We start from the raw sequence: 288,358 nt of genomic DNA, 5'->3' as shown, positions 1-288,358 counted from the left end.
AGCCATTCTGACGGGTGTGAGCTGGTATCTCATTGAGGTTTTGATTTGGATTTCCCTGATGCCGAGCGATGTTGAGCACTTTTTCATGTGCCTGTTGGCCATTTGGATGTCTTCTTTGGAAAAATGTCTGTTCATGTCTTCTGCCCATTTCTTGATTGGATTATTTGTTCTTTGGGTGTTGAGTTTGTCTTTTATAACTTGATCTAACCCAGCCCTCTCCTCTCTCTGAGTTACTCTCTATCCTGTCAACCTACTTGTTTTGTTTTGTTTTTTTTCCCTCTTCTTCATATATTTTTGGCAGTCTGAAATTATTTTGTTCATTTATTCTTCTATTTATTGTCTATTGCCTCCAATTAATTATAAATTCCAGGGGAGCAGAGTTGTCATGTGACTTATCTCTGTAGCCTAGTGCCCAGATCTACATAGTCAGTGCTCAGAACACATTTGAGGGCATGGATAAGAGAATCGTTAGCCAGTCTCACTTCTATTGGCCTGGAACTTCATTGTCCAATATGATAGCCACACATGGTTATTAAGTACTTGAAATGTGGCTAATTCAGAGTGAGACATGCTGTAAGTAGAAAATACACATTGGATTCCAATGACCTGGTCCAAAAAATTTTGTAAAATACTGTATTAATAATTTTTTGTATTGATTCTATGTTGAAATGATAATATCTTGACTATATTAGATTAAATAAAATATTTTATTAAATATTTTAAAAGTTAATTTTGCCTTTTTTCCACTCTTTGGAGCATGGCTAGTAGAAAATGTAAAATTTTACATGCAGATCACCTTTGTGGCTCACGTATGTCTCCACTGGACAATACTGGTCTACAATGATAGCCATGAAAAACAAATTGCAAGAAATACAGAGTTGTGGATAAGTTAATTAATACCAGGGCTCAGGAGAAGAAGGAAACACTTGGAATAAATTTAGATTCTGGCTCCAGGCAGCTCAGAGAGTGATCATTCCAAATTAAAAGAGGTGGCACCCATATGTCCAGCGAGGTGTTTAGTAGAAGCTAGGTGCCACACCCACGCTGAGGATTTGGGAAGAAGTAGATGAGGAATAAGGCTGCCACAGTCATGTTCCAGACCCCTTCAGAAACTATATCCCTCCCCTTGATGTGTGACCCAAATGTTATCAGGATGCGGGGCAGCGATTAATGGTGACAGGTTTACGAGCACAGTGGTGCATAGCGATACAGACAAGGAGCTCCCCAGCCGCTCAGGAGGGACTTTTAAAGGCCATCAAATCAATCCTGTGATATTTTATGTTTCGCTCCAACTGTCCTGGCTTCGGATGGGCCGATTCAGAGAGGGATCTGTGTATGCATGCATGAAGCTTTGATAGCAGACTGGTTCTGCTTTGCTTTGGAGAACTGCCCAGGTGAGGAGTCTTGTCTTACATGGTTTTCCCAGTGGGGAGAGACTGCTTTTCATTCAGGGTTCCTGATCTCTATTTTTTCTTTGGATACTTCAAGTATGTGGATGTCAAGAAAACCAAGGATGGCTTTGGTTGGTATGACTCTGAGACTTTTCTCGACCAGTGTTTTTGAACTGTAGTGGGGAACAGAATTCCCCATGGTATAAACAGCTGACGGTGCAGATGTTCTGCTTCTGTCTCACATCTGGGGCTCAGGAATCTGGGCTTTTCAGCCCGAGTAATTCTGATGCTGATAGTCTATGTAATTCACAGGGATTTGAGATATTTGCAGAATAGCATAGATGAGGAAATTGAGGTCCCCGTAAGGAAAAGAGCTTGTCCGAATCTCCATTGGACTCTAACTTCTGGGGATGTCGCCACCATGTTTTTAATGGCTCTCCAAGACAAACCATCACTGGGCTTTGGCAAAATAGTTAAGCTAAATATTTGGGAGTGGAGGGTGGGTGGCGCTTTACGATCGTCAGTGCATTCCTTGACTTGGAGGCTGATCCCACTCCTATCCTGTGCTCAGTTGTCTGCCAAATGGAAGTTGTTTGTATGACTTCCCATCCCTCAAGACAGGTGAAATGGGACGTTAAATGGTGCTTCCAGGAGACCGAGTTCAAGGGTGAAGTTAGATTTGGAAACTAGGTTTTTGTTTCTTCATATGTACTTTTTGTTCACTTACAGCAGGGCTTATCAGGGCCTTTAATATATTCATGGCATACAATTTATTTAGCCACAGAAATCTCACAAAACTCTAGATGGGGAAACAACAAGAACTCTAACGTATTAAATGTTACAGTATTTTAATATTAGTTCTGTGACCACTCTTATGTGAGGGAAAGACTATTACTATGACTTAGCCCAGTTAATAGTTGAGGGAAACTAAGGTACAGGGTTTAAGTCAGTTACCCAGAAGCACAGAACTAGTAAATGATAAAGCCCTTTCTCAAAGTCAGGTCGTCAGCCCCCAAATCTAGGACTTTTCCCCATTATTCTTTGGGTGGGGTTAATGGGAAATTAAGGAGCTTATTCAGGAAATAATTTCTATTTTGTACTTTTCTTGGTACTTTTTGTACTTCTCTCCAAATTACTTTGCACTTCTTTTTTTCCCCCCGAACCAGCTAGAAGCCTGCGAACAAAAACATGGCAGTTTCCACACCTCAGATGTGAAATCTGTGAATGAATTGGTTTGCCACCAGCCTGCTCTCAACCCTTCACCACTGACTGTGGATCCCGTGCTTTCTCGATTGCTAATTAGTATTTAACTTAAAAACAAAAACCACACACACACACACACACACACACACACACTAACAAAAAAAACAGAACATGGGAAGTGCATGATGACTTCAATGCTCACATGCTGGTGACCACCATGACTCCCAAGAATGGAGTAAAATCGGGAATGAAGGGGCCCTTCTCAGTGACCCGTCCAAGCCCCAGACCTTTCCATCCCTGAGAAGCTGGCAGGCTCCCCCATTCCAAATCCAGTCCCATGAGAGTCAGATATGATCAAGAAAGTCCTTTTGGAGCTTACCAATGAGGAACACCCAGGACCAAACATGAGTTTCTAAAAGTGGGTTGACAAACAGCAGCTACTTTGTGATAACATGTGATGTTGGACGGTCTCCTCCCCAGGTCTCTAACCGTGGTGGCCTCCACATTTCTGGCAGCCGCACCACATGATGGAGTTCCCAATTTTTTATCTCCCGCATATGCCGGCACCTCTGCCTGGTGGGCCTGAGTGTTGCTGGCATCATAACTTGGCAGTCTCTCTGAACCGAGATTACACTTTTCTTTTTTTTATAGATTTCTTTTTATTCTTGTGTTTGTATCTGTGTGTGTGCACGTGTGCCTTGTATATATGGGAGTGTGCATTTGGGCGTGCAGGTATGTGCATGGGCCCCCACTGAGTGCATCGACAGGAGGCAAAGGAACTTAGTAGTTCCTTACCGCTATATTGTAAACTTGTGTTCTCTCTATCTAAACACATTTCTGCACATGACAAATGCAGTCATTAATTATTCATGACCACAGCTATCCTGGCATCCATCACTGTGGACGCCCTTTAGAAGAAAGTGACAGACTTGCACAGGGGAAGCAGGACCCAGGGATATTCCCAAATACCCCCCACAATCTCATCTTCCACTTTTACATCAAAGCAATCCACCGCATGCTAGAACTACAGGTTAGTGGTTGGTAGCACCACGGCTTAGATACCCTTTGTGACGAAGATCTTGCTACCTCGACAGAGTTCCCCACTACGATTTCAGGGTGGAAATGATTCTCTGTAACAGCTTCTGTTGGTCCTAAGTGGCTCTGTAGAGCTTTAAGGAGCTAAGCTGTTCCTTCTTCTACCTAATGGCATTTTGTATCTTTCCTGGGCCCCCTGCAGGAAGAAAAAAAATTTGAGTTTTAGAACATTACTAGACAATACCATTTTTCCTTTACAACAGTCAAGAGCTTATTAAGAAATGAGATTCAAGAAACACACCAATGAAAATAAAACATCCCAGATTTGTTACTAACAAAAGCTTATGTGGAAGGCAAATCGGGTCAGCATCAGTAAGGGCTTTATTTTACCTCACCTCTGAACTAAATGTATCCAGCCAGCATAGGCAGCACTGGGTCACTGAGCGGAGGCTCCCCATGTCCTGACCCCAATCTGGGCAGAGATTGTCTCTATAAACTAACCCTTGGGAAAATGCAGATGTGTAGGTCCTGTGGTCGGGGCTAGCTCTAAAAGCGGTAGCTCTGAAGGGGCTGAGATGAGCCAAGCCAGTTCCCCACCCCCCCTCAAACAGCAATCATGTAAGTGAATACTCATCCTCTGGGGAAGAGGGGAAGTGAAACCAGAGAGAAGCAGTAAGTTTCTTTCCCCTCTTTTGCAGTGGAATAGGATTTTCTTCCCTCCGTGGATACTTGAGTTGTGGAGAAGAGTGTCAAGCACCCCCCCCACCCCCGCAATTGATATCTCTTGTTCGGCTGACCTCATTAACTCATAATCCTGGTTGACCTTCTCTGAAAGTCACTTGTGGTTCACATTTCCCTTTTACTCATGAGCCTGAGAATAGATAAAAGCATTATGTCTAGGCAGAGAAGAGTCCAGTTGAGGAAAGTGAGGTCCAGAGTGCTTAAGTGGCTCCTTCAGGATCACACACCCGCACATCAAACCCATGCCTCCTCCCCATTGGGGTTTTTTTGCCACAGCACCTCTTGCTGCCGTGCTGGCTCCCCAGGTGAGGACCATCAGCAGAGCAGACTATTGTTACAGTATCCTCTGTCAAATGAAATAATGATTCTGAGATTCCAGCAGCCTGAGCCAGACGAAAACTGGCAGCCCCAGGAGGACAGAGCATTTGACTCAGCACAGTCCCTTAATCCATCCTGCCTTCTACTTCCCCCCCGCCCCCCCGAGCAGGGCATGGGGAGAGGCGTAATCTGTCTCTTTTGCCTTAGCAAATAAGCAGATGTGGAAAGCAGGCCAACAGCAGACGACCAGAAAAGAAAGCAAAAGGGAGGAATCTGTTTTTTAAAGGAAGCTTTTTGATCAAAGGGGAGAAAAATGAGAACAAAGGGAGAAAAATGAGACAGAATGGTTGGGGGGGTAGAAAAGGTTTCATTGTGCGAGAGCCCGAGAATAAGAAAACAGGGAAAGGTAGCCCTCATTAATGGAATCCCACCCCCTGCACACCCTGGGTGGGTGACGTCCATGAGAATCTTGTTCAGTTGGCCTGGTTTTGCAGCCAATCGGAAGTAGAGCACTAAACGTGAACTATTTTAAATGTATTGCAGCTGAATTATTTAATTCGAAATTTAGCTGGTGCCACGGGCACTAGAGCGGGAGCAAGAAAAATGAACAAAATTATTTCATTGGAAAACGGTTTAATTTTTAATTATGAGATGGAGCACTTTGGGGGGATGAGGTGATTGGTCCATGAAAGCTCTGTCTCCTGGATTCATGTGGTGTCGTGACAGGCACTTCAGTGTATTTAATTATCCCGTCCTGGTGTCTGTCCACTGATTCTGGGCATTAACAAGGAGAAGAGGCACAAACAGCGTAATTATAATAATAACAACAGTAATTGCAACTCATGTTGGTGCGGAGGAAATTTCCACTGATTTTCTTCATTGTTACAGATACTATAAGGTAACCTTGAAGTCTTTTTGTCTTTTTGTATAAAAAGAGGAAAGGATACAAAGCCCTTGGGGATAGTAGAAAATGCACTTGGACTGGGAATGAGCACCGTAGGATTCTGTCTTTGTTGTTGCTACCGTAACTATAATCATGCCACCTTGAACAAGTCACTTTACATCCCTGTGCCTCAACTTCCTTAATATATAAGGTGGCCATTTGGGTCTGGGGAACTTTGTGATCCCTTCCGGCTTTAAAAATGTGCCTCTCATTTGTGTAAACCAGGTTCTGTTCTCTGTAGGTGAGGCTCTTCAGGAATCCAAATAAACATCATTCTACTAAATATCATTCTTATAATGTATCATATAACTCTTTACTGAGCAGTATTACATTGTGGTCCCTATGACCACTCAGAGTCAGGCAGACTTGGATTTGAATTCAGATTACGATAGTTCCTAGTCTATGAGTCCTGAGCAGGTTAGTTGATTTCTCTGAGCCATGTCTTCCTAAAACGGGGAGAATGTTAGTATAGCTGACTCTTGAACAATGCAGGGGGTTAAGGGTGTCAACACTCCATACAGTTGAAAATCCACGTATAACTTTTGACTTCCCCCAAATTCAACTACTAATAGCTTATTGTGACCAGAAGCCTTACTAATAACATAAACAGTCAATTAACACATATTTTGTATGTTCTATGTATTATATACTGTATTCTTACAATAAAATAGAGGAAAAGTTACTAATAAAATCATAAGGAAGAAAAAATACATTTAAATTACTATAAAGTATTTATAAAAAAATTCATACAATCAACAAAGTGAACCTACTGAATGGGAGAAGATATTTGCAAATGACATATCCAATAAAGGGTTAGTATCTGAAAGATATAAAGAACTTATATAACTCAACACCAGTAATCATCATTGTCATCATCTAATTAAAAAGCAGGCAGAAGACATGAATGGACACTTCTCCAAAGAAGACATACAGATGGCCAACAGACACATGGAAAGATGCTCAACATCACCAGTCATTAGGGAAATGCAATTCAAAACCACAATGAAATATCGCCTCACACCTGTCAGCATGGCTAAAATGAAAAACACAAGAAACAAAAGTGTGGGTGAGCATGCAGAGAAGGGGGAACCCTCGTGCACTGTTGGGGGGAATGCAAACTGGTGCAGCCACTCTGGAAAACAGTATGGAAGGTCCTCAAGAAGTTAAAAATAGAGTGGCCCTACGAATCAGCAATTGCACTACTGGGTATTTACCCAAAGGATACAAAACAGTACTTTGAAAAGATATTTGAACTTCTATGTTTATTGCAGCATTATTTACAATAGCCTAAATATGGAAGCAACTCCAGTGTCTGTCAATAAGTAAATGGACAAAGACGACGTGATATATATACACAATGGAATGTTACTCAGCCATAAAAAGAATGAAGTCTTGCCATTTGCAGCACCATGATGGATCTAGAGGACATAATATTAAGTAAAATAAGCCAGTCAGAGAAAGACAAATACCATATGATTTCACTCATATGTGGAATTTAAGAAACAAAGCAAATGAGGGCGCCTGGGTGGCTCAGTTGGTTGGGCGACTGCCTTCGGCTCAGGTCATGATCCTGGAGTCCCGGGATCGAGTCCCGCATCAGGCTCCCTGCTCAGCGGGGAGTCTGCTTCTCCCTCTGACCCTCCCCCCTCTCATGTGCTCTCTATCTCATTCTCTTTCTCAAATAAATAAATGAAATCTTTAAAAAAAAAGAAAAGAAAAACAAAGCAAATGAACAAAGAAAAAAAGACAAACAAACAAACAAAAAAACCCAGACTATTTACAATAGAGAACAAACCGCTGGTCACCAGAGGGGAGGTGGTGGGGGCATGGGGGAAATAGGTGACGGGGATGAAAAGGATCCTTACCGTGATGAGCACTGAGGAATGTATAAGACTGTGGAATCACTACATTGTACACCTGAAATTAATGTAACACTGTGTGTTAATTATGCTGGAATTAATTTTTTATTTTAAAGTGTGTATAAGTGGATGTGTGCAATTCAAACTCCTGTTGTTTAAGAGTCAATGGCACTTGCTTCAAGGTTTATGGTAAAAATTAAATGAGGTGGTCCATGTAAAGTGCTTAAAAATGCTGTTCAATGAATACTAGCTCCATTTGTCAGCAGTAGCATCACCTTCATCATTGTCACCATCACCATCCTCACCGTCATCCTCACCATCACCATCATGATAGGCTACGCTCTCTCATAGACATTAGGAATATGGAGCTGAATAAGATGTAGCTCCTATTATCAAAGGGACACTAATAGTCTAAGGAAAACAGACACAAACCATAAATGTTGTCATTCAGGTTTGAACAAGGAGCTCTAAAACCATAGAAAAAGAAAGGGAAACTGAGGCCCTAGGAGATCACATGACTTGCCCAAGATCATCCAGTATGTTTTCTATAATGTTGGAACCAGAAGCCCAGTGTTCTCTCTTCTGTACCATTAAAAACAAACACACAAACACAACCCAAAAAAGCCTTTACAAGAAGGTATTTCAAGAAACTAAATGATGGGTGCCTGGGTGGCTCAGTTGGTTAAGCGACTGCCTTCGGCTCAGGTCATGATCCTGGAGTCCCGGGATCGAGTCCCGCATCGGGCTCCCTGCTCGGCGGGGAGTCTGCTTCTCCCTCGGACCCTCCCCCCTCTCATGCTCTCTCTCAAATAAACAAATAAAATCTTTAAAAAAAAAAAAAAAGAAACTAAATGAAATTAACATCCTGAGTCTAACCTCCACAAATCGTCCAGTTGTCTCTTCTATTTTCCTGTACCTCGGGGACTATCAAGTCAAAAGTTTTACTATTGTCTGTTCACAACTCAATTTGGAATCAATAACAAATGGTGCAAAAATTGGTACATTTATATACATCTGTGTAAGCTCGTGTGAGTGTGTAAGCACAAATGTATAGAAATACGTGCATCCGTAGGCACATGTAGCTGTATACAGTGGTACATACTTGATCCCTAAGCACGAGCATTAGTGTATGCTTGAGCACATGCGCACACCCATGCGCACATCCATATGTGGCCATGCATATATTTATACACAGGCATGCATGTGTTCAAACATACAGCCACACAGATACATATGCACAGAGGGTGTTTTGACAACACTGAACAGCTCCAGCAGCAAACACCGTGGAGGTTCCTATAATTTAATTCAGCAATTGTCAGTACACTTTGGTTCTGGTTCAGGAGGAGCTGGGATCTCCAGCTGTATTGGGGGCCCTAGCTTTTAATCATCTTAAGTCAATTAAAACAATGTTTTAAAAACATCAGTTTTCTGTCTTACCTGTACAACCGAAAATAGAGAGTTTGTACTTCATCCCAAGTAAATCAGAGAATGCTAGATTAAGAATAGAACTTGACAATGGGTCTCCAACTTTAGTGCTATAACAACTACAGGAGCATGCTTAAGATGCCAATCTTTCATCCTCAGTTTGAGACTCTAAGTCTGAGCCCAGGGATCTACAGTTTACAAGCCTCATCAGTGACAGGTATTGGTAGTTAGTGGACTATCTTTTGAGAAGGACTCAACTCAAGATTATCTAAACCTCTTCATTTTGCAAATGTAAATAGAGATCCCAAATGGTGATGTGATTTTCCAGAGTTCCACTATTGTTAATGGCAGGATGGGCTTCGGAGCATAGACCTTGTGCTTGTTTCTCAACAGCTTCGTGTGTGGCATTATTATTTTGCCTGTATGAGTCTCTTATCTTCCAACATGATTCTAAGCTTCCTAGGGTAACATCATTCTCCTAGTGCCCTCTCTCTCTCTCTTTTTAAGTAGGCTCCATGCTCAACGTGGGGCTTGAACTCACAACCCTGAGATCATGACCTGAGATCAAGAGTTGGAAGCTCCACCGACTGAGCCACCCATTCCCTTACCTCCCCCACCCCGTTCTCCATTCTCTCCCTCTTTTTCTATCCCTGTCTCCAACTCTATCTCATCTCTATCTCCAGTATTTGGATACACATGATAAACCACGTGAAGAGAGCAAACAGTGAAGAAAGGCTTAAGAAAAATATCTTGGTGGAAAAGAGAGTGGACTGAATCAGAAAGAGAGTGAATAGTTACTGAGTTTCTATTTTGTGATAGATAGTATTTTAGAGCTTAGTACCAGCTAGAGCTGGTAATTGGCTGCAAATAACAGAAAACCTAACTAGAGTGGCTAAAACTAATAGAAGTTTATTTTTTCTGGTCAAATAAGAATCCAGAGTGAGGGCTTGTTTTGACAGCTTGACAATATTGAGACTGGTGTCTGTATATTCATAGTTGTCTTGTCTTTGCCATTTCCTTACTTTTGTTACCTTGTGATTCCAAGATGGTTGCTGCAATTCCAGATATCAATTTGAAATCAAGGCAAGAAGAAAGCTGGGGAGACACACCAGTTTCACTTTTCCCTTTTATTGAGGAACAAAAGTTGTCCTAGAAAATTTCATCAGGATTTAGCTTATGTATAACTGGGAATGTGTTTAGCTGGAAGTTTGCTCTCAGAAATAAGATGGCTTCTTTGTCTTCAGCAAAGATGAGGGAATGGCTTTGGGATATTTTGCATCTTCACACTTACGTCATGATGGAGAAGGGAAAGAATAATCCATGTGGTATAAAGACAAAACAGTAGGCCCTTCTTTGCCAATATTTTGTAGATGATGATGGGAAAATTGTGTTTCATCAAGCAGGCAGTATTCCAAGCTTTCCTTATATACCAAGAATGAACTAGGTGCTGTAAACATAAGATAGAAATAGACGTGGTTCAAGTAATGGTTACAGGTAAGGACACAACCAATAGAGCAACCTTGAAATTCAATATCATATGGGATACAGTGGAAACAAAGTGTTATATTTTTGCATTTCCATGTCCCTTTAAGTATTGACTTGCTCTCTGTGTGTCTTAGGATAAAGAACTAAAACCCACAAAGTTCAAAATGGTCAAAACTGGGACAACCTTCCTCATTCTATGCACTCATTTATCACAAACTTTCTTGAATTACTGTAATGGGTAAAGCTTCTTCTTACCTCAGGCCCTTTGCACATGCTATTCCCTCTGTCTAGAATTATGTTTTACCCTTCTCCTTAACACACTTCACCTATAAATCCATGTTCATTATTCAAATCTCACCTCTCATATGATATCTAGCCCCTTAGACTAGACCATATCCCACCTTCATGGCATTCATAGCGCCCATTACATTTTGCTAGTATATGCTTCTGTAACAATTCAATTAATATGTATTTCTTGCTCTAGACTTTAGACTCTGTGAGGGAAGGGACTACATGTACTTGGATAACCTAGCACATAGTAGGTACTCGGTAAACATCTATTCAATTGATGGACACATGAATGGGTAGAATGAAGCCACAGGTTCTACTGTTCTACTTAGGCTTCATGAGGGATCTAGCGCTTGAACTTGTCCTCCTCGATCCTCGATTTTCCCGTCTCTCAAATGGGTAGGTCACAATGATGATTGCTCAGGGCTTTCCCAGCCTTATTTTTCACTGAGACCCACTCTGAACTCTGACTCCAACGCTGCTTTTCTGTGTGACCCTGGGCAACGTGCTTGACCACTCTCACCCTCAGTCTCTTTCTCTGTGAAACAAGTAGAGATGATCTTCCCAAGCCTGAAACATCAGTGAGTTTTTGAAACTCCAGAAGGAACATGAAAACCACAGGATGAGAGCCGGAGGGATTCTGCTGAGTTGTGGGTTTTGCAGGTGTATCTCAGCAGGTTCCTAGGAGCCATTCTTGAAGGGACTCAGCATGTTACCTGCACTAATTTATAAAGGAAATGAAAAGGAAATGGACTCGTTATAATGAACACCATTAATTCCTCGCTCTAGACTTCACTGTTTGAACAGCAAGTATCAAGCCATTCAATTGTCATCTGTCGATTGAATTCTGCTATTTTGCCTGTTGGAAGTGACCAGCCAACACAACAGTGTGCAGACGACGACATGACTACTAATTAGCATATATATTGTTTGTCCTGGTATAAATTTATGGCAAACAGAAATATTTTACACTCCAGTAAAGTTAATAAATGAAGCTTTGGGCTATAAAAATTTCATATTCTTTTGTGCAAAGGTCAATTATAAATAGTTAAGCACATATTCATTCAAAAGTGAGGCCTCACAGCCAGGAGAATGAAATATATTCTGGTCAATTTACACTCCGTCTAGACTTGCCTTTCATTTTATAGCTTTGGTGACATCCCTCTTTGCTGGTCCGCATGGTCTGGTTTCTAAAGAACTCCCCTGGCTGGAGGGACTGAATGAAATGAGTATGTACACGTTCCTAGGTCTGGTTTGACACCAAGAGTGTGTTCGAGAAATGTTGATTTAAACTGAAGGGGACAGCCCATGGGAGAGAAGGAGGAAAAGTTCCAAAATAACTCCTAAAACCTTTTATTTGCTTAGGGCAAGAACACTGGACTAGAGTCAGAGATATGGGTTTGGTCCCAGTTCTTCTGTGAACCAGCTAAGAGACCTTGGCAGTGACATTCCCTTCTCTAGGCCTTGGTTTTCCCATCTGAAAAGATGAAAAAAAGGGGGGAGGAGATTACACCAGTATTCCAACAATCCATTGCTGCATAACAAAATACCCAAATGTAGATTGGTTTGTGGTTTTAAAACTTTAATCATTTTATTACATCTCATGATTTTGTGAGTGAGGAAATGAGGATGGGCTCCGTAGCAGATCTTTCTTTTCTGTCTCAATGGATGTCCCTCAGTAGTATTTACCTGGCAGGTAGGCTGGTCTGGGGAATGCAAGACACCTTCTCTCACTTGTCTGGTGCCTTGGGAGTATGGCTGGAAGCCTGTGCTTTGCTGAGACTGTTGACTGGAGCATCTGTTTGCACACCTCTCCAGCACAGCATTGTTAGGATAATCAGACCTTGAATATGGCAGCTCAGGGCTCTAAGAGAGTTTGCAAGGTCCAGGAGGTAGATGCTGCCAGCTTCTCATAGTCTGCATCCAGAAACTGGTACAGCACCATTTCTGCCACATTTTATTGTACAAAGCAATCATAGGGACTCCCCAAATTCAAGTACAGGCAATGTAGGTCCTGCTTCTTGATGAGAGCAAGATCAAAGCTCTTTTGGCCATCTTTATTCTGTCACTATCTGTGCTTTTGATTTTGTTCCATATTAAGAAGTGTTTCATGGAAAAGAATTTGCTGGATAAGTAAATTTGAGGAATAGTGGGTCAGAAAGTTGAGCAATTTTTTTAAACGACCAGACACCTCAGAGCCTTTTACTTATTCCTTCATTCTCTCAACACTTACTGTTTACTTGTAAGGCTACAAAAATGTAGCAGTGAACAAAATGGAACTTACTTTCTAGTGGGAAGCAGGATTAGGCAATAATAAAAGAAATGCATAATGTCGGTCCTGGTATGTATTATGAAATCGAGCTGCAGCGATAGAGAATGACAAGATTTACATTTTCAGATGGGGCAGTCGGATGGATTGAGAAAAGCACATGTCAACAGGTAGCTGAATAGTGAGCCTGCAAGGCATCCAGAGAGTCTGCACGGTAGCAACAGCAGGGTCCAAGGCCCTCAGAGTGAGTGCATTATTGGCCAAAATGGCTGGAATGGTGTGAAAGAGAACACAAGTGCATAGTGTTGAGTCAGAGAAGCAGGCAGGGCCTTGGGAGTTCTGAAAAACTTTGGAATTTATTGAAAGTGTAATGGAAAACCACTGGAGGCTCATGAGTAGAGGTAGGATGCAATTTGATTTCAAAAGATCTCTCTGCCTGCTCTATAGAGAATAAGCAATAAGGAGTAAACAGTAGGGGACTAGTTAAGAAATCATTGCAATATTCCAAGTGAGAGATGATAATGTTGGCATTACCAGTAATGGAGATGAAAGTGGAGAGAGGCATCTAGATTTGGAAGATGTTATGGGGATAGAGCCAACAGGATTTGCTGATGGATGGAAAGTGGGTGTGGGGAAAGAGACGAGTGAGAAATGCCTCCTGGGATTTGGGTCTATGCAGCTGTGGGACTGGGGAAGTAGCCTTCAAGAAGTTAGTGCATGCTATGACTATCAAGGTGAACACTTGCAGACAATTTCTGAGGACCAGAGTTCCAAAGGACACATTTAGGGCAATCATTAAACACTGATGAAACCAAAGGATGGTGGTTAAGCAATGGGGTGAGCTTGTGGAAGAGCTCTGAAGGATGATTTGGGGCAGGGGGCTCAGGTCAGTGTAAGTCATCTGTGCTTGCCAATTGCCACCCACTGAAATCAGGCAACTACCCTCCCAGAGACTAGGAAGTAGGGGCACTGTCTCCTTAGATGAGCATATTGTGAAGGGCTGGCTCCCAGGCCCTTGAGAAAGACATTTCTGGGTTGTAAAACTTGCAACAGTCTGGGAGAAGATTTACATCTCAAAGGGACAGAGAAGGAATTTAAGACTGGAAGTTTTCTGAAGTAAATGCTCTAAGAAAAGGGGCATCATGTTCAGGAAGAAACCCATCTACGGTTCAGTCAGACTGAGGGCAATGTTAAGACCGTCCAGCACTCCAGATGGAATCCTAGTGACCTGGATCTGTTCTGCCCCAGACTGTCTGAACGACCCTGCACAGCTATACTAGATTATCTTTGTCTCCACTTTTTCGTTCTTGTACCTCAAAGCCTTTGCACCCTCCATTTTTATTCCAGGAAGGATCTTCTCCCAGACACCTGCATGTCTGCCTTCCTTATCTCCCACTAGGGTTCGGTCTCAGTGAGGCCTGCCCTGACTACTGTATTTAAAGTAGCAACTCTCCCTCTGTTGCTGTCTGTCTCCTTTATCCCTAATGTACTATTTCATTTATTTATTATGTTTCTTATTTATGATGTGTTGCCTTCTGCTGGAACGGATGATGTGTTGCCTTCTGCTGGAATGGCGGCTTTATGAGCCATATAATGTAGCCCATAACAGAATTACTTATGATGAGAAGAAATTTAAAATAAAAAACACTACAAGGACAACATTAGAGGAATAGTTAAGAAAGCTGGTACTTTCTATTCAGGGGAATATTATGCAGCCATTTAAATGTTGTTTGTGGAGAAAATCTATCAGGAAAGCATGTTTATGGAGAGGATAATTTAAAAGAATAAGACTATAAAATGACAAGTAGGTACTATATTATAAAAACCAAAATTTAAAAAAACTATGAATATGAATAGAAAAAACAATGGAAGGAAACATGTCATGACATTCGTAGGTGATATTTTATATCAGTATCTACCTATATCTGTGTATTTATGTCTGTCTAGATGGATAGAAAGATGTCTACCTATATATATATGTGGATACATAATGTTTTATTCTTCTCTTAACTTTAATGGTTTTTCAATTTTTAAATAATAAGCACATTTGTTTTTAGTATGAAAAAGTAGAATCTTTTAAAAATTAAGGACTCTGTGAGACCCCCAAATTATAAACTTCCTGATCCCCAATTTGGGACACATCCATGGCATCCCGACTGCTTTGGTGCTTAACATAGGCCCTGTCTTGATGTGTATGATGTATTAAGAGCAGAGAAAGCTGGAGCCTATCTTTTGAATTGTTAAGGGGAGTGGAGAAGCAGAAGCCTGGGCAGAAGACACTTGAGGAAGACGAACCACAGCCAGCAGTTTGGGGCAGAAGCATGCCCACGGGGCACTTTGGGGACACTCCATGCTACAGAGTCGAGCTAGCAGCTATTATCAATATTAGCCCAGTAATTAGGCAACTAAAAGATTTGTAAAGAAAGCACAGCATCGTGCGAAATTCAGGGATGTGGTTTAAGGAGACACGGTGGGGATTAACAGGCCCGTGATTGATGGAAACAGCAATTTGTCATCGGTGCTATGTGCCGCATGTAGGGGACCAAAGTATAGACAATGCCGAAGTGTGCCAACGAACTGAGTGATAAGCACAGATGCGCGAAGCACCGGGATGACTTCACTTTAATTATTTTGAGTCTTTCTCTAAGCCAAGTCTGGGGGCATTGTTCTCCCACTTTCCTTTGTTTTCCTCTGTTTGTTTTTAAATGTCAAAGTCAGTTTTTCTAGGCTGTCTCCTTGGACCAAAAGGAAGCCTCTGTTTTATTGAATACCTACTATGTATCAGCTGTTATCTGCAGTGGTATCTTTTAAACCTCTCCATTACCAACAGTGTAGGCATTATTATTATTCTGATTTCAGATATAAGTAAATTAAGACAAACCAGAGGCGGTGGTAGAATTTTGTTACAAGATTACACATTAGTAACTGTAGAATCTTTGTGTACAATCCCTGCCTGCTTAGCCTTGCTTACTGTCTGTCCCGGGCTACGTAGCCAGTGAAGTTATAATCTATGTCGAATATTTCTTCTTAAGCTGGGTTCAGGGAGTCCTCAAAACCTGTTGCTCAGAGTTGGGGAATTACAGATGATTGCAGAAGGAGCCACAGCATTTAGTGTTGGGTCTGTCGATTGTCCAGGCGTGTGACAAGTTCACACGCTTCTCAGCATTCAATTTTCTAGCAAAATGGAAAATGCAATTACAGTATTCAGCAAAATATTGTTGATTCAAAAATAATTAAGCATCTTATTAAATCTCTATTTTACCAAGTAGAATGCAGCAACTCTGCAGGGCTTCACTAGGGAAAAACAGGGGCTGCCCTGAAAGTGTAAGTGTGTTTGTGTGTGTGTGTGTGTGTGTGTGTGTGTGTGTGTGTGTGTGTGTGTCGTACATCTCCAGGGGGTTAGAGTTAATAACCTGAGTTCTTAGGAGAAAGGGCTGCAAGGCGACTCCTTTATAGGGCAGACTCTCTTATTAAGAGTTTAATGCTAAAGTTGACTGAAGCTAACTCTTTCCATTACAATAGCTTTGAAATTTATTTCCTTGGGATCCACTTTCACTGCTTGACATTAAGGGAGTTGGCTGCAGGGAGAAAATCCAGAAGGTGAAACACCAGTTTGGGAGGTACTTAGCCTGTCAAGAAGAAGAGAAACATCTATTAGAACAGAAAAGACTGATCATTTACTGTGCACCTACTATGCTACCACTGGATAGGATATTCTCTATTTTATTTAGAGAGAAAGAAGATAAGCTATTAATGTCAATGAACAGACTCCCTAATTACTGAGCATCTTTTCTGTGCCAGACACGGTGCAAAAGCAGTTACCATGCAGTCTCTCATCGATTGCCACAACAGCCTGAATAGGCATTTAGCAGATGAGGAACTATAGCACAAAGAGATATGTAAGTTGCCTATGCCACATGGCTAGTGAATAGGAGAGATGCTATTGATTTCTAGAATTTTCTTCTTTGACCACTGTTTTGGGTTTTTTGTTTTGTTTTTGGCAGCTAAGAAAACCAAAGCTCAGATACTAAAAAAATTATTCTATATTAAAAAACACTTCATGCAGGGCGGCTGGGTGGCTCAGTCAGTTAAGTGTCTGCCTCTGGCTCAGGTCATGATCTCAGGGTCTTGGGATCAAGCCCTCCGTCCGTCTCCCTGTTCACTGGGGAGTCTGCTTCTCCCTCTCCCTCTGCCTTTCCTCCCTGCCCTCCCCCCTCACCCCCTGCTCATCTTCGTTTGCTCTCTTGTGTGCTCTCTCTCTCAAATAAATAAATTAAATCTTTAAAAATCGGCTCAGCCCCGCATTGGGCTCCCTGCTCCGTGGGAAGCCTGCTTCTCCCTCTTCCACTCCCCCTGCTTGTGTTCCCTCTCTCACAAATACATGTTTTCTTACTTAAAATAAAACCTTACGTCTCCCACCCTCCTCAACCCCAAGCAGAAGCCACTAAATACGATTTTTCCTTTCCTCTCAACTTTGTCCAAGTTGAAAATCAATCTGTCTGGTTCACCTTGAATCTTGAGCTGCATACTTTTAGCAGCATAAGAACCTATGTTGCCAGCATTGCTAGGAAAAAGGCAGACAACACCCATGGTGTCCTCTAGCCAGAAGGAGGGTGGGAGGCCCAAATAAATAAATAAAATCTTTAAAATAAATAAATAAATAAACACCTCATGCAATATTGTAAGTTTAAGGAAAGACAAACCTCATTTCAAAACCTAGTTCTGTTCTAGGATGGTAGGCAATTTACTTTGCCTTTCTGAGGCTCAATTTCTTCACCAATGTTACTGAAACCACAGTGGCCATTAGAATCATACAGAGGACTTGCTAAAAAATCCAGATTGCTTGGTTCTACCCCCAGGGTTATTGCTTCAGTATGTCTGAGTGGGCCAGAGGATTTGCATTTCTAATCAGTTCCCATATGACACTAATACTGCAAACTGGGGACTCCACCTGGACAAACCCCACTATACCACACTCTGAATTTAAACTCTGGTTTCCCTTGGACTGAAAGAGTTTGCTGTAGAATACAGGGCATTGGTGTTGGAGACAGGGTCTGATCTTTCCTTCTTTATTTCCTAGTTGTGTGGTCTTAGGCAAGCTGATTGGTTTTTTTGAGCCTCAATATCTTCATCTATAAAATGAGGCTATTTCTTCCTTTGTCACCACACTGTTGGTGAAGATTATATGGAGCATTGTACTGGAAAGCATCTAGCTTGTTGTCTGGCTAAAATATTCAATAGATGCTGATTCTCAACATCGGAAAGTTATCAAGGTTATTTCCATGGTGCCTGGCTTCATACTTACTTATGTTTGTATTCATTAAATATACCAAGCATTGCAACATTTTCTTGCAATATTGTCATTTCTTAAGTGTCTGCATTCCTAATTATAAAAGTATGCTCTATGTCCACCGTGGAACATACAGATTAGAGCAAAGCCCTGTACCTACACTACCTGTCATTGTTGGAGAAATATTGTATATATAGTATTAGTTCAGAAGTCATGATTCACTGAATTCCCTAGAAGAGAGGGCGGTAAATGTTTTTGAATCTTAAACTGCTATACCCATCAAGGACCAGGCATCACCAGGGAAGAAACCAGAGATAAAGGTCAAGTTGAAAGATGTGTAAGCCCTTAATGCCAGAGGGACTGTCTCTCAAACTGAGAAGTTTCCTACCCTTTCCCATCAAGAGGGCACTGCTAGTGAATCTACATTAATAACTGTTGACCAAACCAGTTGGAAACCCCAATGGATTAAAAAATGTATGATATCTTACTTAAAACTTTATGTCTCCCACCCCCCTCAACCCCAAGCAGAAGCCACTAAATACGATTTTTCCTTTCCTCTCAATTTTGTCCAAGTTGAAAATCAATCTGTCTGGTTCACCTTGAATCTTGAGCTGCATATTTTTAGCAGCATAAGAACCTATGTTGCCAGCATTGCTAGGAAAAAGGCAGATAACACCCACGGTGTCCTCTAGCCAGAAGGAGGGCGGGAGGCCCAGAGGAGCAGACTGCCTGCAGCTTGGATGGTTCACCAGCCTTGATTCTTAACCAGGGAGCATGCTAACTGGTGCCCATGACTGAAAGACCAAGGGCCAGGAGTTAGAATTTTCAGACAAGCTCTCTGATCTCAGGCCACCAATTCTTTACTGATCAAGATCAGTATGGGAAGAAGGTTCAGAGTAATACAAAGGGCTCTCATGTACTATTACTATAATTAATACCAAGCAGCATCTCTTAAGGAATGGATGTAATATGTAGTAGGAATTATAATAGTTAATACTCATCTATGCTTGCTGTGTACCACTCACTGTTCTAGGTGTTTGACCTTGGTTGACTCATTTATTATCATAACATTTCATGGATGAGAAAAACAAAAAAACAAGGAACTGAGAGGTTGATGAACTACCAGGTGCTGTGTCATTAATTATACTACGATTTCAGGGGAAGGGTATTCTTGAAACCCTAATTTAGCAGATGAAAAAAAATGAAAGTGACTTCCCTGAGATCACACAGCTTGCTTGAGATAGAACTGATAGACTCTGAGCCCACAGGGTAGAAATCTTTGCTAGATTAATCTGAAGCCTTCCCAGAGGGGATGGGGCTGGATAGAGCTTTGGAAGATGGAACAAACCATATTGAAGAGTGTATCTTGTTAAGATTCAGGTAGCCTGAGTTTTCACGTAGCTTCTCCTGAAGATTTTCAGGATGGCCCACAGTCCCTGTGCTGTATATATGTCTAGGGTTATCAGAAAGGTCAGGTGTTAAACTCTGTCTGGAACATTCTTCCTCTGATGGGTCCACATGGCAAACTCCTGCCATCTAACGAACCAGCCCTCACATCAAGGGTCATCACTCTCAGAGGCCATGTCTTCCTCTCCTTCTGTCCCTGGGGAAGATTTCTTTCTCTTTTTAATTTGCCCCTACACTTTCTTTACTTACTGCCCTTGAGATCCTTTGTGGGAAGCCCTGTCTCCTTCACTGAAGTGAGAAGAGCAGAGTCTCGCCTCAGTGGTGTCCTCAACCCCGTTGCTAGAAGGGGCGGTCACACAGTTGACCCTCGGCAACTGTTTAATTGTATGAGTGGCTTTTTCTCAATCCCAGCAATGTTCTCCTTTCCTAGTGTAAAATATGGCTAATCATTAATTGCACAAACACTTCCTGGGGTACTCTGAGCAGACACTGTGGCAGATGCAGGGGATACTGCTGTAAACATGATAGAACAGGTATAATTTAATAGAAGATGCAGCCAATGAACAACTTATGATATTTATCCATTGGTGCCCCCCCAATTCATATGTTAAAAACATCCCAAGGTGATGGTACTAGGAGGTGGGGGACTTTGGGAGGTGACTAAGACGTGAGGACAGAGCCCTCATGAGTGAGATTAGTGCTCTTATAAAAGGGGCCCAACAGAGCTCCCTTGTCCCTCCTGCCATGTGAAGTTACAGCAAAAAAGGCAGCCATCTAGGGAGCAGGTTCTCACCAGACACCGAATCTGTCAAAGCCACGAAATTGGATTTTCCAGCCTCCAGAATGGTAAGAAATAAATGTTTGTGATTTATAAGCCACCCCATGTTTTTGTTATAACAGCCCAACATCCATATATCCACTAAATAATTCATCAGAAATCATAAGCATTTATTATATGGCATGGACCATGCAAGGTACTGAAATATAATCTTGAACAAGATCTAATCCCTGCCCCTAAAATACTTATACCCTAGCCAAATCCCCAATCATAACGAGTGAACACAGCCCTGGGATTTTAGCTAAAAATATAGAACTAGCGATTGAAGTAAACAATCTTGCCTGTTATGGCTGCAGTCTGGCTGGCAAGATTTCCTCACAGCTCCCTATTTCCTCCTGGGAAAAGGGGACCATGGTTCCCAGGGCACCAGGCAGCAGTGACATTTCCTCTGGCTATTAATCAGCACCTTGCCAATGATTCTGCAGCAGTACCATGGGGACAGGGGCATGGAGGGGCCTCAGATGCTATTTACTATCTCTCCTGAGAAAGTCTCTGACCTCAATTTCATTTCTTGTTTTTATTGACCCATTTCATGCTAGTGGAGTGAATTTCAAGGCCCTTTAGGGACAAATCAGCTTCTCTCGTCCTTGTTAAGTCAACATACTCCATGAAGTCATGGCTGGACACAGCCTCATCATTGGGGAGATAAGGTCTAAAGTGTTTGATTTGGCTGCAGTTTCCCAGACTGTGCCTACGACTTCAGAAATTGGGCTTCAGTGGCTGCATTTCGTGAGCAGAACCTAGGGTGGGTTCCACATTCTGAGCCTAATTTGAAACAGAAGGAGGGCAGACAGAGTGATTCAGTCCCTATATTCAGTTATACTTATGTTTCCCCAGGGACACAGCCCCACGTAAGGAAGACTGCAGAAAGAATTGTATAGGACAGAAAGGCAGAATTGCAGGTAAAAAGAGAGAGGAAGTAACAGAGGAGGAGAAAGAAGACCTAGGAGGGTGAGAGTATGATCAGGCAGGGAAGATTCCCAAGAGGAAAAGACAGGATGTTAAAATGAACTAATGGGATGGACGCATCAGTCAGGGTGGACTGTTATGTTGTAGTAACAAACAACTCTGAAATCTCACTGGCTTAAATCAATAAGAATCTTTTCCCCATTTAAGGTGCCTGTCTATCATGAGTCAGAAGGATGTTGTGGCCATTGCCATCATTCAAGAATCCGGGTGGCAGAGAAGGCAGCCTCACAACCACTGCTGGTCCCCCACATCAATGGGAAGCTGAGTTCAAAAGGGTCTCACACAAGCAGTTAAATGCTCTGAACCTAATAGTGACACCTATAATTTTTGCCCATAGTGCATTGGATCACCTAGTCACCTGGCCCCACCTTCCCCAAAGGGCCCAGAGCCATGTGCTTGGGAGTCAGAGAGCACTGATGCCAACTCCAGGGAACCTGGCAATGGAAGGAGAGCCCCTCAGAGGTGCTTTTGCCAGTATAGTGTCTCGGAAGTGGACAGGTCTCCAAACACTCTCTGATTAAGATTCTAGGCCTGCTAGGAATGTGACACATGCTTCCTCAGGGTTGCAGAGGAAACCAATAACAAAGCATGGGAAAGAACAATAAAATCAGATAGATAATGTTTAATGAGCTAACATCCTACTTTTTCCTCTTCATTTCTGTTTTTCTGTCCAAGTTTGAATCCTGGCTACACCTTTTGCTAACTCTGTGATTTGTAGGCTTTCTCACTCTATGCCACAGATTCCTTACTTTATAAAAGTGGGGATAACAAAATTCCAAATCGCCCAACATTTGTGCCTATTAAAAAGTTAATACAGGGCTTAGGACAGTTCCTGGCATGTACTAATGAGTATCCCATGATGTTAAATATTCTTTGTAACAAGTCAATGAAGTAGGCTCTGAGTTCTGTTTGATGGGTTGGGAAGCAAGGCCTGGGGAGATTGAGAATAGTCCAGATCATGTACATTGTCAATGGTGAAGCCAAGGTTCACATTCAGCCACTTTGATTCCAGAGGTTGTTTATATTTCACATCAAAATGATCATCCCAGCTGATCCCCTCAATAGCCCTGTGGGCTAGAGCCAACAATGTTTTTCCTGTCACCAACCCTCTTGCTGCCATTACTGTCATCATTACAACTTCCAGACGTCATTCATAAGAGTACCCATTCCTGCTTTACATAAATCATGTCTCAGCCTCACTGAGATAGGTATGGTTCTCCCTTTTTGCACAACAGCAAACTGAGTCTCAAAGAAGTTAGGTCAGCTAGGGCTGTTATAGCAGGGTTCCACAGACCGGGGGGTGAGGGGGGTGGCGGTTAAACAATAGAAATTTATTCTCTCAAGCTTCTAGAAGCTGGAAGTTGAAGACAGGTGTTATCAGGGTTGGTTTCTTCCGAAGCCCTGTCCTTGGCTTGTGCACAGTGGTCTTCTTCCTGTCTTCACATTGTTTTCTGTGTGTATCTGTGTCCAAATCTCCTCCCTAAGGACACCAGTCATTTTGAATTAAGACCTATCCATAGGAACTCATTTTACCTTTATTACCTCTTTAAAGGCCATGTCTCCAAATACAGTCACATTCTAAGGTAGTGGGGGTTAGAGGTTCAATATAGGAATTTTGAGGGAACACGATTCAGCCTATAATAAGTAGCCTCCACCCAGAAGGAGCATGGATTTAAATATAAGATGTTCTGATTCCAAACCCACATCATACTTCCACCTTCAAACCATTAGTCAAGCCCTACTATGTGCTCAGCAAAGTGCCTGGTGTTTGCCCTCCCTTTTTACATATAGGAGGAAGTGTTGGCTCCTTTGGATAGAGGAGGAAATTGGGGCTCAAGGTAGGGAGGAATTTCTCTCAGTTGGTCACTGTTGATCACCTTGGGTTGTGTTTAGATCCTCTGACTCTTGACTAAGAACAAACTTTCTCATGTAGCTTGCTTCTTTGGAGATGAAGCAGTCTTTTTCAAATGATGCCACATCCATTACATCACCAATAGTTAGCATTTCTAAAGTACCAGCTATGTGCCATCATGAGGACAAGCACTTAACACACAGGAACCTTCGACACAATGCCAGTTTTCTAGGAAATTGTAACCTAGATGAAAAGACAAGTAGTAGGCAGTAAAATATAAATACTGCTTGATATTCCATGAGAAGCACTGTCGGTAAATCCTGTAAAAATTCAGAGGAAGATAGAAGTACCGTAGACTCTGTATTCAGAGAACCCTTTTGCCAGGGTTTAAGGGATGCATCTGGGGGTTGGGGTGGTTAGCATGCCAGCAACAACAGAGACAGAAGCTTGCAAGACGTGTTGTGGGAGGATTTCTAGTCATACTCTTGCTTTCATATTAATGGCTCACCATTGTCTACAAGGTAGAGTCTTAGTTTGCAGATTGCATTGACCTAGCTTATGCTTCAGCTTTATTACCCACCATTTCCTCACTGTGTAACCACAGACAAGGAGCCAGCCCCTCACATGCCTTTCATTTTCTGCCTCTGGTCCCTCACCTGTGGACAGAAGCTGTGGCGTAGAGGCGGGTGCTGGGCTGTCCCGCAGGCAGGTTGGAATGCTGGCTTTGCCACTTACTAACTAGTGGGACATTTGACAAGTTATTTAACCTCTCCCTTTCTTCACCCATAAAATAAGAATAGTAATAACTACCTGGCGAGGGATGTGTGAAGATTTAATGGAATGAAGTATATAAAGCACCCAAGTTACTGCCTACTCTATTATATATACTCAGGAATGGTAGTTATCATTATAATAATGATGTTTTTCTTATGCCAGCAACTCACTTCTACTGCTTCTTAGCCTAAACAATTCCCATAGCACTTTTTCATATTTATACCTGAGCATTCTATTACGGCTCCAGAGAGAAGCAGGTGCAGCGAGGCACGTGGGGGCTCAGTCCTGGCACCTGCCTGCTCACCGCTCTGTGTCTCAGTGTTCTTGTGTAGAACGAGGAGATCAGGGCACTAGCTCTTCCACAGAGACAGTTTGAAGATGGAATGAGTTTACCTCACAGTGACTGGAAAATGGGGCAGACTCAGTAAATGCTAGTTTTTGTGATCTCCATTTTATAAAGGGAGAAAGAGACTAAGTAGTAGTTGACGGTAGTTGAACAGTGAGTGGGGCAAGAACTTTTAGCATCCGGATTTTGAGTTCGATGACCCCACAGTCTGTGCTCTTGATCGCCAGGCATTTGGCTTCTCCCAGGAGTAAGGAACACTTCCACCTCCAAGCTCTCCCTCACTGTCATTATCTGATCCACATACTTGACAACTCTGCAGGCCACACGACCATCAAACTGGAGACATAGGACAACCTGCCTCCCACCATCATTCACTCTATGGAGAAAATCTGCCCTGCAACCACCCCACTCCCTTCACCCACCCTCAGCACATACAACTTTTGCATCTGAATACAGAAAGCTCAGAGGTAAAGCACCTTGTGCAGGGTCCCAGAAGAGACAAAGGATCAAGGCCCAAATCCGGATCACATCTAGATGATTGCTTATCTTTGAGCTCCTGCTAATTGTCACGGCCTGAGTTAGGCACTGGTGTGGGAGGCTGGGACATGCATATTTCATCATATTGGGAACTGGACCATGTTTCTCTCTGACACAGGGTGGGCACTCACTAAACATTTATTTTTTTTAAAGATTTTATTTATTTATTTGACAGAGAGACATAACGAGAGCAGGAACACAAGCAGGGGAAGTGGGAGAGGGAGAAGCAGGCTTCCCGTGGAGCAGGGAGCCCGATATGGGACTCGATCCCAGGACCCTGGGATCATGACCTGAGCCAAAGGCAGACGCTTAATGACTGAGCCACCCAGGCGCCCACTCACTAAACATTTATTGACCGAATGAATTCATACACCTGTCTACTCCTCTCTCCCTCCCTCCCTCTCTCCCTCTCTCCCTGTCTCCATCTCTCCCTCTGCCTACGTAACAAAGCCCCTGCCTCATCAAATGAGGGAGAAAGAGATGAAAGCAACTACTTCCTGTCTGTTGCATCAGGAGCTGTGATAAGAGTGGCACCCAGAAAAGCTCTCATTACTGGCAAAATGGTACATTCTGCTCCACCCAAGGTGCCTTCCTGCCCACACTTATTTCTTCCACACCAGCACAAAAAAAGTCACGATTACAGTGAAAGCTTATATAATGCCATAGTTATGCTCTGAGCAAGCAGGAACAATCATGAAAAGACCTTTAAATACAAATGAAACAAAGAATGGAAGAAATCAAGTTGCATTCTCCAATATGAAAAAGTAATATTTTTATTTTTGTTTTGTTTTGTTGGGTTTTCTTAGGACAACAGTGCGGTTCTACATGAAGACGAGAATCTACAGCACAAAAGTGCTTTCTTAATGGTCTGAATCTTAGAGTCCCTAATATTTTTCTCTTGGCCAAAAGGCCTTACTTGGTACCTTAACAAGCTTGACCTCTTCTATATTTTCTTTGTTAATTTTGTGTTTCTCAGTTCTTCTCATTTCTCACTCTCTTATTTACTTTGAGCTTCTTTGTCATTTGTTTTGGTTGGGTTTGGTGAAGTTTAAAGATGTATTGATGTTTTTAATTAGTTGTTTGTGTGTGTGTGTGTGTGTGTGTGTGCACACACGTGCACTCCATATATATCTAGTAAGTAGAAAGCCTATAGGCAAAACAAGACAAACAGTACTTAATCTGCATATTATTTGTTCAAAACAGCACATTAGGGCTTCCTTGATGTTTTCCTCACTTTCACTTTGCATCTTGATAGTCACCAAGTCTTGTTACTGCTACACCCTAAATTTCTCTCATACTCATCTCTCTCTGACCAGCCTTAGTCACTGCCTTATTGCAAGCTGTCAGCAGTACATGGACCGTTGTAATGACATCTTAAGGATCTGATCTCCATTTGCTCTCCAGCAGTGCCATTCCTCCCCAGCAATGTTGCCAGAGGGATGTTTCTAAAACCCAGATCTGATCATGCTCTCTGCTAATTCACTGGCTTCCCCCCTGTTAAAGGATTCATTCTCCTTACCATGACGTGATGGACTGACCTAGCATGATCTGACTTCTGCTTGTCTCCAACTCTGCCTCTAACCCAGACCAACTAAAAAGTAGAGATATAGTAACTCTCGACTTTTAATTTTTTCCACTGTCTGCAAAAAGCCTTAAACCTTCTTACCCTTTTTCCATACTGTCATAATTTTTGTATACATATTTTTTTAACTGTGAAACTCAAAGATAACCTTCTTCCCTGCAAAGAGTATCTGTCACCCCCTTTTTACTACTAGAGTACTTTATGGGTACTGTTACCTTTATATGGATTGCATTGAGATATTATTACTTTCCTTTCTATTGTAAAGTAATAGATGCACCTTGTAAGATCTTGAGAAAATAAGGATAAGCAGAATGAAAAAATTAAAATCATAATTTTGTCACTCTGATGCAATTATTTTTAACATTTTGGTGGACTCTACCTCTAGTCTTTTCTCCAAATGTACATAACTATTTATTTTGCAAACATATAATTATACTATCCATATTGTTTTATAATCAGCTTTTTGAAATGCAAGAATATATTGTAAAAATATCTTCTGCCTTTAAAATTATTTCCTAATACCATTGTCAATGCTGAAAAGTATTTCCTTGGATGAATGAAATAATTTTCTATTGTTTGAACTACAGTTATGTCTAAAAGTTTTTATTACAAACAAAGCAATTTCTCTCTTTCTAGCCAAATCTTTGAGTGTGATCATGATTATTTCTATTTGATAAATTCAGCAGGAGTAATTTCTGGATCAATGAGGATGTACAAGTTTAAGCCTTTTAATACACATTTCCAAATTGTCTTCCAAAAACATCCTATTAACTTGCACTCCCAAAAGCAATATATGTCCATTTCCTCACAAAAGTAATATAAATATATGATATTTAATAGCAATTGAATAAGCAAAAAGTATGACTTGTTTTAATATAATCCCTCTGTGAAGTATAATATATTTTCTTTGCATACTAAACTCATGTATATATATGTTTCTTTTGTGATTTTCTTAACTGGGTCTTCTGATTCTTTCAACTGCAATGTTTGTCTCATTTTTTCATTGGTTTTATATATCATCCTTTGTCTGTCATGTATGCCTCACAAAAATTTTATCTCTTTTTGCTGTCTGCCTTTGAATTTGAAAATTGATTTATGACACATTTCATCCAATCCCCATTGATTTGAAATGCTACTGGTGTTATATATTGATTCATATATATATAGATATAGATACAGAAATATATATGTATACACTCAGATCAGTTTATGAACATTTAAAAATAATCCATCAACCTGTTCCTCTACCTCTATTCTATTTTTTAAGTTATTTTGGTTCATATCAATGTTTTTTTATTGTTATTATGATTATTAACACTATTATTTTAATAGCTACTATTTACTGATCCTGATTCACATTTAATATTTCAGCATGTGATGCTTAGTACTTTTACCAAATATATCTGGTTTATTCTTTCAAATGACTCTGTGATATAGGTATAATTATTATATACATGTTTCAGCCAAGGAAACTCAAACATATATCATTTATTGTCTAGTAGAATTGAGATTAAAACTTAAGTTGTCTTGGCACCAAACCTACACACTCAAATTCATAGAAATACTTACTCTTTATTCATCTTCAAAGTATTTTGTGCCTGTTCTCAGATGACTTACTCTTGGAAATAAACTTCAAAATTACTTTATTAACTTTATAAAGCCAGCCTTTGAATCTTTTTAGTAGACTCTTTACTGTGGTATAACATACATACGTCCATGCACCGTAAGTGAGCAAACATGGGTAACCCACACCCAGACCAAGAAATGTATCCGCACATCCAAGGCCCCATTTTGCTCTCTTCCATTGTTTCTATGCCCCACGGATAAGCACTGTCCTGACTTCCGGAACATAGACTAGTTTCACTTGGTTTGGGATTCTTTAAACATTTACGTTTATGTTATCAAGTGTCTTTTCATGTCCCTTTTGGCTATTTGTACATCTTCTATTATGAAATGTCTGTTCAGTCCTTTTTTTGTTTTTAAATTATGTTATTTGTCTTATTATTGAGTTGAAGGGTCCTTTATTATACTTATACTAATCCTTTGTCATATTTTATTTTATTTTTTTATTATTATGTTCAGTTAGCCACCATCATTAGTTTTTGATGTGGTGTTCAATGTGTCATATTTTATATACATGTACATATTCATAATATTTTCCCTGTGTTTGCTATTTTTCAACACTTTTTTCCTGAAAAATAAAAAAAAGTGTTTTAATTTTGGTGATGTCTAATTAATCCACTTTTTTCCATTATGGTAAATGCTCACCCTGTGATCATAAAGAATTTTCCTGTTTCTTCTAAAACTTTGATATTTTTAGCTTTTATGATCTATTTGATCACGTAATGAATGTTGTGACTCCTCTGAGTTATGTCAAGGTTTAGTCTTCTCTATAGAGATATACAATTGTTCAAGAATCATTTATTGAAAAACTCTGTCTCCATTGAATTACCTTGAAAACTTTCTCTAAAATCAATTAGGTATATAAAAACAGGGTTCTATTTCTAAACCTGTTCTCCTGTTCCTTGACCTATAAGTCTATTCTTTTGTTAATATCACACTGCCTGGATTATTTGAAGAGCTCTACAGTAAATCTTTTACATACACTACCTGAAATCAGATAGTGTAAAAAGTTTTTTTTTCATTGCTTTCAAAAATCATTTTAATTATTCTAGGTCTTTGTACTTCCACATACATTTTAGAGATAGCTTGTAAATTTCTGTTAAAAATGATTTCTGGGAGTCTGATTGGGATTGCAATGAAGCTATAGATCAATAGGGGAAGAATATTGAATCCTACTGTCCATGAAACTGGTATACGTCTCTATTTACCTAGGTTTTTTGTAAGTTCTCTCAGCAGTACACAAGTCTTAAATATCCAATTTACTATAATTTTATGTCTGTATATACCCAAGGGACTTCCTCAAAACTTAGCTCTTCTTAATTGTATTTCTGGTACCTCTGAACACTGAGTCACTAGTGGGTATCTTTCTGTTTTATGCTTTCTTTCGACCACCTTTTTAACATGCCAGACAACTTTTAATTGAATGCCACCATGTTATTTTCCTCCAGAGATGTTTACACCATCCTTGGGTGGAAAATAGACTGGTGGTAGATCACCTTAATCTAACCGGGAATGAGGCTGATGTGAAGCAGAGTTGCAGTTCTTACAAAGTTTCAACTGGTTACCTCAAGCTCTCTGTGGGTTCCCAACTGAGATATCTGGATGTTTATTAGGTGCCCATCACCCCACCTTCACTCACCCCTCTGCTGCTCCACAGCCTTTTGTAATTTCTCATCTCCAATTTTTGTCTGCTCAGCTCTGAGAGACTTGGAAAACTGTTCTACACTTAAAAGGTTTCTGCCTTGTTTGCTCTTCCCCTGACCTCTATGGTTCAATAATTTAGTAAATGTCTCAAGGAGAAACCAACAATTATACTCATTCTGTCCTTTTTATTAAAATTTTGACTCCCTAGGTCTTGGCTGCCTTGGCAGTCACAAAAGCATTTTTTTTTCTCCTCAGATTTATGAGTTCGCCAACAGTTCTGCTGGATTCTTTACCACTCAGCAATGGCCACCGAGCTCCATGTTCCAGTAATTGACAAATGCCCTGGGGCGTAATGCGGGTGGGTGCTGTCCTTGAGCTACCCTCTCCATGATTCTCTTCACTCTGACTCTTGGAGTCTCAGTCTCCAGGGCGCCTGGGTGGCTCCACCAGATTAAGCATCTGCCTTTGGCTCAAGTCGTGACCTCAGGGTCCTGGGATGGACTGAGCCCCATGGAGCTGCGAGCTCCCTGCTCAGTGGGGAGTCTGCTTCTCTCTCTCTACATCTGCCCCTCCCCCCTGTTCATGCACTCTCTCTCTCTCAAATAAAATCTTAAAAAAAAAACAACTCAGTCTCATTTCCCTCAGTAGTTCTCTTGCATCTTTTTAAAAATTATCTTAAATTTTCTTCTTTTTTTTCTTTTTCTATTTTGTTCTTTGTGGGAGACTGCACTTACACACAAGCTGCTACCTCATAGCCTCAAAGGAATTCTTTTTGTATGTGTTTTGACTTTCAAGACATTTGACCATTTTATTTATATCATCAAATTTATTGGTTTGAAGTCGTTCATATTCTTTACTTACTATTTTTCAATGTTTGTAGTGTCAAAATGATGCCCTTCTTTTGCTCCTGATAGTGGTAATTAGGGCATTCCCTCCTTTTTTTCTTGGTCAAACTAGAAGTTTGTCAATTTTGTAGTCTTTCCAAACAAACAAAACAAAACAAAAAAACAGCTTTGGGTTGCAGTGACTGCCTCTATGACTTGTTCACTTTTTTTTTAAATTTTTTTTAAAGATTTTATTTATTTATTCATGAGAGACACACACAGAGAGAGAGAGAGAGAGAGAGAGGCAGAGGGAGAAGCAGGCTCCCAAGGAGCAGGGAGCCCGATGCGGGACTCGATCCCAGGACTCTGGGATCATGACCTGAGCCGAAGGCAGACGCTTAACCATCTGAGCCACCCAGGTGCCCACTTGTTCACTTTTTAAACATCTCATTACCTCTGTGTTATTTATTTCTACTTACCTTAAGCTTACTTTTCTTCTCGGCTTCTAACCTCCTAAAGAAGAAGATTAGATAATGTTTTTAGAGTTTTCCTCTGATTTAATAAACCATCTTCCCCTATAAATTTCCCATAAGCACCAATTGTCAATGTTATTACCACAGGTAATACATTACCTGTAATACCTACCTATATCATCTATGCCTGTATCTACATCTGTCTCCTTATGTTGCACAGCTATGTTATACTTAAAAATGCTCATGGCATAACTTTTGCTTTAAATAGCTATATATCTTTTGATATGTTGTGTTCTCATATATATTTGGATTCCAAATATTTTCAAATTTTTTGTGTAATGTATTCTTTCATCCATTGGTTGTTTAAAAGTGTGTTATTTAAGTTTCCAAATATATAACTTCCAGATTTTTTTTCTGCTGTTGACCTCAAATATAATTATGATCCAAGAACATGCTTTGAATACATTTATTCATTTTAAATTTATTGAGACTTCTTATGGTCTAAGCAATTATCTGTGTTGGTGAATGTTCCACGTATGCTTGAAAGAGAGTGTGATCTCTTGTTTGGGGGTCTAATATTCTAGAAACATCAAATAAGTTCAATTGATTAGTAATGTTTAATTAGTTTAGTAGTAATGTTCTTCTATATTCTTGGTGAATTTCTTTCTGTTTGTTTTACCAGTTAATGAGAGACAAGTATTGCAATCTCAAATATAATTTTTGTCTATTTCTCCTTTCAACTTTGTCAGTTTTTGCTTCATGCATTTTGTAGCCTTGTTAAACATGTATAAATATTTTTGTATTTTCCTATTGTAGTTACCCTTTTATTAGTATAAAACATCTCTCCTTTTCTCTAGAAATATATTTGTTTTAATGTCTACTTTGATATTAATATAACTATTATGGATTTCTTGTGCTTACTGTGTGCATAATCCTATTTCTGTAAATTTAATTTCCACTTATTTGTGTTTTTCTTAAAGACTATCTCTTGTAGGCAGCATATAGTTGAATGTCACATTTGTATTGAATTTGACAATCTAGCTTTTGATTGGAATATTTAATTAATTTACACTTAATGTAATTATTAAAATATTTGGAGTTAGGTCTAACACTTTTATTATTTGTTTGCCAGTATCTCTTTTTTGTTGTTTTATTGTTCATCCTTTTTCATTAAGCAAATACTTTCTAGTATACCATTTGAATTCCACAACTGAATTTTCGGCTATATTTCCTTTCATTGTTATTCTTGCTTGATCTAGGAATTACAATGTGCCTATTTAAATGGTCCCAATCTACTTAAAATTAATACTGAATTTCTTCTGACTAGAACAAAAACAGATGATTTTGAGTACATTAAATTTCCAATTACCCCTTTCCATCCTTTGTACTATTTTACCATATATATTGTTCTTCATCCCTTCCTATATATATAAGCCACTATCAGATATCATTTCTTTTCAGCCTGAAAGATCTCCTTTAACACTTATTTTAATTGTGTCTGATAGCAACACATTCTGTCAGTTTTTGTTTATGGAAAGTATCTTTATAACACCTTTTTTTTCTTTCAACACTTTAAATATTTAAATCCAATATCTTCTGGCTTTCATTGTTTCTGATGATAATTCAGCTGTTAATCATCATTGTGTCTCTGCTTGTAAGGTGTTGTATTTATTTTGCTGCTTTCAATTCTTCTTTTTGGCTTTCAGCAATTTTACTATGATGTTCTTACATGTTTTATTTCAGTTTGTCTTTTCCACCTGTACTATTTTACCATATATATTGCCATCAATCAATAAATACTTATATTACCTATAACACCTATCTATATTCCTATATTACCCATAACACCTGTCTGTAGCTCTCTATACCTGTATCTACATTTATATCTATATATTACACAATTATGTTATATATATAACACTTGTGATAAGATTTTTGCTGTAAATAGCCATATATCTTTGAAGAAATCAAGCATGATGACTGTGGAGATGCATTGATTTGATCTCCTTTAAGACTACATACTGAGGGGATCATAGTTAACTGATACTTCCAGGTGCTGTTCCCATGAACCCTGAGGTCATGCCTCCCCTAGGCTGCTCATAATCAGTGACTGAGCAAGCTGGAAATATTAGTGCTGGTGCATTCCTTCTCAAGGTGGAATTGACAGGCAGCCTGGCTGAGATTTTCTCAGAACTGTACTGTAGGCTGAGCTTTTTCAATCCATCTTTTGTTAATATAATTATTACATTACGTTTCCATCCATCTTTTGTTCTCTCTATTCACAGATGTTGGACCTGCACTGTAGTCTGAAGGCTCTCTCCCTACTCAAGTACTCCCCTTATTAATTCTTCATAAACATTTCCTTGAAATAATCTATCACATCTAAACCCATCTAGGTGTCTAATTCTTAGGTGACTTAAACTGCCATAACAGGAAAAAAATACATATTTTACCATTTCCAGTGTTCTTCATCCCTTCCTGTATATATAAGCCACTATCTGATATCATTTCTTTTCAGCCTGAAAGATCTCCTTTAACACTTATTTTAATTGTGTTTGATAGCAACACATTCTGTCAGTTTTTGTTTATGGAAAGTATCTTTATAACACTTTTTTTTCTTTCAACATTTTAAATATTTAAATCCGGTATCTTCTGGCTTTCATTGTTTCTGATGATAATTCAGCTGTTAATCATCATTGTGTCTCTGCTTGTAAGGTGTTGTATTTATTTTGCTGCTTTCAATTCTTCTTTTTGGCTTTCAGCAATTTTACTATGATGTTCTTACATGTTTTATTTCGTTTTGTCTTTTCCACCTGTATAGTTCTTGGGGGTTGTTGAACTTCTTGGATCTGTAAATTAATGTGTTTTCTTCAACAATTTGGGGAAAATTTGACCATTATATCTTCAAATATTTTTCTGCCCCATTGTGGGATTCCAGTTGTTGGCCTACTCAATTTGACCATAGATCTCTGAGGCTTTTTTTTTTATTTTTATTTTATTATGTTATGTTAATCACCATACATTACATCATTAGTTTTTGATGTAGTGTTCCATGATTCATTGTTTGCATATAACACCCAGTGCTCCATTCAGTACGTGCCCTCTTTAATACCTATCACCAGGCTAACCCATCCCCCCACCCCCCTCCCCTCTAGAACCCTCAGTTTGTTTCTCAGAGTCCATCGTCTCTGAGGCTTTTTATATTTTTCTTCCATATTTCTCTTCTCTGTTATTTTGATTGGAAACTATTAATCTTTCTTCAAGTTTACTAATTCTTCCTTCTACCATCTTGATTCTATTGCCAAGCCCATCCAGTGATTTACTTTTTCATCTTAGTTGTTATACTTTTCAGATTTAGATTTTTAAAAAAAAATCCTTTTCATAGTTTCTATTTCTCTATTCACCCATTAATACCATATTTCCTTTTAATTCTTCAAACTTGTTTTCCTTTAGATCTTTGTATGCATTTATATTAGTTTCTTGGATGCTTTTGCCTGCTATAATCCAATAGCTGGACATACTCAGAGTCCGTTTCTATTGACTGGGTTTTATGGATTTGTTTGTTTTCTTACATATTGCTCATATTTTTGGTTCTTTGCATGTTTGGTAATTTTTGGTTGAAATTTGGTTATAGGGGTTGTGGAATCTGTTGTGTTCTTCTTCTGAGTACTATCAGTTCTAATCCACTGTTAACTTGGCTTTTCTCGAGCTGAATTCTCTCTCCCTGTGGTTGCAGCAGCTCCTATCTTTGCTCAGTTTCTTTTTTGGATTCAAGCTATTGCTTTTTTAGACACGTAGCTTCTTAGTGGTCAGCTAAGTTTTGGGCAGACTTAATACTTAGATTTTGGGGGCTCACTTGCTCTTCAGTTTTCATGAATTAAGGTTTTCCCCTTAATTTTCTGGTGCCTCAAACAGTTCTCATTCCTGCCCTGTAACACCTCAAGCCAAGAGGGCTTCCACTTTTCTGCCACTGGAGCTCTTTTTGGGTTGGGCAGCGCCTTTAGGTAAGAAAATAAGAACTGGCATCACAGCTTTTTTTTTTGGTTCAGTGGCAGTCTTTTAAGTATAACCTCAGAACCTCCACTTCTGACCTGCTCTATACTAGCTTGTAGTGTCTCTAAATGGTTGTTTTTATTAATTTGACCCAGTTTTTAATCATTATTATCTTCTAAGAAACCACCTGTCCTCATCATGTGGCCATGACTGGAAGTCATGGTCCTGATTTATTTCATAGCATTTTCTTCATGCAAGTTTCCATTGCTAAGGGTAGATAAAATTATATACTACATTTCTCACATTTTGGAATGAGTATAGTTTTTATTACAAGTTAGTAAAATAAATGAAAAAGCATCCCTTCTTTTTTATGTACTTAGGAAATATAGAAGTTACATAGAAACCGTGTTTCTTAAAGATTTAAAAATCCTTCCATTAAACACTCTGGGCTCTGTCCTATCTCTGTATTACTTGGATGATTTTCACATTTCATCTATGATCACTATGCATGTCAGACTTTCAACATATGCCTACACTGATCTTGATAATTTATATTTATTTAGAAAATAATTTTCTAGGTATTTTAAAGTTTATTAGCAAAGAGTTCCACATTGTATTCTTTCAGCCACTTAAATGACTCCTCTCTATCCATAGTAATAAGTTCTTTCTGTTTCCTAGCATGACTTACTCGAGTTTCTCTTGTTTTCTGTTATACTCATTTAAGTTGGCTATTTATTTATTTATTTATTTTAATTTTATTGTTATGTTAATCACCATACATTACATCATTAGTTTTTGATGTAGTGTTCCATGATTCATTGTTTGTGCATAACACCCAGTGCTCCACGCAGAATGTGCCCTCTTTAACACCCGTCACCAGGCTAACCCATCCCCCCACCCCCCTCCCCTCTAGAACCCTCAGTTTGTTTTTCAGAGTCCATCGTCTCTCATGGTTCGTCTCCCCCTCCGACTTACTCCCCTTCATTCTTCCCCTCCTGTTATCTTCTTCTTTTTCTTTTTAAGTTGGCTATTTATATATCAGCCCTGTTCTTTAGGCTCTGAACATCTTGAGGTCAGGAATTATGCTTTGTTCACCTGTCTAAAACACCAAGTACAATGCCTTTCACATTGTAGGACTCAACTGTGTGCTCAAGTGAACTGCACAGACTTGGGGTTATTTATGGAGAAACTATCCATTAAGCTGAAATCCAAGAGTTTATTTTATGAATAGCGAAACTGAGAAGAGGGTTGACTTGTCCAAGTTTACACAGCAAACTTGTGGCAGAGCAGACATCTTCCCAACAAACTATGCTGTCTTGCAAAAATGGATTGAATCTAAGACAGCCTCAATTGCCATCTCTTCCACACATATGTATTAAAGTAAAATATGTACTGATTCCAAAGCAAGTTCGAACTCTAAAATTGTGAGAATCTCTGCATTAATATTCTGCATCGTAAGATCTGTTTGGGTTATTAATGACATCTAAATTAAGGGCCTCTTGTTCTTGGTGTTGTGTCATCCCAGGAACATGTCAATGTGTGATGGATGTGGCTAATTTAGCAATTCTTTGCAACTTTATAGAGAATCATCCTGCCAGTTTTGGCAAGAAGGTTTGCTTTATTAAACATGGAATCCACCGTCCAGGATAAATAATGTCTATGTCTGTTCCATTTTAAGAATGTGTTCCAATTGAGGGAAATACATAAGCTGTCTTTTTTTTCTCTCAGCCATTCCTATTTGTTTTTATATGACAATAAACAGATATTAAAGAAAGGATTAGACTAAAAATCAGGAGACCTGGGTTCTGGACCAAACTCTGCCATTAAGTTGCTGATGATTTTAGGGATCACAGATTTCTTCTCTTTATTTTTTTTATCTTATTATGTTATGTTAATCACCATACATTACATCTCTTTAAATGAAACACTTAAATAGGTACACAATGTCTGAGCATACCTCAGAGGTGCTTTAGAAGGCTCTACTTAATGGATAAGACCAGAAAAGCTTTCAGAAGCCTTATCTTTGCCTAAGCCCCCCAAATAAAAGAAAAGTCCAGTTTTTTGGTTATTTTTTGGGGGGAAGCTTTTCCTTTAGATTCTGCCACTAATTAGAAAGTCAAAAAATAGCATCCCTACTACAACAGAAGCCATCCCCCAAACATTTCACAAGGGAGATACAACAAATATGTTTTAAATATTCAAATGACTGAGAAATCACTTTCAGCACTTTTGTTTTAAAATTGTGGGTGACAAGAAGCACAAGATGAAGCTGTATAGGGGAGATGGTGTTAGAGATGGTCCTTGAGGAGGGAAGAACATTTTCACATTCATTTATTAATCCATTTATTCCTCCAATGCTTTGTTTATTCAGTATATGCTCATTGAGATCCTACTAGGTACCAGGCACTGGTAAGCATTATGGAGCTTATCACCTATGGAGGAGATAGCTATTAATCCAATAATCGTGTGTGTGTGTGTCATTACAAATCACTATATCTGTTATGTAATAAGAAAAGTACAGTGTGAGTTGATATAATCCAGTGAGCATGGTGAAGGATGTTCAGGGAAGGCTTACTTCCTTGATGAAGTGATATGTGTGCTGATATCTGCATTAATTGGGTTAAGGGGTTGGGGGGAAGTGAAGTAGAGGAAAGGTCCCGAAGAGAGAGGGAGCATGGTCCCCTCATGGAATGGAAACGAGGTCAGCGAGGCTGGAGCTGAGAGTCAAGAGAGGACGCAAAAGAAGGATATTCTGTGCTTAAGAAAATAGATATAGACAAGAGCATACCTTGTCCTGAGAATTACGGGTAATTGCATTTGGTCCAGGTTTTCAATACCTGAGGAAGAAAAGTGGAAGTTTCTGAGGGAAAAGTAGGTTGAGTTTGTATTATAGAGAAGTTTAGTTGACAGATTAAATAATCTGGGCTAAGGCACCATGTGTTAAAGAGAGAGTCGGAAAAGTTATTGACTTTGGAGCCCCCTTTTACAACATTTGTTGCCAGGTGAAGAGATTAAAAAAAAAAAAAGGAAAGGAATTTAAAAAAAAATTCACTTGTGAGGGACACAATGTGTACAGACAGCTGGATGACTATCTGCACTGATATTACCACACATTTTATGGGTCCTTTTATATGGCTAGTTGCAAAAATGTGTGAGGAATGGAAGCTTAGAGTCTCCCTTTTTATCACTGATGCCGTTTGTTGTTTCTTTCTGCCGTTTTTTTCTTCTTTGAGGTGTCACCCAAGCAGTACAAAGTGACATGGGGAAAAATAAAACCATCTCTTTTTCATAGTTGGGTTATAGTAACAGATGGTCATGTTCGCTCGGCAAAGACAAATAGCTCAAGTGACAAACACCACAGGTTTGAGAGATGGAGGAGAAAGATTTTTGCCAGGATCCCCATTCATAGCTGGCTCTGGAAAGAGAGCAATCTGCTTTTACAGGTTTTAGCCCCCAAAAGGAGGGCCAGCAGAATACCACTGATGGAAGGAAGGTGACCCCAACAGAGAGGTGAGGAGGCTGCTGGGATTCACGTTTCATTGCACCATGGGAGGGGGGTCCCACTCATGCCCCTTCAGCTTCTCCAATCTCTCACCAAGTCCTATTGAGTGTGTTTCTTAAGTTTGTCTCTCTCTCCCGTCTTTCACCAACTTATTCGGACCTCTGTTATCTCTTGCCTATGTTCTTTCTTTTTTTTTTAAACAATGTGATTCTCCCTATTGTTTGTTACCATTTCATTTCAGTACGTAAATGTTCAAGACAATATCCACCAGATTTAAGTAAGCACAAGATAAACTGCTAAACCTAAATTATATATTTTTCTAAACCTGTTCTAAAGACAATACTTCTTTTTCAGCTTTATTAAGGTATAGTTGACAAAATTGTAAGATATATAAATGTACTTATGATGATTTGATATACATATGCATGGTGAAAGGATCCCCCCATCTATTAATTAACACATCCATCACCTCATATATTTACCTTTTTTATGTGTGAGGACATTTAAGTTCTACTCATCAAATTTCAAAATGTGATACAGTGTTATCAACTATAGGCATCATGTTATACGTTAGATATTCAGAACTCTTTCATCTCATATCTGTACTCTTTTACCAACCTCTGTCTATTTCTCCCACCTCCAGCCCCTGGCAATAACTTGCTGCTACTTTCTACTGTTTCTGTGAATTTGACTTTTTTTTTTCTGGATTCCATATGTAAGTGATCCCATACGGTATTTATCTGTCTCTGTCTGGCTTATTTCACTTAGCATAATGCCTTCAAAGTCCATCCATGTTGTTGCAAATGGCAGGATTTCCTTCTTTCTCATAACTGAATAATATTCCATTGTATAAATATAAATATAATTATCTCACATCTTTATCCATTTGTCTGTGAAGGTTTTTTCCATATCATGGCTATTGTGAATAATGCATTGAACATGGTAATCTGATATCTCTTCGATATTTTGTTTTCATTTCCTTTGGATATATACCCACAAGTGGGATTGCTGGGTCATATCTATGTTATTTTGATAGCCTCTCAGTACTTCCCTCTCCTCTGCAACTTCTTCCTTCCTGTCTAGTATCTACACTGCTGGCAGCATCATCTTTCTAAAATACAAATTTGACCATGTTATGATCGCATCTGATACCCACTGGAGGCTCCCTACTGCATTCAGGCTACAACCCAAGTTTCAAAATTTGGCATAAATAATCTCCGGGAATCAGCCCCTTCCTAGGGTGGAGCCTCATCTCTGTTCAACACCTCTCCTTCACAGACACATTTGCATACTTCTGTTCAGTAACTGATGTTTCCGTGAAGTTCTGCATAGTCCAAGCCCCATGCTTTCTCTTTCTGGTTTGCTTTTACTGGAGTAACTTTCCTTGCTCCTACTCACCTATCAAAACCCTCTTCATCATTTCCTCTCTGTGAGCTCCACTTGAGCTTGCTTCAACAGCACTGAATAATTAACTAACTATCTTCTTTTAGAATCCATGTGTCTTTTGCAAGTCTGTCTGCTTTCACCATTAATAATTGTAATATGTTATAATTATTTGTTAATGTGACAATCTCCCTATTATTTGGGGGCTTCTTGGAGAAAATAGGTGTTCTTCATTCCTCATGACTTATGCCCAGAGACTATTATAAGCTCTCTGAGCAGCAATGCTAATAACTCATGTTGATGGGGAGTTGCTATGAGCCAGGAATTGTGCTAAGGCTTCCTTTCAATGGCTGTGTAGGAAAAGCTCAATACAGTCTTTTTGAGTCCAAGTTGCTCATCAAATGGCACATGATCCATTTGCTGATTCACAAATAATGGGGACATCAAACTGTGTCCTTATAGCACAGACTCGGCTAAGGATTTGAGGTGGAGGAAACAATTAGGAGATGAAGAAAAGAGTCATATGTCTGCTATCCGAGGCATTCAGTCTAACTCAGGAAGTACTGACTAAATACCTGCTGTGTACCCAACCTTGTACTAGGGCAATTAACCAAGTGTTTGCTTCAATAGAGGTGTCCCACCTTTTTGGAAGTCAGCTTTTCCAATCTGTAAATGAAAATATATTAATATTTTGATGATTGTGTTTTAATTCCACACACATAAAAAAAAAATCACAGCAGGTACTCAATGCTGTGCAGAGTTCTGTGTCCAATGCCCAGCATATAGTGTAAAAGAGAGCAAGCATGAACCTAGGAGTCAGCAGGGTTCCAGTCCCTACTCTGCTCCCTTCTCACTGTGTGAGCTGGGATTCGCCTCTCCTTCTCTCTGTATCTCAGTTTCACCATCTTGACATTGAGAGAAATGATCTGTGTGGGCTCCCTTCTCTCTTCTACCTTGACACAGTCTGTGGCTCTATGGCTTCCTCCTCAGAAGTTTCTCTAAAAACGCTGTATTCTTTACCTCAGATTGAAGGAATTTCCCCTCTAGCCTTGCAGGTAAAAATCCCAAGAGAAGCTACCAATGGCATCGGGGGCTTCCCTCCACAAGCTAATTATAAGCTTTTTTGGAGAGTAAGATATATCCTTGGTACCAAGAAATAGACCTGCAAAGAACCTGATTCCAGGCTCATGTGATTCTGGTGCCGTGGATCATCAGGTAAGGTGCTGGGGTAGTGAGAGGAGGAGCCCTGAGGTTACAACTTCTGAAAACCCATCTCAGCTCTGCCAGCACTGTGCCCTGGGATGAGAAGCTCACTCTTTCTCTGTGGTTTTGCTCAACTTTAAAATGGAGACACTGGTACCTAGAACATAAGCTAGTTTTTGACTTAATAGATGTATAGTGTTTAGAACAGTTTCGGCATATAGTCAAATCTCCTTAAATATTGTTACTATTATGCCTATGATTAATCAGCGTGCTACCTCATTTAACAAAGAAGAAAACTAAGACCCAGGGAGGTGATATGACATTTCTCTGGTCACATGAGCAACTCCTTCACTGTAACAATCACAGAAACTGATATTTGTGTAACAGTATAGATTGGCAAGTGTCATCAGATAGGAGCACTTATTCCTGCTTTGCAAGAGAGGACCCAGACTTGGAGCAATTAAGTGACATGCCCAAGGTTGCACAAGTTATTCATACCAAAGCTGGGATATGAACCTGGATAATTTAATGCCAAAGTCTCTCCCATTCCATTAAATTCACCCCATCCCCTTGTGCCTCCCTAAACTCTTGGCACCTCAGTCAGTTTCCTAAGAAAGATTCGGGAAGTTTGGAGATGAGAATGTAGCAAGGTCAGTGTATGTATCCGAGTGTCTGTTCCATCTGTATATCAGTCATCCATCTAACAGTTACTCCCAGTGGATAGGGGTGGGGGGGTGAGGGAATGCTATGCCCTGACCGGACTTGACTTTGCAGAACATGCCTCCTTTTTCTTTCCAGAGTCCCGCTAGAGTCTGCCTCCCCAGGTGCTCCTTTGAGCCCATCGGGAAACCTTGAAGTTTCCTTTGAAACTCTGAGTCCCATACCCCCAAGCAGATGTGCAAGGACGTTTGCTCACTTAATGGCCTGTTCAAGACGTTTGAGGATCCACACTATCTCCCCATCAGCCTCTCTGAAACATGCATTATCCATCCGTCCTTGAAGCGGGTCCCCCGGTGCAGTGATTAAAACAGTTCTGTGTTGGATAAACCCGATGCAATTTTCCAAAAGTCATCATCTCGGCATTTCCCCCGCCACAGCAGAGCACCTCGCCTCCAATTTCTGGGCTTGCTCATTTGTTTTCCTTCCGACAATCTTGGAGACACTCTTTCGAGTGACCTCTGCTAAGGGAAGGGAACAGTACACTCTTATCCTGACATTATGCAGACGCAGTGACAAATTGGTCTATTTTTTATGCTTGACAGAAATGGTAGGGGTGGGAAACAGGAGAAACATATTAACTCACCATATCTTTGACCACTGGTTGATAGAGTTTGGAAAAGACTTATTTTTTCTTTGTTTTTTCTTAAGTTTCCCTCCTTATGTCTGGTCTCATGTTTTCTTCCTTTAATTAGCCCTGGAATGTGACAATACTTCCAAAGTAGGCTGCAATCCTAGTAGATTTTTGAAGACATTGTGATCAGAACAAATTTGTCATTACTGTCTTAAATCGGCTCCTCCTCACCTCACTTCCCACCCATTGCTAGGACAGTTACTCTCTCCAAGTTATCTGGAGATTCAAATGCTGGATCCCATCTTCCTCCACCCTTTTTTTCATTTCTCGTGTCATTAACTTTTATTAATTCTTCCTTAGAAATAGGTTTTTTTGTTTCTCTCTCTTTGCATTTCTACCGTGTGCCCCTAGTGTGGGGGTCTATGAGGGGGTGACTCTCTTGCATCCGTGTTTATAAGATTTTTGCTATCTCAATCACATTTTCTTCCACCACATACCAACTGTCGTTTTGCACTGAATTGTAATGAATGCAGAGCATGGTCGCCCTGCTCATCCTTCCTCACCCAGGTGGGTGTGGCATCGGTGTTCTTCCCTGAGACATGCAGTCATTCGGGGTGTCATTGTCTACGATGTTTCTTAAACCAGAAAGCCACCAAAACATTGAGCTATAGATGGGAGGCATGATGAAAATTTATCTTTTGTGTTTTTGATCATGGAGAGGTCAAGGTGGCTGGGAGATAATTCTATGAGGTGAATTATATGATGGAATTGTACACTTAAAAATAGATCAGAAGATAGAGGGAAAAGCCCAGGAGGTGACCTGCTAAATCACTCCTTCCTCTGGGCTGCCTCTCTTCCTTATTCCCTTTACTATGATTGGATCCATCCCTCCATACTCTCATTAACTCCTTACTCATCTGTCTCCTGAAACAAGACTGTGAGCTCCTTATGAAAAAATAATTCTGCCTTTTCTAATCCATGTACCCTTAGCCCCTAGCAGAGTTGCCGGTATTTCTTAATAGATGCTGAATGCTTTTTAATTTAGTTGAATTGTGACAGCCTTTGGGATCAGAGACTTTATAACAACTTTCATTTGAAAATATTACTTTTTTTTCTCCTGTGTTTATTTGCCTTTTGTTCTTGTTTGGCATTAAAAAAAAATTTGTTGTTGTTGTTTAATCCTAACTGGTCTGAACTCTATTAATAAAAACTGAAGGAAGGAGAATAATCCTAACTGGTCTAAGCTCTATTAATGAAAACTGAAGGAAGGAGAACTGTCTGATCATGGGTAGGCCAGGATATGAAATTGATTGCCTGGAAATAGATTGCCTGGAAACTATTGAATTCCTAGTAAGAGAATCCCTAAAAGAGGGTGAAACTCCTGGAAAAGTGTAAGATCACTTGTTCAGAGGTTTAGCTTGTATAGTCACATTGGCAGGTGAAAAAAGAAAAACTGATGTCAACTGACATATACAAAAATGGTATTTATTATTTCACAGCATGAAATTCAACAACTGAGGTAGATTTGAGGGTGAATAGTTTCAATGTCTTCAAGAACCTGAGTTTTTTTCCATCTCTCTTCTCTGCTGTCTTTGGAAGATACACTTCATCCTCAGACTCATTCTTCTGAAGTTCACAAGCTTGTAGCCAGCAGCAACTGGGAGTATTGCGCTTCCTCATTCACATTAAGTGGGGAAACAAGATTCCTAACCTTGAAATATGTTCTTCCCTTTAGCCAATTTATGTTGACCCCAAGATGAATAATAGGTACCAACAGGGTGTGATACACTCACTGGCTTGTGGCTAGATTCCTAAAACCGTCAAAGGCAGAAAGAGAAAAGTTCTCCCAAGTGGCTAAGATCAAAGTGTCTTAACTGTGGCACTATTGAGATTTTAAGGCCAGATAATTCCTTGTCCTGAAAACACTCTCCTCTGTATTGAAGGAGCAGCATCCTGGGTCACTAGATGTCAGTAGCATCCCTCCCCAGTTGTGACAAACAAAAATATCTCCACACATTGCTATATACCCCCTTGGAGAGAAAGTCTCTTCCAGGTTGAGAACTACTGACTTAGACCAATCAACTAGAATATTCGAGAATCAACCACAGTGTCAGCCATAATTAACTATCCCTCTCTTCACAGATTTTCTCCTTTGAGGAATAAACCTTTGAAGTTTATGTTTTATTTTAAAATAAATGGTTCACTTACAAGATCTTTGTCATGGTATGTCCATGCACAATCTAGTCTCTGATTTTTGCTTCTAAAAGTCAGAAAGTAGAGTCTACAAGGGCTACATGTCACCTGTCTCCCTAATTTTAGCTCACACTAACTATGGCACTCTCTAGTATCGTGCCTCTTCAATGTCTAAATTGGAAAGGTGCTCTCTGAGGAGGGCGACCTGTTCCGGGGTCGTGGATGTCACTATAAGTAGAGAGACAGAGACAGAGACACAGAGAGAGGGGTAGAGCAATGAGAGGGAAAAAAATACGAAGTGTGGTAGCAAGCAGTGTTCTCCATACTCCTGGAATAGTTACCATTTGCTTGGCTTCCATTCTGTGAACAGGCATTGTGCCGAATGCTTAATCTGCATTATCTTATTTAATTCACAATAACACATGTAATTTATGCATTTGTATATCGATTTTACAAATAAGGAAACTGAAGCCAAGAGATATTTTGTTCTTGCCTAAGGTCAGAAACTCTCGCATTCAAGCAGTGAGTATAACATAGAAACACAATTTGAACCCAGTCCTCTGCCACTATAAACTCGTTTTGTTTTAGTCCAACGTCTGCCAATAACTCTGTCATTCTCCATTTAGGAGCCCATCCATTGGAACTCCAACCTTCTAGGATTCCCTCGTTCATGGGGACAGAGATACTGGACACAGGAAGCAAGAGCGGGGGTGGGGGGCTCTGAAAGGAAAGGGCGGTTATTAAATGAAAGTCTGGATCTGCCTTACAGACTCGTCCCCACAAGGCTGCCTTCTGACTCATGTGATAAATCCTGCTCCCTCAAGTCACTTTCTTCAGCCACAGCTGCACACAACACAGTAATCACCATCAGAGGGGTCATCTCCAAATTGCAAAGGACAGCACAGCAGAGGAAATTGTAACAGATAACGCACACCGCCTGTATATATCCGTCATGCAGACAAGAGCTGCATGCAGAATTCTACCCCATCCCCTGTACTTCTCCATGGCCTTCCATTTCTTTTCCAATTGCACTGGTTTGAACCACATTTTTTAAGAGTCTCCCAACGGGTCTCCCTGCTTTTTCTCTTCCCCCCTCCAATACATTTTTCTTAATTGGATTAATTTTTTTCCTAAGCCACTGAACATTTCACTTCTCTGCTATCAAAAATTAACAAACAAACCAATAAAGAACGATAATAAAAAGAAATCGAAGCATGGCTTTTCAGCTCTTTGTTGCAAAGCCCCTGGTACACTATCTCCACCCTTCCGTGATCTGGTCTGACGGAGATCACTGCTGTCAGGCCCCTTGGATTCTACCACACTGAGCCTTTGCATCTTATACGTCCCACTGTCTTTGCCCATACTACTCCTGCTGCTTAGAATGCTCTCTGTTAACTCTGCGTCCTGTCGGCCCCGTTTTGGCAATCCTGCTTTCTCCTCCAATACTATTCGAAGAGGCCAGAGTCATTGCACCCATTTCTTGCGTGACCAAAAAGAGGATCAAAGCTGTAAAAGACAAGACCCAAGTCATGACGTTTGGAGGTTGTAGAGCAGGGGACTGAAATCCACCTCTTTCTGATCAAATTCTTGGTCTGGTGTCATAATATTCACTATTTTCACCATTCCATCCAAGCATAAATATGTAGAGCCAAAACTGCACCCAACCCCTTTCTCCCAGCTGCATTATCTTCAGACTTCAGCCGGTAATATCAGCAGAGCCCATTTAAGAGCATTATCAACAAGCCTCCTCTCCTGCTTCCTTTGTCCTAAGCTCAAAGGAACCATCTCCATGAGATTAATTCTGAAACGGCAGTAGCATGTGGATAGACGATGCCATCTCCAGTTTTCTTAATTGCATATTTGGGAAACCCGCCCTGTGTCTGTTTCATATGGCATGCCATTTGGTGTTTATGACCATCATACTGGAGTTAACAGCATATGGGGAGCTCACCCACTCTGAATACTAAGCTTATCCAATCTTTCTCTCAGAACCGACATGAGAAATAACTAATAAAAATGATTACAATAATAGAGGGTCATATAAATGCCAAATGCAATAGCTATTCTTCATTCTAAAGTTTCTTAATATCTGTTCTCGACCGACATCATAAAAGTGGAGGAGGGGGGAAGACAAGATATTATACATAAATAATTAGGAATGTTTCCTTAAGCTTTATTTCAAATTCTTCCATTAAGGGTTAAGATTCAATTTTAGGGTCAACTTGAAGGTGAGGCAAAGTTTTAAGGATAATTGAAGTAGAAATTGTGTGACCTTTGCAAAGCCCTCTCTTGGTATTTATGCATTTTTCTCCAACCAGCAATAATAATAATATAAAAAGATACAAGAATAACACTTAACTAAATCAGATGCAGATGGCTGTTTTATCAAGCAGAGGCAATTTTTATCATTTTAAAAGCTTTTGTTTTTGTAAAGGAAAGAAAATGGGCCATGTTCCCTTGTTTTTTTTTTTTAAGAGAGGAAAAAGCATATGTTTTTTAATTTGAAATGGAGTATTAATGGTGTTCTCTCCCGAGAATTGCTGCACTAGAGTGAATCGTAGAAAATGGATTTACTTGCAAGCTTTCTGGTAAATTCTTCTCTGACTTAGAAAGTTAGTGGCATATTATATCAGCCTACCTTTCCAAGACAATACTGTACATACACTGCAAGAGTCAATTTCCTGAGCCTCTTTTACTAGATCATCTTGTTTCCTTTGTTTATATTATTGATTTAGGGAAAATCATTTGGTGAATATTGAGTGCTCACCTAAATGAGAAGGTGGTAAATGTGCGGCAAGTAGACAGAGAGGGATATAATATAACTGGGATAATAAAACCTTGTATCTGCCCTGCAATTTATGGTTTGCATTATCCTATTTGAACCTCACTATACCTCTGAGAGTTATGGGGACAGAGACTATCATCCCGATTTTATAGATCGGAAGTGAAAGCATGGAGAGCTTAAGTGGTCCCCTTCCAGTGTGCAGCTGGTAATTGAACCAGAACTAGACCCTTCATGAGTCAATCTCATGTTCCCTCTTCTGCACAAAGCTGCCTCTCCATTAACAACCACCCAAACAACTATTCAGAGACACTTAGGGAGCACCTACTATTTATTTGCATTAGAGTTGAAAACAGTGACAGACATAACAGTATTTTTAGGTACTGTCCCAGGGCACAAGGTGCCTACCATTGAGTCTAAAAGCAAGAGAGAAATGTATGAACCCTTCAGTGAGTAAGATATGACAAGTACATAAGTATGGACAACTGCAAGACCCATATTAACTGATATATGGGAGGACTTACTAGGGAATGAATAGAAAATTAAGGATGACATTAGCTAACATTTATGGAGCAGTTACCATGTTCCAGTCACTTGAGTTGTAACTTCTTTCACTCGTTGGACAAACATTTTACCGTTTTGACCCAACACTTACAGGAAAGAAATTCTAGTTCTGACACCTTTAATTAATGACCAGGAGCATGTGACTTCACCTTTTTGGGTCTCATTTTATTCATCTGAAAAAATTTGTTTAAAAAAAGTACCCAGTTTTTAAAGTTTCTGTAAATAGTGTGTACAATAAAAGAAAATACTGGCATATAATAATGGTCCAGTGATAATTTGGGGTGTTTTGGTGATACAGTTATTTTCATTATTATTACTCTGTGGTAAGAGCTGGAGATACAGAAATGAATACGAAAATGCCTCTCACCTTAAGAAGCTTCGTCTAGTAAGAGATTCCCACATCCTTTCTACCCTCCCTCCTTCCTTCGTTCCTTCTTTTCTTCCTCTGTCCTTCTTTCCAGTCCTTTTTCCACTTGCCATTCCTTCCTTTCTTCCTTCCTTCATTATTTACTGAGTGTCTCTCTCATGCCACACAAGGCACTAGGTTCTTGTTTTTTTTCAAGAATGTCTTAGGCATTGATCAAGCCCTGAAGGTGATTTCAGTCTAGAGGAGAAATAATTCACAATAAAAAGTTATGATGAAGGGTACACCAAGATGCCAAGGGAGCACAGTTCAGCAGCAAGGAGGTTCAAGAAAGTTATAGAAAGCTTCTCCCAAGATAGGGGAACTTTGTGGATCCTAAAATACAGTTGGGAAATGGCCAAATGAATGAGCATTTGTTATTTTACTAGGTTTGAGCAGTGTTATTCTACTAGGAAGCTGGAGCCTAGAATAACTGCATGCTGCCCAGGGTCCTGCAGGCACTAACTAGCCAAGCTGGATTGCTTGACTCGAAACTCTCTCCACCTAATCCAAATGTTTCTTTCTTCCTTTCTTTCTTTCTTTCTTCCTTCCTTCCTTCCTTCCTTCCTTCCTTCCTTCCTTTCTTTCTTTCTTTCTTTCTTTCTTTCTTTCTTTCTTTCTTTCTTTCTTTCTTCCTTTCTTTCCTTTTTCTTCCTTCCTTCCTTCCTTCCTTCCTTTCTTTCTTTCTTTTCTTTCTTTCTTTCTTTCTTTCTTTCTTTCTTTCTTTCTTTCTTTCTTTCTTTCTTCTTTCTTTCTTTCTTTCTTTCTTTCTTTCTTTCTTTCTTTCTTTCTTTTTCTTTCTTCTTTCTTTCTTTCTTTCTTTCTTTCTTTCTTTCTTTCTTTCTTTCTTTCTTTCTTTCTTTCTTTTTCTTTCTTTCTTTTCTTTCTTTCTTTCCCATCTTAGACCTCAGTGTTTCCAGCTGTAAGATCCCGGGCTTAGTCTAGTGTTTTCAGGTGTGTTTTACCTTGAATATTAAAAACTTTCATAGTTGATAGAGCAGTTGCCTACAGGTCTCCATTTGGGGTCTCATCAATATTTCTATCCTTTCCTTGAGGATTGTATTTTATCCCAAGGCTTGAAAGATCACTAAAGACTCCCAAATGTACTCAGTCACAAATTCTTTCTAGTTTGAGACTCATCTACTAAATTCAGAAAATAAACTTGAATATCTAGTAAATATTTCAAATGTAACACCTCTAAAATCAAAATCTTTACTTTTTTCCCCCTCAAAGCCCTGTCATCCTCTAATCAATTAATGGGACCAACATTCACCTAGTGGCTCAGCTTAGAAATCTTTACTCTTACTCTCTGGTGCCATCTAACTGCTCCCCAAAATATTCTATACTCTAATGAAACAATGCAGATCAAGGCACCATACATCTATGGCTATTAAAAACTATTAGGTAAGAAGTTAATGGGGGAACTTCATAGAGAATGAGTCAGAAAAATGCACCCTAATGCACTGATCAATCTTAACATCACTAAAGAGTGATCACTAGACCATGTGTCCCCTGGGATGTAACAGGAAATCCTAGTCACCATCTATGCACCTGAGTGTAATCAATTCTCCAGATACAGCTTTCAGATCTTAGGAAATACAAGGGATAGAGGAACACGTATGATGATACCACAAATATACAATCAGACAACTATAGAATATAGGAAGGTCTATGTGACAAAAATGCTAGTTTTTTAAAAAAATAAAAATAATGTTAATTTTTTATAAGAGATGGAAGAGTTTCCTTTTATAAGTAATTCAAAAGGAGTCAAAACCAATCTGTACTTTCAGGGAATACTGACTAGAAAGGGTCATGCAGTTCAAAATTACCTGGTTCATAATCTGTGAGGTTCTTATATGGCTATGCAAAATTTATTGAACTGTATGCTTCAAATTTATGTAAATTATACCTCAAACAAAAACTTTAATTTATATAAAGAGGGAGAGAAGACTATTACAGATTAAAGTAGACTTAAGAGACATGTCAGTCTAGTTCAATGTGCAAATCTTGTTTGGATTCTGATTTGGGGAAAAAAATTTGTAAAGCACATTTTTTGACAGAATGGGGGCATATGGAACACAGATTAGACATTAGATAACATTAGGAACCTCGTAATTCTGTTATGTGTGCTAATAGTAGTATAGTAACAAAAATAATAATGAGGAGATAGATGAAGAAGAGGAAGAAATAGTCATGGTCTGTTAGAGATACCTACTGAATTAATTACTGGTAAACACGATAGGATGTGTGATAGTTACCTCATAGGACTTTAGGGCAAGGGCCAAAAAAACTATATATAGTCCATAAGTTAAATCAACCTTCCACCTGTTTTTGTCAATAAAGTGTTAATAGAACTCACCCATTCCCATTCATTTCCATATTGTCTAGGAATGCTTTGGCATCACAATAGCAGAATTGTAATAGTAATTTCTGTCTTCAAGACTGAAAATATTAACTATTTGGCCTTTATGTAAAGTTTGCCAACCCCTGCAGTGAGGACAGAGTGACAGAAGAAAAAAAAAAAGAAAAGAGGAAGGAAGGAAAGAAGGAAGGAAGGAAATGAAGAAGCAGGTAAGGAAGAAGAGAAGAAAGAGTACAGGAGGAAAAAGGAAAGAGAGAACCATAGAATGTTGATAAACTGGGTGATGACACATACAAATTTATTTTTCTAGTCTCTCTACTTTTATAAATATTTGAAGAATTCTGTAATTTTTTTATATATCTTAAATGTAGCCATGTTTTACCATAATGCAAACATCACCATCACCTGGCATACTTCAGTGGCTTCTAACCATACTTCCAGCATCCTCGTTTGTCCTCCTACCCTCTTCTCACTATACTTAAGCCAAGTGATCCCTTTAAAATGTAAATTGAATCATGTCACTGTGTATTAAAATCTCCAGTGGAAACCCTAAAAGTCTTTGAAAAAATTCCACACTTTAGTCTACAACATGACGTTTAAGTGAACTGGCATCCCCCAAGCTCATGAACTTCATTTTCCAACACTCTCTGCAACAGCCTCTTCTTACTCTTCATGGTCAACTCCAAACATATCCCCAAATCAGGACCCATTAACATGCTATTTTACCTGGAAACACTCTTATCTGCCTCTTTGATTTCTTCTATCATACAGATCTCACTGGAGAAGCCTTCTACCTTATTAAAAGAGCCATCTTCCCCAATTAATTTGTAATCTCTATTACCTTGCACTGTTTGATTTTCTTCAGAGAATTTACTTGTAGCCTTGTGGGTTTTTTTTCATCCACTAGAAAGTAAGACTACATATAAATGGAAACTAACCTCTCTTATTCCTTACTTCATTTCAGCTGTTAGAACAGAAGCAGAGCAGAGGGAGAGAAGAAGGAAAAAAAGAAAGGAAGGAAGGAAGAAAAGAGAAAGAAAAGAAACTAGCATATTCAAAATAAGCATACAGAGCTATTTTAAAAGAATTCTAAAACATAAAGCTCCATGTGAGGTCAAAGAAGCAGAATGCTGATAGTTATAAGAAGCTCTACAGAGCCAAAGTCCAAGAGGGATAGAAAAAAATAGCAGCTCACCATGATTCAGCTGACCAGACTTTTATAGAACCCTTACTTGGTAAAAGGTGTGATATGATACTAGGAACTAGGGGTATAGAAATATCTAAGGCAAATTCCTTTATACTCAATGACAGTAATGGTGAGGTTAATAATAGTTCATGTGCTAACCAGTATTGATCATTTCCCATGTTCTGGGCCCTATTCTAAGGACTCCACATGCATTATCCCATCAGCATTTCTTTCTCACAACACTGTAAGTTCTATTAGAATCTTCATTTTTAACAATAAAAAAAGAACTTGAGATGCAAGGAAACGGTGATTCACCAAGAGCCAGTAGGTGAAATACTCGTAAACAGCAACCAATATAAAAGACAGTGTTAGTGAAGTATTTGCTAAATCCCTCTGTGGGACTGAAAGAGTAGGCATGATTTATCAGGACATGTCAGAGGAGGCCTCATAGATAAAGCAGCAGCATTTGGTCTGGGCCTGCTGGGATGAGAAAGGTACTGCTACCTGGAGACTCGAGTGTTGGGAAAGTCATCAGTTGAGTGCTTAACAGCTTGAGCTGTAGAATCTGATACTGCTTAAGAGTTGGGATCCCATCCTGATATGTACCAGTTCTGTGACCCTATGATTAAGATCTCAGCCCTAATTCCCCCCCTGGGTTGTATTAAGAATTAAGTAAACTTTGCATCTGAAGCTCAGTACCTGGTACACAGTAATCACTGAAATTTTTTCAGCTGTCAGTCCTTCCAATTTAGGAAGAGTAAGTATGGGAAGCATATCACCAAAGAAATCTGGCATGATGCAAGTCTGTGAAGAGTAATCTGGGATCAGTTAGCTGTAAGTAGTGAATGAGAGAAGCTTAGACTCTATTTCAGACTCACATAAAGGGAGCTGAGTGCACGAGGGAGGAGATTCTGGGGAACTGTGGTTTTTGAGGTGAGCTCAACAGAGCACATCAAAGTGTTAGGTATTATTTTTTATCATTATTATTAAACACAGTTCATGGCTAGATAAAACAAAACCTCATTAAGAGTCAAAAGCAGCCCCGTGAGACCTCTGCAGAAGCAGGGATGATATTTTTAGAAAGAGCACACCCCAATTTATTTTTGGAAATATCACTCAAGCAACACTGGGGAGAATGGGTGAAAGGAGCTGAAACTTAAGTCAGGGGGTAATTCTGAAGGTTTTTGAAATCGAGCAAGCAGTAAGCCCCTGAACAAGGAGTTGCAGAAAATTCGAGAAGAAGATTGATTGGACAAGGAAAAAAAAAAGTGAGGGTAGAAGAAAAACTGAAAATCATAAAAATAAAATTCAGACATTGGTTTTAATAAAAACCAATTCTGAATTTCCAGAAGTTCTAAAATTACCCAAAACAACTCTTCGGACAACTGGATTTACTCCAGAAGACCCACACATCATTCAGGGCCTACAGTTGGTGACATTGGTGACAAGGCTGAGAATGTTAAGACCTCCTATCCCAAGGTACTGTTGGTGATTTTGCTGCAATATATCTCATGTAGCTAAGAAGACAGAAAAATAGGCTTTAAAATGTCAAAGTTGAATATCAGAGACTGGCATTCAGGAAAGGTGAGTGGGGGTAACCAATTAAGACTTTCCTTCATAGTACATCATATTTTTTCACATCACAGCAGAAAACTTTGTCTTTGAAGCTTCATAAACCTCTATCTTCCATGGAAGCATTTACTGAAACAATTCTTCCCAATAGACTGCATTGAGTACCATTGTACAAATGATTGTACACTGGGCAAGGTGGGTGATTTCAAGAACAAGGTCCAGGCCTTTTACCAACACGGCTGCTAGTCCTGCATTGCCCAATACAATAACCACTAGACACGTGGGGCTAGGGAGCACTTAACATGTGACTAATCCAAATTGAGATGTGCCATAAATGTAAGAGACACTCCAGACTTCAAAGATGTCCAATGAAAAAAAAATGTGAAATATCTTCTTAATATTTTAACCTATTACATATTGAAATAATAGTGTGTTGGATATATTGAGTTAAAATATATTGTTTAAATTAATTTATTTTTTCTTTTTTACTTTTCCAATGTGGCTACTTGAAAACAAATTGCAGCTGGCTCACATGTTGTGGCTCTTGATTTCTATTGGATGGTGCTGCTCTAGACTCTGGCCAACTGGACTTCTTGTTCCCCCTAAAATAACTGGAATATACAGGGGCACTTGGGTGGCTCAGTCATTAAGCATCTGCCTTCGGCTCAGATCATGATCTCAGGGTCCTGGGATCGAGCCCCGCATCGGGCTCCCTGCTCAGCAGGAAGCCTGCTTCTCCCTCTCCCACTCCCCCTGCTTGTGTTCCCTCTCTTGCTGTGTCTCTCTCTGTCAAATAAATAAATAAAATCTTAAAAAAAAAGAAATTTGGATATACAAAAGGGAGACACTTATCCCTTTGCTTCTGCATTTGTGATATTATGGCAACTAATGTAGACTGTCAACAGCCCTGGACAGAGGAGGGGGGAAAAGATGGGAAAAAAAAGGGGGGGGGAGCGCCTGGGTGGCTCAGTCATTAAGCGTCTGCCTTCGGCTCAGGTCGTGATCCCAGGGTCCTGGGGTCGAGCCCCACATCGGGATCCCTGCTCCGCAGGGAAGACTGCATCTCCCTCTCCCACTACCCCTGCTTGTGTTCCCTCTCTCACTATGTCTCTCTCTGTCAAATAAATAAATAAAATCTTTAAAAAAAAAAAAAGAGTTCCTAAGAATAGGGAAGGTTAGACTTGGAATAGAGGCCATGAAAGAGAATTTAATAAAACATGTATCCATGTACAAGACAGCTGAGAGATAGAGACAGAGAAAGACAGAGATTGAAAAATGCTGATTTGCTGTTCAGGCTAGGGAATAGCACACAGTCCAATTGATCTGATTTTAGATGTATTACTCAAAGTAGGCTAATTCCTATAATGTACAATCTTCAACTTTCAATGGCTTGATGAAATAAAAGCTTAAAGTTATTTTTCCTGCACAGTATGATCCAATGTGGAGAGTCAGAAGTCGAGGGCCTGCTCTGCTTCATTCAAGGTCCCAGACTCCCTTCATTTTGTGTCTTCTCACTCTGTTAGGTCATAGGAGAACTCTCCATCCAGCTAATGCAATAGGAATAAGAGACATTGGGAGGTTTATGTTTATTAATGGAGCAGTTCCAGAAGTGTCATATGTAACTTCCATTCACATCCTATTGAACCAAACTTAGTCATATGGCCACACCCAACTTTAAAAGAAGGGTAGGAAACACAGCCTAGATTTGGGTTAAAGAAGAGGAAATCAAATGTGTTGGTGAACACTGGAGTCTCTCGCACAATGGAGCACATGTAGGTTAGGGCTTTTGATCATTTGTTCTTTGGTTCATTCCTTTAAGACAGGATTTCTCAACCCTGACACTCTTAGGCTGGACCATCCTTTGTTATTCAGGGTTACTCAGTGCCTTGGAGGATGTTTCCCAGCATCCTGGCCAATTATAGAATTCTTTATTTAATGACATCAGGAGGTTTTTCCGCCCCCCCCCCCCCGATCCTTTATACACAGCTGTCCCTCAAGCATCACAGCAGGGAGAAACCAACCGTCAACAACAGATCTCATCTCAATGTTCAGCCCATTCACTTGCCAGCACATAATATCCATCTCCATTTTCATCTCTCTGGTTCTCTTGTCTTGTATTCAATGATTTGCCTCTTGATTATCTTCTATTTTTAAACCCTCTCAGTCATCTCATTCTGTAATATTGAGTTCACCTTCCCACAAGGCAATCTGTCTCCTCTTCTCTAAAGGAATAGGAATCACACAAGAACTAAAAGCATCATATCTCAAGGATGTAAAAAAAAAAAAAATGATACTCATGTTGTAATTACCACATCCTGCTCCCTTGGCAGACATCACTAATCAACCTTGATACTCTTTCCTCCTGAGCCTGGAATCCACCTCAGGATCCAGGAGCACATGAAGCAGGCACTACTGATTGAACAGGGTTGTAACAAGAGATTACAGTTACTTGGTTTCCAAGTTCTGGTCCAACTCCTTCATTTATAGAGAAAAGGAAACTGAGAACCAGATGATGAAATTGCCCAGGCCGCACAGCACTTCGGCTTTCTAGACTCTTGTTCCTTCTCCTGCCCCTGTCGTGTGAATTAATGAAGCTCGCCCAAGTCCTGTGGAAGTGAAGTCTTGAAAAAGGGTTGCTAGAAGCAGGACTTAGAAGGGTGCTGGGGTGAACTTGAGCTTAACCAGATTCTCTTCCCTTTTTCTCCTAACCAGCTTCTCTTTCTCTTTTTCTGCTTTTCTGAACAACAAAGTATACTCTAGTATATTGAGCAGAGAGATTGGAGGGGTATAATTACCCCTGCCACGCTGGTTTTCAGGAGATCAAAGAAAAAAGAAGATTCTGAATGCTAACTAAATGCCTGAATTTAAAAATCAAGAAAAATAAGAAGCAGTCACACAAAAATAGGGTTAACTGCAGCAGAATTTGCCGAGGTGAATGTGGTAGGTATATTTGAATGAATGATAGGATTTGAGATTCAATGTTAGGCAGAGTCTTTTCAGGAAAAAAAAAATCATCAGAGTCTGGTGGGAAATCAGAGGCTGTTTATGCTTTATCATTTGTATACAGTAGAATACATGGGGAAGAAAACTTGACCCTGGTTCATTTTCTCATCTGGGTTTTATTTCTCTGCTCTCAGCATTCCTGGCCAAGGCTCGTACTATCCGTGTTTATGTGAAATGGGCCAGGGGCTCTCATCTTGCCTTCCGATAATTATAGATCTCCCCAGGAAAATGGCTTTACAGAGGAATTTTATACAGGTTTTAAAGATTTTATGATGGAGGACTCAGCCCTTCCACAATTATTAGTTTTAAAAGGTGCTTTGTAACCACTGCTGGTAGAACAACTATTGATCCCTTTACAGTGGGAAGCCTGACCCTCTCATACCCACGTGAGTGCTGTACCAGGGTACCCTTTCAACTGATAAAATAATGCGGTGAAGCAAAATGATCATTTTCCTGATTGGGAGGCCTTGTATCCCCACTAATGGTGATGGAATAAACTGGAGGCAATAGAAAGCACAAATTTCACTTTGGTTGTAAGTTACATGGGAGGCTGTAATGAACTTCACATAGGTGCATGGAGTTTGCTCAAGAGGCGATTGCTAAACTTGTTAAATAGACAACCTTCTAAGTACCTGTTCACTCAGTCATCTCCTCTCCATCATCTCTGCCTTAGCCACCACCTCCTTCCATTGGCACTACAGAAACAGCTTCCCAATGGGTATCTCGCCAGTGTGTTTGCCCCCCTGCCATAATTATTTAGTGCCAATCTTTCCCATGCTACAGCAGTGAGTCCAAACTGTACCATATGTATACCAAGCCCCTGGCAATCTGGTTCATATGTGCTTTGTCTCTAAATTTGCTCTCACGTGAACCTCAGGAACCAGCTTAACAAATTTATGAACATATCATACCTCCTTTGGCAGAATAACACAATTTATGCCATGTATTTCAATGCAATTGTATAGTCCAAAAAAAATGGCATGGAAGGTTTCGAGCCAGACAGATATGTATGAGTTTTAATGTTTTTTTTTTTTGTTTGTTTCTTCACTTGGTGAATGGCCTTGAGAAAACCATTTAACTTATTGGAATCCTGTGCCCTAAAATGAGCATAATGAGGAGGAGAAATGGATGGAAGGGGCCACACACAATAGTTGGTATATCATTGCTATGCCATAGAAAAAGGAACTTATATTTCCTGGAGAATACTGGAGCCCAGGCAAGGGTAGGGAAATGGGATGCCACAGGGCTGGAAGGGCATTGGCAGGAGGGTAGGGGCTTAGTCTGGAAGTGATGGGGATCGCTGAAGAGTCTTGAACAGCAGAGCAACATGGTCAGAGACATGCTTAGACAGATGAATCTGAAAGAAAGGATAGGGGAGAGACCAGAGGAAAATTTGAAGCTCAGTTAGAGGCTGTTGTAATAATCCAGGTAAGAGTTAACAAGGGAACTGAGGTGCTTATAATGGAAATAAAAAGAAAAGTCCAGATGTGATAAAGACTGCAGCTGTTCTTAGGGAATGAACATTTAGTCAAGTATTACTATGTGGGGAACACTGTACTTTTTGTTAATTATTGCTGTGTTCTGGCTTGTAAATCCAATAATTATTTTGATGTTTAGACAAGAAAATTTGTCTCATCCAAAGCAAATTGTGTTAGCAAATAGGGTCAGGTGAATTTTCTATGGCCACACTGCAATAGATGTTGGAACCAAGATTAGAATGTAGATTGGTTAAAAAAATAGAACTACCCTGCAATCCAGGAATCACACTACTGAATATTTACCCAAGAAATACAAAAACACTAATTCAAAGTGATACCTACACCATGATGTTTACTGCAGCATGATCTACAATAGCTAAACTATGGAAGCAGCCCAAGTATCCATTGGTACATGGATAGTTAAAGAAGATGTGGTATATAATGGAATAATAGCCATAAAAAGTAATGAAATCCCGGGGTGCCTGGGTGGCTCGGTTGGTTAAGTGTCTGCCTTTGGCTCAGGTCGTGATCCCAGGGTCCTGGGATCAAGCCCGGCGTCGGGCTCCCTGCTCAATGGAGAGCCTGCTTCTCTCTTTCCCTCTGCTGCTCCCCCTGCTTGTGTGCTTGCTGTCTCTCTCTGTGTCAAATAAATTTTTAAAAATCTTTAAAAAAATTAAAAAATGATGAAATCTTGCCATTTGCAATGACATGGATTGAGCTAGAGAGTATAATGGTGAGTGAAATAAGTTACAGAAAGACAAATACCTTATGATTTCACTCCTATATGGAATTTAAGAGACAAAACAAATGAGCAAAGGAAAAGAAAGAGAGAGAAAGACAAACCAAGAAACAAACTCTTAACTATAGAGAACAAAACTGTTGGTTACCAGTGGAGAGGAGAGGTGGGGGGAATGAGTGAAATAGGGGATGGGGATTAAAGAGTACATTTGTCATGATGAAGAAATAAAACAAAATAAAATCATAAAAAAAGAAAGAATGTAGGTTGGTCTGGATCCAAAGTTTATGTGCTTTCCACTCGTGTGTTCTACCACACTGCCTTCTGGAAAGGCATGTGCTAGAGTACTTTGCTTTGCTAGGAAAGGTGTGACAAGAGCACGAAGGTCGTGGAGGAATGTGGTAGGAGATGAAGCCATCCACACAGCCAAGGATTAGATCCCACGAAGCCTAGTGTGCCATATGGTGTAGTCAGACCCTGCGGTGATGTGGAATGCTTAAGGAGTTTGTGAAGTTAAGAAACAGGAACGTGAGAACGAAAGGAGGCAGGGGGAGATAGGTTGGGGATTGTTGCAAAAATTCAGGCAGGAAAATAAAGTAGCTTGAATGAAGGCAGGGCAGTGGGGATGGAAGTGTACTTATCATTATAAAAGCAATATATTGCCGATGAGTAAAAACAAGCTTCTAAACACTATGAATCCCACTTTGTGTTCAGATGATAAAGAGATATATCTGTATCTTTATATGGGTCTCTCTCTCTCCCTCTGTGTATGTGTGTGTGTGTGTGTGTGTGTGTCTGTCTGTCTGTCTCTGTGATGTCTTCATAGATAATCCTGGAGTGCAAGGATGAGTGGCATTTTTTTTCCTGCTCTTTTTGGTTATAGCTAATACATTTTAAGTAATTCCTGTGTCAGGAACTATGCTAAGAGCTTTATGGCCATTTGCTTATTTAATAATTATAATTGTATCCTGAGGTGGATATTAATATAACTATCACAATCACTATCATTATTATTATTATCCTTACCTTACTGTGAAATCACGTTTTATGGAGAGCAAGCAACTTGCCTAGAGCAACTATGCTCTGAATACATAGTTGAGTGGATGAATGCAGATCGTATATATTTTAGTGGTGGGGGAAAACCCCAACTCATGCCTGCGTGCCTCCATGGATTAATCTTTTAACCACCATGTAATATTTTATAATTCATCTCAGTTTATTTGAGTCAAAATACAGCTTGAACAACACAGGTTTAAACCACATGGGTCCACTTATTTGTGGATTTTTAAAAAATAAATACAGTCCAGTTCTGTAAATATATTTTTTCTTCCTTGTGATTTTAATAACATTTTCTTTTCTCAAGCTTATTCTGTTGTAAGAATGCAGTATATAATACAGATAACATGAGTGTTAATTGACTGTTTATGTTATTGGTAAATCTTATGGTCAACCGTAGTCTATTAGTAAAGTTTTGAGGAAGTCAAAAGTTATATGTGGATTTTCTTTTCTGTGGGGCTTGGTGCCCCAACCCCCGCATTGTTCAGGAGTCAATTGTAAAATACATTGTATGTATTTGAAAACTGATTCACATAGGCTGTAAAATATTTGTTACAATGGTGCCCCAACCCCCGCATTGTTCAGGAGTCAATTGTAAAATACATTGTATGTATTTGAAAACTGATTCACATAGGCTGTAAAATATTTGTTACAAATAATATTGTTATCTAGCTCTCACTTGTTCACAGAAAAAAATGGCCATTTTGTCTCTTTTTAAACTTTTATTACAAAAGAAATTCATGCATACGGTACAAATTTAAATCATGTAAATAATAAAATAATGAAAAAGAGAGTCTCCCTGAAAAGACAGCTTCACATTTACACCCCAAAGAACACTACATGGGCTGTTTGTATGTGTGTGTGTGTGTTAAGAATCTTTCCAGAAATGTTGAAAGCACAAGCAAGCATATATATCCATATGTATCCATTATTTAATTCATTAAATAATGTGGATTAAAGATTCTTCTATAATTGCACATAAGAAAATTCTCAATCTTTTTGTAAACTCTCAAAAATGAAACAGAAAGCAGAAACAGACCCATAAATATGGAGAACAAACTGATGGTGGCCTGGGGGTTGGGGAGTGGGGAGATGGACAAAATGGGTAAAAGGGAATAGGAGATACAGGCTTCCACTTATGGAATGAATAAGTCATGGGGATAAAAGGTGCAACATAGGGAATATCATTAATGGTGTTGTAATAGCATTATATGGTGACAGATGGTAGCTACACTCATGGTGAGCATAGCATAACCTGCAGATTTGTCCAATCACTATGCAATACATCTGAAGCTAATGTAACATTGTGTATCAACTATACCTCAATAAAAAAAGAAAATCTCAGTCTTTGGAATGGTATCAAGAATTGCATGGGTGTACCTTAATTAAGTTGATTGGTCTTTTATAGATATTCAAAACAATTCTTACATGTATGTGACCAATAGTACAGAGATTAAATTACTAGATAAAAGATTCTGTACGTATTTAATTTTAATTGAGGTGGACAAATTGACTGTATACATATATATTTCCATCAGCAATACATGAGAATGCCTGTTTCCCTTTATACTTGCTAACACTTTTTGATCTTTGGCAAAATGATAAATAAAAATAGTGTCTACTTATTATTTTAATTTGCTTTCCTTTAATAATGAGAAATTTTGGCAATCTTCTGTACATGTTCACTGGCTGTGTGTGTCTGTGCATGAGTGAAATTTTCTATGAACTGCTTTTTTTATGCCTTTTCACTTTAGGCAATAGTCATTTTTTTTCAACAATTCCTTAAATATTAAGGGAATTAGCTCTTTTCCCTATGTTGCATATCAGATTCTCTTGTCCTGCCTTTTTATTTTGGTTATGATTCTAAATGCTACACAGAATATGTATGTATGTATAGTTAATAGGCTAGGGGTGCCTGGCTGTTTCACTCAGTAGAGCATGTGAATCTTGATCTCGGGGTTGCCAAGTTTGAGCCCCATGTTGGCTGTAGAGATTACTTAAAAATAAAATCTTAAAAAAAAAAAGTAGTCTATATTTTGGTAGTTTGTGGTTTTAGGTAAAATATGTTAAGACCTTCCCAACTCAAGACTTTTTTTTAATGGTATTTTTCTCTCTATGTTTGAGATTTCCCACTTAACCTTAAATCTTTGTTCCATCTAGAGTTTATTTTGGTGTGAAAAATAACAAGGGGATTTAGCTTTCACTTCTCTGCTCACTCCAAATGGCTAGCCTCTTGTCCAAGAAAATCTGTTCAGTAAACCATCTTTCCCTCACTTTTGAAACTCTATAATAATCCTCTTGATCAATGTACATTTGGTCCTATTTGGAGAATTTTTATTATGTTCCATTAATTTGTTAGTCTTTTCCTGCTGCAGTAGAACTTAGTTTTTACTACTATATCCTTGTAATGCATTTTAATATCTGATGGTGCTAGACGCCTCTCATGTCCTCTTGCTGTCCATAATGGGTCTCACAATTACCTCATGCTTATTTTCCAGATGGATTTTAGAGTTACATATTCAAGTTCTAAGGTGAAATATTAAAATCTTTGTTGGGGTTGCTGTCAATATTTAGATTAATATAATTGATTTTTTAAACCATTTACACCTTATTATCCAAGAATAAATATGCCTCTTTATTTACTATGGTCATCTTTTATGGTTATCAGTGGAGTTTTATAGTTTTGTTTTTTTTTTTTCATATATGCCTTGTACATATCTTAAATTTATTTCTGGGAAATTAATCCTTATTATTTTTATAAATGAGGTATGTTTTTACATTAAATTTATATTAATATAATATATAAGTGTTATTGAAATTTTGTTAACAATTTTAACCAATTATCTTATAAATTATTTTAACTTCTAATAATTTAAATCATTTCTCTGAATTTTTAATGATATAAAGTCATTTTATGTGTTGATAATAATTTTCTATATTTCCTTTTTTATGTATCTCATTTTCTTCTCTAAATGAAATGGCTAATACTTCCAGAACAATATTAAATAATAGTCAATGAGGTATGTTCCTTACTTATTCTTTATCATAATGGAAAATCTTCTATTTCAAAAACAATCAACCTTTTGTTTGACAAAGGGTTAAGGAAGTATCCGTCTATTTCATATTTTATTAAGCACCAAAAAAATCAGGTATAGACAAATTTCATCACTTTTCTGTTTTGGTGTTTATTGAGATAATCACATGCTGAGTCTTTTCCCCTTGATTTAGTAAAATATTGAATAATATTGATTCATACTTAATCTTGAATAGTTCTTTCCTTCCTGGGTGAAAAAAAAAATCGACTGGGTTATAATGTGTTAATGTGTTAATTTGTGTGAAGGTGGACTCTATTTGCTAAGAATTTAGGGTTTTTAAATCACTATTCAGAGCTGGCATATGTCTACATTTCTCTATTTTGTCCTAATTACCTAGTTTGGGAATCAGTATTGTCTTTTTCCAGCCACTCCCTGCTTGCTCAACATACACAAACACTGTTTTTAAAGTAGATAGTTAATGGGCGGTCTAATTTTTTCCCCAAACAACCACCTTTCATTTTTATTTATTAATTCTACTGTGTTTCTGTTTTCAAAATCATTAATTTTGATTTTTACTTATTAATTCCCACCTTTTGCCATCCTTTTATTTTTCATTTTCTAACATTTTAGTTGAATAATTAATTCATTTATTCTCATGCTTTTTAAATATGGTAATGTGTATGCAGCTATGACTTGTTCACTGAGCGTAATTATAACTTTATTACGTAAGGCCCTATATATGCGCTTTCATTATTGTTATTTGCCAGATATTCAGCACTTTTAGCTGTGCTTTTCTCTTTATTCTGGGGGTCATTCAAAGAAGAGGGTGGGATCCTGAGGATTTTGATTTTGTCCCTGTCCTTACAAACCCATTATGATTTTACTGTGATCAGAAAATGGGATCTATTTAAGCCATTTACACCTTCTTGTATAAGAATAAGGGATGTCTAGGGGCACCTGGGTGGCTCAATCGGTTAAGCATCGCACTTTTGGTTTCAGCTCAGGTCATGATCTCCTGAGTGGTGAGCTGGAGCCCCAAGCAGGGCTTTAGGCTCAGCGGGAAGTCTGCTTGAAGATTCCCCCTCTCTGCCCCTCCCCCCACCTCTAAAATAAGTAAATAAAATCTTAAAAAAAAAAAGAAAAAATGTCTTTTTATTTAGTATACTCTTTTATGGTTATGAGTAAAGTTTTACAGTTTTGTTTTTTCATATAAGCCTTGTACACATCTTGTTAAGTTTATTTCTAGGAAATTAATCTTCATTATTACTTTCATAATAGATATTTTCTTACATTAAATTTACATTAACAATATAATTACTTGTGTTACTGAATTTTACTAACACTCTGACCAATTATCTTATAGATTATCTTACTTTTAATAATTTAAGTCATTTCTATGAGTTTTTAATGACATAGTGATTTTTCTACCTTTGATCAATTATTTTAATAGCAAACAAATACAAGACTGAGATATGCAAATGTTCAATGGGCACTTGTAAAGAATGGGTGTTTGCTCTCCTCTGGTATAGAATGAATAATTTCTGCCTCGCTGGTTACTATATTTATCTCATCTCTTTTCTTCTACTTGAACTGTCTTTCTGAAGCTGAGAGTTCAGTTAAAAAGCCCTACCAATGTTGTTTTATGTAATTTTGACCTTTTCTACATTTTTTTCTTAATATTGATGCTGTGATATTAGGAACATAAAAAGCCATGATTTTGAGATCCCCATTGTTGTGTCATTAGAAAACCCCCTTTCTTTGTTTTATTTAGTTCTTTTTCCCCCTGGTTTTAATTTTTTTTATGCTTGCAACTTAATCCCTGGTATGTTTTTGCTTGAATGATAGGTCTTTATTTGATACCGTAATCTTCCTGTACTTGTTCTACTTCTAACTCCATGTTGTTTTTATGAATCAATATTATGGTCTTTTTAAATAATTTGTGGGTTTATCCTATTGTAATTAAATAATATGTGTGGGTTTTATTTCAGGTCTATCATTTTGTTAATTCCTTATTTTTGTGCCCATTAGATTTTCTATGCTTTGCTTTCGGATGGGTGCTTCTTTGATTCATTTTGTATTCCTCATTTCTGCTGAGAAGTTGGAAGATTCTTTGAAAATTTTTTTTAAAAACACCCTATTTGGTTACATTTATAGTCAGTAATAATATGCCTAAATATGTTTTTCTCGATTTTAACAAGTATAAGTAATATTTTTAGAATCCACCCACCACAGTGAAAAATAAGAAAAATGAGCTCACACGTATGTACACACAGACACACACTTCTTTACACCTCCCATGTTTCTGCTTCAATTTTTGTTAGTTTCATTTTCATATATATTTTCATGGTTTATAGCAGTTATATTTTGCACTGCAACCAAAATTCTCACAATTCTTTAAACTCAGTTCTACATTAAAATAAAGTTAGTGCATAAGAACTTTGCTTCCATAGCTCCTCCTTTCTATGAATTTTACTTTGCTTCATTTCTTGGTTGACTGGATTTTATGACCATGTCTTTTTTCAAGAAAGGCTCATGGGTGACATTTCCTCTGAATTCTACCATGTATAAAAATGGCTTGTGGGTGTGTTTATGCCTGAACACCAATTTGGCATGGTATAAAATTCTTGGGTCACACTTCCCTTCCCTTGGACCAAAGTAGACATTGCTTGTACACATTGCTTGTACACATTTAATTTTTTTTTTAATTCACTGTCTGCTTGCACTGAATGTTGCCTAGACAGAAAGAGAAGCCAGTGTGTTCCTCATTCCCTTCTCTGTAGGGGATCCTGTGTGTATTCAAGTGCCTTCAGGAGTCATTCTTTATCTTTGAAAATTAAGAACCGACATGGCTGTGTCTCATATTTGTTATTATTTTGCTCGCCTGGCTTTGTTTGTTAATCAGCTTTCCCAAGATAAGTTGTACCCTTTCACTTTGTTCATGTAGGTGTTTCTTTAATTCAGTCTTTTTTCTGTCACATTATAAGAATATTGGTGTGTTTTTTGGTCTAATTTGTTCTCTTTTTCAGGAACATTAATCATCCATATGTTTGCTCTCTTCTAGAATATGTAGCTACATTTTTCTTTCTGATCATTTTTAGCCTTTATTCTTATTCCTGTTATTTTATATTATTTTTCTAAAGACTATAACTCTTTCTCTTTCTTCTCTCTCTCTCTCTTTTTTTTTTACTTTTCATGATGATTTGATTTTTTTATTCTAATTTTTTTTTAAGATTTATTTATTTGAGAGAGCAAGAATGAGAGAGAGAGAGTGTGTATGAGAGGGGAGAGGGTCAGAGGGAGAAGCAGGCTCCTCGCCGAGCAGGGAGCCCTATGCGGGACTCGATCCCAGGACTCCGGGATCATGACCTGAGCCAAAGGCAGTCGCTTAACCAACTGAGCCACCCAGGCGCCCATGATGATTTGATTTCTATGATGAAATTGTAACTATTTGTTTATTCTTCTCTAATGATTTGTTATAACCTCTTCCTTGGGGTCATTCCTCTCCTTAGTGATCAATGTCTCTGTTCCTGCAAGAGTAAGTCTCTTGTGTTTCCCTGGAATCCCTATATGATTATGGTTTACTAGGTGATGATTTAGATCTGTTTATCTTTATGCAGCTAATTGTGCCATGTGAAAGATCATAGAGATGATCCAGCAGCAAACTTATGATTCAAAGAGGTATGCAGGAGGTGAATTCAGACAAGACCCCTGCCAAAGGCATGGTTGCAGTGCCTTAAGGATAGAGTCAGGGAGGAGTTTTCAACCAGCTGATCTTCTAGACTTCCGGTGCATGAAGATTTTCTATAGCATAACTCTGTGTAATTGCTCATTCAGTCACCTTGGGGAAATCATCTCTTCCCTGACATCATCGCCTTAGCAGCTACCTGCGACACCCCTGCCTAGTGCAAATAATGGGTGTTCCATGAGTATCTGCGGAACCACTGCTAGCTCTTCTCATTGTGACGCCAGAGTAGTTGAGGCTACAAAAGGATGCCTACCCACTACACACCTTTCAGAATAGCTGCTACAAAGAGCTGGTGATACCAAATGCTGGTAAGAAATGCAGCAGCCAGAACTCCCTTTTGATGCTGCTAAGAATGCTAATGGCAATAGCCACTTTACGAGACAGTTTGGTGGTTTCTTACACACCAAATATAGTCTTACCATGCGATCGAACATTTGTGCACCTAGGTTTTTTCTCAACCGGTTTGAAAACATGTGTCCATATAAAATCTGCATGTGAATGTTTACAGCCGCTGTATTATAATCACCAAAAACATTTTGGATGTCCTTCAATAGGCGAATGCAACAATTCAACAGGTGAATGCATAAACAAGTTGCAGTATATCAGTAAAACGGAGCATTTAAAAGAAATAAGCTATGTGGGGAAGTGGGTGGGAGGATGGGCGAAATAGGTGAGGGGGATGAAGAGTACACTTAATTATGATGAGCACTGAGTCATGTGTAGAATTGTTGAATCACTGTATTGTATGCGTGAAATGAATAGAACACTGTCTACTGGAATTAAGTTTTTTTTAAAAAAGAAATAAGCGGTTCAGCCATCAAAGACACAGATTACCCTTAAACACATACTGCTAAATGAAAAATCCAGTCTCAAAAGGCTACATACTGTATGATTTCAATTATATGCCACTCTGGAAAAGGCAAAACTAGAGAGTCAACAAAATATTAGTCATTTCTAGGGGGAGAATAAGAGGGAGGGTTGAATAGGTAAAGCACAGAGGATTTTTAGAAGGGTGAGTCTATTCTGTATTATATTGTAATGGTGGATACATGACATTATGCATCAGTCATACCCATGGAACTTTATAGCACGAAGAGCAAACTGTAATAGATGCAAATTTTAAAAAATCATTAAGGAGGCTGGGGGATCCCAGGGAGGAATGCACACCATGACGGGAGGATCTGACTATATTACAAATGTATGAAGCAGTCTCAGTGTAGGTGGTGGTGGGGAGGGAAATGCACACCTAAGTAACTTTGAAATAAATAGTCTGTAAGACAAAAGGCCAAGAAACTGCACATAACACTGTACTCTAGTTGATAAAGTTGGTTCCCATGGGCATATGGGCTAACGATTCTGATATTTCCATGCAATAAGAACAGATTCTGGCCATACTGATGCACAGAGGCTCCACTTCAGTTCTGCTTCCAGAAAAGAAGCCACAATATTCTCAGACTCCATTTTCTCTCCCTGAGCATATAATACTTGCAGTAGGCCAAAACCATGTTGCTCATTCTCAGCAGTAATAAGATGGGCTAAAGGGATACAGAGCGTAGCTAGGCCTGGCTCCTAAAATCTTCAGCCAGATTCTCCTTTTCTTCTTCCACAGAGACCCCCAGAGGGCACACCTATAGGCTAGATACACTACAGGAAGAAAGGAGCCTGGATTTTCAAGTTACTACCTAGAAGAAGAACTACCCCATCCACATTGAAGTATCACATGAGAGATAAATAGAATTGTATTATGTTATGACACTGAAATTTGGGGATCATTACAGTTAGTGCAGCCTTCCTAAGTGGTTGTTCATCAAGGCAATATTCCATCAATATTAAAATATCTGAGCTCAAATTTTGGCTTTAGAAAGTTAGGGCAAGAGCAAGAGAAAAAATGACTACCACCTGCACCACTGGGGTCCGGACTCAGATAGGACGACTTGTTTAAGATGGTACCTTTCCTTCCTGAAAGGCCTACTGAAGCCTCTATTAAATAAAAGCTCACCTGCACCATCTACACTGCATGCTTAGAGCAGGGAGGATTGTGAGAGGAAGATGCTATTAATTAGAAACTATATTAATAAAAAGAAAAGATTCTGAGGTATTATAAAACATTTTTTTCTCATTTATTCTCCTCCTCAGCTGTATATGTTGATCATTTTACAGAAAACTGAGGTTTACAGAGGTTAAGCACAAAGCTCAAGGTCATCCATTTAATTAGTAGCAGAAGCCGGGCTCAAAATTCAAAATGTCTAACCACTAATCCAATATCTCTTTCTGTACAATGCACTTTCTCTGATCCTTAAAACATATATCAGGGGCTTTGCGTTGTTTAGCTGAGTTTGAACATTACTTCTATCACGTATTATCTGGGGGAACCCGGGCAATTTTGGATATCCCTGAGCATCCGTCTGTGATTATTTGTAGCAAAAAAAGTAAATTCTGCCTGGAAAATTATCTGGCGCAAATGAGATACTCAATGTACTTGCAGTAACTGTACTGGTCACCAGGAGCAGTTGGTAGAATGCTACTGGAGGTAGTTAGTTTATGGCTGGTATAACATTGAGTAGTCCCGTGGTCTACTGTGCACTATGCTAAGGGCAAAAGGCAATCTTAGCCCGACCCCCAGGATCCTGTAAATCTACTTCAACCTATAAAAATTCCTTTGGAAACTTCCTTTATCTCTAACCCCCTCCCCAAAGATACATGTTGGCAGTCATCCCCCAAGCATGTGAACCACTGATATACATCTGAAGGGTCTCATGACTAAGGTTTTTTAGACAGTAACCTTTTCCCAACAATAGCTAGTCCCCTCAAGGTCTTGGAAACCTCTCTTCCAAAATTCCTTAGAGACTTATGCTACCCCTAACCCCCTCCCAACTTGAAAGTATACAATGGGCCACTCCTCATGACCCCAGTGCCGCTCTTTCTGCCCGTGGGTCCTGTTCCCAGGCTTTAACAACACCCCCTTTATGTACCCAAGATGTCTCAAGAATTCTTTCTTAGCCATCGGCTTTGAACCCTCACATCTTTCCTATGTCAGGCTCACTTCATATTCTAAACTGATTTCAGCACCAAGTCACCTCCAACAAGCGTGACGTGAAGATAAATTTTGGCCTTCACTTAAGCCACCGTCTCACTCTCCCTACCAAGTCTTTTTATTAAAAAATGCTGGATATGACTCAATTCTGTCCCATATAAACTACTTGGGAGAAAAGATCTGTTAAATATTAGAAAATGTTGATTTACATTTTTTATATTGATGATAAAAATCAGAGTTCATTACAGAAAGTACTTATAAATATGAAGTTGAAAACAAAAATCACCTTTAATCCTACCAACCATAAATACGCTATTTCATTTTAAGATGCTTTCATTGTATTTTTAATGCATACGCACATATGTTTATGTGTAGGTACAATATGTCTGTAAGATACTTAGCATTATGGAGGAGGGTGGATTTGGTGAATATTTTAGAAAGATATATAAGCCTTAAATTTACAGATTAACAAATTAAAGAAAAAGTTCACCAAATAAGAGGTTATTCTTTGAAGAACCAGTCTTCAGCTTTAATGAACAAACACAAAGGAATTTGTTAATATGTCGATGGCCGTTCTGGAATGCCTTGAAGGTGTTTGGGAACACTGCTTTTTAAACAGGTGAACTTTCTCCCCTGTACTCTTATTTCCACTGTTAATTTATTTAGAAAATCTTTTTACTTCTAGATAACACAGAGTTATATTTTAGTCTGGCCTGAATTAGTGGAGTCTGAATTAATGAGATTTGCCTGCATTTAATTCAGCTTCTTTAAGCATGTGTTCCTCCTGGTAAAATCACCTCAGGATGCAAGAACAAAACGGTAACAATTAAAATATGCAACAGCGGAGCACCAGCTCTAAGCAGACCTTAAGAAATCAATGAGACACCATTAAGGCTTTAAATCTTGCCTCGTAACTGGGAGGTGAGTGGATTGTGTTTCAGCATGGATAAGCAATTCTAGGGCACGCCATAGAAAGTACCCACAGGCTCTAGGTCTCTGGAGGTACAATTTGGGCTCTGTCAGCAAGAGCCTTGCAGCAAAAGATGCTAAGGCAGGCTGCAAGGCAAGCCTAGTGCAAATCTGAATGGCACTAGAATTTGGGACAGATTGAGCACCAGGCCAGTGGTCAGTGGAACATCTGATCCAAAATATTGTTGGTGAGGGATCTAGGTACTATGGACCATAGCCAAACCACAATTGATTGTTGGGAGTAGTTGGGGAGTGGAGCAAAATGGGCAAACAAAAGCCAGAGAGAGGAAGGGGAGGTGATGAGAAGGCAGAAGAGCAGTGTTTTTGCAGTGCATATAAGAGGGGATTGACCCAGGAGATGGACCACTCCCTCACCTATGCCTTCGTTTGTCCTGCAGATACTCCTGTCATTGTCCTCGAGATACATATTTGCACTATTTGTGAATGTGCTCCACTTCCTAAAACTGGGAATAAATCCTTTGAGGCAAAGACTTGGTTGTTGTCATATCCCCAGAAAATAGAGCATCTAATACATAGCTAATGCTTAACAAATGTTCATTATGTGAACAAATGGAGGAATGAAAGTGAGACACAGAACCCCTGTGTCTCAGAACCAGTCGTTTAGTCCATAAAAGGAGGGAGAGATGAAATAGGCCTAAGAAGTAGAGACATAGCCAGGTCTGAATAACTGGCTGGATTCTGATATGATGTGAAGCAATTTGTGCACAAAGGTTTATGCTCTTCTCAAGTTTCAGGGATAGGCTTTGGGAAACAGCCCTGGGTCTGAAGGGAGGGGAATTGTTTTCCTTAAATAGGTGATGTTAATTAAGTTCAATGAAGGTCACTTAAGGCTTTTTGCATTTTAAATATCTGCAGTACTTTACACCATTGAGATCTTGAGAGTTGTAAATCAACAATAAAAAGCACCGTGTTTGCCTTGAACTCAATGTAGAATGACGCCTGGGGTTGTGTCCTGGTTCTGTGACCACTGGGAATTCTAGTCCTGAGAGTATCACTGACTTCTTGCAACATGCAAAAAACTTTTTCCTGGCTGATTCCAGGCAAAAGGACATCCATTTTTTTTTATTTTTCTTATTGTTATGTTAATCACCATACATCATTAGTTTTTGATGTAGTGTTCCATGATTCATTGTTTGTGCATAACACCCAGTGCTCCATGCAGAACGTGCCCTCTTTAATACCCATCACCAGGCTAACCCATCCCCCCAACCCCCTCCCCTCTAGAAACCTCAGTTTGTTTTTCAGAGTCCATCGTCTCTCATGGTTCGTCTCCCCCTCCGACTTACTCCCCTTCATTCTTCCCCTCCTGCTATCTTCTTCTTCTCTTTTTTTTTCTTAACATATATTGCATTATTTGTTTCAGAAGTACTGATCTGTGATTCAACAGTCTTGCACAATTCACAGCGCTCACCATAGCACTTACCCTCCCCAGTGTCTATCACCCAGCCACCCCATCCCTCCCACCCCCCACCACTCCAGCAACCCTCAGTTTGTTTCCCGAGGTTAAAAATTCCTCATATCAGCGAGGTCATATGATACATGTCTTTCTCTGATTGACTTATTTCACTCAGCATAACACCCTCCAGTTCCATCCATGTCATTGCAAAATGGCAAGATCTCATTCCTTTTGATGGCTGCATAATATTCCATTGTGTATATATACCACTTCTTCTTTATCCATTCATCTGTTGATGGACATCTTGGCTCTTTCCACAGTTTGGCTATTGTGGACGTTGCTGCTATAAACATTGGGGTGCACATACCCCTTTGGATCCCTACATTTGTATCTTTGGGGTAAATACCCAGTAGGGCAATTGCTGGATCATATGGTAGCTCTATTTTCAACTGTTTGAGGAACCTCCATACTGTTTTCCAGAATGGTTGCACCAGCTTGCATTCCCACCAACAGTGTAGGACGGTTCCCCTTTCTCCGCATCCCCGCCAACATCTGTCATTTCCTTACTTGTTAATTCTAGCCATTCTGACTGGTGTGAGGTGGTATCTCATGGAGGTTTTGATTTAAATTTCCCTGAAGCCTAGCGATGTTGAGCACTTTTTCATGTGTCTCTTGGCCATTTGGATGTCTTCTTTGGAAAAATGTCTGTTCATGTCTTCTGCCCATTTCTTGATTGGATTATTTGTTCTTTGGGTGTTGAGTTTGATAAGTTCTTTATAGATTTTGGATACTAGCCCTTTATCTGATATGTCATTTGCAAATATTTTCTCCCATTCTGTCGGTTGTCTTTTGGTTTTGTGGACTGTTTCTTTTGTTGTGCAAAAGCTTTTTATCTTGATAAAATCCCAATAGTTCATTTTTGCCCTGGCTTCCCTTGCCTTTGGCGATGTTTCTAGGAAGAAGTTGCTGTGGCTGAGGTCGAAGAGGTTGCTGCCTGTGTTCTCCTTTAGGATTTTGATGGACTCCTGTCTCACGTTTAGGTCTTTCAACCATTTGGAGTCTATTTTTGTGTGTGGTGTAAGGAAATGGTCCAGTTTCATTCTTCTGCATGTGGCTGTCCCATTTTCCCAACACCATTTGTTGAAGAGACTGTCTTTTTTCCATTGGACATTCTTTCCTGCTTTGTCAAAGATGAGTTGACCATAGAGTTGAGGGTCCATTTCTGGGCTCTCGATTCTGTTCCATTGATCTATGGGTCTGTTTTTGTGCCAGTACCATACTGTCTTGATGATGACAGCTTTGTAATAGAGCTGGAAGTCCGGAATTGTGATGCTGCCAGCTTTGCTTTTCTTTTTCAATATTCCTCTGGCTATTCAGGGTCTCTTCTGGTTCCATACAAATTTTAGGATTATTTCTTCCATTTCTTTGAAAAAAGTGGATGTATTTTGATGGGGATTGCATTGAATGTGTAGATTGCTCTAGGTAGCATTGACATCTTCACAATGTTTGTTCTTCCAATCCATGAGCATGGAACGGTTTTCCATTTCTTTGTGTCTTCTTCAATTTCTTTCATGAGCATTTTATAGTTTTCTGAGTACAGATCCTTTGCCTCTTTGGTTAAATTTATTCCTAGGTATCTTATGGTTTTGGGTGCAATTGTAAATGGGATCGACTCCTTGATTTGTCTCTCTTCTGTCTTGTTGTTGGTGTATAGGAACGCCAGTGATTTCTGTGCATTGATTTTATATCCTGCTACTTTAGGACATCCATTTATTAGAAGCATATCCAGGCCACACTTCACCTCTTACTCCAACAGTTGTGTTTGGAAGAGCAAATGACCTTTCTTCTCAGAAATTGCCTACTTGGAAAGTAGTTCACTGGTCTTCTCCCCAACAGACCATACGTTTCGGATGGAAGCTTTATTTTCAAGGAGAGAAATCTCTGGTTTTCCAATGCTCTCTGCGTTTGGGTGGGGATATTTGTAATTTGGGGGTGTGGTATTAGGGAGTCAGCTGTGGTGCTTACCTGAATGTCTCCTTTATCCATGTGATGGTGATATTTAGATTTTTCAACTGCTTAATCTCTCTGACTCTCTATTGGTTTAGAATGCCCGCGACATTGGGCCCCCTAAAACATTGTTAAGAAAGGCACTTGTCCTCTCATCATTCATGCAATGGATATGCCAATGCAGGTGCCTTCTGAACTGTGATAAGGAATAAAGAAGATGATGGGTGGAGAAGTGGATGGTTGTTTCAGGGTTGCCCAAGACCACTCTGAGGCTCCTTGATTCACTAGAAGAACTCATAGAACTTAGAAGTTGTTATACTCACTGTTACAGTTTATGATAGCTAAAGGACACTGATTAAAATCAGCAAAGGGAAAGTGTGAGAGGGTGACGTCCAAGAGAAACCAAATGCAAGCTTCCAGTTGTCTGTTCCCGTGGAGTTGCATGGATACCCCGAATTCTCTCAGCAAAGATGTGTGACAACACATGTGAAGTGTTGACACCCAGCAAAGCTCACCCATGCTTAGTGTCCAAAGTTATTGTTGGGGGTCAGTTATGTGGGCATGCAGTGTCTATGTGATTGGCCTCAGCTACTCTGACTTTATGTCCTTAGAGCAAAACACAGACATTCCCCGTAAATTACATTTGTTAGCATGATCTGGTCAAATGGCTCAAGGCCCTAGGTATACATGAACACTCTTATCAGGTAGAATTCCAAAAGCTCAGAGCTCAGCTCCTAGGAGTTGGCCAAGAGCCAGTCTTAAAGGCAGACCTAAGAATTTCTTAGAATGTGCATGGTTTGAGCAACCCAGGTCTGCTAACTCAATCCTTTCTTGCATAATGGTCAGTCACATAGTACTGTACTCAACTGTAAGTTAGTTTTCTTAATATGATGGTGAAGTACCAATAAGAATAAGGCCTATATTTCACCTAGAAGACTGCTACACTAAAGAATACTGTGAAAGCTCTTTGACCAGGGAGGATCCACCATTTCCTTTTGAGGCATCAAGGCATTTAAATACAGTACAAGGCACATAGTAGGTGCTCAAGATCTGCTAGATGAGAGAAGAAATGAATGATTTCTTCTTCTTCAAATAAAAATATGAGCATGGTATTAGACAGAGCTGATGTGAATCCTGCTTTTCCAAAGCCCTAAAGCTAAAGACATTTTCTGAGACTCAGTTTCTTCTGTAAAATGAGGATGACTGTGCCTTTTTTTCAGTCTTTTGGAGAATTAGAAATATGAGCCTTCAGCTTGGTGCCAGGCATACAAGTAATAAAATGGTCCTGCTTCATGAGGCACAGTCAGAAGTCAATCCATCCTAGGGAGGCCCATTGCTTACCCATGACTTTATCCTTCCTGTGCTGAATTGGCCTTAAAACAAACCAGGGATCAAGTGAGCTTTATTCCAAGTATGCAAAGATGATTCATCACCTCCAAATCAGCCAGTGTGATATACTACATTAACAGAATGAAGGATGAAAATAATATGATGATCTCAAGAGATGCAGAAAAAGCATTTAACAAAATTCAACATCCATTTATAATAAAAGCTCTCAACAAAGTAGGTATAGAGGAAACATATCTCAACATAATAAAGACCATATATGACAAGCCCATAGCTAACATCACATTCAATGGTGGAAAGGTGAAAGCCTTTCCTCTAAGATGAGGAACAAGACAAGGATACCCACTCTTACCACTTTTATTTAATATAGTATTAGAAGTCATAGCCAGAGCAGTTAGGCAAGAAAAAGAAATAAAAGTCATCCAAATTGAAAAAGAATTAGAACTATGACTATTTGCAAATAACACAATATTATATATAGAAAACCCTGAAGACTTCACCAAATAACTGTTAAAATTAATAAACAAATTTATAAAGTTATAGGATACAAAATCAGTACACAAAAATCTGTTGTATTTCCATAGACTAACAATGAACTATCAGAAAGAGAAATGAAGAAAACAATTCCATTTACAATTGCATCAAAAATAATAAAATACCTAGGAATAAATTTAACCAAGGAGGTAAAAGACCTGTATATTGAAAAGTATAATACATTAATGGAAGAAATTAAAGAAGACACAAATAAATGGAAAGATATTTTGTGCTCATGGATTAGAAGAACGAATATTGTTAAATTGTCCACACTATCCAGAGCAATCTACAAATTCAATGTCATCTCAAAATTCCAATGGTATTTTCCAAAGAAATGGAACAAATAATCCTAAAATTTGTACGGAACCACAAAAACCCCTGAATGGCCAAAGCAGTCTTGAGAAAGAACAAAGCTGGAGGTATCACACTCTCTGATTTCAAACTATATTACAAACTTATAATAATTGAAATAGTATGATATTGGCATGAAAACAAACACATTGATCAAAAAAACAGAATAGAGCCCAGCAATAAACCCAGATTAATTTAGATTAATTTATAACAAAAGAGCCAAGAATATGCAATGGGGAAAAAACAGTCTCTCCAAAAATGGTGTTGTGAAAACTGGATAGCCACATGCAAAAGAGTAAAACTCAACCACTATCTTATGCCATCCACAAAAATTAACTCAAAATGGATTAAAGACTTGTCAGATCTGAAATCCCCCATAAAACTTCTAAAAGAAAACATAGGTGGTAAGCTCCCTGACATAGGTCTTGGCAAGAAATTTTTAATGTGACACCGAAACCTAAAGCAACAAAAACAAAAATAAATAAGTGGGAATACATTATACTAAAATGCTTCCACACAGCAAAGGAAATGATTAACAAGAATGAAAAGGCAACCTCCTAAATAGGATAAAATATTTGCAAATCATATATCTGATAAAAGGCTTATATTCAAAAAATATAAAGAATTCATACAACTCAACACCAAAATATAAATTGGTTCAGCCACTACGGAAAAACAGGATTGAGGTTCCTCAAAAATTTAAAAATGGAACTATCATATGATTCATCAATTCCACTTCTGGGGTATTTATCTGAAGAAAAAACACTTACTCAAAAAGACATACGTACCCCATTGCTCACTGCAGCATTATTCACAATAGCCAAGATATGCAAACAACCTAAGTGTCCATCTATGGATGAATGAATAAAGAAACTGTGATATATAGAGATATATATAGACACACACGCGCGCACGCGCGCACGCACACACACACACTGGGATATTTTTCAGTCATAGAAAAGATTGAAATCGGGCACCTGGGTAGCTCAGCCGGTTAAGCAGCTGCCTTCAGCTCAGGTCATGATCCCAGGGTCCTGGGATCAAACCCTGCATCGGACTCCCTGCTCAGCCGGGACCCTGCTTCTCCCTCTCCCACTCCCTCTGCCTGCCTCTCTGCCTACTTGTTCTCTCTCTCTCTATGTCAAATAAATAAATAAAATCTTTTTAAAAAAAGTGAAATCTTGCTATTTGTTACAGCATGGATGTACCTTAAGGGCATTATACTAAGTGAACTCAGGCAGACAGAGAAAGACATGCTGTATAATCTCTCTAATATGTGGAATCTTAAACAAACACACACACAAACAAAAACAGGGGGGCATAAAAGCAACTCAGCAACCCAAAACCAAACTCAGAGATACAGAAAACAGATTAGTGGTTGCCAGAGGTAGGGAGTTGGGAATGGAAGAAATGGGTGAAGTTATTTTTTTTATTGTTGCTGTTGTTGTTGTTATCTTCTTAGTTTCAATAAACTGTTTAATTTTAAAAAGAAGAAAAAAGAAACAAGGAAAGGTTTAAATGAGAGTATCATCATGCCGGACCTTTGCTCTGTCAACCATGAGAAATGCACCACGATTCAAGTAAGAGCACCTTCTAATTCAGCAGGATTCCTGCTTCTACACTCAGCATGTGCCCATTCACTTTGCTTCCTATCAGATGTCTGAAAAGTACACATCAAGGCTTCAAAAATATTTCTAATCAGCTTATTAGAGAGTTCCATGTACAATAAAGCCCTATATGGCAGCAAATCCTAGCTGCTGTGAAGGGTTCCTTGCAACATGACAGATTGAGGTCAGTGTCATTAACGAACATCCAGATTGATGTTGCCAGCTTGATGATCACAGAGGATGGCGAATTCCTTTCACAAGGGGCAGAGGGAAAGAGGATTTGTCACACTAGATCATTGGGCTCATCCATTGGTGTGGCCCAGGCAGAATCTTGAACCAGATGCTTCTGGAGAAAGAATGTTAAATATCTCCATAGGCTTTGAGCAGAGTACTGGAATGGAAGTAGTTGTTTTCATTCTTTCCTCGTATGATGGGTGGAATGTATATGTGCCCCCGACCCTAATTCAAATCTTGAAACCCTGCATAACTCAATGTAGTGATGGTATTTAGAGGTGAGGCTTTTGAAAGGTAATTAGGTTTAGATGAGGTCATGAAGTGGAGCCCCCAAAATGGAATTGGTGTCCTTATAAAAATAGGAAGAGTCTAGAATTCTCACTTTCCTCCACATGAAGACACAAGAAGCCATCTGTAAACCAAGAAGACTTTCACCAGGAACTGAATCACTGGCATCTTGATCTTGGACTTCTTGACCTTTAGAACTATGAGAAATAAATGCTATTTAAGCCACTGATTCTAAGGTATTTTGTTTTAGAAGCCCAAACTGACTAGGACACCTTGTGTCTGCCAATGACATATGGTCACTATGTGACCTTGGCTAGGTCCCTTTTACTGCCCAGGGCTTTTCTGCAGTTCTGAAATAAAGTAAATAGCACATGGGTAGTCCATCTTTTCATTCAACAAATACTGAGCACACAAGTGGTACCATGTGCTGTGCTAGTACTAAGGATGCAACAGAAATCAAGATAAAAATGCCCCTGAGGCTGATACTGTAACTTCATAGCTATTCTGCCTATTTACATATAAAGGATATTAGTTTATTCTATAACATAACAGATGCTAGAAACGTTCTATTTCTTTCTTTTTAAATGATATCTTTCTGAGTTGTTACCATCCTCATTACCAGGATGACCATCACACTCATTAATGAACTTCCCTCCAATCCTCTTTTGAATACTGCATTCATTCTGCACATTTATTGTCCCAGGAAAATGAGGCAAAGATCTGGTCTCTGGTCTCTACTGACCACTACCTTGCAGCTATCATCTGGAGATGCCATGGAGGACTTCTGCTTACTTCTTATCCAGAAGGCCATACTGAGGTCACTCAGAAGAACTCAGGGTCTTCACAAGGTGTCCTGGATACTTCCCTCAAGGCCACACACTGTGTGTCCATTCTCCAAGGCATCTAGGCCATCCATTGCATCAAAGATCCAGTTACCCATGGGGAAGCAAGGTGCGGTCTCATCCCAGGAAATCCAAGCCACCGTAGCATCTTGTTCTTTCTTCTCATTCTCTCCTACCTCCACAGTCACTGCAGCCTGATCCTTTGATGGGCCCTGTGTTTTCTATAGACTAGGCAGCTTAAGCAACAGAAATTCTCACAGTTTTGGAGGTTAGAAGTCCTAGATCAAGGTGTTGCTGGATTTGGTTTCTTCTGAGGCCTCTTTCCTTGGTCAGCAGATGGCCAATTCTTGCTTTGTCCTCAAAAGCTCTTTTCTCTGTGACCACACATCATTGATGTCTCTTTGTGTGCCCAAATTTCTTCTTATAAAGACCCCAGTCAGACTGGATTAGGGCCCACCCTACAGCCTCATTTTAGCTTACTTCTTCAAAGGTTCTGTTTCCAAATGCAGTCACATTCTGAGGTACCAGGGGTTAGAATTGCAACATATGCATTTGGAGGGACACAATTCAGCGTATATAACAGTCATTAGCATTATCAACTGCTGCACAAGATGCCATTCTTCTAGACTAAGGTGAGAATGGAACCCACGGAGTTGTGCAGTGCGGCCGTTCTGCTAACCTCCCTGGATGGAGTCATTTGTAGGATGGCCTCTGAAACCAAAGAAGATGCTGGCCTTTTGCAAAGATTGAGAAGAGCTCTTAAAGGACACACGCTACCTCTTGTGAGGGGGTATGTGTGAATACACAAAAACGATAGTCATGGTGGGTGGTGAAGACTTGTCCATTTACTATGAGCCTGTATCCCAGAAAATAAGACACAGTTAATCTCTCAGAGGATATTCTGCTTCATTAATGATAATTAATAATAATAGCTAATATTTATCTTGTGTTTATTATGTAGCTGGTGCTTGATATGTATAATCTCCTTTAATCCTTCAACCTTAGGAAGTCATTGTAAGGATCAAAACCAGAAATGTAAGTAGATAATGCACTTTCAGAGGAATAGTGAAGAGGAATATTTATTTTCTTCCTAGTGTGTGCAATGTGCTATTCTAGGTTTTTTTTCTCTCCAATAGTCTCTTTCAATCTTCATAACAACCCCCATGAGGTGTGTGTGAATATCTTCACGTAAGGGTGATGAAACCATTGCTCAGAGAGATGAACTAACTTGCCAAAGATCACACAGCTAAGTCTTGATATAGGCCAGGTTGCACCCTCAAGGGAAGGTGACTCCAGGGTTTGGGCCCTTAACCACTATTTTAAAGAGGCTAGTGAGTTAGATGGATTTCTTGCTTCACCACTCGGATGAACAGAACTTGATATGAGACAACTTCTATGGAGTGGCTCAGTCCCTGGGCAAGTAGTTGGTTGGTTCAGACACAGTTGCTGCAGGTTGATGGGGAGATGACCATTTAGTGGATTTTCCCTAGTATTGACAGGGTGACAGAGAGGTAGCCCACTCAAACAGCACCAGGGGCAACCATAATGGTATATGGGGAGGGGCAGGAGGGGTAAGAGGGTGAGCAAGCATTCTAAAACAGGCAAAATCAGAAGGAGAGGAGGTAAATGAGCTCAGGTTTAAGAGCAAGACTCCATACATTAGGGAAAGGATGGTGATACAGACAAAAAAAAAAAAATTGCAAAATTCCTTATCTTCAGAAAATTTGACAGAAGACCATACCAGGAACTCCAGGATACAGTCTAGAATTCTCATATGAGTTGCAAGACTCCTCCTTATATGGCTACATAATACTCATATATTCTGCTCCCACTCCTCCTCATCCCCATCCCCAATTCTCTTCTCTCTCCTTCTCTTCCCATCTTCTTCCCTCCCCCATCTTCTCTCCCTCTCCCCCTCCCCTTCCTCTCTCACACTGAACTGGACCATTGCATGAACTGTTACTCCGTATGGAACAATTTTCCCTTCCTCTCTTTGTTGAACTCTGACTTATGTTTCACAACTCCTATTAAACATCACAGCTTCTGGTGCTTTTTGTGACCTTCCCCCTTCTCTGTCCGTTTTAGGTTAGGGGTCCATGCTGTATGTTCCCATAGCATCTTATACTTCCCCTCCTTAACATGTGTCACACTTAAAAATTAAAGCCTATCTTCCGTTCTAACTGCCAAGCTTCAAAAAAATATCTGTTGAAGGAATGAATATAGAGTTGAACTCTAACACCTCCAATCTCTACTGAGTAAGGGCAATATTTTCTCCAGATCTTACTTTGAGATTGAATTTGTAGGTGGTAATCAAGAGGCTGCAGCTGCTGGGAGAGGCGGCCTATAGGAGCTAGGAGCTGGGCATGTCCTGCTGGCCTCAGTTGCCACATCAACATTCAGTGAAGCTGACTCACCAAGTCCTTGGCTTGGCAAATCTTTCTGAGCACATCAAATTTCTGCACTGTTTGAAAGAAAGAAAAGAAAATTCACTCTATATTTTTCCACTCATTTAAACCGAGTATTTTCCCCTATGCCTGCCTTCTGCTCAACCTAACCTCTCAGAAGACTCTCCTCCCAAGTGCTTTCAATTTACAAGTGCCCCTTGTTCTGGAGGCGGGGTTTAAAGTGAAAGTTTGGTCCCGTTCGGGACTGTGGTGGCAGCCCTTAACGCACCAGCACAGAGCTCACTCTGCGGTTCCTGGGTGGGTTGCTAAGCAACATCCCCGCTTGCCTGGGAATGGGGTGAGGCTGTACCAGGCTTTGTCAGGGACGACGCTGGGAACAGCCGCTTGAGCTTCTTGTCTTCACTACTTCTCTTACCAGTTCAGTCCTCCATTCTCCTTTTCCCAGATTCTATTTTTATAATTTAAAAATGATATCTTCTCTGATTGCACCCTGCCCCTATTTCAGGTTTTAAATGTATGTGTTTCTCTTAGTTGCCTGTGACCTTTTGGAAGACAAGGATTCGCCTAAGTCTTCCACCCAATTCCGGTGCAGTAGACAATTCCAGAGGAGCCACATAAGCAGCAGGGGAAGCCAAAGCGCACCATGGGGCTTGAATTTCAAGCCCCAGTCTTGAGCCAGGCATGGCCTAAGAGAATATCGAAAGCTAACTTTTACTGAGTGTTTCCTATGCACCAGGGAGTTCTGGGCAGGCCCTTATCTGCACTAACTCAGGTAAAAGGTAGAAATTGGGCAAAAGAAACATTCTCATGCAAGCTAATGAAGTGGGACTTAGTATTCTCCCCACGGGACAGATGAAGAAACTGAGGTACGCAGAGGTTGAGTAACATTCCAAGGTCACAGACTTCGTAAAGGGAACCAAGAACTGAACCTCTTGCGGCCCTAAATCTCATGCTGCTAACCACTCCATCTTACCGCTGCATTTTGGGCTAAACAAGTAAATTAGATACATGTTAAATACCGGGACATCATAGATGCTCAGTCAACCTCACGTGCCTTCTTTTCCTTCTCTGTAAATGTGTGCCGAATCCTATTCCCTAAGACCTGGCTGACCTTACATGGTTAGAAGGTAAAGGAGGCATTTATATTCCCCTTTTCCATAAACATTGCTTGAGAAAAGACTTGCGGAAGTGATTTTGTTTTGAAACATTTAGAACCCCTCATCCCAATATAGTTGATAGAGTTTATTCATCCTGCCTTTCTGTCCATAAAGTCTTTGTGCCACAGTAAGAGAATTGATTTGCATGTTATGGCCGAGGATGACAATACTGGGCTGGGGAGATGCAAAGAGATTGAGCAACTAGTGTGACAGCAGGAAGCTGAACAAAAACAATGGGCCCTGCCCACTGTTTCTAGAAGTCACCCTCATCCTCCCGTTGCTCCTAGAGCTGCCCCCCAGCTTTGTGAGTCTACAGTGGATGGGCCTGGGGTGGGGTTTCAGGAGCCTGGCATCAGCCTGGTTCCAGTTCCACCCAGTATGTTGAAAGGTGGGATCTCCCAGCTAGAGATCGAAGGCTTTCTCTTCTTATGAGAGCTGTGGGGAACAGACTACGGTTTTCATCTCCTCCTCACCACCTGTTGTTCACTTCAGTCCCTCAGCACTGTGCTTCGTCCAGAGAAGAGCAAGGCACAAGTCAAAGGTGGTTTGCTCAAAGAGATGGTGGCTATACCTGAAGCCAGTAGGCATCTCCGAGGTGCTTGAGGAGTAAGAAATGCATCTAGGCTCTGAGCCGGATCTTGCCCTTCCAGATAGAAGATCTGTCCTAGACAGCCCATTGCTCCTGGGTGCCCCCTGAAGCTCTGTGATTTCAGGTGTCAGTACATTTAACACTATCTGGATACCCCTGACTTGACTCATGGAGAAACTGAATAGTTCTGTATTAAAGACGTGGCACCAGGTATCTTTTAAGGTCCGGATTATTCTTATAGATAACTTCAACCATTAATTTGCACTTACGGGGCACACTGTGTGGCGTAATTAGGAGGCCCACTTGCGGACACTGACGAATCATAATTCCATCACTAGCTGTGGGACCACCCACAAGTTATCTCATCTTCCAGAGACTCAGTTTCTTCGTGTGTAAACGGAAGTGAAAATTGGATCCACCTCATTGATTTGACGTGAAGTTAAGTGAGATAGCTTGCTTCAAAGTCTTACTCTAGTGCTTGGCTGGTAAAATGAGCTCAATTGATTTTAGCCATTATGCAGATTATTAATTTGCATATCTATTTAAATTATATTTTTATTTATGTCACTTATGTACCAAATAGATCAGCGTCCTCTATGCCAATCATTCTTGTAGGCTCTTTAAATGTACTTGATTCTCATAAAGACCTTATTAGAAAGGACCTGTTAAGAACCTCATTTTTGCAGAAGAAATTGAAGCACAGAGAGGTTAAATATCTCAGTCAAGTCACATAGGTAGTAAATGGCTGAGCTCTAATCACTGTCTCCTGCTCCGTGTTTTCTGGTCTGTGTTCTCAGCCACAGCACTCGCTGCCAGTTACGTTCTCCTGTCAGCAATAATGTTGAGTGTAATGGTTCATCACTAATCTGGGAATTTGGAAATTTGAGTTCTAATCCTGCTTCTGTAGGTGCCTAATAATTCAGGAAAACCCAGCTCCCAGGATTTAAGCTCACCATCCTGTTGTACACCAACAAAAGATTAGGTGACATTATTATTAATTTATAATTATGTGTTATACAATTAACACCATATAATTAACAATCCCTTGACAGTGTTTATAATCATCCTCTAATTTATAAGACATTACAATTTCCTCACTTGCACAGGCCTGGAGCAAAGTCAAACCAGTTGCTGGTCCCTGATTAAGGCTTGTAGGGGTCACTCGACAGAATATAGCCGTCGCAGGTGACATCAGCACTGAAATTTATTCCTGCAGCTTGGGTGGCTGTCTTTTCTCCTATCATCAGCTCTTAAGCTTTCATTTACATTTTTTATCAAAGTCATGTTCTTCATGGAGTGAAGGGCTCCATTTAGAAGTTTTCTCGACACTGAGACCTTGATTGTGGAGAGGCTCCTTGTTCACTCTTAGGGAAATATTGGAAAAATTGGTGGAATCAATACAGTTTTGAGGACGCCTTCCAACCAAGGAAGTTCAAGAATGGAGGGTAGATACTTTTTTTTTAAAGATTTTTATTTATTTGACAGAGAGAGACACAGCAAGAGAGGGAACACAAGCAGGGGGAGTGGGAGAGGGAGAAGCAGGCTTCCCGCCAAGCAGGGGGCCCGATGCAGGGAGCCCGATGCAGGGAGCCTGATGCAGGGCTCGATCCCAGGACCCTGGGATCATGACCTGAGCCGAAGGCAGATGCTTAATGACTGAGCCACCCAGGCGTCCCTGGAGGTTAGATACTTAAAAGAGCAACTCAATTTGTGATTTGTGAAGCCATTTGTTTATTCCAAGTTATTTAATGGAGGGTTTTTTTTTTTCCTTTTGCTGATTTCACACTGTTATGGACTACATTTTTGTGTCCTCCCCCCAACCACCCTGAAAATTCCTCTGTGAAATTCTGACTTCCAAGGTGGGGGTATTAGGAGCTAGGGAGTTGCTTAGGTCATACGAGTGAAGATCTCATAAACGAGATCAGTGCCCCTATAAAAGAGACCCCAGAGACCCCTCTTGCCTCTTCTGCTATGTGAGAGCACAGTGCGGTGACAGCCTTCTGTGAATGAGGAAACAGATTCTCACCAGACACCAAATCTGCCAGTGCCTTGATCTTGGATTTCCAGATCTGTGGGAAATCAGTGTCTGCTGTCTAAACCACCAAGCCTATGGTATTTTTATTACAGCAGACAGAATTGACTGAAACAAACATTCTCTCCTTCAGATTTCATGTACCCTTGTACTAGGTTCAGTGGACTAAACTCTCTATCCTTTGATGATGTCATACTTACCAAAGCATCCCTGCATATCCTTTAACCACAGTCATTACTTTCCAGCTTAGAGGCCTCTTTCTTTTAGTTAGTACTTATAGAGAATATATCTACTTAATACATTTGGGATTTAGTATATATTGAGTTTTATTAAAGTGACCATAACTGCCATTTTCCTCAAGACTTTTTTTATGTTAAAAACTGCCTTCCTTGGGGCACCTGGGTGGCTCAGTCGGTTAAGCGTCTGCCTTCGGCTCAGGTCATGATCCCAGGGGCCTGGGATGGAGCTCCCTGCTCAGCAGGAAGTCTCCTTCTCCCTCTGCCCCTCCCCCTGCTCATGTTTCCTCTCTCTCTCTCTCTCTCTCCAATAAATAAATAAATAAAATCTCAAGACAAAACAAAACTGCCTTCCAGGATGCTTGGATGGCTCTGTGGTTAAGCATATGCCTTTGGCTCAGGTCATGATCCCAGGGTCCTAGGATCGAGTCCCACCATCAAACCCCTTGCTCAGCGGGGAGCCTGCTTCTCCCTCTGCCTGCTGCTCCCCCTGCTTGGGTTCTCTCTCTCTCTCTCTCTGACAAATAAAATAAAATAAAAAACCACAACTGCCTTCCTTGAGGGCAGGATTCTGCTGTATGAGCTACATTAACTTGATATGTGACCCTAGCCAACATACAGTTGGAATAGTGAAAAGGGAACTAAACTCATGCTAAGTGTTCCAAACTTGTAGAATCACTTTGGGTATGACTCCTCATCTCTGAAAGCTGAAGCTTAAATTTTGTAAAATAGAAAGTTTAGCCTAGATCCAAGTACTTACTGAAGGTTTGCAGTCTTCCAGAATGTCTAAGAAAGATCATCAAGGGATCTATGAAACATTATTCAAAAGTGTATTTGATGGTACTTTTTTATTGGGAAAGAGCTCAGAGCTTTCACATTTCTCAGAGATCTGTAATTCCCCCCCCCAATTAACTCTGTGACTTTTGAGGTGATTTCCTGCCCACTGATTCATATTTATGCCATTCTATTCCCTCCATTCATCCTGATTTGTGAATCTGTTGAGAAGGAAGGAAGATTCTGAAGTAGACAGAAAATGTACCATATGCCTTGACTCAGAATGCTTACAATTAGATCTGATATTGAAAATTAAGGAGTGACCTTATTTGTAACTGCAGGCCCTGATGATGATTTGGAGAGAGAAGGGGTATTGAGAAAGGAGAGCTTCTAAGTTCTTAGGGTTGACAGGGCTGAAACCACTAACACTGTTTCCAGGAAGAGAGTGATCTGCACTCAACCTGAGCTCCTTGTAACCATCCAAGGATTTGAATTGATCCTCAATTTGAGTTGATCCCATATATAAGATGCTGGTGACTTAAGAAAAAATATATATTATAATGTAATATAATAGTATATTATAATACATATACTATATGTTATAGTATATAACATATATGTGTATATCTATCAAAAAGAACATATGTGTGAGTTTGTATATCTTATTAGTTTAAATGTCATGGGGCTAATTCTTGATTCTTGTCTTGGATAGAGATTGTTCTAGACAACCTTTCATTTAGTGCTAATGGAGAGGGAACTGTAATCATGGTTATTGTTGAAAACTTGTAGAATAACTTTGGGTATAATTCCTCATCTCTAAAGGTTGAAATTTTACAGTTCTTTAATGATCCCTTTAGCATTCAGAGTCTATGGTTCTGTGTCCTTTCTCATCTCACTTTCTTTGCTAAACTGACCTTCTTCAACACTAAAAATGTATTTTGCCTTAAAGTCTTTTTGACTGTTATTAACAGAGCTGCATCAGCTTCTTTTTAGTTAATATTTGTCTAGCATATTTTTATCCTTTTATTTTGAAACCTTCTTTCCCTTTACTTTTTTTAACTTATAATGCGTAGTCTGACCACCTCTGTCTTTCTACTCACCAGTTTTATCCAATTACATTTATTGTGATTATCTGTATAGTAAGTTTTGTTATTATGTCTATGTGTCCAGCTATTTTAATGGTTCTTTTTCTCCTTTTCTGCCTTCTTTTTAATTTAGTTTTTTAATTTTAATTTTTTAAAAATTTGAACTTTATACCATCTGTATCTATTATTTTATGGGTTAATCACTCCATACCCTCTGACTCTATGATCCCTTCCCCGATCACTTATCAGCATGTAGTGGATCCATATTGTTCTCACTTTCTTTCCACAGAACAGAAACTAGGAGAAAATGTTTGTCATCGAGATAACTTTATCAGCAGAGGAAACCCAACAAGATACTTTTACATTTAAAATTATATTCTTGGATTTGAATAATCCCAAAGCCTCTTTTCTTTCATTGTGTCCATTTGTTTTACTTCCCAATCTTTCTTCCACTTGGTAACATGCAGTCTCTGTGCAACTATGATTTTAATCATTGAAGGGAGCCTTGCTGTTAGAATGACCTCTTCTTGCCCTCCACTTTGAAGGGGGCAGATATGCCAGGGTCCAGAATTTTCCAATGATTTTATTTGATAGCTAATTAATGGCTTTCTGCAGTTTCCATGGCAATGCCACGCTTTGCTGCCAGGCCTTATCCAAATGGGCATTCTGTTCACTCTTTTGCCTTAGCATCAGCATATTAATCAGACACCATAGGTCCTTGGTTGCTGCATCAAATTGGTAAGACACTAATTGAATTAAAATCTCACTTGAAGGCTTCAGGCTTCTCTTCCTCCCAGCTGGAGAGGAAACTTGTTAGCTCAAAGGGCCAGACCCAAGCAGGAGACATTGGAAAATCCACAGAACTTTGTGTCCTTTTATATAGCAAAATATTTTTCTTTTGCCTTTGAATAAATATTTTGATGTCTGAATCTTTCTCTCTCCTTGAAAATTTCTCTATTTCCCTGACCTTTCCAATCATTGGACATTACTGTATTCTCTTTGTAATATGAAGTGATGAGGTTAGTATTTTCAAGGTGAGGGGAAGAGGATTTTCCTGCACGTACAACTGGTGAAGTCTGGGAAAGAACTCAGGTGGAAGGCCCTGACTGAATTGTGATAAGGATTAGGCAGCACAATGCCTCTGAAGATTGCCTGGTGATCTGTAAAATGCAAGTATAGGGGTTCATTTAGCATGAGTCTTTGAAGTGCTTGGAAGGTAGAGATGAAAGGAAAAAGGAAGAGAGGCCACTGAGAGGTGGTCAGTCTTAAATTCATTTAGCAGGTCATGAAGATCATGGGTAATTATTTCAACTTCTCCTACAGAGTTAAAATTCTCACTGCTCTTGGTAGGCTTACCATTTAAAGTCACAATTTTAAAGCTTTAACTGACCCTCAAATATACCACGCACATTTATACCTTTGTGGTTTTGCATTTTCTATTCCTTTGGCCCTTCTGCTTCTTGCTATTTGCCCAACTGATTCACTTCGACACTCAGAATAAACATGCCCATATAAAGCTTTGGCCAACCCCATTAACAGAGAAAATAACTTCTCCAGGGCTCCCCTCTGTGTGCCTGACCCCATGATAGCACTCATCATGGTGTACTGTAATTATTGTTTATTTTTTCAATTTGGTTCATATGTCTGTATTTTCATTAATTTGTGAGTGGCACAAAAGTATAGACCATGTCCTTACAAATTTTTGTTTCTCTGACATGCCCCATTCATCTAATAGGCATTGAAGAGATGTTTGATGATTTGCTGACCTTCTGCAAAATCTTGTGCTTGATGAATAGCTGCTATGTGATCTCTGGCATGAAAGGATTTCCGGTCTAAATGAACACTGAATCCTCAAAAGCTGAGGACCAAAAAACTATGTTCATGTGAAATGCAAGTTAGTGTTAAAGTTGGTATCAGAATGTATCCTAATTCGTGCTAAAAATTGGAACATTAAAGTTGGAATTTACTGCTACAGAAGAAAAAAAAAAAAGACTTATTCTTCCACCTCACCCCCAACACATGCACACATCCATAAACACACACTAGGTAATTCTTTACTTCTCTACTTCTAAACTAGATTAGGGATGGTGTTCTCTTTGAGTCATATTATCACAGACTCTGGCAACCCCTGAGATAGGACTTTGTATTGTATCCAGGATGGCATTAACTTGAGAGAGAAATGCACATTCCAGAACTGGGACCAGTGAATGGAAGGTATGCAAAAGCTGGCCAAGGAATAGAAGAACTATCTAATAACCAGATCTGTTTTATAACACAAAATGGAATGAACATTATTGTTCCCTTTCAGCAAAAGAGGAATTCAAGGAACGTGGAAGACTGAGCTAATTAGCTTCCTGTCGCTGGAATGGTCAAGCCGGTAAATAGCGGTTGATCTCCCTAAGATGGTAAGGAGATTTGCACTGGGCATAAGTTTAGACCAGAGGAATTCCATTTCCTCTTCTGACCCTGAAATTTGTAATCCTGTTTCTCTGACTATAGAAATGAAGATTTGGATGTTCAGAAGCACCTCACCTCTAGCAAGTACCACCTCACCAAAAAGATAAACGTAGAGATCCTGAAGCCTAAGAAGTGGTATCTGCCCAAATCCTCTACAGGAGTTCTCTGAAATGAGTTTTCTTTCTTGAGTTTCTCCTTTCAATTTAACTACCAAGTCCCAAAACAAGGCCTCTCACGTTCATAGATGCCAAAGAAACGGCAGGGTTATAATTTGTGTGTGTGTGTGCATATGTGTGTGTGTGCGTGTGTGTGTGCGTGCGTGCGTGTGTGTGTGTGTGTGTGTGTTCTGAGTGAATCAAAGGATCATTTTTTTCCCATACTTACTTGCAGAAGTCTGCCTGGCAGAGCAATGCAATGTTAGAACTTACCCCATTTTAGTTTATTGTGGTTAATGATTTTTATTTAAACAAAATTATAATATGCAAAGCACTTCTAGGAAATCTGAGACCATGTCTTTTTGGAGAAAGTAGGTGAAAGGGGTTTTTCAAATAAAAGAGAAAAAGCTATCAAAACAACCTGAGACTAAAAAATATTTCATCCCTTGGCAGTGTAGCTGGAGGAGAAACCACAAAGTGGCCAGTGTGTTTGAGAAGAAGGAGCACTGCCAAGAGGGTCAGAAGGCAGAGTTCAAATCCTTATTCAGGCAGTAACTATATGTGGCCACGGGCATGCCATTTTCTCTCCATGCCTATTTCACAAACTAAATCAAGGAGTGTGACAGCTGATATCTGAGGGTCCTTATTGTTTTAACACCCTGTGATGATGTATCTGTGTCTCCCCCTCGAGCCTCCCTACTGTCCAGCTTCAACTAGCTTCGGTTTATTCAGAACGGGTAAGACAGCATGGTCATCGCATCCCCACCCCTGTGCAAGAATGAGTCAAAAGAACCACAAGGAATTAGGCATAAAGAGGGAAGAAATCATAACCCAAGAAATATCTTTATCTATGTCCATTTCCTCCCACAAGGAAAAATGGCAGTGTCGGTTGTACATTACATATATCTCTCTTTCTTTTTAGTGTTTAATCTTAGCACCTGCACAGCAGAGATCTTGGCAATTCATTGCATATGCTCTCCTCTTCTCCTCCCACAATACAGCACCTGAGGCCTAAGAAGAAACCCCTCCAAGCTCCTCCAAAGGCTGAGACCCTTCTTCATGACAGATTATAGAAATAACAAACATGCCCAACGGTTTTATACAGTTGCTAGAACGTTTTCGTTTCCAACGAATGAAGACTCTTCCTCCTTTTCTTTGAATATTAATTACATTTTACAAATTTGTGTTTTGTTTTGTTCTGTTTTGCTTTGCTTTGTTCTGTTATGTTTGTACAACAAAAGGGAAAGCCCATGGCGAGGAGCCCCAGGTTAACAGAGTTTGGCTGTCATCTGGTCCGACTGTTTGAGGATCTCGGTGTTGTAGAGGTCCAAGGCGTGGTTCACCCGGATGATCTCGCTGTTGGTCAGTTTCAGGCGGTGCTTGAGCATACAGGAGAACAAGTCCAGCTGGGGCTTCCCCGGGGCCACAGGAGGGGCCAGGCGATTAATTCGGTCCCGAATATCCAACAAGAGGAGCATCACGGACGAAGAGGAATAGAACTGACCACCTTGTGTGTAGGACTGGTTGACCTGCTGCACGGCGCTGCGAAGGAGGTCGGCGTTGAACCGCAGGCTGTACCCGAACACCTGCACATCTGAGATCTTGATGTAGAACTGCCTCTTGGAGGGGTCGGACAGGTCCACGGGGCCCTGGCCAGTCTCGTTACGCAGTAGGGTAGGTAGCCGAGTCCGACTACGTAGGTAGATGTGGACCGTCTCGAAAAATGTTTTCCACCGATTGCCCAGCAAGAGAGTCCAGTTGTAGCACTGGCTGTTTTGGAGACGAACCTTCTCCCAACGTGGGTAGCCAAACTCCCCGAAGGGCATGTTCCAGCCCTCCGAGTGGCTCCCGCTGAAGGGGTTGACATAGACAAAGAACATGGGGTCCAGGCTGCTGTTGCGCATCTGGCAGATGCGCATGGACATGCCGATCACCATGTGGATGAAGTCCATGCGGTTCTTGTTGCTCTTGAGTGTGAGGGACATGCGCTTGCGCCACCGGGGATCGAAGAAGGTGTCGAGGCGGATCTCGTTGCTGATGAAGGTGGTGTGGACGTAGAGGCGCGAGTCCATCTTTTGCAACAGATACTTGAGCTCCAGGTCCTGGAAGTCCAGGTCGGTCTCGAAGCTGATGAACTGCTCACTTCGCTCTGAGTCCACGTTCTGTGGTTCACAGCGGCCTCGGTACAGCTTGTAGCCCTTGTTGCAGGAGCCACAGAGCGAGATGTTGGCCAGGCTGCACATGGCGCAGCTGTTGTTCCCCCCTATGATGCAGGGGATGGGGCGCTGGCACAGCGTGGTGCTACCGTGGCACACGCAGCTCCTCTGGCTCTCCAGGAAGGTTCCCCAAAACCCGTTCTCATTGCAGTAGAGAAGCGACTGGACCCTTGCAAGCCACTGCTGAATTGTCCTGGGGAGAGAAGGAAAACAGACACTGTTAGCCACCAGGGCTGGGCTGCTTAGGGCGACCTAACCCATCATGCAAAGTGCAGCTGCCCAGGGCCTGAAAGGCCTGGGTAGGACAGTAACAGTGAGGGCACCGGACAGAAGTGATAAGAACTACGCTGTCGTTCCTTGTCATGCCACAGACCAGCTATAGGACACTGTATGCCCTTCTAGCATTCAGTGCCCACACCTGTAAAGGCAAGAGGTTGGAGTAAGTGTTCTCTGGGGTCCTTCCAGCTCCAGGATTCCCTTATACAGTAGCCCCAAAGGAGTCTGATCCAGGAAATTAGAGTGTCCAAACTCAAAACACCCCTGCCAGATCGCAGCAGACTTTGGAAATCAGCCACAGAGAAGAACTTAGGGGTTCATATGTTTAACCTGCATCACATGTTTCAACCTTCTTCCCAGATTTCCTCCCACGAGGTTATATAACCTCCAACAACTTTGAACAAAAACAAATGATAGTTTATATTACTCTAAAGATCACCTAGTGCTTCCATATTGAAGATCTTACCTGATCCTCACATGTAAGAAAGATGTTATTGCCCCCATTTCCCCCGAGCTCCACACTCTCAATTCAGTGGAACTTGCCTCACAACACGGATCTCTAGGTCCCTACCCTCCCGCCCCCTCAACACTTTTATAAACGCTACCCGAGCCCGCCCCTGGGGTTCCAGCCACCGAAACATTCCAAAGAAGATAGATATTAGATCAGATAAGAAGCAGCAGAAGAACAGGTAAAAATACGGAAGGCAGTCAGCTTAGTAGCCTCTCATCTTTCCTCATTTCTGTGTGAGTCATCTCTTGGCTGTCTTCCATGCTACGAAGAATCCTTCACATGCGTCTGGCACTTTTTACCCTGCCCAGGGCACATCTGCTCCCATTTTCTCACTGGAGCCTCATAACAACACCCCGAAAATAGCTTGGGACCTGAGGTCAGTCAGAGACTGCTTCAAGTCCCGGCTCCTCCAACCTAGGAGCTGAGGCAGCGCCCGGCATTTCTTTTCGTCCACCTTCCTAATCGTCACTACTAGACAGGGCTGTGGTGAGGACTGCATGAATTTTTCTGTGAAGGCTTCTCCCCAAACCTGCTTGGTATTAAGGACCCGATAAAAGTTAGTTCTCATTATTCCTGCAGAGGGACTCTCAGCTCCATTTTATGGACATGGCAAGGGAAGCTCAGAGGTGAGATGAAGGACTCAAAGCCATACAGTGAGTGAGTGGAGAAGTCTCCTGGCTCATCGCTGTTGGTTTTTTTTTTTTTTAAACCCATGTCAAGCAAGAGTCAAGAAAGGCTTTCTTAAGGCCACAACGTGTTGATGACAACAGTGATGGTGGCGATGGCAGTGGCTTATGATCCCCGTTTTAGGAACCTGGCAAGACAAGCCCTCTGCATCGTACTGCCTGGGGCAGGAGGTCAGCAATCCCTCAACCATATCCCTTGCACCCGCTGAGCCCGAGCACCGCGACAGGGGGCAGGAGAGCCTGATCCTGAAGAGCAGGTGCATTGGCCCAAGCAGAACTGAGTTCAAAGCTCAGTCCTGTAACCGGGAACTAGTCACTTTGCGTCTCTGAGCCTCAGTATCCGCATCTGAAATGAGCATGATAAAGCCCATCTTCAGCAGCAGGGGGGAGAGGACCGCGTGAGATGATATATTTAAAGCATTTAGCACAGAGCCTGGGGTAGCTCAATTATTAAACAGGTAATAACAATAAGCACTCTTATCCCAGAGACTAAGCTATTCCTTTGAAGGTACTGAGACACTTTCAAGGATGTCACTATCTCCCTGGAGTTCGAGGGAAACCATTTTGTTCTATGGGACTTTTGAAAATGGATAGCATTGACACGGCTTCCCAGAATGCTCTGCTTTGAACGAGTGGCTTATCAGCTGAGAGAAAATGGAGGAATAATTAGCGCGCTCCTTGAAGCTGCTCTGCCTTTTAAATCCAAGGAACCACCCACCTCTGGCGATGAAACCTCCCTCGCAACGCTCCCAACACGGTCGGAAGACACCTGCTCTCCCCGTCGGTTTCCCCTCCAGGCTGGAAGGCCTGAGAGGGGGAGACCCGTCCTCCCCTGAGCGGCTCGCCCCCAGCACGGCTCTCTCACTCTCTGTGGCATGAATGAATGCTTGCTGAATGAATGAACCACAAAATTAATATTTTCCTTGTATTTTTCATGAAAACAACAACAACAGCAACAAACCCCGCCGTCTCTTCTCTCCCCTCTGGGCTGCAGTATTCGTTCTCAACACCATCCACCCACACGGCTCCCGGCCTCCCCAGCCTCTGCTTCTCGAGACCAATCCTATTACAGCCTGGAGAACAGAAGCAGGCCCAGCCTTCAGGAAACGGAGCTGGAATAATAATGAGCCCTGTGGCTCCCACCTCCCCAACCAGAACATTGACTGAATATTGGCTATGAGTCATCTGATATTTTTGTGAGCTGCAGGGGCCCGCCACACGTCTCTGATTGCACGGTTCCATCTGACGAGAGCGTCATTCCAAAATGCCTCTTTCAAATGGCCCACACTTGCCCCTGTCACTCCCTCTCCAAGTGACAGGACAGTACCCCATTTAGAGCTCCTCTGTTCCCATCTGCGAGGCATTCTATAACCCCGTCGAGCGCCCTCTTTCTCGTGTCTCATCATTGGGCCCCTTTGTCAGCACTGCAGCCCCCACTCCTTGAATCAATGCCTCATTGTGGCTGAGCCCTCAGAATCCTTGGTTGGGGGAAAGAAAAAGATGAAAGTCCCCGGTGATGCTGCCACAAGCGAAGGGGCTAGCGGCGAATTAGGATTCCAGCCCTGTCGAGCAGGAGGGATTGGGGACAGAGGCCCTCTGAGGCGCATCAGTGAGCTGCGTGGCACCTGCATCTCCTGACCTCAGAATAATCATGAGGTTGTGGGCTGTATCAAAGAAGGCATTAATGATAGAGCCAGAGGACTTAGAACGAGGCCGCGTGCAGGGGGGAGGGGGCAGGGGGCGCGAGGCCCGGGGCAGGAGGAAAGGGAACAAGGAGGAGGGAGGGGGAGCACGGGGAAGGGTGACAAGAAGAGAACCGGCCTCGGCGTTGGAGACCACAGGGGCGACCGTGGAGCCCGGCCTAGATGGGCAGACGGGGCAGCGGCAGGAGCGGGTGCCTGGAGAGGGAGGGGAGGAGGGAATGAAATCAGAGTGGGCAGCGCAGAAATGCAGAAGCTCAGCCAAGCCTTCATTTCTCCTAACTCACAGGCTCAGGGAACATGGACGCTGGACGGGCCACCCGAGGGCAATTCGGCCTCTGCTGAGAAGCAGGGACTGGGTGTCCGAGATGGGGGGCAATGTCACTAGCGGGAGCCCCTGTTCCCAAGCTCCGCGAACTGTCTCCTGCTTTTCAATACTTCCTTTTGTGGAGAAGAGCAACACCAGAAAGACAAGCTCATTCCAGTGTTTTTGTGGGTTTGTTCTTGACACAAGCAACTTCCAATAATGAGGACTCTGCCTCACCCAGACCGACCTCCTACACTTTGTCCCTCCTCCAGCCAGTGCGTTGGGTAGTGATCACGGATATTCGGAAATGTGGCGATGCTCCACCGTGCAAAGCACCCGAAACCGGCCAAGGGACTGGGCAGCTTACAACTCTGGAGCCCTCACTCTCTCGCAGGCCTTGTGCGGGAGGCTGTGCCGAGCAGCCTGTAGGAGCAGCTGAGTCACAGACCAAGACACTGAGCCCTTGAGGAGTGAGATCCACGGAGTCGCTCCACGTTCCCGTTCTGCGCTCTCTAACCCCAGCGCCGCCACGCTTTGTGCTGTGAACCGTAATGTGAAATTACAACGATGTGGTAAAAAGGACACAGGCCACGAGCAGAGAAGTAAACTGAAATCATGGAAAAATACTGAAAGTTGGAGTGTGTGAAGGGCCTATTATCACATTCCTCGCTTCCTCTGGACCTGCCAGGATCCCTCTCCTCCATTCACAGATAATTGGAGCTCACCGACAAGTGTTCGGGGAGAGGCTGGGGACCAGGGGTAGGAGGGACTGTGATCTATAAATACCATTTCCCAGGCTAGCTGGTGACAGCCTGCCTCAACCCTGGCAACAGAGGAGCGGCTTAATAGGCCGGCTCCAGAGGGGAGGGTCTCACAAAGGGCTGACACAGTCCCACTGCAAGGCAGTCAGTGCGAGGCAGTGAGGACCAAGTTTTAAAATGTTTTCCTCTGTCCCTGGGGATCCGGAGCCTCTTCCGTTTGCAGCCAAAGATGAACTCCAATACATCTAAATCAGCATCTTTCTGTTGGATGTGATTTCAATTCATTCTGACCGGGGAGGGGGGGGGTGTGGCGGGGAGGAGGGAGGGGTGTGGAGGGGAGGGAGGAGAAGAGGAAGGAGGTGAGGGCAGCAAGCAGCATTTTTATTTTTTAAAGCTGGAAAACCCTGGAACCTGATTGGGAGGCTTCCTCCGAGGGCCACATGCAGCAGGGTGGACCACAGAAGCAGAAAACCTTCCTGAAGAAGACTGGGAAATGTTCAGCTCATCCCCCTCATGTTTAGACCTTAACATTGAGACTTTGGGGACTAGGTGAAGGATCAGTGTTTCCTGAGAGCTTTCTACATTGTGGCTGTTATCCTCCTATGCTCATATCAACCCCCTGAGATAGGACGCTTTTGCGATTTTCCTTCTACTGAGAGGACATTGAAGGCCAGAGAGGGACTGTGACTTTCCCATGGTCACACAGCACGGACGTAGCAGATCAGAGCTCGGGATGTCTGGATCCAAACCCAGTGTTCCCTCCAGTCCCTGGTGTACTTTCCTTACCCTCTATAACCCAGGCTGGAGGAGAGGCTAGGCTCCGGGCCATGCTCCCCCGCAGGCCTCTGTCTTTGCCTCAGCCAGGATTTTCTGGCGACCTGACAGGTTTTCCAGTGACACAGCTGGAGTTGCTCGTCATTTGGAGGACAGAGGCTCTGCCACCCAGGGCTTTCCATCAGAGCCTTCAAAGACACACACCTCCCTTTCAGAACCCACCCGGGTGGGGAGCCCAGGCTGGGATTCCTAATTCAAGCAAACTCCCCGCTGATTTTAATTGGAGGTTTTGCCTAAGACAGGAATGCAGTGCCGGGCCAGTGGCATTTTAGGGACGATCACACAAATGGAGTGCCAAGGAGATCGGGGGCAGGGGGGGGTGGAGAACAGATCTAGGCTAAAATAGAAAACTATAATCCATAACTCCCATTTGCCTACCAGGAGTGTTATTTAAAAGGGGAGAGGAAATGAAAAGAAAATGAAATTGGAGCTCTGAATTATTCTTTTATTTATGCCCTGTGCTTCTTCCTTGGCATTTCTTTGACACTGTAATGGGTGTCTGAGTAATTCCATGATACTCCACAAAATGTACACTCTCTCTGTAGACCGTAGACTAGACTGAGAAGGCAAACAGTTGTTTCAAGGCTTCTGATGATGCACTGTTTTTGGTTGTGTTGTGCATGACTATGCATGTGTGCACTTGCATGCGTGTGCACGTGTGTGTGTGTGTGTGTGTATGTTAAAGGCAAGGTGCTGATAAAAATGAATATATCAATGGTGTCAAACTGTTCAGGGCTCAACTGTAGGAAACCTTGGTTGATGGATGTGCTAATGTGAATTATACTGGCCATCAGACCTACTCTGTGTTCCTCATTTTCCCTGGATAAATATTTAGCTTTTAAGCATTCCCCGCATTGAGTTTCTATCATTGCCTTAATAACCTGTTTTCCCTGCTTGTCTGGGTTCTTCACATGACATCAGAGCCTCATGGAGTGAATGGCTCATAGCCATAAGGAAGGAAAGACCAAAAGAAGAATTTTGTAGTCCCTTGCCAGGATGAAGATGCCTTCTAGTTTGGAATCATGGTAGAAGTAATAGGTCTGATTTGCAGAGGACAGAGGTGGAGGGTAGAAGGAGGAATGGGGAGAACAGCCACGTAAAAATCCGATGAAGTCTTTAAAATCAGGTTGTCAGGAGCTTAATTGGAGAGGATCATGAGACAATTTTTGCAATTACACAGTTCTGTGTCTGGAAGGAGGGGACAGGTACCATCAGCTGCATATTCAAATTCAGCATCTTGCTTTGGGGCATGGATGTGCTGGAGACAAGTGAAGGAAGGGCCTGGAAGCCTGTTTGGGGCTGCCAGAAAGGCCGAAAGCACAGGCAGCTCCCAGGTGGAGGGCTGCAAGAGCGGTTTATTGTTCCTGGCAATAGTCAGGCAGAAGAATGAGAGGCTAAGTCCCAAAGGCTAGAAAGTAAAAAGGGGCTAATTGGGTCTAATGGACTTAAGTCCAATCACGAAGTACCATACTGGTCATCTCTGTCAGTGAGTGGGGCAGGGAGCTGGAGAGATCACAGGTGTGGGAGTCAGCTAGTTAAAGAAATCCCAGACCCCACTCTACCACTGTTTGCTGTTGGATAGTTGACCTTGCCATGTGACCTTGGATAAGTCACTTGACCTCTTTGATTCTCAGTTTCCTTATCCGTCAAATGGGGAAGGTAACATTCACTGTACGGTTTGTCTTCAGAACTAGAATCAGTAACACAAAGCTCCCAGGAGGTTTGCACTGCAAGACCGTTATGACTGACCCTTAACTCTTATTGTTCCTGAGGGCAAAGAACAACTCACTGCGTTTTATAAATGCTCCAGGTAAAAATATTCCTCTCAGTTACTAGAACAGCTCAGTTGATTACAGCTTAATACCCTCGTCTCTCTGGTTACTCACCCTCCACAGTCCTAATGAATGCTGTCACCGTGATGCTTGAAGAAAAGGCAAGACATGGGGTTTGGAGTCAGGCAAGATTGGGTATTGAAGCATAGCTCCGCTACTCATTATTTAACCTTCAGCTAATTGTTTGTCCTTCCAAAGTTTCTGTTTTCTCAACTACAGAATGGAGTAATAATACAGTACTTTTGAGAATCAGGTAAGATATGTTTATAAAGCCTCCAGCACATAGTAGGTGCAAACTGTGTCTCCTGAAAACAAACTATTGTGTTTCTCTGGCTCGCACAGAAAATGGTCCCTTTGAAATAAGTAATTATGGGGCACCTGGGTGGCTGTCGTTAAGCGTTTGCCTTCAGCTCATGTCATGATCCCAGGGTCCTGGGATCGAGCCCCGCATCGGGCTCCCTGCTCCGCGGGAAGCCTGCTTCTCCCTCTCCCACTCCCCCTGCTTGTGTTCCTGCTCTCGCTGTGTCTCTCTCTGTCAAATAAATAAGTAAAATCTTAAAAAAAAAAGAAATAAGTAATTATAGATTATAAATCCAGGGACAGAATTCAATAAATGTCACTGGGTCAGTTGAATACTGACATAAAAACAGCAACAAGAACAAAACCTCTTCTTGACACTTAATCTCTTATGTATCCCCAAATCATAAACAGATGAATTACAGATCTAAATGAGAAAAGTCAAATAATAATAACAAAACTACCAACATCAACCAGCTTCGTTAGAAGAACACATACGGGGACATTATGATGATATTGGAGGAAACAGATTTTTTTAAAGCAGCTCATTATAAAGGAAAAAAATGATTAATAGGGATATATTAAGATAAAATACATCCATCAAAAGATACCAGTCAAAGAATAAAAAGACAACCCTTCGTTAGAGAGTATATTTGCAAAACCTCTGGTCAAAGACTGTATTTATAATGTATAAGTAACTCCTACACTGGTTGGATGCTGGGCTCGTCAGGGGGCATCTTATGCTGCTCTTTAAATCAGAGTAGATGCAATTATTACAATTTTTATTTTTCTTGACAATGTACTCATTAAACTATTTAATACATGTGATTTGTCCCAGAAAGAAAGAAAGAAAGAAAGAAAGAAAGAAAGAAAGAAAGAAAGAAAGAAAGAAAGAAAGAAAGAAAGAAAGAAAGAAAAGAACTACAAAGCAGTAAGAAGAAATCTGATACTCAAAAGGCAGAATAGGCAAACAATATGAACAGGCACTTCATAAAAGAGGATACTCAAAAGACCAATAAGTACATGAAACTCGAAACTCCACTTCATTAGTCCTCAGGACAATGCCAATTAAAACTCCAATGGGATACACACTTCGGCAGGATGGCTAAAAGAATTAAAAAAAATGCAAATCAAAAAAGATGGGGACCGCTAAGTATGAGGGAAAGGATGTGGAGCAAGGGAGACTCTGCCGTGTTACTGGCAGGAGAGAAAATTGGTTCAGCGAATTCGAAAACCTGAAAGTATCTACTCAAGTAGATATTCGGTATAAAAAGAAGCAAAACTGAGCTGCAGTGCGTGTAGCGGTGAGAAGTAGCTCCCACAGGGAGCAGGCAGGGAGTGCCCAGAGGAGGACACAGGTGAGGCTCTGCAGTGCTCATAATGGGTGCTTTTTATTTTTTATCTGGGTGCTGCCGGTGACGTGCGTGAACTCATCTCGTGAAAATTCATCTAGCCATACACTGATGATATTTTTAACTTCCTACAGGTCTGTACTACTTTACTAAAGCATTGATTTAAAAAACTGTCCTTTAAAACAACCAGAATTATACTATGAAGGCAGTATCCCTTTGCATTTTTATGTCTCTTTTAAACTTTCTAAAACTCTTCTGTTTGGTGCTCTAATTTGATCTTTACAGCTCTTCCGTGCCGTGGGTGGCGTTGAGAGGGGGTCGTGCATCTCATTTTAATGAGAGAACAGCTCGGCTCAGGGAAGGGACGTGACTTGCTGCAGGTCACCAGTGAGTCGTCACATCACTGGGATTCTAACTCGCCCATTGTGAGCTTGCTGGCCAACTCGGAGGGCGGACGTGGGGAGGTGAATTGGAAGTGGCTCTGAAGGGGGATAAGAAAGAGCCATCCACAGATACTGTAAGAACTTAGTTCTATTTCTGACTCAGTCCTCTGAGCCTCTAGATTCTATTCCAAACAGGAAGCCACTTCTGAGCCCCAGGGAAGAAAAAAAAAGAAAAAGAAAAAGAAAAAAATCTAAACTAAAAACAACAGAAAGGGTCTGAAGATGCTTATTTTCTTGCCTTACGTCAGCTGAGTGAGTCAACTGCCCTACTTGCTACAAATGCAGAATGACAAACAGGGATGCGAGTGGAGATCTGCCTCGTAGTGTTGGTTAGAACGAACCCTGCCCATCATTCACGGTGAAACCCAGCTGGCGGCATGCATCTCCCGGCCCCTCACCCAGACCCTACACCCTTGGGTTGCTGTGGGGTTCTGCCTCACAGACTGCCTTCTTTTTACCCCCATAAATAGAAAAGAAATGCCAAAGACATTCTTAGTTAAAAGTTTCATTGCCCCATGGTTGTGAGGGCACTTGCAGGCTTCTGTGACTGACAGCTGTCCTGAGCCAGCCCGGGGTTATCTGTGGGCTTGTACCTCTTTTGTAACAGGACAGTTTAATACACACTCAGAATAGGTTTTTGTCACCAAATTGCTACCCTCCCCCCACAAACACATACACACACACACACACACACACAAATGAATAGGTCAGGGACTATCAAAAGTAGCAATTTACTCCAGGCAGAGCTGTCTGTGCGTTTAGAGTGACAGATTTTCAGAATCCCGGAGCTGAATGATGCTTAGACCAGACCGAGTCCATGGGAAACAGAGCCCAGACAGGTTATGTGCCTTGCTTGAAGTCACATAAGAAGTACCTGGATGCTCAGAGCCAGAATCGTCCCCCTGAGGAAGAACCTCATACACTGCAGAAAGGTACCATTATACCTGGGGCGAATATGCATAGGGGAAAAGGAAATATTCACACTTCTCAAAGATTACTGAACACTGGATCTGAATGGTTACTAATTCCCGGAGACAAAAATGTCAGTGTGGTCCACTAGTCAGAATAAGTGTTTATGGAGGTCAGGTAATCAATGGAGTTTTAGCTCCGTCTGTCTCACAGTAGGTCCAGGGGTTATTTCCCATAGTTATTTTCCTGATTCTAGGACACATACCCGGAATTATTCCATAACTGAAATACTCAGCAACTGGCAGAACCCTCTTCCTTCCCACTTCCAATACCCACACTACACATTGCCCAAATAATGAAATATTATGGAACATTCTCTCCCTTGAACCAGCTTCCAAGAAAATAAAACAACAATAGCAAAATATGCACCTTAGCTGAAACATGTAGCAAGCGGTCAGAACCTTAAGATAAATACACTAAACAATCTTGATTGACAAAGGTTCCAAAGGGCAATTTTGTATTACAAAATGTTTCTTCACAAGGTCTCCGAAGAGCGCCCCTCTCCTTTCTACTAAAATGTTATTACACGGCAAAAAAATAAATAAATAAATAAACAAAACCCACGATGTATGCCAGGTGGCTCACAGATCCTCTCAGAGACAGATCTATATTCCCTTCCCTTGAAATCTGGGCAGATTCTACCACTTTTTTGACCAACCCAAGAAGGCAGAAGCAATTCACCCAGTTTATAGACTCTGATCTCAAGAGACTTGCAGCTTCTACCTCCTGTTCTTGGAGAACTCCCTCTTGGAGCTGAGACCACTTACAAGCGATCGGACCACCCCACTGCCACAATCACATGGAGAAACCCTGGGGAGGGAGAGGTGTGCAGCCGAATCCAGCCTCTGGCCATCTCTTCCAAGGCACCAGACACGGGAGTGAAGCTTTCTTGGAACCTCCAGCCCAACCCAGCTGCCAGCTGAATACCAATGAGTGACTTCAAGTCAACTCCGTGTGAACAGAAGAATTGCTCAGCCAGTTCCGGGCACAAATTGCTGACCCGTAGATCATGAGCATAATATGACGACTGGTGCTTTAAGCCTCTAAGTTTGGGTCGACTTATTACATAGGCAATAGATATTCCAACTACTCTATACCATGAGCCCCAAAGAGAAGTGAGGCTATCTCTTCCCCATTCCGTTACTACCAGCCTATGTTACTGTACTAGGCAGTATTCTAAATATGTTCCCTCGTTACCCAAGATTCCAGGCACTAATCCTCAGGACCTGTGAAAATAATAGGGTACCTCTCCCATGACTGTGTTCCGCTAATGGGCACAGTTGACCTAAAAAAGAGGTAGGTTATCTAGGTGTGCCTCATCTCATCAGGCGTGCCCCTTTACAAGCAGAAAGCTTTCTGTGGTTGTTAGCAGAACGAGAGCTCGGAGATCTGAAGCATAAGAAGGATCCGGGGCACCTTCGTTCCTTTGAAGATGGGGGAATCCACATGCAGGGAGCTAAGAGTAAACCCTGACCAACAACCAGCAAGGAAATGGTGATCTCAGTCCTCCAACCACAATGAAGTGCATTCTGCCCACAACCTGAATGAGCTGGGAAGTGGGTTCTGCCCCAGAACCTCCCCATCTTTATTTCTGCCTGTGAGGTATGGGCAAGAGATCCAGCTATACCACACCCAGACTCCTGACCCAAGGAAACTGTGACATAATAAACATGTGTTGCTTTAAGCCTCCAAATTTGTGGTACTTTTTTACAAAGCAATGCCAAACTAATACGGGCTTCTCTGGCCAACACACTTCTCTGCTTGGTTTCATTTTACTCTCTAATAAATGGCAGCAAGAAATCAGCTGATCATGTAGATTCCCTGATGGCGATGACATTTTATGATGGCATAATTTTAGGTCATTTACCTTCCTGAGCCTCAGATTCCTAGGGTAAAACACCCCTGGTCTTGTCTACCAGCCCACCACTACCCTTCACATAGTTCCCAGCACCTAGTCGGCACTCACTAAATATTTGTTGAATGAAGGAATGAATGGATGAATAAATGAAGATTCAGTACAAAGATTAATGTAAATATTCTTTGCCAAGAACAAAGAACTGTGCCAAAGATGACAACAGAAGGAGTATTATTGCAGGACATTTGGCCAGTCATGACTTTCTGTGAGCCTCAGTTTTCTTACCTGCAAATGGGGAGACTAATCCTTGCTGTAGCTCCCAGACAGGTTATTATGTATAAGGATCAAATCACATCATTGACAAGAAAGTCCTCTGCAAAGTAAGATAACCTGTACTTAAGGTATCTGTCTTAGTTTACTTTGAAAGGTTAGGAATGTCCCTAAGCCTAATGGGGTAAATTTATTCTCTAATTATACCAGAAACTGAGTACCTTCCTGCTGTTACTTTGGCTTCTTCTGGCTAGCAGTCACACCACCTCTCAGCAGGAGTGGTGCCTACTGAGATGCAAAGCCATTAGCATCTGCTTCAACAGGTGTCAGGAACTCAAGTCAAAGAAGACAAGCTGAAGGTTGAGGATCTGTTGACAGGAGGGATGCCTGTGGCACCACACCAGAATAATCTGGGTCATTGCCTCTTAATCTGGTGTAAAGCCCTCTTTTCTAAGGCTATGTACTGAGGGACGCAATCTCTTGAGAAACTTCAAGAAGAAAGAGTTCTGTGGCCAAATAAGTTTGAGAAACTTATGCCTATGACCTCATCTCTATTTAGGGTTTTTTTTTTTTAATTCAACATTTTCTAAACTTTTTCAATCAAAGACATCACTTCATTCCCCACCCCACCCCCCACCCCCACGCACATCACAATATCCTATAGGATTCACTTAGGGGAATTCATTCTTGCTTAGTTTCTACTAGTGAGGGGACAATGTATTTACGGCAGTGAGGGGAATATTCCAAGCCAAGGTTAGTGTAGTCCCCAGACCAGCAACATCAGTATCATCTGGGACCTAGGAACCATCCCAGACCTGCTGAATCAGAAACCCTGGGGGTGGGGCCCAGCAATCTATTTTTCAAAAAACCCTCTAGGTGATCAGGATGCCCACTCCAGCTTGAAAGCCACTGCTGTGATCCACAGATCAGTGGTAAAGCTCATGTCAACACAGGGAAGAAATAGTGAATCCTTTTACACCTGGGAGAGAAAGTCCATTGATTCTCTAGCTCATATTTCAAATGGCTAGCAGAGAACATTTACTAAACCAGAACATTCCTTCTAATTTTTTTTTCTCTCCCAATAGCTACTCATCAGCTAAATGATAATATACAAATTCCATAGTTAGTATTCAATTCCTCCATAGTTTCATCTCAACATACAGGTCTAATCTTAATAACAACTAGGACAAATATACTAAGAGTTAATGTTAATTGACCACCTATATATGCTAAGAACACTGCATATATATCTTGGGTAATCTTTACAGTAACTTGGTGGGGAACGTTCTGTTATTATCCTCATTTTACAGATGATGGCGCTTAGGACCAGAAGACACTGAGCACACAGCTCACCCCCAGGATTTAACATCAGACTGTCTGGTTCCAAAGCCCGTGCACTCATGTTCTTTCTTCTTCTGCACTGTTTTCTGATTTCCCCACTCTGGATGAAATTAATCTTATAGTCAATTCTTGATATGCTGTTTTTTGGAATAGAAAACCATTCTCTCCACCCCAAGTGCAAAGCATCATCATCCTGCATGCAACTTCCATCTCAAAAGCTCCCTCAGTAAGCACTGTATCATTGTGGGCTGGGCAACTTTATCTGTCACTGGGAGCTGGGGTGGAGACGTTGGTCACTGCCCTCATGCAATCTGTGGTCAAGACGGGGATGTCTGGGATGAAACACACGGTTGCAAATGGGCCAAGTGTTGGAAGAAACTGCCATGCGGGATGTAGTAAAGACATCCCGTAGGACACTGCAAACTGGTCCAGTGTGTCTGGGCAATCATCCCTAAGAAATGGGGGTTTGATCTGAAAGTTAAAGGATGAATAGATTAATCCAGCCCAAGAGGCGAGGGGATTCTCCGGTCTTCCCCAATAGGGACGCATTTCTCTCCCTTCTTAGCTCTACTGGTATGCAAATTGTTTTTACAATGGGAACCATAATAGAATCTACTTTATAGACTTGTTGTAAGGATGCAATGAGTAAATAAACGTAAGGCGCTTAAAACCGTGCCTGGTATGTATGTTAACTATTATTATCATTATTTTTTTTTCTTACTGTATGACCTTGAGCAAGTTGTTCCACTAACGGTGGCAAGTTAGTAGGAGTAAGAGCTTCTGTCTCAGGACAAACTCGTGTAATTGACCTCCACACGAGTGACTCGCCACACAGCTGAATAAATAAATGTGTGATGCTCACTGAATACCCACGACTGGTTGGTTATGTGCCGACAAAGCCCACATGCCTCTGTTCCCTCCAAGTAACAAGCACGCTTGTTCTCACATCTGCTTATGCCAGTTGTATTTGCCATGATTAGATCATGGAAGTCTAAGTCAAATAAACCAATTAAATATGAGCTGTCTTTTTCTGTGGAAACTAATTTGAATTTTATGAAAAAATTCTAGAAAGACATTTGCTGGGGAAAAAAAAATGTCATCGATTGAAATAAAGAAGTACCTGAAAATGATTAGGAGGGGACATGAAAATCTACAAATGTTTAGAATGTTTCCTAAGAGTCTTTAAACTGTTGCTCCACTTTGAATAAACAGAAGTTGGAAATGTTATACAATGACGGGTGTGGTTTATGCAAGAAAGCCAGTAAAATGTCAAACAGAATATACCAGCACCCTCAAAAAAGATTCTGGCCCTACTTCAAAAGGCTGGCCAAGGAATATTCATGTATATATTTTAAGTAAAAATAAAATGTGTTTAGATATGTGCGGCATGTATATACATTTTAGGATTCCCTATTTTTAACTTAACTTTTGCAATTAACTGACAAATTTTTGGTCTCTAATTTTGTCTGATAAGGAGCCACGGGCTTTGACAACTTACTATATGCTAAAAGTGGCATACATGTTCTTTTATTGATTTTCCAACATTAGGTATTATTTTTATCTCTACCACACCAATTAGAAAAATGAAGCTCAGATACCTTAATACCGTGCCAAGTTTACATTGTTAGTAAATGTACCTTCTTCTTGGCCTACCAGACTCTAGATCGTGAAGTCTTAGGTATCTTAAATTACGTTGCTTCTCTTCTGTATTGTTACATGTGGTTGGGCTCGTGCTTTGTCTCCTCCAGTGGAAACATCCATTTCTTGGGGGCAGAAACAGTGTCCTCATCACATATCTAGGGTTGACTACCCCTGTGCTCCTGATTACATTAATACTGTATCCGCACATTTCTTTATAAGTTACGAAGAGTTTTCACATATATCCTATAAATTGACTGGGACGTCAGCTCTACAGGGTAGCTATTCTTATTATCCTGAGCCTACAGATGAGGAAACAGAGGGCTCAGGGAGGTTTAGAGATTTGTGGAGATCACACATGTAATAAGTAGCAGAGCAGAGACTGTCTAATAAACTGAACCTGACTTCAATAAAATATAAGGAGTCCTATCCCTCTGCCTCACTGCAGGAGTCTATGGAGATTAAATCCCGAGGTGAGTAAGTATAGGGTTCAGAGAGAAGAATCAAAACCAGTGTGGATAAGGACGGTCATCATAATAGGGCTAACGATTATCTTGGTAGCCAGAATCTTTCCACAGACACCAATTAAGTACCGTGTGGAGCAGGAAATATGTTAAAAGCTGACGTGGGTTCAGAAGCTATGGCCCCAGGGTTGGAGCCTGAGGTAGGCGCCCCCAAGAGATTTTCATCTCAACAATGCATATCACATTGTGCTTGGCGAAGGTCTGGACCGCTGGGTCAAGGCCATGTGACTATGAGAAGTAAAAATAAACCAAAGACCAAGAGTCATCAGAAAATGCCAATAATTATACTGCCCGCCCTCAAGTTAAAGTGCCATGGATCTGCGTTGCCTTGTAATACTCTAACCTCTACAAAAATCAGGTGACAGCATGCAGCAAAGAAACACCAAATCACAGTGACATTAAATACCTACTCAGCGCTGGGGATTTTTCTTCATCTCATTGAATTTCATAGACTCTGGGACGTGCCTATTTTTGTCCCCCTTTCGTTGCTTCTTTTTTCTCTTTTTCTTCAATAAGGTACATTTCACAAAGTCACACAGGTGGCAAGAGATACTTTCAGGATTTGGATCCAGGTCAGCTGAAGACAATCTCCACCTGCAGTTTCCATCTGACCATACTGCTTGGACTGTCACAGTCTGAGGGCCTCGGTTTTAATACTGGTGTATTCACGAATTCCCTGAGTGACCTTAGACAAGTCATTTCACCCCCTCTGGCCTCATTTTCTTCACTTATGAATGAGGAAGGCAATCTAACCATACACAGTATATGTGGAAAAAAATCCTCAAATTATTTATATGGCAACAGGACACAATTGTAAAATATTATGTTGCCATGCCTTGGGGACCCCATTCCAAGTAGAAAATAATTTATTTGTCCATTCAGTGAACAATGTTTTTTGAACAGCTACTGTGTGCTGATTCCCATGCTAGGAGACTAGGGTGTTAAAGTGGTCCAAGAACGTGGTTACAGACACTTGCCTGGGGCTGTCGGGCTCATAAGACAGATAGGCGTCAATAAATATATAACCAAAGGTGTCACAGTAAACTGAAGTTTGGGGCTTCATTTGGGAGGTCAGGATGTTAGGAAATCGTATCAAATAGGTCCCAACACTCTTTCAATGCAAGGAACACAGCCTTCGGAGCTGAGATCTGAAAGATATGCAGAAGCTACTACAGTGGAGGAAAAGGAGAGAACATTCCAGAAAGAGGGAAGAGCCTGTGTGAAGCCCTGTGGAGTGGGAGGAAGCATGCGCATTTAGTGAAATGAAAGATTCGCGGGGTTGCAGCCGTGGCAGCCAAGAAGAGCATGCAACAGAGAGGGAGGAGGTAGGCAGGGGCCAGATTGTGGCAGACATCTAGGTCAGTTTAAGATTTTGCTCCTCCTCCTAAGAGCAGTGATTAGTTTAAGCAGGGATGCAGCGAGACTGAATTTGCTTCTTAAGTAATAATTCTGACTATCTCGTGGAACATAGATTGGAAAGGGGGTACAATAGATTCTGGGAGACACAGTTTAAAGGCCATTGTAGGGGCCTGGGTGGCTCAGTCAGTTAAGTGGCTGCCTTTGGCTCAGGTCATGATCCCAGAGTCCTGGGATCAAGCCCCGCATCGGGCTCCCTACTCAGTGGGGAGCCTATTTCTCCCTCTCCCTCTGCTGCTCCCCCTGCTTGTGCTTTCTCTCGCTCTCTCTCCTGCCCTCTGTCAAATAAATAAATAAAATCTTTTTTTTTTTTAAAGGCCATTTTAATTTGGGGCAAAAGATCTTAGTTTGAACTACAGGCTACTCATTAAAACTGACTAAGATTTAATTACCGATCTTATATCAATATTTTGGAGTTGAACTGTGATTCTCTCAGTCCCTCTGAGTGATATTTCTCCTACAGTTAGGCAAGACCTCAAGGTAAAGGAGTCCAGTGTTTTCAAATTGTTTAAGGAAAAAAGATCCTCTTATTTTCCTAAGTGAGTTCGAATTCAGACTTCCCATAAAGAAAATGGATATGGGGGGCCTGGGTGGCTCAGTCGTTAAGCATCTGCCTTCGGCTCAGGTCATGATCCCAGGGTCCTGGGATCGAGCCCCACGTCAGGGCTCCCTGCTCCGCGGGAAGACTGCTTCTCCCTCTCCCACTCCCGCAGCTTGTGTTCCCTCTCTCGCTGTGTCGCTCTGTCAAATAAGTAAATAAAACCTTAAAAAAAAAAAAAAAAGAAAAAGAAAATGGATATAAAGAGCTGCTCTGGTGAAAGGTGAGGTGTCATTGTTCATTGCTCAGCCTGCACCTGCCCCCACAAGGCACACGTTTTGCACCCAGTGTCCTCTGGGGCACCTGCTATAGACCCACTATGGATTTAATGTGGCCCATGCAAGCCCATACAGGGCAGAGCCGAGACCTGAACTCAGGTCCTCTGGTTCAAAGCTGTGTCCTTTTCAAAAGCACACCCTGCCACTAAATAATGACGTTTTGAGGACAAATGCCCTGTTGCTTGTTTCTTTAAGTGCCTTCCAGGGTCTGGTGTCAGGCTGGGAGGCCAGGTGGTCAGTCAACATTTATGGAATTGCACAGAAGCTTGCTGAATTCGGCGCTGGCCAAGCTGATTTTCTGCTGCTTTATGCTCTCCTTTCTCCCTTCTTCCCTCCTTTCCTTCCCACCTTCCTCTATGCTCTCCCTTCTCCCTTCTTCCCTCCTTTCCTTCCCACCTTCCTCTATGCTCTCCCTTCTCCCTTCTTCCCTCCTTTCCTTCCCACCTTCCTCTTTTTTTTTTTCCTTTCCCCCTCCCTCTCTCCATCCCTCTGTCCTCCTTCCCTTCTTTGCAAGGAGAGTGGAGTGATTTCCATCACCATGTGGTTCATAGTCTAGGCAGGGGATATGAACTCCCTGGACCATCCTCCTTGGCAATAGGTAGGAGACCCCAGAGGTTACAGGAAAGGACTGCCAGGGTTTGAATCCTGCCTCTTACCTGCAGTGTGATTTCCAGCAAGTCAGTTAACATCTCTGTGTCTTAACTTCCTGGATACTCATAAAACGGGACAATTTGCTGCTGCCTGATAAGGTCGTCTGCTTGGGCTCCAGAGTTGATGACTCAGGGTTCCACGGCTGGGGCCGTTTCCTAAATCTCAGCACACTACATTCCAGCCTATAAAATTCTAATCCCAATCCATCACCACCCCCATGACCTTAATGAGCTAACCCTGCCTTTGGTATCATCATACACTCAAACCATGGTGTCCCTTTGCCTCTGCACACTGCTCAGAGCCTGTACCAGCCCTTGACCAGCAAGCCCACCAATAAGAGAGCAAGACAGTTCCAATCCTGCCACTTACCTGCCCTGTGACCTTGGGCAAGTTAATTACATCTCTGCCTCATCAGTTCCCTCATCTATAAGGCAATCAACTTTGTAGAGATAGTATATATATATATATATATATATATATATATATATATATATATATATAATAAAATATGTCATCATTACCAACACTTAGACTTGTTGAGTATTACCATGGGCTAACTAACTTACATGCAAAATATCAGTGCCTGGTAAAAATAACAATAAGGAAAATAGCTGACATATATTGTGTGTTTTCCATGTGGCAGACACTGCTCTAAGCATTTTATGTGGGTTAAAGCATCCAATCTTCAAAACAGCCTTAAGAAATTGGTGCTATTATTAGCCCCATTCTACACATGAGAAAACTGAGGCTCAAAGCTGGTGCTAACTTCCCCAGGGTTACAGGATAAGCAGCTGACCAACCTGGGCTGTGAACCCAGGCAGTCTGACTCTAGAATCTTTATACTTAGCCAGCTCTCCTGCTTGTTATAATAGCTGCTCAGTAAGAGGCTGCTATGGTTTTATAATTAATCTTAGTTGCCCTACATATAAGATGGTCACCTCTAGCTCTATTTATACACAATTTATCTCCAAAAAAGATTCCCTCTGCCCCCAAAGACCCACAGCCCCCAATATCCACTCCCTTGAATCTGGGCTGGACTTTGGCCCACGGAATATGGCGGAATGGACTCTGTCTGACATCCAGAGCTAAGACAGAAGTTGAACAGCTTCCTTTTGGTCTGAATATGCTGTCGCACTGCCGGAAGCCTGGACCACATGGACAGGGCACGTGTAGGCAGTCTGCCTGGCAGTCTTCACTGAGCTCCCAGCCGAGAGCCAGCAGTTTGCCAGCCATGGGCATGACGTCCAGTACAGTCAAGCCCTCAAAGGAGCTTGGCCCCAGCCAACTTGAAAGACCCCCGGCTGTGCCCCCATCAACGTACAGAATCATGACAGTTGATAATAAAGTGTTGCTTTGAGCCACTAAGTCTTGGGGTGAGTTTGTTGACAGCAGTGGATAACCAGAATGTGCCCCTTTTGCCTTCCAGCCCCGTGTTAAGGTTCCAGGATGCCTTAAAACTAAGCCCCGATTACCTAGACTTGACCAACCACTTAATTTTATAGGTAAACACCTCTTTGAAGTAACAATAAAATAATTAACATTTATTGGCCTTGGGTATATTATTAAACTCTCTGTGCCTCAATTCCTTTACCTGTAAAACAGAAATAGTAAGATAGTGAAAGTACCTAGTTCCTAAGGTTGCAGTGAGGTGGAAATGAGCTAATTCACCTAAGGTGCTTAGAACAGTGCCTGGCCTTTAGAATACATATATAAAGTGATAGCACTCTCTTTCTCTCCGCCCCTGCCCCGACCCCTCTCTTAATGGAGCCAGGCATTTTATAGGCTTCTTAAAATTTTTCAATCTTCATCCTCATACTTAACCCGAAGGCAAGTGTTATTAACCCATGTCACCAGGGAGGTGCAGGGACTGACAGAGAGCCTTGTGGCTGGTGGACGATGGAGCCAGGATGTGGACCCAGTCCGCATGTGGTTAAAGCCCTGTGCTCTTTCCCTGTCCCACCCCTGCCTCGACACCACCACCCCTCTGCGACGCATGTAAAAATCCCTCTGACCCATGGGAGCGATGGCATCTGCTTGGTGGACTCCTCTTCCCTGGAGCCTGGCTCACAGACAAATTGCAGCAGAGCAATGGACTCATTTGCAAATTCCAGCTTGCTCAGCCCCAGTGGCCCAAGGTCCCCTGTGTTAGCCTTTGACACCAGTCTGTGGCGGGGAGGTGCGCTGCCTGCCGGTGTGAGAAACATTCATTAAAGTCTCCGATTCGGATGTCAGGAAGCAGCTCACAACCAGCAAGGAGGTTCAGCTCTCCTGGGAAGGCTTCAGAGGAATCCACGCAGAGCCAAGTTTCTGCGCCCGGCACCCCCCAGCACCCAGCATTCAATACTTGTTAAATGAACATAATTGACTGACTTGCCAAGGTGAAATTCTAGACACCCTCCCCAGGTGAGTAGAGGAGGGATGCTGTGATTACGGCAAGTTTTCTCATCTCAGGAGAGAGGGCAATACTGTGAGTTCTTTGTTTGAAGGTGCTGGTGGCGGCGGGACATTTCTAGCCCGACAGCTTGCACGGGAAGAGATGTGGACATCTGCGCTCAGAATAGGGAGGTGATTTGCCGAAGGTCTCACAGCTTGCTAATGGGAAGGCGGGATCGCGATCTAGCCCCCTGATTGTTTGGTGTTCTTCCCATTCCTCTGAGGAGAGAAACGGACTTTGAAGAGGTAATTAAGTTAAAATGAGGTTATTGATGTGAGCCTCAACCCAACAGGATTGGTGTCCTTATAAGAAGAGATTGGGACACAGAGAGGCACAGAGGGAAAGCCATGTGAGGACACAGGGAGGCGGCGGCCATGTATAACCAGAGAGAGAGGACTGAGAAGAAAACCAACTCTGCTGACACAGCAATCTTAGACTTCCAGCCTCCAGAACTATGAGAAAATAAATTTCTGGTGTCTAAACCACTCGGTCTGTGGCACTTCGCTATGGCAGCCCTGCCAAGCTAATTATATATATATAGATAGATATATAGATTTATATCTATATATATATATAGAGAGAGAGAGAGAGCTTTCCATGATTGTTAACAGAAACCCCTCCTCTGAAAGACATCCTTCACAGCACTGTTTGCTGTGCTCGTATCTGAACCCCCTGCTGTACCTGAGGCAGGTCACATGACAGAAGCCTAGATGGAATCCCCTTTAGGCACTTGCTCATGGTGGCGGTTTGGGCACAGGCTGCAGACGACAAGGAAGCTGTTTTGTGACTGGACCCCTTTCCTAGTTCCTGCTCTTGGGGCACTGCAACAAGTGAGCAACGGGCAGAGCAAATCCTATTTGGTTCATAAACTAGGTGTGAAGCAATGGGTTCAGAGTTGGAAGGAATGGGAAAAACGGAGATGAGCAGACAAGTGTATAAAGGAGGAGATTTCATGGTGGAGAAATAGGGAAGACGGGCAGGGGCTTTAAAGTCATGTAGATAGATTTAAAATAAGGAGCTTTCTGGATTGGCTGGTGCAATCAGAAAGACTTCATGGAGGAGGCAACATTTGATCAGAGTCTGAAAAAATAAGAGGAAGATGAGCGGTGCACGGGGGTGGTTGGAATGAGGGAGATGCTTAGGAGAGTGTAGTGGTCTTTAATCTTTGAGTACCTGTAGAGCTGGATGACGAAGAACACACTATTTAGAATCATAGAGCCAGGGGAGCTTGTCTCTTCCTCTTAGGGCAGGGCTTCCAAACCTCAGCACTGTTGACTTTTTGGAGAAGGATGATTCTTTTGTGTGGGGACTGCCAAGGTTGCAGTAGCACGCCCACACCATTATGATACTCAGAAATGTCTTCAGACATTTCCAATGGTTCTCTGGGGACACAATCATCTCCAGCTGAGATCTGCTGATGTACACTGTAGTTCTGTACCAATTACTTGACCTCTCTGCGCTTGCTCTTTGATCTGTGCAATGGACGTAACAATCCTATATATATAAACACGTGCTGGCAGCGAACTTGTTAAGGAAATGTGACTTAGCCTTACTCTTCTGTTTAGTTTTTTAAAAGATTTATTTATTTGAGAGAGAGAGCGAAAGAGCAAGCACAGGAAGAGGCAGACAGAGAGACTCCTGCTGAGGGCAGAGCCCAACCTAGGGCTTCTGATCTCAGGAGCCAGGAGATCAGGACCTGAGCTGAAACCAAGAGTCAGACGCTTAACCTACTGAGCCACCCGGGCACCCCTTAGCCTTACTCTTGTATGAAGTGGATCTCTTTTCTCTGAATAAAGCTGATCCCCTAACCCCCACATATGGAATGAGTAAAGGCAGAGCTGTGCTGGTTGAAGCTGGGTGCGCAGCCCCCAAGCCTGCCTTCTGCTGGCTAGTGACCTCTTTGGGGGCCTGCTAGAGGAAACGCCCAGAAGCAGCTCATACATGCCCTGGGAAAGTGGAGTCTGAAAGGCCTGGATTTGAATCCCGGCTCCTTCCTGATGGGTTCCAGAGAGAGTAAAGAAACCTGGAGATCTCTGAAGACCAGGGAGCTTTGGTCTTACAGCCCAGAGGGAGGCAAGTGAAGCGTCCAGGCATTTAAGGAGGCTCTCACTCTCAGGTGAGAACCTTGCACTCCAGGACCCAACCACAGAGGGCCTCCTTAAATTGTTCCTGGTCTGTGCCTTGTTTGTTCTACTGACTCCAGGCTCACATCAAAGACCCTCCATTCCTAGCTGACTGATGAGTTAACCCAGTTTCTTCACCACGAAAGATGGGGATGCTAAAATCTGCCTTGTCGAGTAATTTTAAAATTAAATAGATAATACACTGTAAGCAACGAGAAGAATGTCACATGGCAGTCAGGGCTATGGTCGGTTCCCTTCCACAGTCCGATGGATCAGACAGAACACGGAGGCTGGGAGTTCAGGGCATATTCAGGAAACAGCGAGAAATCCAAGGATAGCCAGAACAGTAGCAGAGAAGTCAGAGATGATCCAGAAAACGGTCGGTCTGGACCACACAAGGCCGGGCTGGCCACCGGGAAGTGCACCCTGCGCCCAGCATCCCCCGGGGCAACAAGAGGATGAAGCTAGCACCGGGTCTGAGCCTGCAGAGGCGGCAGGTGGGGGCCGCACTTACCTCTCCCGAGGCAGCTGATGGTTGGGATTGTGGCGGCAGCGGACGCTAAGGCCAAAGAGCTTGCGGGCCGTGCGCTGGATCTTCTGCCTCTGGGCCTCGGTGGTGCTCTGCAGGAGCTTGTAACGGTTCTGCAGGTCCCAGTCGTTGCCCCAGTGCTGATGGATGCTCCCGATGGTCAGGAAGTGGTTGCTGGGGAGACGCTTCATAAAGGATTTAAACTCATCTAGCAAGAGACAAAGGCCAAGAGAGAAGGGCTGAGCGTGGGGCAGCCCCCATCTGAGGTTGCCTCTCATGCTCAGCCCCACCTACCAACACAGCAGGTTTGCAAATAAAACTTCCTCCTTTGAGGCCCATGAACACTGCTGCTCCAGCCCGCTCTGCTCTGACCACGCTGTGCAAGGGCCACTCCACTTTCAGGAAGGTCCTTTTCCTTTGCTCTCATGGGAGTGAATCTGCAGCCTGCATCCCCACGGAAAACAGGGCTTCCCAAACTCCGGTCATCTGCACGCCAGCTTGATAATGATAGTCACATCTCATTTGTACTTCTTTTTACTTAATATTTTCTTTGAATCAATTAAACCACTTTTTTTGTATCCAATTCTGCCTTAAGGAAACCTGCATCACATGCTTTCAATAGAATGGGAGCTATAAAAATAAAGCTGGACTAATTGTACATAATAAAAAAATAAAATAAAATAAAGTTAAAAAAAATAAAGCTGGAAATGCAAATACGATGAAAACCGTATTAAGAGATCCTGGACCGATAGCGTTGCCTGCTCAAGGCCCTGCGCCCACTCTCCTTGAGACATACAGGAAGGTCGTGAGTGATAGGTGCTAAAGGTGTATTAGCACCAACTCCCAAGTTCTCTTTGGTGTCATCTGCAGGGTTGAACGAGAACTGAGACAGGTCAAGCTCCCCACTGTGTGATCCAGTCCCGCCGGAGGTTGTCTGTGTACCCTTTCACATCACGTCCCCTTTTGGGGACACACCAGCTGAAGAAATGGGGGCAAATCCTGGGTCTCTGGGGGAAGCTTTCTGCCTCAGTGTGTGGTTCTGTGTTTCAGAGTTTCAGTATTTGCTACAACTTGACACAGCCTTAGAGGTTCTCTAGGCCAGGTTTCTGGTTCTGCATAGAGGGAAACTGAGGCCCCGGCCCCTCCCCAAACTGAGGCCCAGAGTGGGGAAATGATTTTCTGAAGGTAGAACAGCCTGCAAGTGACAAGAGGCAGGACGCAAATCAGAGCTGTTGTTTTTTTAATATTATATATATATATATATATATATATATACACACACACACACATATATATACACATATATGTATTTGCAGCTTAGTACTTCCACTTCGTGTTATAAAACCTATAAGGAAATTTCAGGTCCATTAGGCATTCATTTTCTTTTTAAAAATGCCTACATAGCTTTCAACAAGCACCATGCTCAGTCTGAAACACCTAACCCATTATAAGTGATTTTACAGCAAACCTATGAGGTGGGTACTTTTAGTGCCTCCTTTTATAGAAACTAGGACACAGAGAAGACAGTTGACTTCCCAAGGTCACACAGCCAGTAAATGGTAGAATTAGAACTCTAGCCAGGCTCTGAATCTTATGCTCTTACTCAGCATTATACGCTTACTCTCAACACATAAGGAAGACCAGTATATTGGGAGAAAAATAAATAAATAAAAGGTGCTGGAAACAGGAATCTTGGACTCCCACGAAACTTCCGGCATGTCATTATTAACAGTAGGACATGCAAAAGGAGACCGAACCGCATCTTGGCCCCTAAGCAGCTGTAAGACCATCATGCTTTCAACACCTCAGTTTTCCCATCTGTCAAACAGCTATCCTGGCACCCCAAGCAAATCTTCAGAGAGTGACATCGACTGCCTCTGCCGAAATAGTTCTTGACGTACAGAAAGTGTCCAGGGGATGCGTGACGATGTAGGATTGGAAGGGTATCGGACGACTGTGCTGACTGATTTATTCAGGGAGCTGGCTGGAGGCAGGGGGCTGGCCCTAATGACTCTATGCTTTTTGGCTGCCCACCCCTGCCCCCGTGGAAGAAATGCCACCCTCCTGTGGAAGGCTCTGTTGACCTCGAAGGACAGAACAGTCGTTTCAATGAACCTGAATCTGGGTCAGATAGGGATATATAATTTAAAAGTTAAAATGATTTAATTTTCTTGACTTGAAGTAGAACGGTTCCCTCCCAACAAAGGAGGTGTAGACAGACCCCCATTTGGGTGTGTAAACTAGGCTGGTTCTATTTGACCACCAGCACTCCGACTGTGAAGGAATCATTGGCTCTTCCCTTTTGGCTGGTCATTAATCCCCCCAAAGTGCCTGGTTGGATGGGGCATTTAGGCCATTGCCTGAAATGAAAAGGAGGAAAACACACACGCACAAGCCACCTATACAAGTGGAGATGGGTGGATTTGTCTTAATGGGTAAAACCATTCCAAATGGATAAGTACAGGATATCTGTAGTGCATGTGTGCTATCATGGGGAGAAAGCGTGCCATGGAAATTATTTCTGCAGCCTCTCAGCTGTGTCTCCTGACCCACTGAAAGTGGTTTCTCTTCCTTGGGAATAGGATTAGATGCTAAGGATCCTTACTGCTTGTGCACACAGCTGACGTTCCCCTCTGCTTTTTAGCAATCGGTGGAATCTCTCTGCAAAAGCATTTTATCAAATGCTTTTTTTGTTTGAGGCCAAATAATGGTCATAACACATTTCCATCATGAGCCTCTCTTCTCTGAATCCCTGGGATTTTAAATGGACTGATGGGTGCAGGTTCATAGGGTGGTCCCAGCTCCATGCGAGCTGCAGGAGAGCAGAATCGCTCATGCATCGTGGGCTCCGCAAGCTGGCTGGGGGCTCAGAGTTCATGGAAACCAGTGGTTTTCCCACACAGCTCAGTACGACTCAGCTTTCACCTGGGGTGCACAGCGGCTCCAAGGTATGATTTTGTTCGATCAAAGGCTTTCTCGGCTAAAAATTTAAATAAATTCAAATATGAAAACCACAAACATGTCCTCTCATTTATCAGATGAGGGAACTGAGGCCCAGGGGGTAAAGAAGAATTAATAAAGTTACAGAAGCTGCTACAGGCTCTGGATTTGGAACCAGGGATTCCATTACCGACCTTGTCATTTGCTAATGATGTGACCCTGGGGAAGACACTGGGTCTTGGCACCCTCTGTCCTCTGGGATGCAGGAATATCACTACTCGCTGTAATGCAGTTGTTGTGATAAATTTAAGGAATATTAAGTTGTTGTGATAAATTTAAGGAATATTAAGTTGTTTTATTTTTTAAAACAGTAATGCTCTCTGCATATGTCCATTTATTTAGCAGATATCTGAGCTGATATTAAATGCCAAGTATTTACTTGGCATCTCTTCTTGGAAGTCTCAAGGCTTCCCAAGGTGTTCATGTCCAACGCTGAGCACAGTCTTTTTTTCTGAACCTCCCAAGGTGTTCTAGCTTAATGAATGGTACCAGCGTTCATCAAACTCTAACAAACATACCTAAGAAAAGCTCTTGAATCTCAACACCCATCTCTTCGTTTAGCCAATGTAACATCACGCCTAACTATCTCGGCATCTCTGCATGTTCCCCGTTTTCTCCACCGATACTATCGTGCTAACAATGTCACTGTCCTCTCCCCGCTAGGCACTTTAGGATGGCCTCCCACTGGCTGACATACACTCCCCCACTGATTTCTGCATCTCAGATGCTCTTCCCCAACTCGCCTCTCCTGACCTGCCCGACCTGCCTGGCCACATTCAACCTCCCCCTCCACGGATTTGCTCCTTCTTCACACACCTGATTAAAATGTCCTAATTATCTGTATGGTCATATACAGAAAGTCATGTCTGACTTTCACACTCACTAGAAGCTCCACGGAGGCCGAGCTCCAACTCTGCCCCTCATCCACTTTATGGCCCTGGGAGACTGACTTTCTTCTCCTGAAATTCATGACCATTAATTTTCTTAACCACGAAAAGCAGGAAATAGCTAAGTACCTGAAAAGTTGCTTGAGCTTTAACAAGCTGTGAATTCTTTGGATATCTATGTCTGTAAGGATATCTACCTATATGTACATGTATTAAAATCTACACATATGTACGTATTTACACATGCATGTAGGTTATTTATTTAGACACACACACACACACACACACACACACACAAACAGACTCAGGAATCAATACAGATACTTTTGACTCTCTATTCTCCAAAGGCTTCTCTGTGTTATATGGCATTACTCTCTCTCTGTCTTCTGGGTACCCTAGAGACAATACATCTTAGGACCACAAACTCGATTATGTGATCCATGACTCCATTCGATGGAGACTGACTGAGTACCTCCTCCATGACAGCTACTAGACCGGGCTCTGGTCCCTCCCCAGTGAAAGAGTTGGGGTCACCGAATATTCCCTCATAGTGGGTCCTAATTCTAGTTAGACAGTTTCCTTTCCTTGACTTGGCTCAGGGCCATTGATGCAGCACGACTAGGTTCTCTACCTGAATTCTCCAGGTCCTTATAAGCTTCGGCCCAAGACTTGGCCATGTTGGCCAGCGTGTACTCCATGATCTGGATGTCGGTGATGGGGCAGTTGCATTGTGGGAACTCCTCCGCGCACTGACATCTACATTGGCTGTTCTGACATACATACTCCCCCTCACCATTACACATGATGTAGCTCAAGGCCGACTGGACAAACTTCTCTTGCAGATACTGAGGGAAGATGATCTGAAGACCTGTTTGAGAATAGCAAGAAAGGGAAAAAAAGAAAGGTTAAAGAAGGTGTTTCATTAGCAGTTTTGAAAGGTGATGCATAGGAATCCGAAGCTGCTAGCTTTCTCCCCGTGTATTGTAACCAAAATATTTCTGGGCCTGCCTGGATCCAGACAGGCCCCCTTGGCGAGGCCTCCAGTTGCAACGCTCCTACTTAGACTTCTCCAAGTCATGACCTTGGCCACCCCTGAAGGGCATACTTTATTCTGTAGCATTGGGACTGAGGCCAGAGCCTGATCTGGCCTACACCTTTTCCATTTGGGGACAAAACCCTTATTGAAAGCACACGATTATTGTTTTGTTTTGTTTTTTTTTTTCTTATTTCCTTCATTTCTTTTGTGTTCCTTTCTTCAAATATTTACAAACTCTATTTAGGAAGTACAGGTCCTGAGCTAGGCACTAGGTCTACAGAGATAAAAAAGACATGATCCTTGCCCTTGGGGAATTTACAGTATAATCAGCAGGGATAGACTAGGACACACATCATCATAACATAGCTTTATAGACCTGCAGCAGAGAAGGCCATATGAGGCGACAGGACAGCGGAAGGTTGCAAATAACATTGCTTGGATAGCAGGGAAGCCTTTATAGGAGAGACGGCATTTGGGTTGGTTGAAAGGTAAATAAGAGATCCTCATGCAAAAAGAAGAACAGGAAGCACATTCTAGAGAGAAGAATAGCAAGAATAAAGATGTGTATGTCTGGGAGTTGTTGGTGAATGAAATGAATTTGCGTGCGTGGGCGTGCACTGCTCTAACGGAAACAGGCTTCAGAGGGGAGCAGGTGCCAAAGGGCACATTTATCATATGCTAAGGAATTTGGACTTCATCCTATGGATGATGGGGATACTTTGGTAAATTTCAAGGATAAGAGTAATATAAAGACAGTGGTATAATTTAATAAGACCAGTGCATCATAAAAATAGTACAGGATGACATCAGAGAGAATTATTATTTTTTCTTCTTTGCTCTAAACACAAAGAGGCCAAGGCTCAGAAGTCACAAGCCCAAGCCTACAGGATGAACACTCCGGACCACACCTCATAATCTTTTCTCTATTCTTGCCTAATGAAAGTCTTAATCCTGTCAGGATTAAGGATAGAGAAGGATTTCTCTGGGCACGTGCACTACTCACATACCCCTGAGATGTGACCATAATGGACTATGGCCTAGGGTATCCAACTAGAAGGACAACTCTGGGCTAAACTAATTCACGAAAGCACTTTCACCTAAGACATTTCTCTCTACCTCATTTGGGGCTGCTGACAGTTTTAGCCATCAATGCATATGCGGGTAATGGTTTAAAGACCCACTGTGTGAGAAATAACTGTGTTCTCTGGATTACATTTTTCTCTCATTCATGCTTCAGGGACACCCCCTCATCCTACTCATCAGGGGTTTGCTGAATAAGCTTGGCTTTTCTCTCCTTCTACTTCACAGTTGTGTTTCTACATTTTGTCCCCCTCTCTCACTTTCAAGTTATTTAAAAAAAAAATGAAGTGCCATCATTTCATCCTGTCTTCATCCAGCAGCTAAAAAAGACTGTGTTCAGAAGGGCATTGTGGGAAAGAAGATGGTGCCTCCAGCCCGACTGACAGCAGGGACCTAGGAGGTAGTTAAAAGCTGGGCATTGCTGGTCAGGCCCCTCTCCTTACTCCCTACACATCTCGGGCAAGTCCCTCGAACTGTCTAAGGCTTTACTTCTTCTTTTGTAAAATGGAGATGCTTTGAGTACTTACATCAGAAGGTTGTTGAAAGGGCTAAGTGAAGGAATCCCTGAAAATTGTCCAGAACAGTTCCTGGCACATGGCAGGCAAACAGTAAATGTTACCCATTCCTAATTTTTAAAAAAAGATTTCTTTATTTATTTGAGAGAGCAGGGGGAGAGAAAGAGAGAATCCTTAAGCAGAATCTCTGCTCAGCGCAGAGCCCATGCAGGGCTCGATCCACAACCCTGAGATCATGACCTGAGCTGAAATCAAGAGTCAGACGCTTAACCGACTGAGCTACCCAGGTGCCCCAATTCATTGCTATTTTTGATGATGATGATGATGAAATCATTCCTGGGATTGACGTTTTTCAACGTGTCAACAGGACCTTCAGGATAAATGAACAATAGCTGTGGGTATTTAATGAGAAGAAAATAGCCAGCAGTCGAGCTCTTTGCAGAGACTTCATGAGACGTGGAGTTTAGAATTCTGTGCCTGTTGAAGTGGCATGGTGGTGGGGAGTACGTGATTCAGGAAGGCGGATCTGCGTTAGTCCACAGGGAAGGTGTTCTAAAGGACAGAAGGAGCTGTAGGGCCTGGGTGCTGCGGGCTGGCGGACTGGGGGTCAGCTCCGCACCAATGGGCAAGGGGTCCGCAGGAAGCTGAGCGATGGCTGGGGAGGGTCACCGGCCAAGAGGGTGATGACACAGACCCCAAAAGATGGGGCCAAACACATCAAGCAGTAGAGTCCCTTGTCAGCTAAGTCTCCAATTCTTTCAGAATATGCATTATTGAGTCATTTTATCTGTATCACGGTTTTTGCTTCCAAAGCAAAATTTATTTTTAGCTGATCCCAATCCCCTATAGGCATCTGAGTCTATGGATTGGGGTTAAGTTTCTGTTGGAACTCTATAGACTATACTCTCAGTCCTATTTTTCTAGCTTGCTCATCATTTCCTTTCTCCCTTTTGTAGGGGATAAAATATTCTATTCTTGGTCCCAGCCCAAAAGGAATTTGGGGAGAGCATTTTTAGAAAATTGCGTCAAATCATTTCTCCGTTTGGCAAGGATACAAAAGGCAGTATTACCTACCCCATTAAATGCCAACTGAACACAGATGAAGTTTGGGGTTGGGGGGTTTCTGGGAGCAGCTGAAACACAAAACTGATTGCTCTTTAAAAAAGGAAACTCAGATCATGCCGAGCTGTCTCTGAGGCAGAATCTCCTGGGCAATTTGAAAGAGAATAATGAAGACGTAGCAATTAAAAAGCACTTTTCTGCAAAATGTCATTACTGTTTAAAGTTACATAACCATTTCGACAGCAGCGGAGGTTCACAGAGCAGTCACCGCCGGAACTGTCTCCTGATGACCTGTGTCCAACAAAGGGGCCCATTGCTGACCTCCAAATTGGCGCCTGAGTCCTGCCGGCTTCAGTGGGAGTCATAAATAACTTGGAGGGCAATTTGGCCTGTGGAGCCACAGTTTGAAAGATATACAGCTACCAGCTGGGGTGTAATATTCTAGACCCACAGTTCCCAAAGACACACAGAGTGTGGGGGGTAGAGGAGGAAGAGAGAGAGAGGGAGAGAGGGAGAGAGGGAGAGAGAGAGAGAGAGAGAGAGAGAGAGAAAGAGAGAGAGAGAGAGAAAGAGAGAGAGAGAGAGATGGGCCACCATTATTGCTGAGCATATAAATTTTGCCTCAAAAGACCCAGGAAGGCAATAGCTGAGAGTTTCACTTGAACACCAAGTCACTCGTGCTGAACATATGGGATATCTCCCCCTAATCTCATTATACTTAAAAAAAAAAAAAATCTTGTTATACTTTAAATTGGAATGTTTCACTGTTCTGCGAAGTGAGTGGGCAACGTAGATGTGGGAACATTCACGTCATCTTCTTTCTCTTCTCCTGATTTTTGCCTGACTTTGTCCCTTAGTCTTCCTCCCACCTCACCTTCAACACAGACGTTTCACAATCTTTTTTTGGTATTTTACATAGTCTTTGTGTGAGGAGGGATGATCTCTCCCCTGTCACACAGGAGGATATCTCTATCCCCTTGCTTCCTCACTCCTTCTTCCTAATATTCTCTCTCTCTCTCTTTTTGAAACACATTCCCTCCTTGTGCGGGTCTTGTTCTCCCACGGTCTCTGCACGTGTCCCTCCCTGTGCCAAGAATATTCTCTCCCCGGATCTCGGCACGGCTCCCTTGTCCCGCAATCCAGACCTTCCCAGATCCCCCAAATTAAAATGCTTCTTTTACTTGCATCGTATGATTACTGATGGAATGGATCTTATTAATTTGTTTTCATATTTTTTTTTCATCTCCCCCATTAGAGAGTGGGCTTCAGGGGGACAGGGGCCTTATCTGTTCCCCTCAGACCCTCCCTCAGAGTATAAATTAAGGCCAAGCCCAGTAGAGGCTCCAGACACTCATTTGTTGGATTTTCATTCAATAGCCATTCTCTTTTTCACCCCGACTGGAAAAAAAGAAAAGAAAAAAAAAAAGTTGTCCCTAAACACTTTGAGGATGTTGGAATTGGCCCAAAGCTGGCCTGAAGCCTCACACCCAAAGTAGCAGACTCAGGCCTCAAATCCAGGAATTGTGACTGCGTTTCGGAACACTTGAGGGCCCTTCCAGCTCTGAGGCAGCAAAGAGCGGGACCTGAGACAAACTCCTGCCTCAGCGTCCCCATGGTGGCTCTGGCGCAGGGCGGTCCCTGCGGATGTCTCAGCCTCTCTGAAATCCAGGCTACTTGCCTGTGAAGTTCAAATCCCAGGACCGCTGCAAGGAATACATCAGCGGGAAAGGCATGAACAGCACTCAGCAAGAACCTGGCTGCTATGGGCGGGATGTTTGTGTCCCCCAAGTGCCTATGTTGAGGCGCCGGTGTTAGGAGGTGGGGCCTTGGCAGGCGATTAGGTTTACAGCAGGTCACAAAGGTGGGCCTCCACAATAGGATGAATGGACATAGAAGAAGAAGAAGAAACAGAAAAGGTCTCTTTCTCTCCCTCTCCTTCCATGGACACACACGAAGGAAAGGCCATGTGCGCACACAGTGGGAACCCAGCCGTCCACAAGCCAGGAGCATGCCTTTACCAGACAATGAACTTGCCGACATCGTGATCTATAGACTTCCAGCCTCCCAAACTGTAGAAATGAAGGGCTCTCGTTTAAACCACGCAGTCTATGGTATTTGTGATAGCAGCCCAAGCAAAGACAAGAGCCCAAGTAAGTGATCAGGAAATGCTATGCACCCCCGTGTAGGCCACATCAGAACATAATCCATTCCCTGAACCAAACTTGAGTCTTTCTTGGAAACATCCTCCCGAGTGGCCACACTTGGGCCGGTAGGAAACCTGCCCAGAGTGCCCTGTCTCTTAAGAGCATTCTAGGAATTATTACAGTTCTCTATTATTTATCATTCCACTGTTTCTACTTCAGGGAATCTTCCTCCTTCTCTTTTATCTTTCCTTTTCTTCTCTCCTTCTCGGTCCTTCTGTGTGCCAGGCACCGAGCCATGGACACCACGGTGAATAAGGCGGGCACTCCCTGCCCTCGTGGACCTCAGGGCATAGGGAAGGAGGCGTGTAAACTGCTGCTTGGATGCAGGGCAACCAGTGATCTACCAGAAGCATGAGGTCGCTTGGCGAACGCAGAGGAAGAACACCTAACCCAGACTGGAGTAGGGGCAGCCATAGTCGCTCTCCTGGAGAAAGTGGCATTTGGGCTGAGACCTCATGGAGTCACAGGAATTAGGGGATGAGAGGTCGGCAGGAAGAGCAGTTCAGAAAGTGGGAATAGCATGGGCCAAGGACTCAGGCAATAGAACTCCCTCCAGCTAAGGACCAACCTGACCATCACCTTCCTTTCTGATTAAGGTTCACCCTTTTTTGTTTGTATGTTTGCTTCCAGGTTCCCTAGAGAAGAGATGGTACCTCAGAGAAGATGAAGATTCTGAAGGGAAGAATGACAGAGGGCAGAGATCTACCAGCTCATTAGAAGAACAGCACTGCTTACAGCAACAGAGGTCAAGGATCCTTGTCCGTTACAGACAAAGAGTATATCTGGGATTCCAAAAAAGAAGTGAGGGCTCACTGCCTTGTTGAATTTCAACCACCGGGCAGCTCTAGAGTAACAAGAACTTTCAGGGGATCCCTACATTGAATTCCTTGATACCTTCAAGGACACAGTATTGCTGCCCAAAGCAGGTACCTGGTCCAGGCGACTGTGCTCAGTGAGCTAGGGAGACGGGGGGCACCCGATCAACCAAGCTGAAGGTGCCTCTAAAAGTTGGAGGGTGCAGTCCAACTTTCATCTCCGACCCCGATCCTGCTCTTTTGCTGTGAGGAACTCATAGCCTCCTTCTCTTCTTTCAACAGGTAGTACATGGGGGTTTGTTGGAGAAGATGCTTCCACCTTCTAAGGACACAGAGGGGCTACTTGGAGATTCAAAACTAAAGCATAAAATCCAAGTACAACAGACAAAGGCCTGCATTGATGATTAAAACATAAAAAGCAGCTTTATGTCTGGAACACAGTAGGTGTTTAATAAATATATTTTAAATATTGAAGAGGGGAGCCAGGGTGGCTCAGTGGGTTAAGCATCTGCCTTCGGCTCAGGTCATGATCCCAGGGTCCTGGGATCGAGCCCCGCATCGGGCTCCCTGCTCGGCAGGAAGCCTGCTTCTCCCCCCTCTCTCCTCTGCCCCGGCCCCTCCCCAACTCGTGCTCTCTCTTTCTTTCTCTCAGATGAATAAATAAAATCTTTAAAAATAAATAAATAAATATTGAATCAGCCAGTGACACATTACAAAGATGAAAAGAAATAAACCTGAAGATAATAATTATGGAAGACTTCGTGATGTGTGTGGGATGTGGGTAGATCCCGAAACACAAGCATGGTTTTTAGCAGATGATGAAGAGGAGCCACGGTGTTCCCTGCAGAGGGCATACCTTGAGCAAAGATAGGTCAGTGTCTGAACACCCTGGATCAATCAAAGTCTTGTTCAAGGCAAGAACCGTGGATCTTTCTGTTTTGTTTGTTTTTTCGATGAACTTTGTTTTATTTTATTCTATATCACAATTACCTAAAATAGTAGTAGTTTTGATGGACGTCCTCTTTTCTGACCTATTTCCTTGCCTACTAAATGCACAATTTCTTTTAGGGCTAAGAGAAAGAGGGGAAAATACAGATTCTATTTTGGTTGAGTAGAAATACTGTTCTATCTTGTTCCTGCATCAGAATGTGGCCCCTGCAGGTACCTCTGAGCCCCATAGGAGTCCCAGCTAAGTTCTGCTTGTCAAACTCCATCCATTTCTGAAAAGCACGAGATGGGGAGAACAACAAGGCCTAAACCTTTTGCAGAAAGTCAGCCTGATCCCCTTCCTTGTGAAAGCCCAGGGATCTCAGACTGGCAGATAAAGGACTTTATGGCTCCAACACCCATTCTGAACTCCAAAGTAATGAAGGCATGCAGGTCAATTACCCATCTGTTTGTGTTTCTATTGCTGTGAATTACAGTATCCATCGCTGACAGCTCATTGGAGTGGAATGAAAATAAGACGATAATTCACCGGGTGAAACCGTGCAGAAAGGGCGAAAAGGCTATGATCTCATTCAGAAGTTCAGCCTTGTCTCCGGGATGGGTCATTTGCACTCGGGGGGTGGGGGGAAATGAAGAAAGGCAGGTACCTGGGGGGGGAAGTGGGTGGGTTCTGGCGCCCCCTTCTGGATAGAGTAACCTTTTGTGTTCCCAAGGATCATCCTCTATTCTGTGGGATGTCAAGGAATAGACTTGGAACACTTCGATGAAAGATTCAAGTAAATGAAAGTCAGCACAATAAAACAAAAACCTCTTTAATATCAGGAGTTTTGAGGGATGAAACAGGTTGCCTTCGTAGGTAGAACACTGCTCATCACTGGAAGTGTACAAGCAGAATTTAAAGAACCCAAGGCCCACATGGCATGAGGTTATCATTAACTTATATTCAATCCCCATCCAGGCAGTGTCCTCCCTTCGAAAAAATTACAGACCGCACCCCCCCGCCCCCGCCTCTGCACTCACATGGGTTCACACGACACGTTTTGGCCAATGAAATGTTTGCACAAGTAACGGGTACAACTTCCAAAACAGCTAGAAGAACCGACACAACCTTGGTTTTCTGTGCGTCTACTCTGTGCGGCTGTTCATTCACTGGTTAAGCAAAGATGGATTCGGCATCATTGGTGATGCGCCAGGTAATCTTCCAGACCCTGGAGGAAGGGCAAGGAACTAGAAGCAAAATCCTTGCTCTCATGAAATTTTCCGCTTAGTGCAGGAGATGGACAATGAGGGGGCTACATAAACACAGGAGGATTTATACTGACAAAAGGATTGGGGGCAGGGAGACTTCTGCATGACAATTTTAGCTTTCTTTTTCTTTCTTTTTTTTTTTAAGATTTTATTTATTTGTCAGAGAGCGTGAGAGCACAAGCAGCGGGGAGCCACAGAGGCAGAGGGAGAAGCAGGCTCCCGGCTGAGCAAGGAGTCCGGTGGGCGTCTCGATCCCAGGACCCTGGGATCATGACCTGAGCCGAAGGCTGATGCTTAAGTGACTGAGCCACCCAGGTGCTCCCCATTATAACTTTCAAAAAGAGAATATGGCCTAAACTCTGAAATCACCAAGGATATGAAGGCCAACATACTTTTTAAATTCAATTCCATAAAATTTCAACGTGAAGATACCCTCACAGAGGGTATTAAGAAGAAGAGGTTGATTCAATTTAATTATAAGCTTCTTCACACAAGTCATGATAAAAACCAACCCTGATTATCTATAAAACTCTGTGCTACCCAATCCCTCGATCAGCTTATGTCTCCAAATTCTTCTCTATTTCCCTTTCCTTGCTACACTCTGCCACACCACCACCGCCACTGCCCTGCAAATGTAGAAAGTTCTCTCCTGCTCAGATTTTGCCCCCAGCTCTTATTAACTGCAGGACATTGGGAAGCTAACATCAAGAGGCTTAACGTCTCTGCTTCTGTTTCCTCATTAAAGCTTCCATGGTAGGGTCCATGTAAAAATCAAATAAACCGTTTTGTATCTTGACTCTGGTGGTATCTTTATTACACAACCGGAAATTTCTAACTCACAGAATTCTTCACCTCAAAAGGGTGAACTTTTCTCTATGTAAATGGTACCTCCATGAACTGGAAAACAAAATTAGATAACACACAGAAATCTCTTAGTTTAGGATAGTTGTTGGACTAATGTCATTTCTTGTCCTCACCCTGTCTTCTATTGCTTTCCCTGGGGGGCCTTTGGCAATCTCAGGCATCTCCTCCGTTGGCAACTAAAAACACCTTGCACATAGCTCAGATTCTAACAGAACACCTATCACACCACATTACGTGTGTTCATGTTCACGTTCCTCCTGGTCTGTGGTTTCCTTGAATGCCAGAGGCAGTGCCTCGTTCACGTTCCATTTCCCTGTCAGCTAGCACATTAGTGGGTTCCCAGGAAATATGTTTGAATGAAGGCAAATTGAGACAGAACGTGTTTCAGAGAGGACTGTGGTTCTCTGCCCTATGCCTCGCATGCCCCACCTCGCTACAGCCGTCCTTCCTGAGTAGGACCTGTATCATCTTTCCCAACATTGTAGCTTAAAATCTAAAGCAATTTCAACTTTGACTCAGGACTGGAAGGAACAGGTGCTCAGAAGCATCTGAGAAAAAAAAAAAAAAAAAGGCGACACAGAGCCAAAAAACATCCTAGGAGAACAATGATGCTAAAGGTCCTGACTACTAATTTTAGCACATATTCTGTTCGGGATTCACGGCTACACATTATGACTCTTAAGAACTGTAACTGTTCCTGGGTGCCTGGGTGGCTCAGTTGGTTAAGCGACTGCTTTCGGCTCAGGTCATGATCCTGGAGTCCCAGGATCGAGTCCCACATCGGGCTCCCTGCTCAGTGGGGAGTCTGCTTCTCCCTCTGACCCTCTCCCCTCTCATGCTGTTTCTCTATCTCTCTCTCAAATAAATAAACAAACAAATAAATAATATCTTAAAAAAAAGAACTGTAACTGTTCCTTATATTTCTTTGCATTCTTTGCAAGATATCAAGTACAGTGCTAGATCATAGTGGGTGTGCAAAAATAAAGCGGCTCAATCCAGCAACTGTTAGTAAAGTCCGTTTTCACTCACCTGTTCATTGAAACAGGTGCTGAACTTGATGCTAGAGATACAGAAACTAAGACACAGTTTTCTGATCTCAAGGAGCTCCAGTTTGGAACAAAATACATAAATATCAAATTATAGTAAGATGCACAAATAAATATACACAAGTTTCAGTAGAAGGAAAAAAGAATCCTCTACTTTTATAAGAGTAAAGGAGTCTGGAAAAGTTATTTTGGACAGGGTCAAACCCAAATGGTATGAATAGTCCAGCATTTGCCAAGTTGTATGCTACAGAGCCATAGATCTGCAAATGTAACCAAGATCAAAAACATTCAGGAAATTCTGTATTTAATCTACCTCTGGAGACTCATAATACACATTAGCACAGTTAAGGCACTGAGAAGTCCTGCAGTAAATAAGTGTGGCTTATGCTGTTTAATTCGATGTTTCAGTATTACTGAGCTTTTGTTAAGTCACTGCATGGTAACAAATAACCTCAAAATCACAGTGGTTTACAACCACAAAGGTTTATTTCTTGCTCATGTTTTATGTTGGCTGGGCTTTGGCTCTATTCCAGATGTCGTCTTCATTTTCTTCCTTCCAAATTTTTATTTAAGTTCTAGTTAGTTAACTTATAGTCTAGTATTGGCTTCAGGAGTAGAATTTAGTGATTCATTCTTACATACAACACCCAGTGCTCATCACAGTAAATGCCCTCCTTGGGGCGCCTGGGTGGCTCAGTCATTAAGCATCTGCCTTTGGCTCAGGTCACGATCCCGGGGTCCTGGGATCGAGCCCCGCATCGGGCTCCTTGCTCAGTGGGAAGCCTGCTTCTCCCTCTCCCACTCCCCCTGCTTGTGTTCCCGCTCTCGCTGTGTCTCTCTCTGTCAAATAAATAAATAAAATCTTAAAAAAAAATGTGCCCTCCTGAATGCTCATCACTCATTTAGCCCATGCCCCCACCTCCTTCCAACACCCCGGTTTGTTCTCTATAGTTAAGAGTCTCTTATGGTTTATTTCCTTCTCTCTCCTTCTCTTTTTTTCCCCTTCCCACACGTTCATCTGTTTTGTTTCCTAAATTCCACACATGAGTGAAAACATGTATTTGTCTTTCTCTAACTCACTTAGCACTATACCCTCTAGCTCCACCCACGTCATTGCAAATGGCAAGATTTCATTCCTTTTGATGGCTGAGTAATATTCCATTATATATATGCACACACCCCACAACTTTATTTATTAATTAATTTGTTTATTTGACAGAGAGCGAGAGAGGGAACACAAGCAGGGGGAGTGGGAGAGGGAGCAGCAGGCCCCCCGCTGAGCAGGGAGCCCGATGTGGGGCTCGATTCCCAGGACCCTGGGATCATGACCTGAGCCGAAGGCAGACGCTCAACCGACTGAGTCACCCAGGCACCCCACATACCACGTCTTCTTTATCCATTCATCAGTCAATGGACAGTTGGGCTCTTCCATAGTAGCTCTAGCTTTAATTTTCCGAGGAACCTCCACACTGTTTTCCAGAGCAGCTGCACCAGCTTGCATTCCCACCAACAGTGTAAGAAAGTTCCCCTTTCTCTGCATCCTCACCAATACGTTTTTTCCTATGTTGTTCATTTTAGCCATTCTGACTGGTGTGGGGTGGTATCTCATTGTGGTTTTGAGTTGTATTTCCTCTAGACTCGAAGGAGCAGCTTTGCCAAGGTGTATGCCACTATCACACAGAAGGAAAAGAGCAAAAGCCATGCCAGACAATGTCTCCTCAAGTGTCTGCTAAGATGGAGCATAGGATATGTTCTTCTACATCCTATTGGAAAAACAAGCCAAGTGGCCAAGTCCAGTGCCAACTAGCTGGGAGGTATACATCTCCCACAGGGAGCACTGGTGGTCACATGGCAGTGCACTGTTATGTATAATCCTCTTAGGGGAGAGAACAATGGAATCATGCAATCTACCATAAGATAAACTTATTTTTGCACCAAACTTTTTTTTAAAATTCAATTACTATATGATCCAATAATTCCATTCTTAAGGTATATAGCCAAAAGAATTGAAGGCAGGTATTCAAACAAAAACTTGTACACAAATGTTCATAGCAGCACTATTCATGAGAGTCAAAAAGTAGAGACAATCTACATGTCCATCAACCCATGAATGGACAAACAAAATGTGGTATATCTATGCAATCAAATATTAACTCAGCTATAGAAGAACAAAGTACTGATACATGCTACAATATGGATGAACCTCGAAAGCATTTTGCTAAATAAAAAGAAGCCAGGCACCAAAAAACAAAAAACAAAAAACAAAAACACATATTGTGTTATTCTATTTATATAAAATATCCAGAAAAGGAGAATCCACAGAGACAGAAAGCAGACTAGTTGCCTGCGGCTGGAGGGAAGGGGCAGAGGGTGAATGAAGAACGGCTACTTCATGGATACAGAACTTGTATCTGAGATGGTGAGAAAGTTCTGGAACTAGAGAGTAGTGTCCGTTGCACAATATTGTGAGTCTACTTCATGCCCCTTAATGAACTGTGCATTTTAAAATGGTTATGATGTTGACCTTTATGGAATACATATTTACCCCAATAAAAAACTGAGATTCCAAATAAACTGATTTGACAGTTCAAATTACTTTAAATCAGTACATATTTATTGAACACTTATTATGAGCTAAACACTGAACTGAAGAGAAGTGAATACTGAACGCATGAAAAAGGGTATATGGTTTCTACTCTCAGGGATGTTCATTACAAGTTAGTAGTGGCATGTCTGATTGTGCACATAAGACAAGGCTGTATCTGGGAAACAGTAATCAATGATAAAGGCACATGGAAAGTGCTGCGTTTGCAGTGCCAAAAGAGAGCTTAATTCTGACTAAGATGCATTGTGACAAAAAAATAAGGATTGATTTCATAAGCTTAAAAAATAAGCAGGTACCTTATCTACATGGAATCAAGGCATTAGTTTTCATGGGTGGTTTATCTAGGCTTGGGGCATCCTGATGCCTGATTTCTGCCCCACCAATGAGACCAACGAGAAATCGAATGGGACATGGCTGTTAAAGTAGACCAAATCACCACACTGACTATTTATCAGTCAGGATTTCCCTGCTGCGTACTCAGCCATAAGTCTGTTTGAAAGGTATAGACCCACAGGCTAAGAGATGAGTCCTCATATCACTTCTCTCAAGACCAGCTTCAATCCCATCAGAATTTCCACCTTTTCTGTACAAGTGTGAGTCTTTACGGAATGATTCCAGACGTCCCCGGGTCAGAGGTAGCATTGGTATTGTGTACATATTGCAAGGCCTTAGTCACCTCTGCTCCGGGGGTATTTGATCCTTCCTGGTTCTGGCTCTTTTTGAGAACATGAGAATAGCTATGGAAACGGCGTACCAACAAACGCATACAAGTTAGCAAGTAGCGTGAGGAAAATCATAGACTTTCCAAAGTGAAGAGCAGAACCTTATAAGCACACAGGGCTATGGATCTATTTGCTCTATTAGAAATCATGATTCTGATTTATATGTTTCAGGTTGAGAAACAATATGGTTTAAGAGCACTGACATTGAGTGGATCTGGGTTCAGATCCCTGCTCTGCCACCTACAAGATGGTTACTTAACTTCTGTGAGCCTCAATTTTCAAATCTGGAAAATGGGTCTTCGTTGAGGTTCACAGGAGATACTGCTATAAAGAAATGAGCTCTTCACCTGGCACATGAGAATTATGCAGTGCATCGTAAGTGTAATGATTATTTTACATCAGACCTATTGGCTTTTAGGTCAGGTGCTTTCTACGTGTTTTCCAATTAAATGTAGAGCAATGGCCCTGTGGCAGGGGGTTTTTTATTCCTGTTTTGCCTATCAGAAGACCTAGAGAAGCTCAGGGAATTAACAAGTCCAAGGTCTCATCACTCTAAGTCTGCTTTCTGGATCCTCCCTATTCTATTTGAGTGCTTCTTGGTGCCTAAAGGAAAACTAATATTTGGATGCAGCCAACTGGGTAGAAGTCGGCCACCCCCTCAGTCATAAAGACACTGCTCTTTAATTCAGCAGGCCGTACAGAAAGAGCCATGGGAAGGCAGAAACACCGATTCCCATCAGTGCCTCCCAGGCCCCGCTCATCAGACAACAAGGGCCCTAATCACAAGCCACCGCCTGTCCCTTGGGCTGATTCTGCTGAGGACTCACCCCAAAGCTGCTGACTAGAGCAGGCACTGGCAACCATCCCTCAGCATTCCACCCTGGGGTCCCAAGGCCACATGGAGTGATGGGGGGGGGGCGGTACGGAGGGGCCTTTCTGAAAAAGAGACCTAATCATGTCCTGCCCCCTCATCCTCTACTATTGCAGTTGGGCAGGGGCTTAATCCCATTCTCCCCACACCTAGAAATGTGTTGTGCCGACTCAGAGCTCCCTAGAGAGGTAAAGAAGCCTTGGAGCCCAGGCGGCAAGGAATCAAAAGCCAGGGGAACCTTGGGAAAGTGATTTTACCTCTCCGAGTCTCAATTTCTCCATCTGTATAATGGGGAGCATGATCCCTAACTCAGAGTTGATGGGAGGGCTGAACCGGCTAATGGGTATAAGCACAATGCCTAAGAGGGAACAGTAGCTGAAAACAACGTTAAACATTTCTACACCCTGTTCCTCTGTTTCTACTACTTGTCGTGGGATGAGTTTGAAAATAATCCTCTTCACTCCATTAACGATGCCCAGCTACTGAGGAAAGGGATGGCGGACTGTGCTTGTCTTCCTCAGCCTCCTCCTGCTCACCCCGTGCTCCCTCCCTTCCTCTCCTCTGCTCTTCCTCCTCCTCTCTCAAGTGCCCTCCCCTGTGCCTTTTCCACTCCTCCATCCTCTCCTCTGCCCTCCTCCTTTCTCTCCCTCCTTTCCTCTAAGTCCCCCTCCTTCTATGGCTACTTGAGCACCAATCATAAGAAAACACCGAACTGAGCAAATAGGTATGGAGCTCCTACATCCGCGGCACTGTTGAATAGAACGAAAGGCAAAGTTGGCAAGGCCAAAAAAAATCCCTTTTCTAAAGAGGCCTATCTAATCTAAGAGAAGAGATAAAACCCAAACCCAGACGAATGTGTTGCAAGGTGAATAAAAACAAATAAATCATGCCATAGAAGAGGTCTTAAAAGAGGCTTTTCAGAGGAGATGGCGTTTGGAAGATGAAGGGACACAGCTCTTGCCTTAAAGATGTAATATCCGGTGGGGTAGAAAAGGCGCATGCGCGTTTGTCAGTCCCCATGTTAATCATCCCATCCACGGCATTGGACACAGTTGAGCACAATCTCCTGGCTGAGGAACGCTCTTTACTTGGCTTCCAGGATACCACAGTCTCACCACTCTCTTTTCACCTGCTGTCCATGCACGTGAAAAGATGCCTATAATGAAACGTAAGAAATTCTACAGGGCTGCAGTAAAGGTATGAGTGTGTTTTGGAAGGTGGGCTATGACAACGACAAGAAGACAGGCAAGAGTTTGAGTCTGTTGCCTGAGTGCACGAGTGATAGGAGCTAGAGCCTAGTCTGGAAGGAGCTGAAGTTTCAAGCTGACACAACGGAAAAAGAAGGGAGGGGAAGAGGCAGGGAGGTGAACTTGATCTGAGACCAACAAGCGAAATGCACCATTTGATTATCAGGGTATGAGGAGAAGACTCTCAAAGCACAACAGTCTGGTCTGGAAGCGCAGAGACTAGATGATGCCTGGTTATATCTCCTTCATCCCATAGCCCTCACTGCCTACCCTCCCATCTTCTAAAGGTCTTTGCCTCCCTCCTGTCCATTTTTCTCTTTTGGAAACTGAGACGAGGCTAGTGTTCTCACTCCTGTTTCATTAAGAAAAGCATCACATGCCAGCGAATCTAAGGTACCGTTCATTGTATAACATATCACTGGTTTATGGACATTGAGAAAAATCAATGCCTGTCAATACCCTGCCAATTAAACCAGGACACACCATCGGTTATAGGAAACATTCCAATTTCAGAGACATTAAAGTCTGAAAAAATCATGCAACTGGTACCTACGAAAAGTAATCAGAAGTAAAGTACGTGAAAATGCCCCCGACCATCACATCTGTGATGCATGCAAATACTCTCCTTTTCCTCTCTTTCCCGTGGATGAGCCGCCAGGCACTCTTTTCTAAGGCAAATAATCCCAGCCATACACAAGGCCCTACTCATTCTTGCCTGTTCAACTATGACCCTGAAAGAATCCCTCTGGCTCAGAGAATCAATGTTTCCTCTCTGAAGAATAATTCCCATCAGCATAGAGAAGTTTTGTGGCTTCTATGTTAAAAAAGAAAACTCACGGACTCGCCATCACCTTCTGCCACTGTGACATTTGTTGGATTTCCTCTGTGGCGTCTCTGCATCCCCTTCACTTCCTCTCTTCCCATTCTCTACCGGACTCATTCTCCTCAGGCTTTCACTACCATAATTCCATTGACAGATCCCTGTCAAGTTCACCAACGACCTCCGTGCTGCTTAATTCATGACTCAGTTGTCAGTCCCCGTGTTAATCATCCCATCCACGGCATTTGACACAGTTGAGCACAATCTCCTGGTTGAGGAACACTCTTTACTTGGCTTCCAGGATACCACAGTCTCATCACTCCCTTTCCACCTTCCTGGTCACTTCTTAGCTTCCTTTTCTTGTGCCTCATTATCACCCCATTATCCCAACCCTTCAATATGAAATTCCCCACGGCTCTGTAACTGAATTCCCTCTTTTTTGTTTTTGCCTACCCTCTTCTCCAGTCACCTTACCCAGTCTCACATTCTCAAATATCATCTCTATGCTAATTTATATTTCTAGTTCTCCCCGCAACCCCGACTTTCCAAATGCCCACTCAGCATCTGCATCTGTGTATCTAACAGACTTCTCAACTTGGTTCACCCAACTCCTCTAGTCTCATCCAAGGTGACCTCTCCCACAGTCTTCACCGTATCAGGAGAGCGATTCCATCCCTCTCCCACAATGCAATCACTTCTCAAAACCTGCATCACCACTCTCGTGGTCCCTGCCACCGTCTTTGTCTCAGCTTGGTAAACACAATAGCCCCGAAACTTGGCTCCTTTCTTGTGTTCTTGCCCTCTCTACAGTCTTTTCCACACAGCAGTCAGAGTGAATCATTTAAAATGTAAGTCAGGTCAGGCTACTCCACTGCCTGAATTTGTAATGGCTTCTCATTTCATCCAGAGTCAAGTCTAAAGTCTTTTCCATGGTCTACAAATTTCTACATGACCTGTTCCTTCACCATCTCTTTGACTGTAAAGAAAATATATTTCTTTGTTTTTCTTGTTTATTGTCTGCTCCCCTAACACCCACACACTAAATATAAACTCCAAAATGACGGAGACTTAGCTTATTCACGGCTATATATCCAGTTCTTAAAACACTATCTGCCATGTAGTTGATATTCAATAAATATTGCTAAATGAATGAATGTATGAATGAATAAATTTATGGATCATCCTAGATTTCAGCAAAATATTCCCTTTGCATCCCTTTCCACATCAGTGAGCTACTAAGGCACAGCTCTGCTCTCTGTATACCTCACCAGATGGATACTAGATTAAATTACATGACAATGTCGGCAAAACACTCAATGGGCTTCTTGGAGGGAGAAGGATCAAAATAAGAAGTTATCATTATGCCATTAGCGTTATTATTACCACTTTGGCTGCTGCTGTTTGGACTACTAATAGCCTGTGAGCATTTCTACAATCCTGTCGTTCTCTTTCTCGTGTCCTCCAACCCTCTTTTCTTTTTCCTCTTTCCTTCTACCTTCGCACAGTTTCACGAACAGCTGAGGAAATGCCACAAGGTGAATGCCATTGGAGTGCCATTCACATCATCCTCGACCCACCAAAATAAACCTCTGCAGGATCTCCCCTCGCAGCCTCCTTCAGCGGAATTAGCAGTGGAAAGAGGAAGACAGAACACTAGCATTTTGAGAAGGAGGAGCTCTGAAGGCAGACTGTCAGGTTAACTGTCAAGCTCAATCACTTACCGAGTGACCTCTCTCACCCATGTCCTCACCTACAAAGTAGGGGTGTTTATTTACGCCTTCCCCGCAGGAATGGTGTGGGGCTTAAAAATGTAACAAATGTAATTCTATGATGCCATTCAATGTAAGTTAAGATAAATAAAAACCAACAAATAAATATGAATATAATACAAATAAATTCACACAGTCCCCGGCACATAAGGAAACACTGGATAAATATTAGCTATTATTATTCCCGACTCCTCAGCCCTCAGTCCATGCAGCTGTCTTCTAGCTGGGCTGGACCACCTCCTGCTCTTTTATGTCTCTGCCTTATTCATGTCTTCTCTTTGCAGAGGATGTCAAGATGGAGCACATTATTAAATAAATGTTTAATAGACGCATATTCTATGCACAGAAATGTATACATATAAATCATGTGTGTACAACACTATGAATTCTCACAAAGTAAACACACCGTGTGCTGCCATCCAGATCAAGAAGCAGGACATTGTAAATACCTCCAGAAATCTCTCCCGTCTCCTGTCAGTCCCTTATTCTTCCTCTCCAATGGTTAATGCCCTCTGAGCTTCTAAAACAGTGCATTTGTTTTTACTGTTTTGACCTGTATAGAAATGGAATCATCACAGCATGGACGCTTTTGTGTCCAGTTTCTTTGACTCAATGTCATGTTCGTTAGATACTTCCATGTTGTTGCACAGAAGAGTAGTTTATTTTCTCCCATTTCTGTGTTGTAGCCTATCATATGAATGCATGACAATTTATTTATCCATTTTCTTGTTGATGGGCAAGTGGGGGCTCTTTCCATTTGGAGGTTATTTTGAATAAAGCTGCTACGAACATTCACCACTTTTGGTGAACATAGGTCCCATTTCTGATGGGCACATTCCCAAGAATTGTAATTGTTGGGTCACAGGACAAGGACATATTGAGGTTTTAGTAGATACTGCCAAGAGCTTTCCAAAGTGGCCATACTTATGTAGTCTCCCGCAAGCAACGCATGTAAGTTTCCACTGTTCCCCACCATCACTCCTTGATATTGTCAGTGTTCTTCTTTTGAACCATACTGATGGCTGGGTTAGAATACTGAATTGTGGCTTTAATTTACATTTTCTGAGGGCTAGCAAAAGCTCATCACTTTTTCAAATGTTTATCTGCCATTTCAGTAGTCTTGTTCGTGAAATGCCTGTTCCTGTCTTTTACCCATTTTCTTGTCTTACTGGATCGTCTGCCTCTTTCTTGTTGGTTTTAGAGGAGTTATTTACATATTTTGCATAAGGTTCTTTGTCAGATACACATAACACAAATATTTCCTTCTACTCTGAAGCTTATATTTTCATTCTATGAATAGCAGCATCTGATGAACAGAAATTCTTAATTTTAATGTGGTTCAATGTATCAATCCTTTTCTTTAGCCTTAGTGCTTCTTGTACCCTACTGAATAAATATCAGCCAATCCAAAAGTCATGAGATAGTCTTCTGTCTTATATTTAAGAAGCTTTTGTTTTCTTTTACCTTCCACCAAGAGAACATTATTCTTCCTCAGATTTTTTTTTTCTATGACTCCTCTACCTAACCAGTCTGAGTGAATTATTCCCTTTCCTCAATCTCCATAATGGTATGCATTATTTTTATTATCTCTATTATATTATATATTACCTTGAATCTTATGTATTTCTCTGCCCTTCCTCTCTATCTCATCCCCATACTCCATTCATCAGATTATCCAGATTCTTTCCGGTCTTCTCACTAAATTCTGGTCATAATGCCTGCTAAATAACTCTAAAATTGGTCTATTTCTCTCATCCCCTGTGCTACCTTCATGGTCTGAATCTGTGACATCTCATCTCAAGTGCAGCAATACCTCCTCACTGGTCACCTACCACCAATCTAACCCCCATCTAAGTAATTGACCACATGACAGCCAGAGTGATCTTCCAAAAATATCAACCTTTTCATGCTACCTCCTTTTCAAAAACCCTTCTCCACAGTGCCCATTACCTTCAAATTAGTATTCAAGTCATTAATGTGATGCAGAGGCCTTCCAGGATCTGAAGGGTTGTTTGGTCTTTCCCACCACTGGTGTCTCTGCTTTAACCTCTTGAGACATTTTCATTTGCTCCTGTGCTCCTTTATAAAGACGCTGTCTGCCTCCACATCCACACCCCTGTCTCCTCTTCATCCTCCAGTTCTTATCCTATGCATCTTCTCTGATTCCCTAGTAGGTTAAGTCTCCATACCGTCTGGTACCAGAAAGCCCCAGAATTTTTCTCCACTACAATTCCTGATGCCTATTATTGTTTGTTTAAGCCCATCTTCTCTGATAGAGTGCATACTTCCTTGGGACACAAACTGTGTCTGTCTTGTTCACCACCATATCTTATGCCTAGCTCAATGCCAACATGGGTCTTTAAAAATTCCTGTATCTATATAGATATATAGTTATGTCTGTAGATATCTATATATACATATATACTTGCTGAATTAAGTTGAACTGATTGTTGCTTATATTCTCAGGGTTTAGCATTTGGATTTGGCACGTAGTCAGGCTCTATAAAGGTTTAGTGATTCACTGTCTTTATAAAACCCTAGAATCAGTAATGAAAAGGACATTAAGACCGCCTACTTCAACTACCTAACCCATTAGAACGAAGATTAAATAATCTCTATAACAGGGGCGCCTGGGTGGCTCGTTGGTTAAGCATCCGCCTTTGGCTCAGGTTACAATCCCAGGGTCCTGGGATCGAGCCCTACATCAGGATCCCTGCTCGCCAAGGAGGCTGCTTCTCCCTCTGCCTGCCAATCCCCCTGCTTGCGCACTCTCTCTGACAAATAAATAAATAAAATCTTTTCTTAAAAAATTTCTGTAACATTTCTACCAGATGCCATTTACTTATAACTCTCTGAAAACAGAGAGTCACTACACAGTTCAGCAGGTCATTGCAGCCTTGGGCATTAATGTGCGCTGGAAGATCTATTTTATACTGAGTTTAAACTGAGATCTGTCTCATCCCAGTTAAAAGCTGGGATCCTTGTCATTTCCTACAAGCAGATCAGGTTTGGCTCATTTTATCCACATTAATGAATTTGACTATCTTTTCTGCAAGACAACCCTGGAGTTATCTGCCGACAAATCCTATTGCCCCAAGTCAACCCTCTTGAACTATTCATCATAAGACAGCCTTCTTCAGGTGCACTGTAGTTTTCCTTAGTCCCCGTCTTGAATTGGGATGCCCAGACTTGGACCCAATTCTCCAGGTGTGCTCTAACCAATCTAGAAGAGGACAAAGATGTCACCCCTTTTTGGTGGACAACATACTTCTAATAATGTAACCAATGGCGGACCTGGGTTTTGGAAGACTGAGGTTTCTACTGTAATTGCTTATTGAGAAAGGAATTCTAAAATAAGATGTGGAAGTGAATATTTGGAATGAAAAAAGTTGGGGACACAGAAGGTGGGGGAACCCTGGACCTTAAGCTTCATCAGTTTCATGGTAAATCAGCCTCTAAACGTCCCTAAGATCTTAATAACTTCCTGGTAACATCTTGTTAATCCCTTCTAAATTTACTCCAATTATCATTCACAGGTCTCTCCACTGCCAACATGCACAGCAGGGTTATCAAGTGCAGGCTGGAGCCAAGCTCCCGGCCTCAAATACTGCCTCTCACTTCACAAGGTCGCCGCACATAGCACAGGAACCGAGAAGTTGGAAATCCTGGCACACCCAAGGCAGATCGGTCTCTCTTATCTACTTTCTTGTCAGGTTGTTACCAAACCCACCGTCTACTCTTTTCTCCACTAAAGGGGACAGGGTTAGTCTTCACGTGTTTGAGGTTTTTGTTGTGTTGTGTTTTCTTTGAACACTAAGCCACTTTCTTGGCCTGAATTTCCTGGAGGGATTTTCGTTCAGTGCTCCCAAGTGACACTACCAAGCCCTCCCTGCTCCATTTTCCAACCCTCTTCTATAACAGGAGTATGAATCAAAGGGTTGCTAAGGAACTGGAATATAAAAGTCATATTAGGTTCTGCTTAGCTCAACTGCCAATCTCACTCCACTTTCCTCCCACTGACATTCAGAATCACCTTTATCAGATACCTTTCTAGAAGGTCACATTTTTAGTCTGCTCTGAGTTAAAGCATGCCATTTTTTTTCTAACTATAAAGTTAATACATGATCATTGTAGAAAAGTTAGAAAAAGAACCGGAAGCCTAAAATAAATCATCTGCAACCTCCCCATCCAGAGGTAACCTCTTTTAACATCTCAGCATCTTTCCTTGCAATGTTATTTTCCCTTATCTTTTCGCAGAGTTAAGATCACACCATACGTTTGGTCAGAAACTACCCATTTTTATTTACTTATTTTTAATTTTTATTTTAAATTTTTTTAAAGATTTTATTTATTTATTTGACAGAGAGACACAGCGAGAGAGGGAACACAAGCAGGGGGAGTGGGGGAGGGAGAAGCAGGCTTCTCGCTGAGCAGGGAGCTCGATGAGGGGCTTGATCCCAAGACCCTGGGACCATGACCTGAGCCGAAAGCAGGCACTTAACGACTGAGCCACCCAGGCGCCCCAGAAACTACCCATTTTTAAATGAACATCAGATCAAATCACTTTCATATATTCTTGGAAATTCTTATACCTAACATTTTCGTACCTGCCTAATATGATATTGCATAGATGCTACATAATTTGTGCAGTCCCCTCATGTGGAAAATTCAGATCTTTACATTTTTTTTTTGCTATTATAAACTATGCTTTTTAAAACAGCACTAGCTGTACTCAAAGCCTTGTATGTTTTCTCCTATAATCTCCTCACTTTTCTACGATGAATTAATAAGGGTAAAATTACTATTTCAAAGAGTATATTTTCCTTCAGGTCATGAGTATATATGAAGCGCCTAACAGGGACCTGACATAAAAAAAGACATTAAACAAATATACATGTTTATAGATATCAACAAAGTAATCCCATGATTGTTGCATTCTGGCTAGCAGTGACTGAGTATCTGTCTCTGTACACCCAGCCAGCACTGAGGGTTCTCATTCATAAACTCTGCTAAACACACACACACACACACACACACACACACACACACACACAAACACATATATACGTGTGTATAAATATATTAAAGACCACAGATGATTACCGAATAAGGAGAAGGAAGGTTACACAGAACCAACAATGCTGTAAACTGCTCTATAGTTCTTATAATTCAAATAACACCTGCCAAAATACATTGAAAATCAAACACAATAATATAGGAAATTCTGACGGTAAGATATGAAACTTTAATATATATTAGGTCTGGAGCATCTATAAATAACACTGTTTAGACATTTTCATCAAAATAATCGGATAAAGCTCACATTTTCATACTTTATATCTGAAAACTAATTAATAACCATGAATTTAATGTCCTGTATATGTTAAAATTTTAAAAAGGCATCGTATCCTGTCTTCATTTCCATATTCCTGGTTTTGATCGGTTTCTCTGTCTTTCATCTCCATTCTCGCTCCACATCATGCCTCCTCTAAACCCTGAGTCTCTCCTCCCCCTCCACCCTCTGGTCTCAAATTTCCAGGGGCATCCTACCTTGAAGATGCAGTTTGCTCTCCGTGCTTTGCAGAAGGACGGAACTCACAGAGTCCAGATTGTCATAGCTGTTACAGCCCAGAGGCCCGGTGCGTGTCTCTGTGACCTGGAGTGGACATCGAGGGTGACAGGTGTGAGACAGGCGCCCTTGTTAGAGACTTGTGAGACAGGGCCCCGCAGAGTCACCTCAGCAGAGTAGAGCCGGCAGAAAAAGTGTCCTGGCCTGAGCCAATGGCACCTTGCCTGTGCCAAGGCCACCTTTGGGCTATCACCAAAAGGACATCGGGGTAGCAGGGCAGTCAAGTTCACAGACTGGAGCCATTCCCTGGCTCTCACTTCACAAGGTCACTCTAAGTATGATATGAATTAACGAGTTGAAGCACTGCAGCATATTTCAAATGCGCTTCACAATCAGGAGAATCCGCGTTAAATGTTCGCAGGGCCATGAATTTGCTGTGTGACCTAAGGAAGTCACTCAACTTCTCTAAGCTTCCATGACCCGAGGCTAGTAAATCCTTTCCAAGAAAGTTGGGCGACAAGACACAATGGGTAGAAGTGCCTGACATGTGGCTTATGTCCAAACACGGGTACCGTGTTACCCCAAATCTCAGAATCGGTCACGAGTACATATGCATTATTAGGCAAGAGCAATAACATTATCCCCATTTTCTAAACGATGTTTCATAACCTTGAAGTAGGCATGGTTTAGGATGAAAAGAGGTTTCTCATCCCTTTGGCCTTGACTTCCCATGACTTAACACAATCGTTTACCGGGTAGTTTTGAGGTTCGCATGCAACTATAAAGACACAGCACTGGTGGTTTTGTGACCCGTAAGACGGTGTCCAAATGCCAGTTGTGCCTTCCTCTGGCTGGGAAACCTGCGTGAGTGACTTTCCCTCTCTCAGCCTCAATGCCCCCTCTACAAAATCCTCTCACCCACCTCAATAGGTAAAGAGATCCTATTTGGGGAGTGGTTAGCACTTTGGAAACAGTATATAAATGGAGGATTGGTAGGTTTTGATTTTTAAGCAACTTATTATTTTTTGGTACACAATCCTAACATAGTTGTTATTGAATGAGACTCAAAACTACCAATTCATTTTGCTAAGGAGATCCTGGGAAAGAAAGCTACGGGCAGAACTTCCTCACCCGGGGTCAGCTGCTGGTCTTAAACACAACTGGCAGTGAGACAATTCTAGCCAGCTGGCTCTTGAGGGAGTGTCAAGAAACGGCAAGAAAAATCCAAGTCCCAGACCGAGTGGGGAAGACAGTGGTGGTCAAAGAATGGCTTCTTGAATTTCTCTGAGAAATTCCTTGTAAGGAGGCAGGCTGCACTTCCAGGATGCACAGAAGGAGATTATCGTCTGACAGAGCTTCAGTATCTCAATTCCACATCCCATCCAGGGTGGGGAGCGAACCATTTGGTGATAATGAAAACCAGGCCCTTGCTTCACTCCGACTCTGATGGCTTCATAAAGATCTGTCTCTCTGTGCCGAGTTCACTAACAACATAATCCCCCCAATAGAGGCGATTCTTCTTGGATAAGCTGGCTCTTTGTTTGTCGATCTGATTTATTTCTCTCTTTCCTACCTCCCTCCTCAGTAACTCACTCCCACATTTTTTCTCTTCCCTTGGTCAATTTCTAACTCATCTGCCCCTGTCTCCCTCGGTCCTTCCCCCCTCCCCGCCCTCCAGCCACACACACACTTTTTCCCTAGAGATAGTTTTGAAAGTCTTAGTATAAGGGTAGGTCTGTACTTAATTCAGAAGAAATTAGATCAAAGAATTGAGGAGTAGAATGCAGGTATAATCGGGTTTCAGAAAATGTGAGATGCACAAAATCTGCACTGAAACCGTGAGAAAAACTAATCCTTTATATCAAAAATTCCTCCCTCGTTCTCTTTAGAAAGGTAATCCCTGAATTTCTTGCACTTAAAATAGAACTTTTTTTTTTTTTTTAAGTGTCTGTGTTCCAAGACACTGAATTACAAGTCTAGGGCTGCTCTATTCAATGTCGCTATTTAAATGAAAATTAATTAAGATGAAATAAACTTATAAACTTAGGTCCTCGGTAGCCACATTTGTTCAAGTGCGCCATAAGCCCATGTGACTAATGGCTACTGCCTTGGCCACAGATATAGGGCACGTCCACCATCTTGGAAAGGTATTATATTGGATAGTGTTGGTGCTGAGGGGTATGGGTCAGCACATGACTGTCCTTTTTTGTAAATAAAACTTTTATTGGCACACAGTCATGCCCACTTGTTTGCATATTGTCCATGGCTGATTTTTGTGGTACAGCTGCAGAGTTGCTTTGTGGCAACCTTGACCATATGACCTGCAAAGCCTGAAATTTTTATTATCTGGCCTTTACAGAAATAGCTGACCCTTGGTCCAGCGAGTAGAATTCTAGTCCCTGTTAGGGTACTCCAGCTGTGTAACCCTGAACAAAAAAGTCTTTAGCTCTTGGACCTCAGTTTTCCCATCTGTAAAATGGGGGGTGGTGAGTAATGGGATGGAAAACACAAGTGTTTAACAAATTACTGATCTAGGCATCAGCAATCTGCCTCTTGCTAGCTCTAGATCCTTGCAAAAATCATTTACCCGCTGTAGTCTCAGGTTTTTTTTTGACCTAGAAAGGGCACTTAAAAATCAGTGAGAGGATTGTTGATAATTACACCATGACCATAGCCAGGGCTGCCCCAGCAAATCAGTACGATGTGGTCATGCTAATGGCAGTGCTCATGATCTTACAGGGCCTTTGACCACGTCAGTCAGAGTGGCTGGCAGGGGGTACTGTTAGTGTTAGCTTCATGGGTATGAAGCCAGGGACTGCATCTGCCCATCGGCCATCCGAATACCTGACACGTGCAGTATTGCTGTCTTCAGAATCAACCACCCAATCCGCCCTCAAGCCTACCTTGATTGCTCCAGTTGATATCTGGATCTCATGGAGCCTCCTCATGGTGCCATCACGGTCGACAAAGTAGGATGACGCAAGTTGGTGCAGAGCTTCAACACTTTGAGTGGCATTCCCTGACTTCCTGTCGAGGCGACTTTTGTCCATGTACATGGTCAAGGCCTCCTCCCCTGCATGGAAAAGGAAAGAAGCTTAGGGAGCCTATCGAGCTTTGGGGTGGGAAGAAAGGCTCCAGGGCCTGACTGCTGACAAGAGCCTTGACTTTCCCACTACTTTTGCCCAAATTCCCTTCTGCCTCTGAAAATCAAGAGCCCGGTGAAAGAGAAATAGTCCAGAAGTGGCTGTAAGCACTAAGCCCTAGGAGGACGAGGATCATGGGAGGACTCTCAGTTGTCAAGTCCAACCTCTACCAATCCAGCATGTAGTTCTCACCAGCATCCTCTCCTTGAGGCTCAGTCTCTCCTTCTGTAAAATGATGGATTTGTCCTAGACACTCCTTTCCTCGTCCTGTTGTCTCTGCCTCATCCAGTTTCCCCCCCTTCATCCCCGTTTCCTATTCTCTCCTTCCTTCCTCTTTCCCTTTCTCTCCTCCTGCTGTTGCCCTGTCCTAGACAGACAGATGAATGGACGGATGAATGGATGGATGGCTAAAGAGGCAGATAGAGGAGAGAGAGAGAGAGAGATGAGACATTCTTTAAAGACACATACGGATAGACAGGGAAAACCGGGTGACTAAAAAAGGGAAAAAACTAAATTGTCGGATGAGAGAAGTCAGACACCATCTACATTGACCAGGGCCCTATCCCTTGCTCAAAGCCCAGTGCCTGGCATATAGTAGATAGTTATACTTAATACATCAATGTTTTTTAGTTCAATCAATAAATATTCTCATTACCTACACGAGCCAGGCACTGTGGTTCTGTGAGCACAATGCACAGACAGGAAGCTGCTTCTGGGGGGCGAGGGGAGGGAAGGTGGCAAGAAAGTCAGGCATAGGGAGGGAGATTAGAGAGGAAGAAGGAGAGTGTGGGGTGGAGAAAAAGAGAGCGAGAGGTGAATGCACAGACTCATATATTTTATTCCATTAAGTTTTCCTTCGTAACAGGTACACAGATTACTAACAGTACTAACTTCTGGTCCCTTTCACTTGGGATAACAAGATGTTTCATCAGAACTTCAGAAAGGGGAGTCCAGAAATGCCTACTAAACAGATGTGACCATTATACGTCATCTGGTTTCACCTTCTATTAACTGTGAACTCGGGGATGTTTCTTAACCTCTCTGTTCCTCAGTCTATTCGTTAACAAAATTAGGGGAAGAATGGCACCTACTCCATAGAGTGATTCAGAAGAATAAATTAATGAATACTTGTCAAGTCCCTACGGCAGGGTCCAGTTAGCTGTCGTCATCAAACTCATTTCAAGTCGTAGTAAAAAGCAGTCTCTGGAGCAGGACTGCCTGGTCTGCACCAGCTGTATGAAGAGTCACTCACTCTCCCCACGCTTCCATTTCTCCAGGTGCAAAACTGGGGGCAGGGCTGTCCTGGGATTACATTAGCCAACTGCAGAAAGTACCTGAACCCCGCCTGCCACATACATGGGAGTGTTAATGACCATTACTTGACTATTGTAAAGTATCAGTTGTATGAGATTTATCCTTCTATCTACTCAACCCAAGAAAATAGGATAGTCAGAGAACAATGTCGTCAATACTGTCTGAGGACAAAAGTCTGATCTCTAAGATCACCGAAATGTCTTCAGAATACTAATTACTTTTCAAGTTGAAGAGAAAAAAAAAAAAAAAAACAATTTGCTTTCGGGAGGATAGTGACTATCCTAGGCAGGGCACACAGCCCTGACCCACAGACTAATTCCTGTGCCTCAGATCCCTCCATGACTGCTTCTAGAACTCAGTTCCATTGCTGTTCAGTTTAACACATGCAACCTCCAGTCTGTCTGTCCACTGCCATGGCCCTCCATGAGTTCCAGCCAAACCATTCTTTCCATCTCCATGATTTATTCTTGCTGATTTTCCTCCCCTGGACCATCCTCAAACGTTTCTCTCTGCTTAGAATGACATTCTGGGAGCGCCTGGGTGGCTCAGTCGGTTAAGCGTCTGCCTTCGGCTCAGGTCATGATCCCAGAGTCCTGGGATCGAGCCCCGCATCGGGCTCCCTGCTCAGCGGGAGTCTGCTTCTCCCTCTCCCTCTGCCTGCCACTCTGCCTACTTGTGCTCTCTATCTCTCTGTCAAATAAATAAATAAAATTAAAAAAAAAAAAGAATGCCATTCTGTTCCTCTCCTATCTGACCGCTGAATTCCTATCCAGGTTTTGTCACTTTCTCTTACCCTTACTCCTCTGTCCTTGACCTGGCATACTCCTATACACTCCACAGAACCCAGTGAGCCATCATCTTTCTGGTGAGCTTGCCCAACCGTGCCCTCACCCCGACAGAAATGTAATCACCTTCCCTCTATGACTCTCTACCTCGTCCATTCAATTTAGCTAAGCATGCATGTGTTGAGGAGTTTGGCAGGCACTGGGGTGACAAATGGATAACATACTGTCCCTGTTTTAGAGTCACTGAGTGACTACAAGTATGCTGTCCAAGATGAGAGCCACCCATCAAATGTGGCTCTCGGGCACTTGAAATGTGTGTCCAGTCTAAATGGAGACGCACCATAGGTGTAAACTACACAGTAGATTTCCAACATCTGAAAACGTAAAAAATTGTATAAAATACTTCATTAAAAATTTATCCTGTTGATTACACATGGAAAAGCTAGTATTTGGAATATATTATGTTAAGTAAAATATATTGTTAACATTGATTCTCCCCTTTTTCTTTTTACTTTTAAAGACGTGGTTGTGAGAAAAATCTAAAACGGCATATGTGGCTCACACTTGCATTTCTAGTGGACAATGCTGGCGCAGGGAGACAGAGATGCGAGAGGAGCATTTCAGGATACTAGATGGATAGCAAAGGGAGAAGGAGACAGAGAGTGGAACGTAGCCCAGAAAGAAGGGTGCCTGCATCCTTGCTAGGAAGGTGGACTACAAGACGCTGATGCTCTGGTCTCTCCAGCTGCATACCTCATCACTCTCTCCAGGTATGCTCCATCCTGCACAAGTGCGCCCTATTTTCTCATGGGGGGACTCTTATTTTCTTTCTTTTTTTCCCCCTTCCTGACTAACTTCTACTCTTCAGATGTCACCTAAGACAATACCTTCTCTGGGAAGCCTTCCCAGAATCCCCCACTCTTCCCTTAAACTAGATCAAGAGCTCTAACCACGTGCTCCCTATCTCTTTCATTTCTCTAATGCATCACCTCCCACATTTCCTGATGATTGCTTGCTTAATAGCCTGGCTCCCTCACTAGAGGAGAATCGCTGTGAGGGCAGGGAGGAGGTAAGAGGCCTCCCTCATTCCACTGTCATGTGCTTTGCAAATGATCCGAGTATTTGTGGATGAATGAATAGACATGGAAGTCAACCGAATCTACAATGTTCGTTGAGTGACACATCTGCTTCAAGCACTAGACTGAAATCTCCCCATGAGAAAATTCATCATCATCAAAATTAACTTTTGGGTCCCACACGCCTAGATATGAGTTCAGAGTAAGACACTCATGTTTGCACTTTCCCGTGAAGTCTCACTGGTAAGGCAGGAGGACGTGATCTTCCGTCCTTCAGAATCCACGGTGACCTGAATAGACTTGGCTTAGAAAGGACACTATATACAGTTAGACAAAGAATTCCAGGAGGGTGGGTGATGGCCTGGTGGAGCAAGGACTCTATGGATTTTGTACTGTTCCCAGTGCTTCACCTAGGTCAGAAGAAGAAGAGATGTTCAGTTATTGTGGGATGGATGAATGGATGGATGGATGGACGGATGGGTGGATGGATGAATGGATGGATGGATAGATGGATGGAGGGAGGGATAGATGACTGAATGGCTAGGGGAGGGGTAAATGATTCAATATGTGAATATGTTAGAGAAGTTAGAGCCAGGAGGCAGAGGAAACAAATATTCCAAGTGTCAGCGCAGGTGCTCCATGGGGCCTGTGGAAGAGAAGGTGGAACAGGCACAGCTCCCTTCGGACTGAAAACTGGCAGAAGCAAACCTTAGATCAAGAGGGGTTAATGGGCTTCTTGCTGCATTATTAAGACTTAATTTCTTGTTTATTAAGAGAATGTTCTGTTTAGAGCTGCTTTCCCATTTGGGCATTCCTGCAAATTGCCTCTTCACCCCACATAGGCTTTTCCTCCATCTCTCTGTCCTCCAGGGGATTCGCATCTCTCTCTGCACCACTTCTTTCAGAGGGGAACAAAGTGGGACTCAGATACATAGGGGATGGGGATGAGGCGGCAGCAGATCACCAGACCTTGTGAGTGTAGAGGGGATACTGCTCCCGGGTGAGGGAAGGGGAGGTCCGGATTTGGGGTCCCCTGGGGCATCCCTCCCCCGTCCCTTCTGAGTTCCTGTGACTTTATTCTCAGCCTTTCTCTTAGCCTAGGGGAGCTTTCCCAAAATGCAGGGTGGGGAATAATGAATATACACAAAAACGTACACACAAGCACAAAAACATAAGCCCTTGTGCATAACCTGACATTCACGTAATTTACACGCATTCACATACATGTGCAACCTCACATATATACATATATTGTGCATCCTATCTATACGCAGGAGTCCCACGTGTATTCAGGAGTGCACTGCGGATGTATGTATGTCTACAAACAGATTGACTCACATCCTGGTCTGGGGAGGCGTCTACACACATCTGTCTGCAGAGGTAGGCATGCAGTCCCATGCATGCCAACTTAATCATACGTATCACACAGAAACCCAGGCTCCAAGGTGTTTCCTTCGGAGGGATGGAGGGAAACTGCTATCCCTGTATTCCCATGTGTCATTCTAGATCCCCAATTCTCCCCCTTACCACCTCCCATGAGAAACATCATTCATATCAAGTCCATTATGAGTTCAATCAATTTCACCAAAAACTTGAGGAGCCCATGGAGTGGGCATGTGTCAGCCCTCCTGTTAGCTGCACTTCCTCTTTCTCGTTGCCTTTCCCTCCTCTTCTCTTTCCCTCAGGAGCCAAATACATGCATTAACTTGTCCTCCATGTGACAGTTTAGGATCATCTTTTGTTGTTTGAGCCTGACCTTAGGAACTCACCTGACACCTTGAACAGCTTATCAGAGCATTTCTTCCAAATGAACATGGTGTTCTTTGTAGGAAAAATTGCAGAGAATAACATGTTCTGCACCTCCTTGTATTTAGGCAGGAAAACGGGTATCCAGGTGGGAAAGTGAATTTCTCAATGTCTCCTATTCACCTAGTGAGTGGTCGCAATGGGCTCGAATCCCAAATCCTCAAGCTCCTTAGCCCCACAAAATTACAATAATTATAGCAAGAATAATGAAACACCACCAATGCGAGCAACAATCAGTTTGGTGCCCAACACTGTGCTCAGCACGTTTAATGCCACATTTTATTTAATTGTCGTAATATGCACTTCTATATATACAAGAGGAAACCAAGGCTTAGAGTAGGTGCCCCCTAACTGGCGTGGACCAGGAGACAGGACTGGAACTAAGGCAGGTGAACTCCAGAGCCTGCCCTTCCGTTCACTACAACTGACCCCATCCATCCCCTCCCCTTGCACGAGGAGGCTCTCAAGAAACACTTTTCCATGAATGAGTGAAATCATGATGGAAGAAGGACCCCATGTAGGGTCTGTCTGGCACACTGGTGTTCAATCAACAGTAAATCTCTTCCCCTTCCTGCTCCCCACTCCCCCACCTTGAGGACTGAAAGAACATTTAGGGCCTGCTGTCCAACACTGGAACTCAATCCAAAGCTCTGCATATTTTAAAATGTTGTGCTGTAAAAACAGAAGAGGAACAAGGCTCTGTGAATAATTCACCACTTCGCCTTGGAGAAATTAAAAATATATTTCACAGCCAAAGAAAGAGCTTTGTCATTTGGGATTTCCAGGGACTCAGACAGAATGAAGCTTCTAATTGAAGAACGGAATTGGTCGCGATATATTTTTCTTTCTTTTTTTTTTTTTATTCAAGTGAAATGGGAGGTGGAGAAGTTCAAAGAAAAAGGGGTACAGGTGGAAATGATTTCGTCTTCACTTTACAACAGAATATGTACTGCATGGTTTAACATTCAGAGTCCTACTTAACTTAATATTTGACTAGCGGGGCGCCTGGGTGGCTCAGTCGTGTAAGCGTCTGCCTTCGGCTCAGGTCATGATCCCAGAGTTCTGGGATGGAGCCCTGCATCGGGCTCCCTGCTCAGCGGGAAGCCTGCTTCTCCCTCTCCCCCTCCCCCTGCTTGTGTTCCCTCTCTCGCTGTGTCTCTCTCTGTCAAATAAATAAAATCTTTAAAAAAAAATATTTGACTAGCAACAGGTGACAAATACACAATGGTTGGTTGGTTTTAGAGTGGTTGGGGCAGGGGGAGTGAATGAATTGGTTAAAGAGATCCTGATGTTGAGTCAAAAAACAAAAAAATGCAGGCTTTGTGGACAGAAAACCCAAAGCTAAAAACCTAGGGTAAACTCTGTTTTGTTTTCTTTTGTTTTTCGTTTAAAAAATAGAACTAAAAACAGAAACAAGAGAAACCCTTAGCTTTGTCACTCACTAGCCATACTTCTAGCTAGACAGTGGAGATAACTGGTCTTAACTTGCAGATTTTAAGGACTACCGGCAACGGGTGAGGCTTAATGAGGGCAAACAATATACCAGCTTTTCTTATTGGGAGGATGGATGAATTTGCCCAACCAGCTTCTCCCTCGACACTCCCCACATCGTCAAATTCCTAATCTGGGCTTCCTCAAAGTGCATACTGTGTGCTCAGCCTCAAAAGCACGGCCACCTTCCGGGTCCCTCGCCGACTCCTGCCGAGCTAAAGAGCTGCTTCGCCCATACTGCCTCCGGCTCATGGGGCTCACCTCTCCTCTCAAGGAGAAGATCGAACGTGATAATCATACCTCCATCCACCTGCCCTGCCTCCGTCAAGACACAAGTCTTGTTTAATCGGCAAGGGCCAAATCTAATGCAACCTAGCAGCTCTCTGAGTGGGAGACACGGGACTCCACCACCAAAGAGGCTGTCTCAGAATTTAGTGGCCCTGGTCATCGTGACAGAAAACTGATGTCCTAGGGAATGTAGCTTGTAATGTAAAATGATGCATGTAGGCAAGAACCAGAAGCGTCAAAATATGCTAGTTTCTACCATATCCCCCCTTTTTAAAAAATTTATATCTTCCCTTTTATCCTCTCCTCCTCTTCTTATTCCCTTAAAGATTGGTTGGACTTGATGGGGAGGGATTGGCAAGGCTAAGCAGGGCACAGCAATTAGTCAGCTTTCCTATTAACCCTCTCCAAGCCCATATAAGATACAAACAATACCTTCCTTGTAAAATGATAACCTCAAGTTATCAGTCCCTCCAGCAGACTTAAATAAACAAAGGCAATTCTCGAAACAGCATCTGAAGCTTAATTATTTCCCCAGATTAGACCACATTCCAAAGGAACAAATACAATAATCAGATTAAGAATCCCTGACGCATTGAGCTAATTCCAAGGTGAAGCCACAAAAGTTAGTACTTCGCAAAAGTTAGTAAACTCGAGGTAGAGGGTCCCAGAGAAGGGCATCAAATGCTCTACGTTGACCGCAGCCACCAAGACAATTTGGCTCATCTGGCGATAGATGCTTTTGAGTGACATACAGTGGAAGAGAAGTTAGTTTGGCTTTGAGCCTAGGATACCCCGCCCTCCCCTCCAACCCAGGCCTAAAGTCATGAGAAGGCTCTGGCCCAGTGGCTGCCGACCTACCTCCCAAGGTGGCAGAGATGAGGAGGTGGGTGCCGTACTTTTTGATGATGGTATCGATGAACTGCTGAGTGGTGGGTCTCCTGCCAAGCAGGCGGATGCTCCTTTGAAACTCCGGCATGAGGGGCACTGGATGGCGGACCAAGTCTCTCCTCTCGATGGCTGTGTTCCTCACCTTCCAACGGGCAAACTCCCTGGGTAAGAGAGAGGAGCAAGATGCCTCGATTTACCACTTCTACCCCCAAGGCAGAGTCCACCCAACCGTCCCATTCAGGCATCGCTCCTTAAGGTGACAAAGCAACAACGATTATTTTTAGTATTTGTCAAGTGATCTGGAGCCCTTAATTCTCTTCAACCAACACATATTTACTGAGCACTGTTCTCATCACCGGGATACTGTGGTGAGCCAGACAGACAGAGTCATGTTCTCATGTTGCTTACAGAGCATCAAGATACAAAAGTCATTGTTGCCTAGTTGCTTACCCATCTCTCCCACCAGACTGTGAATGACACCCCAGAGACAGGATCTTCTCTGGTACATGGTTCCTGTTACATGGCAGGACTCCTAAGAATGCCACCTGGATGAATAAACAAATGAGTGGATGGATGGAAGGAAGGAAGGGAGGGAGAGGGGGAGCAGAGGAAGGCTATTCATCGCAGGGAAGACCTAAAGCACAAAGCAAGTTGAGACCTAAGGCACAAAGCAGGTTGAGACCTAGAGCCAGCTCTAGGGCAATTCAAAAATCAAATAATTAGCCCAGAGCTTGTTTGATTCATAATTTTAACATGTACTCAGTGAACATTTACCATTTGGAAAAAAATAAGGCTATACCGTGAAGACCATGTGGGAGAATTTCCATTCTTCACTAACGATGGAAGGGATCAAGACTGAAGACCTTCAACCCGGGAGTCTAGCTTGGGATCTCACTCTGCCTCTTGCAAACTATGCGGGGCCATCCTGAGCAAAGCTTGTCACTTGTCCGGACTTACATCTCCTTATCTATGAAATCCAATTAATACTATCTCCTTCTCATTGCTGGTGCACAGATTACAGGAAGCATTGGGTGTGACAACACCTTTGGAAACTGCCAGGTACTAATCCAATGTGAAAGAGAGTTTTATAACTTTATATCCTCACAAATTCCCAGACAAGAAAATCATTAAAAGTTCATGGGCAATGAGCAATGAACATGTAAACCGAATACAAGTAGAAATTTGAAGGGCCTTGGTTCAGGTTGCTTTTGCTTTATGACCGCTGTTCCTACCAAAGATGAAGCTCCTTCTGGAACAACCAGCTCTCCGGTCGGCCTGAATTACAAGCCCCAAGACCCTTGAGAAAAACAGCCTAGCCAAGAGGACGGGAAGGTCAGCCTAGATAAATGATAGGAACCAGAGTTTAATGAAAAGGTCTCCCTCTCCTGCCACAAGATGGGAGAGATGAATGAAGGCGGGGGCATGGAGCAAGGAGAAGCAGAACAAGGGAGGAATCACCCCGGAATATGCCCCTGTAATTCAGCGGTGGAGTCTGACCCCCCGACGCGGAGGAACGTGGGTCTGAAAAAATGCTTTCAAATTGGAATACATTTCCAAGACTCAGAGCTTATGGTCTGTGTCTGCTTATGGAGTCTCTGTTCGTAATTCTTAACACCGCTGAAATTCTAAACCAAGTCAGCTCAGTACATTGCACATCATCGGTATTAAGTTAATCAGCTGCACTCAAGGAACCCTTGCAGGCAGCAGCCAGGAAGCGCAAACTCTGATGTCTACGGGAGCGGGGTGGACACTTCCCAGGCCCGCGCCCTGAAGAAGCTCACGGTCCGGGAGGAAAGACAAGATGTTTCCAGTCTGCTGTCAATCCAGGACTAGAGGACACAGAAGAGCCCAGACCTCTCAGGGCTCCAGGGGAAGCTTCAGAGAAGAGGTCATAGCTGAACTACAGTTCTGAAGTCCACGTGGGCTTTAAATAGAAATGTGGTGGAGAACAGCTCTCCCCATGGAAGAAAGGGCAGGAGCACAGTGGGTGGGGGGGATGGGCCACGAGACCCGGGAAGAGCCGAACAGGAAGGAAGGGGAAGGACAAGAGGGAGCAAGTGGGACAGAGGGAGGGAACTTGCGAGCCAGCAAGAGCCTGTGACATGACTCCCAGGACCCCCACGCCCCGGTGTTCACACCCCTGTGTAACCAGGCCCCTCTGCTTAGGTGTGGGCAGGAAGGCACCCAGCGACTTGCTTCTAATGGATGGAATGGGGAAGCGATGGAACGATCCTTCCAGGATTCATTTACAAAAGATTTCGACTTCCGTTTTGCCTGCCCTGGGTGTGTGTGTCTCTCTCTCAATTTCTCTCTTGCTCCCTCTGGCTCTCCCTCCCTGGTGTGAGATGCTCTAGGGAGAGATCCACATGGCCAGGAACCGAGGGAAGCCTCCGGCCAGCAGCTTCCAAGGCACTGGGACTCAGAAGGCCCTGAGTCCTAACAGTCACCGCATGGGTGAGCTGGGAGGCAGACCCTTCCCAGCTGAGCCTTGAACCCAATAACCACAGCCTGGAGATGGAGAGAGCCGGGGTGCCCAGCAAAGCCACACCCAGGTGCCCAGTCCACAGAAACTGTGAGCGAATAGATGCTGTTATATTAAGCCACCAAGTTATGGGGGTAATTTGCTATTCAGCAAGAGATGACCAATAAAAGGCAATGAGGATCATCAGATATTTCTGAGGAAAAGAGTCTTTCCTCATCAGTTTATCCCTGAAACTTATAAAATTACATATAAATGTAATTATGAAATTATGTATGTGCATAGAAAATACTCATACTTCAATGTAACAGACACAGATATATAATCACTTTGGTTTATAACTTATGACCTTGGATTACTAATTTTTTTTCGTGTGACCACGACGACTACATTCCTCAAAACCAACGTGCATTTTCACAGAGAGGTTAAGTAATGTGTCAAAAGTCACACAGCTAGATAGTGGTAGAGCTGGGAGGAGAAAACTGGTATGCTGATTCTTATATCAGTCTTTTAATATAGATACTGAGACGTAAAATGTAAAAGCCATAGAATCAGGTAATGCCACCCCCATGATCAAATTACAAGCCCAAGACTCAATTCTTTCCCTCCCTCCCCTCCTCTTTCTTTATTCCTACAGCCTCTACAGTCTTTCTGATGCCCACCAGCTACCCAGCCAGGGCCTGCCATTGGGTTTCTTCCTTGAAGACATTAGGCAGCTGATGCTGAGTCCCCAGCTCCTTCCTCACAGCGTGGGCACAAGGCCTAAGTGGGGAGATGCGCTGACCTGCTAAGCACACAGCCGGGGACTTGGGAAGAGCTCAGTAACTCTGTGTGTGTGTGTGTGTGTGTGTGTGTGTGTGTGTGTGTGTGTGTGTGTGTGTGTGTGTGTGTGTGTGAGATTAGGAAGCACTGACTCAGCGCCAAGCACCTGTTGTTCAGCACCACAGGGCTCCCGATCCTAAGGAAGTCTTCCATCTTCGCGGCCAAAAGTGCATGTTTAGGAAAGCTATGAAACCATGCTGTGCTATTTACAATGGTCATTTTAGTCAAAGAAAGAGTCCCTGCCCCAATCTGTAAGAGGGGCAGGGGTGGGAGTGGGGGTGGCAAAGAATTCTCTTGTACCCGTTCCGTCTTGATGGGAAGATAGGATTTGGCCAAAGAGAGGGAGAGGCTGTTTCGGGAAGGATGAACTCCTTGTGCACAAATGGGGGATAAGGCAGTTGAAGAGAGAGGGGTGTGTGTGCGCATGTGTGTGAGGGAGGTAAATGATAAGAGGTAAAGACAGAGAGGTTGTCAGTGACCCCATGATGAAGGGCCTTGTGTGCCTAATCACGTTACTTGATTTCAGTGTCTAAACTCTGTTCTGAGTGGCCAACAATCCAGACTAAAAATATGCAAAGAATGGATTTATGTAACTTTGTGGCCATTGTAGAGATGCTGAAGCAAAGACAGTAAGAGTTACAGGATTCTAAAATGTTATACTGTTTACCAAAGTCCCCTAAGTGAAAGGGCTTCCCAGCACGTAGACCTATTCAGAAGGAGGTTTAAACAACACTGGAGCTGAAACAGTTGACTTCTGTTTTCAAAATTTGGGCACCTACTGTTTTTCCAGATCTGAGGTTATAGCAGCAAACAAATTAGCCGATATCAAGGAGCTTAAACTCCGGTGAGAGCACACTGATCATAAAGAGCCAAATCGGTAACAAGCCAGGCGGCGGTGGGGAAGTGCTGTGAAGACAAATAAAACGGAGGAAAGCAGTCGGGATGCCCAGGGGTAGGGTGAGGTTGCGGTTATAGAGACAGCCTTCTTGATATGATGACATGAAAGGAGAGACCTGAAGAAAATGAGGAAGAGGACACGGGGCCACCGGTAGAAGGGTATCCAAGAAGAAGGAAGAGCAGGTGCAAAGGTCCAGAGGTAGGACTGTTTGCCAGGTTTGGGGAGCACCAAGGAGGCAGTCCTAGATGAGCCAATAAGTAGAGGAGAGGAGATAAAAGGAAGGGTGGGAAGAAAAAAATAACATTAAAATGTAGGATGGAGTGGGCATAGATCTTGAAAGGCTATGTTGGATTTGGTAAAGATGTCCTATTTTTAAATTCCAAGTACTGTATACAGTCAAAAGAAGGTTTTCGGCAATGACACAATCTATGTGCTAAAAGAGGATCTAGAGAGTCTGTCACAGCTACTCAACTGTGTCCTTGCAGTGTGAGCAGCCATAGACAATACATAAACATGGGAGTATAGCTGCGTTCCAATAAAACTTTATTTATAAAAGCAGGTGGTGGGCCGGATTTGGCCCCCAGGAAGTATGGCGCCTATTCTGAAAGCATCACTATGACTCCTTTGGTAGAAGTCATCAAATCCAACCCACTCAATTCATGGATGGGAAAACTGAATTTTAGAGACATTAAGTTATTTGCCCAAGATCACAGAGCAAATGACTTGCAGGGCTGAAATGAGAGCCCAGGGCTCGTGACTCCAAGTGCAGTGCCCTTTCCACTGCAATAAGCCACCTTAAAAAGAGAGAGAGACAGAAGAGAGAAAAGAAAGTGAGAAAGCCTTGCTTGTCATGTTGTCTAACTGCTCTGCTGGCCCAGGAACAATTTCATGTAAGTTCTCAGTGAACTGAGCACAACATAAAATACATCTTTCCTTCTGAGCCCACAGAGCAAGCAAATTCCCCTTGGAGGAGAAGGCAGAACTCACAGTGGCACAGGATCCGTGGAATACGCTTATGCTCAATTAAGCATCTCAGCGGGGCAGGCAAACCAATTAGACTGAGATTAAAAAAGGACCCTGGATGGAAGGCATGGGGTTGCTGCAGCAAGGCTCATCCCACTGGGGGAGCGGGAGGTGGAGGGGTGGGTGACAGCGAGGGCAGGGATGGATGAAGACCGAGGCCAGCACTGTAGGTTTGAGACGAGGCTGGAGAGAAAACTATAAGGTGAAGGCTCTCTTATCAGAGCAGAGGGTTGCCTTTCTGGGACTCCTCCCTCGTCCTGCCCTCTCTCTACACACACACACACACACACACACACACTCTCTCTCTCTCTCTCTCTCTCTCTCTCTCTCTCTCTCTCCCTCTCTCTCTCTCCCTCTCTCTCTCTCTCTCTCTCTCTCTCGGATGCACACACTGAGGACAAAGGGCTGTGGAGCAGGCAGGAGACCCTTCTCTGTGCCCTTGGGAAGGTGTTTAGTCTCCTGGGAAAGAATCTGATTGTATTAGATGATCTTCAGCCCTGCGTCTCTCAGCCTGGGCGCTGGAGGTGGAAACCCCGAATTAAAACCTAACTCTGCCACCAATTAGCTGTGAAATTGTGAACGAGTTCGCTTACTCTATAAAGCTTAGATGTCATCCCGGGGAAGCACATCTCCCATAGAGGGGTCGGTTCAGCATCGTATTAAGAACATTTAGAAGGAGCCCTCCATAAACTGTAAAAGTTATTGTCCATATTGTCACTGCTGTTCTGGTTTTGGGAGAGGCCCCAGTGGGAAGCTGGGTGACAGTGGGTGGAGGGTGGGGTGGGTGAGGGGAGGAAACAATCATGCTCTTTTTAAAGTTACCGGTAGGGCGAACTTCTGGGATAGGCAAGATCTGATCCTCGTGAATCTGTTAGGAGCAGTGCGTCTGAATTTAAGAAAGAGAACAGCAGTTTATAAGCTGCTGCAAGGCAGGCAGGCAGTTTCCTTATACCAGCGATAAAGACTGAAACCAGGCCACCTTGCCTCATTGTGCTGAGAGGTTAATGAAACCAGGATCAGAAAACTCTTTGTCAATCACAACAGGGTGTGGACTGTTGTAAGCTGCTGTTGGTGTTTTTCTATTATTATTACTTGCAGAGGGCCACTCATAATGATGTTTCAACTGCATAAAATTTTCCTTTTCATTTCCCCCTCTATAAAATGGCATCACCATTTTCAGTTCTCGGGGTTGTGAGGAGAGCACCATCTATGATTACGTGTGAGTCTCCTCCAACGTCTTCTAGAAAATCAAGGCTACTGAGGACCTCTGAAGAAGTGAAGGGTTGCTTTACTCTTCTTTATAGAGTATGTTTTGCAGCTTGTGTTTTTTGTTTTTGTTTTTAAGCAGACTCCATGCCCAGCTTGAACTCACGACCCTGAGATCAAGACCTGAGCTGAGATCAAGAGTTGGACGCTTAACCGACTGAGCTACCCAGGCGCCCCTTGTTTTTTTGTTTGTTTTGTTTTGTTTTGCTTTTTACTTGAATCTGATTTCATAGCAGAAATGGACGAGGTCGTTTTCAAAAACATATACCATAGAGACTTCAAAATACAGAAAAAATGGAAAAACAAAGGGAAGACAATATTTTATTTGGAAGTTAAAATTCATACACAGACTTAACTCTATAGACATTGTCCTGAACGCTTCATACAGGTGGACTGCAAATGTCTCTGAGCTTCCCTGCAGCCAAAGCAAAAGGGGAATCACAGCCCAAAGAGCCAGAGAGTCAAGAAGATAACAGAGCAGTTGTTAAAAGCTGTGAAAGAAACACACATTTCCCAGAGGCTACAATAAGACACAAACATCTCCCAGGGTTTCTCATAAAGAGATGGATGTAGTCGATGCTTGTTGGTGATCTACCAACGCCTATTTGGCTCCAGGTAGCCGAGTGCATTTGCCAGAAACATCATTCGGTAAAGCAATTCCATGAGAGTCAAGCATGTTACAGTCTAAATATGTGGCTCTCTAGTGTTCTGACTTAATCCAGGGTTACATTTTAGAATATTCTATAGACACTGACCGCCGATAAAGGTTTGTGGATAGCATAACTGATTAGGGTGTTTATCCCTGGGTGGCTAATCCTACTGGTTGTATTAACTCATCATTTGGAAGTCGAATAAAAACAAGGCTCTGAGTGTCTGGGTGGTGGGGGGTGGAGGGATCTGGGACCACTGTTAGCAGTAAATTGTCCCCAGAGATGAGCAAGGCGAACGGCAGAGGAGGAGGGTGAGGAGAAGAAGTCACTGAACCAGAGAGCGAGCAAGCACGAGCGCATTTCTCCTGCCTGCTCTTCCCACCCAGTCTCCCCCCGTGGGCTCCCCAGCCACCTCCCCAGCCACCTTGATCTCGAATTAGAAAACAAGGATGTTTTATCACACACCCTGCTTAGAGCCACCTCAGGGAAAGGTGAAACCAAGGGCAGATGTGAAATGGAAAGGATGCCTCTTAACAACTAGGGTGCCGGGGACAAATCCCCCACCGTCTCCCTGCCCCAGAACAGAAGCGAGGGGGCAGCTGAGGAATCAGGGCAGCAAGTGGATCTCCGGGGCAGCTCGGTGCCAGAGGCGTGAGGATAGGAAGAGCAGGAAAAAAGTCGCTGAAAACATGATTGCGAACAGGTTCGTTTTAATTACAAGACACCGACTTAACGGTGGAGGATAAAATAATCCTTGCTTATGATGTGTATACAAGCCTTTTTGCTTTCCAGATGTGTTCACCTAAGTAATGGCATTTTTATGTTTATACCAACTCAGTAGCAGTTCTGAAGGCTCTTCTGGGAATCAAGTTCAGAGAAACCAGGAGAAGCATCTTGGAATGGGGCTCCAGGCTTCTCATGGAGGAGAAACTTGAGAAGAATAGAAACAAAACGAGCACATCAGAATGGCCCCAGTTTTATTTGAAGGGACCTTTCCCTAAAAAGCAAGTGCGGTTCTTCGTGGAGCCCTGTTACTGAGGGCGGGGGTGCAGTGGGGGTTAGGGGCATCCACGGTGGGTGAAAGCAGCTTAAATGCACTTGCTTTATGTCCTCCAAGTGGCTCATCTATTTCCTGAGATGCCCTCGATTACCTGAGCCATCTCTTTGCCAAAACATCAGAATGGAACAGCTTTGGGAGCATCAACCAAGGATATTCCTGTCATTTCGCAAATGAAGCGACTAAAGGACATGAGAAAAAGGACCTGCCGAAAGCCACACACCATTGGTGGCAGGAGGGACTCGAATCTGGGTCTCTGATCTCAGATTCAGCGTCTTCTGTCCTGATCCACTGCCCCGGCCCACCACCTCCACTGTGTGGGGTCTATAGGACACTATAGGTCCTTTACAAAGCTCTGCCATCATGCACATTATCCTTCCAACAACCTGGAAGAGGGGTAGAACTGCCATCACCATCAGGAGTGGGGAAAACTAAGGCACAGGCTGGTGGGCAGAGCAAACCCATGCCAGAGCTGGGACAGAAACTCCAGTGGCATGAGGCCTTGGGGTCCTTCCCGCTTCTTCCTGCTTCCCCGTCCTCTGCCCCCTCAGGCATCACCACGCCAGTGGAGGACAGGTGTACACGCTCCCAAGCCACCTTGCTGATGCTCTGCAGGAGAACGGGATCTCAGGGGAAAGCCAACAGCTCATTCCACGGAGCACCAGCAAAAGGGCCACAGAGCAGGTCTGTTCTGAACATGTGATGGCATCTGGAGGAAGCACAGACTTCAGGGTCAGAAAGCCCGGGCTCTGAATGAGCATGAAGCCATTCATCAGCTGAGCGAGTCTTTGCAAATTCCTCAGCCTCTCTGAGCTTCTATTGGTGCAAGAGGAATTCTAGTACTTACCTTGCAGGGTTGCTGGAAGGATTAAGCATAATGAATGCAATTAATCTGGCAGTAGTAGCTACTCAATAAATGTTAGCTATTTATCCTTTGGCGAGGCATTCTAAAAGGGGAGTTTGTCGCATAACACATAACTTTTAATGGATATTTTAAATGATCTTAATATGCTCATAGGCTCCAGGGATTATGCAAACTGCATATAAATAAAATATTTAAAATTCTGTTTACTCAATTTGTCTCTCTGCTTACTTCCAAAGCATCTATTGTGAAAGCATGACTCATAACTAAATATAGATTAATAAAAGTTTGGAGCAGCAATTATTCTCCAATTATCATAAATCCCATTAAACATTGCAATTATATGAATTTTCTCTTTCAGTCCACAAAATTTGAGAGCTCCAAGGGACCACGGAGAACGTCTTCGTATATGGCCTTCAATTTTTAGATGGAAACCTGGAGAGTCTGAGAGGGGAGATAATTTTCTGGGGCCACACGTCAGTGGCAGAACTGGGTTTTCAAATCCAGGTCTCGCACTGCCAGACCTCTGCTCACTGCCTTCTGCCGTGGTGCATATTTTTAGGAGAAGAAAAATGAACAACTTCCCCAGCGAGTAATACTGCATTTAATTGCCAGTTGCTTCCTTGTTAAAATATTTTGGTTTGGTGAGCATGATGCCATCTCAGAGCCTTCCCCAAACCCACATTCCCAGCGAGGTCCTTCTTTTGTTTCCCTATATAGAAAAAGGTTCCCTGTCCTTATTTTAAACTAGTTAAGAAAGATCTTTTTCGTCAACTCATTCAACACACATTCACTGAGTTTCTGGTTCTATATCAAGAACTGGGGATCTGGGACGCCTGGGTGGGGGTCTGCCTTCAGCTTGGGTCATGGTCCCAGGGTCCTGGGATCAAGCCCCTAGTTGAGTCGGGCTCCCTGCTCAGCGGGAGCCTGCTTCTCCCTCTCCCTCTGCTTGCTGCTCCCTCTGCTTGTGTTCTCTCTCTCAATCTCTGCCAAATGAATGGATAAAATCTTAAGGAAAAAAAAAAAGAAAAAGAATTGGGGATCTAAAACCTTCCCTGATTCAACTTAGATGTACCAAAGTCCTCAAAAAAGATTTGACTCAGAGGTCAGTAAACTGTGACCCACAGACCAAATCTGTCACACCGCCTGTTTTGTAAATAAAATTTTATTGGGACACAGTGATGTTCATTTGTTTGTGAATTATCTGTGGCTGTTTTCAGACAATGTGACAGAGTTTAGCCGCTTCAACAGAGACCACAAGGCCCACAAAGTCTAAAATATTTACTATTTACTGTTTGGCCTTTACAGAAAAAGTTTGCGGACCCTGATTTAACCCATTGACTTGGCCAGTCAAATAACATATTTTTAAGGAAATAATCAAGGAGGCCAGATCAAAGATTTATAGATTGAGCTACTCCAACAGATAGGTCAGTAAATTCTGTGTGTGTATATGTGTGTGTGTGTACGTGTGTTTGACAAGATTCCCTGACCCCTAAAACTATTTTTAAACTCTGGGCCAAACAAAGCAAATTAGAAAACAAGGATGTTTTATCACACACCCTGCTTGGAGCACCTTTAAACCTAGACAACAAAGTCATTATTTAAATACAAATTAGATGGAACTGACTTAAAAAAAAAAATGCCCAGATCACAACTGAGTTAAGAAAATAAACATGTTTCAAGTGGAATTTATGATTTGATGATCAAATAAGGTAATTGACTTGAAATATGCAATGATAAAAAAAAAACAAAAAACAAACCCACACCATCTGGGAAGGTCAAAGGCATTCCCAGAGGTACCTGATTGCCCAAGCACAAGAAGGCAGACCCCACCACTTTTCCTGGTTGTTGGAACCCGATGAGTTGTAATGCCATGAAAACCTGGCTCTGAGGGCTCTAATTTACAGACGAGGGAGAGCTGACAGCACGATAAAGCCCCACTCGATACAGCAAGCTCTCTCTGACTGATAGAACTAATCAGAAGAGAACAGGTCACCCTGAGAATTAAGGAGGCTCCTGTCTGTAGCCATCAAAGCAGAATTTGAATAACTGATTGACAGAGATGCTTATAGGAGGGATTCAAAACCTACAAGGTGGCTGAAAAGTGGTGTTGTTGTATTTCCGGGACTAGGCGGCCCGAGGAGTTTCAAGAAGAGAACAATGTGTTTGCAAGGTTAGGAACTGTCTTCTGGATGCCCAGCTGAACTGGAAATGGTTCAGTCTGGAACCAGTAATGTTGTAACCACTGATAGGTATGTTAGTCTCACATAACCACCGGGATGACAGGTGACAGATCCGGAAGACATTACCTACTTAGTTGTTTTTGTTTTTGGTTTAGCTCTGAGTTAAGTTGGATGATACTTCAAAACACACTGAGGGGTGCCAAACCCCTGGTCTCTCTCATAGCTACCCCTACGCTCTAAATTTGAATTCTATTCTTTCCTCTAAAGCACATAAAAAATAGTTCTTCTTCATCAAATGATACTTCGGTTCTTTTTTGGTGTCCCCACAAGCAACTAACAAATGTTATTTTTCCTGGGGATAAAGGCATTTCAATGGCCACCTCCTCTGAAAGCATAGCGACCATTCTTCTGCAAGCTCACTTGGCACTTTCCAAAAGAGCCTCACCCCCCCTCCTCTTGTATGCAGATGCTTATCCACCTACATCGATAGACTCAGCCATGAGTAATATCTATTTTCCAATATTGGACATGCTTGGTTCTTCAGATCCATATGCCTAAGCATAAATAATATTGGCCACCTCATATGCGCCAGGTGCTTTGCATTAATGCTCACACCATCTGGGAAGTAGTTATGACCATCCCCATTTTACAGATAAAGAACAGCAGGTTCAAAAACCTCAATGTGGGTTTAACATTATGTGCACACCGGATCTGATTTACACTTTTCAACTCAAGATCCTGTCTAGCAAGCTAACTACCCACTGTGAACCTCAAGTCTGTGAATTTATATAAACTGTTCCTAAACCACCTTGCAATTCTTACCTCCCTCCTGCATTTTCAGCAAGGTGCTGCCAATATTTTGGCTTCCTTCAAGGCTGACAGTGGGTCTGGAGGAACAGGCATGGGGTTTCGAGCAAAGGCATCATAACTCTACTCTCTACCACAGTAAGTTGGATCAGCATAAACAGTAATGAATTCGGTTTGGATTTCGCTTTCCTCATCTGTAAAATGGACAGCTGGACTGGATTTGTGGCCTCCCAATTTTCGTTTAGACATGAAACGTTTGCTTCGTTAATTCATTCTTTCAAGTAAGTTTTTGCCGTTTTGCTCGTTTGGGAACATCTACCAGGATTCAGTCTCTATTTTAGGTGCTGGGGTTACAGAAGTGAACAATACAGACCAAGAACTTGCATTTTTCTGGAGAAAACAGATGACAATATTCCAATAAATCTCTTGCCCAATAGGTGAGTTATATGTAAGTAGAACTTCTCTGGGGATGACATGGTTGCAGAACCCTGTCTCTCACCTCACCATCCTACCCTTCAGGCTAGGGAGCCCAATTTGAAAACTTTCAGACTCAGATTCTATTGGTGCTTTGTGAAGTGAGGTCCACAGGCCACCTGCATCATAATTTGGTGGGAATCCATGTTAAGATCCAGAAATAAGGGGCACGTAGGTGGCTCAGTCGGTTAAGCATCTGATTCTTGGTTTTGGCTCAGGTCATGATCTCAGGGTCCTGAGATCCAGCCCCAGGTCAGGCTCCACACTCTTCGGGGAGTCTGTTTGAGATTTTTTCCCCTTTCCCTCTCTCTCCCCCTCTGCGCCTCTCCCCACTCGCGTGCGCTCTCTCTCTCGCTCTCTCTCTCAAATAAATAAATAAAATCTTTAAAAAAAAATACAGAAACAGGAGCTCACTTAAACTTAGCAAATCAGAGTCTCTGCCTTTGCCTTTTTAACAAACCCCCGGGGGACATTTCTAGAGTAAAACAGAGAACCCCAGGACTGAAGAGACATCTGAGGTGTCCTCTACCTTGGACTACTTTCTCTTCCATTCCCTTCCAGCAAACTGCTTTTCAACGTACCAGAAGGTGACTTCTAGAGGAAACTTCCTCTGCCCTAGCCAGCTCTGGGCCCCCAGACCAGTGAACACAGTGAATACAGACATACTTGTGTGATGATTTCACTGTCATCCCCTCCACTAGAGAGTAACCTCCAGGGGGCAGAGACTGTTTCTATTTTGTTCAGTTCTAGGACATTCCTGGAACTTATAAAGTGCCCAATAAATAATTCTTAAATAAATCAAAGCAGTATGAATGAGTTGATGAATGGCTCTCTCCTTTCCAACACTGAGAAGCTCATGTTTTTAGGCACCCCCCCCGACGATCAGACCATTCCGCTGCCAAAACTCCCCCCACCCCATCCCCAGAGGCTGGCAAGTTACCTTAGGACTCTTTTTCCAAATTGTCCAAGTCTTAGTGACTTCCTGTTTCTATTTATTACTGCGTCCCGTCCCAGGCGTAGGCAGAGGTGACAATGAAAGCCTCAGAAGGGGGGAATTTTGGAATTAACCCTTAACACCCTTGTGCTTTCATGTTTCCATTGTCCAATCAGGAGCACAATTAATAAGTCCAGAGAAAGAACTCTTGAGATGAAATAAAACAAGATTCTTAGCCATAGTAAAAATGCCACCCACTTGGTTCTCCCGCCTCTGCAATTCTTCCACATACCACAGCCAGAATTACCTTCTAGAATGGTGGGTTTGGCTCATGCCACCTCCTCTGCTTTGTCGGGAAGCCATCAATGAGTCCCCACTGCCTACCAAATACATAGGAAACGCTCCGGATTCCTACTCAAGATGCCTCATGACCAGAGTCAAACTTCAGATGCCCGGCTCCCTCCTCTGCCACTCTGTCCTTATTCCAGTCAAATGTAACTGCTCGGTGGTCCCATTCATAATTACTATCACCCACCTTCCCCTCTCCCCTACATTTTTATGAACATTCAGAGACTAATCACTCCCTAAAGTGTAGCCCAGACCTCTTAATTCTGAGTAGAATGCCTTCCACGGCCTGTCCTGCCTCCTTATTTTTGCCAGCTTCTTCTTGACTCCTAATCTACCCCCCAGTCCCGGCGAGTACACAGGTTTATTCTTCTTCTTTTTTTTTTTTTTTTTAGGTTTATTCTTTATGAAGCTCAATCAAATATACAAACCCACTCTGACCTCCAGGCATTCTTACTCATCAATAGCACTTTGCCCTTCTCCAATCAAAACAAAATTGCCTGTTTACTACTTCTTTCTGTCTCCGTTGTATGATTCATTCTGCATGAGAATGGGGTGGGGCGAGAGAAAGGATGCCTGTTCAGCGTACTCTTAGCACCTAGCTCCAGGCCTGGTATGTAGTAGGTTCTGAAATTTTTGAGACGAGAATGACCGTGTCTCTCTCATCACAATCAGTTGACTCCAAGACTTCCTGTCTATTCATTCCTCCCACCAATATTGTTTTAAAACACCTACTATGTTCAAGGCAGGCTTCTAAATGCAGGACACAGCAGTGAAAAGGACGGGCAAAGTGTTGCTCTTGTCAAGCTCCCATTCTCCGAGGAGAACCAGTCAGTAAACAAACTGATGTTTATGCCATGAAATGCCAGATAGTGGTGAGTCTCGAGGAAAAATAAAACAAGGTAAGGGGACAGAAACTGACAGGGGTAGAGAAGGCATACTTCTATATGCGGGCAGTGGAAGCTTCTGTAATGAAGCGAAACCCAGAGACCTAGGGAAGGTAAAGGAGGCTGAGACCTGTCCCAGGCAAAGGGGAAAAAGCAAATGCCCAAAGCTGTGAGAACTGAGAGTATTTGAAAAAGTGACAGAAAGACAGTGTGGAGAGGTCCCGCGGGGAGAGGTAGCAGGGGCCACATGAAGGAGGTCACGGTGGGCCGTCGTGGGACTTAGGGTTTCTTATTAAGGGCAATGAAAAGCCACCAGAGGGATCTAAGAAGCGAGACAGAATAGGAGTCAGGTTTCAGAAAGGTTGGTCTGCTGCTTTGTGAAGAAGAGTGGAAGGTGGGGCGTGACACGGTTGGAGACAGAGATGCCACGAGGTGGCCACGGCAGGGGTCCAGATGAACGCTCCCAGGGGCCTGGAGGAGGCCGGTACGGGTCAGGTGGGCAAGAATAGCGGAGATGCATGCTGTCAGTGGGTGACAGCATAGCCATCTGTGGGTGGAGGGTGTGAAAGGAAAATGAGAATCCTAGATGCTTCCGGCTTGGGGTACAAATAAGTGGGTCAGATGAAAATGGGACTATTGGTGGAGGAACACCTTTGAAAGAAGAAACCAAGAATTCAGACTTTGATATGCCACATTAAAGAAGGCGATGAAATAGCTGGGCATGGACCTCCGGAGCCCAGGGGAGGGGTCTGGGCTGGGGCTATAAAAGCGAATCATCAGGATAGATTCTGTAAAGCCACTAGAGGAAAGAAGAGCAGAAGAAATCCTCGAAACGTGGGCATGGATACAGAAGAGGCCCAAGGACTGAGACCCCAGAAAAGAGACGGATCCAGCAAAGGCACTGAGAAGGTGAGCCAAGTGAACAAAGAGCGTGAACAAAGAAAGTGTTTTAATTGACGCAAAAATCAAACTTCCCGACCGGAGCTTCTATGAACTGACTGCCTACCTGTCCACCCATCTTCTCCCATTGACTGCACCCCACGCAGTCTCCTTGTTTGGTCCTCCCACAGGCCGGGATGCCTTGGCGGTCCCTGCCTTTGTGGCCTGCGGGGGGCGCCCTTCCCTCGTATCACTGCTGTGAGGCCCCCTCATCCTCTGAAGCGGGGGGCGCCCTTCCCTCGTATCACTGCTGTGAGGCCCCCTCATCCTCTGAAGCTCAGGCAGCAATCCCTGGCCACCAAACTAGACTAGCCCCCATCCCATTACCCGGTTTTCATTTACTTATGGCAATCGGGACACCATCTGCAAGTATCTCAGCTATTTGTTTACACTTGATTATCTTTCTCCCCACGGTACTCGGCGGGCCTCAGCCCATTTCCCTACCACCCCATAAACTCCAGAACAAGGACATCACTGTATTCACTGGATGGCTCCCAGCAGGAGCCTATGACCTGTGCCCACAAATATTCATTGAAGACATCACAGAAGTCACCTGTCCAAATCCCATCCATTAAGATCAAAAGAAAATCCTCTTTCACCTACGGAGACTTCCCTAATGCCTCCATCTTAAGGCAAAATCTGAGGGTCACTAGAAGTTAGCAAGAAAGAGGACAGGCCTGGAAATCAAGTCAGAATGGGGTTCAAGTCTTGACTCTGCTTCTAATCAGCCATGTGGCTTTGCACCAGTCAGGTAACATCTCTGGGCCTGCTTCCTACACAATAAAGGTCCCTCCTCCATGGGTTGCCTTTTAGAGAAAATATATGCAAAGGGCCGGCCACATAGACCTGCCCATAAGGGCTATTATCTTATCATCCCTCTCCTTCCCAAGCAGGCACCTGCACCTGAGAGGTCTTGAGATGACTCTGGATGACAATTTCTTTCATAGGTGGGCTTTGTCCCCATCAGACACTGTGAAATCATCAATACCGGCTCAACACTGGATGTAGTGACTTGCAATTTCTAGATTCCTGGTAAACGCTCCTGGGATGATTCACCCTCCCCTTCCTCTAGGGCATGAAGCATTTTTAGCCTGAGTGTCTTCCACTTCATTTTTACTGGTGTCTTACCCCCTCCAGTGCTTGCATTGGGACTGTGGGAGTTTGCTCATGCCATTCCCTGCTGGTCACTCTTACTTTGTGATTTCTATTCTTTTTTTTCCTTCCCCTTTTCCTCCCTCCTCCTTTTAAACTAACATTTATACAGTGCCTTCCAGTTTGCAAAGCACATTTGAAATACTTGAGTTTAATCTTCAAAGCTGCCCTATGTGTAGAGAAGTTTTATTTACTCCATTTTTTAAATGTGGAACTAAAGCTCCATGGGTGAAATGACTTGTACGAGGCCACAGAACCAACAAGAGCCAGGCCAGAACCAGGAGACTCCGGGTACACGTGAACTTGAACTCTGCCCTCTCCACTTTGTCACAGCATTCCTCCATGCATGCATTCATTCAATGTGTCATTCATTCATTCATGCATACATGCAGCAAATATTTAGTAAGCACTAGACACTAGTCTAAGCATTTGAGATATATCTGTGCACGAATCATCCATAGATCCTTCCCTCCCTTACGAAACTTCTTTTCTAGCAGGAGACCTTAAAACAAATGTTTTAAGCAAGGAAAATAAGAAGTGATAAATACCATGGAAACAAGGAGAGGTGGGGCAGGGGAAGGGGGAATGGAGTGCTGGCAGAAGCGGGTGCAATCTCAAACAGGACAATCAGTGTAGGTGTCGCTGAGGAAAGACCAGAAGCAGATGGAGAGCGAGCTCTGGTCTGTCGCCACCAGGCAGAAGAGCTTTCCAAGCTGCGGGGACACTGGGAGAGCTGGTGACAACAGAGCAGCGAGGGAGAAGCAGGGAGTAGTAGGAGGTAATGTCAGACAGAAAACAGGCTTCTGACCACGTAAGACCTTCTTGACCACAGGGACGACATTGGTTCATTATGAAATGAACGGGAGCTATGGCAGGGCACTGGGCTCCACAAGTGACATGAACTAACTTAGGTTTTACAAAGCTCACTCCACACTGAAAATAGAAGTCGAACAATAAAAGCAGCAGGACTGTGCGGGAAGCTTCTGCATAATCCAGGAGAGAGAGGAGGGAGTAACAGGAGAGGAGAGAAGACAGGGTCCGATTCCGGATTTGTATTTTCAAAGTAGCAAAAGCAGGATTTCCTAGTGGATCAGATGAGGAGTGAGAGAGAACAAAGGGAATCAAGAAGACCAAGGGTTTTGGCTTGAGCAATTGGAAACGTAGATCTTGCATTAACTGAGATGGGGAGGGATGTGGCTGGTGACCGGGAGGGGTGGTCCGAAGTTCAGGTCTGGACAGGATATATGGACATGTCTACCCGACATCTCTGGGAGATGTCCGGTGTGCAAGCGGATATACAAATCTGGATTTGGGGAGAGAGATCTGGGTGGCAGATCAATATTATTGATACCCTTCTACTCACTTTCTTTTTTTAAGATTTATTTGAGAGAGAGAGAGAGAGAGCAGGTGTGCAAGTGCACTCTGGTGTGAGCGAAGAGGGGGTGCAGAGGGAGAGAGAGAGAGAGAGAGAGAATCTTAAGCAGACTCCCCACCCAGCCTGGAGCCTGTCACGGGGCTCTCACGACCCTGAGATCATGACCTGAGCTGAAACCAAGAGTTGGACGCTCAACTGACTGAGCCACCCAGGTGCCCATCTACTCACTTTCAAAAGTGATCTGAGTGAAGATTTATTCAACCAACCAATATATGTCTATTCCCTAAGAACTGAGCCAGAAACTGGTGTCGATATGGCTGGGAGAAATGGACAAGACTCCTGCCCTGCAGGAGTTACAGTCTATCAGGAAGACAGAGTAAGCATAAGAAACAAATTGTTATATTAAACTACATTACAGTATGATAAGGTCTTTGGTGGGGGAAGTACAGTGGGTAATGGGATTTACATAGCTTTGGCATCTGACCTAATCTAGGGGTTTTCCTAAAGGCTTCCTGGAGGAAGTGAGATGTCAACGGATACCTGAAGAAACATTTAGCCACAGAACAGGAGGAAGAGGAGTATTTCAGGAAGAGGGAGTAGCCCAAAGGTGAGAGAGAACATGATGTATCTGAGGGAATAAGAAAAGTTTTGAGGCAATCAGGTAGGTGTAGGGTGGGGGACTGGGTGGATATGGTACAAGATGATTTTAGAAAGATGGGCACCAGGCAGATCACAAAGGGAGTTGAAAACGTGTATGTTTCGCTTTCACCTTGGGGATAATGAAAAGGCAATGAAAGTCGCAAACAGGAGAATCACACGAGATAATCAATTTAGAGAAAGCTTTCTCTGGCTGCAGATTCCCCAGCAAAGAGATGCTAGCAGAAGGATTTTGTTTGTCCCAGTTGGTGGCACAAAGTCTCCTAAAGCTACGGAAGACTCCATTTACCGGGAGAGAGAGAGGACACAGATGTAGCAGAACATTAATGATTTTCAAATCTAGGTAGAGAAGACATCGTTGTTGATTTTCCTTTTCTTTCATTTTTAAAACTTTTCTAATTTTTTTACTTTAAAAAAATGCTTCAAAAATATATTTTTTCCAAAATAAAAAGTTGGGGGGGGGAGTTATTTTTAAAAGATAACTATATATAGTGCACTTTCAAGTGACATCTTGTTGAGGCGGCTGATCTGGGACAACCATGTTGAAAAGAGTGTGTGAATGACCTATGCTGAATTCATGAGAGTGGATAAAACCATCACCCCCCGAGGGTGGTGGAGGATGCCTCAGGACACCACTGCAAGTCCCAACAGGCCAGCTCCAAGAAGAAGGAAAGCCAGCTACCTAGGCACCACGTCGGTCATGGAACAGCCCCAAGGGGACACAGGCTCTGTGGGTGTTGAACTTACTTCCAGGCATTTTTTCCCCACACCAGTCCCTGCTCTGGCAACAAACGTGAAGGACCATCTTCCCTAGTGGCCAAGCTGGCCCCCGGGGTCACATCGCAGAAGCAGACCCTTCTCCACCCACGTGTTCTGCTCCCGCTCCTCATTCAGTAACTCAGGGTGGTCTGTATTGATAGTAAAAACAGAAATGATCTGAGCTAAATCTTGTTGTGTAGGCCCTCTGTCCTTAGAGGGAGCGTTAGGTCAGAGAATGTAGGCCAGGGAGGAAAGCGAGAGCTAGAATCATACCAGCAGCAGGGGCTTCGGGGCCTGAGCAGGATCCTAGCAACTGTCAGCATCCACTGCCTGCTGGGTAGAAATTTAACAAGTCAGACCCTCCAGAAATTTATAGTCTACGTTAAGGAGATACAAAACTTAGACAACCCTCGAAAAGAGAATGAATCCAAGATCCCAAGTCTGGCTCTATCATCCGAGCGTGCTGTCAACGTGGGCATGCTGTTTCTCCTCTCTGGGACTCAATTTCCCCATCTATAAAATCAAAGGTTTGAATAATATGTCCCCGTCACTCCATGACAGCATTCTTGGTCAACACATACTAGGATTCTGTGAAACAGGTAGAGAGCGTATGAATATGAACCTGGGTGATTCTTAATCTGAATGCAAAATGAGGCCGCAGAAACTCAGATGGCAAATGGAAGGGCAGGATTTTGCTGGTTTGGGGGGATGGTGAGGATTTGAGTGAGCATAGAAGGGGGACAAAGCGATTCCAGGGGTGGGGAGCCTTGTAAGCAAGACCTGGAGGCTGGACTGAAAACCATGGAGAGAGGGAAGGGATGGGGTAAAAAGGCATGCAGGATTGGCGTAAGTCCAGTTCATCGTGCAAGGCCCTCGAGGAGCTACTTCCTCCAGGAATATGTTCCGATCTCCGATATCCGTGCTGCCTCTCCAACCTGAATCCGTTTTAATGATGATCTCCTTAGTACTCATTACTCGATACTAATTATTGACCACCTAACCATGTGCTTTAAGTATTACCTCATTCAACTGTTCTGGCCAAACGGCCAAGATGAAGATGCAAAAATATCAGGCTCCTAGAGGTTATGTTACTTGTCCAAGGTCACCCGGCCGGGTCAAATCTCTTTCCAACTCTTTCAGACTATCCGTCCACTGCTTATGTTCCTAGTGGATGAAGAGCTTCCCAAGGACAGTCACCTCCACCTCCGTACTCTCAGGGCCTGACACAGAGTGGAAACTGACTATCAAAATGCAAACTCAAATGGGTTAATATTGGACACCCAGGCCTATAGCAGACTGGAGCAGGAGGCTAAAAGTGGGGAGTGAATGGAATCAGCAACCTTATCCTCCTGAGTCAATCACATTCGGCTTATCCTGAGTCATGTCCCAGATTGCCCAGCCAAGGAAACCTCTGCCCTTTCCACTCCTCCCATCCGCCGGCTGTGTTCTCTAAGAGGCAGGCGTTTCCCAACTCAGGGAGATAGAGAGCCCATCGCAGGGGATGAGGGCAGAGGGAGAAGCCAGCTTTCCTCTTCTGACCTTTAGTGACCCAGCCCCGGAAAGCAGGGCACCGGGATGTGAGGGCCCAGGACGGAGAAGCAAACTCTAGGAGGAAAAACAAAATGAGGAGCAAACAGAGTTAAGTGGTTCCACCACGGTGACTAAGAGATGGATTTGGTAGAGATGACAGAGAACTTCTGTGAGCCCGTGGATAGAGCTGCGTGGGTCTGGATGCGTTTCAGTGGATTGCACCTCAGCTGGTCCTGATCTGGGAGACACCGTGTGCGGAGCTGAAGGAGCTCACATTCTTTTCCTGGGCAACCCTGACAAAGTCCCACCAGTATGTCCTCTGTGGAATGGGAGGGGTGGTCCCAACCCTGACTACCTCCCAGGTCAGCCCCAGGGCCCAAAAGAGAAAATGGGCACAGAACCTACTGCATCCCCATGCTATGAGCTAGGAAACTGGGGCTCAGAGAGGTATGTGATCTTGTCAGAATCACCAGGCATCAAGAGGCGGCCCCAAGTCACAGAGAATAAATTTGGCAATTACTTTGGAAGATCTTCTAAATTACATATGAATACACACACATGCACACTACATACGTGTGTGTGTGTATATACTGTACATGGTGATAAACCTGTGTACACGTGTAAATATAAAATATACATTAAGTAGCATACATATATACAAACATATACTGTGCTAAGTTACATAATTACACTATTTACTGTTTACGACAACCCCTGGGTTAAATCCTATCTCCATTTGTATACAAGAGAATGGAGGCTGAGACAGGAAAGTGACTTGCCCAAGGTCACTCATCAGTAAAACCAGAGCTGGGATTTGAACGCAGATCTGTCTGACTCCAGACCATGAACTATTTCAGTACTTGATCTCTGATAACAGATAGTTGGAGTTCATAACACATAGCTGAAAAGAAAATTCTTTTTCTCTTTTAATAAATATTTTGGGCTTATAAAAGTCCAACTTCAAATGAACAGGACCCCTTCCAACCAGCAAGGAAGCACTGCAGTTTGTTTGCACCAAGGCATCTCTCTGACCCTTGCAACTCTGTCCCTCCTTGGGTCGTATGCATAGTCCTGACTCCCACCAGACTGTGAGCTGGCACCTGTAGGGTTCAAACCCCATTCCATTTCTCTCTGTCCCTGTTCATCATAGTGCGCCAAACACAGTAGATGCTCGTCAATCACGTGCTAAGCCCAGTAGGACCATGTAGGCACTCTATTCTGATGAATTTAAATGAGTCTAAGGTGCTAAGAAGTGAGGGGGGGATGAGTTCCATGCACAGTCTTAATATGATGGACCCCCCGAGACTAATCCTGAAATGGACACGGTGTTGGGTGGGTCCAATGCAGCATGCTGGGTGCCTGGGACCAGGCCAGTCCACACCATGAGATCTTCTACATCCTCATGAGGACCAAGTCCCCAGTCACACCTGCTGTGGTATTTCCCTAGAGTTGGCTGGAGCCATTAATCCTAACACAAGAGTTGTGGGTCTCTGGGCACCTCTTACTGATGGAGCACTCTCTACCAGATGGGGACAGAGAGATCACGGACTTCCGCCCCCCAACTTCCTCCCTCCTCCAGTGTCTGTTTCCTTTCACGGTTTCTTTATGTTTGTCTCCTTCACTTCCTTATAGGTTACCTTGTCTTCCTCACTGACTACTCCTTTCCTTCTCTTTCATGCTTTCCCCTAATGGCAGCCAGACAAAACATCCTTACTGGAGGACTCATTTTCCTGAAATATCTAGAACAGTGATCTTAATTGGGTACTCTCCTAAACACATCCCAAACAAGGTCCATAAGTTTCCACCCTAGTATTTTCCTAATGACAGTTCATTTACATTTAATAAGCCGAGCAATACGTGAATGCAGTTTCTTTGTTTTAAAAAAGTTTTAATTATAAATAATCGCCATTATCATGCTAAAAGCTTCCTGATTTTTCTTTTTACATTTACGTGTGTATAAATATACTCTTAAAAAATACATCGCTTTGTGTGGGCGCATGTGTGTGTGTTTAATACATGTGGGGAACACTGCTATGTGGAATGTTCTGTAACCTGCTTTTTTGTCCCAACAGAACCCCCTATAGAACTGTTTACATCAACGAAATGGTTGCGCTTTATTCTTTTTAATTACAGAGTGTTCTACACTATCAATAAACCACAATGCATTTACGCATTCACCTACTGGTGGATATCTAGGTCGATTCAGTATTTTCAACATTCTTTTACAATCATCTGGCAACAAACACCCTGGGCCATACCTCCCAGTCCACAGGTGCATGTTTTCTCTATGAAGGATACTAAGAGAGGGCATTGCTGAATCAGAGGATATGCCCATTTTAAACGATATAGACATGGCCCATTGCTCTCCAAACATACATTTCCCCCTTCTTATTTCCTTTACGATTATCTGGATGCACCACAGTTGGTTTACCCATTCACCTGCTGAAGGACACAGGCATTGTTTCCTGTCTTTATTTTTTTTTTTCTTCTCATATCCTTTCCTCCTTTGCTCCTTCTCCCAGTACAGTGACTTCTGCAAAGGACTAAGTTCAATGACACCTCCATCGGGGAAGCGGAAAATGCAGTTCTGGGCACCGGTCGGCAGACGTCAGCTCTTACTGGCGCGTGAGAGCTGATTGCGTGGCTGCCTTCCTCCCTTCGTGTCTAGTGACGTCAAGTCAGTAGCCTGATGGTGGGAGTATTTCCACCACAGAAATCAGCAAATATGAATAATCAGAGAGCACCGTAGGGGGAGGGGCGTATGCACTGTTAAGGGCCGTTCAACCCTGGGAACAGTGGTTAAATATATCTATCAGCATGCCTTGGGATTCCAAGAACAGAGCCTACCATGACAGAACCAGAGAGAAAGCCCACAGCCATTTAAAAGGTCTTAACTGAGTGGTACAGATTAATGCAGGTCAACGATGAGTGATGCTTAGAATTTGGTGCCTTGCGTCTTGAGCTAGGACCTAAAGACTATCACTTGTCAGAAATGGAGGAAGGTTCCAGAAATGTACGCACACCGGGAATCTCTCAAGGCAGTAAAGATATAGCATCTATGACAAAGGTCTTGGAGATCATTGTGAGGACGGCCCACCCCACCTCCCACTCCTCACGTAACTCCCAGTTCCCTTGTTTGACATATTTGAAGAGGAGGTCACCAACCCCTGCTTAAAGAACTTCAAGGGTGGTTGTCAGGGGCTGGCTGTGGGGGAAATGGGAAAATGTTGGCCAAAGGGCCTAAAGTTTCACTTACTTGGGATGAATAACTTCTGTAGACCTAATGTACAGCCCAGTGACTCTAGTCACCAACGAGGTGTTGTATACTTGAAATTTGCTAAAAGAGTAAATATTAATTGTTCTCCCCCCCGGAAATGATAATTATGTGAGCTGACAGATATGTGGATTAGCTTGATTGTGCAATCATTTCCTAACGTATATGTATATCAAAACATCATGTTGTATACTTTACATATATCCAATTTTTAGTTGTTAATTTTATCTCAGTAAAGGGAGGGCGGGAAGAATTTTCCAGCAGCTAGCAACTCACCATCTCCTCGGGACTGATGCTCATCTGTAATGAGTGAAGCTACAGCCCTGTGTCCTTTGTCCACCGCTCCCCACCCCAGTGCTTGGGGCCGGTGGCCGGATCTTGCTCCCTGCTCCTCTCCTTCTCCAGGAACTTCTTCTGGATCTACAATTCTGGGTTGGTACTGGATGCCACCTCATGCCCCTTGCAGGACTCCTGACTCCCCTGAGTCCCACTCTGGTCCTCCACGGACGGCCCTCCGCCTCCCTGCATCCCTCCCAAAGCCCCACGGCACCGAGGGCGACTGTCTGTATTTAGAGCCTAATCTTCCTGAGCAGTGAACCATTCCCCACACAGTTAGAGGGGCAGCACTGCTTCCCTGACTGATTGTTTGCTGATTTTGTTTGGCATTTTCTTTTTTTTCCTGGCCTCATAGAGAGCTTATTAGAAAACCATTTTCACATTCCATAGATTATATTTGTGACTCTGCTCCAATGGGGAGCTTCAAAGGAAGGGAGAGATAAGGCACTGCTGAAGAGCTAAGGGAGACCCCGTATGAACTGAAATAAAACAAATTCATTTACTTCCCATCTTTTTTTTTTTTTTTTTGGTTTTAATTTAAAGCACTTTTCTGTCAATTGACTTTTTTATTCTCCCAATAACTCAACTAAGGATTCCCATTTTATTGATGAGAACACTGAGGCTCAGAGAGATACACTGACTTACTAGGGCTCAGAGCAAATCAACAACAGAGCCAAGCCTAGAACACTCATCTCCTTAAGTACTCCCTGTGTTCTTTGCCCAGAAGAGAAACAAAGCAAAGCAAACACAGGTAGTTGGGGGAAGATTCAGTCGGATTTGTGAAAAGCCTGACTCATTTAATAGTTGGAAACAGACATATCTAGTGCATATAGTAATGGAAATATGTGTCCCCATTTAAAGTCTTTGGTTGGGGGACGCTTGGTTGGCTCAGTTGGTTAAGTGTTTGCCTTTGGCTCAGGTCATGATCCCAGGGTCCTGGGATTGAGTCCTGCATTGGGCTCCTTGACCAGTGGAGAGCCTGCTTCTCCCTCTCCTACTCTCCCTGCTTGTGTTCCCTCTCTTGCTGTGTCTCTGTCAAATAAATAAATAAAATCTTTAAAAAAAATTTAAAAATATAAAGTCTTTGGATGGCAGATTCCATTCCTTTGCAACTGAGCTCAGCTATCTGATTAACCAGGAGACTTCTGCCCTGGCCTCTGGCTGTGGGAGGGGCCCCCCTGAGAGGCTGTCAGCATGCCCTGTCCATGCATCTACCATGTCCCTGACCCACTGCGCCATCAGTCTCCCTTACCAGACCTGAGCGCCTAGAGACAAGGGACTGCGTCTTAGTCACCAGTGTCCTCAGCATCTAAAATAGCAGCCAGCAAGCAAAATGTGCTCCATACATGTAGCAAATGGGAACCAGTGGGACACTCTTCCCAGGTAGCTGATGTCTCATTCATACCAGTTGTGTAGAAAAAGCTGGAAACAACTGTTGGTCATTGAAAGCTTGTGCTAATGAACTGGTGAGAATAAGTTATAAGAAACCTATCAGTTCCATATGCAAGCCAAAGACGCGTGCAAAAAATGCTTAAAATGTTTGCCTGAAATGTTGTCAAGAGCACCTTGGAAACTGTTTACATCAGTTTATTACTTAGCAATTTTCCTTTTGAGATGAGAGTAAAGGAAAGCTCACTACCTGCCCAAATCAGCACAAATTCTGAATTACTGGGGTCAAAATTAATGAGGCTTATAAGAGTGTTCATATGCTTTGCCCTAATCCTCCTCCTCCTGGGAATCCATCCTAAGGAAATAATTCAGGAGAAGAAAAATGCTATGTGCACAAAGAGGATCCTAACAGCCTTGGTTATAATTTTGAAAAGATGGCAATAAAATAAAATGTCCAACATAAGGAAAATGGTAGATGATCTCAGGAGAGACTTTTTGGGACCCTGGCAAGTGTATGGAAAATTAATACTAGAGCTATGGATGTATGGTGACATAGAAGAAGAGAAAGGATGTCATAGCTTTAGGTAGTGAAAGCATGACTAAAATGTCTAGTAATTTTAATGCTGTTGAATTAAGCCCGATTGGGATTTCATAGTCACTACTTAGTGGGCCTGAGCCACGAATCTCACACCTCAGTGCAATGTATAGTCATTTTCCCCTCGTTCATCCTTTATCTCACTCACTGAGCATCTACTATGTATAAGGCACTCCACACACAAAGAAAAACAACACCCTTCCCGTCCTTAAGGGCAAGCTGGTGCCAAGAACCGGCCCCAACTAAGAGTAGCACAAAGCTATATCCAATAACTGCTCCAACAATAGAGCAAGTGAGATTCACCTGATTCTGCAAGAGCAGGAGTGTGTGAAAGGAGACCTCCAGAAGAGGAAGCATGCAGCCAGGCCTCAAAGGCTGCCTAGGATTTTAGCAAATGGAGGACACCAGTGAGTAAAGCCATACAATGTGTCTAGGCCGTAAGGACATTCTCAGAGTCCCCAGCGTGCAGGGACAGGAAAGGAAGGTGATGGACGCAACTATGGTTTGGGGATGGACGGTGGAGGGACCTCAGGGGCCAAGCTGAGGAGCCCAGCCAGCACGGCTCTGCACCGGTTCCAAGAGTGTAGAAATGAGACAGGCTACGGATAGGTCAGGAATTACGTACAGTTCTCATTGCTCACTGCCTTTCATGCCTGGCCTGGCAGAGATACTTCTCCTCATATGGGATATTTTATTCTGTTTTTAAGAGCTCTTCATTTGTCATTTGGGACAGAAAGTTGGAGCTGGTTGCAATCTGCAATCAATCAGCCTGCCTTTGTGGAAGATCTACCAGGAACTAACGTTCTTCCTCTGTGGGTCTTTCAGCGTCGATGTAAGCATTCAAAAATCACTTACACAGTGTGTATGAGGAGAAAGGGAGAGAAGGAAGCAGGAAAGAAGGGACAGAGAGACAGAGAGTGAGTGCGTTCGCGAGAGAGCAAGAGAGCAGAATAGAGATTAAGGCAGGATAGAATTTTCTATGGGCAAGTGGGGATAAATCAGAATTTGCCAGGGAATACGAACCGGAAGAGAGTAGTTCTGTTTTGAAAAATACTGAAAATCTACTCTTTTACTATATATCTCTGTCCTTTTATTTCTTTTACCGATGTTTATGTAAATCTAGGATCTACACCTATAGACACAAACTTTTTTTTTTAATAACAAAATCAGGTCATGTGTGTATGTGCAACTTTATTTTTCACTTGACTATATATCATGTTGTTTTTTCTTTTCTGAGGTCAGCACACAGAGATTGTCTCCATTCTTTTTAGTGGTTTTGCAGTATTATAAGGATGTACCATAATTTATTTGAACAACCCTTGTGGCTAGATATTCAGGCCGTTTCCACTTTTAAGTCTTTTTTGGCCAGTCGGAACAAGGCTACACTAAATATCATTGTTAAGTGCACCTCTGTACACACTGTGAATACTTCCTAACCGTGAAGTGACAGAGTCCTAGGGTATCTTGGATTTTCAAAACTATAGATTTATGCTTCCATCAGTTAAGATCTGACAATGTTGCCTTATCCACATATTCTAAGGGTTGGAACAGTTTTGCCAAGGCCTTTGCCACCCTGTCTCCCCCACCCCCAGGCCGTCCATCCCTTGACTGAGAATGACTCTGAGTAGAAGAGTTGCCACCGTTGAGGGTGGTGTTAAACTTGAGAATGGTGTTGAGGTGGAGCCGTGACAGAAGGGCCGCGGTGGGAAGGAGCCAAGACACTTGGGTCCGGCCCTGGCCATGCCACTGCGCAGCGCTGAGATTCTGGCCATGTCTCTTCTCCAAAACCCCACAATTCAAGCATGAGGCTTTCTAGACCCTGGTTTCCTACCTGGGATTCTAGGTGGTTGGACTTGGTGACTGGGGGTCTCCTTTTGGCTCAGACATCCAGTGATTCCAGGAAAAGAGGAACGGAAGAGAGGGAGGAGAGAGGGAGGGAAGGAAGAATATAAAGGAGCAATGGGGAGGAGAAAGAAAAATTGAGGAACAAAAAAGACAGGCACCAGAGAGAGGAAGCAATGAGGAGTAAGGCCATCTCCGCTCCTGGGGACAGAAAAGCCTTGAACAGCTGCAATATGCATCAACACCAGGAGCTACAGCCTTTAGAAGACAGACGAAGGGTTTTTGAAGGGGGAGGAACACAACTGTTGTTCTTTTCTTTTCAAAAACCCCAAGTTTAATTTTGTCCCGAAATAACATTTTTCCTGGTGAGTGAAACCAAGGGGAGAGTAATGGCGGGGGACAGGGGAGAGGAAAGTGATAGATCACCTCTCACAAATGCGTGTTTCCGTGCGTACCACAGACACAAAAGCTCTCTCTGCCCCCAAGAGCAGGGCGGGCCCTCTTCTCTTCGATGTTGTATTCATCACAACTGAGCAAATCACCATCCTCACTGACCGCCGCTTCTTGGATTCCTCTGAACCCTTCCGCACAACAGAAATCGGTGCTGGGCTCTGACCCACGACACAGAGCCACGGAGACGTCTCCAGAGAGAGGCCTGGGCTAGCTGGCCAGAGTTTGAGGCCTCTGTCTGCGCCTCGCTGGTCCTGTCACTGTCCCTGACCCCCTTTTTCCCTCTCTGGGTCTCCTCTGATGGCTAAAATGAATGGGGTTGAAACAAAACAGTGGTCATTAAAGTCCTTGGACGGACCGGCAGCTGCCGCGATATCAGTACCACCAGGAACTTGATAGAAGTGCACTAAGCTCTGGCCCGGCCCTGGACCGGCTGCCACCAGCTCTGTGAGTGCGGCCCGTTCAGCAATCCTCCCGGTGATTATAATGTGTGCCAAAGTTCCAGAATCACTGAACCAAAAGATCTCAAAAGGGCTTGCTACTTTCATGGGACACAAGCTGAGCCCTAAAAATAAAAAAAAAGCGGGGGGGTGGTGGAGGCAAAATGAAACAACCCTTTCCCAGGCTCAGATCTGCAGGCCCAGGGATGCATGGACACCTGTGCTCTCGTACCTCCCGCTTCCTCCTTGGCCTGTTCCTAACCACCTTGCTGCTTAAATTGTAGGCTTTGGACCAGCAGCAACTGTGTCACCTGGGAGGAGGTAGAAATCCAGACTCCCAGGTCCCACTCAGGACCTGCTGAATCCAAATCTGCATTTTCCATAAGATGCCAAGCTGATGGGAACGCACAGGAATGAGGGAGAAGCCTGCCACCAAATCTCTTTCTTTTCTCTCCTTCCCTCCCTTTTCTTGCTGCTGCTTCTCGCTCATTTCGCACCACTCTTCTTTTACTTTTCGTTTTGCCCTTGGAAATGCCCTTACTAGAGGCCTGGATCAGACCTAGGCTGACCCTCAGGTTTAACAAGTTCACTCTACCCAGTGACTTGAATATCAATTCCCAGTTCAGAGCCCGTAGTCGGGGATGCTGTATTTTTCTCTTTGCCCTGTGGGAGGCAGTGTGGCCCAGGCAAGAGCCCTGAACTCGGTCGTCCTCAGACCAGAGTTCCAGACCCAGTTCCGCCCCATCTCTGTGTCTGACAGACACATTTAACCTCCGGAGGAGTCTCTTTTCTAAAATGGAGGCAGTCAGTCAGACCTTTTCCTTGGGTTGGCTGTGAGAATCAAGTGAGAGCATGGAAATGAATGTAAAAGACCCGATTCAGTGGGAGGAATTATAGTGCCTATGACTAGAGCAACTCTTTTCCTCTTCCCTTCCTCAGGCCTTTTCCAGGAGCCGATCTCAAACAAGGAGGCTTGCCCCCTCGCCACATGCTGCTGAAAACGGGCACCAATTTCCACATCCCCGGGGTTTTCACTAGGAAAGCAAATACTGGATTGCTCCACTCCCTCCTTTTTGATAAAAGTGTTTATCGCCCTGTAAATTCCAACATTATCAGTAGCTGGTTACAGAGAGAAAAGGTCGCCACCAAAAAAGAAGTTTCATTCCACTGGAAATTTGGGTTTAATACGTACAAGGGAGCCCTCACATGGAAATCTCTTTGGAAATGATAAAGCCCTATAATGAAAAATACTACTACAATAAGGGGCTCATTTCAGCAGATAAATATTTAATATAGATCAGCCAAGATTAATTGCCCACTGAAATGCACCCGTCCTCTGGCTGGTGAGGATAAAGAGCATCTTTACGTTAATTTATGACAGAGTTTTTGAAACAAGCAAAGCTTAGCTTGTCCCGGGTTCATTTTGCCTGCCATTGAGAAATGCATCACAGGGCTCCCAAGGCTTTCTGCTCCACTCTGGGCTCCTGCTGCAGGGGACTGGCCACTCCTTCGCATACTAATTAAGTTCTTGCAGGCATGGCAAAAAAAAAAAAAAAAAAAAAGTTCTAGCGAATCACTGAAATCAGGACATGGAACAAACCAGTGGGAAAGACCACCTTGGTTCTTGTGGGGCTGGAGCAGAATGTAGCTGCACATTCATAATAGAGCAGGGATGACAGTGGGTATCAAGGCAACAAGGGAAGAGCATGTGTCAGGCCCTGAGGAATCCGACTCTGGACTCTGAGCACTTCTCTTATTCCGACCTTCACCAGGGGAAAAATAAAGAAGAATGTCCCATTTTATAGAGGGGGGAGGGATCACTGAAGGTCAGAGCAGTTAACTGATTTACCCAAGGTCCTCACAGCTAGTAAGTATTAGAGGCACCATTTAAATTTAGCTATATCTGACTTCTGAGGCATCCTCCTAAAGCTTAATCTAATTACTGATATGATTGCCCAAGTTTTGCACTTAGAGATTAATACCATTTAGGGAACTTCAAGTTCAGAACTCTTGGCCCCAAGGCTCTTTATGCCTCCCATTCTTTCTTTTATTTCTTCTATTTATCCATTCTCGCTCTCCCTTTCTCTCTCCCTGTCTTTTCCTAATCCCCTGACCATCTATCATGTTTTCTTGTGTCCCCATTGGATTTCTGGTGCCTCAGTAGTAAGATCTAGTATCATTCAGGGAAACACACTTCACCAGAGGCCTCAGCAGGGACCTTCTCCTGGTTTTCAGTTGTGGTACACTGCTAACTCACTCTTTTTTTAGAAGACCTGGGATCTGGCTTATACTAAGAAAAAGAACGAAATTGGTTCAAACAGAACCAAACTGAAATAAAAGCTAGTACCAAAAAAGCTGAACAACCTGGAAACAGAGTAATAACTATTATCCTTCAATTAGCTGCACCTTCAAACATCATAGCTGCCATCCAGAAGACACAAACAGACATTTCTCCAAAGAAGACATGCAGATGGCCAACAGACACATGAGAAGATGCTCAACATCACACGTCATCAGGGAAATGCAAATCAAAACTACCATGAGAGGGCGCCTGGGTGGCTCAGTTGGTTAAGCAACTGCCTTCGGCTCAGGTCATGATCCTGGAGTCCTGGGATCGAGTCCCGCATCGGGCTCCCTGCTCTGCAGGGAGTCTGCTTCTCCCTCTGACCCAACTGCCTCTCATGCTCTCTCTCTCTCTCTCTCTCTCTCTCTTCTCTCAAATAAATAAATAAAATTAAAAAAAAAAAACTACCATGAGATACCCCTTCACACCTGTCAGAATGGCCAGTATCAAAAAAGACAAGAAACAACAAGTGTTGGTGAGGATGTGGAGAAAAAGGGGTCCTCTTTCACTATTGGTGGAAATGCAAACTGGTGCAGCCACTGTGGAAAATAGTGGGGATGTTCCTCAAAAAATTAAAAATAAAATTACTATATGATCCAGTAATTCCAGTACTGGATATTTACCCAAAGAATATAAAAACACTAATAGGAAAACATACATGCACCCCTATGTTTATTACAGCATTATTTACAATAGTCAAAATATGGAAGCAGCCCAAGTGTCCATCCATTCATGAATGAATAAAGAAGATGTGGGGTATAGGAATATTACTCAGCCAAAAAAAAGAATGAAATCTTGCTACTTGCAGCAACATGGAGGGAACCAGAGGGTATAATGCTAAGTGAGATAAGTCAGTCAGAGAAAGACAAATACTATATGATTTCACTCATATATAGAATTTAAGAAACAAAACAAATGAACAAAGAAAAGAGAGAAAAAACCAGACTCTTAATAGTAGAGAACAGAGGGGAGGTGAGTGGGGGGATGGGTGACATAGGTGAAGGGGATTAAGAGCTTATTATCATGAGCACTAAGAAATGTATGGAAATGTCGAATCACTATATTGTACATCTGAAACTAACACAATACTGTATGTGATTGCCAACATCACAATCACCAGCAACTTTTCCCACCGTAAATCATGTATCCTCTGCACAGCTGAGCGCGTCAAGAATGTCATTACCATCATCATGTTTAGCAAAGAGTAACGAATTTAATGTGTGCCTACTATGCACTGGAAATATGAAGAATGAAAGGTACAGCCTTTGCATATATGACATTTTGACGTGGCTGGGTAGACAAGATCATTGACAATCCAAGATTCTGATTTTAAATGCCGAAAGAATGCTGTTTGGTATTTTGAATGATCACACAGACCTGTAAGAGACCACACATAAGAGAACCAGGGGAATTCAAGGGGCAGGGAGTTCTAGCCTTGCATCTGCCATTAGCGCATGCATAACTGTGATGTCATCGAACCACTCCCAACTCAGTTTACTCCAGAGAAAAAGGGAAGGAAGTGCTAAATAGACTTTAAACCCTTTTCCAGGCCTTAAAATTCTTTGAACACTTGACTCACACTAACATGTGGTTGGCTGCATTTTTTTCCCCAAAATAGCCAAATAGTCTGGTTGATTTCACCTTGAAGGTAAAGAGAAATTTGAGATAGGAGGGAAAAAACCCACCTTGTGGATCTCAATTGATTTCTCTCTCCTCTCTAGGGATCCACTCTTGGATTTTTCCAAATGCTCAGTTTACAGGGTATGGAGCACTTTAGTTTTAAATAATTCACATGGTGCTTTAAGTTCTCCCTTTTGAGAGTACTCCATCATAAGAGAGACTTGGTTGCAAGGAACAGTTCTTGAATAACATCCTTAATATATCATTGCAAGATGAAATTTCCTCATTACCCCTGCTCAGAGCCGGTTCACATTTTTTACTTTTATTTCATATACTCCTCAGGGAGTCGACAGCTCTAGATCGGAATCCTAGCTCTTCTCACCATTGTCTGTGTTACCTGGGACAAGCTCATTAACTTCACTGAACCACAAACATCTCATCAGTAGAAATGGTGCAGTCACAGCTCTGCGGTGGAGTAGTTATGATAATTTGACTGGTGACATATCATCAGATCAAAGAACTGGACATAAAATAAGGCAACATCAATGACCTACAGAATCCAAATCTCAAAGGCTACCAGGGCCATGGAAGTAATGCTCAAGTACGCACGCACTTACTACACCGTCTCAGTGGTAGAGTCTGAAGGGAATAGCCTAGACACAGTGCCAATCCCATGACTGATCTGCGCAAACGATGGCAAAGGTTTACCAGACTTACCAATTTTTCAAGAACAAACAGATATCTAAGTTTTTCTCTGAAATCTTCCTCTAAATCTTCTTTTTTTTTTAAGTCAGAGGCCCATGATTCCTTTTAAAAACTCACTATGGGCCAAGCAAAAACATGTCTTGTCTTTGGGCCAAGCTTTATACATTGCATTGCAGGAACCAGAACAGATGGGTGGGTGGTTGTTAAATGTCTGGTCTATTTGCATGCAAGGACTTCTTCCCACCATCCTTCTTTCTTCTCACCTCACCTGAAGAGATTCATGTAAGGAGGACAAATAACTTCAACCTCCTAGGAGTTTTCTGTAAATAATTCACTGTGAATGATGTCGTTGGTGCGTGACTCTTAGAGGCCAAATATAAGTGGCAACGATTAACACTCAGTACTTTTTTTTTTTTTGCTGTTTTGTTGTTGTTGTAGATAACTTTCCCATACCTCAGACATAAATTCGTGCCCAGATGCATGCAAGATGTAACGGGAAATGCTTTGGAGAAAAAAATGAATGACTAGTATGTGAGCCTTGACTGCATCAATCCATAGGCTCCTTGTGATGGGAAGGCATGGAAAAGAGTAGCAGAAACACAATGCAGAGAACAACCTGTCTTTTAGCACTCATTTAATTAAGAAACACCAATGAGTGCCTACCATGTGTTCTGTATCAGAGGTCAAACAGAAGCTGGGAAGAGTAGGCTTTGGGGGAGAACGGGGGTAAATCTTAAACAGGATCCCACCGTTTGTTGGTGGTATCTTCTCAGTAACGGGTTGGAAAAGGCTTCTTGCTCAACTGCACAGCCTTAGGATACAGTGCAGTGCCTGGCACATAGTAGGTGCTTGATAAAAATATTTCAGTCAAATGGAAAAAGGTGAATGCACCAAGGAGGAGGTAGCATTTAACCCAATTTTTGGGAATCTGAATACGGAGAGGAAGGAGAGAGAGCAAAAGAACAGCATGAGAAAAGGCACAAAGGCAGGGCCGTGTGAATGAAGGTCAAGGAATGGTAAGCAACTGGGTGTATCCTTGCCTTTGTAAAGAAACAGAATAGTAAGGAAATAACTGGAAAGATGAAACTATTTATATCTATAAGTCCTGGAAGCCTTTGAAGATGACAGAGAAGAGGGAAAGTATAATCTGATCTTTATTTGAGGAAGTCAGTGAAGTCTGGCTGTTCTGTGCAAGGGGGGCACCTAATTATTGACTAATGCGATTATGGTACTGAGAGAAGCTGATGGCATGTATTAGGGTTAGGGAATGGAAATGAAAGGATAAAAAGGAGAAAGGAGAAACTAGTGTTTGATGACCCATTTGATATGTGGAAAGTGAGAAGAGAATAGCACCTCTATTAATCTGGCTGAGAATCCTCCTTAAGCACCTAACCTCATACAGAGCCCTGACCACCACAGATAATGTCTGAAGAGCACCACATGTCCCAAGAGTTCCTCATTCTAAGTTCTCATTAGCTCAGAAACCTAGAAGAACCCCTGTACTGGCCAATAACCCATTGACATAAGACAGAAGACTAGTGTTTTCTATCCCTGACTAACCTCAAGGCTTCTTACAATCCTTTCATCTTAAATCCCCTGAAATTTGATAATTTCTTACAGACCATTACAATCACCTAGTACAAGTCATTACTATCTCTAGCCTGGGGCATTCTGATAGCCCCTTTCTTGGTCTGAGCTTTACAGTCTAGTTTCCCCTCCTGGTTGATTCACCCACAGTAATCCCTTAACAAGTAAATCAGCAACTCAAGTAAGGCATCAGAGGGAAATTGTCAAGCAAAACCTCCTACAGATAACAATTATAACCAGATAAATCTAAAAAAATAACAATAACAGCAACTACTTAAAGATAATGGGAAAACACCCAGAAGCAAGCAGACAGAAGCCATAGGAGAATTTATTCTTGAAAAACTACCACTGGAAAAGGCAAGAATAGCAAGTCTCCGGCTTCCTGGCCTAAGGCACTCCCCAGCCCCAGGGCAATAAACAGTGGTGTAAATCTGCAACCTCACAGGCCCAGAGCAGTGGACAGCAGAGGTCAGGAATAAAAGAGCAGAAGGAAATTACAAGGGGGGAGTCTTGCAGCCAGAGAACTGCAAAAGGAGTGAAAACTGAAGCCTGAGTTAAAAACTGCCAACAGGATGCTGATGGCTAAGGTACACAAGTGTACGAGAGACCCGAGGGGATCCAGTGAAAGAGGAGGCAGAGAACAGAAAGGAATCTACCCATTAGTTATAGAAAGGCCGAAGGAAAGATCTCTGTTCGCTGCTTTTATGAAAAACTGAGTGGATAGGGGCGCCTGGGTGGCTCAGTCGGTTAAGTGTCTGCCTTCAGCTCAGGTCATGATCTCAGGGTCCTGGGATCAAGTCCTGCTTTGGACTCCTTGCTCCTCGGCGGGGAGCCTGCTTCTTCCTCTGCCTGCCTCCTTCTCTCTCTTGCGTGCTCTCTCTCTCTGTGACAAATAAATAAAATCTTTAAAAATAAATAAATAATAAACAAAAACTGAGCGTATATCCTAAATGTGCACTTCAGGTGGTGAAAGGTGAATCCTTATGGGCTTGAAGTTTCAGAAGACAACTGGAAATTGTTCAGAAGAGCAGCTGAAAATCGAAGGGGCAGCAGGAATCCTTAGAAACAAGAAAACCAGAGAGAGAGAGAGAGAGAGAGAGAGAAAGATTTTCTAAATTGAAGTATAATCTCTCCCCAAATGTTTGGCTGACCACAAAATCCAAAACTGGGGAGCCACAGAGAAGACCTGCAGAGGACCAAGTTGAAAAAGAAGCAACTGGAAGTCATGAAAACAAAGCAGGACTATCACTGCCTGCATACTATAGCTGAGATAAAATTTTACGGCAAGAAGTCCAGGCAAGTTAACTGCATATTTGCTATTGCAAATATTCAGAAAAAATGCAACATAATCAAAAGATACTGAGTCATGGTATTTATGTTGTACGGTTTTCAACCAAAACTAACTGTATTTGCATAGAAAAGAGAAAATATAGCTCATAAAAGGGGGGGGCAGATAATAGAAACTAACTCCAAATAAACCCTGATGCTGGATTTACCAAAGACTTCAAAGCAGCTATTATAATATGTTCAAAATATAACAAAATATATACATTTAAAAGATGAAAAGAAATAAGGAAAAAATAAACAGGCAAACACAACGGATAAGTGGAAACTATACATAAAAAATGGGAAATTCTAAAGATGAAAAGGATAACAACTGACATTTAAAAGTTCCTAACATAGACTCAACAGCATAACTGAGATGACAGGGGAAAAAAACAGTAAATTTGAAGATAGATCATAAGAAATTATACAACCAAATGAACAAAGAGAAAAAAGATTGAAGAGAATGAACTGCACCTCAGAGACAACAAGTAGTCAAAGACATGGTAATCAGTCCCAAAAGGAGAGAAGAGAGAGACTAGGGAAGAAAAATATCTAAAAAAATAATAGCTAAAAATTCCCCAAATTTGGTTAAAAGCATTAACTTACACAAGGCAGATAAAGCTCAAACAGGATAAAAACAAAGGCATCAACAATAACAAAAAACCCTACAACTAACATCACACTTAGTGAAAGAATGAATGCTTTCTTTTCTAAATGAATAACAAACAAGGATTTACACTTGCCACACTTCTATTCAACGTTTTACCAGAGGTTCTTGCCAGTGAAGTCAGGCAAGGGAAAGAAAAGGCTTACAGACTGGAAAGGAAGATGTGAAACTCTTCACAGATAGTGTGATCCTGTGTTTAGAAAATCCTAAGGCGTCTACCAGAAACTATCAAAAGTCACTGGTGAAGATAGCAAGGTAGGAGGATACATATATAAAATTCGATTATATTTCTATATACTAGCAATGAAAATATTTAAAAATAAAATAAAAATTAGAATTTTATTTACCACTCAAAATTATGAATACTTATGATGTGGGAAACAAAGGCCAAAGGAAAGGTAGATAAAATTAAATGTACTTATAACCTGCAACCCATTGACAAATACTTGAGATAGGCAAAGTATAACATTCCTGCGGGGAACTCCCAACTGTCTTAATGTTAACGCTTTGCTAGAGGGAAAAACAACCTTAGCTTGACAATAGCAAGGCCTCCAGTATCCTGAGGATCTTCTTTAACACATGAAAGTCCTTTTAGAAACCTTCCTTTTTCCTTACTTTACCCAACTCCCAAGTACATAGTCAGCCATTCCTCACAAGCCCAGGGCCGCAGGTCTTTCTGCCCATGGGTCCTGACCGTCCCTGTGCTTTACAATAAAGTCACCTTTTTTTACACCAAAGACATCTCAAGAATTCTTTCTTGGCCTTTAGCTCCTGACCCCAACAACACATTCCAAACACTACATGACTTATAAAGTATGTTACAACATTTACACAGTGGCAACCGCAAACCATCTGAATACAATCAAATATCTAAATAAATAGAAGCAAAAAGCCATGTCCAGGGATCAGAAGACTTGGATGTTGATAAGATGCCAGTTCTCTCCAAACTTATGTACAGAATCCCAATCAGATTTCTAACCAGTATCAAGAGAGTGTAGTAATGGTGTAAGGAATATAACACAGTATTCACACATAAGTAGTCACTTGATATTCAAGAAAATATCAATGCAATTTAATGGAAAAAGGAATGTCTTTTCAACAAATAGAATTGGAAAAAATGGATATTCACATTGAGAAAACAAAACAAACACCGACCCTTCTTTGACACCATACACAAAATTTAACTTGAAATGAATCATCCCAGGTACCACAGGTCCACGTGTAACTATGCCGGAGGCAGTTCTTAGATATATGACCAAAATGGGTGGGCAGGATGCATTGCCTTGGCTCATCCTTCTGTTTTCATTCGGCTAATTGCAACCTCTTGCAATTTACATGTGCATGATCAAGTGGGATTTGTGAATTCCTTATTTGGTTTTAACTAAGCCAACCCTCCTAAAATGGACAGCTTTGAGAGTTTCTTGCGAAGAAACTACCAGTTGAAGCAAAGACCAATAATATAAGCAAAAAAAAAAAAAAAAAGCAGAGCTAGTATTTCTCCTTTCCCTGGGTTAAACACTGCAGAAGTCACAGTACAAAGTAAAAAGTCATGACAAAACAATCATATCTATCAATTGATTTAAAATAACCCCAAAGACTTTTGACATAAGAGTTTAATAAATTCATGGTAAGCAATGAACTAAAATAATGTTTTAAAAAATTTTAACTGTTTTTATCTATTCCTTCATATCTTTTAAAATGTCTGACTATGCTTGTATAATAATAAATATTAAATATTAGTATATATAATATGTCAATGACTATGGTGGTATGACTTTTTTTAAATGATAAGAAAACATAATCATTAGCGACCAATGACTTAGGAAACAGATGATGGGGAAATAAGATAGGAAAGAGGAAGATGGAATAGGGAAAAGTACATGAATCGGAAGACATATACAGGAGAGAGAATGGTGATGGATTGGATATGTGAGCAGCAAATCAGGGAGAGTGAAGACACAAATTCTGTAGTCCAGAATCCTAGACCCTTCACCTATTAACTGTGTAATCTTGGGCAAGCTACTTACTTCCTTCATTTACAATATGGTGCAACAGTCATAGGCTGGTGGAAAGATAAAATATAACCCATGTACTGTGGTCAACATAGAGTCTGAAACATGGTAAATGTTCAAATATTAGCAATTACTATAAAATTATTACTGTTATTATTACTACCTTTTATTGGGTAAGGAAGAGGAATTATTTGAACTTGTTGTCCAACCTCTGGCTTGGACCTTTGACCGATGATGCTGCCCTTATTTGAGGAAGAGAAATAGATTGGAAGAGAAGGGGTAATAGAGGATTCTGAGATTTCAAGAAAAAGTCCAGGGGAAATATCCAGTTGGTGGTTGGCCCAAAGGATTGTGGAGTTTGGAGGAGAGATGGAAGTTTGGGAGTTGCTGGAATGTAGGTGATAAGGGAAGACACAGGAGTGAGTGTGATTACCCAGAGAGGACAGAAGGAGAAGCACCATTCAACTGATAATCTGGCAGAGAGGTTCATAAAGAAGACTTAGATAAAACATCAGAAACACAGAAGGAGTGTCCCCTAAACTGGTCATCAGACACTCAAGAGCTTCCACTCTTAGAACAGACTCCTTAGAAGAATTAGAAAAGGGTGTTCTCTCCAATCAGATAAATGACAGGAGAGTACCCCTTGTAGGCATGATTATGCAACCTTGGGTGTCAAGGGTATCCAAGGTCACTAAAGCCAATCTCCCACCTGTGCTTACATTCTTCTTTGGTCAGGCTATGCTAATTAGAAGCACCTGGGTGAGAAGAGAGTGACCGCCCCTCCCATCTTCTAGCAACTGACCATTAAAAACTTCTCACCTGGAAAACTGTTTTCTAGTAAGCCCCTACCATTTCGCTCTCTGGAACTAGCCCATGAAGAACTCTCTGATCCCCAGTGCAGGCTCTGTATATGTAAGTTCACAAGCTTCTTGCTTTTAAGAGCTATTGGTCCAGTGCCAGGGGCTACCTTCTCTGGTTCTCAGACAGACAGGCTTCCAAGTTACTACTGAAAATCCAGCACCCACTGACAAGTGCATCAGGATGTTGAGAAATCTGAAGATGTCTTTCACCTGGCCTTGTCTCCCAGAAGTAGGTGGGTGGAACTCAGCGACAGAATAAGATCCAAAAAAAGGAAGAGAATTATACAGTAGACTGAAATAGAACGGCATAATATATACAGCCATGCATCTTCTCTCTACCATCCTCCATCCACAGGAGGCAGAAGGATCTCTGCCCTTAGGTGTGGTGAATTGGTTGTTTTTAATGACACCACATCGATCTGCTAATTTTAAGAAAATAGTCTTGGAAGAAATACTTTGTTCCCAGAATCTGGGAATGACACTTGACGAGAGTTAATTTTCTCAGAACTCTGAAAGGCCAAGGGACCCATGGAACCATACCATGTAAGAACCGCATATGCCTCACTGCTCCTTCTTTCCAAATACCACCTCTGGAATCCTTCTGCAGGCATAAGATAAAGTACTGCACGCTTGCAAAGCTCTTCCATTCTCTCTTAAAAAGTACTGCAATCAGCGTGAAGGATGCACCTAAACTGAGTACCAGAGAAAAGAAGGGGCTCGTCAAACAAAAAGGCAACTGTGGGCTAGTTACAATGAGCACTGAAAGACGAGTCAGAAGGCTTGGATACAAGTCAATGTTCCACCCCTTAGCAGACAGATCACACTGCCCAGATATTTAGCTGCCCAAAGCTTTGGCTACCTCATCTTCAAAATGGGATGGTGTTACCTACCTCATATGGGAAAATGTCTTCTGAACTTTAAAAGCATTACCTATAGAAGGTATATTTGAACAGGAAGAAGCAAAGTGCAAAGAGGAAAGGAATAAGGAGGAGGAGAAATGAGAATTGTGAAGGATTAGAAAGGAAAGTTTCCCAGGTCGTAAGATGATTCAGCGTCGAGGATGGTGCAGGATACAAGCTCCTTGGTTCCCAGGGCCACTCTCCCTTCACCCCTCCCCACCCCAACACTCTGCAGAGCCAGTGGTTACAAGCAGAGTCTGGAACCAGACTGCCTGGGTTGGAATCAGTTACATAACCTCCCAACCGTGTAACCTTGGGCAAAATACTTCGGTGAACCTCTATTTCCTCATCTGTACAATGGGGTTAAAGGTAGGAGCTGTCCCATGGGATGGTTAGGAGGATCAAATGGCTTAATAAGGCTAGGAGGCTATGTAGATATTAATACATTCAGTATCGCATCAAACTAGTTTATTAGTTCCATTCTGTGTGGGCTTTTATTTTTCAGTGTTGTTCTTGGCTCTGGAATGAATTCCAACTGGATTCTGTTAGGGGATTCCCCCATTATCCTATTCATTTCAGCTCAACTTGCAACATCAAGGGTAAGGAGGTTCTGCTGCCAGAAAGTTCTCCCTTTGGAAGCCCCACCCCTTCTTAATGATGATGATGATGATGATGATGATGATGTAGTAAATGCAAGCTGAGCTCAAGCTGTTACAGAGTGAGGACTCTGTGTCTATGGTAGGTGCAAGACGATCTACATTTCCCTTCTGCTGACAAGCATCCCAGGCCTGGATGCCCTGGTGCCTTTTCATAAATCAAAAGAATATTGAACTCATTATGTTCAAGCACAAGTTATCCTTCATCGGTCAATTTGTCTGGGGTCAACCGTTCTCGAATATTTATTCTGGACATCTAAAAGACAGGACATCCAACGGTCTGTCTCCAACATTACAGCTGCCGTTCATTTTGTTATCCTAAGACGATATTCCGAAACCAGGCCATTCAAATGCAATTATTAGGTACCAATGCTCTATCTTCCATCAGAGCAGTGGAAGGAATCCAAAGTCAGTCCCCGGGTGCCAGTAAACAGGAACAATAGCACCCATGTCTATATGAAGGTGCCAGATTTACCAAGCACATTTACTTGCACTTTCTCTTTTGAGCATCACACTCTACAGCTCTGTGGGGGACGTAAAGATTTTAGGACGTAAAGATTTCCTCTTATAAGGAGAAGAAAATTGGGGCTCAAAGAAGACAGATCATTATTCAAAGATCTAATGGAGAAAGAAAAAAGCCTCGAATGCATATCTTCTGTTACAGATTGAATTATTTACCCATCCTTTGCCTTCCTTTCTTCCTTGTTGTGTTCAATAACGAACTTCAAGCTGTTCTCTCCTCTACCATGAACACAGCAGCACCTGATTTTCACACTGTGTATTCACCCCAATTTCTCCTTTCATTCCGTGTGACTAGCAGCCAATACCCTCTGCCTCTAGGCCCCTTGACCTACTCCATCCCTATGATCTCCACCCTCTCCCTCCTCCAGCCCCTCCTTCTTCCTAGTTACTCCTAGAATGTGTCATTTCCCAAAACCCCTCTAACTCTGCTATATCATGTGAAAACATTCCAGTCTTGGACTCATCCATCACAGCATCTACTCTCTACCTCTTCAAGACCTCCAGGCCCATGAGGATCTCCTTTCCCTCTATCCACGATCTACTGTCTTCACTTCTTTCTGGATCAACTTAGATCCAATGATCCACCTTACGTTTACTTTTGGCCGTTACTCTTAACTCCTTTAGGCAATTTTTCTTCCATCTTGTCCCCTTGGCAAACCCCTACCCTGTTTGAACCTACATTCACCATCTTTGGAGAACAATAGCCCAGGTGCCCAGACTAGTCATTATCAATTGAGGGTTAGCAACATTATCAGAGCGCTTGGGGCTTCCTGGTGATCCTTTCGTATTTCCTTAATCAGATCCTTCTACCATTTTGCAGACTAACGATTTCAAAACACCACAAACTCTTTTTGGCACTCCCCGAGGCATCCGCGCGCTCACAGATTGGTTTCACATCCTCCTTCACAAAGAGAACAGAGGCCATCGGAAGTCCTTTCAAATCCTGAGTGAAATCAATAGATTTGCACCCACACCCTCTCTTTCCTTTCTTTCTTCCTATTTAAGCTGAAAGCTGCCCCTCCTTTCACCTCCATCTGTGCTTCACCTCCCTCCCTGCCTCTTCTTCGGGAATTGCTCCATCACAAATAACCTCACTCAGACCCTCAGCCCCAGCCTCTCCCTTTCTTAATGGTCTCCTCCCTTAGAAGCCAAAGAACAACAACAAAAGCTCTTCCCTTTATTTCACATCTCTGCTCCCTTTCTTGTTATGCTTCTTTAAAAAAAAAAAAAAGTCTACTTCCTTGCTTCTCACTTACTTCTCAGCCCACTGCAATCTGGCTCCTGTCCGCAACATTACATTTAAACATCTCTTGCCAAGGTCAAGATTTTAAACACAAAAGGCTATTTTCAGTTCTTATTTTATATTCTCCATCAGAACCCATGGCCCGATTACTTACACCTTCCTCCTTAAAACATTCATTTATTTGAACTTCCATGGTACCAGACGTCCCTAGCTTTCCTCCTGTACCACAGGCCAGTCCTCAACTTCTCAATGCTTTTCTCTGCGCATGCTAAACAAGCTCCCCTGAGTGAACACATCCCTAAGGGCCATCTACAATGACTATCGGTAACCTGATGGCTCTGAATACCATCTTTTTTTTTTTTATCCAAGGGGTAGAACCATCTATACAACTGCTTACCAAGTCTCTATTTGGATGTTACAGGTAGTTTAAACTTAACACTTGCAGAGCTGACTCATCATGTTCAATCATACACAACCCCGAAGTGTCCTTGCCTCGCAGGGCCGCCTATTTTGATGAAAAGCACCACCGCCCACACAACTGACCAAGTCAAAAATGTGCCCCCTTTCTTTTTCCTATTTAACCTAGATCCAGTGACTCAACACTTAAGGTATGATCTTGCCATGTCCCTTGCTTCTTGAGTCTTCCCTGCTTTTCAGCCTTCAAATTCCAATACTGAGTCTTCCATCTCCTTAAAGTATCTCAATGTATAATTTCATTTATATGACATTCTTGAAATGATGAAATCATAGAGACAGGAAACAAAGCAGTGACTGCTAGGGGTTAGGGATGGCAGGGGAGAGGAGGAAGGCATGATGATAAAAGGACAGCACAAGACATTTTGTGATGATGGAACTGCTCTGTGTCTTGATGGTGGTGGTAGTTACAGGAATCCACACGTGCGATAAAATGACTCAGAAAGGTACACGTGCATTGTTCCAATATCAAGCTCTAGGGTTTGATATTATGTCATAGTTATAGGAAATGTAACCATTTGGGGAAACTGGGTGAAAGGTACATGAGACCTCTCTGTACTATCTTTGTCACTTCTTGCCTATTTCAAAATAAAAATTAAAAAATACATGGATCTCAAATCCTCATTGATGCCACTTTAGTCCAAGACACACTCCTTTCTTACCTGGGGCACTGCCATAGCCTTCTATTTCCCTGCCATCTGTTTTGCACCCTCTCTCAACTTTTCTCCATCCATCCATTCTCTCCATTTTAGCAGGAATCACCTTTCCTTCTTTTTTTTTTTTTAAATATTTTATTTATTTATTTCAGAGAGAGCGCGTGCACACACAGGGGGGGAGGGGCAGAGGGAGAAGGAGAAGCTGACTTCCCACTGAGCAGGGAGCTGGACATGGGGCTTGATCCCAGGACTCTGGGATCATGACCTGAGCTGAAGGCAGATGCTTAAGCAACTGAGCCACCCAGGCACCACGCATGAGGTATTTTTAAATATAGAATAAAGGAGTCACCTTTCTAAGATGACAACGTGACATGCTCTGCATCTGAGCAAAATCCTCTAAAGAGCTCCCCATTGTCCTTAGGACCTGGTTCCTAACTTGTGTGCTGAGATGCTACAGAGGACCACGGCAAACTCACAGGGACATGGGGGACATGATAAATGTTCGAGAGAAATGATACTTGACATTTATTGGGCATCACAAAAACTACTAACCTGAAGTGGTTTACAGTTTCAACATTAAAACACATCCAATTCCTTTCATATGGCATACCTTTGCTAAGGTGGGTTTTTGGCAGAACTACAAAGTATTGCAGAAAAATGAATGAGGAATAGGAAATGAGGGTGGCAGCAACCAACTGCAACGTTTAAGAAGCAGACACTGTGATTATTTGGGAACAAAAATCAAATTCTGCTTTTTCTTTAGGTTTGCATGCATCATTTTTCAAATGGCCACTAAACTTTGGGGGACATAAATATTTCATTAAGCTGTGCAGACCTAACTCCTCAATAAACAGAATTAGGATTTCCCTGGCCTCCAGGAACTATAATAAAATCACTGAGAGCATTTTGAGAAATGAAAAAGTGTGGAAGGCGCCATCTTAGGATAAATAAGGTGCAAAGTCTTTTCTATAACATACATCGAGCTCCATGACCCAACCCCCGACTCACTTCTCTCGCCTGCATGCTAACATTTTCTCTGCCTGTCATTCACAGTGAATTACCGCAGACCCCAGAACAAGTTTGTCTCTTTCTGGACATGACCTCAAAACACACACACACATACACACATGCAACTCTATGTTCCTATACCTAATTCCTACTGTCCAGATCTCAACTTAAAAAAAAAGGAAAAAATGCTCTTCTTCTTGAAATCCTTCTTTATACTAGCACTCCATGTTAATTGTCTTGTCCTGCACTCCTCCTAAGAGGGAGCAATTTGACTCCATACCCTCCATCTCTGGCCAGCTACCTACAGTGCTCCTAAAGGCACAGATGAATATTGCTTTGTTGGTATCAGAGGCTCATGCAGTTCCTGCACAAGGTAAAGACTCTGTATGTGTCGACTTCATGTACCGGTGAGCAATTCCTTCCCAAATCAGACAATCCCAAACCATTTAGCTATGCCAGAGACTTCCAGATCCTTTGTTTTTTGTTTGTTTGTTTGTTTGTTTGTTTGTTTGACAGTGAGAGAACAGCGAGAGAGAGAACACAAGCAGGGGGAGCGGGAGAGGGAGAAGCAGGCCTCCCGCCGAGCAGGGAGCCTGATGCGGGGCTCGATCCCAGGACCCTGGGATCGACCGGAGCCGAAGGCAGACACCCAACGACTGAGCCACCCAGGCGCCCCCCAGATCCTTTGTATCCAGTTCCTTCTTTCTCACACAAACCACACCCTCCATAAATGGGATCTACATCCGGATGTCATGCTAGAGTCACAAAGAGGATGTCCCGAGTGCTCAGGGAGGGCGGCTGCACCTTGCTACCCTTCTCTGAACCACACGCCTACAGTTTGGAAAACAGGAGAGTTACTCCCACCACACAAACAGACCCCATTCTGAAATGCTGCTGATGGCTGGAAGGTGCTTGGGTGAAAAGCCATGCCTGGGGGGATGAACGTCTCCTGAGCATTACACATCAAAGACAACCTGGCGGGCACTGTGCAGCCGGAACTGGAAGATGAGATGTTGCAGACAGCTCCCATCACCTGGGCTGATTAATAAATTAGACGCTTGCAAATCATGGGATGTGTACTGTTTACACGAATCTGTGCATGCTGATGGCTTAAGGCTACCTTGCCAGTATGTAGGCCTCTGGATTCCTGCTATATGTGCCTCAGGGCATCAGAAATCTTTCTTTTCCTTTTTATCTTCCTCCTAACAAGTGTCCTCTTAGTCAAAGAATGGAACCAATGCTACCACCCTAGGACACCTAACCTACAAGCTCCCAGATCGAGTTCGCCGCCTGTTGTTGGAGATCTGCAAACCTTCTTGGAGTCCCTGCCGCTGAATTTCCAGGAAAGAGTGCTTCAGATGTTTAACTACCAGTCCTCAAGCACTTGCTCTGTGCTAACTATGATCATGTGTTATCTTCTTAAATCTTTGCAACAATTATGGGATATATCCGCATTTCACAGATGGAGAAGTTGAGGTCAAAAAGTTTAACAGACCCAGGACCTCACAGGTGGGAAATGGCACAGCCAGGATTCAAACCAAGGTCTGTCTGAGTCTCAAGACTTGCTGCCCAACGCTCAGGGATAGCGACTAGTTTAGCTTCACAGAAGCTTAGATACTGACTTGGGGGCTGGAAGTTTTAATGGAGGTTTGCAGAGGTTTGCAGAGACAAGCCAGGTATACATAAAGGGTGGGATACAAAGCTTTCCTCCAAGCCAGTCTGGGAATCCACCGCTAATGAGACTCAGTAATTCTTATGCCCAGGAGGAAGCCCTTGCGAGATAAAGAAATTGCCTGGAGGCAGAAGCCTGGGTATTCTGGTTCCTTTCATAAGGGATACAAAGGTATCCAGCAGCTGCCGAATTGTACATTAAAAAAAAAAAAAAAAAAATGTATCCTGCCACAGGGTGCCAAGAATGTTATTGGGGCAGGTAGGCCTGGATGCAGCCCAGGAAGGGAGCTGCCTGACGGGTAGGTCCGGAGCAGCTCTGTCGGTGGCACGGAATCGTACTTGGGAGTTGATGAACTCCATCTTTATTGCCTCTGTCTTGGCTTCAGCGCTCCCTTCCTCTCCCTTGAATTACTGCCACCGCTTTTGAACCCTTCCCTCCTACTCCCTTCCACGCATTCTGCCCGCTGCTGCCAGAGCGATATTTCTAAATGCATTATCAGCCCATGTCAGTCTCCTGCTTCAGACCCTTCAGCATTTTCCTGTTGCCCAAATCGGGAAAGGCACAGGTTCTAACATGCTTAACCAGAGCCCATGACACACTCTGAGAAGCAAAGAGTACAGCTGTCCCCTGAGCCCCAACTGACCACGACATGGACCCAAAGTCAGTGTATTTCAGACGGGAAGGCCCACTCCATTGGCGGAGGCTGAAATCACTTTAGTTGGTAGGGAGCCACATTTTTAAAAAAATAAATGAACCAGGGGCACCTGGGTGGCTCAGTCGGTTGGGCGCCTGCCTTTGGCTCAGGTCATGATCCCAGGGTCCTGGGATGGAGCCCCACAGTGGGCTCCCTGCTTGGCGGGGAGTCTGCTTCTCCCTCAGTCTCTGCCTCTCTGCCCCTCCTACCCCCATCCCCTGCTTGTGTGCCCTCGATCTCTCAGTCTCTCTAATAAATAAATAAATAAATAAATAAATCTTAAAAAAAAATAAATGAATCAGAAAAGAATAGACAGTACTAGAATGGAATAGAAAATATCAAAATACACATCACATGTATAAGGTTAAGTATTTTTTTTATGAATTTTCATTTCGATCATGTATCTGTATCTCTATAGGTTTAATAAGTATCAATGTAAAAATAAATTTAAGCATGAGTTAGGGTTAAGAAATGTAAAGACAAAAGAAGGAAAAAACATTGCTCTAAATAAGGGTCTAGTAATACTCTGACAATGCGCTAGAGTTTGAGTTTGGTTGAAACCAATTTGCCATTCCAAATTTCTTTCATTGTCGCCTCCAAGTTGCTATCCAGCCTTCTGTTGTACATCACTGCTACTCAAAACACACACACACACACACACACACACACACACACACACACCCCTATAGATCTGAGGTCCCTCCCACCTCTTGTTTTCGCAGGCACTACTCTGCCCGGCTGGGCTACTTTTCTCCCGGCTGCCTTCTCACAAATTCCTACTCCTCCCTGAAGACTGAGTTCAATACCCTTTCCTCTAGGATGCCTTCTTAGACTTGTCTTTTCCTCCCATCCTCCCCTCTTCACAATCCTAATGCTAGGGCAAGTTCCCCTCCCCCTCCACAAACAGAGCCCCAAGGGCAGGGCTCAGCCAGGGAACGCAGCACAGATACTGTGCTTTATGTGTCTTTGGTCCGTTTACTCCAAGATATCATGGATTCCTTGAGGGGGAGGATCAAGGGTTCCTCTTCCAATCCCCAAGGGAACGGTGCAGGGCCGGTTGGTAGGAGTCTGGAGATCAGTAAACATTTTTCAAATGAATGAATAAGCTGCAGGTGCTCCCGATCATGGATCCAGTCCCTGCGTCTTCTTTGGCCAAGGTTTGGAGCATGGAGTCTGAGGCTGCAAGGGCTTGTCTCTCTTCTCCAAATTTCCCCAGTCCCAACAGGGGACTTGTGTCAGTCACTCCACCTGAGGGAGGTGTGCAAGCCTGTCCATTTTCAGACCCTGCTCCCGACTCAAGCTGGACAACTGCTCAGCCGCGATTGAAGCAAACTAAGGTTTGCAGCTCACGAAGTCAGTTCAGTAATGGCATGGGAGCAAAGAGGTAAAGCACAGCAAAGGTACCAATTTGGGAGCAATAAAGCTATCGTTCTTGGAAGGGGAAGATCAATTTTAAATAATCAACACAAAACATTATCTTTGAATTGACACCCAGTGGCCCGGGAGATGTTTGCAGTATATCCTTCCCCAACCCTCTCTGTTCAGGGAGAACTTGAGCAGAAATTTGGATTAAATGAGGGATAAGGTAGGGGGAGGGCACAGGGTATTGGTTCTCACCAGTGACGCCAGCCTCTAAGTGGCTGAAATTGACAACTATAAACCTGAGACATTGTCCCGTTCCCATCTTCTTTCACGCCTACTGGGCATGCTCTAAAAGGGATAAAAAGTTATCTGTTAACCCACCGGGTCCAAACTGGTTGTTAAGGACTCAGGCCGTCTATAGCCGAACCTAGCAATGGTGCCTAAACATCTCACTTCCTAGGGAATTCTGTAGTCAAAGGAGAAACCCACCGGATCTCCCAGATGTCCTGAAGGAATGGAGATTGTTTTTTCTGGAGAGGAGAACTGATTTCCCTTAAATACTGCCTCTCTGCAGCAGGAAGCACAAACTGATTCACCTTCCTAAACGCATTAACTTCTACTCTGGTCTGAGGCCATGTCTTAAAACATGCAAAATCCCTTCCCCTTTGGCCCTGCAGCCAGACTGGGAACCTGACCATGACACTGATGCCTATACTGTAACCATTCCAACTCAGACGCGTAAAAACCAAAAGCTAAGACTATTTATTCTGCTATCCTTCTCACTGCCCCTTTTCCTTTTTTTCCCCCAAAATACTTGCTCTTGAGAAGAATTTCTCAACCTCCACACTACTGACATTGTGTGTCAGATGATGCTTTGCTGCAGAAGGCTGGCAGTACATTGCAGGCTATTTAGCAGTGTCCCTGATTCCTGGCCTCGCTCCATTAAACGCCGGTAGCAAACCCCCTCCACAACCAAATGTGACAACCCAGATCCCCCCAGAAATCTCTGAATGTCCCTTTAGAGAGCAAAATCACCCCTGATTGGCAATCACTGCCCCAGGTCAGTGGTTCTCCGGTCCGAACTGGACCAATGAAATCAAAATATCAGAAGAAGGACCCAGGCGTTGGTATTGTTTAAAAGCTTTGCAGGTGACTCTACAGTGCACTGCTTCTTTGCAATGTGGAATCAAGGTCTTAGCTCACTCCTTGACCGTGGCTCCGGCCTCTGTTGAGGTCCCTATCCCTATACAACAGGCGGGAATGCCAAATTCAGGAATAAGAAATAGTAGCTCAGAAATTTAGGAAATGCAAAGGGAGAGAGAAGAAAAAAAAATAAAGAGAAGGCTACTACCTTTGACAGGGAAACTGAGGCTGCTGATTCCTTCCTTCTCAATCATAAACCGGGATAAGGCAGACTTAGACTAAAGTGTTCAAAGTGAAAGCTGGATGCATAGGGGGGCTTCCTCGGCCAAGTGCCAGTTTCCAAGCTAAAGAGGTGTCCCTTTAAGAGTGCTTTGACACAGGCTGGTGTCCAAAGGAGAGACACTAAAAGCCAGGTAGAGCCAGCAATCCTTACACCTGCTCTCCAGAATTCCAATACTTCTGAGAATAAGAGGTTGTGTGGTCAAAGAGATTTGGTCAAGTATTGTTAATGTGTATTTTATATGTGTGTGTATATATATATATATATATATATATATATATATATATACACATATAAAATTTGGGAGGCAATGGTTAATTAAACACACAGGCTCGGGAATCCTCTTGCCTATGCCATATCCCACTCTCCCAGAAACTAGCTCTCCTTCCTTGGACAAGTTCTATAAACAAAGAAAATAATAAAACCTACTGGACAAGATGATGGAAAGGATCAAATCAGTTGGAATAATGTAGGCACAGTGTGTTCATGCTGGACACTTGGTAAGCTTTCAACGTTAGTGATTCACTTATCATCATTGTTACTGTTTACTTGACTATGGGATCTTTTTTGTTGTTGTTCCAGAAAACACCTTTTAACATTGCATTGAACTAGAGTTCTGTGTAATCTACTTTAAGAAATGCCAATTTAGATTGAATTTTCCTACACTAATAGAAATAAAACCCTTGCGCTATGTGACATTAAGATTCCATCTGGAATCTGGAGGCTGGTGGTGTCAAGTTCAACCACAAGCATCCTCAGAGGTGCAGTGGTGGACTTCTCCCTTACTGCCACTTGCCTGTAAGCTCCTTGAAGGCAGTCCAGGCTACCTTGGACTTTATTGGTTCCCCAGGGCACAGCATCTGGCATACCTAGGTACCCAACAGATACTTTCGAATTTCTGGATAAGGACCGCATCTCATTCACCTCGGGGAGACCAACACCCCCCCCCACCCCCACCGCCACATTCATTCAACCAAGTAGCTTTACCACAAAACCTACTGTGGATATTTTTGTGAAATACATCAGGGAACCATTAGAATATCAGATTAGGAGTGAGAGTCATGCAAGTCTGAAATAAATGTGCAAGACAGGCAATCAGACTTGGTTTCCCAAGATTTGATTTACACTCAACTTTCGCGTACTTATTTAGGGCTCAGAGGAAGAGAAGGCACACCATGAGCCACAAACCACTTGCTCAGCAACCTGCAAGGAAAACCACTCAATATGAAACCACCTCTCATGTAACTGCTACATTTTGCAATTACTGATGAGTTCAAAGTCAGGAAAAAATAAACAGAAAATAAAACACAAAAAGGCAGGAAACAACTTTGGACCAAACTGACTTTTTTCTTTTTTTTTTAGTAGCAACTACTAAGAGACCAAAATGACTTCTTTTTTTCTTTTTTTTTTTTTCAGGAGACCAAAATGACTTCTAAATTATCTCGAGAACAAAAGAAATAATTTCTAGTAATGCCATCAGCCATCTGAGATAAAAGGGTAAATTGGGATTTATACAAGTCCTGCAAAATTCCAAGCTCTAAATGTTTGATAGCAATGTTATTTCGCACCACAAGCACACAAGGCATTTCATAGGACCTCCATTTTGCAAATAAGAAGCCAGAGACTCGGAGAGATTGTAACTTGCCCAGGGGCAGAGGGACTTTCTCAGTACTTGATGATAAACGAGGTAACTAAAAACTAGAGAGAGTCATGACAGCATAAGGTAAGAGCTCCCGTTGTAGGGTCTCGGAGACCCGTTTCTAGTTCCCAGCCGAGCCACTTCTCGTGACAATGGACATGTCTTGTGACGTGGACAATTTGCTTAGCCTCCTGGCGCCTATGTTTTCTTATTCATAATATGGGCAATAAGAGCATTTCCCTCCCAGAATGACTGTATTTAATGACTAATGTATGTATGGGCTTAGCAGAAAGTGAAAATCAATGATTTTATTCGAATGATGATTTAGAACCTTAATGAAAAAAATTTGCTGACAGAACATTTAAACTGTACAAAGCATTCTCACGAGAACTTTACCTCATTTGACCTGGTGGGTAGGACAAACAGACATCATTATCCCTTCCTACAGAGGAGCAAATTGAGGACCTGAGCACTTCCTTATCCATTCCTATCCATGGAATGATGACTATGTGCTTACTGATTCTTGTTTTGCTGCTACCCTCCACCCTCAACTCTGGAGTTTGGTGGAGGACAGGGTGGACCCTACTGGTTGTGCGTGTGTGTTCGTGTGTGTGTGTGTGTGTGTGTGTGTGTGCATGTGCACTTCATTGTTTTCTTTTGGTCACATCTGTATGACCGAACCATAGCACAGCTCACGGCATATGACTGGTGTTAAATTCTATGAGTGAGAGATCCATAGAATGCATTGGCCCAGATGAGAAAGCCAGAAACTGGCTCCCAAATAAACAAAGCCTGAGTCTCCAGACTCCCAAGTCCAGTCCTCTCCACTACCCCAGGCAATACTTTCTGAGGAGAGTATTTAGCTCTCTCTAAAACCAACCCCAAAGCCTGAGTCTCCAGACTCCCAAGTCCAGTCCTCTCCACTACCCCAGGCAATACCTTCTGAGGAGAGTATTTCAGAAAAGGGAGGACCTTGAAGATCACCTTGGCTAACACTCTCATTTTACAGACGACGAAACAGAAGCTCCCAAATTCCATTATCTGGGCCAAAAGCATGCACAAAGGAGGCAGAAGAGGTGGGCCAGCGCCCAGGTTCCCTGACTCCCGAGATCAACGACGCTGGCAGGTGCATGCAGAAAATCGCCCAGCCTCCAGGGGTCAGCTCAGACTTAGGCAAGACAGAGCGTGTGCCTCATGCACCTAAACCACTACTTGTACACATCTTATTGCTTGGCTTGTGAAGCAACCCAAGAAAAGGCTTCTGCTGGGATTTTACGGGAAAAACTCCCCTTCTTGCCATTGGTACCGACTCCCGTCCTGAGTCTATGAGCTGAAACCAGCCTCTGTGTGCATATGCATGAGAAAAGAAATGGCCTTAACCCCACATAAGTGAGGAGAGGAGACCTCCCCTCAGATTCTTTCTGAAGCTCCTAGATCAGCCTGGGGCCCAACATGAGGGCAGGGTGGGGGGAACTTGGCCAAAGCTGGAGGACTAGGGCACCTCCATAAGGCTGGCTGTCTAGCACAAGCCAGTGTGGCACACTCCTGGAGAAAAGCCTTGCTGTCGGGATGCAAATGTCGAGTGTTTAATGTGCTGGGTCTACATGAGCACACGGAAAGACACACTGGAAATCACCAGAAGACATGCTTTCATGCTTCAACAAAGCAGCATGCGGTGAGGACAAAGCCACTTGACAACCGCCCTCAGGAGCATGTCCTAGTGGCTGTGGCTCTGGTCTGAACCTGACCTGGAGAGGCACACGTGTCTCTGCGTACTTATCTGCATGTGTGTCCATGTGCTGATGAGGATAGGAACCCCACCTGATCTTTGCACGTAGTAGGTTCCAAATCAAGGTTGATGGTATTAATGATCTCCCAGTTATATCTACCCTGCACTTTTTTCTTTGTAGCACTTATTGTGTGTGTGTGTGTGTGTGTGTGTGTGTGTGTGTGTGTGTGTGTTTAATTAATGTCAGTCTCTCCTAGGAGAGCAGGGACCATGTTTGTTTTACTCATCATTGTATTATCTGCCCCAAACATGGTGCTGGGCCTCTAGCTGGTGCTTCATAATTATTGGAGGATTAAATAAAGGAAGGAAGGAATAACTAGATGACCAGGGGGCCTGACTTCTGGGCCAAACTCCAGCATTTAATTAACCACGTGACCTTGGTTAAATCTTATACTTAATTTTAGAACAAGAAAGCATCCTAGAAATCAGCCTGTTGGATGATGGCACACTTTGCTTTAGCAGTGGGACCCAAAGGCAAGCAAATGGAACATCAGAACACGAAAGCAGAAGAGTGAGACTTTCGATTGTACTGCATTAAGTGCTGCGTAAGCCTGGGGGGATCCTGCCTGGTCGCCCCCCCCGACACACAGAAGCTTGCCTGTCTTCCCACACTATGGTGGCTTTTATGACTTCTTTCATCGATCCTCGAGATTTCAAAGAGCATAGGTTGAAAACCACTGATGGATATCAAAGCTACCATTTGATGTGTGAGGAGGGTGTGATCCAGGAGAGGGGGGAGTTCGCCTAATGTCACAAGACCCGTGCCCAGAAAGCTGGAGTTAGTATCCAGATGTCCTGACCCCCCAACCTCATTAACAACCTTTCCTTTCTTAGCTCTCTCTAAAACCAACCCCAAATGTTTACAAAAGTGGTTGTGAGGAAAAATGTCTGCAAGAGCCCTTCCAGAGCTCGGGAACACTCTATGTGTAGACACCATGCTGGGGGAGCCGGATGGCACAGCGTCTGGAAGGAGGGCTCCAGGGTCAGGCGGGTGCGTGTTTGGACCCCAGCTGCATTCCTTACCACACGGACGAGCTGGGGCCATGCACTCAGCCTCGCCAAGTCCTGGTTTTCCAATCTGTAAAATGCCAAGGCACTGCTCACCTCACAGAGGTTGTTGTGAGGAGTCAGTGACATCCTTTCATGGCCCATCATTAAGTGCTCAGTTAAAGCTACTGGTTCTACTCAAGAGTACCCATGTGAGTCTAGGGGTATTCCAGCAGTCCTCACGAGCATATGTTAATCATCCACCAGGCACCACAGCTCCCTTCTAAAACCCAAGCACAGCCATCACGTTAGAGCATTACTACTCATTTTCAAGCCCGCGTAACCCCAGGGTCTAGCACAGGGGCAGGCTTACAGCAGTTGCTAACAAACATTTGTAAATAATGAATGGATGCCGTCAGCTCTATCATATTCATCGGTGTGGTTATGGATTTATAGTCAGACAGTCCAGGATCCATCATTTTTCAGCTGCATGACTTTATTCAAGTCAGTCATCTTCTGATCTTTAAAAAGGAAATGTGAACCCCAGTCATCCAACTTTAAGGCGTCCTCAGGAGGCCCACATGGAAGCGAAAGCCAACCTGTCAAACCAAGATGTTATCGTTGTCTGACAAAACACAAACAGGGTAAGATACCTGGATCTCTACCACTTGTTCTGTTCCCTCAAATCCTCTAGCTCAGCTTGCATCTTTCCCGGTGCCTGGGACTTCAGATACCGGTGTGTTCTGTTGAGTCATCAGGGAGTGCCCACGTTTGGTTTACATGTGTTCACAAAGAGCAGTGGCTGTATTACGCCAGAAATTATGCCAAGGATCCAAATTTGAAATGAAGTAGATAATTATCGTTCTTAGGTGATTTAGGAATAGTTCTCCCAGGGACTGGTCTTCTGAATCAAAAAATATATTTTAAAGGTTTTATCTATTTGACACAGAGAGAGAAAGCACAAGTAGGCAGAGACGCAGGCAGAGGGAGAGGGAGAAGCAGACCCCCCACTGAGCAGGGAGCCCGATGCAGGACTCGATCCCAGGACCCTGGGATCGTGATCTGAGCCGAAGGCAGCTGCTTAACTGACTGAGCCACCCAGGCGCCCCAATAAATATATTTTAAAATTCTGAAATTCTCTTTTGGAAGAAAGACTCCTTATTTTTCACCCCTGCTCTCCTTCCCCCTTTCCTGCACACCCCGTATCCATGCTCCCTTGTGTTCCTGCTTTCTATCATGCCCAGAGGACCTTCCCCCAGTAACTCTCTGATCACTCAGCACCCTTCAAGGCTCATCTGTGAACTCTTTCATAGATGGAAACTTGCAAAACCTTGGCCACTATTCAAAGTAGGATTAGAATATTCAGCATAAAGTCACATCCCCAGTCTACGATGCCAACAAATGTGCAAGGGAGACACACCCATTGTCATCACAAATACACAGAAGTCTTACGACCTAAATGCTTGCCTTCCCAGATGCAGGTCGGGGTCCTTTCCTCCACCATGCTTCCTGGTTTTCCCATTCTAACTAGCCCAGAAGGGTTAAGGGTATGCCCCTTCTTCCTTGACCTTAAGACAAAGACTACACCTCTAGAGAGTTTCTTGCATTCCCCAACTCATTTAAGACCACAACGTTTATTGTGTGCTTCTGATACACGGTAGAACAAAAATCACTTGAGGGATCCAGGAATGAATTGCATATAAGTCCTGTCCTCAACGGGTTTCTAATTGGGTGAGAAACGCAAAGAAGCACTCTAACTTCAGATGGTTTCAAACTAAAGAGATGTAAGTGTAGAGAGCTGTGAGATATCCAAGAGAGGGTGAAAGAGCTGAATGGGGAGAATCTAAAATGGTTTCAAAGAGGAAAAAACTTTGCGCTAAGTCCTTTTTGGGTGAGTGGCATTCCAACAGGTCAAGAACCAAATCAGAAAAGGTTGTTCATTGAGGGTCCCTACTTGTTTCCAGATGTGTGAATATTTTTGGGTAAGATGTTGGTATGTTAATAGCATTTGCCAACAACACTACCTATATCTGATGCGGTTGATTAAAAATTCTGTGACTGTGGATGCAGATAAAACAGGGTATGGGGGCGCCTGGGTGGCTCCGTCGGTTAAGCGGCTGCCTTCAGCTCAGGTCATAATCCCAGGGTCCTGGGATCGAGCCCCGCATCAGGCTCCCTGCTCGGCGGGGAGCCTGCTTCTCCCTCTCCCTCTGCCTGCCTCTCTGCCTGCTTGTTCTCTCTCTGTATCTCTCTGCCAAATAAATAAATAAAATCTTAAAAAAAAAAAAAGGGTATGAACTCGAGGCCTATCACGTACTGCCTGTGGAACTTCAGGCAAATCGTTTGACCTAGCTGCGGATCAGTGACTTCGTGCATAAAATGGAGAGAAGAGATAGAATCTACCTCTGATGACTAATGCAAAGGCTCAAATGAGATAGTGTATGCCTCGATGACTAATGCAAAGGCTCAAATGAGATAGTGTATGCCAAGTAGTAAGCACCATCCATGCCTGGCACACAGTCAGCATGCATTAAATGTTAGCTATTCGCTCTTGTCCTTGTCATTGTTCATCTCTTGTGCAAAGTACAAAAACAAGGTGAAACAACAAGTAACAGCCTGCTGAAGGCTCATGATCCCTCGGCCCAGACGTTCCTCCATACAACGAGGCCCATACCCACACCTGACCCCAAAGAGCCCTCTATGTATGAAAGGCACGGAAGGCGAGGACAAGCTCAACCCAGGTCTTACCTGTATATTTTATATCTGGTTGTAAATCCTTGACGGTGTCTTTCCACAAAGGATAGGTAGCTCCTGGAGTGGTGGAAAGGCCCCCTGTCTGAAATAAGCCAATCAAATTCCTTGGAGACATGTTGGTCTGTCCCAGCTGGTTCCTGGTGGGAGGGCTGCACTGAGATACGGCCCCATACAAACAGGAAGTAGAGGAGCTCAACAAACCTCCAGTTCATGCTTTTCTGCCGGCCTTTTTCCTCTCATTCTTGCTCCATTCTGTGGAGTCCTGAGGAGAAAGAAAAAAAAAAGAGAGAGAGAGAGAGAGAGAGAGAGAAAGGACGAGAAAGAAAGGGAGACAGGAAAGAGAGAGAGAGAAAAAAAATAAACAAAATAAAAGGAAGAGAAAGACACAGAAAAAAATGCTGTTAACATATCTTCATAATATTACATCAGTCTAGTGTGTTAAGATTTATGAAAACCAGGATCATTTCTGGTGAAGAGCATGGCCTCTCCGGAGATATGGGCTCACGCTCCTGCTTTGCCAATCAACGTGTTGCGTGAGCATGGACCAATGCTTAGCCTCATAGGGATGAAGCCCCCTCATGTGCAGAACAGAGGATGGACTTCGATCCCTCTACCTTGGCACTTGTCACATCATACATGTTTCAGGCAAATGTGTTTGAAGAATGAATGAAATGAATGGAGGCAGATCCTGAGTCCCATATGACCAGTAAGGGATGTGGAGACAAGTGCACTTGTGACCAGAGAATTCACCGTTGAGGATTCTGAGCCTCGAGGTTCCCTGGTGTTCGAAAGGGAAACTAAAGGCCAAGGGATCAGGTAGGGTCTTGCTCACCTCTTCTTTTGTGCAGGGTTGGTATCATAGCACCCTGGTGCCGTGCTGGAGAAATATTTAAGACTAAGGGAGAGCTGGGGTGGAGGCTTTTTGTGGGGAGGAGAGAAGAGAGACCATGGGACATGCTTAGCCTTTGGACACTTACAGGTTTGTATTCTCTCCTCATTTTCTACTTATTAGCTTAGCGAATTCCTTATGCCCCCGACCGCGCTTATTCTAGAAGAGCTTATCTTTTTTTTTTTTAAGATTTTATTTATTTATTTGACAGAGAGAGATACAGCGAGAGAGGGAACACAAGCAGGGGGAGCGGGAGAGGGAGAAGCAGGCTTCCCGCTGAGCAGGGAGCCCGATGCGGGGCTCGATCCCAGGACCCTGGGATCACGACCTGAGCCGAAGGCAGTCACTTAACGACTGAGCCACCCAGGCGCCCCTCTAGAAGAGCTTACCTTACTCAACATGGAAAGGCAGCTTTGAATCCAGATTCCATGAATTATAAACAGTATCATTTCAGGCAAGTCACTGAACAGCCCCATGTCTCCCTTCCCCCGTCCATAAAACATGGTGGGCGTTAGCACCTCGTGTGAGAACGGACTGACATGATTTATGTAAAATGTCCCACCCGCTGCTTGCCATTTATTAAGTGCTCAATAAACGGCATCAATGATGACGAGGCTAGTGACAACGATGCACGCTGACACTGTTCCTGCCCACTAAGTCCCTGCTGGGAGTGTCCCTGCGCACAGTCACCACCACCCTGACCAAGTCCTATTTATTTTCCAGTAGCCAGCGGAGCTCAGGCCCTCAAAAGTCATTTCCTGTTTCTATTTCCCTCCATAAGTGTTAGTTGGGGGCGCAGGGGCGGCTCGGCCCGTTAAGCATTTGCCTCGGGCTCAGATCGTGATCCCAGGGTCCTGGGTTTGAGCCCCGTGTAAGGCTCCCTGCTCGGTGGGGAGTCTGCTTCTCCTCCTCCCCTCACCCCCCCCAAATAAATAAATAAAATCTTTTTAAAAAAGTGTTAGTTGTTCCTTTCTCATAGCTCTGATTGTTCATTCTGTGCAACTGTATGTTAGTCCTTAGTATCTTTTCTTATACTTGTTTCTGGGTCTGCTTTCCTCTTTGGCTTCAACCGGCAAGAACCTCTGAAAGCAGTCTCTACACATGGCTACAGCTGTGTGACTCAGGACAATCGCGTCCTCTCTCCAGATCTCAGAGTTTTAGGTCTCCCGTTTAAAAACGGCGAGGACACATTTTGTTAAGTGGAAAACCACATATAAACATGAAGATATGGGACACCTTAGTTGTCTACTCTCCCAGCTAAAAATGGGAAGAAAGCAAAGCTAAGAAAGAGAAAAAACCAAAAAGACAGAGATGTGAATTTCCTCTCCAACGGGCTCTTTCCCTCCGTGGTCCAATTGCACCATTTTATTATGGGGAGCTGCAGAGATCTGCTTGGCACGGCAAACCCCAGCTGTCAGGGGCAAAGGACAGAGGCATGTGAGCCGAGGAGTGGGGTGGCGGAAGCGGTGGCCTGAAGTTTTCTTCAGAGCCTAAAACGAAGCCGTCCATGTTGAGTGCAGAACTATAGCACCTAGAGCTGCCAACCTTCTGCCGGAGCCCACCTGAGTGGCAAGCAGGGGGTGGAGGGGATTGTTCGGAGATCCTGGTGAGGGGCTACAACACACTGACAGTGCAGCGTGCCGCCCATTCAGCCTTCTCCACTGCTTCGGCTGTGAGTGGGTGCAGGGTGGGAGCGAAGGAGAGAGTGCTTGGCTGGAAGGCCATCTGCAAGCAAACAGGATGCAGAGCATTGCAGCTTGCAAACGGGGAAATGAGCCTATCCATGGAACAGCAACGCGTGCACACGTGTGTGTGTGTGTGTGTGTGTAAGAGAGTGAGCTCTCAGCCCACAGTCCTAGAATTAGCCAACATTTGAACTATCTAATCCCCTTTTCCCAAGGGGCAGGCCAGTTGCCCCCCCAAGGGACATCTTTGAGTGTCATGATGGAGGGGGTGCTGCTGGCTTCTAGTGGGTAGCGGTCTGGGATGCTGCTCAACATCCTGCAATGCCCAGGATGCCTCCACCACAAAGAACCCTAGACCCAAATGTCAACTGTGCAAAGGTTAAACCCTGGCTAACCCAACTCTTTCGTCAAGGTCATGACTGGGCCAGGCGCCTGTCTTGAGCTCCTGGCCGTCATTCTGTCTCGGCAGGGCAGCGGGGGGAGTGGGTCCATGTGGCTGTGTTTGAGCCTTCTCTGCCGCTGGGGCTTGTGAGACAATCTACATTCCAGCAAGTGGGGATGAGTGCTTCGTGGAAGAAGTCTGAACATATCTCTGTTGATTTAGCAAATCATGATAATGCAGAGAACAAAAACGAAATTGAAAATGAAAATTGCTAAAGGTGCATTTTAATAGACATGGATATTTTGCAGGGCAAGAACAAGGACCGGGATGCATGTTACTGAAATGTCCTATCATGAAGACACTAGGACTCCCATTCTGTAAACAGGCCCATAATAACACCAACTGTACCGGAGACTCAGGATGATAGAAGGGACCCATGATTGATATGTACTGAGCATCTACTGTGTGTTCGGGTCTAAAAAAAAGTTTGTTCTCTTGGTAGTAGCCAAAGCACCCAGAACAGACTGGATGTTAATAATGGTTTCTTCACGAGGTCCGGACAGCTACCCATTTAAGAGATGAGCACTTTGGGGCTTGGAGACACAGAGCGACTTTCCTAAGCTCCTAACTCCTGAGTGTTAGATTCAAGATTCTAACCCATGTCTATCCTTTTATAAAGTCTGTATAGTTTCCACTACATTCCCCAGGCTCACCCCACACCCGCTGCAATTAGGTCCCGCCCTCCAGAGAGTCAACATATGGTGGGAGGGTCACACCCATGCAAGTGGAATTCTGATATGAAATATGCTGTCGTGAGAACAACAGCAATAAAAGACAAACATCCAGTCAAGGAATAGAGGCCACAGGTTTTGTTTTCAACAAAAAGACCTGGAAGGATCCTATAGAATAGGTGGTATTTGAGCAGGTCCTTAAATAGCATGGGAGGTTTTATTAAGCCGAGATGGGAGAAAAGGAAATTCTAGCAGAGCAGGTAGCGTCCGACAAGTCTTGGGGGTGGGAGAGAGCAGGTGGATGGGTGGGTGCCAATGGAAGCACATAGGGCCGCGGGGGCTTTCGTGAGAATAAAGCCCATGAGGCTTTATCCCTCTGTCTCTCTCTGTCTCTCTTCTCTGTGTGTCTCTCCTCCCTCCCAACCCCTGAGGTCCTCGTCAAGAAAGAACTGTGTATTTCAGCTTTGTGCTGTACAGTAAGGGCAAAGAACTGTGGATGTTCAGTAAATTCATTCATTCAGCCATTAACATATTTAGCTGGAAATTAAATCATGAACAGAGCAGTGAGGGCCCTTAGGGAACTTAATTTCCATTGGGTTGGGGCAAGGAACCCAACAAGCAGTACCCATATTTACGATGGTGAGGAGTACTCTAAAGAAAATCATGATGGGATTGACAGTGTGGCTATTCAGGAAAATCTCCCCTGATCAAGTGGTTTTGGAGCAGAGACCTGAAGGAAAGGAAGGAGCGAGGGGTGCGGATGCCTCTGAGCAAAGGAAATGTCCGTGGAAGGAAGGGAATGAGGGAGGGTCAGCACTGGTTGACCTTTGGATGTGGTCGGAGGCCACGCTGTAGCGGGGGCTCCTGCCGTTCGGTTGTGGTGAGTCAGTTGGAGGAAGGAATCCCACAATCACTGAGCACTGTCTGTCTATATGCCAGGAACCCAGAGTGGCTCTGCACACGTGCCCTCGCGGCAACACAGTAACAAGTCACGGTCCCTGCCTGACACGCGGGGGGAGGGGAACCTGAGCTTTGGGAAAGGTAAGTCAGTGGCCCCACACCACAAAGCCGGCAAATGGCAGAGCTAGAACTGACAGCCACGCTGGCCCATTTGGGAACCACTGACCACACGTGGCTCTGAAGAGTCTGCAGTCCAAATCTCGAGTCCAAATGTAGATGTGCTTTAAGTATATACTACCCACTCCCTGGATTTCGAGACTCAGCAGGAATAAAAAAAGGTAAAATATCTCATATATATATTTATATCGGTTACATGTTGATATATTACTATTTTGACTGTAGTAGGGTAATAAGATGTATTATGAGAATTTCTTTCACCTGTTTCTTTTTAATTGTTTGAATGTGGCTGCTAAAACTACTTTTTTAAAAAGATTTTATTTATTTATTTGACAGAAAGAGAGCAGGAGAGTACAGGCGGGGGGAGGGGCAGAGGGAGAAGGAGAAGCACACTCTCCACTGAGCAGGGAGCCCGATGTGGGACTCGATCCCAGGACTCACGGGATCATGACCTGAGCCCAAGGCAGATGCTTAGCTGACTGAGCCACCCGGGCACCCCACGCTAAAACTTTAAAATTGCACACATGGACGGTATTGTCCTTTGATTGGACAGTGCGGAGCTAGAATGAGACTTTTCTGCTTTATGACACTGCCCTGGAAGGTCACTCATCGATCCCCACATTTTTATCAACATTGGGAGAATCCAATTCTCTCTCCCCTACAACTGTTTGGTTGAGCCACTGTGCACTTGCCTACTCTGCCAAAATCAATAAACAAATAGACAATAAATACATTATAAATGAAAACTCCCGTGCTCAAGGGCAACAGCTCCCAATCCTCTAAGCTAGAGACAGCCCTGGACATCTACTACCAGGCATTTGAGGACTGCTGGTTTTCCAATATTCATAAAGGGAACTTCCTGCCACTGGGGTTTAGAGCCTATGAAAGAGAGGCTGGTTCTATTCCAAGCACTGCCCTTGACCTCCTGTGACCTCGAGTGAGTCACAGGCTTGCCGCTGTTAGGTGCCCTGGTGGATGGGGAGCTGCTGATGGCGGCTGTGGCCTGGAGAGCACGTGGGCCCTTAGCTGAACTGTGCTATATATAAGCCTGCAGTGTTATTAAGGGAATCGGGTTCATCCCACACAGAGCACACACTCTAACCATTGGCATTGTAAATTATTTACATCTGAGGAGTACATGCAAGACAAAGAGTCAGAGAAGGGTCTTCCAGCAGCAGGGTCACTAAGCTCCTCCCCTGGAGCCCTCTTCTTGGATTGCTGGGCCATCGCCCACATCCTGGGCCAGAGGGTGGAAGGAAGAACCCCCTCGGTACCCCATCCTTCCGTGCCCTGAAGCTGATTGCCTGATCTGGGGTCACCCACGGTGCCTGCCTCTTAAGCCTGCGGCAACCTGATAGGCTCATCCAGGCTTCAACTTCTACACCTGGATCTCTGGAATACACTTCTCACCAGATAGCCATCTACGACGCTGGGTGACCATAAGCACACAAAAAGTCCCCTCAGTGCCTCAGTTTCCCCATCTGTAAAATGTGGGCAATATCAGAAGGATCAGTATCTCTTAGGGATCAGATAAGGATTAAATGGAATTTTATTTTTTATTTTTATTTTTTAAATACTTTATTTTTTTTTTTTTTATTTGAGAAGAGTGAGCAAAAGAGAGAGAGAAAGGGAGAGGGAGAGGGAGAAGCAGACTCCCCACTGAGCAGGGAGCCTGACGTGGGGCTCAATCCCGGGACTCTGAGATCATCACCTGAGCTGAAGGCAGACCCTTAACCAACTGAGCCACCCAGGCACCCTAAATGGGATTTTAAATGCAACTATTTTGATCTCAGTTTCAGTTGAAGCCCAAATTAGAAATACCATATTCTAGAGAGAGGTATATGCCCACTCTACAGGACTTAAAAAAAGATAGCTAAAATACACCTTTTGAGATTCTTAACCCACAGGATGGCATAAAGAGTTGGATGCTGGGATCAGGAGCAGAGGCTGAGCGAGAAGTGGCTTCGTGCTGTGAATGCTCCCACCCACCCCCAACAGGGGGAGAATTAGGGGGTTAGCCTTGCACCTCAGGCTTCAACAAGATCACTCAAAGAACACGATCAATGTTCCCAGGAGCTTTGAGGGGGCAGGGTATGGCTGATCGATGTCTAACTTACACCAGAGAAATCTGAAAAAAGAATTCTAAAAAGGAAACCCTAAAGAGGGATAGGCTAAAACCTGGTGGCAGAGTAGAGGCTGCAATTTGAGAAGTCACCACTTAGCTCATTCCTAAAAGGAATGTGTTCCCCATGGATCTGAGGTGAGAGGCATGCAAAAGAAAGCCAGGAGAGGCTGCCCTAGATCCCACCTGGAGGGAAAGGGCATCTCAGGGAAAGGAAACTAGAATCACACTGCCATTTACCAAGGGTCCCCTACTGGTCAGTAAGCAGCTGAAAAGAGATGCATTTTCCTTCATCAAAGGAATCACAAGTAAGGGATCCCAGAGAAGAAGGGAAGCTTCAGATATTCCCCAAAATGTTACATGTGAAAAACATTAGCACTAAACCTGCTAAGCCCTGGGAACACTGATGCTAAGTCTTCCAAAAAGCACTAGTCGAGGAAGACGTGCTCTCTCCTTGTCTGTCCGTTCTTGACCAAACCCTGCATCCTGATGAAGACATGAACAAGGTTAGCAAGATTGAGGAGACAGAGCAAAATCATAAGCCACAGAAAGACAGGAGAGCCTGGGGGAAGAGTGATGTCTCCACCTTAAGTAAAATTTAATTTATTTGTTGTAATATACTGACCTAGACACGTCAAATACTGAACCAAAACCGTATATGAGGGAAAGAGGTGAACATAGCTTGAAAAAATCATGGACTTGCCTTGACTTCCATCCAAATGTCAGGAAAGACCTGATTAGAGAGTAAGTTTAAACAGTGGAAGGCAAGAATCAAACTTTGTCTGTTCCTTTTTCTGATTTTACTCTATGAATCCTGTTTGATCAAAGTAAAGATTTCATGCATCAAAACACTTCACTCAATGCCCAGCTCCACGTAAAAGTCCAATGAAGTTCAATTAGAATTGCCTAATCAGGGCACACGAAGCTAGAAAGAATACTAGAACTTCTGGTGTACATGTTTATTACCTATTTTCAATACTCAGACCAAATAGGAGACCGTCACAAGTCACCAAGTGTACTGAAGTGAAGAGCAGGAGCCTGACAGCATGGAGAAGCTGGGTTTTATCTTTCCTTCACTTTCAATGCATTGTGATGCCTTGGCGTTTATCTTTGCCTCGTGATAGGGAGTTTAAAATTGCATGATATTTAACTAAACCAGCTCTCACAAAATGGTCACGTGGCTTAAAAGGAAATGATGGATTTACTATAATCATAATTTAAGCCAATGGACCACAGCCACATTACATTGCTAAAGCAAAACACTGAGGATCTAATCAGGTTTGTCTGGAATTGGCCAAAATGATCCAAGATGGTCAAGAGGACTAGCGACACTATGGATTTATATTCACTAATATTAATGCTGACCCTTGCTCTCAGTGGACATCATGCAGCAGCGAATTGTGACATTAACCAACGAAGATAACATGCATAAGTAATTCATATACATACGTTCATAGGGAAGCATTTAGTCAACAATTTTAACTGGTAGGTGTGTGATTATAAAAAAGATCGGAAAACCACTGGAAAAAGTGTTCATTATAATTTGTGTATTTGTGTATTTTATATTATTATTTTCAACCCCATAATCACAATCTCTAGGAGATACTGTAGGCTTCTCAAACTCAAAGTATCCCAGACTAACGCCATCCCTTTCTCCTGGTATTCCCCATTCGGTGAACCACACAATCTCCCACATCATTCCTGTGAGAGGTCTGAGACTGTTCCGGAAGTCTGCTTCCACTCCATTCAAGCACATCCACCACCAGCACCACCATCTCCACAGCCTGCTTATTTCTTTTCATATCCAGCCATTTCTTTTTGACAACTCTGTCCTTCTCCTGTCTTCTCTGTGAACCTGACTGTGATCCTGCACATCTTCCTCTTCTCTCTCTCCCCCTTGCACACTTTACCTGAGAAATAATCTATTTTTGTAGCCCATCTCCTCTTGTTATCTATCATTCAAAACACGGCTCTCTCTCACTTGGACTATGACAATCATCTTCCTACTGGTCTTCCTGCTTCATGTATCTCTGCCACCTCCAGCCTAAGCACCACTGTGGTTGCCGGATGCATTTTTCCAAAGACAGATATGACCATGACACTCCTCCCCTCATTAAACAACTCAGTAGTTCCTATGGGTCGCCTTACCCCTTAGTCTTGCATTTAGCTATGTTTACGAGCTGGATGTTGTACACACTCGCTGTTTCCTGCTTCTACTTTTTCACATCCCACCCTCAATTTATCCAGTTCTCTAGATTCTCTCCCCAACGCACTGACGGAACACACTATAAACTTTGATGCCACATGCTGCTCATGCTGTTCCCTCTTCTTGTGCTGTCCAGCCCCATTTCCCAATTTTGCAATAGGCTGTTCATGTTTCACATTATATTTTAAGTGAATCAGTAAGGTGGGTGAAAGACCACTGTGCACTATGCTATGCTAGATACCACGCCAGACTCTTTCTCTTGCCCCATGACATTCCACCCATTGAACAATCCTACGAAATAGATAGCCTTAGTGGATCATCTGTTTTGTAGATGATACAACTGAGACTCTAAAAAAAAAACTGGTTATTTTTCCAATGTCACATTATTTTAAAGTGACAGAATTAAACTTCAACCCAAGCCAATTCTCAGTTCTATGACTCAGTGCTTGAACACACCAAAGAAACTACATCATCCTCAAGTTGTGGTTTCCTTGTTTTGACAATCATGAGCTACCACAAATTAACTGTGAAGATGTTAATGGAGAGAATGGCTGACAAGTTAAATGGAGCTGTGAAACTTATGGAAATGGTGAATCTAGGGAAGGCCATGGCAATCTGAAAGAAAACTGAAATAGGTGGACTAATTATTTGTGTGATTTTTGAAAGGATCCAGAAAACTCTTTTTTTTTTGTTTGTAATTAACAATATAAGTATGTATAGTATCCTTCCTTCATAAATATTTCATTCGGAGCCACATTTAGGAATATGATCTAAATTCAGGGAAATTGCCTTTTAAGTGTTCTTTCAAAATTATCAGCAGTCTCTATGGGAGATCTTTCAAAAAGGAAAGTGAAATGAACATTTCTAGAATGTCCTTTTCTGGGCCAGTTTGGTAAAATTCAATAAATATTTGTTGAGTGTCCCTACTCTTTTAACTAGCTCTCAGAGTCCAGAGTGGGAGATGGACAAAGAAACATGTATTGCATATAATGTAACAGGGCAAAGATGGGGTATACCCAGTGTTCTGGAGCATGGAGACCCCAGTGAGGGTGTCCAAGAGATGCTCCCTGGAGGTGACATCCAAGCGAGGCCTTAGGTGCTAAAGAGGCATGTGTGAGGTGACAAATGCGGGCTCGATATTTCAGGCCAGGAGAGAAACATGTGAAAGGAATGAAGGAGTGCGGTGTGAATATAAGATCTAAGACATTTCAAAGCCACTGCCGTGGGAATTTTGAAGAAGGGAGTGGCAGGAAATGAAGCAAGGAGCTAAATGGGGTCACATGCTTTATAGTCATAGCTTTACACACGAGTGGTAGCTTCCTAAAGACATAGATTCTTCCCCCTCTCCCCAGTGTATACCCAATCATAGGGTAGGCACTAAATCAGCATTTATTCAATGAATGAACTCAACAAATCAAGACGTGGGATTAGACCTCTGGGACCACAGGGAACCACTGAAAGCTTTTAAACAGAGGGGTTCTATGTTAGAGTTTCATTTTAGATGGATTAGTCCAAATGTAGGGGTAGTGAATGGATTTAAGGAGGGACACAAATAAAAATGAGGAGGTCATTGGTGTAGTCTAGGCTAGATTGGGTCTGAAAAAGATATCTCATATTTGACAGGCAGAAAGTTTAAAAGAATTGAGGGACAAAATTAGCAAGATTTGGCGACTCTCTGGTTGGGTGGGGTGGGGAAAGAAAGATGTCTGTGATGACTCCTAAGTCTGCTTTGATGATCAGACTGATGACGATGTCATGCATGATAATAAACAACAATGAAAAGGGAATGTCCTTTCACGGGATAAGTTCCCTCTTGAACTGTTGAGTTTGAGGTGTCTGTTGAACATTCAAGTCAGAACTGGACTCTAGAATCCTCGAGTCCAAATCAACAGAGAGGCCAGGGCTAGGAGTAGACATTTGTAAATCGGTGTGAACTGGTGGTGGTTAGAGCTCTGGAAATGGATGAGAACTCTTGTGTGAGACTCCTGTGTGAGTGGTGGGAAGCACGCACAGAGCAATGCACATATTTAGGCAGGATGAGAAAGAAAAGAACCCCATGAAGTAGAATAAGAAGGGACTGTAAGAGGAGGAGGAAAACAAGAATTGTGAGAGAATATTGTCTACAAAGCCAAAGGAGCAGAAAGTTTAAGAGAAGCGTCCAACAAGACAAGGACTCAAAATGCCTACTGGAGTTAAGAATACTAACTAAGGTGGTGACAGTTTTCAATGCTTTGATGGGAACTGAGTATTCACTGAAAGAGATTAAGGTGTGAATGGGACATGAATACACAGAGGCAGAGAGTGTAGAGCCCTTGGCAAAGAAAGGAAGATCAAATAATCATTAACCAAGGCTCCTTTTCTCTCCACCAGAGAAGGAAGTGAACAGTCAGTGGAGGATTTTGTTTTTTCTTCATAGGATGAGGATATTTGTAAACGCTGAGGACAGATACAGAATTAAAGAAAAATAGAAAAATACGAGAGAGAAAAGAAATTAGTACTGATTGAAAGAACAGCATGGGGTTCTGGCATTGGGATAGAATGCCAGCTTCTGTACCAGCCACTGGGGAATCAAAGAAAAATAAGAAAGTGTCCACGGCTTTAGGGAGCCATAAAGTGGTAAGGGAGAGAACTCCGTATACTCCAAATTGCAAAACAATGGATTGAGTTTTATCAGAGACCTCAAGAAAGTGTTGTTGGAACAAGTAAAAAGTAACTCACACAGAGCCTGTTCAAGAAGACTTCTCAGGGACGCTGAGATTTTACTAAGCCTCTAATGATTCAGGTAGTGATGGTTCGGCAGAAGGGGGGCGGGGAAGGGACTGAAGAGAAGGCATTTCAGATGGTAGGACCAGTGTGAGCAAAAGGCACAGAATCACACAAACCCACCTACTGTGTGCAAATCACTAAACCAGATGCTGCCTGGGAAGCAGAGACGAGTAAGGAAAGGTTGCTGGCCCTACAGAAGCCTACGGAAAACTCTGGGGTTAAGAAGGAATGCCAAAGATAGGGGCTGGCACAACGCAGATGCTCAAAATATAATTGTTCAATAAATAAACAGTGTTCTGCTGAGTTAATGGCTCTGAATTCTTCCCTGTGGCTCATCTATTCTTAACATTCAGTGGAGCCAATACATAAAACACCTAAGTTCCCATCGGAACCTGAATTTCAACATTTACTCATCAAAAGCTCTGACCCTTGGGGTGATGTGTCCATCAGGTCACTAATGAAAACAGCTGAAAGGTTCCTGGTGGATCCATTTGGATAGAAGCTCCTTGGGCTCGGCTAGTTCTCGTGCAATGGCTTCATGGCTTCCCACCGGGCTTTGTAAACGATGAACCCAAAGAACTGTTACAGTTACAACTTCTGCTTGTCCAGGATAGTCATGGAACCCAAGGAGGAAGTCAGGGGACACAACATCTGAGTGTTTAAGTAGGTGCTGGGTGGTCCATCAGAGATTTTAAAAAATGTGGTCGGTTTGGAGACTGTACACATCCTCTCTCACTTCTCTCTCTTAAGGCTCTTCTCATTCCACACCGGCAGGCCAGCACGATCCATGCTGCAAAGGGATTGGGCTCTCACTTGATCTCAGAGCTACCTTAATATATAGAGGGCAGAGATTTATACCTCTCCTTCCAGAGATGAGAAAAGTAACGTTCAGCAAGGTAGCACCCATAAATTCGTTTAACAAGGCACAAAATTCACTGAGTCCTCAAAACATTCCCATGTAATGCGAGAGAAAACACAGAGGCCAGAAAGGTTCGGTAATTTCTCCATGGTCTCACAGCCAGTGGGTGATTTTGTTTTGCTTCTTTCTGTTTGTTTTTTTTTACCTTAATCCAGAATAAGTTTGGTTTCCTACTGCTGGCCACACACAAGGCCCTACCAGAGGACAGCAATTTTCTCAACACACATGTGCATTTTTAATAAATGTTCCAGGTCAATACCACATACACTGAAGTGGAAGATCCACCGTCCTGGCAGAAGAGGCAGATGGGCAGGGTCATTTGAGGCCATTGCTTAATTCCAGGAAATGCCTTACTGATGTTGAAAAGTCAAGTAGCACCATGAGCGATAACCAGGGTTCTTCCCACTGTCCTTCAAATTTCCAACAAAAATCATCGCGCTGTCTGAATCTGCAGGGCTCATCTAGCCCCAACTGTGTGGTTTCAAGAAAACTTCCCCACCTCTCTGAGCATGGCTTCCCATCTACGTTGCTCGATTTGGGAACTCTGGATTTAATCATTCTCGCCACCATTTTTGAGTCCTGACTCTACTAATGATTGTGATGAAAATGGTTTATGAACATTTAGTGAATGAGAGGAGCAGTGTCAGGAAATTTCCAAACATTATTTCAGTGGATGGCTGGCCCCAAATCATCACCCCTCTCTAGAACCAGTCACTTTCTTGTGTAGTTTTCCAGCTGTTCTACTAAAGAGGTGGAGTCTGTTCCCCATTCCTTGAATTTGGGCTCCTCCTCAGAACCCCCTTTGGTCACTAGCAGGAGACAGAAGTGATGATGCATCAGTTCTGAGCCTCCAGCTCCAGAGACCATGTGGATTTCCGTTTAATGTCTTGTGCTTCTGCGATCATCACAAGAAGGATGTGATTGTGCTTCAGAAAAATGACGAAGGGTGTGTGGAACAGACAGGCCAGCTAGCATGCCTCAGCCACATCGAGCTGAGAGCGGAGCCCCCGATGAACTGCAGGAGCAAGAACAGCTCAGTCTAGATGAGTGTGATGGGCTTACATCAGCTGGCCCACAGAAGAAGGAGCTCTAATTTTAAGTACCAGTTGCTGAAAGCCACTGGATTGGTGGGCTGTGTGTTGGGGGGTTGGTAAACTAACAGACACACTAGGTAACAGTACCATTCCATTTCGTAGATAAGGATCCTGAGGGTCAGGGAAACTGAGTCACGTGTTCAAAGTCACACCGTGGATAGTAAGAGTCACACCTGATTATTTGATTCTGGGCATGTCTAGGTTCTTCACTGCCACCCTGCACTGTCAGCCCCTGGGCTGGGGACATGGCCCCCATGCCATGTGCCTTTAAGCTAGTGGGGGGACTTTTGAGTCCTGAGCCCCCTCTGCTTTTAAAACGCACCTTCCCCACTGGACTTCATCAGAAATTCTGAAAGTGGAATCCCAGAATCTGTGGTCTTAAAAGACTCCTAGATGACTTTACTGCATTTATATGGATGATCCGCCCAGGTGGAGCGTAGGAGGGGAGCTCTAGTCCTGAAAGAGAGGGGCAGGAAGTACTCACTGAGGTTCTCTCCTTCTCATTGGCTGGGGATGTGCAGCGTAACCTAATCCATCTATGCATAAGAAAGGAGGCTCGCAGGTTTTAAGCCCGAAAGGAACAAGGTGTTTCAAGGGGAGCTTGAGGAAAGAAGAAAAAAAATTGCATCTTTTGGATGAAAGGACCCTTAATCTTCAAAACACAAACCATTTTTCCATACCAAAGCTCCTTCAAACCTAGGAAGTGGGCTGAGGCTTCAAGTCAGGCAAACAGCTTGTGTTTTGCAGATTAAGGAGCCTTTGACCCAAAGGATCCATTTCTGTGAAACTGTAAAGGAAGTGCCTGGTCTATTTCTAGCTGCTGCACCCCCGGACAGAGGCCACTTTAAATGCAGACAGAGAAGGGGGCTGCTTCCCTGCTGGGACTGGGGCCCAGCGCAATGGAGGCAGGAGATGAATGGGAAAGTTCCTAAAGGAGGTCTTTTGCCCCCAAATATCATACCCGCTTCCTTGCCAGGATGCCCCAAATATTCACTATAGAATAAACACAACTTTGAAATATTGAGAGTTCCCTTTTGAGGGAGAGGGCTAATAATACCAAGTGGCAGGAATGGGCATCCATCTCGCACTCTAGAACTGAGGGGCCACATGACTTCATCTGATCCCCACAACAGCCCTGCATCATCTGCAGGATGGGGAAACTGAGTCCTCACTTCAACAGGCAAGGTAATGGACTCCCAGAGGGTTGAAGTAGTGAATTTAGGATTATCCAAACATAGTCTCCTGCTCTTTCCTAGATCTGACCCCAGCCCCAGGGCCATCAGCAAAGATAAAGCCCGAAGCAGGTTTATTTATGTGATGTGGGAAACAAAGGCAAAAGAGAAAACTTAGGTTTCCTTGCTGCTTATTGCCCATTGACAAGTCCTTGAAAAGGGCAGAGTGACCTTCCTGGGAACTCAGCTGCCTCCATGTTAATACCCCGCTAAGGGCAAAAGGCAATCTTCCCTTAACAGTATCCCAACCCCCCAGGATCCTGAGTCTACTTTAACATATAAAAATCCCTTTGGAAACTTCCTTTATCTCTACCCCCCCCCCACACCCCAAGATATATGTTAGCAATCATCCTCCAAGCATATGGCCCACTGATGAACATCTGAAGGGTCTCACAACTAAGGTTTTATTAGACAGTAATAAATGACCTTTGCCTAACAACAGCTAGCCCCCTCAAGGTCCTGGAAACCTTGCTTCCATAATTCCTTAGAGACTTAGGCTATCCCTAACCCACTTCCCACTTGGAAGTATACAATGGGCCACTCCTCATGACCCCAGGGTAGCTCTTTCTGCCCGTGGGTCCTGCCCCGGGCTTTAACAACACCCCCTTTTCGCACCGAAGTCTCAAGAATTCTTCGTCGGCTGTCGGCTCCAAAACCCCAACAATTTCCTACATCATATGTAAGATAAATTAAAGGATGCCATGAGGCTTAATGGACACTGGACTAGGCTAAGTCAGGATGCCTAAATCCTCACCCCATTCCTGATACCACTGCATAGGCAAAACAAGGTAACTGATATCCCAGGTCTCTGGAACTCGGTCTCTTCACCTATGGAGTCAGGAAGTCGGGCTTACATGTTTTCCTAGATTTCTTTCAAATTCAGTATTGTCTTGGGCTATGATTCTATCCCGGTTGAATAAAGAACAAACGGAGAGAGAAAGGAAGGAGGGGGAGAAGAAGAAGACAAAGAAGAAGTGACAAACAGAAGACTGAGAATGAAGGAAGGGGGCGCCTGGGTGGCTCAGTCGTTAAGCGTCTGCCTTCGGCTCAGGTCATGATCCCAGGGTCCTGGGATCGAGCCCCGCATCGGGCTCCCTGCTCCGCGGGAAGCCTGCTTCTCCCTCTCCACTCCCCCTGCTTGTGTTCCCTCTCTCGCTGTGCCTCTCTCTGTCAAATAAATAAAATCTTAAGAAAAAAAAGAATGAAGGAAGGAGGGGAAAAGAGAGGGAGAAGGGGAGGAAGGAAGAGAGGGAGAGAAAATACACCAAGCTCGATTTTGGCTTGCCTTAGATGAGGGGAAATTATGCCAGGCAAGAGGGATTGAGTCTAAGAAAGTGAATGGATTTGATTTGTCTAAGCCTTAGGAAAGCAAATATTACCGCATGTTGGCTGACTGCTACTGACTTCCAAACAGAAAATGGCTTCCAGATACACTGTGGGTACTCAGCAGGGTCAGTTAGAGTGAGTGATGAGGTGGCCATGCACTGCTGGAGAGAAGGGAGAAAATTATAATGTTCTCCTAATGGAGACCAATAGAAAGAGCCAGCCCAAGAGGAAAAGAGAAGGCCCCAGCTGGGCCTCCCTTAAAAGGCTCGGCTAATTTACACCAAATCCTGAAGGGCCTCTGGAAACGGTTACCCTAAGACTGAGCCAAGTCACAATGTTGAACGTGATGGGAGTTGGTCAGCGCACAAAGCACTGGTTTGGGAGTCAGGAGACCCAGGCTCTAGGCCCGGCTCAGGCTCTAATTCACTGTGTGATCTGGGTTAAGGCTCATCCTCTCCATGGGCCTCAGTCTGTCCGTGCAGAAAATAGTTGGAGGTTTTAAATGATCTCTAGGGCCCTTCTGATTCAGCCATTCTATGATACACTGTGATCAAATATCCGTGACTTTCACTCATTCAACAGGTACTAATGGGACACCTGGTACCATAGGGCAGGAGGTAGCTGACATCTATAAACCTGCAGTTGGCTTTGTGTGAGGTTATCAACACGCTCCTAAGGTGGGGAGTTACCCAAAGGTGCCATCCGCTCTAGCCTTCTAGCTCCAAAAAGTACAGAATCTTAAAACCTGCACGGTGTGCGGTTCATCTTATACTTGATGACCTACAGGGAAGGGAAAAGGCATTCCTTAAGCACCATAAGATTTCAGGCAGTCAGGAAGTTCTGCTGGGTCTCACCTGAGCCAAGCCAGCCCTCCTGGGGGGGGGGGGGGGGCGGGTAGTTCTCATTAAGGTGAAACACGTGGGTAAAAGTCCTCTGATTTACATATCAATATGTCTTACTGGCATCAGGAATCTTGTGTAAAGTGAAAAGAAAGCCCATCAGAAATGTCCTGCTCATACTCTGAATCATTTTAGGTTGAATAAGGCTTAAAGAGACTCAAATGCAGGGCTTCATTTCATGAAAAAGGACGCCAAGGCTTGCCCAAGGTCCCACAGCTAGTTAATGGCAGAAACCAAGAGTGGAGACACCCTCTTCACACCACCTCCTGCCTCCGATTTTTACAACTCTGGAGCATCCTCTCCTGCTCCTCAAAGCATTGATTTTGGGGGTAAGGTTTTGTTCTGTTTCGTTTTAGCACGAGGACCATTTCCAGGGAAGTCAGTTCCCAAATTCCGCTCCTCATTACTGTGAGAGCAATCGTGCTGTCATGTGTGTGAGGGATGGAGAGACAGTTGGGCCTTGGGGGGACACGCTGGAGGTGATGGAGAGGGTGGGTGCTAGTGCAGGGGCTCCGCGTGCAGGGGAGCCCAGGGAGCCCAGGGAGCCAGAATGCCGCAGTCAAATGCAGGGGTGGAAACAAAGCAGCGGTATTGATTTGAAAAGGCAGCTCACTGAGCTTGCCGCTGCCAGCCTGGCTCTCCCTGGCCCGCTCTCCTCTCAGCCACCCTCAGAGGTTCAGAACCATCTACTCTGTATGCAGGGGGTGCATCGCAGAGACTCGGGACCAGATGGGATGTGTTCACCTGACAAGATGAGAGAGAAGAGAGAAAGGGAGGGAAGAGAGAATATGAGAATAGAAGAGGACGTATCCCTCTTCGCAGATGAATACAATAAAATGAACCAGGAGAAAGGGTCTAGAGGGACAGGAAGCTGATTCTATGGCAATGGGATGGGGCAGCTTTTTTTTTTTTTAATATTTTATTTATTTATTTTACAGAGAGAGAGAGAGAGAACAAGTAGGGGGAGCAGCAGAGGGAGAGGGGGAAGCAGGTTCCCCGCTGAGCAGGAAACCCAATGCGGGGCTGGATCCCAGGACCCTGGGATCATGACCTGAGCCGAAGGCAGACGTTTAACACACTCAGCCAGCCACCCAGGGCCCCTGGGGCAGCTTTTTCTTTAAAAAGGACAGTGGGGATTGGGAGAGAAGGGTCCAACGTCTTCCCCATCACAATGGCTCTGTTTCTAAGCCAATTTTCATCCTCTCGTCTCAACCACTGGACCAGCCTCCTAATTCCTTCCCTTCCAAAGCCTTGCAGGAAATAGATGCTCAATAAATGTTTGATGAGCAAATAAACAGCCTCTAACACACAGTAAGGTGTCAATCATGACGAATTTGTGTGAATCACTGCTTCTTCAGGGGAAGTAAATCCAAAGGTCCAGGCCATAAACTCGAGGGAATGAAACGGCCAGGCACAGAGTTCAAGAGGGGATTATGACGACGGATGGTAGGCAGGTGACCCAGTCTAGGACAGTGGACTCCTTCCACCTAGGAATGCTATCTCCAGGCTGCCAGGTCACCTGACGTCTCAGGAAAAGCCAGAAGAAAACCCAGATTTTTATATGACATCTCTTCCTTTCCAAGCGTTGACAAAGGATCTCTCCCTCCACTCCCTGACCTGTGAAGGTCAAATACAACTCGTGCATGTGCCAACAGGTGCATCTGTTTGTGACCCTGGACTTACAGGATCACGTCCAAATATCTTAATTAAATACCCAAGCCTCTCCCTTAACTAGTAGGTTCCCTAACCTTGCTTTTGCTTTCTATTCAACAGCACAGATCCTGTAACTACAGCAAGTCCAACTTCCTAACACTTTGGGAAATATACTTCTGTCTTTATAGGGGCAGAATATTTTCTCTGTTTTTTTTCCCCACTTGAGCCATGTCTTCTCCAGGAGCGGTTCCTGACTGCATCAGCCCCCTTCTCAAGTCCTGTAGCTTGGAGGGGATATAACTGTTCTTTGTCCTTTAAAACATGGGCCATCATTCCATAGTTACTTAATAGAATCCCACAGTGGAAAGTGTTTGAATGGGAACCTAGGATACCTGGGTTCTAAGCCTGACCATCCCCCCACCTGACTGTGTGGCCTTAGGCAAGGTGACTCTTCTTTCGGAGGCTCAATTTCCACCACTTTTGAAATAAGGATAGGTGGCCTTCATATAGAGAAAGGTATTGGGGTGCAGGCAAGGCTCTCCAGGCCAATTCTTCCCCTGCCTTGAAAAAACACCAACCTGTAAGGCTCTGAGTAGTTTCTGGTATGCAGATTGTGGGTATAATGTGTTTGCCTCTGCAATGAAGCTTGCTGTTTTTGAACTCAGCTAAGCTTCCCTGGTCACTTATTACGTGCCAGGCACGGTGCTAAATGTGTTTTCCGTATTTTTTATACCTGGTCTCTTCTTAGCTCCTAGCCATGATCTGGGAGAATAAGACCAACTGGGAGTGACTGCCCCTTCGTGGCCACTCTCAGGCCATGACTCTCTTATCTTGGAGTCACTTCCAGTGTCCGGAGTTCAGTGTCCTCTTCACAAATGGGAAAGACTGGACTAGAAGGAATCTTTCCGCTCAAAATAGAGGGAGAGGGAGGGAGGGAGGAAGGAAAGAGGGGAGGGAGGGAAGGAGAGAGGAAAAGAGGAAGAAAGGAAGGGGAAAGGGGAGTGAGGGAAGAAAGAAAAGGGAAAGGAAGGAAGAAGAAGAAATTAGGGTGGAAAGAAAAAACAAATGAGGCACTAAATGAAGGGAGGGGGGGCAAAAAGAAAACTTGAGGTTCTCTTTCTACCTGGACAGCAGATCCTCCTAGTCTTGGTTTCCTCTAGACCAGGAACAGAAAACTTTTCTTTAAAAGGCCAGGTAGTAAATATTTTAGGTTTTATGGGCCATACTGTCCATGTTTCAAATACTCAACTCTGCCGTCGTAGCATGCAAGCAAAGACATGGCGTGGCTGTGTTCCAATAAAACTTTACTGGCAAAATAGCTAGGGGGCCAGATTTGGCCCCTCCTCAAATGTCCTTGTGCTTCAGAATGGAGTCACTTCTCCACGTCATCCTCTCAGGTACAATTTCAACTCTTCTACCCAGAAGAAGCCCCATGAGCTGTTCTCCCTCTCCAGAAATGGCACTAAAGGGATTTCATTTATTTATTTAGAATTCATACCCCACTTGCCCCCAGACACAGCTAAAGTGATATTACAAAGTTAAATAAGATATAAATCAGGACAATTAAAAATAAAAATGGAACAAAGAATAGTTAAAACCCAGTGAAGGAAGAGATGCTACCAGACACCTGGGAAGAGCTAATTGATCTGGATTTAGTTCCGAGGTTCCTGGCAGCTGAAGTAAAGTGAAGTTAATTGGCCCCCAAGGGGCTCAAATCCCTGAGTAGGGTCTCATTAGCATCAACCATCTACCAGGGAACAAAGGAAGGCTGAGCTGAGAGGTGTGACAGTGTACCCTGCCCCCAGGGTGCAGGGACAGCCAGGAACTGCCCCAATCCAAGAACCCCTTTCCCCCCAAGCCAGGCCGATCTTGAGCACATCACAGCTGACCTTCAGCACATCCCTACGACAGAAAGGAAGCGTAGGATTTGTGGCAGTCAGACTCATCCAGACCTTGAGACACTTGATTGAGTTATCAAGACTCTCGGGATGGCATTTTCTGACTCCTTCAAGGAAACACTAGCCCTTGCCTACTTCACCGAGCTGTTGGGGGAAGTGAACTTATATATGCCAAATGCCCGATCAGGCTGGGGACAGAGGAAAATATGACTGTTGTTAATTCCTCCTACAGAATTGTTAAAAGGCAAATCCTCAGTAGATATAGCTTCTCCGTTGAAATTTGAAATCGGCCCTTTCCTTTCTGTTCTCCCGAACAAGAGAGAGACAAGTAGGTGAGAATCACGGGGCCAGAGAGGAGGAAGCCAATAGGCATCAGGGTGAAATGATAAAAGGTCTGAATGGGAGGATGTATGTGGCTGAGAAACAGACTTCCAGGACTGGGTGTTTTATAGGTTCCAATCCCTGCCTCCCCCCCCCCTTTTTTTTTTGTTTTTGTCTTTTTTTTTTTTTTTAAGATCTTATTTATTTGAGAGAGAGCGAGAGAGCGAGAGAGAGAGCACAAGCAGGGGACAGGGAGAGGCAGACTCCCCACGGAGCAGGGAGCCCTTCACAGGGCTTGATCCCAGGACCCTGGGATCATGACCTGAGCTGACGCTTAATGGACTGAGCCACCCAGGCGCCCCTCCCTGCCTCCCTCCTAAATGTTTCAAGGTAGAGATAGCAGAGCAACTCCTCCCTTTCTGCTCCCTTCTTATATACCTCAGCCTGGGTGCCTACCCTCCACACCATCACCCAATCAACCCTGCTTCTCTCAAGCCGACTCTTGAAGTATGTGAGGATCCCCTAAAAGATTCTTAGAATTAGATGTAAGAGCTGGGAAGATGCTACAGATCCTGGGGTCAAGCATTTCAGGAAACCAGGGCTGTGGACACTGGCCAGAAGAGACATGGCTTTAAATGGGGACCTGGTTCTCCACAAAGCCACTTTAATTCATACAGTGAAAAAAAAGAGTTCCCTTTTCAACTCTCTCCCAATCCTGATTAAGTTAAGGTGAAAGACTCGTTTTGGTTTTACTTTGTTTCATCTTCTCTCTAACATTTCACAATATTCCTTTTGACACAAAGTGGGCAGCCCTGAAGATTGGAGACTCGGGCAGGAAAGAATACAGCTAGAATATATAAGCCAGACCATAAACTAGAATATCATTGCACCGTTTTTGTTTTCGTTGTATGATTCGTACGGTTAGCCATCTATTTAGTGCAAATAAGGCTTTTTGAAAAGGAGTTTTGTGGTAGTGCTATGAGATTTCCTTTATAAATGTACACATTTCTGTAAGAAGTCGATTCATTTAAGGAACACCATGAAGTGGCGTAGATGGAAGGAAAGGAGAACAGAACTTGTGAAGAGGGCACCTGAAAGACTGACATTTCAAAACTATTGATCTAAGCCAATTCCTCTGTTTTAGGGACAAAGAAACACAGACAAAGCGAAGGAAAATGTCCTGCACGATGTCTCCTGTAAGAACTAGGCCTCTGGAGCCAGATCAGTCCCACTTTGAACCCCCGATCTGCCGATTCCCACACTTACCTGGGGAATATTACCTCCCTTGCCTAAATCTCCATCTCTGTGTCCACAAAAAGGGAGCCTTACTGGCATCTGCATCCTGGCCTGCAGCTGGACCCAGAGTTAATATGTTCAGCCCCCGAGAGAGGTCTAGACGTGAGACCAATAAGACATCCCCCATGACACATGACATACGTGATTTGTGAGCCAAATTAACTCAACGGTACTGCGATGGACCGATATTGCCTTCATTCCTATTCCTAAAACGTAGCTATTACCATACCACTGCCCCAAACTGCCTTTAGGCTCGTGCTGGAAAAATCCATGCACAGCATCAAGCAAGCTGCATCCTGGAAGGATTTAAGCCCAAGGTTATGATGGAATGGAGACTTCCTCAGTTCAAATCCTAGGTTTTCCATGAACTATGTGACTGTGGCAAGTTGTTTGATTTCTCTTGGCCTCTTACATATCTATAAAAGAAAGATTCATAGACTACATCAGGCTGTTGCCTGGATCAAAGCAATTAATGCACATCAAGCAGCCAGCAGGGTGTCTGGAACATAGAAAGTGTGCACTAAACGCTCCCTAGTATTATTAGGGCCCGGTGTCAAGCCGAGCTTCCCCCAGGTCATTCGGCACTTCCCCCAGGTCATTCAAAGTCCCATTTGGCTTCTGTGCTGTGTCCAAGATGTGATCCACTAGGGGTGGGGGGAGAAGGCCCCACAGCTGTATAAAGTGCAGATGCAAACAGATTGCTCCACACCGGCCCTGGGGAATGAGATAGGGAGTCAGTGAAGGGTGAACCGTAGAAGAACTTCGGATTCAAAACACATCAGGAAGAGAAAGCTGGCTATCTGGGTCACGTTCTTCAAGCCGCAAACCCTGAACTTCACGACAGCTCCGTCCCCGACGCTGGGCACCAGGGAGCATTTCTCTCTGCTCACGTTTACCACACTGGCTGCATTTACATTGCATTCTATGGATCTGGCTTTTTCAAAACGTTTCCTCCTCCTTGCACGGCACCCTATCTGAAAGCCACTCCTGCCCCTTACACCTGGAAGCCCATCTTGCTGCATCTAATACAGGCTTCCTGGTTGTTCTTTCCCTCCATCTCTGCAGGGGGCTTCCTAATTGGGTCAGTGAATCCTCGCTCTTTTACTCAGTCCCCAAGAAGTAAGTGATCCTGGCAGGTACTGCAATTTGAGATGCTGTTACCCACCCATGGCTGTGTTGTGCAGAGGGATTAGAATATCCCTCTCATGCTCCTGGACCCCCTGGCTGCCCTCGGCCCATCTACTCGGAGCTTGTGATTCGTCCTCAACAGTCTGTGGTGGCTCAGACCTCCATGTGTTTGCACATGCTGTTCCCACAGCTAGAAATGCTCTTCCTGGAGGTGGCCCCCTGATGAACTCTTACTGGACCCACAGGACCCAGCTGAAACTGTCCTGCCTCCACCGCATGACACATTCTAGCAACATCGGTGTTCTTTCCTTCAGAGCCCCCGTAGCTTATGGGGAAGATGGGACAGATGCAGAGAAGTCAACATGGAGCGTGCTGACATCAGGAGACCTCGGTTTGGTTCCCACTCACCTCCTGCTGGACTTATGAAACATCCCTGAATCTGTTTTCTTATGGGTAAAATATGGATAATAAGCGTATTCTCGAATTCAGAAGGTGGCAGGGAGAATTATTTGAGATAGTACATATAAATTTAACTGTGACTTGCACAGAATAAATGTTCAATAAATATACATTATTATTATTATTAGGTATACACACACACACATATATTCTAGCACTCTCACGTTATACTCTATTTGCTTAATATTAATCTTTATCCTGAATAAAAAGTAAAGACCATACTGTCTGTTCACTTTTAAATCACCAGCACTTAGCACACAGTAGGTCCTTACCATGTTTATCCACTGACTAAACTCCTCCAGAGCCCAGACATACCCACTCTATCACTTTACCCACAGCCTCTAACACAGAAGTGCCTTCCCACGCATGCTCATTGAGTGAACAGAGGGACGCATGGGTGGATGGGTGGATTTCCTTCCAAATGATCTAGTTAAAAGGCTTACCTGGTACCCAGTGCTGAGTTTCTGAACCAACCTTCCCCTCCCAATTTCTGGCACTCAACCCCAAATGCCACAGCCACCATCCAATTGTGCAAACACCTTTGTTTTGCTAAGAGGGGCACTCAATCAGCTTATCCATTCAGCATCCTCTGCTCACACCTGATTTTTAACTCACCTCTGCTGTGGTTTATGGATCTCCCCCAAACAAAAGAAACAGAGCCTCAGATTTTCCTCTCCACCCCGCCTGACCAGACTCCTTCCATTACCTTAACTTTCCAGCATTTATTTCTTCTCTGCACGAAAATAAACCAAAAGGGATTGTTGACAAACTTCTGAAAATCAGCAAGAATCCATGCAACATTTTGGATGCAGGTATTATCCAGATGGCAACCTAGTCTCTGGCAACAAGCAAAACCCAGAGAGCCGAAAGCACCCACAACCTCTGTCTCATTGAATATGCACACAACGCGTGCATGCACACACACATCCACCTGATTCAGCTCATTTCATGCGGAAACCCTTTCCAGATTGAGCCCATGTTACATATACTTAAATAACAATTCCAGACCCTGAACAACATAATTCTAACTTGAGTTCCCTTAATACCATCTTCACGACTTCAGCTTTATCTTTTCATCAACTCCCTTATGATAAGGAGCTTCATGGCAGTGAATTTCTGGGGAGAATGGAAATTCTCTTTCTGGGTGTCTCTAGGAAAAACAATGTCCCAACAGTTGCAACAGTTTCAATACCTCCCACCCTAAAAGAAAATAATCATCTTACTCATGATTCAAAGAACTTTCCAGAAAGAGGAAACTAGGTGGCTCTAAATCTTTTCCATAGGCTACTTCACCTTTTCAGCCACCCAGCTCACTCCCTTCTTCATGGCAACACCCGACTCAGCTTCAAGGAGGCTTTTTCAACTTCCGCATCTTAGGAACATTAGTTTCTCTAAAGTCTTAGGGACTGTTACTCAGCTCTGAACTTGGTTTCACAGAAGGAGGTTAAGTGATTCTTTTAAGTTTACTTTACTAATAAGTGGTGGATGAGGAACTTGAACCTTGGTCTTCTGACCCAAGTCCACATGGGTCACCTACTCCCTCATTTCCACTCTGTAAACCTTAATGATGACACTTAATATCCACTGGCCCCTCTCCTTGTATCAGGATGTATCAGGCACTGCTCTAAAAATTTTACCTCAATAAACTCCTGTAATCAATACGACTCTATGAGGCTAATATTACACCTGCTTCACAGATAGGGAGATAGGAAAAACATTGTTAAGTAAACTGCCTGAGGTTACATAGCTAGTTAGTGCAGAAGCCTGGCTTCACACCCCGGGGGTCCGGTTCCCAGCTTCAGCCCTTAACCACTATGCTTCCTCAACTCTGAAGGTTAGATTGTAAGCTTTGCTATCGAGTGCAATTTATTTATACTCTTGTGCCTACTTCACTACATCGAGCAGCCCTGAACACAGAAAAGGTACTCAGTTCATTTTTGATTACCTGGAGATTCACTTCCTCATTATACATTTAATGATGACCTACTATGGGCAAAACATTACCCAGGTCTTACAGGAGATGAAGAAACACACAAAGACACGATCACTGTTTTTTGAAGTCAAATGTGGAATGAGAAAGAGACTTATTCTGTGTGGGTTACAACGTCAACAGCCTTTCAGACGCCATGGCCAAATCAAATTTTTTTTTAAAGATTTTATTTATTGATATGAGAGAGAGAGAATGAGAGATAGAGAGCACGAGAGGGAAGAGGGTCAGAGGGAGAAGCAGACTCCCTGCTGAGCAGGGAGCCCGATGTGGGACTCGATCCCGGGACTCCAGGATCATGACCTGAGCCGAAGGCAGTCACTTAACCAACTGAGCCACCCAGGCACCCGCCAAATCAAATTTTTAAAACCAATTTCTTTGACCCACATGAAGTGTTCTTGTTCTAGGAAAGGGCATTTCATAATACAGAGACGGCAATTACCATTGCCAGCATTTTGTAAGAGAAAGTACATTTTAACCAGAAACATAAAAGAGAGAGGACATAATCTTAAAATAAAAGATTGTCCTTCACATTTAGACATCAAATTTTCAACCAGCATTTGAGAGTCATCAATTTACAAGGCTTGGGCAAAGGAGCATGGTATAGAAGAGGCCTGTATATGAAAGAAAAGCCAACGTGCAGGGACTACCACAACAGAATGAGGTGGAATGGAGGTGTGTGGGCATTGGCGTTCACAATTTGAGAAAGAGGCTAAACATCCCAGATACATTTTAGACCACAGAGTTCTTGATTCTATGGCTCTTACTTCAAGGATTTTAAAAAATGCTATAAAAAATGAAATTACAGGAGCACAAAAAATAAAGTTCATGTGATGTCTTATGGCTCTTTCACTTTGGGGTTCTATCTCTGGTGGATTGCCAAGGAAGGCAGCCTCCATGATGTTATCCAGAAAAGTTAGGTATCTCCTAAGAACCCGTGAGAGTCCACATGAAGGATGTTAAGTAACAGAGGCCAGAGCGGGGCCCAATTTCCTCTCAAATTCCCATCTTCTCCCTTTGGGGCACCAGGAAGTTGCCCACATAGACGCTCTTCCTTGGCCCAAATGTCTCCCTGAAAAGGCTGAAAATTATGCCTAGCATTTCATCACCAGTGACCTCTTTTTTAGAGTTCCAAGAAATTTTCTTGCCCTCAGGAGTAACCATAATTTGTTACTTGCTCAGCCTCTCTCTCTTTCCCAGCTCCTTCCCAGAGCTAACCAGATATTCCTAAAATGCCATTCTAGATAGTGAGGAGATTAAGAGCATACACTGCAGGCAGACCAACTTGACTTTGGCTCCAGCTGTGGGGCTCACCATCTAGCTAGCATTATTATTGGGTCTTTAGGTTTTCTGGGACGAATTTCAATGTGGAGGGTCAAGGTGGGGGTTCCTACACCAACAACAGACAATTCTCCGGATACTAGCTGGGTGTCCTATAATTCGACTCAATTCTCAATTCTCTTTTTTTTTTAAGATGTGGAAGAGGGAGAAGAAGAGAGAGAGAATCTTAAGCGGGCTCGACGCCCAGCACGGAGCCTGACACGGGACTCGATCTCACAACCTTGAGATCATGACCAGAGCCAAAATCAGACATCTGATGCTTAACTGACTGAGCCACCCAGGTGCCCCAATTCAACTAAATTCTGACGCTATCTACCAACAGGTTTAGGATTGAGTCCTTTAAGACTGTCCCCCATCCATTTCATTTCAGATGCCAGTCTCAAGGCCAACTACAGACTGGACATTCCAACAACCTGCTCCAATGCAGGATGCCAATCTCAAACTCAGGTTGCTATCTGTACCTCTAATCGACTAGCTATAGATCAGACATCCCCCCTGGCCCCTTCTTGGATTCAACTGAATTAGCTTAGAATGGTTTCCAGAACTCAGGAAACCCATTTACTCACTAGATCATGGGTTTATTATAAAAAAGATACAACTCTGAATCAGCCAGATGGAAGAGAGGCACAGGCAGGCATGGAGGAAGGGCAGGGCGCTTCCAGACCCCCATCCTCCCTCAGGGTACACAACTCTCCCAGGACCTCCACATGCTCACGGTCCCAGAAGCTCTCCTGACCCTCTCCCTTTGAGTTTTTATGGAGACTTCAGTACACAGGCACAACTGATTATATCATGAGCCACTGGTGACCGACTCAAGTTCCAGCCCCTCTCCCCTCCCTGGGGGTTGAGGGGTTGGGCTCAAAGTTCCAGCCTCCAATCACATGGTTGGGTCCCCTGGCAACCAGCCCCCATCCTTCGGTGTCATCCAAAAGCCACCTCATTGACATAACAAAAGATACTTTCATTGCTTCTTATCGCTTAGGAAATTCCAAGGATGAAGACCAAAAATATATCTTATTATAAATCACAACATTACATTAGACTACTGTATCCTCAATTACATCTATCAGTGGCCTCCTCCCACCTCCACATGTCAACCATTAGCTATTGCCACTTTACCCCATTGTTTGCCATGTCTCACTCTCTGCATCTCTTGCCAGCATCTCTGCCTTTGCTTTCTAGATTTTCTGCAGACATTTCCAGCATGCCCCAATGCGTTTTACCCCTGTGTTACTTTTTCCCAAGCCAATCCCTCTACCAAGTATACTTTCTCTACCCTATTCCCACTTCAACCCTTATAAACCCCCTATTCCTTAAAGTTCAGTTCAGGGTCATCCCCTCTTTGAAGAATCCCTTGATCCCCTCAGGAAGAGGAAACCATAGCCTGTTCATGACCTTATGGCAACATTTATTGCTACCACATGTGTGGGCTTTTGAAGGTTATGTATGGACTTGACCTTATTCGTGTTAGTATCACCCACACCAAAGCGTAGCCTTCATCCAGCAAATGTCCCGTAAATAAATAAATGAAAGAATGAACAAACAAAATGAAATAACAAATGGAAAGCATGAGTGAATATGCATAGAATGAGTGCAGCATTTCACAATTTCAGAGCGTGTGGGCTTTAATGAAACCATTCGATCCCGTGACTTTCCCAGCAAATCCAGGCTCAGAGAGTTGGAGCGACTTGCCAGGTTACAACATGACAAAGTAAGGACTTGAACTCAAGTCTACCAATGCCAAGTCCAATGCCCCTTCCACGCCAAGTGCTGTCATTATTAAGAATTAGTGATTTAAAAAAAAAACTAATGATAGTTTATCAGAAAAAAGCCCATGTAGGATCTAGCTTAGAATAGGGCACAGTCAAAAAGAACAGAATCGATGGCTCCATTGTAAAGGAGAGTGGTAAAACCTAAATATGGGGGGGGTCCAGCATACTCCTAGGTGCAGTCAGGGGAACCCAGCAGTGCTGGCCGGGCACTTGAGAGAATCTTCACTTTGGGAAAATGATAATCAGAAAGATCCTAGAAACAGATTTTGCCAATTTCCCGATTTCACCAATGGCCAACCCCATTTCCTGCACTGCATTTCTTGCTACAACTGAAGTTTCAGCCCTTGGAGAGAAGCCGAGAGATTTCTGCAAATGTTTTCTCTTCAACAGATGGAGCAGAAACCGAGAAGCGTTACAAGGAAGATGGATCGGTGCGTCACATTTGTAACAATAAAAATACAGCAACGGTTAAAAGCATTCGCAGTTAAACAGAAGTGGAAACCCAGGGTTAGCCTAAATCTTTTTTTAATTAAAAGTGAAGGAGAAGACGATGGACTCTGAGGAACAAACTGAGGGTTCTAGAGGGGAGGAGGGTGGGGGGATGGGTTGGCCTGGTGACGGGTATTAAAGAGGACACGTTCTGCATGGAGCACTGGGTGTTATGCACAAACAATGAATCATGGAACACTACATCAAAAACTAATGATGTAATGTATGGTGATTAACATAACAATAAAAAATTATAAAAAAAAAAGTGAAGGAGAATTTCAAAGTTCTATTTCAGCCCCTCAGAGCATCAATGCAGTGAATCCGGAATGTTTATGTGGCTTAGCTGGGTGTCGGACGGCTTGAGATTTATGGGGGTTCGGGTCGCAGCCTGAAGGAAAACCCTCAGAGTAGGAAACTGTGAGGACAGGCGTGGGGGGAGGGAAATCACACACGCAGGAAAACCTGGGTTCAAATCCTGGCTCTGTTCCTGTGTGAAGTAGCCCCGAGTCTCAATCTTGTCATCTGCAAAACAGGAAAACAGGGCCCGCGTCTGAGACTTCTTACAGGCTCCAGGTGAAATAATGGGAGTGGAACACGGGAGAAACCATCTGCAGAATTTTACTCTCCCTGCACCTGCCAAAGCAACCACAAAGGAGCTTCCTGTTACCTTAAGTTTCCGTATCACAAACATCCCTAGCATTCGCCTCCTTTTGCTCCTTCTTCTTTTAAAGCCCGCTTTAATATCTAGATGAGCATTTTACAAACACTGGTCTCAGGACACCCAACACGGACACATCTGGATGCTTTTCAAAGGATTTTAAGAAAAATGCCCTCAGGGGTTAATCATTTGTGGTGAAGGATCCTTGCAAAGCACATAGCCATGTCAGCACTGTGGATAAATTTATACTGAGCTGTCCATCCTCTGCCTCTTGGATACTCTTCCCCTACAGCTCACACCATCCACACTCCCCTCGCCCCCAATATCAGCTACACAGATGTACTTTGCTGGATGATTAGAGCTTTAGCTGGTGCATAATTTAGCTACATATATATTCATCTCTTTACACATCCATGCATTTTAAGAAATGCATATGAGGAAGAAGGCATGCAACCCCACACACCCGTGAGCATATGGGTGTGTGTGTGTGAACACATACACACACACACACACACACACAATCTGTACGCACACACCAGTACACTCAGACCAAAAACACATAAACAGAGTCTTTAATATAAAGACTCTATTTCAAATACCAGCCCTGCTCCCTTCAATTCTAAGAGCCTTAGTTGACACATCTTCAAAACTGAAACTGTAATATCTACAATAACTACTTCATAGTTGTAAAATCAAATATATTACCATCCATGAAAACACTTATTCCATTGTCAGAAGCATTACAGATGCTCAATAAATGTATGTCAAGAGCCACAGAATCATTTACATATCTTAACCGGTTCAAAACACATTCATTTCCACACAAGTTTATCCCCATACAAAGGCACATAGGAACCCAGGAGTATATTCAAATGCAATCACATGCTCATGTGAAGAAGGAAGAAGGTCCAGACTCACATTTTAGGGAAGCAGCACATGCACACCTGCCGTGCATACACGTGCACACACACACACACACACACACACACACACGTACATGCCCCACACAAATGTACACACACAAATGTACACGCACACATACAAATGTACACGCGCACACACATGTACACGCACACACAAGTGCAGACACAAATGTACACGTGCACACACAAATGTGCACACACAAATGTACATGTGCGCACACACAAATGTACACGCACACAAATGTACACACACATGTACACGCACACAAATGTACACACATATACAAATGTACACACACACGTACATGCACACACAAATGTACACGCCCCCCCACACATACAAATGTACATACACACAAATGTACACGCACACACAAATGTGCACACACACGAATGTACACGCCCACACACACACATACATACAAAGCTTCCATGGCATAAAGTAGAAACCTCTACACACTCTACACTTCTTTAAGCCAGGTTCTTCCTGCACCTGTCAAAATATACGGCTGGATCCAAGGTCCTGTGAGAGAATGTGGAGAGAACAATTACTACATACAAAATGGATGCCAAGTTTTAAACAAAAAAAGTCTTGGCAGTAGAAGCCAATACTTCAGAGAAAACACAAGCAAGGACACGGATCACCAGTAGTTCACCATGTGTACACAAGGGGAAGCTCTGAGAGAAAAGACAGTAAGACTGGATGCCTGAGAGGCCTCACATGAAAAGACTTTTCTAGAAAGTTCATAGATGTCATATAGAATCCCCTCTCACTCCTACCCTCCTGAAGTTTACAATCCAAAACAAGAGGGCCAATATTTAGGGGACTATTTTCTAAAATGACACCATGGCTACGTTTGGCCCACATGAATAACTATAGCAGGGAGGGTCAGTGAGCAAAGACATGAATTCCTATTTTGCTTTGAGCTTCCTATTCGATAAGTGTTCATTTTAGGTGTCAGTCAAGTCAACCATCACCCCACTAAAACCTTTTATGTTCAGGAACTCCATCTGTGTCCACCATCAGTGTCCCTTGGACGATATATTCACCCTCAACATTATTAAGCTTTAGATTTCCTTTAGGGCCACCTTTTCCCCATACAAAGATTCCTATGAATGTCTGTATTTTTAATGCTATATTAGTATTTTCCATGAATTGGAAAGGAGGGTGGACCAGATAACCATAAAATGCCATTCTCTTCTAGAAGACTCTAATTTCATGATTCTGTGATTTGTAAGATGTGGTGGTACTAAGAGTTGATTTTTATATTCCATGAATATTACATTCTACGAGTCTATGAGATTTTGACACTAGCTTTTATTATTCTAAGATTATTATTCTAAGATTCTCTGATTCCAAGATTTGATAGATCCTAAAATTCTACAACTAGGATTCTAAGATGCCAATATTATAAGAACCTGACACTTTGAGTTTACAATTCCAAGCCCCTATTACCTACAAATGTGATTAGCAGACTTGCCCATGAGACAGGCAGAACCTAAGCCAGAGTCAAAGCACCTGTACTTGAATGGGGAAGGCGGAGTGGTTGTGAACAGAGAGAAAAATGCCTATTTAAGTCAAGAGCTCCTAAGACACATCTCAAGGCTTTCTAAATGCCACCCTTAGCTCAGTCTCTCTTCCTGACTCCATTCTACGGCCGACCTAGAGATGAAAATATTTACTGCCAGAATATAGGTGCTGTAGAGGCAAGGCTCAGCTGTTTCTCGCCATCTTACCCCCAGCATCTAGCACGAGGCCTGAACACAGAGGCTCTCAATAAATATCATGCGCTATTGGATTCACTCTAATACCCTTCCTCTTCCTTCTTGTCTGGATCCTCCTGCAAACCTTCCTCTACCTCTCCTCCTCTTCCTCCCCCTTCCTCCTACTTGTCTTTCCCCATCACCTCTTACCAGTATGTTAGAACTTCCAGGTACATGAATCACACAATCCTCACAGGAATCCAGTGATGGATGGATTATTAGCCCCCTTCTACAGATGATGAGCCTAAAGCCAAGAACAACTTACCAAAGGCCACACGATTAAAGTGAAAGAGACAGGATCAAACCCAAATTGTCTGGCTCCACGTTCTGTGCTCCTTCCTTTATTCCAAGCTTGCCTTATAAATGAATGTTCTTAGCAATAATTTAAAAATAACCACCTCACAAGACCTCCGGAAAACCGCTACCTGGACAGAAAGCCTCTATTTCCCATTACTGACTTTCACTCTGAATTCATTTTCTTGATCCATGCCAATTATCATTTCAGGATTTCCAATAATTGAGGGCCTACCACACCCAACTGTTCATTTCGTTTTTAAGCCTTTTTTTTTTTTCCCTCCTCTTGAGAGTGCTGTACAGGGCATGTGTTTATTTTTCAATTAAAGCAAATTAAACTTAATTTTGTTTTGAGACTTTTTTTATTATTTTTTTTTTCAGAATTTCACAGCCCACGGTGAGATAATTGAGACACCGCTGTTTCTGGAAGCGCTATTTAGAGAGCAGGACTAGATCTGGCACAACCTTGGAGGAAGGCATCCTTAACCCCTCCCTCCCCTTTGTCACACGCCACAGTATTTCTGCAATCTGTCCACGTCCTTGCCACTGTCCTACCCTAGAAGGTCATCCATGTGTCAACTGAACCATAACGTGCCAAAGGGCCACCGAACCCCTCTCCCCTCCCCTCGCCCTTCTTCTTGTCTTAAGCCCAGATCTGGTCATGTCAATCCTTTTCGTAAGAGCTATTGATAATTTTCTAAACACATAATACTTAATATGAGTTCCGAGGCTTTATATGTTCCAGCCCTAGGTTATCTCTCCAGCTTCACGCTGAACATGTTCTCCAGTCACACTGAACTACTTCCTCTCCTACTGCCCCCTTGGCATGCCCTCTCTCCATCTACCCAACTGGCTGTGCAACCTCTGTGGCTCATGCAGACAGACCTCCCCTCCATTTCCTAACATGCTGCCCATGTTCTAATTTCAGCAGCAGCTATTCTGTATTATCTCAGTTTGCACATCTGTTTCCTCATCAAACTGGCAAGAGCTTTAGATCAGGAAAGTGTCCTATTCATCACAGATGGTCCAGAATCTGGAACATAGTAAATCCTCAAAAAGAAATGTGTTTTGGGGGAAAAAAGAACGGGAAGAAAGCAGGAATAAACTAAAAGAGAGATAAAGGGGGACAAAAGGAGGGAGAGAGAAATAAAGCAAGAAAGTAAGATGATAAAGGCAGAAGAAAGGAAGGAACGAAAGAAGGAAGGAAGGAAGGGGAAGAGAGGGAGGGATGGAGAAAGAGACAGAAGGAGGGAGTGAGGGAGGAAGGTGAAATAGGAAACTACCCTTCTTATTGTTCTTTATAATAATTTTTTAATATGATCATCATCCCTGAAATAATATAGACCATCAGAATTGCTTATAAAACCTTTTTCCATATGCATAATACTCTGATTTTTCAATGGGAGATATATTTGTCTAGAGTAGAGTCTCCTAAAATAAGCTATAAAGAATTATTAATAAGAATGAAGTGAAAAATACAGGAAGTTGAAATGTTGTGGTCAAATAACTTTGAGAAAGCTTGAATTAGCTTGAAAATCTCCCTCTCTCAAAGAACTTTGCCAGAAATTTGAATTTGTTTATATATAATCCGATTTCTAAGAACAAGGTAGATCACGAAGCATCTCCCAAATGTATTTGACCACACTACAAACTTTCCTTGGAGTTTCTGAAGAACTAGCACACCACGGGATAGGATATGAAAACGTTCTGCTAATGGAATGATTACTGTCTGGGAGTCAGGAATCTGGGGTTCTAGATTAGCATCCCTACTAATAAAGATTGTGACCTTTGCCATGACAGTCCCCCTGTCAGAGTCTTAGCTTCTCTGAAAAAGGTAGGTTGAACACAATGGATCCTAAGGTCTCTTCTGGCTCAGTTCTAACATTCTATGGCTCTGTGATGAAAAAGAGACATAAGCTTGGTGTCATGTCTTCGTGCCTACCATTTGCTCTACCTGGAATGTCCCCTCTTCCACTTGCACAAGTACAGATCCCTCTCTCCAATGACACCACCTATCCCAAGCCTTTCCTGGGCAATGTGAATTAGCACGCTTTCACTCCTAAGGTTTCCTACGGAAATATTTCTAGAAGAGGCTGCCTCGAATATAGCGCATACTTTTTTTAATTCATTTAATCTGTTGATGGCAATTATATAGGTCATACATTGTGATTACAAAGGTGGCTAAGGGAGAGACTTACATATGCCTTTTGTTCCTTCTAAGCCCTTGGAGATGTGTCACAGTCATATACGGTCTCCTGAAGAGCTTCGTACAATGACTTAATCTAAGACAAAATCTGTCACTTTTAAGTCCACTTTAGAGTCCATTTAACATTTCAGCCAATAACGTCAAGTCATTTTTTAGAGCCTTGGAACTCCTTATTCAACTCTTATACAAAAAAAGGTAATAAAGCAGAGCAGAGAAAGTGGCTACTCTGGTGTCGACAGCGAGGTGACAAGTCTTGCCTGCTCAACGCCTCCTACCCCCGCGGTGGCCCTCCTTACCCAAAATTAAAAATGAGGATAGAGTCAGAACGAAAGTCTTCTGATTCCAAGGTGGTCCGCCACTGAATCCATGCTTTCCAAATCGTAGCACACAAGGTACAACCAACATGCTAAATGCTTCTAGGTGCTACAAAGGTGGTGCAGCTTTTCTTTTAAGGGTCCGAAAGCTACTGTAACGTGTATTAGAAAGTAGAAATCACTTACCCAATCTTTGGTTTTTATGAGTAGCACTGCTCAGGCAAAGGCCAAGTAAAAAAAGAAAAAATAACAAAAAACAAAAACGAATCCATTTAAATGTGATTTCGGACAAGTGACTTAGAAATTTAGCAAACTCTGCATTAAAGCTTGTGCCTCTGTTGCTCATCCCTCCAAGAACTGCTCACTGATCCCCCACATCCTACTCCTTAAAATGTTCATTACCCATGGAATGCACATTCATTAAAGAAACATTAGGCAATACAGGTAAAATATAAAAGACTGAAATTCACTCATAATCTCTCACCCAAAGGTAACCACTCAAATATCAGGGTGCATCTTATAAAAGAGCATGCTATACATATCTTAACTTACATATTTTTTAACTTAATGGCTCACCCAAAATATGCCCACGTCGATAAATATCACCCTGGGAACCATATATTGAGCCCTTGGGGCCTGTCGCTAAGTACTTTACACATGGGGATGCTCTACTCGCAGAGCAAAGCTAGCAAAAGGCAGTATTGTTGATAGCCCCAGTTTACAGATCATGGTCCTGGTCTTCGTTCCACTTTCTAAGTGAAAACTGGGCTCCTCTACCACTTCCTCAGTGACTGCAGAGATCCCATTACACACTTTGTTCTCTTGTTTCTTTTCTTTTTTTCTTTCATTCTAAATACTCGATAAAGTTCCTTCTTCACATACCTGTGCACATATAGTTAATTTACTTCTCAGCATGGGGAATTTCTTAAAAATGGAAGGATTTGCCCCTTGTTTTTAAAAAGAGGGACAGAGCTAGAGATGACGATAGCAATAGGGATAGAAATCGAGATTTTCCCCCTGCTCCCTCTTTGGGGCATCTCCTCCCCCCCACCCCCACCCCTTGATCACCTCAGCGTAGCTGACCTCCTTACTGTTCTTCCAGCTCACCAGGCAAGTCCCACCTCAGCGACTGTCTTCTTCTGCTCTATTCTTGCTAGAATGTTCTTCCCCCAAATGTCCACCTGGCTACCCCCCTCCCTGCCTACAGATCTGCTCAATGTCAACATCTCAGGCTTCCCTGGTTCACTATACAAAACGGCACGCCCTCCCCCGCCAAGCGACCCATCTCCTTCTGACACACTGTATGTTCACTTGTTTACCTATTTGTAAACTTGTCCCTCAAGAGAACGTGAGCTCCAAGAAGGCAGGGGCAAGTCAGCTGTGTTCACTGCTGTATTACTAGCTCCTAGAACAGTGTTTGGCACAGAATAAGTGCTCAGTGAACGATGTTTGTTTGTTTGTTGAAATGAAAGAATGAAAGCCACATTTCAGAAAGGATATATCCCTATAGATTTCCACCAAAGCCACAGGACAGTGTCTTGTTCCCTGCCTCTTGCCAAGACAGGAGGCTGCCATCAAAGAAAAAGAAAAAGCCATTTTGATGATGCTATATGGTATCACATTGCTATTTTCATCCTTTGATTATTAGAGAACCTGAATATTTTAGCTTTTTTAATAGGTTTGTTGGCCATGTGTGTTTCCCATTCCATTTTTAGCTGGAAGTTCTACCCCCGGATCACGTTCTGATAGTAGACGATCTTATGACCCTATCTGGGGCTCATATTCATTAACAAGGAAGGAAAACTCTCGCCTTGGACATATCCCTCTGTATGTGTTGTTTTTCTCCTTAATACTAATGTTCCTTTCTTTATATATGTGTGCCTGTGCCTGGGTGTATGTGGAAAGAGAGAGAGATCAGATATATATATCATTTCTCTTGCAGCATCTGGCTGTAACAATTCAAGACACCTCCATCCTGCCATTTCCTGAGATGCTTTTTTAAAAGTGCTAGTTTCCAGAGGTGGCTTTAGTGATTCTATTCCCAAGAAAAGTAACATCTTGGTTCTTGGCTCTGGCGCAGAGCTAGAAAGTAGCTTTTCTATGACGACTGGTCCTGGTCTGAGCAGCATTTGAACTTGCACAACTTAAGGGTACAAATAAACACACTCAGCTAAGGTTTCCTGCTGAGGCATTGTGAAGTTAAATTACTATTTTAAGAGGCTATGAAGTTGGCAGCCAGAAAGCCCTGGAAGGGTAGAAGACATTCATGATGCTGACAGATAAAGAAGGAGAGAAAGCAAAATGCAGGTTATTAAGGAGATTTAAGAAGCCTCCCTCCAGTGGCACCATTTATAACATCTCCTGGAACATGCAAGATAGATGCCTCTCTCATTTAGGAGCCTACAAGACCAGAGTTGAGGGCAGGGCCTGCGTGACAGAACGGTTGAAGATCCGCAACAATGGACCTGGCCTAAGACAGTGGCGATAAAGCGGCGATAATCAACCTTGATTTTGGGACGCCACCAAGCCACCAAGGGCCGGGCCAAGCCACCAAGGGCCGGACCACTCCTTAGGTGGGCAGACGGAGGGAGGGCAGTTCAGTGAAAGGATGTTAACGCTCAGTGTCTGATGATACAGGTTTGAGACCCAATGCCATCATTTATTACATATCTTGGGGCAAATCCTTTCACCTCGGAGCCCCAAGGTCCTCATCTGGAAAATGGGGAGGAGAATAGTTACACTGTGAGAGTGAGACTGTGGAGGTTCAATGAGATAAAACATGTTAAGACGTGCAAGCACTTGGTAAAATAAATGATGCAGATGAGGAAGAGGGGGAACCAAGAGGAGGATGAACGTGGTTCACACAAGAGCATGAAGCACGCTGTCAGTCATGCTCTCCCACATGCACCTGCGGAAGCCCCAGTCTCACAGCTTAGAAAACCAAACCCAGAGGTGCAAGGATATGGGCTGCAGTGGGGAGGGTACTAGAACCAACTCAGATACAATTTGATGTTGAAGAGGAAAAAATTTGTAGGTAACAAGGTGAGAGAAAATTGATCTGGACTATACTGAAGTTGATTTTCAGCTCTGATGGCTGATGATCCTATATCTACAACTGTTTTCTGACCCATAATAAGATAGAGAATAAAAAAATCTGCCTCAGTCATTTTGATTTTATATCCTTCCACACCTTCTCCTACACTCTCAATCTCTCCCCTAACTGCTGGTCTCACATTGCCACCTCGGGCAGGGGCTGGGGGGTGGGGGTGTTGGTAAAAAAGATTGAGCAACCTCATTTGCAAGGTAGTCCCTTGAACCTGGTGATAATCTCTCCACCAGAGCACTTCCAGTCGGAGAACATACCTACTGGCATGAGCAACGTTTAATCTAATGGGACAGGGTACGGTAAAAACAAGTAATAAGAGTTAACGTTTATGTAACGTTGATGGTCCGCCAGCCATAGTTCCAAGCACTTACCATATCAACTCATTAAAACCCACAATATCTCTATGAGGAGTCAGTATGGTCCTCTTCATTTTGTAGATGAGGAAACTGGCGCAAGAACATTAGGTAGTCTGGCCAAGGTCACAGAGCTAGAAGGGCGGCAGAGCTGGGGCATTCAAACTCCAGCATTTAAAGCTTTCAACCACTACACTTTCAAGTCAGACCAAAACAGTCCAAATCCTCCACGCAACATTGCCTCGGTGGGTGGCCTGGGACAAGCGACATCACTGTGGTGTGTGTGCCCCGGTTTCTTCATCTCTAGAACAAACGTGATGCCGCCCATGCGTGAGCTCGTTCAGAATATTCAACAAGATATCTATAATAAGTCCCCGTTATAGCACAGAGGATATAGGACGACCTCAGCACATACATTTTTCCACTCCAAGAATGGCTTTGTCACTGTGACATTTCAGCCATCTCTAAATATTGTGGGTGAGATCTTTCCAGAATCCCCTCAAATCCCATGCCTAAATGCATAATCCCCACCATCAGGAGGAAAAGGAGAGCTCAGGTAAAGCTGAGGCTAATCTAATAATATTTTCAGGAATCGTCTGTCAGGCTTCACTGGACTTTGAATGATGCCGTCCTGTTGATGAGCATTTAGAATAAAATTCTTTATGACCCCACTCGGCCCTCCTTTGCCTTGGCCATCTCTGGTAATGGCATTTGAGGAGGACCACTTCGGCTCCGACAGTCTTCCCTCCAAAATTTGTCTCAGCAGAAAAACCATATTACCACCCCTTGCCAGGTAATAGATTTCTCAAGCTTTCCCTCCATTCCTAAACATACCAAAGCTCTAATTTTCTTTTTTTAATGGTCCTTCTGCTTTGTGCAGATGTTTTTCATAGCACCAGCCAAGACTCTTGTAGGTCTTCCCTCGTATCATGTGCCTATGAACTCAGAGCCCATCATATTCCATGAGAAATGTAGCTTCTCCACTACCACGCAGACTGAAAAGAACTTACTTAAGGCAGATGTCCCTGTCACAGTTCTCAGAACGCTCTTCCAGGTTAATCTTGGGGCTTCTGGAGTCTCTAGAAATTCCACAGCCCCCCAGAACTTCATCTACTTTTGTGGGTTGCTAATTCTTAGAATGCAGATGTGTGAACTGACCGCTTGGAAGCAATCGTACATCCTAGATGGTCTGCCCTTCCTCCAACTGAATCAGCTTGGAATCTGTAACTCGGCCACTCCACGTTACCCCCAGGATCCATTATTTCTCACTGAGGTTCCCACTGGCTCATTTGCAGGACCTTTGAAAGGCTGGATGAATTACATCTCAGAAACCCCTCCGGGCCAGTATAGGGTTAACCCTTACAAAGGGTTCTAGCTGTTTAGATGGGTCATTTACTTGGAGCCCCGCTGTTCCAACCTTTGCAATTTACACAAAAGTGATTGCATCTCGCTTTTGTTAATTGCCTTATGAATCTACCTCCTCACCCGTGGGGTGGGGGGAGGCGGAGATACAGTCTCTTAGCTGCTCCTAAAGTGGCCCCGACATCGTTGTACACGGCTCCACACCCTATGAGAAAATCTCCGCACACTGGGAGCAGGATTTGTTCCAAATGATCTATGTGGTGTCCGCACCAGGTTGCTATTCCCATATGTGGCATCCACTGGGTAGCAGAGAGGCCCAGTAATTCACCCCTCCGAACTTTCTCACATCCAGTCTTGTCCAATCTATTCTCCTTCAGGCCACCTGCAATCTCCAAAACACAGTCCTTTTGAGATACAAAGATTCCCCCTCACCCTCATATGAAAAAAAGAAATTAATTTCACTTTCCCTCAGCCTCATTATCTTCTTAATTGTCTTCTTGGCCCCCTCAGTAGCAAGGACTGTCTATGGATTTCTAGGCAGCCTTTTTAGGCTACTGCGTTCCAGGAGGACAGTGGGTTTCATGCTACCACTTAATCCCTCTGATATGAAGAGTTACAAGAGTGGCACATCTCTCCTACTCAGTCCCTGGGTCTGGAGTCACAGTCTGTGCCGTGAGGTGTGACTTCTGTTCGATTTGCTCATTTTTGAGAAGATATCTAAACATTATGATGAAGCATGGCCATCATGTGCCGTCTCTCCATGCCCTTGCAAGAATTTTGTCATGCAATATTTCATTGAGCTGGGGCAAATCCCTTCAGTGAGGCAGGCCACCATCTCAATTTGCAGAAGCCAAGCCCAGAGAGGGGCAGATAGGTTCTTAAGGTGGTCCAGAAATACAGGGATGGGAGCCGGGACTAGAATCGGGTGCCCTGAGCCCCTGTGCTCTTACTATGTGACATTTAAAATGAATGGAAATAGAAAATGAAAAGATACGTTCTCTGATCTCCAGACCTTATAGTCACTGCCATCTTCCTCCTCCTCCTCCCCATCACCCCCTGTGTCTTCCTCTCATCTTTACCTTCCCCAAACTCTCACAGGCTTCTGAAATGACAGTTGTCCATCTACCATGAACGATCATTATGGATTTGCAGACCTCCTCTGTTAGATTGCCAGCATCTGGCAGGATTATCACGGTCTCCACCAAGCCCTTTTGTTCAAGGCCTTTCCCAGACAAGATACCCAATAAATATCTGCTGATCCAAAATGATGCCAGCTTTTGTTTTATTTTACCAGACTTCATTTCAACTACCTTCTCTCCAAGTATTCATTCTCTTTCTCCTTTTCTATCCATTTCCCCCTCTCCAGTTCTTCCCCTCCCTTTAGAGCTGCGTGCATCCAGAGTGTGTAGCACTCAGAGCAAGACTAGAAATTAAGATGAAAAGAACGCACTGAAATGACGGATTAAAAATGGACAAGATGAGGGGCGCCTGGGTGGCTCAGAAGGTTAAGCGTCTGACTCTTGGTTTCGGCTCAGGTCAGGATCTCAGGGTCCTGAGATAGAGCACAGATAGGGCTCTGTGCTCATCGGGGAGTCTGCTTGAGATTCTCTTTCTCCCTCTGCCCCTGCCCTCCAAACCCCCTCAGGCATGCATGCGCTCTCTCTCCCTCTCAAATAAATAGATCTTTTTTAAAAAATGGACACAATGGAAACCTGTCAAAGGCACTTGATGCTGAGCTCCTGTCAATCTCCACACTCTTCTCAGCTCAGTCCTCAGGCTGACCACTCCCCAAGCAGGGACATTTTAGGAGGGGGGGGGAGGGTGGATGGTTGTGGAATTCTAGCCTTTTTATTCCTGTATCTTTTACAAAGGCCTTTTGATCTGGCCCCGCCTACCTTTCTTATTTCCATCTCACGACATTCTTCTCATTTGAGAGCTCCAGCCACAGGATCGCTTGGCTCTCCTAAGCTGGCACATGTTTAGTGACTTCATCTTTATTGTTTGCCACAGGGCTGGCTTCTTGCCTAAACAGCTCCAGTGCCACGCCCTCAGGGAAGTCTCGCCTGGCTAACCTATCTAAAGTTACATCGTCCACATTCCTAATTATTTGCATGGCATTTACTATGCCATGAAGTTATTTTGCTTATCTATTTGTTTACCCATTTATACCCATCTCTCCCCACGAGACTCTGAGCTCCATGAAAAGAGGACCATGTTCATACCACGTCTCTGATGTCCAGATATGCACTACTCAATAGAGTAGCCATTCATCACAGATAGCTATTGAAATTGAAATTGAAATTAAAATTGGATTCAATTAAAAACTCAGTTCATGGGGCACCTGGGTGGCTCAGTCGTTAAGCATCTGCCTTCGGCTCAGGTCGTGATCCCAGGGTCCTGGGATGGAGCCCCGCATCGGGCTCCCTGCTCAGCGGGGAGTCTGCTTCTCCCTCTCCCTCTGTTCCTCCCCCTGCTCATGCTCTCTCTCTCTCTTTCTCTCTAAATAAATAAATAAAATCTTAAAAAAACCAATAAAAACAAACTCAGTCCATCAGTATCACTAGCCACATTTCAAGCGCTCAGAGTCACATGTGCTTAGTGGCTACCATATTGCACAGCACAGAGAACATATCCATTACCACAGAAAGTTCTACTTGATAGCTCTGGTCTAGAGCAATGCTCGAAAAATAGTTGTCACTTAATAAATATTTGTCGAATAAATGGATGAATCAGTGCTCCTTTTAATCCTTACTCAACTATAGGTCACCCTCGCCCTTTTGTGGCTTGTAAACTCTGTAAGTGTGATCAACTAAAGAATGCCAAGAGAACAAGATCCAGCTGGTCAAGGGGCCCACACGAATGTTACAGGACACAGGGCTGTGGCAATAAGGCCTCCCGAAGTAGAATATTTGTGATCATATGATTATGTTTCCACAATATGGGAAGAACTGATAACTAGAAGAGAATTTATATTTGTGTTGTATGATTTCAGAGACTGACGGACATAAGGCAGATTTCAGGTCACAGTGAGAAAACATTCCAACAAAGCTCTCCCTATACAGCATAGGCTGGTTTGTGTGATAATGACCTGACCGTTGATAAAAGTACTAAAAATCAGATTGAGTGGATATGCATTATGGGTATCACAAAAAGGATTTTTGAATCCTTGAATAAGGAGAAAGGTCTAGTTAATGAGAAACCTTAAAACACCGAAATTCTTTGATCAAATGGCTCCATGACTCCTTCATAACATCGATTTCAAAGAGTTAATACTGTGCCCCGAGCTATACTAAAATCCACTGAACAACCCAATCTTGTTGGCCATCCACAATGGTTACCATTAACACAGTGGTCCACCAGAAAGAGCAGAGATGTTGAAGCAAGGGGGAGCTAGGTTCTAATTCTAGCTGTGCTGGTCACATGACCTTGGGCAAGGGACCTAGCCAGCATGAGTTTCACTTTCTTCTTCTATGAAAAGACTGTATCTGCCTCACTGGGTGGAAAGGAAGATTAAATGAGAAGAGAACAAAAGACCCTGGAACATAGTAGGGCAAAGGTCACTTCCAAGTAGGACCTAATTTCACCTGTCTGTATCATCATTAACATTCCTTTACTGATGGTATAGGCAGCATGATTTTGAAGCCATGATTGTATTGCTTTGCATGAACATGAAACAATTATCGGAAGGAGAAAGAGTAAGAGAGAGAGAAAGATGGCAGCTATTATTGAGACTGGACTCAAGAAGTAACAGCAAACATTCCCAAAGCAACTACTGTGTGCCAGTCCTTGGGGATAGAAAAAAATGCTCTTACCAAGACCATATTGAAGAAGGCAAACTAGACATATTTCTGTGGAGCTATGAAATAAGGCAAACAGACCTAAGCTAAAATAGTGTTTCAGACAAAATTATATGAGAGAACAGGGGAGAAAGAGATTTATTCCAAAATAAGACTTTGGGAAGACTTCTTGGAAGGGTCATTTGAGCTGGATGTTAAAATGCCAGTAAGAGTTTTAAAAGTAGAGGCTGAAGCTGAGAGAGGGAAAGAGAAAGGTACTCCGTGCAGAAAGGGTTAGAATAGAAAACAACAAGGGGGATTATTTGGAGAATGACATTTGAAAATTTGTCCTCTTCACATGACCCCCATTTTGTCTTTAATATGATTACCAGAAGTTCAGTGGCCAATTCATTATCTTTGAATTTTGGCAAGGGGAACACGGGGAGAGAAGGCTAGGTTATGCCTAACCTTAGAGGCCTGTTCAGGTGATAGTACTGGTGATTCATCTAAGGAATTGGGAGGGAACAAGCTAGAAGATGTCAATCAGAAAATGTCTCCTCACATAACCGAAGGCCCTTTGGGCAAAGACCTTCCGGAGAAACGGAAGACTTTGTAGTCAATAGCATAAACTCTTGCAAGCACTAAGACATTTTATTTGAACTGGTTAGGGGAGAGGGTTTTTTAAAAGTCCCCACCTGTACCATTTCAAATATATTCATTGCAGCCTGAGCTGGGCCATGGAAACTCAACGGGGGGCCCAACAGCTGATTTGGAATCTTGGAGCTGGTTCTCCTTGGTTGAAATGGAGTCACAGCTCCCCCTTCTGGGAGCTTAAGCACCATCCAGTCTCAGAAAAGCCTGCGTGGAAGGCTCTATTGCAGATGGGCCTGAAACCCCCATGTTTTTTTCTCAGTGCTCGCCGGCACCCCAAACATCGAGGAGTCTGGGAACACTTTTACGACGGGCTTGGTTCTGACTTCCCAAGAGCCTATCCCTCACAGGGCTTTCTATCTCCCCTTCCCTGGGATGATGAGTCCCAGTCTTCGTGTGGGTGATGCCTTCATATAGGGGAACACAATTTGGTGCGGAGGTTGAAATTCCCTTTTGGGGAATATGGCAAGCAGGGAACATTTCTAAATCCGTGTGTGCACGTGTGTGTGAGTGCACGTATACATGTGTGCTTGCGCATGTTCTGGTGACTGCAGTATGTATCACTGTATAGCGCAAGAGTCTCATGAATACGAAGAAATTAATTTGCCTGAAGTATTTGCATCTGTAGATAGGTGTATACTTGGCTCTCTGGAAGGCAAAGTATTCCTTAATAAAGAACTCAGGTACAGTCCAGATGCTCTGCTGGACTCTGTCTCCCGGTCATAATCAGTACTGGGTCCTTGCCTGTGTGTAATTCTCTGTGTGTGTCTGTGTGTGTGTGTGTGTGTGTGTGTGAGCGTATCTGTCTGTCTGTCTGTCTGTCTAGTGGGGACAGTGATTAAAGCATTGGACCCTTTCTTTCCGGGGTCATGTTTCCAGATGGAGCAGCTCTGAAATGAGAAGTCTGCTGAGGGATGACAGTGATTGTTTTAGGTGGGAGCAAAGTGGCCGGATGGGAATAGGGAGCAACACACAGTCCCTGGGCAGTGTGGTGGAGTAGAAAGGACACTGATCCAGGTGTCAGGCAGCATAGGATCTAGCCTGGGCATACCATGAACTTGCTAGAGAATGTTATGGAATTCTCCTCCCCTCTCTGGGCCACAGAGTCCTGCCTGTCTGTTCTTCAATATTCCTCCAGCTTCAATTGCCTACGAATTGGAAAAGAGATAAAACGAGAGCAGTTCCGAACACAGGGTCTCCTCCTCTGATTTCACACCCCCCCCCAAAATGAACCAGGGAGCCCTGCTCTGACATGAGTTTCTCAAAGCAGATTCCTTGTGGCCCTGTGAAGGCTGCAGCCTGAGGTATCAGCCTCTGGCTGGAGACTCATGTGTCTGCGAGTGTCTGCAGGTAGCATCGTCACCCACCCGCCAGGGCAGGTCCTTGCGAACATGTTTGCTTTTATCTCTCCCCAGAAGACACACACACACACACACACACACACACACACGCACGCCCACGCACGCGCGCACGCACACGCGCGCACACACACACAATTTTAAAAACACAATTATATTTCTACTTTTCTTTTCCCCAAAAGGTCTTTTCAGTGGCTCCTTGCCAGCCAGGTTGGACGACAGGCTGTCCCAGCATCTCAGCCCTTGTCCCCCACCAGCCTCTGTGCCTGACGGCAGAACGGCTGCCTCTTCTTACCTTGGGAAAGTAACAGCTGCCGAGTCTGGAAGCCATGCTAACAGCAGTAAAACTCAGCATTTTTTGCTGAGTAGGGCAAGCCTTGAAGAGGCAGCCGGGAATCAAATCGATGGCTGGCCCCAGAGTCCAAGCCCAGCAGGACCTAGCCAGGGTAGCCCAGGGACTTACCAAGAGAGCCTCCTAGGAGGTGGAGGAAAGAGGAAAGAGGGACTTGACCCACACTGTCTTCCTTACTGACATTCTCCACCCAGCCCCTGTGCCCTTGGCAGTATTTTGGAGCCAAGCAAGAGATGTGAGGTGCAAATCAACAGCAGTTTAAGTCAATTACCGCCAGATTCTGCCACGAATTCCCCACCCACAACCCTTCCCAAATTGTAGATCTCCCTCAGTACTGAAACACACACACACACACACACACACACACACACACACACACAACACAACACACACACGCACTCTCTGCTCTCCCATTTTCTTCCTAACTCCAATGGAGCCATGAGGAGGCACAGTTTAGGAAAAGATTCTCCTGGGGCTTCCCAAGCCTCTCTGAAATAGGGTAGAGAAGGAGGAATCTCTTAGGGAAGTGCCCCATTCATCTCCTTCCCTATTACCCAGAGCTGCCCCCAGATGAAATTTTCTCTATGATCTGTGTAACTATGATGGATGAGCAGGTCCCTGAGGACTCTTCTCCTTTCCCTTTAGGGAGATCCAGGCAAACTTGCCCAGATCCTCCCCAAAAGCACCAGTAGCTGGAGGTGCTGTTACGCTCTTAGGATGACGAACGGAAAGGTAGGGTAGACTCTATCCCAGACTCGTCAAGCCCCACACAAGGAGCCCACCGCTGACTTCTCCCTTTCTCTTTCACCCACTACCCAGTGACTCCAAATTCCCATCAGAATCCTGGAGCCTGCCCAGTGTGGAATTTAAAGTGACAGCATGTCATTGCCTCAGGGTTTGGCCATTTCTCTTTCATATTAAACGGTGAGTCCAATTATACCAGGTCTCCATGGTTTGGAGGAATTTTCCTTCAAGGGTACCGATATTAGGCTAAATAAGGTGCCATCCTTATCCCCAGGATGCTCCCCAAGCCCCAAGCCCAGAGCACCAAGAGGAAGTCCACAGCGGGTTTCCCGATGGCTACGTGATCCTATAGTAAGGATCCCATTCCATGTAAGCTGGAGAGACCTAATTAAAAAGACACACAAGCGCACACATACAAACACATACGTACAAACATGCACACACACATCGCCCCTTAAGTAGGTTATAGGACCTCTTTACCCCCTCCCCTACACACACGAACACACACACACACAGCACAAACACACGCATCAAACGCAAACGACGCTGCACACGCAAATACACACTAGCACCATATCAAGTTCCCACCATGGTACACACGTCGGGAGCGCGCGGGGAGCACACACGCCACTTACTAAAACCCGCATTTAACCCTTGGCGCCCCAGAATACACAGCCCTCCCCCTCCCGGGAACCTGCGAGGACTTGGAGGCGGCGGGGCGGCCGACGGAAGAGCCGAAGGGTGCCGGGAGGGGGAGGGGCGGGGCGGGCGGGGGCGCCCCGAATGCGGTCCGGGGCCGTTTCCAAGGGCAGCGGGGCTGCCGGGCGCTGTGCCCGGCGCCGCCTTACCTGGAGTCAATGTCCGTCTTTGGCGGAGAGCTGCGGGAGGACGCTTTTTATTCGGCTCGGTGGGAACTTGGGAGAGCCCGGCGTCCAGCTCGCATACCGGGAACGGCGCGGGGACTGCAGGCGTGGGGGTACCTGGCTCCTAGCAGCCTGGCTCATACTCAGCCGTAAAGTCCCCTTCGCTGGTCCCGAGGACAGGCATGAATCCCGGCTCCGGAAGGCGGTCACTACTCCCTCAGCCTCCCGGCTCTCTCGCTCTCGCTTTGCTCTCTGGCTCGCTCGCTCTCTCCCTCTCTCGCTCGCTCGCCTGCGCTTTCCTCCTCCCCCCGCGCCAGATCAGTTCGCAGCCGTGGGGACCCGGAGCGAGGCGGCCAGCGAATGGAGAGGGAAGTCCAAGTGCGCGGCGGTCTCCGGGCGGGGAGCAGTGGAGGCCGGGCTACGCGGGGGGAGGGACTTACCCGGCGACGGGCGAAAATGAATGGGGGAGCGGCTGCCGGGGGCGGGGAAGGAGGAGCCAAGAGCCGGGGTTTATTCTGAGGAGTGTTTTGTGCATCTTTAGGCGGAGGAGGAGAAGGAAGAGGAGGAGAGAAGAAGGCCTTCTCCGAGGGAGGGGCAGCCTGGGTGGGCTGAGGCTGAGCCACTGGGGAGGCTCCGTGTATGAGCACCCAAAGGGACTGTGTGTGCGGTGTGTGTGCGCAAACCCCGCATCGTGGTGTTCTTAAGCGTGTCTGTAGCTGTGTGCGTTGCGAGTATCTGAGTGTTGCTGGGTATGAGGGTGTTAGTGTGTCTGTGTGTATCTAGCTAGTGTGGTTTTGTCTGGGAAGGTGCCTGTCTGGGTCCATTTGTATCCGTGTGCCTCTCTAAGAGTATTTAAGACTGTTTGTTTCTCTGTATGTGTAGGCATGAGCCCACGTAACCTCCCGGAATTAAGCAAGTGCTTCTCTACGTGGGCAGGATGTAGGAGCGAGAAGCTGATGGGACGCAAAGTTCTCTCAATACCACCAGAGGCAGAGAAGGGGTGAGGGTGTGGGGGCTAAGGCATTAATACGGAGAACCAAAGACTCCAAATTTAGCCTGAGGTGCAGGCTCCAGTTGCTGACACGGGGCCTCTCCCTGAAGCAGCAAAGAAGGCCAGTACATGATCTAAATTCTCACGCAGTGCATATTCTGTATGTTTGCTTACTTTGCTGCTGTTACTTCTTCTTCTTCTTCTTCTTCTTCTTCTTCTTCTTCTTCTTCTTCTTCTTCTTCTTCTTCTTCTTCTTCTTCTTCTTCTTCTTCTTCTTCTTCTTTTTTAAATTAAAAAAAATCGGCAATGAAGACTGCTAGTCCCTGGAAGCTTAGGCAAGGGTAGGTAACATCAGTGAAGCTACCAGATGGAGGGGCATGGAGCAGTAAGGAAAAGGTGATGAGAAATTTAAAGGAACCCAGATTTGGTAAAAGTGTCAGCTCTAGATGGGTTAAAATCCTATCCATGATCTTGGCCAAATTACTTCCCTCTTAAATCTCAATTTCCCATCTGTGTAATAGAAAATAAAACTACCATATAACTACCTATATAACATGGTTGGCGTGAGATTTAAATGAGTTAATTTACGTGAAAGCATTTAGAATACTCCCTGACACCTAGTGAGTGCCCAAACCATGTTATCTGTAATTCTTATTGTTCTTGTTATTAATGTTATGATTATTCAAGGGGTGATAGGAAAGAGACATGATAACTAGGGGGACTTAGAAGGGTTTAGGGGCTCATGAATTAATTAAAATAAGAGAAGTTTTGAAACAAAATGGAAAAGAAATTCTTGAGTGAAGAATTGAGAACTTGAGGGGAAGAATTAATTGACAAGGAGGGAAGGAAAAGACAGGAGGATGAGAAAGAGTGTGCTAATCATCATGAGCCTGGGTCTCAGCACTGCAGGACTGAAAGCGGGGGGGGGGGCAGAGAAGAGGGGAGCAGTAGCCTGTCCAAATCTCTACGAGTCTCCTCCACTTTAATCCCAAGGACATGCAGTCAGCACCACGGACAGCTCTCCAGCCACTGACCAAGGGAGAGCTTTCTGTCTGTCTCCTGGATACTTCTCCCTTTTTGCTTGGACAATTTTTTCCTTCCCTAGGCTTCTGGCCCAGGTCAGATACTGCGCAGTGGTTCCCGAGACTGTTCTGTGTTTGATTCGAACCACAAAGAAAAACATTCACAACACACTCTGCATTTCCCATCCATTTCAGTATGAAGCTTCAGGTTGCTTTCTCCTGTCCCTTCTTCCTTTTTTCACTATCTCCTGCTTCTTCTTCTTCTCTCTCTCCCCTATCCTTTCTTTTATTCTTTCCTCCCTTTCTCTCTGTTCCTCCATCATTCTTCAGCTCAGATATGCCTCCTTGAGTGAGAGTAAGCAACAGCAGCCCTGCTGGGAACGCAGTTCTGAAATCAGTCTGAAACAACCTCGTTAGGCAGCTTCAGAGGACGACCAAAGTACGGACTGATTCCTCGTGGCTCTTCTCTCTTAATCAATATCTCAAGATGGGTTGTGGTCCTGATGCCTTAGAAAGAGGGGACGTAACACTCTGGAACATTTTTCTATCTTTCTCTCCTCCACTCCACGTAGTCAGTATTTCCCTCGGAAAGTATAGAACCTCCCATCCCCACCCCAGTTCCAACCACTATTAGACGAGAGAAAGAGAAGAAGAATTTTTGACTTTCCCCATGCACCAGACATTTCATTTGGGTTTTCCGTAAATTATCTCATAATTCTCAAAATGCTGTGATGTATGAGCTAGGTAATATGACCCCATTTTTACATCACAGGAAATTAGAGCTTGGAAAATGTACGCAGCATGTCAAGATACAGCTAGCTGGTAGGTGATGGAGTCAGGAATTCCACACCAAAATCTCAGCCCAAACTCTTTAGTTTGTCCTCTGCAAGTAATGGGGGAAATCTTGGGGTGATTGGAAGAGCTCAGAATTTAATGGGGTCACCACACTTAAGCCTAAATATCAAATTAACTGAGACCATTGCATCCTCTCTACCAATGGGGTATTTATCAATTCTTGTCCCTGGAGGAAGAGGCAAAGGCTTTGCATGGGCAGATTTAAAACTCACCCGAGCCTTATGATTTCTGAGTTTTGAATAAAACTTCAACCTTTCCAGGTCTTAGTTCATTTGCATTTGGCTATGTTTAGTTTCCCTGTTTCTATGAAGAAAGGCTAAGAGAGCCATTTTAAAAAGTCTCCAAAGACTCCCTGGTCATCAGAAAAGTTCTCAGTGCAAAGCATTCCTAATGACTTATGGAGAAAGCAATCGGAACCATATGGATAACATTTCTACAGAAATACACACGGGTGGGAAAAGGTTTAGAGGCCAAAAATATATTTCTTTTTTTTTCTTCTTTGCCAAAGAAAGAACATTTAAGGCAGCTTGAGATATGTGAGAAATGTCTTGTTCTTTCTTTGGGGTGGGTGTTGGTGAGCAGCTGTTTGCTATTTCCACTAAATTTACCAAGGGCTTGCATGGGGAAGAGGTGCCAAAGGATTAAGGTAGACTTAAGAAAGAACTTCCCAACTGTAGATCTTGGGTGATACTAGAATGGAACCTTTTCCCAAGGACATGTAATGTGACAGTGTGAGGGTTCCTTTTTAGTCTTCCCAGCATGATGATTTGGTAAACAATTGGATCATATTTTTAGAGTTGCAGACCCTTGTTGGAACCTCACAATTACTATAGACCCTCTCTTTTATGAAAAGTATACTTACAAAAATGCCCACAAAACTTTGCATTGAATTTCACAGAATCCCTTCTTGCCATCTCTTTCATAAATGTCTACACCTAGACCCCAGCTTTAGAACCTCTGAAGTAGATAACTTTTCTGATCTCCAACCTGACCTTCGATTTTGTAGGTTGCTTCATTTAGGTTTGAGCCTAAGAAGTTGGAATAGCGAAACCAATAAGTAGGTAAACGGCCTTTTTTCTAGAAATAGACAAGAAATATAGATAAATGTTCAGTGATGAAATGAGGGTTCCACCTCCCCCTCTTTAAATAAAGATAAGATTTAAACCTATTTGTGCAGGACTCTGAGCCACCTGCCGCTGCCTCAAAAGCTTAAGTTTACTACTTCTGTCAAATCTCAAAGGAGTTAAAATCCCTTAATCTGGGGTGCTTTGGGTTCAGAACCAAATGAACACCTGCAGAAAAAAGCCCACATTTGTTAAGCGCCAACTGAAGGTGAGGTTGTGTAAAAGATTGAGAAATAAATATCTTTTCTGATCTCTGTTTTCTAGGAGCCTGAAGTCCACTGCCAAGCCATACTTATCCCTAAATAATCGCAATGCACCATGGAATGTAGCTGATGTATGCAGGGTCTATAGGAAATGCTGCAAGAGCTAAGAGGAGAGAAAGTTTGCCTCTGTATGAGGTATAATATTTTGCACCTATCAAGAGCTATTTTTATTTTGTTTTAGAAGCAGTTGCATTAATAAGAACTAATATTTATTGAATGATTACTATGTATGAGCAACATTTAAGCCTTCCACTTCTCTCATCTAGGTTTTTATGAGCATTTCCTAATTGAATAAAAATGCCATATGTCATTTAGTATTCTCTCTCTTTCTCTCTCTCTCCCTCTCCAGCAACCCTTCACTTCTGCATGACTGAATCTGACCCATTCCTAAATATTTAGTTTACATGTCATATCCTCTACCAATTCAATTAGGATAAAACAAACTTTATCAAGAACTACACAAGGATGTGCATGATCTTTCTCCCTAATATTATGTCTCCCCCATCACTCCAACCACACTGACCCCTTTCCACTTACTAGATTTTATAGTGTTTGTTTGTTTTTTTTTTTAATTTCCCTAGGACTTTGTGCTAGCTGTTCCCTCTGTCAGAAGCTACTTTCCATTACTATCCAAGCTCTGCTTGCTCTGGAAGAATCAGGGTAAATGTCACTTCCCTGACCCTAGACCAAGGCGGGTCCCCTGCTACCAACTTTATCACAAAACTGAGTGTGTCCTTCATAACATATATCATCATTGTGATTAAAGTTATTGGTGATTTTTTTTCAATATATGTTTCCTTGGCTAGAACTAAAAATTATGGGCACAAAAGATATCTTCATGATGAGATCTTGGTACACAAAAATTTAGTGAACATGTATTAGCCATACCCTATGTCCCAGGGGCCACTCTGTGTGCTCTACAAACACTATTTCTTTTCATCCTTCAAATAGTTCTTGATATCAGTACTATTATTGTGATTGTTATTCCCATTTTCAGATGAGAACAACTGAGAAGGTTAAACAAATTGCCGGTTATCACATACCAGAGTCAGGATTCTCATTCAAGCCACCCTGCTACAGACTCCAAGCCCATAGTCACTGTGCTACCTAACCCTTTGCAGTGGAGGAGACCACCCTATATGTTTATTGAGTAAATGGGATTTCAGGAGTTCTTTACAAGCCTTTCAATCTTTAACTATATTGATACTCTTTACTTTCTGCCTTTGATGCTTATTTGCATATGTGAACCTTGATCTTAGTGTCCCTAACTATTGACTGTGTTCTTCAGGCAAACACACCGATATTCTGGAGCCTTGCCATTACCTACTAATACCTTGACCAGGAGTCGTTCCCTTCCTGTTCTCCCAACAGGATGCCCCAGTCATTAGAATGCATACTTCTGGACATGAGCACATGCATACTGGTTTTGCTAGACATATCTGTCTCTCTCTCTCTCCCCCGCCCCCAATCCTCTCTCTCCCTCTCATGTTGCCAAAGTTCCAGCTTCCTTAGGCCTTAGCTTGCCTCGGCCATTACCCTGGTGGCATATGATTTCTAAAAAGGATTTTGGAAAAGGTGCCCAGAAAAATACTATCCTATTGGCTTAGGCTCAAAGAATATCCCTATTGCAAATTTCAATCTTCTACTTGAATTAATAATTCAGCATATGTCAGCCTTTTTGAAATCTCATATGGTTTCTCCATTGTTTTACTTTGTTTTTAGGAGCCCTATATTTTTGCAATGACTGAAAGATGAGGTAGGCAAGGGAGGTAGCCCCACTTTATAGAAGACAATGGGTTCAAGGACTGAGTATGACTTGCAGAAGTGTAACACTTTGCAAACATGGACCCACGACTTTAACCCAGGTATTCAAACTCATAAAGGCTGGTTACCAGTTCTCTTTATTTCTCTGTTAAACATGATTTTGGTGGTTTCATGATCAATCTATTCCACTCTATTCTCTCTTGGCTCCTCCCTCTTTCCAATAGACTTGCCCTACCCCCGCTCTCACTCTCTGCCACATTCCACTAGGGGGAGCCCTACATAGGCTATTGGTAGCTTTTGCCAGCCTCACATCCATATTCCTCATCCATATTCTTCTTCTGCTAACAGCACGTTTATTTTTCTTTTTTTTTAAAGATTGTATTTATTTATTTGAGAGAGAGAGAGAATGAGAGATAGAGAGCACGAGAGGGAAGAGGGTCAGAGGGAGAAGCAGACTCCCCGCCGAGCAGGGAGCCCGATGTGGGACTCGATCTTGGGACTCTGGGATCATGACCTGAGCCGAAGGCAGTCGCTTAACCAACTGAGCCACCCCGGTGCCCCGCACGTTTATTTTTCTTTGGGAAACCAGCCTCATAAGTTTCTCAGTTCATTTGATTCAAGAGGAGCTGATTCTACCCCCTAGCTCTAGGCCATGTGATCAAAGCTGGGTGTTCTATCCCAAGGGTCACTGTGATCAGTTTTAGAGATGGGTATTGACACAGATTGGTACAATGAGTCAGTCCCAGAACACTTACTAGAATCATGATTAAAAAGTACTCCTAAAAGCAAAATAATAATAATGCACATACTTACCTGGTAGAATTCAAGCCTGGAGTTCTGGAAGTTACCTTTGTCATCACAACGAGGAGAACCAACTGGGAAGAAGGCAACAAGAAGGAACACCTAACTACGAAATAGATCCAGAGATGTCTGAAGTTATAGACAGATGGCTGACCCTATGAGCCAATAACGTTCCTTGCCATTTAAGCCAGTCTGATTAGGGTTTTTGTCACTTGCCACCAAATGTATCCTGACTAATACAGCATTATAAATCAAGATGATTGAGTTTCAAATGCAGAACTTTGAAATATGTGATTTACGGAGACCAAAGTAGAGATGAACTTGGAATTAGATGAATAGTCATTAATCCAGTTCTGTCTCTAGTAAGTGCTGTGCCCCAGACAAACTAAGTCTATTTGTCCTTTGGAGTCATGTGTTCTCAATGTGTGTGCTAGGCAGAATTCTAGGTTGATCCCCAGTGACCCTTGTCTTTGTATAATCCCCTCTCTTTTCAATGTGGGTAGAACCTGTGACTATGATGAGTTGTCCCTTTTGTGATTACATAATATTATATAGTAGAGAACAATGAATGTTCTCTAGGAGATATAAGTAATCCCTACCTGACAGCTAGCAAGAAAACAGGAACCTCAGTCCTACAACTATGAGGAAATGGATTCTGTCTACAACTGGTGAGCTTAGAAGAGGACACCAAGCCCTAGGTAACAATCACAGGCCTAACTGACTCCTTGATTGCAATCCATGAGACCCTGAGTGAAGAATACAGTTACTCCATGCCTGGACTTCTGACCGACAGAAACTGTGAAACAATAAATATGTGTTTTTTAAGCCACTAAATTTGTGGGAATTTGTTGCACAGCAATAGAAAAATAACATAATTTATAAGGTAGGTACTTAGATCAAATCATCTCTATAGATTTCCCTTTCAGCTCTGATGTTGCTTGATCAGGCAGCAATAGCTTGTGGTGCTAAACATCTGGGGATTCCTATACTACATCTCAATCCCTACCTCATGTCAATAGCCTACCTCATGTCCATTCATAAATACCTCCCAGCCTAGAGAATGAGAAATCCCTCCCACTCAGCTTGCAAAGCTATTCCATTGAGTGACTTCTATATAAAGCCTTGCCCTGTTGATATATAATTTCAAAGTTAATTCCATCTGGATAACTATGATTATTGGGGTTGGGATATGTGAAAATGAGTTCACGTTGATCCCACAGCTTGCTCTCAGTAAGATGGTCTTCTGATCTGGTGACATAATTTTTTCTGAGGTGTGAATAGACATTAATCTTTTTCATGTCAATGAGCATAGTGGATATGAGAAATAGACTTTGGAGTCAAACAGACTTTGAGCTGAAACTGGCATCACCACATCTGGGCAAGACACATAGTAAGCCTCACTAAGAAACTTACACACATATAAGATTAACCCTTACAAGCCTCAGTGTCCTCATTTGGCAAATGAAAATCCAATAATTTATTCAGAACTTTTATTATTGAGTATCTTCTCTGAACCAGACATCCAGTCTATAGCAGTGAATAGACCATTCCCCTCGGGAACACAGAGTCTCATTAAGAAGTAACATGTATCCCAATAAGGTTGTTGTAATGATTAAATGAGATAAGCATTTATCATGAAGATTGACATGCTGTAAGCCTCAATCAATGGGTGTCATGCTTAAAAGTGTTATACCTCCGAACAGGAATTATATAATTATTCATAACAGCATTTATTGAGTGCTTACTTTGGGGCCAGGCATCTCTCTAACTGCTTTCCATGTAGTAACCCATATAATCTTCACAAAAATCCAAACAGGTAGATGCCATGATTATCATCCTCAATGAGAAAGGAACTAGTAAGTCTCAAACTAATATTTGAATTCATATAGTTGAGCTCACAATTCAATGTACTTAACCATGATTTCCCACCACCTCTAAGTAGATGCCTTCCAAAGAAAAGGGATAATACAAGGTATATTTGTTTTTTTTAATGGTGAAACCTTCCCCAGACCCCAATCACATATGCCTCCTCCATACCACGAGAGCCCCATACGTGACACATTCTGACCAAGTTACTTCATTGATTGGGTTAGACAAAATGATACCAGTTGTGCTGCCATTTCTCTTTGTCATTTTTACTTGCCCCTTGTTTTATACTTACACTGCACCAGAAAGTTTGCTAAGCACTTCACCAATATTGTTAAATTAGAAAGTTTGCTAAGCACTTCACCAATATTGTTAAATTTAATAAATTAAGGAAATTAAAATAAACTTCACAAAAAGCTGTGAGTCAGGTTGTCTATGGCAACAGAATCCTGGCTGGTAGGTAGGTTGCTCTGGTCTTTTGTAGATGAAGAAGAAACCCAGGATCTGCAAAGTGGAGTGATTTGCTTACAAATACACTGTAGCAAGAGCTGAAGTTTGGCTTGGAACCCAAGCCGTTAAGTCTGCATTCTTAATTGCTGTGCTCAGTCATGCTGGGTTACACTTTTGCAAAACTGCAACACAGAGACTGGATCCCTGGATCCTCATCTCCTTAAGTTCAAAGCAATATCAAACTGTTATGTAAAAACATCCTCCCCCCCCCCCTTTTTGAGAAGGTATGGTTGGTTATTTTATGACATAAATGTATCTTTTTGTTACCATTTATAATTGCTTTCTATTGCAATTAGTTTGAGGTTGGTGGATTAATCTGTATTTTGTTTCAAACCAGCAGCTATTCTTAGATTGTCAATATCTCTTGGTGTCTCCTCCTTGTTACCTCTTGTTCATCTCTTGCCTGGGGCAGCCGTTGCTAATTGATCATGAAGCCCTCTCCCACAATACCCCAAAACACTTTTTGGCACAGCCCTCTAGGCCACAACTACCAATCAGTTAGATTTGCCACGGGAGATGAAACCTACGTGTCAGCTCTGCATGTTCCCTTCCTGAGACAGGTGAAGGCCCTCTATAGATGTTAGAGATAAAAGCATGCCTGTCTGATGGCAAGATCAAATAGAAAGAATTATCTAAATTGTGAATTAAGGATACCTTTATCTTTCTACCTGAAGGTCAAGCACTGCTCAACTTTTATCATTCTTTGTGTTTTATTAGGGATGTCAGCACAGAAAATTGTTTACAGAGCCTGGGTCCCTGCTGCTGCTTCTGAGAAATACAATATTTAAGGAATCTGGAAATTCATAGATATCAAACCCTCTTTCCTTGATATTTGGGCACTGAAGTCTTTACTAGGGACAGGTATCCCAAGAAAGAAATTAATGTCTGTTTGATTAAACAATGAAAGGGTAAACAAAGCCATGGTTAATGAATTTAGTCATTGTTTTTCTCTGCTAGGACATTTGCCTGTGTTAGATCTTGCTGATAATAACACTGTTAAATAATCCGACCATGATACAACCAAGCTATATACTTTTCCATGCTAATCATCTCACAGGATTGCTACACACTCCAGGGGGTTACAACAACTTCAGATGGGCTTTGAATGGGAGTAGTTAATCAAACTCGCTGTATCAATTAGCACTCTCTTGCTTATAAATGACAAGAAACTCATATGAAACTGGCTGAAGCAAAGAAAGAAATTTGTTGGTTCATGGAACTGAAAATAAAACAGACATAGAACTTGCTTTGGGTTTGGTTCTATGTCATCAGGACTCACCCTGCTTCTCTCAGTTCTTTCTCCCTCTGGGTTGGCTAAATGCTCAGGTAGACTTTCTCTACTAACTGCTAACTGCTCCCCAAAATTCCCCAACAAAGTTCTAAGATTGTGTCCACCTGGCTGGGATAGGGTTGTACTCCATCATGGTCCTCTGATGCTCCAAATCCAGGAAATGACCCCTATTATCTCAACCAGATGGATCAAGGGAGAAAAGGTGGCTCTTCCAAAGAAAATTGAGGCGCTATTATTGGAAATATGGAGAAGACAATAAATGTCCACACAGCCAGCCCAATTGACCTAGTCACATCTGGGCATTAACCTTTCTTAGGAAAACACACACATGCATAATTTTAAGTTTTCAATAATTTTTAAAACTTTCACCTGGAAAGCACTGGGCACTGTCAGGATGTTCACCTTCACTATTGGTGTCTTACCCCAGCAACTTCTTAGAACCTGTATTTTCACTTTAAACACGGAGATAATATTTTCCTTACATTTTTCTCAGGGTTGTTTGAGAATCCCAGAATACTTTATCAGAGAGATTGTTCAATACTGCTGAACCTTACACATTTTACAATTCAATGATCACAGTTAATTTTGAAATATTTTAATGTTATTAAACATCACCAAAGATAGTAAAAATTGATTTTTTTTAACTTTACATGCCCAAACTCACAAGCATCACAAAGAATAGGAGAAAGTGCATGTGGTTGGGAAGTGGACACTAGAATTTTCTTTTTGTCTTTTTCCCTGTCTCCAGTAGACTACAGAGCATAATTTGAGTATTTATGTATTGAAAATATCAATAAAACAGTTGATAATAACCTGCATGTCATTTTCCCATGCTTTGATCAGTATCAGTTTCTTTGATATATTGATTTCTTTGAAGTACATGGATGGCCATGTCTAATCAAAACGTTGAAAGATCTATGAAATCAGCATGTAAAAGGAAAGAACCCAAGAATTAAATCCAAAGGCTTAAGTTCTCCTTATGGCTTTTCTACTCATTCAGTGGTCTGACCCAATGATGGTTAATTTAATGTCATCTTGACTGAGCCACAGGGTGCCCGGCTATTTGGTCAAATATTATTCTGGGTATTCCTGTGAGGGTGTTTTTGGATGAGATTAACATTTAAATTAGTGGACTGGGTAAAGCAGATTGCCCTCTTTAATGTGGGTGGGCCTTATCTAATCAGTTGAAGAACTGAATAGAGCAAAACGGTTGATTCAACCCCCTCAATAAGAGACAATTTTTCCTGCCTAACTGCCTCCCAACTGAGACACAGCTTTTTTCCTGTCTTAAGACTCAAAGTGAAGCATGAACTCTCCCAGTTCTCAGCTTTCAGAATTGGACTTCAGCACTATCCGATCTCCTGGTCTCTGGCATGCCAACTCGCTCTGCAGAATCTTGGGACTGGTCAACCTCCATCATCACATGAGCCAATTCATTTGTATAATAAATTCTGTTACTCTGGAGAATTTTGACTCCCACAGGTTCTAGGGGCATTATTGAACTTCTGTGGGCCTCACTTTGGAGAAGAGTGAATAAAAACACCCCAAAGTACCTTTCATATCTGGTAGGGAGTGACTCCACAAGCTCCGATACACATTTGGGACATGCACCTGCAATGTGGCAGCCTGCTGCATCACAGCCAGGAGCTACAGACCCAGAGCCAGGGGCGGCACTAGCTCTGATGCCCAGGTCTCAGCTCCACAGCAGCCGCTGATTCATTTTTCCAATGACCTGGCAGAAGGATGATAATGATCCACTTTATAGCTTACAGATCATCTTCAACCCTTTAAAAGCTGGTTTTGGTAAAAGAAGTCACAAAGCTTATGAGATCCCATAGAGATATTTAAGGTTGGTGTATGAAATCAGCTATATCATAAAACATTACAGGAGAATAGTTCTGTGTGGTTATAAAGAATTTCTCGGGGTGCCTGGGTGGCTCAGTTGGTCAAGTGTCTGCCTTCAGCGCAGGTCATGATCTCAGGGTTCTGGAATTGAGCCCCGCATCCCGCTCCTTGCTCAGCAGGGAGTTTGCCTCTCCCTTTCCCTCTACCCCTCCCCACCGTTTGTGTGCTCTCTCTATCTCTCTCTCTGTCTCAAATAAATAAATAAAATCTTACAAATAAGGAATTTCACATCATGATAAAGAATATAATATAATCGTTGGAGCCAAACCAACCTGGGTTCAAATCCCACCTTGCCGTTAGTTCAGCTGGGCCAAATTGCTTTGCCTCTCTGAGTCTCACTTTCCTGATATGTGTAATTGGCCCAGTAATATTTAATTTAGGGAACTGAGTGAAGATTAAAACTATTTCTTCTTGGCATCATGCCTGACATCCTTAATTCTCAATCCAGCGTACGATGAAATCAGATTGTGTGTTATCTCATTGTCAAGGGAGTTAAGGTTCAGAAAGTGACCTAGACCTCATGGTTTTTAAATGGTAGATTGAGGATTAAAACCCAGAACCTAGGATATCATCCGGCACAAAGCATGCATTTAGTAAGTGTCTGTTGAGGGAATGAATGAAAAAAATCAATACACCTAGGTTCATCAACACCTAATCCAATCTTCTTTTTCCTCTTTTTTTCCGGATACAAAAATTAGGCAATCTAACACATAATGAGGAACCATAACATGTTTTCTGCTTGGTACATTCATGTGGGTTATGAACTAGTTGAACAATGGAAAATATGCCCCAGTAGGTAAAATGTTACCATTTTTTGCCATATACAGTGAGGAAGGTAAAGCAAATGAGTGAGAAGAGAAGTGTTTGTTTATTTTACAGTTCACTCTGTTAAAAAAATTACCTGTAAACTGAAATGAACCTGGGTGCTAGAAAAAGACCCAATAAGTGCTCCAGTACCCTGGGATTGAGTCCCGTATCAGGCTCCCTGCTCATCGGGGAGTCTGTAACTCCCTCACTCTCTGCCCCTCCCTCCTGCTCATGTGTGCTCTCACTCTCTCTCAAATAAATAAATAAAATATTTTTTAAAAAAAGTGCTCCAGCAATGGCTATTCCCCAAATCCCTGACAGGCCACCGAGGGTGGGCCAAGATGTGTCCTGCCTGCTTTGCAGATTTTCTTTGAAGGCAGCCAAGGGATTCCCTAAACAAGGGACCCTTCATTTCCCATTGACATTTTATAGACAAGACTAGCTGCAAGGTCCCTTGATCACTGAGCCAGAATCAGACTCGGTTCCTTGTTCCTCTTGCTGTTTTCACAAATGTAACTTGGAAGCTTGGAAGAGACAGGGAGGTGTTTTTCCAACCCATTTTTAGGGCTTGCAGCATGCATTATTTTCAAGTTGGAATAGTTATGCCTGTTCTTCGCAAGCTCAAACTGGGTTGCACGTGCTCCTGGAGAGCTATGTTGATATTCCACTGCTCTCCGAGTATCTAGTAGAATTCGAGCCACATTTCTCCTCTGTAAACAAACACCCCTCTAAGTTGTGATCCTATTTGACTGTGCCCAAAATTCACTGTGCAAACATCTGTCTCCTGGGAAATTGCCATCTACCTTAGATAAGACCAGTGGGCCTGTCTACTGAATTATCATCGGTCTGGACCTCACCCACAGGCCTCTGCAGAAACATAGGGGAATCCAGACCCCGCCCGGGTGTCTGTGCTTTTGCAAATCCACAAACACCTTTCCCACACATTAGTAGCTATGAAACGTCAGGATTCACGGATTCAGTGGAGACTGTCAGGTTCTAGATCTTTGGCCTAATCTGGAGACTTGAGATAACAAGTTATTTCATTGGTGAGGGGGGAGTCCCTGTTTTATTTTTGGTTTTGATTTTTCTTGCTGTCAATGATATTCCTTAACAACCATCACCCTCTCATCCAATTTAAACTGCATAATCCTCCATGCCTTAGTGAGCCTACAGATTTTGCACACGGTAGACTGAGCAAGGGCCTTACACACTTGGGCCACATCTGCATTCGTGCTGCACAAACAGAATCCCTTGGAATCCAGCAGCATTCCAGCCCTTGAATTTCATTGCATCGAAAAGGAAGGGCAATGGAGTTCCACACTGGTCTGACTCCCTGTCTTCCCAGCTTTATTTATCTGAGGGACTGAGGATGCCTCTAAAAACATCCATGGAACATTGAATCAGGGGTACAATAACCTTTAAAGGTCAAGTCCTGCACTCTGCTCCCTCCCATTTTCAAACTGATGTTTGAACCCCAGCTATTGGGGAACATAGTTACAATAATTAAAATTCCCAAACTGAGCTGGTAATTGCAGAGTATTTTCTGGGCCGCTGAATGGCGGTTGCCACTCACAATAACTGTTAGGAAGGCTTCCAGGCCACAGAAATGAGGGAAGTTGTCTTCTCTTGGACTAGTTCTTGGAAGTAGCACCAGCTGGCCACGTGTGCGGTTGAGAAATGGAGATCTAGAAATATGGCTAGTATGAAATGATATGTGCTCTCAGTGTAAAATACACACCGTATACTGAAGATAGAGTATGGAAAGCAATGCAAAATGTCCATAATGTTTATATTAGTTACATGTTGAAATGATGTATTTTCAACAGATAGAGTTTAATAAAATGTTATCATAATTAATTTCATTTATTTTATTTTACTCTTTCTAATGTGACTACTAGCTGTTCTAAAGGATTTTGGAAGAGAGGATGGTCACTGTAGATGAAGGTAACACATGATCAGATCCTGAGAAGAGCAACTTAGCCCTGACCCTGGAGAATGAGTAGAGAGTAAATAGGAAGTGTTAAAACCAAACATGCTTATGTTTATTCTCACATTATATCCAGAACAACTCTACGGTGGCATCACTCAGGTGCGTTCCCATTTGGAATGTCAAGGAACTGGGGCCAGTAAAGCTGAGGTGATATGCTAAAAATCTAGCCACAGGAAATGGTACAACTGAGAGCATCAACTCAAGTCTTTCCACCATAGAAACCCAGTTTTTTCTCCTACCTCCAAATGCGCCCTCCCAAAATGTATTTACTTTACTCTAGCCAGAGGGCTGAAGATTTTCAGTCCCGATTCTTCGTCTTCTCTTCTTATCTCCTTCTACCCATCACTCACAGGACTGCGAACAGGATTTAATATTGTTATTTTATTTACTACAACCATTTCTGGCCCCTGCACTCTGCTTGATGCTGTACAAAAATAGTTTGCCCTTTGGGAAGAGAGTGCTGGGTCTGTGCACCTCCATGCCTGTATCTGTTTATGAACCAAGCAGGGTACAGGGAGATAGCAAGTTGGCTAAGTATGGCTCCAGGGGGAGTGGATTTCTGGCTGAGTTGATAATGGAAAATGGAGAATTTCATCTCCAGGTCAGTGACTGAATCTGGTCCAGTCTTTCACTGTCTGCTCTATATGATTACTTGGTGGATAGAAGCTGGGGTTTGGGACTTCCCTCAAAGATTCTTCTATTCTCCAAATGCTCCCCCTCCCTCCTCCTAGCCCATTTCCATATGCCATTTTTCTTAGGCCTACTTTCCCCCCTAAACCTCTCCTCATTAGTTGGGAATGCAAAGTGAATTCCCACTGACTTCACTTCCTCTCATACTTGAAATTGAAGGAGAGAATTAAGAGCAAGTGATATAGAAACACAGGATTAAGTGCCATCTCTGTATATTCTGATATGGTTATAATTATCATCATCAAGTAGCATTCATTTAATAAAATATTTTATGTGATTTTTTTGGTAACTAAGGTTTTAATCATATTATGGAGGATTTTTGAGGTAACGGTAGTTATTAGGCTACTTGATAATGTCGTCCATATGTATCTGGCAGGAAGTATCATTTCTGAAGGATGGGACACAGTGGTACAAAGGAAAGTTAATTACAATCAGAATGAGGAGACTTGCATTTATACTGGACTCTTCTATTTACCTTATCCTTGATCATACTTATCTAAACTTCAGTTTCCTTATGTACAAAATGTGAACAAGAGCTTTGTGCCTTTTTGAATTGTCATATGCCAACTCAGTAAGTAGGTTACCTTGTCTGCCCATGCTATATTTTATAGTAGTCTATCTTTGAGCATAGTGATCTTTATCGTGGGTAAATATACATCTTACAGATGCAACGATAATTCATTTTGAGTTTTTAGAAGAAAATATTAGAATTGTATTTCTATTTTTCTCATCTTTCAGAGTTTCTTTTCTTATGTATGTAGGTGATGACAAATATACAGTATACATGTAGCAATGTGAATAAATACATATATAGCAATTTATATTTATGATATTTTAACTGTACTATCAAGACCACTGTTTTAAAAGGGCCCTTCATTGGGACACCTTGGTGGCTCTGTCAGTAGAGCATCTGACTCTTGATTTTGGCTCAGGTCATGATCTCAGGGTCCTTGGATTGGGCTCATGGGTCTCCCTGCTCAGTGGGAAGTCTGCCTGAGATTTCTCCCCCTCTCCCTCTGTCTCTGCTCCCCCCCAAAATAAATAAAATAAAATAAATAAATAAAAATAAAAGGGTCCTTCAAAATTTTTCTAAGTGATGGAAATTGAAGATGAAGATGGTGAAGGTAACTGAGTTATATTAATTATAATGCAAGGTTAAGCCTTAGAAGACAAATTTTTAAAATTAATAAGTCATATAGTTTTCATATATCTCCCTCTTTCCCTTATAATTTTAAATAATGTTAAAGGACAATTGTCTGGATAAAACAAAACATGTTAGCAGTGTTTTGTGGAGTTTAGAACTTATATAGGAGGAAAAATGTACGACGGTAATAGCATGAAAGCCAGGATGATACAAATGAAAGTATGTTTTTGCAAGGTTTTTATACAATATGTGATTTGATGTAATGTCACCTGAAGATAGATTGTAATAGGTTAAAAATGAATAGCCTTAGAACTACAATGAAGAAAAAGAAGATTAACAAATAGTAAACAAATAATAGAGCTGAAACAGAATCATAGAAAATGCTCAGTTAATGAAAAAAAAAGTTAGGAAAGTAAACCAAAAAAAGTGAACAAAGGACAGATGGTTTATATAGAAAGCAAATAGCATAATGGTAGCTATAATCCATCTACATCAAGAATTAAATATAAAGAATCAAACTCCAAATAAAAGGCATAATGGTCAGACTGTATCAAAAATAGCAGGATTTAACTGTATGATGCCTACAACTACTTAAATATAAAGCCAAAGATAAAGTAAAAGAATGGAAAAGAAGTATATCACACTAACACTGAACAAAAGAAATCTAGGATATCTGTATTAATAACCAAATAAAGTTGATTGAAGAAAGGGTATATTAGCACAGGGCAACAGCAGAATTTGTATTCTTTCAAGTAAAAATGTAGTTCTACATAACATTCGAGGCACCCCCCCAAATTTAAATAAACTTAAAATGATAAAATACAGAGTACATTATCTGACCAAAATGAAATTAAATTAGACATGAGAAAACAGAAATGTTTTGGAAAAATAATTCTCAAATATTTGAAATTAGAAAACACACATCTGAATAATCCATGAGTCCAGGAAAAAATCACAAGAGTTTAGAAACCATTCCGAATATGGTAAAGATGAAAAACAAAACATGACAAAATTGTGGGATGCAGGTAAACTGGTGCTTAGATAGAAATTTATAGCATTACATATTTATTTTAGGAAAAAATAAAGGTCTCAAGTGAATGATTTGACTTCTACATAAAAACAAGGAAAAGAAGAACACATGAAATCTAATGAAAATAGAAAAAAAGAAGAAACAGTCATGGTAAGAAGGGAGAGCAAAGAAATAGAAAGCAAACAAATAATTCAGAAAAATCAATAAAGAAAAATCTGATTTTTGAAAAAGATCAAAATCTGCCATAGTTCTAGCCAGATTTAATAGGGATAGAATACACAAATGACCAATATCAAGAATACAAGGGGGGACATCATTGTAGACCCCATAGACATTATTCATTATTAAAATGAATAATAAGAGAATATCACATAACAAACAACTTTGTGATAAAAATTTTAACAACTAAGATGAAATGTATTAAGTACTTGAAAGGCACTGTCAAGGCTCTCTTGAAGAAGAAAGAGATAACTGGAACACTGTATCTATTAAAGTTATTAAATTCATACTTGGAAACCTTCCCGCAAAGAAAATTTTAGGCCCAGGTGACTTCAACCAAATATTTAAGGAAGAAGTAATACCAATTCTACAAACACTTCAGATAAATATAAAAAGAAATAACACTTCCCAATCTGTTTAATAAATACAGCATTACCTTGATATCAAAACCATTAAAAGATATTAAAGGAAAAGAAAAATATAGAACAATATTTCTCATAAATATAGATGAAGAAAAAAATCTCTAATAAAATATCTAAAAAATGGTATCAGTGATATTTTCAAAGGATAAATTTTATGAGTAGGTGGATTTTTTTTCAGGGATACAAAGTTTATTTAACATTTGCAATAGTGCAGTGCAATTTGATACTAATTACCCTGAGTTAGCACAGAATTCACAAGTTAAGGGCACAGTTCCCAACAAGACGGCCATGATTTCACACACTTGCCACAAATTTCAGGGTTCTCAGGTATCCCATACTTCTGACCAATTGGCTGCAAAACCAGGGGTTTTCACTATCCTCTTGGGTTCAGCGATTCACTAGAATGACTCCAGAACTCAGGAAAGTGTTATTCTTATAATTACACTTTTATTATAAAAGATACAAATCAGGACCAACCAAAAGAAGAGACCCATAGGATGAGGTCTGGAAGGGTGCTGAACATGGAGATTCTCTGTCCTCTCTCTGCTGAATCAGGGCATGTCACTCTCCTGGCATATCAATGTGTTAATTAACCAGGAAGCTCAACTGTACTTTGGTGTCCACAATTTTTATTTGGGTTTCATTATGTAGTCCTGATTGATCAAATCATTACGAATGTGATTGAACTCAATTTCCAATCCCTGTCCCCTCCCCTAAAGTCAGCTGATATCATCTGGCTCAAAACTCCAAGCCTCTAATTACATGACTGGTTGTTCCTGCAAGACCAACCCCCATCTTAAACTATCCAAAGACTCCTTATGAATCAATTCATTAGCAAAAACTCGGGTATGTTCCCAGGGACCCATCATGAATAATAAGACACTCTTAACAACTAGGAAATTACAAAGGTTTAGAAGTTCCATCCCAGGAACCAGGTACAAAGATCCAATAACTTATTACAGAACAACATTCAAAAATCTATCAATGTTATTATCTACCATATTATTAGACTAACAAGGAAGTCCACACAATTATCTCAATCAATGCAGAATAAATATTTGAAAAAATTAATATCATTAGTGAAACAAAAACTTGCAGCAAACTAAGAAAACTTTTTTTCTCAATCTGATAAAGAGCGTTTGCAAAAATCCTATGACTATCAGCTTATTTAATAGTAAAGACTGAATATGTTCCCCATAAAGCCAAGCATAAGCCTAGAATGTTTATTCATATTACTTCTAACTGTTATTGTACTGGAGGTCTTAGAGTGTGTAATAAGACAAGACAAAAAAAGTAGATATACAGATTAGAATATAGCAAGTAAAGTTTTATTTATTTGTAGATAACATGATGATGGATGTACAAAATCCCCCAAATCTATTACAAAGCTACTAGAACTAATAAGTGAGTTCAGTAAGATTGCATGGATACCAATAAATGAACAAAACAATAGTTTTCTGTTTACCAGCAATGAACAATTAGAAAGTGAAATTTTAAAAATATATCATTTATAATGGCACCAAAAAGCATGAGCACTTAGAGATAAATGTATGAAGACACAATAATATCTATACATTGAATATTAGAAAATATTGCCAAAGGAAATTTTTTTAGAAGATGTGAGTAAATGGAGATGTGTATCATGTTCATGAATGAGAAGACAGTATTTTTAAGTTGTCAGTTCTCTCCATTATAATCTCAATCAATATCCCAATAAGCACTTTTTTGTAAAAATCAATTAAGTTGACTATAAAACATATATAAAAATGCAAACAACCTAGAATAACCAAAACAATTTTGAAAAAAGAACAAAGTTGGAGGATTTGAACTACCTAATTGGAAGACATTATAAAGCTAGAGAATTAGGATGGGGTTGTTCTGGCATAAAGATAACAGAAATTAATGGAACAGGACAGAATATCATAAATGGATTCAAACACAAATGGTTAATTGATTTTTGACAAAGGAGCCAAGATTATTCAAGGTATTATCCTTTTGAACAAATGGTGCTGGCACAATTGGATATACACATATTTTAAAAATGAACCTCAACCCTTACCTCATACCAGTCACAAAAATTAACTCAAAATGGAGTATAAAATTAAATGTAAGAACTAAAAAATAATTCTAAAAGATAATATAGGAGGAAATCCTTGTGACCTTGGGGTAAGGAAAGATTTCATACACAGAATATCTAAAGGAGAAACCATACAGAATTTTCAAGTAGGGCTTCATCAAAATTAAAGTTTTTGTTTTTGTTTTTGTTTTCTCCTCAAAAGACACTGTAGTGAAAATGAGAAGGCAAATAACACACTGGGAGAAAATATGTGATAAGTACATATCTGATAAAGGACTTGTAATCAACATATATAAATAACCCATTCAACTCCATAACAAAAAGATAAGCAACTAGATTTTAAGAAAAGAATCTGAACAGACACTTCACCAAAAAATAATATACAGATGGCAAAATAAGCACAGGAAAAAGTCCTCAACATCACCAGTCATTAGGTAAGCACAAATTAAAACCACAATGAGATAGTTCTACACACCCATTTGGAATGACTAAAATTAAGAATGACAACAGCAAGTTTTGCTCTCACACATTGCTACTGGGAATGCAAAATGATACAATCACTTTGGAGAACAGTCAGCAATTTCTTATAAAGTTAAAACTTAACTCTGCCTTTTCATTCTTAGATATTTACCCAACAGAGAGGAAAACATATGTCCACACAAAAACTTGTATACAGGAATGCTAAGAGCTTCATTAACAATTGTCAAAACTGGAAAGCTAAATATCCATCAACTGGTGAATGGATAAACAAATTGTTGTAGAACCATAAAAAAGACTCCGGAACAAACTAACGATACACAACAACATGGATGAATCTCAAAAGCTTTATGCTTTGTGAAAGAAGCCAGACAACCAGACTACACACGGATTCCAGAGCAGTTTGAAATCCAATCAGTGGTTGTGAGGGGCCCCGGATTTATTGGGGGTGAAGAAAATGTTCTAATCTTGATTGTGGTACTTGATCTTGACTGCATGACTGCATACATTTGTCAGAACTTGTTGACTGCATACTTAAAATTGATGACTATTATTGTATGTAAATTATACCTCAATTGAGCTGATTTTTAAAAAATGAATATGTATATGTTTTGTTTGTGTAAAGCCTGAGTGGCGGTACACTTCGTGTTAACAGTGATTATCTCTGTGGTTCAGAATTAGGTGTGCTTTTTTCTTCTTCTTCTTGCTGGCATTCATTGACTTATTCATATATTCAGAATCTATTTATTAATTAGTCCCAGACATTCTACAAATCATCGGAGATACAATGGCTGGCAAGATAAACACAGTTTCTGTGATCAGGGACTACACACGCAAGCCAACTGTCTCTTCTCTGCATTCCCTAATCCTTCTAGGATGAACATGTTTTATTTTTGTCCTAGCAAGGAGAAAAATTCCTCATGACTTCAGGAATTATGTTGTCTTCGGATCCTCTTTTCCTATAAGTTTGCTTCTCTGGTTCTCTACTTTGCTACTATCGTGATCATCAGCATATGTTCAGTGCACAGAATGTATGGTGTATGTCAACTGCTGTCACCATGAATAATAAGAAGAAAAGAGAATCTAACTGCTTCCCAACATGTGTTAGAGAGAAACATGTGACATCAAATTTTACACGAAATGAGTCAATATCGGTATTTTAAATAGCTACATTGTTTCTATAAGTAAATGCCCTATGTAGGTAATCTATAGGATTACAAAGAGGGAGAAAACGCACTAATGTATTAGGATGGAATGCACCATTGTTCTATAAGAGTGTGCAAGCTCTACTAATACAGTCATTATAAACTTCCTGTAAATTCACAGACTGTTTCAGCTGGATGAAACCTTATCAATCATCTACTAGAATATTCAGATTTTACAGACTCATAATGACCTTGGAGAAGGAAATGACCTTTTGAAGACCACACTGTTCATTATGAAGGGTGTCAGAAATAGAATCCAGGTGTCTTGATGACTGGAAATCTGGATTATGCAGATGGCTAGTGTTTTGGAACTTGGAATTTACAAAGGTTTTAAATTATATGGCATGTGTTCTGCCTTCTTACCACCCACACGAACATCACCCTGACAGACATTATTAATCAATCACCACACTTTTGGGCTAAATTCTGACAAAGGCTTAGAATTCTCCCTACCAGTTTTCTCCATAGTTACTACCAATAGATCAGAGTAAATATTTGAGTTGAACTCTTGTGAGATACACACACACACACACACACACACTTTTTTTCTTTTTCTTTTCTTTTCTTTTCTTTTTTTTTTAAGTAAGCTCCACATGTTTTAGCCCAATGCGGGGCTTGAACTCATGACCCAGAGATCAAGGCCTGAGCTGAGATCAAGAGTCAGACACTTAACCAACTGAGCCACCCGGTTGTGCCTCCCCCCACCCCCCCCCACATCATTTATGGTACATATAGCAGCATATCAGGCTTTGCAAACAAGTCTTTATGTTCCTGTCTGTGTCCCACGGTTTTCATCTGGAAAATGCAGATGATAACCTCTAGTCTATTGATTTGAAGATTAGGTGAGATAATATATGTGGAAGGACTTTTGGAAGTTCTGCCATTAAACAATCATAAATTTTCTCTATTTTCTGACTCCCCCCATCTCCTTTTCTTTTTCCCGAAGTGTATGTGGCTCTGGTGTACTACCAGCTTGTTTCCTCTGCTGAAATCAGTCTGCATCTTGATTTAGGAATAAGGTACAGTGAGGGGGATTTATGCTGATTCATTCTTATTTTAGCTTTCCCTTTCCATCATATACAGTGAAAAGAAATTAATTATAAAAATGGGAGCTGAATAAGGAGTTCCCATGGAGAATAGCAATGAAAAAAATGTTGCATATTTGGAGGTAGAAGGCCGTGATTCCGACTCCTCCTGCCCTAGTCGCTTAGCCATCAGACCAGCTGCGCAATGATTTTCTCCCACCATGAACTGGAGGAGACATGCATATAGTTGCTCTCTTTAAAGTACTTCCCAGCATGGATGATAGATTTAAAAATTACATTTGGACCCTAACCACTAACATTGGCAGTAAGTAAAGTTCGTCATGACTAACCTCAAACCCTCTCTTTTGCAGGGGTGATGCATCCGAGGAGAACAGCCTTGTGAGGCTTCCACTACACATGTAATTTTATTTGCATGCTAAAATTGCACGGGGATGATTAAACACTAATCAAAAAAGCAATAATGAAAAGTAATACAGAGAAGCATTGTAAGAGAAATAATAATACAAGAAAACATGATAAAAATTGGCAAATGGACAGAGCAGGCCCATTTGGGAAGACGCTATTTGAGCCCGGACCTGAGATATTTGAAGGGGCCAGCAGAAGTGCAGACAGAAGAACATGATAAGGGGAGGGGGTTTACAAGGAGGCAGGAAGGAGCTGGGTCCAGACAAAAATGTCAGCGTGGCGGAGGGTAGAGCAGAGGCAGCCAGCCTGAAGGGTAGGTTGAACGGTGTGAGTGAAAGAGGTCCATAGTCTGGGATAAGGCAGGCTCTTCTTCACGTAGGACTTCACACAAGATGGTAGGCATTTGGGTTGTGTTCTTCTAAATTGTCAAAGGCAGCCTTTGCACGGTTTGTAAAAGGAACGTGGACTCCTCGGCCCTGGAGAGAAGGAACAGAAGAAGAGAGCTTTAAGAATCCAAACACTTGGTTTGTCTGCAAAACTGCAGTGAGAGTACAAGCTTCTCTTCCAACATTGCTGGTTTGAACCCAACAGGTCTGCGTGGGCTCCTGATAATCACATGGAAATGTAGACACATAAATAAACATCATTCCCTTTCTCTTAACAAGGTCTGTGCTACCTTTAGCAGAAGGCTTGGCTTAGCATAGAGACGATTAATTGTAGCTGCTCGGAGGACGGGGCATGTTGTGAGTGAATTAATGTGCTTCAAGGACCCTGTGTCTGACTTTTCATGTTGTCTAAATTTGTAAACTGTAAGACTGCATTTCCATAAGTTTTGAAATGCAATGTGTTCTATGGTGCTCAGAACTCGATCAGGATGAAAAGAGCTTTAGAAAGTAAGATGTTATTATTGTATTTGCCTTCACAAGGGAAAATAGTCAAAGGAAGACAAACAGAGGAGAAAAAAAAGATCCTATATAGATTAGCACTCCCACACACCCTCCAACTTGGGGAAAAAAGAAAAGAGAAAGAAAACCAGAAAACTCAGTATAAGAATAAACCTTATCAAAGACTGAACACTACAATCAGGCCTCTGTGTGGGGAAAGTTCTACCTTTTTGAACCCCAGAGAAGAAAATTACACTCGCTAGAGGAAGAAAAAAGAGTTATTAACAAATCAGTTATCTGATGTTTAAATAATGCACCTGCTAAGGCTGAGCCTTCTAAGTAAACCTACAGTGGAGCTAATTAGTTCAGCATTTTGGCAATAACTTCATCTCCCTTCCCTTTAGCTTAAAAAAAAAAAAAATGGGTGGGCTCAAACCATTAACATGTAACACCAACTATGTGATAAAACAGGTATTTCAAAGGAATTAACATGGTGGGCAGGTCTTTAAACCTGACTGCTCTTTAAATAGGACCTGAGTAGCAGGTGGAATTTTCATTAGGGAGTCTGAGCAGAGCCCTGTTCTGAAAATTGGCAACCCTGAGTTCGAGACCTGGCTCTCCCATTTACTACTTGTATGGCACTAGACTGGCCATTTAACCCCTTTGAGCACTAGTTCTCTGCAATGGGAATAGTCTTACCTATCCAGCTTGTCTTCACAGTGGTTGCGATAAGCAAATAAACCATTCCAGGGGCCAGTATTTTGAAGATGTTTAAGTCTCACACAAACACACACAGACACACACACGCGCACGTGTGTGTGCACGCGCATACATTCTATTTTCCAAAGAAATGAATATAAAAACAAGGTAAAGTGCCATCTTGCCATCGACTATGGTAGCCACATGTGGTTAATGAAAGCTTGAACCATGGCCAGTGTGATGAGAACCAGATTTTTAAAATTGTGTTCAATTTTGTATAATTTAAACCTAAAAGCTGATATTAATACAACAATGTTAAGTATGTTTGAAAAGCTCAGGTATATGAATCTACTTTTTTTAAATTGTGTCAATTTTTTGAAATCAAATTCAGGTCAAGTTTTGTGATGAAAATTTAGAGTTTGTATTGAGATATGCTTTAAGTATAAAATACACACTGGTTTTTGAAAATTTAATATAATAAAAATAAACTATCTCACTAGTAATTTTATATTGATTATATGTTGAAATGAGAATATTTTGAATATAATGAGTTGAATAAAATATATCCCTGTTTCTTTTTATTCCTTTTTAGTGTGGCAACTATGAAACTTAAAAGGACTTACATGGCTTGCTTTTATTTCCATTAGATAGTCCGCACTAGTGTGGGAAGTGGAATCTTTAGTGAGCAGGGTCCAAGTGCAAAGGTTCCACAACCCCAGATGTACATCATCTTGATTCCTTGAAAGGAAATAGGCTGGAGAAAATTAAGCACTTGGCATAAACTCACGCAGCCACAGAAGTGCAGCTAGGATTTGAACCTATGACTTGAAAGCCTGGTTTTCTTATAACATCAGACTGAGGCCAAGCCCACTGCTGGTTGCTCCAGCTGAAGGATATGCTGATAGAGTTGTGGTGTTAGAACCACAGAGTCTGAATGCCAAGTCAGCTTTGCCACCAAATTTCTTTAAGATCTGCCAGGGGACAGAGCCTGCTTTTCCCTGAGACGCGGTTTTCTCTCTGTCTATAATGAATGTGATGCCTTAGAAAAAAGTGTTTTAAAAGGGACACGTGAGTCACTGGTAGAAGTA

At 42.9% G+C, this 288,358-nt stretch overlaps 1 protein-coding gene across 1 annotated transcript; it reads right to left on the bottom strand.

Annotated features, from left to right (window-relative positions):
* Positions 1-87,097: 87,097 nt before the first annotated feature.
* BRINP1 (BMP/retinoic acid inducible neural specific 1) lies at positions 87,098-262,171 on the bottom strand. The gene is made up of 8 exons (XM_027616802.2): positions 261,769-262,171; positions 213,382-213,649; positions 155,034-155,224; positions 147,176-147,345; positions 144,254-144,359; positions 120,483-120,719; positions 115,950-116,172; positions 87,098-92,532 (listed from the first exon to the last, which is right to left on the bottom strand). The coding sequence occupies exons 2-8, from the start codon at positions 213,597-213,599 to the stop codon at positions 91,392-91,394; spliced, it is 2,286 nt and encodes a 761-aa protein (XP_027472603.1). The 5' UTR covers positions 213,600-213,649; positions 261,769-262,171; the 3' UTR covers positions 87,098-91,391.
* Positions 262,172-288,358: the final 26,187 nt, after the last annotated feature.

Source organism: Zalophus californianus, chromosome 13 (genome assembly GCF_009762305.2).
Source record: "Zalophus californianus isolate mZalCal1 chromosome 13, mZalCal1.pri.v2, whole genome shotgun sequence".
NCBI classification, from domain to species: domain Eukaryota; kingdom Metazoa; phylum Chordata; class Mammalia; order Carnivora; family Otariidae; genus Zalophus; species Zalophus californianus.
Note: the sequence above shows the minus strand (reverse complement) of the source record. Positions and strands in the feature narration are given on the sequence as shown.

Bases quoted from the DNA above. Each gene is read 5' to 3' on its own strand.
- BRINP1 (XM_027616802.2), bottom strand. From the start codon at position 213,599: ATGAACTGGAGGTTTGTTGAGCTCCTCTACTTCCTGTTTGTATGGGGC. The intron at 120,720-144,253 runs GTAGGATGCCCC...ATTCTCAAACAG, and splicing joins GAGCAAACTGCATCTTCAAG to GTCTTCAGATCATCTTCCCT. The intron at 92,533-115,949 runs GTAAGTGCGGCC...TTCTCTCCCCAG, and splicing joins CATCAGCTGCCTCGGGAGAG to GACAATTCAGCAGTGGCTTG.